This window comes from Mustela lutreola, chromosome 15, assembly GCF_030435805.1.
Source record: "Mustela lutreola isolate mMusLut2 chromosome 15, mMusLut2.pri, whole genome shotgun sequence".
In the NCBI taxonomy this organism is placed as follows: domain Eukaryota; kingdom Metazoa; phylum Chordata; class Mammalia; order Carnivora; family Mustelidae; genus Mustela; species Mustela lutreola.
The window spans coordinates 19,262,461-19,525,487 of NC_081304.1; the positions used below are offsets into that span (position 1 = coordinate 19,262,461).

At 46.8% G+C, this 263,027-nt stretch overlaps 13 protein-coding genes and 1 long non-coding RNA gene across 34 annotated transcripts; 6 read left to right on the forward strand and 8 right to left on the reverse strand.

Annotated features, from left to right (window-relative positions):
• The first annotated feature begins 14,503 nt into the window (after nucleotides 1–14,503).
• CCDC200 (coiled-coil domain containing 200) lies at nucleotides 14,504–18,338 on the forward strand. The gene is made up of 3 exons (XM_059149833.1): nucleotides 14,504–14,751; nucleotides 17,296–17,354; nucleotides 18,135–18,338. The coding sequence occupies exons 1-3, from the start codon at nucleotides 14,581–14,583 to the stop codon at nucleotides 18,280–18,282; spliced, it is 378 nt and encodes a 125-aa protein (XP_059005816.1). The 5' UTR covers nucleotides 14,504–14,580; the 3' UTR covers nucleotides 18,283–18,338.
• Nucleotides 18,339–18,761: 423 nt separating this feature from the next.
• Nucleotides 18,762–26,094, reverse strand: TMEM106A (transmembrane protein 106A). Of its 2 annotated transcripts, none has more exons than XM_059149832.1 (8): nucleotides 25,983–26,094; nucleotides 24,507–24,730; nucleotides 23,936–23,999; nucleotides 23,163–23,316; nucleotides 22,494–22,634; nucleotides 22,336–22,379; nucleotides 21,789–21,842; nucleotides 18,762–21,416 (listed from the first exon to the last, which is right to left on the reverse strand). In XM_059149832.1, the coding sequence occupies exons 2-8, from the start codon at nucleotides 24,712–24,714 to the stop codon at nucleotides 21,296–21,298; spliced, it is 786 nt and encodes a 261-aa protein (XP_059005815.1). In that variant the 5' UTR covers nucleotides 24,715–24,730; nucleotides 25,983–26,094; the 3' UTR covers nucleotides 18,762–21,295. The 2 variants fall into 2 exon arrangements, with proteins under 2 accessions (XP_059005815.1, XP_059005814.1); XM_059149831.1 differs by having other exon boundaries at nucleotides 25,536–26,047.
• A 149-nt stretch (nucleotides 26,095–26,243) lies between these two features.
• NBR1 (NBR1 autophagy cargo receptor) lies at nucleotides 26,244–59,714 on the reverse strand. 4 transcript variants are annotated; one of them, XM_059149828.1, is made up of 21 exons: nucleotides 59,285–59,714; nucleotides 54,158–54,268; nucleotides 50,490–50,552; nucleotides 49,592–49,610; nucleotides 48,287–48,309; nucleotides 44,751–44,942; nucleotides 44,207–44,284; nucleotides 43,529–43,743; nucleotides 42,872–43,039; nucleotides 42,379–42,588; nucleotides 39,708–39,867; nucleotides 39,324–39,614; nucleotides 38,007–38,156; nucleotides 37,465–37,540; nucleotides 36,490–36,600; nucleotides 36,094–36,258; nucleotides 33,582–33,999; nucleotides 32,658–32,752; nucleotides 31,948–32,005; nucleotides 30,991–31,099; nucleotides 26,244–28,004 (listed from the first exon to the last, which is right to left on the reverse strand). In XM_059149828.1, exons 2-21 carry the CDS (start codon nucleotides 54,257–54,259, stop codon nucleotides 27,831–27,833), a joined length of 2,877 nt encoding a protein of 958 aa, XP_059005811.1. In that variant the 5' UTR covers nucleotides 54,260–54,268; nucleotides 59,285–59,714; the 3' UTR covers nucleotides 26,244–27,830. The 4 variants fall into 4 exon arrangements, with proteins under 4 accessions (XP_059005811.1, XP_059005812.1, XP_059005810.1 ...); XM_059149829.1 differs by lacking the exon at nucleotides 59,285–59,714 and adding an exon at nucleotides 58,930–59,063 and having other exon boundaries at nucleotides 44,207–44,281; XM_059149827.1 differs by lacking the exon at nucleotides 59,285–59,714 and adding an exon at nucleotides 58,930–59,063.
• BRCA1 (BRCA1 DNA repair associated) lies at nucleotides 59,180–126,429 on the forward strand. 11 transcript variants are annotated; one of them, XM_059149819.1, is made up of 23 exons: nucleotides 59,180–59,245; nucleotides 61,072–61,157; nucleotides 71,751–71,804; nucleotides 81,838–81,915; nucleotides 83,274–83,362; nucleotides 83,941–84,080; nucleotides 85,527–85,632; nucleotides 86,632–86,677; nucleotides 87,828–87,904; nucleotides 88,519–91,941; nucleotides 92,348–92,436; nucleotides 97,747–97,918; nucleotides 104,599–104,725; nucleotides 106,704–106,894; nucleotides 107,947–108,257; nucleotides 110,525–110,612; nucleotides 113,779–113,856; nucleotides 114,294–114,334; nucleotides 117,521–117,604; nucleotides 121,944–121,998; nucleotides 123,634–123,707; nucleotides 124,084–124,144; nucleotides 125,196–126,429. In XM_059149819.1, exons 2-23 carry the CDS (start codon nucleotides 61,078–61,080, stop codon nucleotides 125,339–125,341), a joined length of 5,610 nt encoding a protein of 1,869 aa, XP_059005802.1. In that variant the 5' UTR covers nucleotides 59,180–59,245; nucleotides 61,072–61,077; the 3' UTR covers nucleotides 125,342–126,429. The 11 variants fall into 11 exon arrangements, with proteins under 11 accessions (XP_059005802.1, XP_059005797.1, XP_059005799.1 ...); XM_059149814.1 differs by lacking the exon at nucleotides 59,180–59,245 and adding an exon at nucleotides 59,886–60,114 and having other exon boundaries at nucleotides 61,045–61,157; XM_059149816.1 differs by lacking the exon at nucleotides 59,180–59,245 and adding an exon at nucleotides 59,886–60,114 and having other exon boundaries at nucleotides 61,045–61,157; nucleotides 104,602–104,725.
• Nucleotides 126,430–138,854: 12,425 nt separating this feature from the next.
• RND2 (Rho family GTPase 2) lies at nucleotides 138,855–142,545 on the reverse strand. Of its 2 annotated transcripts, none has more exons than XM_059149344.1 (5): nucleotides 142,324–142,545; nucleotides 141,760–141,847; nucleotides 140,846–140,907; nucleotides 139,915–140,049; nucleotides 138,855–139,665 (listed from the first exon to the last, which is right to left on the reverse strand). In XM_059149344.1, exons 1-5 carry the CDS (start codon nucleotides 142,423–142,425, stop codon nucleotides 139,411–139,413), a joined length of 642 nt encoding a protein of 213 aa, XP_059005327.1. In that variant the 5' UTR covers nucleotides 142,426–142,545; the 3' UTR covers nucleotides 138,855–139,410. The 2 variants fall into 2 exon arrangements, with proteins under 2 accessions (XP_059005327.1, XP_059005326.1); XM_059149343.1 differs by having other exon boundaries at nucleotides 140,846–140,955; nucleotides 142,324–142,544.
• Nucleotides 142,546–144,300: 1,755 nt separating this feature from the next.
• Nucleotides 144,301–151,051, forward strand: VAT1 (vesicle amine transport 1). Its single transcript, XM_059148241.1, has 6 exons — nucleotides 144,301–144,791; nucleotides 147,553–147,760; nucleotides 148,165–148,335; nucleotides 148,437–148,526; nucleotides 149,070–149,311; nucleotides 149,454–151,051. The coding sequence occupies exons 1-6, from the start codon at nucleotides 144,384–144,386 to the stop codon at nucleotides 149,535–149,537; spliced, it is 1,203 nt and encodes a 400-aa protein (XP_059004224.1). The 5' UTR covers nucleotides 144,301–144,383; the 3' UTR covers nucleotides 149,538–151,051.
• Nucleotides 151,052–151,178: 127 nt separating this feature from the next.
• On the reverse strand, nucleotides 151,179–159,949 carry IFI35 (interferon induced protein 35). The gene is made up of 7 exons (XM_059148242.1): nucleotides 159,741–159,949; nucleotides 152,965–153,063; nucleotides 152,430–152,577; nucleotides 152,230–152,336; nucleotides 151,949–152,135; nucleotides 151,744–151,850; nucleotides 151,179–151,529 (listed from the first exon to the last, which is right to left on the reverse strand). The coding sequence occupies exons 1-7, from the start codon at nucleotides 159,753–159,755 to the stop codon at nucleotides 151,338–151,340; spliced, it is 855 nt and encodes a 284-aa protein (XP_059004225.1). The 5' UTR covers nucleotides 159,756–159,949; the 3' UTR covers nucleotides 151,179–151,337.
• A 1,534-nt stretch (nucleotides 159,950–161,483) lies between these two features.
• RPL27 (ribosomal protein L27) lies at nucleotides 161,484–164,779 on the reverse strand. Its single transcript, XM_059148244.1, has 5 exons — nucleotides 164,670–164,779; nucleotides 164,347–164,429; nucleotides 163,237–163,406; nucleotides 161,688–161,798; nucleotides 161,484–161,577 (listed from the first exon to the last, which is right to left on the reverse strand). The coding sequence occupies exons 2-5, from the start codon at nucleotides 164,425–164,427 to the stop codon at nucleotides 161,529–161,531; spliced, it is 411 nt and encodes a 136-aa protein (XP_059004227.1). The 5' UTR covers nucleotides 164,428–164,429; nucleotides 164,670–164,779; the 3' UTR covers nucleotides 161,484–161,528.
• A 4,605-nt stretch (nucleotides 164,780–169,384) lies between these two features.
• Nucleotides 169,385–178,214, reverse strand: RUNDC1 (RUN domain containing 1). The gene is made up of 5 exons (XM_059148320.1): nucleotides 177,674–178,214; nucleotides 174,395–174,553; nucleotides 173,201–173,399; nucleotides 172,090–172,209; nucleotides 169,385–171,649 (listed from the first exon to the last, which is right to left on the reverse strand). The coding sequence occupies exons 1-5, from the start codon at nucleotides 178,169–178,171 to the stop codon at nucleotides 170,784–170,786; spliced, it is 1,842 nt and encodes a 613-aa protein (XP_059004303.1). The 5' UTR covers nucleotides 178,172–178,214; the 3' UTR covers nucleotides 169,385–170,783.
• Nucleotides 178,215–178,223: 9 nt separating this feature from the next.
• PTGES3L (prostaglandin E synthase 3 like) lies at nucleotides 178,224–184,025 on the forward strand. Of its 4 annotated transcripts, XM_059148324.1 has the most exons (8): nucleotides 178,224–178,716; nucleotides 179,084–179,197; nucleotides 179,286–179,370; nucleotides 179,480–179,578; nucleotides 181,426–181,515; nucleotides 182,499–182,552; nucleotides 183,064–183,091; nucleotides 183,393–184,025. In XM_059148324.1, the coding sequence occupies exons 1-8, from the start codon at nucleotides 178,709–178,711 to the stop codon at nucleotides 183,398–183,400; spliced, it is 486 nt and encodes a 161-aa protein (XP_059004307.1). In that variant the 5' UTR covers nucleotides 178,224–178,708; the 3' UTR covers nucleotides 183,401–184,025. The 4 variants fall into 4 exon arrangements, with proteins under 4 accessions (XP_059004307.1, XP_059004306.1, XP_059004308.1 ...); XM_059148323.1 differs by having other exon boundaries at nucleotides 183,064–184,025; XM_059148325.1 differs by lacking the exon at nucleotides 183,064–183,091.
• A 3,792-nt stretch (nucleotides 184,026–187,817) lies between these two features.
• On the forward strand, nucleotides 187,818–196,711 carry AARSD1 (alanyl-tRNA synthetase domain containing 1). The gene is made up of 12 exons (XM_059148322.1): nucleotides 187,818–187,956; nucleotides 188,091–188,222; nucleotides 190,256–190,415; nucleotides 191,083–191,140; nucleotides 191,552–191,708; nucleotides 191,801–191,917; nucleotides 192,136–192,266; nucleotides 192,647–192,713; nucleotides 192,903–192,994; nucleotides 193,468–193,522; nucleotides 194,718–194,812; nucleotides 196,465–196,711. Exons 1-12 carry the CDS (start codon nucleotides 187,918–187,920, stop codon nucleotides 196,598–196,600), a joined length of 1,239 nt encoding a protein of 412 aa, XP_059004305.1. The 5' UTR covers nucleotides 187,818–187,917; the 3' UTR covers nucleotides 196,601–196,711.
• Nucleotides 196,712–224,607: 27,896 nt separating this feature from the next.
• Nucleotides 224,608–236,553, reverse strand: G6PC1 (glucose-6-phosphatase catalytic subunit 1). Of its 2 annotated transcripts, none has more exons than XM_059149243.1 (5): nucleotides 236,103–236,553; nucleotides 233,385–233,494; nucleotides 231,217–231,322; nucleotides 230,481–230,596; nucleotides 224,608–228,204 (listed from the first exon to the last, which is right to left on the reverse strand). In XM_059149243.1, exons 1-5 carry the CDS (start codon nucleotides 236,330–236,332, stop codon nucleotides 227,693–227,695), a joined length of 1,074 nt encoding a protein of 357 aa, XP_059005226.1. In that variant the 5' UTR covers nucleotides 236,333–236,553; the 3' UTR covers nucleotides 224,608–227,692. The 2 variants fall into 2 exon arrangements, with proteins under 2 accessions (XP_059005226.1, XP_059005228.1); XM_059149245.1 differs by having other exon boundaries at nucleotides 236,273–236,552.
• A 109-nt stretch (nucleotides 236,554–236,662) lies between these two features.
• Nucleotides 236,663–239,975, forward strand: LOC131816469 (uncharacterized). The gene is made up of 3 exons (XR_009348075.1): nucleotides 236,663–236,824; nucleotides 238,547–238,711; nucleotides 239,458–239,975. It is a non-coding gene; the product is annotated as an uncharacterized LOC131816469 (long non-coding RNA).
• Nucleotides 239,976–250,976: 11,001 nt separating this feature from the next.
• Nucleotides 250,977–259,126, reverse strand: LOC131816429 (membrane primary amine oxidase-like). Of its 2 annotated transcripts, XM_059149153.1 has the most exons (5): nucleotides 258,997–259,126; nucleotides 257,330–258,888; nucleotides 252,988–253,273; nucleotides 252,131–252,260; nucleotides 250,977–251,887 (listed from the first exon to the last, which is right to left on the reverse strand). In XM_059149153.1, the coding sequence occupies exons 2-5, from the start codon at nucleotides 258,870–258,872 to the stop codon at nucleotides 251,612–251,614; spliced, it is 2,235 nt and encodes a 744-aa protein (XP_059005136.1). In that variant the 5' UTR covers nucleotides 258,873–258,888; nucleotides 258,997–259,126; the 3' UTR covers nucleotides 250,977–251,611. The 2 variants fall into 2 exon arrangements, with proteins under 2 accessions (XP_059005136.1, XP_059005135.1); XM_059149152.1 differs by having other exon boundaries at nucleotides 257,330–259,117.
• Between the last annotated feature and the right edge of the window lie 3,901 nt (nucleotides 259,127–263,027).

Genomic DNA, 263,027 nt, shown 5'->3' on the forward strand with positions numbered 1-263,027 from the left:
CCTTAATGTCCATCACCCAGTTTCCCCATCCTCCCACCCTCTTCCCTTAACCACACATGGTTCTTTTGATCTTTCAAAGGTCCCAAAGAAAAGGTGTTACTTATTGTTGGGTTCATGGTCAAAGGAGAGAGACTGATTATTTCGCGCCAGTTTGAGAATCAAACTTACCGGCCAGGGCCGTCTCTTGCAAAGAGGCAACGACCCTCTGCCTTACAGACTAGCTTTTAAGGGCAAAGGCCGTGTGGCTGGGCCTGGCCACACACAGGTGGCCAATGAGACGGTAACACAGAGAAAGCTGCACAATCCTGCTAGGTCACACACAAGTGACCAATTGAATTACAATTTACCGTATAGTAGATATTTGAACTAGCTTATCACCTTGGTCACAATGGGGGCCCAAAAGGCACCCAAAGGGCGGGGCCCATTCTCCTTGGTAGCTAGGAGACAGTATGCGCCCCCACTGATTGGATACCTCCACCTGGCCTGACCCACCCTGGTATTTGGGCTTTGTTACCTGCTGCTGGTTTCTGGGACTTGTTTTTAAGTAAGGTCCCTGACCGGTTGGGGGTCAGGATCAGGATGGAGCTGCTCTGGCTAAATATGCCCTTACTCTTGTTAGGAACAGACTGATGCAAAGTGAAAGTCAAGCAAAGCTTTATTTCGCGCCAAGCATCAAAAATCAAACCGACTGGTAGGGACCGTCTCTTATGAAGAGAAGATGACGACGACCCCGACAAGGCTGCTCCGGATAAGACCGCTGCCCACGAGGCCACTCCCCGGACAGGGCCGCTCCCCAGAATGAGGCTGCTCCGATGAGGCCGCTCCCAAGAAGAGGCCACTCCGGACGAGGCTGCTCCCAGGACGAGGCCGCTCACCAGACAGGGCCGCTCCCCAGAATGATGCCACTCGGCGAGCCCGCTCGAGGTGGGGCGGGGGCCCGGTGGTAGCGAGGCTGCTCGCTGTGGCCAGGCTGCTGGCCATGGCACTGCTGCCTACGGCTACAATGACCAGGATGACCACAACGCTCCCGACAACCATGATGACCATGACGCTCGTACTCTCCTGAAGACTACCCTAATGGCTATTCTAACGGCTATCCTAACAGCTATTCTAACTGCTATTCTAACTCCTCCCACTACTCTCCCCCAGCCGCGCCCCCCGCCCCCCCCCCCAGTCTCACAGACTAACCCTTATAGAGGCGATTGAGCCCAGCCCACACACAGGTGGCCAATGGGATTTCACTCAATCAGTGCGCACCCCAGTGATTGGATGTCTCCATCCAGCCTGGCCCGCCCCTATATCCGGGGTTTACAAGTAAGTTCCTCTGGCTAACTAGGCCCTTACATTACACTTATGATATTATACATCTGAAGAAATTGAAGCTGAGAAGGCCCAGCTCCCAACTTCTTCAGCTTCCTCTTCCTCTTCCCACAGAATTGAGGGGACCCTTACTCCTGGCTGGGGGCTTTACATCTTGGTGATTGGAGGGTCCTTATTCCCAACCACACTGTGAGGAAAGTGGATCCCCATTTAACAGATGAGAAAAATGAGAATGTAAGGGCCTATTTAGCCAGAGCAGCCCCACCTTGATTGAACAGCCATTTTGTTGTTTATGCAGTAAAACTTACACTGACCCTGCCCGCCCCCCAGGGGAACTTACTTAAAAGCAAGCAGTGGGGGGGGGCACCTGGGTGGCTCAGTGGGTTAATCATCTGCCTTCAGCTCAGGTCATGATCTCAGGGTCCTGGGATCGAGCCCACATTGGGCTCTCTGCTCGGCAAGGGGCCTGCTTCCTCCTCTCTGCCTGTGTCTCTGCCTACTTGTGATCTCTGTCTGTCAAATAAATAAATAAAATCTTAAAAAAAAAAAAAAAAAAAAAAAAGCAAGCCCGGGACACCAGTCCCAGGTAACAAAGCCCAAATACAAGGGTGGGTCAGGTCAGGTGGAGATAACAGAACGGGCGGAAGGCAGGGATGAGTCGAGTCAGGTGGAGACATCCAATCAGTAAAGCGCTCATACTCTCTCCCTAGCTAACAAGGAGTATGGGCCCCGCCTTTTGGGCGCCAATTCTGACTAAGGTGATAGGCTAGTTCAAATAGCTACTATGGGGTAAATTGTAATTCAATTGGCCACCCGTGTGTGACCTAGAATGGCTGTGCAGCTTTCGCTGTGTGTTACAATCTCATTCGCCAACTGTGTGTCGCCAGGCCCAACCACATGGCCTTTGCTCTCTAAAAGTTAGTCTGTGAGGCAGGGAGGGGTTGCCCTCTCTGTAAGAGGCGGCCCTGATGGGTCTGTTTGACGGTCGGTTTGATTTTTTTTTTTTAAGATTATTTATTTATTTGGCAGAGATCACAAGTAGGCAGAGAGACAGGCACAGAGAGAGGAAGGGAAGCAGGCTCTCTGCTGAGTAGGAAGCCCGATGCAGGGCTCGATCCCAGGACCCTGGGATCATGACCTGAGCCGAAGGCAGAGGCTTTAACCCACTGAGCCACCCAGGCACCCTGGTCAGTTTGATTTTTGATGCTTGGCATGAAATAAAGCTTTGCTTGACCTTCGCTTTGTATCAGTCTTGCTCTTTTTTTTTTTTTTTAAAGATTTTATTTATTTATTTGACAGAGAGAGATCACAAGTAGATGGAGAGGCAGGTAGAGAGAGAGAGAGAGAGAGGGAAGCAGGCTCCCTGCTGAGCAGAGAGCCCGATGCGGGACTCGATCCCAGGAACCCGAGATCCCGACCCGAGCCAAAGGCAGCGGCCCAACCCACTGAGCCACCCAGGCGCCCCCAGTCTTGCTCCTTTGACCATGGACCCATTATTGGGGGACCCAACAAGAAAACTGAGCTTCAGAAGAGATTCGAACTACCTAGATTTGGAGACAGCCTCGGGTGTGTGGTGGGCTGATTTAAAAAGCTGGAAAACTGGCTGCTGAGGGCAGAATGTTGGGAGCCTGGCCCCGTGTTCCACGCTCAAATTGGGGGCAACAGGGGGTCTCAGTCAGGGTTTTCCACTCAGGTTGTGATCTCAGGGTCGTGATTTATTTATTTATTTTTAAAGATTTTATTTATTTATTTGCCAGAGAGAGAGAGAGAGCATGAGCACAGTCAGGCAGAGTGGCAGCAGAGGCAGCAGAGGCGGAGGGAGAAGCAGGCTCCCCGCCGAGTAAGGAGCCCGATATGGGACTCGATCCCAAGACACTGGGATCATGACCTGAGCCGAAGGCAGCCACTTAACCAACTGAGCCACCCAGGCGTCCCTCAGGGTCGTGATTTAGATCCCCATAGCTGGCTCCGTGCTTAGTGAAGAGTCTGCTTAAGTTTCTCTCTCCCTCTGCCCCCCCCCCCACAAATAAATAATTTTTAAAAAATCTTTTTTAAAAAAGGGGGGGGTGTGCCTGGGTGGCTCAGTGGGTTGGGCCTCTGCCTTCGGCTCAGGTCATGGTCCCAGGGTCCAGGGATTGAGCTCTGTGTCGGACTATCTGTTCAGCGGGGAGCTTGTTTTCCCCTCTCTCTCTGCCTCCCGCTCTGCCTACGTGTGATCTATCTGTCAAAAAATATAGGTAAATAAATAAATCTTTAAAAATTTTTGTTATTTGTTAGAGAAAGGAAGAGCACAAGCAGGGGGAGCTGCAGGCAGAAGGAGAGGCAGGTTCCCCACTGAGCAGGGAGCCCGATGCGGGACTCCATCCCAGGACCCTGGGATCATGACCTGAGCCAAAGGCAGATGCTTAACTGACTGAGCTACCCAGGGAGCCCAGAGCTTAACTTTCTTTAAGTCAATTTAATAGAGATCTTTTACAAATTAATTTTTGCAGTATCACCAGGAGGTGGAAAATACCACATGTCTATCTCACACACACACACGCACACACATACAGAAAAATATAAGACCTTGTAGCTTGCATTTAAAAATTCCTGCCATGGGGGTGCCTGGCTGGCTCAGTTGGTAGAGCATGGGACTGGATCTTGGGGTCTATTTTTTCAAGTCCCAGGTTGGGCATAGTGTTTACTTTTAAAATGTTGAGCTGGGCAGATAAAAAATTACTGCTGATGAAGTTTTGGACTACAGGTGAAGTTCAGTGGGGTGGAGTCCAGACCTGACAAACAAGAAAGAATTCTTACATCTTGGTGCAAAATGGTGGTTTATTAAAGGATCGGACAGGACCTGTGGGCAAAAAGAGCTGCTTCCCCTGGGTTGTGAATGGTGACTGATTTTATACTATGGGCTTGGGGGAGGTAAGGAGAAAGGGAGGTTTTAAGAAAGAAATTTCATATGTTAGAAAGATTCCGGGGTGCCTGGGTGGCTCAGTGTGTTAAGGCCTCTGCCTTAGGCTCAGGTCATGATCCCAGGGTTCTGGGATGGAGCCTTGCCTAGGGCTCTCTGCTCAGCGGGGAGCCTGCTTCCTCCTCTCTCTCTCTCTCTCTCTCTCTGCCTGCCTTTCTGCCTGCTTGTGATTTCTGTCTGTCAAATAAATAAATAAAATCTTAAAAAAGAAAAAAAAAAAAAGATTCCCAGGGTACTGGAGGCCTTGCCATTGTCAAGTTAAGGTTGTTTTCTCTCTAGCAAGGCTTTACCAGGAAGCTAGTTGGGAACTTCCTGGAGGAACATTTCACTCTGCCTGCTTCAAGTATCTGTCAATGGGCTGCAGGGTATAAGGACATTTAATTGTATGTACATTTCCGGGGCGCTTGGGTGGCTCAGTGGGTTGAGCCGCTGCCTTCGGCTCAGGTCGTGATCCCGGGGTCCTGGGATCGAGCCCCGCATCGGGCTCTCTGCTCAGCAGGGAGCCTGCTTCCTCCTCTCTCTCTGCCTGCCTCTCTGCCTGCTTGTGATCTCTCTCTGTCAAATAAATAAATAAAATCTTTAAAAAAAAAAAAAAAAATTGTATGTACATTTCCTTCTGGCAGCTAGGCCATTGATAGAAATGCTTTGTTCTTGTAAGTTACTAAGATATTAGTAAACTGAGGGAGACTCAGGTCTTGCAGGATTGTGATCTCTACAAGTTAAGGGTCTGTTTTTCCTTTAGGGCAGCCAGGAGTGCATGAGGAATGTCACAGATATCCCATGGTGGGGTGGGAGGAGGGGGAGGCGGGGGTTATGGGTGCCAACTTCTGCTTTGTCCCCAACTTGCCTTCTGTTCCCTCATCACTGCCATGAATTAGGTACAATAACACAAAACTCACAACTTACAAAAGTCAGATCAGAGATCAGAGTTGTTTTTCTGATAAATGGAAGAAGTTAAGCTTACTGCTCAGACGACTAGGACTTTTTCTATTAGTATATTTGGGGACGACATTGAGGATGTCAAGTTCAAAATAAGCTTTCCTCCTTTTTTCTTTTGATAAGAATTACCTCCCTGAAGTTTGTGGATCAGAAAGAAGGTCTGCTCTGGTAGAACGTTTACATCTCAAAAGTAGAGAGGGAAGGGACGCCTGGGTGGCTCAGTTGGCTAAGCAGCTGCCTTCGGCTCAGGTCATGATCCCAGCATCCTGGGATCGAGTCCCACATCGGGCTCCTTGCTCAGCAGGGAGCCTGCTTCTCCCTCTGCCTCTGTCTGCCATTCTGTCTGCCTGTGCTCGCTCTCTCCCCTCCCCCCTCTGATAAATAAATAAAATCTTAAAAAAAAAAAAAAAAAAAAAAAAAGTAGAGAGGGAAAAAAATGCAAGTTCCTACATACCCTTTAAGATAAATCTGGACTCTGGGGGTGCCTGGATGGCTCAGTGGGTTAAAGCCTCTGCCTTCAGCTCAGGTCATGATCCCAGGGTCCTGGGATTGAGCCCCTCATTGGGCTCTCTGCTCCACGGGGAGCCTGCTTCCTCCTCTCTCTCTGTCGGCCTCTCTACTTGTGATCTCTCTCTGTCAAATAAATAAATAAAAATCTTAAAAAAAAAATAAATCTGGACTCTGAATAACAATTCTGGAGACATCTGGAGCCATCCAGAAACTAGCCTGTAAAGACTAGATTTGTAGAGCAAAGAAAGCTATCTTTAATTCCTGAAAGAACAGGATGGCCACCTAAATGATTATCAACTCTTGAAAGTTTTTTTCTTCTGTCTGGGTACATTTAGCTTATGGGAGAAGGTCTTTTATTTATTTATTTATTTATTTATTTATTTATTTATTTTTTAAAGATTTATTTATTTGTCAGAGAGAGCGAGCGAGAGCGAGCACAGGCAGACACAGTGGAAGGCAGAGTCAGAGGGAGAAGCAGGCTCCCTGCGGAGCAAGGAGCCCGATGTGGGACTCGATCCCAGGACGCTGGGATCATGACCTCAGCCGAAGGCAGCTGCTTAACCAACTGAGCCACCCAGGCGTCCCTATTTATTTATTTTTAAGATTTTATTTATTTGGCAGAAATCACAAGTAGGCAGAGAGGCAGGCAGAGAGAGAGGAAGGGAAGCAGGCTCCCTGCTGAGCAGAAAGCCTGACAAGGGACTTGATCCCAAGACCCTGGGATCATGACCTGAGCTGAAGGCAGAGGCTTTAACCCACTGAGGCACCCAGGCACCCAAGGGGAGAAGGTCTTAAAAAAATCCTATCAGGGGGCGCCTGGGTGGCTCAGTGGGTTAAGCTGCTGCCTTCAGCTCAGGTCAGGATCTCAGGGTCCTGGGATCGAGTCCCGCATCGGGCTCTCTGCTCAGCAGGGAGCCTGCTTCCCTTCCTCTCTCTCTGCCTGCCTCTCCGTCTACTTGTGATTTCTCTCTGTCAAATAAATAAATAAAATCTTTAAAAAAAAAATCCTATCAGGCTTTGAATATTGGCTTCCAAGGTGGTCAAATTTCTGATCATAGTATTATAATATTGTTGGGCTGGCAGGAAGGGCTACTAAAGATGGCGAAAGTTCCTGCCACAAGACCTGAGCTCGGACAGGAGAACAAAGGCCCAAGCAGGAGTCTGAGACCCCCGCCCTGGGCTCCTGTGGACCAATGGGAATCCGATGAGCGGCGGGATATCCAAATAAGGGAAACTTGCCAAAAGACCCCTGAGCTTTCCCCAAGACCCCTTAAAAGCCCCCTCCTCCCTGCCTTGGGTGCGACTTCCGCCACTCTGCTTTCCATAGTCGCAGAACCTCGCCCGAGGGTGCCCACCTCCTCCCGGCGCAACTTTCCTGGCTCCCCTTCTCCTGAGCCCTGAAACTTCGCTGGAGAGCGTTGTTTTTTTTTTTTTTTTTTTAAAGATTTTATTTATTTATTTGACAGAGAGAAATCACAAGTAGATGGAGAGGCAGGCAGAGAGACAGAGAGGGAAGCAGGCTCTCCGATGAGCAGAGAGCCCGATGCGGGACTCGATCCCAGACCATGACCTGAGCCGAAGGCAGCAGCTCAACCCACTGAGCCACCCAGGCGCCCCCTGGAGAGCGTTTTTAATAAATCTTGCCTTGCACCCACTTTGCCTGGTGTTGTGTTTATCTCGCTGGAAAAAACTTTTCAAATATCCTTTCAAATATCTTGTCACACTTCAGTGTGGACAAGCAATAAATATTTCAGACTGTACGGCACAACCCTATTTAATTTACTTTTCCCTTAGCTGTTTAAAGGAGTAATGTGGCAGTTTATAGAGAATCTCTCAGAATCCCATCAACTTTGGGGGGATTCATGAGGGGGCCCTCCTCCCAGGGTATATGTGCGGGCATTTGAGTTGATGTTACATAATTTGTAAAGGACCTTCGAGGACAATCTCTTCCACTATCCCAGTTGATTACCACTGAGGTATCACTCTTTGGGCCTGTGTTTGGATGGTGGAGCCCTAGAAGGGTGCCATATGGGAAGATAAGGGGTTATTTTGCATGCCTGGCCTTGGAGTTGTTCAACTGTAAAGTGAATAGCATGGTGGGCCTTGATTTTCAGTCTTGTTCCAAAGTTCTTTCAAAGTGCTCAGTTACGGTCATGAGTTTCTGCAGACTGGGGCCCTCCCATGATATATTCTGCCTTTTTAGCAATCCGCTAATCTCAGGAGATAAGACACTTACAAACAGGGCGGCTAGAGCAGGTGGAGTGACCTTAGGAAGAGAGCTTCCAAACCCGCTTTCAAGTCAGACACCGTTTCCTCTTCCTTTTGTTCACATATTTGCTGTGGTTTTAAGGTTTTATATTTTTAAGTAATCTCTACACCCAACATGGGGCTCAAACCTACAACCCCAAGATCAAGAGTCCGTTGCTGCACTGACTGAGCCAGCCATGTGCTGCTCCTTGCATATTTGAATAATAGACCCATCTGCGCAAACAGGGAAGACTCTAGCAGTGGCTTGTCAAAGATCAGTTGCTATTTTGCTGCTGCCCCTCGGAACAATTTGTTACTTAAACTGTAACCCCTGGAGGATTTTACTAGTTGTCAAGCACATTTAGATATGGCCTTAAAAAATACTGATACTGACAACAGGTCTTTGGGGAGAAGGACGATGTACCACCGTGAAGCTGGGCAGCTGGGAATGCCCGGCTCGCTCAGGGCGGAATGCCGCCCCTTCACCGAAGCCGGGCAGCCGGGAACGCCTGGCCCGCCCAGGGCGGAGCGCTGCCTGCTTCAGGGAAGCCGAGCACCCGGGAATGCCCAGTCAGCTCAGGGTGGAACGAAAACCGCCTGCTTCCCTTTTCCCGATATCGCTCCTTTCCCTTCCCAAAAGTGCTCGTTGTTAGTTAGATGAGTCCTTTGAATGTGCTTGTTTAACTGAAAACTCGATCTCCTCCTTGCTTACCTGCAAAACAGGATTAACGTTTGACCTTCATTGGTCCTTCTGTTGGCTATTGTTTCTATCTAATAAAAGTGAGACTGTGGAGTTGCTTGAGGCAGCAGGCCTTTTCGACTGTTGTCCCCTGCTCGCAGTCTTTTGCGGCTGACTTGTTTGTGCCTAATTCTTCTCTCGTCGCCCAACTGGAAGCGGCACTATTTTGCAAGTTTTTCTATCTATGAGAACATATTGAAGATTGAGGACCTTGAATACCATCCTTGGGGTTTTGCTATTTTGCTTCCTGCTTCCATTCTTGGCCTTTACTGGGGTCTACGAACAAGTACATAAGTGATAAGTACCTGGCAGCCCAGGCCCATAGGCTCCAATAATAATAAAATTTTTCAAAAAACTTGTGGGCGGGTGGGGGGGGGTTCGGTTCTAGGCTTAGGAAATTCTTTAACTATGACCCTAAGTTTAGCCTTTGAAAGGAGTGACAGATGCTAAAGAGGACTTTCATTTCATTTTTATTTATTTATTTTTATTTATTTGAGAGAGAGAGATCAGGTGCACAAGTGGGGTGGGGGGCAGGGTCAGAGGGAGAGGATCTCAGGCAAAAATCCCACTGAGTACAGAGCCAGGGTGGACCCTGAGATCATGACCTGAGACTAACCAACTGAGCCACCCAGGCACCCTGAAAAGTTTCTTTCTTTCTTTCTTTCTATCTTTCTTTCTTTATTTGACAGACAGAGATCACAAATAGACACAGAGGCAGGCAGAGAGAGGGAGAAGCAGGCTCCCCGCTGAGAAGGGATCATGATGTGGGGGGCTCGATCCCAGGACCCTGAGGTCATGACCTGAGCCGAAGGCGGCCGCTTAACAGACTGAGCCACCCAGGCATCCCAATCATGTGCTCTTTTGCCCTGTACCTTGCTTTTTTTTTTTTTTTTTTTAATACCCTGTACCTTGTTGCACAAAAATCTCCTTGGGGTTTGTGGGTGATCTAGCGTCCATCTAACCTGTTTCATGACCAACTTATCTCAATGCGGGAGCCTTTTATTTTATTTTTAAAAGATTTTAAGTCATCTCTGCATCCAACGTGGGGCTCGAACTCACAACCCCGAGATCAAGAGTTGCGTGCTCCATCTACTAAGCCAGCCAGGTGCCCTCCAATGGCTTTTAAATTCTCGACCCATGCTTTCTGTCTCCGGCACTTCTGGCTTCCAAGATTCCCGTTACCAGGAGCTTTTACTTATTGGACCCAGTTCAGTTTAGGTTGGACCCAGTCCGACTCCAGCTGGTAACCATCAGCAGTTCCCAGTGTGGCATCTGGGGACTGGGGAAAGGACTGAACCAGCAGACCTGGAGAATGGGGACTGCGGACTGATTCTAACCGGGGAATTGCAGCTGTCACCACGCGGTTCCCAGATGTTGTTCCCGGAATCTGGGACAAAACCAAGGACAAAGGTTTCCGATCAAATAAGGATCTGTGCGAAGTCAATTAGGTCAGGGCTTGATGCAAAGAGAACAGAGTTCAGACTTAGAACTTACCCATGGCCCTCAGAACCGGCCAGAAAGAGAAAGCACCAGCTTCATGGGGTACCACACCTGTTTCTCATCCCCAAATGCTGTCAGAAGTTTGCTTGGATGCTGTCCCTGCCACTAAATGTGTTAAAAAAAAAAAAAAATCAACGGGATAAATTTGGAAAATAAATGTGGTCTTATTTACTGATTCGTGGGTTAGGTAGCATCCCATCGGGCATGTAGAAAAGGCCTTTGGGGAGCTGTACAAAATGAAAGACTTTTAAAGGCAGAAATGCGGTTGGACAAGGAAGTTATTAGCAAAAGAAAACAATGGGTCGTTTTGGGCAAGGTCCTTTGAACAACTTCCTTTGGGGAGAAATGCTGGACATCTATCATGCAGATTACCTAACTGGTGTGGATCAGAAAATTCCAGATTGACTGGTTAAAAGTCACATTCCTGCAGTTAAGTCTTGATAGGCTGTCCTGGGGGCAAGCAACTCCATTTTGTGCCCTTCCTTCTCCCTTCCTTGTTTATTTACTTAAGTTGTCTTTACACCCAATGTGGGGCTCTAACTCCTGACCCCAAGACAGTGGCAGTGCTCTTGTGACTGAGTGAGCCAGGCATCCCACTTTCTTTGTATTGTCTTCGCTTTTCTCTTTTCTTTCTTTCTTTCTTTCTTCCTTTAACACATGGCTGCACACCTTTTTTTCTTTCTCCCTTCACAAGTGCATAAAATCTCAATAACATCTTTTTTTTTTTAAGATTTTATTTATTTATTTGACAGAGATCACAAGTAGGCAGAGAGGCAGGCAGAGAGAGAGGGGGAAGCAGACTCCCCGCCGAGCAGAGAACCCAATTTTGAGCCGAAGGCAGAGGCTTAACCCACTGAGCTACCCAAGTGCCCCTCAATTGATAACATCTTATATTTATGAGACACTATACAGATGGCCCCCATTTATGACAGTACAACTGACATTTTTTACCGTGGTGTCAAGTGATAGGCATTCAGTATATTGTACATTGAACTTTGAATTTGGGTCTTCCCTCGGACCAGCCATATATGGTATAATTCTCTCTCGTGATGTTGGACCACGGCAGCCACAGCTCCCAGGTAATCACGGGATCTGGAAGGTAAACCATTCTCTACCTGTACAACCCATCCTGTTTCTCGCTTTCAGCACAGCATTCAATCAATTACATGAGACAGTCATCACTTTATTATCAAATGGGCTTTCTACTAGATGATTTTGCCCAACTGTAGACTAATATAAGTGTTCTTGTAACCAGGCTCAAGAAGTTTGCTGCTTGGGGTACATCAAATTGAACACAACCCAAGGAAGTGTTGAAAGCAAAGAGCTTTTTAATTACTTGTTGCAAGTAAGGAGACAGCAGATAGCTTTCCAAGCACTGTCTCTGCGGTGCCTGGCTGGCTCAGTCTGCAATGTGTGAAACTCTTGATCTTGGGAGTCGTGAGTTTGAGTCCAACGTTAGGGATAGTGCTGACTTAAAAAAAAAAAAAAGGTACTATCTCTCCTGGGATCAGTACAGGAAGCTTTATAAAAATCAACTAATTGGGGTGCCTGGTTGGCTCAGTGGGTTAAAGCCTCTGCCTTCGGCTCGGGTCATGGTCCCAGGGTCCTGGGATCGAGCCCCGCATCGGGCTCTCTGCTCTGCGGGGAGCCTGCTTCCTCCTCTCTCTGCCTGCCTCTCTGCTTACTTGTGGTTTCTCTCTGTCAAGTGAATAAATAAAATCTTTAAAAAAAAAAAATCAATTAATTAGGGGGACCTGGGTGGCTCAGTGGGTTAAAGCCTCTGCCTTTGGCTCAGATCATGATCTCAGAGTCCTGGGATCGAGCCCCGTGTTGGACTCTCTGCTTGGCGGGGAGCCTGCTTCCCTCTCTCTCTCTCTGCCTGCCTCTCTGCCTACTCGTGATCTCTACTCCCTGTCGAATAAATAAATAAAATCTTAAAAAAAAAAAAAAAGAGTCTCTTATGGCTTGTTTTCCTCTCTTTTTTCTTTTCTTCCCTCCTGTATGTTCCATATATGAGCAAGATCATATGGTATTTTCTTCCTCTAACTGACATGTCACTTAGCATAATACACTCTAGCCCCACCTACGTCACCATATTTGGCAAGATTTCATTCTTTTTGATGACTGAGTAATCTTCGTGTGTGTGTATGTGTGTGTGTGTTTATCATATCTTCTTTATCCATTCATCAGTTGATGGACATTTGGGCTCTCTCCATAGTTCGACTATTATTGATAACACTGCTATGAACGTCAGGGTGCATATATGCCTTCAAATCTGTATTTTTGTGTGTATCCTTTGGGTAAATGCCTAATCGTGCAATTGTTAAATACCAGGGCAGTTCTATTTTTAACATTGTGGGGAACCTCCATACTGTTCTGCAGAGTGGCTACACCAGTTTGCATTCCTACCAGTGCAAGAGGGTTCCCCTTTTCTCCTCGTGCTCACCGACACCTGTTGCTTCTTGTGTTGTTAATTTCAGCCATCCTGATAGGTGTGAGATGGTATCTCCTCATGTTTTCGATTTGTATTTCCCTGATGCTGAGTGATGTTGAACATCTTTTCATGTGTCTGTTAGCCATCTGGATATCTTTAGAAAAGCGCCTATGCAGGTCTTCTGTCCATTTCTTAACTGCATTATTTGGGGTTTTTTGATGTTGAGTTTGTAGGTTTTTGGATACTAAATCTCTGTTGGATATGTTGTTTGCAAATATCTTCTCCCCTTCTGTACGTTGCCTTTTAGTTTGGTTGACTGTTAGGAAGCTTTTACTCGGTGTATTAGGGGGATGGGGCGGGGACCTCACATAAGCACTTTAGTTGAACTGTGCATGCCTAGCATGTCAGCTTGTTAGTGCATACATGGTATATTTAAAAAAAAAAAAGCAGTGAACTCCACCCATTGGAGGAGATCTTACTATTATAATGAGCTAAAGGGAACTTCAGGACAACTTAGGGAAGCTTCTTCTCAGGTCATCAGCTCCATTCCAGCACAGTGTTTGAAACTGTGGCTGGCTGTGACAGCCTTTTTCACCCATGCCCTTCCCCTGCCCTCAGACCCAAAGCTGGACTCTGGCCCTGCTGCTTCTAGAAAGATTGTTATCTTCGAGAAAGATAGGGCATGTGGGTGTAGGAGGGACCCTAGCAGTCAATAGCCCACTTGGAAGTCTTCCTGGATTGCAGGAAATGACCCCCTCCCCTGGCTCTTCCACCCACAGGGGATGAGAATCAGGTAGGAGAATAACAGATATCAACCTGCCGCCGGATAATTTTCTGCTTTATCTTGTACATTTCTCACCCATTAGTCCACTTGGTTCTGAAGCCAGTCCTGTGAAGGAGGTAACAAGTAATATCCTTCCCATTCTACAGGCAAGGACACTGAGGCCCAGAGAGGTTAAGTGGGGTCTCCAGGGTCAGAAGATGAGGCACACCCTAGGCTTGTGCCCAGCTTTGTAAATCCCCAGGCAAATTAGCCACCCTGCCTTCACAGGGGCTCAGACCCGAGTGAGCGTCCATTGCAGTTTATATTTTCTTTTCTTTCTTTTTTTTTTTTTAAAGATTTTATTTATTGGGCGCCTGGGTGGCTCAGTGGTTTAAGCCGCTACCTTCAGCTCAGGTCATGATCCCAGAGTCCTGGGATGGAGTCCCACATCGGGTTCTCTGCTCAGCAGGGAGCCTGCTTCCTCCTCTCTCTCTCTGCCTGCCTCTCTGCCTACATGTAATCTCTCTGTCAAATAAATAAATAAATAATCTTAAAAAAAAAAAAAAGATTTTATTTATTTATTTGACAGAGAGAGATCACAAGTAGGCAGAGGCAGGCAAAGAAAGAGAGAGGAGGAAGCAGGCTCCCTGCTGAGCAGAGAGCCCGATGCGGGACTCGATCCCAGGACCCTGAGATCATGACCTGAGCCGAAGGCAGTGGCTTAACCCACTGAGCCACCCAGGTGCCCCTGCAGTTTATATTTTCTTAACACTTGTCTCAGGACAGCAGGAGGAAATGGAGGACTGGGGGGTGGTAACTCCAGAGAACTTTGGTGGGGGAGGGTTGGGAGGGTGGGCAGAGGGCCAGATGAGGATACTGGGATCCTGGGAAGGGCAGGAGAAAGAAATCGGAGAGAAAAGCCGGTTGACCTGGAAATTGTCCCTGGGGGTCCATGGAAACTCAAAGCTCCGGTGCAAAGGTGTCTTCTACCTTCACAGGGCCTTGGAGAGAAATGTAGTTCACAGACATTCCCTAGGCAACTTAGGAAGACCACCTCCCTCCTCCCATTGTGAGGCGATTCTGGGTACAGGCAGTGGGGTAGGGTGGGAGGAAACAGAGGCGGTGGGGGCAGTGACCTGGGCTCTGCCTGCCCCCACCCCCTTCTGATGCCTTTGGTCACCCCTACCATCATGGGCAGTGCTTACCACTGGGAGGCTCGGCGTAGGCAGATGGCTTTGGACCGGAGGAGGTGGCTGATGGCCAAGCACCAGCGGCAGCAGCAGGAACAGCAGGAACAGCAGGAACAGGAGGAACAACTGGAATGGCAGGAGCAACAGGTGCAGGAGAGGGTCCGGGTTCATCAGGGTCCTTCCCGGGGTGAGGGCGGGGCTAGAGGGGAGTGGGGAGGGAAGACCGATGTCCAGGAAGCTATTATTTGGTCAATGTACTTTTTAAGATTTTATTTATTTATTTGACAGAGAGAGATCACAAGTAGGCAGGGTGGCAGAGAGGGGGAAGCAGGCTCCCTGCTGAGCAAAGAGCCCGATGCGGGGCTTGATCCCAGGACCCTGGGATCATGACCTGAGCTGAAGGCAGAGGCTTTAACCCACTGAGCCACCCAGGTGCCCCTTTTATTTTTATTTTTAAGGACTTTATTTATTTGACGGGGAGAGAGAGAGAGAACCAACAGGGGAAGTGGCAGACAGAGGGAGAGGAAGAAGCAAGCTCCCTGCCCAGCAGGGACCCTGGGATCATGACCTGAGTGGAAGGCAGACGCTCAATGACTGAGCCACTCTGGCACCCTGGCCTGAGAGATTTTAAGGCTGCCCTGTCCAATAGGGTGGCCGCCAGCCTGTGTGCTGTTGAGCCTTGAGATGGGGCTAGTGAGACTGAGGAACTGAATTTAAAATTGTATAGAGATTTAATTAATTTAAATCTAAATTTAAAAAATACTCTTTATGTATTGGAAAACTTTGAAGTATGTTTAGAACAACTTGGATATGTAAATCTTTTTCAACTGTAAATGAATGAACTCTAAATCTAAAGCAATTATTATTATTATGTTAAGATTTTGTTTATTGGGGCGCCTGGGTGGTTCAGTGGGTTAAGGCCTCTGCCTTCGGCTCGGGTCATGATCCCAGGGTCCTGGGATCGAGCCCCACATCGGGCTCTCTGCTCAGCAGGGAGCCTGCTTCCCCCTCTCTCTGACTGCCTCTCTGCCTACTTGTAATCTCTGTCTGTCAAGTAAATAAATAAAATCTTAAAAAAAAAAGATTTTATTTATTTATTTGACAGAGAGAGGCACGGTGAGAGGTGAGAGAGGAAACACAGGCAGGGGGAGTGTGAGAGGGAGAAGCAGTCTTCCCGCCCCATGCAGAGCTCGATTCCAGGCCCCTGGGATCATGACCTGAGCTGAAGGTAGACGCTTAGCGACTGAGCCACCCCTGTGCCCCTAAAGCAATTATTTTTGATCAAAATGTAGAGTCCAAATTCAGATGTGCTATTAAATATAAAATACATGCTGTATTTTGCAGACTTAGTACAAAAACACAGAATATAAACTATCTCACTCATATTTTCATATTGATTATATGTTTTGGAGGTATTGGGTTAACTAAAATATATTAAAATCAGTTTTACCTGTTTTCTTCCTGCTTTTTTCATGTGGCTACTAGATTTGCAAATTACTTGTTGCTTGCCTTATATTTCTCTTGGACAGTGCTGTTTCAAAGTGTTTGCAAGAACGTATCCTTTATTCTCCCCTTACTGCTCCCAAGGTAGGAGGTAGGTGCCCGGAGACGGCTGTTTCCTGGTCTAGGGGCTGTACCAGGGGGCACTGTCACAGAAGAAACAGGTCTTGGATGTTGTGTGGGTGAAGGGAGATAGCCCAGCCTCCAAGTCCAGGGAACAGAGACTTTCACACCACCTCTGTCTCTCCACTGATCACTTGCCTTGCTCCCTGCAGTGTCTCCGGCAGATGGGTGCCCGGGTAGGGAGGGAGGGGGATGTCACTTGTGGGGGGCTTCTTGCCAGGAACTGAAGAAACTCCAAGAGGAGAAAGGCCAATCTGAGAAAAAAACCCAGTGCCCTCGGGGGTCGCGACAGGAGCAGCAGCCACCACCACCACAGAGGCCACCAGGAGCACAACCACAGCCGCAGGCGCCCCCTGCCCAACCGCAGCCTTGCCGACCGCAGGTCCCGGAGCAGACACAGACTCCACGCGCCGGGCCGTCGCAGCCACCGCAGCCGCCGCAGCAAGGCAACAGAATGCCCAAAGACCCTCTTACTCAGTGCACCTCTGTGCATGTTCTGACCCAAAAGCCAGGTCCCTAGCTTGGCTCAGTAGGGACCCATCAAGCTGGAGGGCAATCCGACTTCAACAGATTCCCAGGAGGAACAAAACCCCCTCAAGGCCCTAGTAAATGAGATGCCTGGGAGGGCAGGTGGTGAGAACTCTCTGCTCCCACCCCCAGCCCTATAACCCAGAGTCCACATCCATCCTCCCACTGTCTCTGACACCCTCTCGGGGCATCCTTGGCTTTTACTTGGGGGCCACTCCCCCTGGGGAAGTTTGCCTCACTCCAGGGGTGCAAAGGAGGCTGCTGACTTTTGCAGGGGGCAGCAGCCCTTCCTCTGAGACGAGGGTGTCAGAGGGAGTGAGGGTGGCCTTAACAAGAGACTTACCCAGCCCTGGCAAGTCTGGAACAGGGAAGGACAGTGCAGGGTTCCCGGTTGTGAATTTTCAGGGTAGGCTCCGATGGGGCCTTCCCCTAGGTGGGGGCTGCCGCCTGGGCCCCAGACACATAGTAGAGTCCGGCTCTGCCGCTTTCCATTTTCAGAAACTGTCAGATGCATGATGTTGTGCTTTCTTTCACCGTCAGGTTTCAATAAGTCATTCCAGTCAAATCCAGATAAATACGCAGAGCACTCACGATTCACGGTGAGACAGTGTGAAAGGCGGGTCGACTCTGGCTGCGTGTGTAAGTGTGTGCGGAATCTAGGGAGGTTTCCTTGGGGGGAGGGGCTTACAGTTATTTGTATTTTATGAAGTCAGTTATGTAAAGCCTTTATATGGCAATTATATGGTCACTGTTGGATGGCCTATTCCTTCATTTGTTGCCATCCCAAAAAATGTGGAGGAGGACCTGTCGCTCAGCACTCGGCAGAAACGGAGGGCTTGAAGAAAGACAGGACGGGGGCCAGAGAAGCAAACCAGAGGGGCTGTTTTAAGTGCCAGCTGGGGCAGAGGCAGCTGGAGCAGGAGGAGGGCAGGACATAAAGTCAGAGATGGGAGTCTCGGGATCGCCACTCCCCGGCTGTGGGATAGCATCTCTGGGCTTCAAGGGCCCGTCCATAAACTGACAGTGGTAACACCACTTCCTTGACAGACGTGTCAGGACCACTGAATGTGGCAACTGAAAGAGAAGGCATCACAAGCCCTTAGCTTTGAGCCTGGCTCAATCCAGGCCTTCAAACCCGGGGGGGTGGTCACCCTTGATGAGGACGTGACACAGTACAAGCTTTGGAAAGATGGTTTCTCTGACACAGGTGCAAAGAACGAGAGAGCCCCATGCTAGCCCTGTTAGGGTGGGTGAGGACTGGGGCACTTCATTTTATATTTATTCCTCTGGCCTCAAAAGGGCCGATACGATGTTCTGGAACAGCAGGCCCAGAAATGGCTAACTAACCCGGTTTGCCTCCCGTCTCTCCCTCTTCTCAGTCGACGAATTACATGCAGCAGTGGTGATCCAGAGACAGATCCTCAACCCCACTGGCCATCAGCAAAAAAACCAGATGACCGCTTTCTCACCCCCTCCCCGCCCCCAGCATCTCCACTCCAAAAGTCACCCCCTCCTGATTCACTGTAGAAGAGGAGGCTAGCTGGGCATAAAATGTGATTTCCTCTTGAAAAGAATCAATAGATTGGTCAGCTCTGTGAGACTGGGAGGAAGTGAGGGGAGAATGAGAACCCGGGAAGGGGATGGAGTGGGTGGGAGAAGGAAGTAGGTGATTCCATGCTTCTGCAGGCAAAGCCAATGGGAGAACTTGGTCTTGACCATCCCAAGTCTATAGCTCCATTGCTGGCTCTTTTTTTTTTTTTTTTTTAAGATTTTTATTTATTTGACAGACAGAGATCACAAGTAGGCAGAGAGGCAGAGAGAGAGAGGAGGAAGCAGGCTCCCTGCAGAGCAGAGAGGCTGTTGCAGGGCTCAATCCCAGGACCCTGGGACCATGACCTGAACCAAAGGCAGAGGCTTTAACCCACTGAGCCACCCAGGTGCCCGGCCTTTTTTTTTTATTTTTTTTAAAGATCATTGCTGGCTCTTCTTTAGCAAGGACAGGTCTATTGGGGGCTTCAAAGCTTTTATTTATTTGAGAGAGAGCGAGAACATGTGTGTGCTCGAGGGAGTGATGGGAGGAGCAGAGGGAGAGGGACAAGCAGACTCCCTTTTCTTTTTTTTAAAGATTTTATTTATTTGACAGAGATCACAAGTAGGCAGAGAGGCAGGCAGAGAGAGAGAGGGGAGGAAGCAGGCTCCCTGCTGAGCACAGAACCCAATTCGGGGCTCGATCCCAGGACCCTGAGACCATGACTTGAGCTGAAGGCAGAGGCTTTAACCCACTGAGCACCCAGGCGCCCTGACAAGCAAACTCCTTGCTGAGCACAGGGCCGGACACAGGGCCCCATCTGGCAACCCTGGCTCAAGCCGAAATCAAGAGTCAAGTCGGATGCTTAACTGACTGAGGCCCCCAGGCACCCCCCTGTTGGGGGCTCTAGGTTTAGGACTCTCACTGGAACCATTACCCCTCCCCACTGGCAGATGCTTACTGAGAAGGAGTAGCAGCATCACACCAGAGCAGGCCTGGAGCTAGACTGGAGGTGGCAGGCAGGGCCCCCCCCGAAGTCCAGTGTAATGCCTGGCCCATAGCGGGCACGGAGCTGTGGCATGGATGACGGGACGCAGGGCTGGAAAGAGCTCAGAGGAAAGGCGGACTGTCCCCTTAAACACAAGACACCTCATCTTGGAAAGGGGACGCAGACTGGCCCACAAAAACCCCACAGGCCTCTTCCTTCCTCCACCTCAGCCCTTCCCGGAAGCAGTCAGCCTTCACCCCGTCACCACTTCCTGAAGCTGACATCCGGGGTCTCTCCCACAGCCTGTCCCCTTTTCCACCTGGCGCTGATGAGGGGATGCCTGGGCCTTTCACGGAAGCCTATACAGGCTGAAGGGGCCCCTCAGTGCAGCATTTCCTGAGGGGAGCGGCTGGGGGACCTGGGGTAGGGCACAGAACAGGAATATTAAAGTACGGAGGGAACTTAAGAGACACGAGCTTGGCACCCACTCAGACACCCAAACAGCTCAGCAGCGTCGCCCAGGTCCAGCTCTCCTCCCAACTCACAGGAGGCTCTTTGTTTACTCTTTAACATTGTGAAGTGTAGTTCATTGAATACAATATAAATCCTTTACATTTAACTGACACTCAACAGAAACTCCAGGCTGGCCTTTCCGGACTTTCGTGCTCCTGCCAGCCTCTTCCTGACTCTACTCAGGCACGAACACGGGGAGACAGGACAACCTCCTTCCTTCCTGTTGTCCCCGCAGCCACCTAGCCAGGTGCCGTCCCCACTGCCTCCTCTCCACCCATCCAACTTGGCATTCAGCTTTCCCCACCACCTAAGTTCATCTCCAGGCCTGAGAGAAACCACAGCTGCCTTTAGCGAGCAATTACCATTCCTGCTCAGTGCCTCCAGCTGGAGCCCAGTGGGAGCCCGAGTTAGCTGGGACTGTGCTTCTTCATCTGAGTGACAGCAAAGAGAGGTTAGGACCAGGCCCTCCTGCTGTGCGGTTCCAGCCTGCCCATGCCCGAAGGAAAGCAGAGGCCTCTGGGAGCAGAGGATGGGCCTTGGAGCTAAGCCGGGGAGGCCCTAGAGCCCAGCAGCTTGTGGCCGAATCCTGACAGCTTGACCTCTGCAAGCTATCGCAGAGTGGCAGCGGGGGACATCAGCTGACTGACCGGGGTCCAGGGTTGTGGGCCGACCACCAGCCAGAAGCCTAACTTCAATAAATGCCTTCCCAAGTGACTCTGGCTTCATCTGCTTTTTTTTTTTCCTGGAGAGACGGAGGGGGTGCCAGATGCCTCCCTCTCCTCCCCTACTATGTTTGCTCCTGCTGTGATGGGAATAATAAAACAATTTTCTGGCGAGCAGCTTTAGCCAGAGAAAAGCTCTGTCTTCCTAGGAAGGGGGCAGCCTTTAACCGGGGAGGCCAGGGAGCTGCAGGCCCTTAGCCAACCTTGCCATCGGGGCACAAGTTCCCAGGAGAGAAATCGACCAGCCCCACCCCTTTGTCACGTGACCAAAGCCAGAAGGAAGGAGACCGCACGGACATCCCTCAAGTCACCCTCCCATCACTGGGTGGGGAACCTGAAAAAGATCCATGTTTTAAAAGCCAGATAAAATTAAAGATTTCTCCCTTCAGGCAGGAGGAAGGCCAGCCCCAGAGGAGCGAGGCAACCAAGGTTCTCAGCACAGAGAGCAAATGCCACTCTGGACAGCTCAAGGCTGTCTCAGGTCAGATTCTTCTCAAGACAGACACAGGGGAAAGCCTGGCTGGCTCCTAGAAGAACTAGACTTTTCTGGTGGAAGTCAGAGGACGTGAGTGACGTGCATCTGTGCATATATGTGTGTGTGTGTGTGTGTGTGTGTGTAAAGTTAATTTCCACATAGAGCTTCCTGTGGTTGAGGGGGTGTGTGTGTGGTGGAGGGAGGTAGAATAAAGCAGAGCTTTTCCTTTGGCAAAGTCACTGTAGTCCTTCCTTGGGTTCTGGGAGATACAGCCCAGGCTGGCAGGGGCCTGGAGTGTGGGACCAGCAGGCAGGTCACGGCGGATGAGGGACCAGCAAGTGGGGCACTGAGGAATTTCCCCGGCAGTCCACGTACTCATAGTTCTGGAAGACTAGCTGCTCTGAATGGCTCAGGTAGGAACAGGTCAGGGTGCCCCTGGAGAGGAAGCAGGCTTTGTTGCTGTGTCTGGTGGTGGAGGGGCAGGGAGAGAAGAGGAAGCTCTGGCCCTGCTCTGCTGTCTGGGGTGGGGGGATCCCTCAAACAACCCCCCTTCCTTCTGCTCCCTGCTCTGCCAACACACCTGGGACAGCCGTCCCACCTGTGATCCAGATAGCTCGGTGGCTGGCACACCAAGGGCTTATAAGCAAGGCGGGGTCTAGGGAATGGGCGGGGGGATCTGCCTTCCCAAGAGCCAGCAAAGATCATGGAGTTAGCTTTGGAGAGCCTCTCCCACAAGGTGAGCAGAGCGCAGCTCTGCTGGGGTCAGAAGGAGGCGAGGGGGACACTCGGGCTCTAAGCCCTACTTACTGGATGTGCAAAAGCACGTGGTGGACTTTGATTTTCATCCAGGAACAGATTTTGCTGAGAGAGAAAGAACACGTGACCATGTTTCACACTGAGCAGCCCGGCAGCTTGGAGGAGACCTGCAGGTCGGTTCCAGGCTCCGGGCCTCTTTTCCATCAGGGGCCCCAAATGCCATGCCCACTCTTTCTCCCTCTAAGGTGAGCACATCACCCTTGTTGCAATGTCATTCCTCCAAGCCCCGTAGGCTTGGCCCAGGTGTGTGCTAGCTCCTCCCTCAGCAGAAAACAAGACATTTATGCTTCTTAGTGATTTAGGCTGAAGAGTCCAAGGTCACCTATTTTAAGAATTAACTAAATTCTGGCCTGTTTTCATTCCAACCTAAGTCCAAACAGGCAGAGGGATGGGGACCCTGAATCCCTTGCAGATTGCAATCTTGGCCACGAGAGTGAAGGCCAAATGCTGGCTGCAGAGAAGGAAATCTGGTAGGGATGAAGACTGGGTTTCCAACCAGGGACAGAGGCTAAGGGAGAAGAGACCAAGGGATACTTACTATGTGTTTTCATCCCAGATTTTGTTGGCCACTGCATAAAACATCTGTCAACCAAATGGGCACAAGGTGAACCCCAACCCCAGCTGCCCCTTCTGATCCCCACATGTGTCCACAACCCTGTGGGTAGGGCTGGCCCCGGGACGGGGCTGGGGGGTTACCTGTTCACTGGCCAAAGGACCGATGTGGAGGAGGAGGCTATTGGTGACCTGCCCCACCACGAGGGACAGGTGCAGAACCTCGATGGTCAGCTGGGTCACCGTGATGGGGTAGTAGTTGCTATTGGAGATGTTTAAGATATTCTGAGAGAGGAAGACAAGGGAAAGGGAAGTGGGAAGGTGACCATCCTTGAAAAGGAGAAATCAAGTAGCTTCCTTATCCCTGCCTGGCCCCTTCCCCCTGCCTGACTGAGCCCCACTCCCACTACGGGCCTCAGCTGCCGAAGCCCAGCGTTAGGAGGCCCTTGGCGTGGCTCTTAATGGTGAAGGGGTCACCGTAAGACATGAAGTTGGCCCCAAACCCAGGCTCATCCTGCAAGGCTTCTCTCCGTTCTGTTCCACCCACCCAGAGTGTCTCAGGCATGCCCTCCATACCCTGTGTTTTTTTTCTCTCGCCATGATTCTTCCCCCCTCGGGGTGTACAGTCCTAATTCTGCACGTTCCGCTATGGGGCTCATGGTTGCACCTGCTTCCCCCCAGGCTTCGACACCCTCTGGCTGCCACACAGGACCCCTGGCTACCTGAGCCCGGGATGGCAACACCTGACCAGGACCGCAGAGAAGAGCGGCCGGCAAGGTGGCCTGGGGCTCAGGGGTGCGGGCGCCCACCCACCGTTATGTTGAGATGGATGTCAGCCTCGTCAAAGGCCACCGTGGAGGAGTTGAGGCCCGCGGGCTGCACGGCGATGGACCGGGGAAACAGGAAAAAGACGATAAGGGAGGAGATCACGAGGCAGATGAGGACAGCCAGGAACACGAAAAGCTTCCTGTGGGAAAGAGAGCAGGATCCGGGGTAGAGGAGGGGACAAGTCTGAACGCCACAGAACCTTGGGCAGAGAGGGACACTCCTCTCCCTCGACCACTGAACACCTTGGGAAGAAGGGGCAGGGATTCACGTCCAAGAGACCCATGACAATGAGGGTCACACCCCTGTCCCGCGACACTCGGGGCCGCCTCCGAGGCTGTGCAGTACCTCACAACAGGAAGCAGCTCATTTTCCATCTCAGCCAGAGAGAACAAGCAGGTCTGAGCTGCCACAGAAAGGGAAGCTCACAGGAAAAATAACTTCCCCGTATGAACCGCAGCCTGGGCCATTCGCTCCCTCCTGAAAGACCTCGAAGAGTCAAGATCTTGATCCTCCCTCTTTCCACAAGGGAGCCATGCTTCTTGGAAGCACCGAAGCTCCCAACAGCAGGTGGCCTCAGGTGGCAGCTGCTGTGGCCCAGACTTCTTTTCCAGGAAAAGCCCTGGAAGCAGAGCTAGTATATATGAACTCAGTGAGGCTTCCCATGGAGAAGAATCGCGGCGGGGAGGCAGACTGAGGGAGACAGAGAACAGACCCCAGGGGTGACAGCTTGTGGAGCTAAGGTGAGGAAAGGGGCTTACGTGCGCCTGGGCTTCAGCCTCTGGTCCCCATAGGGGATGAGGGCCACTAGCTGCTTCTCTAGCTCTGTGGAGAGAAAGAAGGTGAGAGAGAGAGAGAGGGCTAAGAAGTGTGCATGACGAATGTTTCCTGTGCCAGCCTCCCAGAAGCAACCCCTTCACCCCACCGAGTGGGGTCAGAAGCATGCCGCCTCTGCCCCAGAGCAGGACTGGGACCGCTGGGCAGATGACAGCAGCTCAATGTTGTCAGCTCCGGAATGGAAGTGAGATTTTCATTACCAAGTGTGAATTTCTGGAAGGCACCGGCAAATGAGAGAAGTCTAGCTTCTCTGAAGAGATCATTTGTAACTTTGTGAATCCTAAGGCACAGTGTTGCTAAAGGAGCAGGGAGGCTGGAGAAGCCTGGGGAGAACCACCAGGGCAGGAGGGGTGGGGTGTCTCTGCAGCCAGTGCAGGGCTAGGGAATATCTCGCTGGCCTCCCTGCAGCTGGGGGACCAAGCCCCAATTCGAGGAGGCTCAGAGGGGCCTGGCCAGCTGGAACCCAGGCTCTTTCCAAAGCCTTGGGCCACTCACCTTTCGGGATCTCCCCGCTGCCCTGACAGGTGGGACAAGTCACAAAGCTGGCACGGGCAGCCCCTTCACAAGGTGCTCGGGAACAGAAAGATTTGCTGCTTCGGGTGCTGAAGTAGTTGGCGGCATTGCTGCCAGTGGCCGGGCTGGGGGGCAGGATCGACCTGTTCTCCTCCCGAGAGCCCAAATGGGAGAATGTCTCACCCATCATTCAGGGGGAGTTTTCACTAAGGAGAAAAGAACAGAATTCACTGCTAAGCTTGTTAGCACGGACACGGGATGTCACTCTGGTTTTGGGTTCTCAAGGTTGGCAAGGAGCACCACCCCAAATTCAGTAAGCTCCGGCCCAAGAAGTTAGGATATGGAAAACCGCAGTTACACGGGATTCTGGGATCAGAAATTTCAGTTTATTTCCTTTCATTACTGCAGGGGAGCTCAATCTGCCTGTAAGAGGGAAGAGAAAAGAAAAGCAGAAGTTATTTCCCTAGAAGGGACTTCCAGAAGTGAATGGCGGAGCACTTTATTTTCTGGGAAAGTTGCTGAGCTGTCAGTTGCTTCAGGGGAAGGAAGTGGACAGGGCTGGCAGGCAGTGGGGGAGGCCGCAGTCCAGAGTCCCTTCACCCTCTGCGACAAGAGGACTCTGAAGAGGTGTCCAGGACACGCGGGCAGAAATGCCTGCGATCTCCCAGCCTGGGAGTGGAAGGCAGGCTTCCATTCCAGAGCCCCGGCAGGTGCTGGCCGAATAGGAAGGCAGGGATTCTTTGCAACAAGGGAAAGGCGGCTAGGCTGGTCACAGGTGTGCCTAAGAACATTAAAAAAGCCCTGCCAGGGAGCAGAAATCTCTTCCTCACTGCTTTCTGTGGGGTAGGAAAGAATGCCTGGGGAAGGGTGGGAGCAATGGTCAGGATCCATCCTACACTAAGGAATGCTAAAGGCTAAAAATCCAGATTTCCCCCCAAAGGGTCAGGAGTAGCAGCAGAATGAGGGCAAGGTGAGCCACACCTTGCTGGGCCAAAATCAAGGGCGCCTCACCTGGTTCAGGTCTGGGATCCAACGCTCCTGTCAGTTAAGAGTGAGATTTCTGGAATGTGTCTTTCAGGAGAAAGGCTTGTAGGGCAGGGCGACCCGAGGGACAACGGGCTGGAGCTGGCCAGGCTACTGGCCCCCTTTCCACTGAGTCTTGGGGGAGCGAATATGCAGCGTTGGAGAGGGGTGGGGAGTAGCGACCTCGGCCTACCCGGAGGAGCTAGGCTGCTTCCAGCCCTACTCCCGGGCTCGGCCAGGGTCCCGAGTGGGAGAGCAGTCGCTCCGCAAAAGCTAGGATTTCACTGATGGAGAATTTCAAGTCCTTCCGGACACCCCGAGGTCGTTAGTCGAGGCTGTTAACCCGCGAGTGCCTACGTGAGGCTAGAGGCACTGAAGGTCCCTCGGCCCTTGCCTCCCAAAGGGAAAGAAAGGAAAATCTGCGGAGCGCCTTACCCCACCCCTGGGCGGCAGCAGGACTTAAACGGCTGCAGGCAGAATCGAAAGTGCGCGAGGCCAGGGCCTCGCCCTCCGCTTTGACTCTGTACGGGGGGAGGCTCCGCCCCAGCTCCTCCAGGCCCGCCCCCTCCCAGAGCTCCCCCGCCCCCCTCCCAGAGGCCCGCCCCCTCTCGAGACAAGGCGAGGGAAGAGCTCATCTCTTCACGGACCACCCCACCGTCCCGCCGCTGCTTCCGCAAGCACCAGCCACTCCAGGCAGGGCTTTCAAAGAATCTTTATTTGACCATTCTTGAAGCGGTTACATACAAGTACAATCGGACGGACGAATGGACCTCAGGGTCCTCCTGGACCCCTGCAATAACGATTCAAGAGGTCTGAACAGGTCCCGCCCCAAATCAACCCAATTAATTACACACACCCTGCCGCTCGGCCTCTACCCAGAAACCCGAATAAAAACGTTTTAAATAATGAACAGCCTGGTTGGCTTGCAGTATGAATCTTGGTTTATTTAATAGCGGTCAAGAAGTATACTGTAAATAAACATCATGATGACTAATGATTAATTAACATCATCATTCATTATAAATACCAACCAGGTTAAATAATACTAGTTTACTATCCTTCCCCCTTTTGGATGAGGGTTAAGAGTCTTCTTTTTCTGGAAGTCATTTTCATGAATAATAGCTTTTAGTGTTTTTTTGTTGTTGTTGTTGTTACCTTTTCCTTCACCCATTGTACCTAAGACTCCTTTCTGTAAACAGAATGAGGACCTGGGGCCCTGGCAGCAAGCTTTCCTGTTCCTTCTGGGGTTAACTCAAAAATTTTTGTTTGTTCCCTTCCAAGATTTGCAAAACAGTCTCCCCTGTGCTAGGCTCTCTCAGGCTAGATACCCTTGAGCAGATTTCAAACATTCAAGAAGCCATCAGCATTTCCTATTTGCCTGCCCCTGAACTGACTTTACTACATAGAGCTCGGAGCCTGCCTTTCACTTTCCACCTTTCAACTGTAACATCGACCTTGACCTTAAGAAAAAAAGGTAACCGTTATTTTTTTTCCTTTTAATAAAAGTTTTTCCCTTCTCTACAGTATTAGCAAAATATTTCACACTATCTACTTAAAATTGTTCCCTTAAATAAAGAAAAGTGTATGCAAAATGACTACAGTAAACACTGCTAACAGGTGCTGGTGGGTTAACGAGCACACTCCCTCCTCCTCTCACTGAAGTGCGGGGACCCACAAGGTGATCTTCCTGAATGTACCAGTGGGATCTCTAGAAAACAACAGTGCTGATCACTAAGTCTTGCAGGGAATTGACTTTGCCCTTGAACAAGCTGGAGTAACAAGATTTCTCTGGGGCTCTGGGTGTCATTTCAATACCACACAGATACGAGGCTTGGGGTGGGCTAGAAAAATTGTTAAGAATTCTTGAAAACAACTTCCGAGGTTAGGTTAATTTCTTTTAAAAACTGACAACAGATATCCCCATAGAAACATCCACATTTAACCAAAGGAAAATACTCAACTTTGATACAAGCAGAAAGAAAAACGGTTCTATAGGAAGTTCAAGTTATGCTCTTCAGATGCACTACAATGGAGACCGGAGCTTTATACAAATCAACTGAAAAACCGTTTTCCTTCAATTCATCTGATGTCTCTGCTTCAGTTCTGGTCTTTGATTTGCTCCCCAAAATACTGTAATGCAGGTACTGTTTTGATAATTCAATAATGGGCTCTATAGATTCATCAGATTAAAAAATAAGCCAGGGCTTTCTCCCCTATGCCTCCAAGGACAGAATAAAGATCATCTCTGAGCAGCAGGCTAATGATTTAATACGAGGGCCCTCCTCAGTAGCGGTGGCTGTACCAGTCATTGTTGTTGACCTGAAGCAGTTCCGTCACAACCTGCAGGATGTTGTAATTGTGTTTCTTCAGCAGCCTGAGGTTCAGCTGCCGGTCACAGAATCCCATTTCGAAGAGATGGGCCATCAGGGCTGCTGTCTGATCTTCAGAAACTATTGGCTGTATAGAGTCCAGAAAAGCAGAACAATGTTTTTGGTATCACGTATGTGCCTTGTCAATTGTTACTATCTTGTAAATCATACCAATCTTTCCAAGATCTGTTTAAAATATTAGGGAATTCAACGCAAGGGTGGGGCCACTCCTGTCCACCTGCCACCATCGCGTGCACCACCTAAGGGAGGGCTGGGAAGGCCCCCCTCTGGATTCCCCGTGTTTGTACCCAGAACTGGGCAACTCAGGAACCGCCCTTTGGCCCGATAAAGGAAAAGATGTAAGCAAGTACTGGAAACTCTGTGAAGACAGAGCTAACTGTGCTGATGGGGCCAGTAGAGGCAGGGGCAGAGACGTCACCGGGAGAGCCGGGTCAGCTACGCAAAGGGGCTAAACAAGAAACTATTTGTGAAATGACATCTTGGGCGACCTTCTTGGCACCCCCCCCCCCCACTTTTTAAAGAACAGAAGCAATCCACGAAAGAGGGAGCTAACACTCCTTTACCTCCCTCTTTAAGCCAAGCCCTGTCATGGACACATAACCTTCCTAAATCCTATCACTTTGGATTACCATTTTTTTTTTTTTTTAATTAAGAGATAGTGTATTACTAGTTTCAGGGGTAGAGTTCAGCGATCTGTCAGTTGCATGTCACACCCACTGCTCATTCCATCACGTGCCCTCCTTAGTGCCTGTCACCCAGTTACCCCAGCCCCGCCCCTCCCCTCCATCAACCCTCAGTTTGTTCCCTAGAGTTAAGAGTCTCTTATAGTTTGTCTCCTTCTCTGTTTTTGTCCTATTTTAGTTTTCCTTCCCTTCCCCTATGCTCCTCTGTTTTGTTTCTTAAATTCCACATATGAATGAAATCAAATGGTATTTGTCTTCCTCTGACTTTCTTCGCTTGGCATAATATACCCTCTAGCTCCAACCACGTTGCTGCAAACGGCAAGATTTCCTTCCTGGATTACTCTCTTACCAATTACTTACCATCCTACCAATTAATTCTCTTGTGTAGGAAACAGATACAAAATACCTCGTTTGGAAGGGTTGTTGAGAGGATTAGGACAAGAGTGTGTATACATCTTCAACACAGTCTCTGGCATTTCTCTCTATACCTAACTCCACTGTTCCCTTCTTCCCTCTTATTTCAGAATAAACTATCATCCTCCTTTCCAGAATCGTCCCTCCACACATCCTTTTGCTTGCTATTTTGTGATTTCTCATCACCTCAGAAATCTCCTTCTGTGTATCACCTCTTGACTGTTAACCTCCTTTGCTACTGGCTCGGCCAAGTGTAGAAACACCAATCTCGCTCTGCCTTCTGCGGCCCAGCTTTCGCTCTTTCCCTCTGTGCTCCAGCTATTGGAGAATGAGGCATACTCCGAGGCGCCTCCACCTGCTCCCTGTTCTCTGGGGGTTCTAGCCCTTCCTCCCCATTCAAGTTCCCTTCCCTGAGCTCCATCCAGCACATTTTCCTCCTACTTCTCAGGCCCCTGGGCCCTTCTTTTCTGGATTCTATTTTTTTTTTTTTTAAGATTTTATTTATTTGACAGAGAGAGACACAGTGAGAGAGGGAGCACAAGCGGAGGAGTGGAAGAGGGAGAAGCAGGCTTCTGGTGGAGCAGGAGTAGATGCAGGGCTCGATCCCAGGACCCTGGCATCATGACCTGAGCCGAAGGCAGATGCTTAATAACTGAGCCACACAGGAGCCCCTCTTTCTTGGATTCTTAAAGGCTCCATCTTGCTTTTATACCCTTTCTTCCGGGAAACTCTCACTGAATCAGGTGGTTTCTGCTGGAATGTGTATACAGGGGACTTGACCACCAGGCCAAAATCACTCCTCTGAGCCACAGGAACATGCCCAGCTGCACTGTGGGTAACGTGCCTCCAACTCCACATCATCCAAAATGGACCTAATTTTCTTCTCCTCCTGCCCAAATATATCCTTCTTCTTGGATATCCCCTCTTAGTGAATGATACTATCTGCCCAAAGCCAGAAACTCAGGATTCCTCCTTGACTTCTTTCTAGCCTCTTAATCATGGTCTCCCAAGTTCTGCCATTTCTCTTTCTCTTCTACCCTTCTTTTCCATCTACACATGGGTTCTCAAATGGATTTCTTTAGGGCTCCCCCAACCTCCACATGGTAATGGAATTACCTTACTAGGCACAAATCTGATGTTAATCATTTTCCTAAGGCCCATTCACTGCCCCTCCCCACACCAGAAGTCTTAAAATAACACCTAAACCACTCAACACAGCACCCCCACCTACATAAATTGGGCTTTTCTCTTCTTACTCTTCCTAGCCCAAATTCACCTTGCTGGCTCACGTTTCCAACTCTTTTTACTGGCTAGTCTCTGTCACAATGCTCTCTCTATTCCCCTTTCGTGGCACATACTTATTTTGTCCTTAAGAACTCAGCTCAGGCGCCATCTTCCAGGAAGCCTTCTTTGGCCGCACAGAGGGGCCCAGAGCAGGGGTGGCCGAGGTGTTCCACCCAAGTACACTGGCGCAGGATCTTACACTAACTATGTACCTTACTTGTGTCCCACTGTCTTTTGGGCAAGGACTGGCGTCTTCCTCACCTTGTAGCACGTACTTGCAAGAGTTCCCCACTTGTAACAGGTCCTCAACAAACATTAGGTCTTTTTCCTTTCTTCCCTTAAGTAATTTGGCTAAAGTCCTATAGCTAGAAAGTGCCAGAATGCCATACTACTTTCTTTTTTTTTTTTTTTTTTTTTTTTTTTTGACAGAGAGAGATCACAAGTAGACAGAGAGGCAGGCAGAGAGAGAGAGAGGGAAGCAGGCTCCCCGCTGAGCAGAGAGCCCGATGTGGGCCTCGATCCCAGGACCCTGAGATCATGACCTGAGCCGAAGGCAGCGGCTTAACCCACTGAGCCACCCAGGCGCCCGCCATACTACTTTCCAGCCCAGGCAGGGAGCATCATTTTCCCAGTGATTTGGCTTCGGTCGAAGAAAAGGAAACATACACTGACCTGGGCAGTGACTGGTGGCCCAGCAAACAAGGCCTTGTATGCAGAAGCAGCAACAGACAAAGCCCCCTTCACGAGTCCTCCGGCAATGCTGCTCCCATGGTGGTGGTGCCTGGAGAGGAAAACCAAATTACCTCTCTAAGAAACACAAACCATTAGCCTCCTACTAGCTAATCTGGGCTCTAATCCTTGAAAGAAAATGGATTTCCCTGAGGAAAAAAGTCAGATGTAAAAAAGAGAATGTGATCATTTTCCTATTAGTTTTATGGCTAAAACCTTGGTTTGATGTAGAGTCCAGCTCTACTGCAAGGTTAAGGGGCATGCAAAAAAGACATTCCTCTTTCTGTAGAACACTGGCTTTCTGTCCCAACTGACTATTATGTGGTCAAGGGCAAAAAAAGGGTATTTAGCAGTCTGTCTGCTTAATTATCATCTCAGAGGACACACCTCCAAAGGAAATGTGATTTTCTGGACACTGTAGGGAGGAATCCACCTTGCCACGGATCTGAGATGATTGGAAGCAGAGAGGCAGGCATTTTTAAGAAACTACTACAAAGACGCACAGTGGGCTTGGCCTTCCTGCCTTCTTTGGTACTAAGGTGAGGTAAATTTGAGAGTACTGGTCTGGACTGTGAACTTTTTTTTTTAAAGATTTTATTTTTCAAGTTATCTCTACACCCAATGTGGGGCCGAGCTCACAACCCTGAGATCAAGAGTCATACGCTATACTGGCTAAGCCAGCCAGGTACCCCTGGAATGTGAACACTCTTAAAACGTAACTGTAGCCCTCTGTTCAGTGTTGTTCACAAGCTTCAGGAGAAGAAAGAACAAGAAGTAATGATGGCTCTCCTTCTCTGCCCTCTGGAGGCACAAGGTTTGAGAAGCTTGTGCAAGCAGAAGCAATACTAGTATATATATATATCCACCTGCTTCTGAAGAGGCTGCGCAAGGTCCAGTTACCTTGAGTGGTCAGAGCTCTTCTGTCTGCTGTTTACAAGTCCTGATGAGCCTCTGGGCTCTAAAAGCAAAAGAGCTATTGGTTAGATGTGGCATCCACAAGTGCCTAGTGTTTCTTAACTCATAGTGGGGCGAGTTTTGGAGAGGCAAGCAGCAATCTGATCACAGCTTTTATTTATTTAAAATATTTGGGAAATTTTGCAGATGGTTTTAAGTGATAAGGAGGAACTGCCCAGAATGCAGTGCAAGGTTGACTCCAAAAAACTAAGTCCATAAAGCTATCACACCAATTTATTTATTAGTTTTTAAGTACTTTTAGTTTTTTTTTTTTTAAATTAAGAGTGGGAAGTGACTTTGAAGGTCTACTAACAACTTCAAGGTGCTAAAAAAACAGCCCCACAGGTTTTATGACTGTGCTGAACCGCTTCAAGGTCACACAGTGAGGAAAGGGGGAGCTGGGCCTGGAACCTAGACTGGTCTAGCTCCAAACCCTGTATTCTTGCCACTGCAGCACAATGCCTGCCTCTGTGAGGTCTCACTTAATAAATACGAAGCTAAAGGACAGAAAAGAATGTGAGGGAGGGCCACAGAAAAAAGAGATGGGCAGGTTTCTGAATAATGCCACGAATCATGAAGACAGAGTGCCTATGTATGCCTGGTTTCATCAGAAAGGAGCACAGAAAAAGACATGAAGCTCACACTCTGGTCGTTACCTCCTCTGATCTGATCGGGGACTGAAGAAACTTCTGGTATGGTAACTGGTAAATCCAATCCTGGGGAACCATCCAGCTGTGTACAAGGAGGGCTCCTTTCAGAAAGACAATATCGAAAGTCAGTGGAAAAGGCACCTATGGGAACGCTGGAGACACAGGACACATAGCACAGCTGTGGCGAATTCTCTACAAAGGCTTCCCTTTTCTGACCCAGACCTCATGTCCGAATGCAGGGATCAGGCAGGAAGGGCTCATTCTACCTGTGGTTCTCCTCCTTAGCCACACTCAAACTAGAAAGCCCGGCTTGAGTCAGGTCACTCCCTGCTCCATTAAATGGTCCTGCTAAAGGGCAATGTCTAGCTGCCCGAGAGAGTGGTCTAAATAAATCCTAGTCAAGGCTCCATCCTCTGCTATACCGTGAGAGAACAGTGACACACATGGATCAGGTGATGAAAAATAACTGTTCTCCGGTTTTAGAATATATTTTTTTCATAGTACGTTAAGCTTTCTCTTGTACTTTGGGTTAACATAAGAATGAATTTTGGTGTCTTTACCCATGCATCAACAGAGCAAGGGGCGTTCAGCGACATTTGTCGCTGGCTCTCTTGGACCCTGGGTTTTGGCAGCAAAAGCAAAAAACCAAACCAAACAAGAAACTGGCTCTCAATGATCAAAACAGATGTAGACAGACTACGCTCAGATAATTAAAAACAAGCACAGCTTTAAATTCAGAATCCACAAATTCTGGGAAATACAACTTTTATTCATCTAAATTCAGACTTTCCTATGGGAAAAAGTCTCCTCCCGTGCTCACAAACAACAACAAACAACAACAACAACAACAAAACAGGTTTTGAGATGGAGCTGTTTCCTCCCTATTCCACTTGTGAACAAGAGCCTGGCTGAGGGGGGTGTGGATGGTACCTGGACAGCTGGGGCGGAGGCCCCACCACCTCTGGCGTGAGGGGCACTGTATCCAGAGTCTGTGAGGTCATGAGGATGTCACTGATGCTCTGCTCCTGCAGCTGGTTCTCCCCTCCAGTGAGTCTCTCCCCCGCCTCAACCCCAGGTTCGCCTTCAGCCCCTCGCTCCAGGCCCGGCTGTGAGAGCGCAGAGCTGTACATGGAGTCACCCAGGGGGCGACTGGTGTCAAAGCACTCAGGCAGGATGATGATGTAATCCTCTGAAGAAGTAGAGGACTGACTCTGAACTTCATCTTTGAGCTCGTCCTCCTCTTCCTCCTCCTCGTTGTCCTCCTCCTCCACAACAGCTTCTTTGGCGCTAGGGACAGTCTCCTCCTGCTCATCTCCAAGTGGTCCTTCTTCAGGGGAGGCAAATTTCACTGAAGGATGGAAGCAGCTCATTTTAAGCTATAAGCTAAAAGCAGCTCCCAGTGCTACCCTTACCTGATAAGGCCTTGAGCCAGAGGATGGGGATGCTCAGAGGGAAAGGGCTGCCGCTAGAACCACCAATGGCCACATTCTAAGTCTGAGGCCCAGGCAAAGCCAGAAGAACTGAAGCTCATGAGGTAAAGAGAAACACCAAGGCTTCTGAGAAGTGCCATGAATTTTTTTTCTTTAAAGATTTTATTTATTTATTTGACAGAGACACACAACGAGAGAGGCAACACAAGCAGGGGGAACGGGAGAGGGAGAATCAGGCTTCCCGCAGAGCAGGGAGCATGACACGGGGCTGGATCCCAGGACCCTCAGATCATGACCTGAGCCGAAGGCAGATGCTTAACGACTAAGCCACCCAGGCGCCCCTGAGTACCATGAATCTTTTTTTTTTTTTTAAAGATTTTATTTATTTATTTGACAGAGAGAAATCACAAGTAGTCGGAGAGGCAGGCAGAGAGAGAGGGGAAGCAGGCTCCCCGCTGAGCAGAGAGCCTGATGTGGGGCTCGATCCCAGGACCCTGAGATCATGACCCGAGCCGAAGGCAGCCGCTTAACCCACTGAGCCACCCAGGCGCCCCGAGTACCATGAATCTTAAAGACAAATCAAAACTGATATATTAGCTAATGGTGCTACAGCAACAGAAAATGTCAGGTGGTAAGTACTGCATATGCCTACTTTCCTCTGCTAAGTAATGAACAGTCATGGCAGAAAACTGGGAAAACAAGGATGAGGAGAGAAAAAAAAAACCTATAATTCTATCAGAGATAACTACTACAAACATTTTTTGTTATGCACTTGTACCTAAGTCTGTAGGGTGGACGGGGAAATGAGTGTGTATCTTGAAAACAAGAGTGAGACAAACTGTATTTAATAGCATAGGCCAGGGACACCTGGGTGGCTCAGCGGGTTAAAGCCTCTGCCTTTGGCTTGGGTCATGATCCCAGTATCCTGGGATGGAGCCCCTCATGGGGCTCTCTGCTAGGCAGGGAGCCTGCTTCCTCCTCTCTCTCTCTCTGCCTGTCTCTCTGCCTACTTGTGATCTCTGTCTGTCAAATAAATAAATAAAAATCTTAAAAAAAAAAAAAAAAGCACAGGCCAAATTTCATTATAATAAACAAAAGAAATTTTTCCGTATTATTTTGATGCACGAGAATTTGAAGTTTTGGATAGTTCTTGAAATACATAGTATGGTCGCTACCTATCCAGTATCTACAAGTTTCTGTTACAAAGGAAACTGATTACAGCAGGATTTAACCTTGGGAAATTAATTGGTACTCCTCTGCTTCTGCCCAGTGACTGTGTCACTGGAGAAAGGACACAACTCAGCTGCCAGTGGAGGTGTCTGCTTAAGAGCTCGGTCAGCTTATAGGAAGACTCCTCAGTGTAGACTCCAGGCAGCTGGATGCTAAGGTGCTGCTGTGCCTCTGAGTCATGCAGCTGTAACTCTGCCCCCGAGAAAGGGTGAAAAGGGGCTATGGTGGCTGCCTTGCATACGAGGCTGTAATTAAGAGTCGGGTAGGGAAGCCTGGGTGGCTCAGTCGTTAAACCTCTGCCTTCGGCTCAGGTCATGATCCCAGGGTTCTGGGATCGAGCCCTGCAACGGGCTCTCCGCTTCTCCCTCTCCCACTGCCCCTGCTTGTGTTCCCTCTCTCGCTGTGTTTCTCTCAAAAAATAAAAAAAATAAAAAAATAAAAATAAAATAAAAATCTAAAAGAGTCAAGTAGAGTATGTGGGGTCTAAAGAAACCACCAGGGGTGCCTGGGTGGCTCAGAGGGTTAAGCCTCTGCCTTCTGCTCAGGTCATGATCTCAGGGTCCTGGGATTGAGCCCCGCATCAGGCTCTCTGCTCAGGAGGGAACCTGCATCTCCCTCTCTCTGCCTACTTGTGATTTCTGTCAAATAAATAAATAAAATCTTAAAAAAAAAAGAAACCACCAACCGCCACTCTCAGTCAGAGGAGCCCTTTTTCCCCCTCAGGTCCGGCAGTCACAATTCACACACTGCCCTGCTAGCTGGGGGACCTCAGGGACACTCACTGTGCACGGATTTCTGTCTGCAAGGTGGGTTGTGATCCGGGGCAGCGTCCAAGGTAAGCGATCGGATTACGGTCTCACACACGAATTGGGTCCCACTCAGGTCAACTTCTGCTTCTTCCACTGAGGCACTGTTCTGAGTCTTCCTCTTCACTGAGGCTGTGGAATCTGAAAGACATGAACCCTGCCTGTTGCTGTTGAGGGGCTTCCTGAAGCCACATACCCGTGAGGATTCCACGCCAAGAACAGCCGCTATCAGGCCCATGGGAAGGTGAGGAAACTTCAGAAAATGGAGAGGCTACAGATAACCCAAGAACATGCTAATGTAAGTATAGGAAGGAGTATGGTGTAATACAGGAGGGGACAACGCAAACATCAGACAAATAATGAACCCCTTACCAGGAAGCACTTTAAATCCTGCCCCTTCGCTCTCTTCCTGTATCTGCCCCAAGCCTGGCTTCTCTATTAAAGGATTGTCATGCGGCAGAGGAGACATGCAGGGGGTCATATCTGGAGAATGAAAAAAGAAGAACCATCAACCAAAAAAAAAAAAAAAAAAAAAAAAAAGCAACACATCATTAACGGTCAGTGTCTAGAAGCAATAGCTCACAGGCTTCTTGCCTCCTGCAGGGCTGAAGTAAACCTAGGTAGGCTTCAAGGCCTGTTATAAATAATTCCTCCAGGGGCGCCTGGGTGGCTCAGTGGGTTAAGCCGCTGCCTTCGGCTCAGGTCATGATCTCAGGGTCCTGGGATCAAGTCCCGCATTGGGCTCTCTGCTCAGCAGGGAGCCTGCTTCCCTCTCTCTCTCTCTCTCTGCCTGCCTCTCCATCTACTTGTGATTTCTCTCTGTCAAATAAATAAATAAAATTAAAAAAAAAAAAAAAAAAAAAGAATTCCTCCAGACCATGAGGTGTGCAAGTACCTCAGATCAATGAATGCAAGAAGGATCACAGTCGTCTGGCCTGAGAAACCATGGCTAAGACACAGAACCAGGAACATAAAGGACAAACATTTAGAGAAAAATGGAGAAGGACCCCCATCCCCCTGCTTTCAAAGATTTTAAGTAAGCCCTACACGAACATGAGGCTCAAACTCACAACCCCAAGACCAAGAGCCATATGAACGAGCCAGCCAGGCTTCTTAAGGGTCCCTTTACGGCACAGAAGCCTTGCACAAACATGTATTGTTGACTCTGACAGACAATAGGGAAAAGGAGGAAAATGGACCCACGGGTGCAGTTTTAATGTCACACTGTAGGAGAAATCTTTGCCGTGCAGTTCCTCAGAAGAAGGTTCTCACTACCAGGGTCTAGGGTGTGACACTTTTGTTGTCTTATTAATAAAATGAATGACCTGGGTGGAATGACATTCTTACCCACGGGAGTATTGTGGGGCACTCTCTCCAACTCTTGGACAATGTTTATATCCAACAGCTCAAAGGACAGCAGGTCCTGAGGACAAAAAGGGCAACATTAGGCGACTCTTGCAGCGGATGCTGGAGCCAGGTTTTGTCTCGAGGGCACTTGTAGGCCACACAGCTCCACACCTTCCTGGACTCTGTTCAAATTCATGCCTCCCCTCAATCAGGTGAAATCAAGAAGAGTGAAGCGGGAACTAGATGTCCAAATAACCAAGTGGCAGGAAAGAAAGAAAAGGCAGTGGGGGTGAAAGTGAACCCGAAAAGCAGAAACGCAGAGGCAACTAAAGGGAAGCTGTGGGGAAGCCCGAGAGTGAGTTTCCGATGCAGAGAAGAAACATTTAGAGATCTGCTTCCACTACTGATCTTCCTTGCTACTGTGGGCAGGCAGATCTCTGACTCTCTGAGCACTGTCTGTGCCTATGCCACCTTCTCGTCAACAGGGTAAGGACTCCCCACTGCCTTCTGTCCCTAGCTCCCCAAAGTGCTCAGTCTTCTACCTGGGCAGTCAGAAGGTCCACGGATGGGATGTAGAGCTCCCTCTCATTAGCAACATTTTTTGTCTTCTGTGGAATGGAGGTTCCTGTCCCTTTGGTCTGCTTAGTTGCTTCATCAAGCTGAATTTCTTCTTTAGCCAGAAGAAAAGTCTCCTATACAGAAAAACCATCGGGACAAAGGGTTTTAGGCACTCAAATGAACAAAAGGTCAACTGACAGCTGCCTCCCTAAATATCGAAACACTGCTGCATGTCTATGTGTTTTAAAACTTGTTTCCAGATCTGGGGCGCCTGGGTGGCTCAGTTGGTTGAGCAACTGCCTTCAGCTCAGGTCATGATCCCAGACTTCCAGGATCGAGTCCCGCATCGGGCTCCCAGCTCCTCGGGGAGTCTGCTTCTCCCTCTGACCTTCTCCTCTCTTATGCTCCCTCTCACTCATTGTCTCTCAAATAAATAAATAAATAAAATCTTAAAAAAAAAAAAAAATCAACTTGTTTCCAGATCATTTTAGACTTACAGATAAGTTGCAAAAAACCCCAGAGTGTTCACTTATTACCCCCTTCACCCAGCTTCCTTTAATAACAAGTTAGAGTAACCATAGTAACTACTGTCAAAAGGATGACATTAACTTTGGTTAACTGAATCTAAGCAGTAAAATGCTCTAAAAACTGTACTCTAGGGTGCCTGGGTGGCTCAGTGGGTTAAGCCGCTGCCTTTGGCTCGGGTCATGATCCCAGGGTCCTGGGATCGAGTCCCGCATAGGGCTCTCTGCTCAGCAGGGAGCCTGCTTCCCTCTCTCTCTCTCTGCCTGCCTCTCTGTCTACTTGTAATCTCTGTCTGTCAAATAAACAAATAAAATCTTTAAAAAAAAACAAAAAACAAACAAACAAACAAAAAAACTGTACTCTACCATCTGGGGGTGGGCGGGGAAGGGGGACAGTGCCCCACTAGTGAAGGGAAGTATCTTAAAAACAAAAAACAAAAAACAAAACTATACCAACTGAAAACAAGGGCAAGACTTCATTAGCATTTAGGGAACACAGGCATGGAAAGTTTAGGAGAGGTGATCGTTAAGGAGCAAAGCCATCGGTCTTGCAGTTCAACAGGCCAAGCAAGCCTGTCTTCCCACAGATAGCAGAGAGGCTGGCCAAACATCACTATGAAGAGATAAAAAAGCACTCAGGGATGCCTGCACCAAGATCCTAAGGACATGCCAGGAAAACCTGAGGAATGGGCCCAGGACAAGCACACTGGTGTTAGGGGGAGGAGCGGCCAGTCTGCACAGGCTGCTGCAGCGTTAGTCTCCCCTTCCAGCGCTCACCTCTTGCTGGCAGGTGAGCTCATCAGCTTTGCTTGAGCCAATCATGCCCTTTTCAATGTTCTCAGGGCCCTCTGTGGAGGGGAAAGGATCCACTATGATACTGCACCAGACCCGAGGCCCGAACTGCTGTCCTTTGTGAGAAAGACGCCAATGGGAAGTGTACGTTCCCTCCAAGGCTGGGGCGATGAACTCCACAGACACAACCCCCACATGGCCGGCCTTCAGGCAGGGAACCAAAACGTCCTTCTTTTCTGTAGAAGCCAAAGTTAGGTTTCCCCACATGAACTTGAGCTGAAAAGAACAGGGACAAGAGAAAGCAAGCTTGTCAGCTGAGCACTGTCACTTTAGGTCACCCCAGCTTCAGTCTGGGGGGGAAAAAAATACCTTTGTGTCTCCACTCCACTTGACATTTCCTGTATTTTTCATCCTCCAGTGCTTGATAAACTTGGTTCCTGGCTGAAGGTGAGTCCCATCGGGCAAATTCTCATCCACAAATGCTGCACTGAGGGTCGGCATAACTGGGGCACATGGCTGCAAAGGGAGCCTGAACAGAAAATTCAGATAGTCACATGTGTTGGGTACAACGGCTTCTGAATATCTAACACATGATTCAAGAGGCTGAGAGTAACTATTTTTTTTTTTTTTAAAGATTATTTGTTTTTTGTCAGAGAGCGCGAGCAAGCAGAAGCACAGAGAGCGGCAGGCAGAAGAGGCAGAGGGAGAAGCAGGCTCCCTGCTGAGCATAGAGCCTGATGTGGGACTCTATCCCAGGACTCTGGGATCATGACCTGAGCGGAAGGCAAATGCATAACTCAGCCATCCAGGCGTCCCTGAGAGTGACTCTTACTGTACTAATGCATTTGCCTCAAGAATAATACTAACAGGGGGCACCTGGATGGCTCAGTGGTTTAAGACTCTGCCTTTGGCTCAGGTCATGATCTCAGTCCTGGGATCAAGCCCCACATTGGGCTCTCTGCCCGGCAAGGAGCCTGCTTTCCCCTCTCTCTCTGCCTACTTGTGATCTCTGTCAAATAAATAAATAAAATCTTAAAAAAAAAAAAAAAAAGTACTAACAGGAGGCACCTGGGCAGCTCAGTCAGTGGAGCACATGACTCTTTATCTAGGAGTTAAGTTTGAGTCCGACATTGGGGGTACAGACTACTTAAAAATCTTAAAAAAAAAAACTAATAACATTTTTTTTTTTTAAGATTTTATTTATTTATTTGAGAGAGAGCACGAGAGGCGAAAAGGTCAGAGAGAGAAGAAGACTCCCCATGGAGTTGGGAGCCCGATGCAGGACTCGATCCCGGGACTCCGGGACCGTGACCTGAGCCGAAGGCAGTTGCTTAACCAACTGAGCCACCCAGGTGCCCCTACTAATAACATTTTTGAAAGAACAAGACAGAGGGGTTCCTGAGTGACTCAGCTGGTTGGGCGTCCAACTCCTGATTTTAGCTTAGGTCATCTCAGGGTTGTGGGATTGAGCCCTGCGCTGAGCTCCATGCTCAGTGTGGAGTCTGCTGGAGATTCTCTCCCTCCACCCCACCCCCACACTCTCTCTCTCAAATAAACAAATAAAAATCAATTTTGTTTACCTGAGAGAGAAACAGTGTGCAAGAATGCATGAGTGGGTGGATGGGGGGGAGGCAGATGGAGAGGGAGAAACAGACACCACACTGAGCACAAAGACCGACAGGGGGCTCCATCCCAGGACCCCAAGATCATGACCTGAGTTAAAGTCAGACGCTTAACTGACTGAGCCACTGAGGCGCCCCATAAACAAATAAATCTTAATAAGTAAAAATAAAAAACAAGACAGATTTGGAGTACCTGGCTGGCAACTCCTGATCTCTGGGTTGTAAATCTGGGCCCTATGTTGGGTGTGAAGGTTAGTTAAAAATTAAATCTTACTCCTGAAATGAAGAGCCATGGTGAGGATAAGCATCCATAAATATAAGAACTACAGAGTCAGGCTCTTCAAATCCCAACTGCCTCCACTTAAGAGAGGTCCTACCAGCCAGTCTGGAACCTTACTGGCTGCTCTGTCAACAATGACTACAAACCACCCTTTAAGAATGCTGGGACCAGAGAATGGGAAGTTTTAATTCCTTTTCTTTTCTTTTTTTTTTTTTTAAAAGGTTATTTATTTATTTATTTGACAGAGAGAGATCACAAGCAGGCAGAGAGGCAGGCAGAGAGAGAGGGGGAGTCAGGCTCCCCGTTGAGCAGAGAGCCCGACGCGGGGCTCGATCCAGGACCCTGGGATCGTGACCCGAGCCGAAAGCAGAGGCCTTAACCCACTGAGCCACCCAGGCGCCCCTTCTTTTTTCTTTTTTAAAAAGATTTTATTTATTTATTTGACAGAGACAGCTCATAAGTAGGCAGAGAGGCAGGCAGAGGGGAGGGGAAGCAGGCTCCCCACTGAGCAGAGAGCCCGATGCGGGGCTCGATCCCAGGACTCTGAGATCATGACCTGAGCTGAAGGCAGAGGCTTTATAACCCACTGAGCCACCCAGGCGCCCTCCTTTTCTTTTTTAAATTAGAGATTTTTATTCATCTATGTGACAGAAAGAGAGAGACAGCGAGAGAGGGAACACAAGTAGGCAGAGCAGGAGAGGGAGAAACAGGCTCCCCAGCAAACAGGGAGCCCAATGAAGGGCTTGATCCCAGGATTCTAGGATCATGACCTAAGCCAAAGGCAGACACTTCACAACTGGGCTACCCAGGCACCCCTAATTATTATTAAGATTTATCTGAGTGAGAGGCAGAGAGATAGTGTGCATGCTAGCGAGTATGCAGAGAGGGAGAGAGAAATTTCATCAGACCCCCACTGAGCTCGGAGGTCTGACTCGGGGCTTGATCTCAAGACCCAGAGATCATGACCTGAGACAAAGCTGGGTGCTTAACTTGTCTGAGCCACCCGGTGCCACTAAGATGGAAGCTGGAACAGTTTGGGTGTTAGGAACCGCCGGTAAGTATGAGAAAACCTGGTTAATGACCCGGTTTTGGCTGGCTGGATCGCCAGCTCTGGTGCCCACCCTGGCCCCGCACTTACATCAGAGTGTGTGACTGCAGCAGGCTCTCGGGTCGGCCCAAAGGGGACCTGGGGCTCTGCAGTCCGTGGATGGAACTCCACAGATGAATCTTCCTGTGGAGCTTAAGCTGCTTTTTGAGTTCCTTGACCTCTGCCTTTCGCTGTTTCTTCTCAGCTCGCAACCTTTGCTTTTCTGCCTTAAGAAAATTTTTGTCGACCTGTTTCTGGAGCCTGTGAGGTAACAAATGAAAAGTTTTAAAAAAAAAACCTCATAAACAACCTTGAAGCTTATTTGGGCCCCTTGTAGCCTCCATCAGTGCCAGCTTCTAGCTTAATGTCTTCCTACAGTTCTCATTTCTGTCTCATTAGCTTCAGCTCACGGTCCCCGTTGTCACACACTAACTGGAAATGCGCAGGAACTATGGAGACTGTCTGAGGTCCTGTAATTCGTGTCCCAACACCACAATCAAGATGCCCTTCCGAGAACAAGGCTCCCATGTACTTATGGCTTTACCTGGCTTGTTCCAGAGCAGCAGGGAGACGAGGGGCGGGGAACCTCGGATGAGAGAAGGCTTCAGTGGAACCCACCACAGGTCTCCGCAACTTCAGCAGGATGTGGTTGGAGTCATGCGCGTACGGCCCCGATTCACAATCTTCACAGATGTTGTAAGATGGGCACAGGCTGTGGGGAAAAGCATGGGAAGTACCAGAGGGAGTGAGAGAGGAGACCGACTTCCATACTGGCTGTTCTACCAGCGAGGTGGTAACCAGAGCCTGTCACCTGGCCATGCCCTGTCTCAAGTTTCTTATTAATAAAATGAAGGCAACAGCACTTAACATGTATCCATTTCAAAGGAAAATCTACGGGAGCAAGCAAGATAGGAACACATGTGGAACAACAGGGAGATAATTCCTGCAGATATAATTTTGTTTTGGGGGAACATAACTTTGCCTCTGTTAGTTCAAGTGTGTATCTGAACACATCAACAGTCTGAACGGTTACCCTTTCAAGAGTATTTCTCATGGGTGATGAACAGCTTGTTTCTAGTCTACAGCTGCTATGCGCACCATCAGAGGTACGTATGCCCAGTTTCCCGATACCACTCCAGGATGCCAGGAAGCCCTGTTCAGGGGTCTTCTAAAAGCTCTCTGCTCTGAAGGGATGGCTCACCTGCACTGGTAGCGCACACCAACGATACTCCTTTGGCAGCTGTTGCAAGCAATGTGCCAGTTGAACTGGTTTTCTGGCAAAAACAGTGTTTCCTCTGAAATGGGCATTGAGACTTCTGATGGACAGGAACCCAGGGATGGGTTCTGGAGGACTAGCTTCTCGTGTAATTTCTGTTCAAGTTTCTCAACCGTTTCTTTAACCACTTGTTCTCTGAACTAGAATACAGAGCAGAAAATAGGGAAAAAAACCTCAGTTCCAACACTGGGAAAAAACCTGAAGATGTCAAACAGACCAGACACCTCCCTGTCTCTGGTATAAGAACATCATAAACAGCTAGTAGCTACTGAACAAATGGACAGAAATGCAGCAAAACGTCTACTCTTTCCACATGTACACTGGTTCAAAGGGGATACCAAGAAATCATTTTGATGAGTAAATTTTAACCTCTTCCTTCTCAAGCACAGAGACTTGTCCCTTTTCCTCAACTTAGAATTAGGTTCCCTCTTTTTCTGATACATCCCTGTAGAAGTGAGGAGGTTTCTGGACTGGAACTGCTCCAGTCTGGAAATGATTAGCTATCCCTCTTCATTCCCCTGCATCAGAGGCAGCAGACCTCTGGGTTCAGCTTTCTCCCACACTCCAATGGCTGCTAAAACCCATACCAGAGAGAACACTCACTGTCTCCAGGTAGCTTGTGAACCAATCTGGGGGCTTGTCTTGAGGCTGGTCTGCATCACGTGGAGCAAGTGGAAACTGCTGCAAGGAAATACAACCCAAGATCTTGGACGCTGCATTTTTCCCCTAAGATTTTTTTTTCAAAAAGGACTTTTTTTTTTTTTTTTTTTTAAAGTAATCTCTATACCCAATATGGGGCTTGAACTCACAACCCTGAGATCAAGAGTTGCATCTTCTACCAACTGAGCCAGCCAGGTGCCCTTGTTTAAAATAATTTTCCCAAAATGTAGTACTCTGAAGTTTCTTTTGTCAAATAATATAAATGAATGGTCAAAAAAACCCCAATAAAGAGCATGAAAAAGTATAAACAGAAAACAAAGTCTCTATATCACCCTCCTGCCCCTTTCTCCAGGACTAGTTACCCGTTTCCAAAAGTCAGGCAGAGATGGGCACAGTAACTGCCCAATCTCCGAGGGACAGTTCAAATGTTACACCACCAAGAGACGCAAAGCTAGGATAACTGCAGACAGGTCCATTCCCTTCATACCTGTGCTGCAGGCTCCTCTGGGGTCTTCATGTCTGATCCTAAGACCCTCACCAGTGATGAATAATATGCAAGTGGCTTTTTCCCTGCCCTCACGACAGGCCGTTTTTCTGGTACTGCTGGCGCCGGGGCTTCGTCGACACGGGAGCCTTCGTGGACTTGCATCTGGAGTTGGTTTCCCTGCTTAACTGCCATCTGAGAGGACACATTATAAAATTAAAACATACTGTGTGATTCTCCTTTCCCAAATGAAAACTCAAAGACATCTAAACAGAAGGGATACGATGATTTATGCTGAAAATATTAGGATTTACCTTTATTTTATCAAATCTAATGACAGTGTTAACATAATCCTGTTTTTTGTTCAGTATGTTAATTAGGAATGGTTTTATTATCAAAAATTCAATAGGTTTAGGATAGCGCTTTATTAGGTGAGATGTTCTCATTAACTGGGTTACTACTTTTCTGTTGAACAGGTTTTTATGTTATGACCCCAGTTATGGATTGTAATCTCAACTTTTCAAAAAAAGTCAATCCCAGACTACCACAACCCAAACTTAAAGTTATAGCCTATAATTGTTTATTTTTTTTTCTTTAAAAAAAAAAAAAAAAGATTTTATGTATTTACTTGAGAGAGAGAGCATGAGAGGGGAGAAGGTCAGAGGGAGAAACAGACTCCTTGCTGAGCAGGGAGCCCGATGTGGGACTTGATCCCAGGACTCCAGGATCATGACCTGAGCTGAAGGCAGTCCCTTAACCAACGGAGTCACCCAGGTGCCCTAAGCATTTATTTTTCCATCCGAGTAGTGTTTTGGAAAGCATGCTGGAGTGGTTATCTCTTTTTGAAGAGTACCTTCTTAAAAATCCTATGTTGAAAACTCTACTTCAGGGAACATTTAAGGTTCCATGAAGGTACTACAGTGTCCAAGAAGAGATTAGAGGTCAAGTCCATCAGTTTCTGGATCTCCCCATTTGTCACCCAGTGACAAGAACCGTTTTTTCATCTATTTTTACACATCAGACTTAAGCTTCCATTTAAAAATAGCATTCTTGGCAAAAAACTTGAAAGGTATTATTTTAAGATCAGAGATCAGGAAATTTTCTTAAAGGGCCATATAATAAATATTTTAGGCTTCCAGGCCATACAGTTTTCCTCTCAAGTCTGCACAAAAGCAGCCACAGACACTATGTAATAGGTATAGCTAGGTTCCTATAAAACTTTATTTATAAAAACACATGGCTAGCCCACTGGCTGCTTTGACAGCCTCTATTCTAGACCATAAGCCAAAAAGCTGGTAGTAAAATGTATGGTACAGTCTGTGGAAAAAACTGCTCAAGAAATGACTATAATGCAATGTGTCAAAATATAAACATGGGATCTTAAATATCATATAGCAAGTACTATGTAAAAATGTATATTAAAAAGTCTTGCTTCCTGAGACAGGACAGGCTTATAACAACATCTAGACTCTCAAGGTCTTAGTTTTTTTTTTTAAAGATTTTATTTGAAAGAGAGAGAGAGAGAAAACTAGAGCACGCACTCAAGCACAAGTGTGGGGATGGGAGGCAGTGAGGAGACTCCTTGTTCTGCAGGGCCTATGTGGGGTTTGATCCCTCGACCCTGAGATTACGACGTGAGCCAAAGGCAGACACTGAACTAACCAGGCACCCCCTGAAGTCCGAGATTTCTGACTATGTAAACAGTGATTATGGGAAAGAATAGTTTTGAAGACCATAGGCTTTTTTTTTTTTTTTTTTAGTGAAACTTCTGAGAACAGGGCAAGAGAAAAGCCAGGAGGAGTTGGACAAAGGTGAAAGGGTGTGGGAGACAAGTCCTTACAACAGCTTAAAAACAAAGAGGAAATGGGGCACACCTGGGTAGCTCAGTCAAGTGTCCAATTCCTGATTTTGGCTCTGGACATGATCTCAGGGTTGTGAGATCAAGCCCCAAGTTGGGCTCTATGCTGGGCAGGGAGCCTGCTTAAGATTCTCTCTCTCCTTCTGCCCTACCCCCTTGCTCCCCTGCAAGCTCTTAAAAAAAAAAAAAAAAAAAAGCAAAGAGGAAATAGAAGACCACATGAAAACTGGGAAGAAGGAAACTGTGAAGCGTGAGATTGCTAAGAAATGAGTATCTCAGCTAAGAGAAACCAGGGTGGGGCCTGAATGTCCAAAATCAAGAAACTATCTGGTAAATAAGGATTTGTGAATAAAAACCAAGACTGGCTAAACTATTGAACCCAGCGGCACCCACAATGGCAATTTCCACCAGGCAACAAAAAGGGTAAATCCAGCTCCCAGTTTAAAAACATCTTGCCTTGGGCCACCTGGGTGGCTCAGTCAGTTAAGCACTGATTTCTGATCTCAGCTCAGGTCTTGAATGTGAGTTCAAGCCCTTCCTTGGGTTCCACAATGGGCGTGAAGCCCACTTAAAAAAAAAAAAAAAAAAAAAAATCTTGCCTTTCCCTCCCTAGACCAAAAGTGATTATGGAAAAAAGTTTAGTCATGATTTAGAAGTTCATAAAAGATAGTCAATCTTAATCACAAAGGTGGTAATGAAGGGACAGCTGGGCACACCTTAAAGAACTGACCTGAGGAAAGCTTTAAATTATTACTGACAAGCAAGAGATAGTGAACTCAATAGTTTGTACCTTAAAGTCTCCTGCATTATCCTATAACATTCTAGAGGAAACAAGGTAAAGTCAGGAGATGAAAAGTGTGAACCAGAAAGCATCAGCATCATTTCACAGAGTTATTTTTATTTTTTTAACTCTAATTTTAAGTAGGCTCTGCACCCACCGTGGAGTCTCCAGTGAGGGGCTTGAATCCATAACCCTGAAATCAAGACCTGAGCTGAGATCAAGAGTCAGACACCCAACGAATGAGCCACCTAGGTGCCCCCTTTGTATTTTTAAATGCTACAATGGTTATACCAAGACCAGAAATGAGAAGAACAGTAACTAGAAAGAACCTTTAATAACAGGAGCTGCCTTTTGCTGAGGGGTATGTCCCACTCGTCACACTCTCTCTAAAAATCAGTTCTGCTGTGTTGCATTAGTTTCTGCCCATGGCTACCGGAGTTCAGGTTCTAGTTTTAGTCAATAAATGTTTTTCCCCCAAGATTTTATTTATTTATTTATTTCTCTGCAGGAAAGAGAGGTAGAGAGCACGAGCAGGGGGAGGTGGACAGGGGGAAGCAGGCTCCCCACAGAGCAGGGAGCCCAATCCCAGGACTCTGGGATCATGACCTGAGCCAAAGGCAGCTGCCTAACGGACTGAGCCACCCAGGCATCCCTAGTCAAGAAGTATTTTTAAAGATTTTATTTATTTATTTGACAGAGAGAGATCACAAGTAGGCAGAGAAGCAGGCAAAGAGAGAGAGAGGAAGAAGCAGGCTCCCTGCCGAGCAGACAGCCCGATGCGGGACTCCATCCCAGGACCCTGAAATCATGACCTGAGCCGAAGGCAGCGGCTTAACCCACTGAGCCACCCAGGCACCCAAGAAGTATTTTTAAAAGAAAGTAAGATGAAATGACCATTACCTTAAGTGCTTCTTCATACTCTCCTAAAAAGACAAAGAACAAAGAACAGACACTGTGATATTTCTTCACCAGCCCAAAAGATTCTATTTAAGTACTGCCAATCCTGACTTTTAAGAATTTCCTGCTTACAATCCTTATACGGGAGCAGCTGCTACCTTTTGGCGGACAAACTCCCCTCCCATCCCACTGCAAACAGTAACTATTTGTAGATTAGTTCTCTCTCTCTCACGTCCTCCTCTCTTTACTACTGGAGCCTTCCAGCTATGAAACCTTACCCCAGCTGCTTCACACTAGGTTTAGTGACGCTCAGGACGCAAGGGAGTTCATGGGTAGTGTTAATGCAGAGAGACCTCAACATATTGCCGGTTTGGTTCCAGACCACTTGCAAAAAAACCAAGTCAAATGAATTTTTTTGTTTCCCAGTGCATATAAAAATTATGTTTCTACTATTTGCAATCTATTAAGTGTGTAAGAGCATTATGCCTTAAAAATAAAAGTACACACTTTAATTTAAAAAAATTCTTTACTGCTAAAAAATGCTAATTATCATCCAGGCATTTAACAAATCATAATTACAGGTCACAAATCATAATTACAGGTCACAGATCATAATAATATATATCATATAACAATGAAATAATGAGAGAATTAGCAAAATGGGACACACAGATTGAGCAAATGCATTTGGGGAAAGTGAGGCAGGGTTGCCATAAACCTTCAATTTGTGGGGGGGAAAAAAGGCAGTATCTTCAAAGCACAATAAAGCAAAGCACAATAAAATCATCATCATTAACTATCGTTAGAGCTGGTTAAAATAAGCTTGGTGGGGAGCTAGTCTGGGACCCTGACCTTCATATAGAACATTGTTCCAGGGAAAAAGGCGCTCTAATCTCTGAACAACTAGCCATCTTATAAATAAGTTCTGGAAATACCACTTTATGTTTGTAAGCTGACAGTAATATATGTACCACATCAGGGACAAAGGCAACACCAGGAGAATGGAGTTGTATGTTTGAAGGCGAGGCATATTTTCAGAAGATTAGTGTCTTAAATGTTAAGAGAACCTTCATTAAAGCTGTCCTTAGGGTCCAATCTAAGGCACTAATCTATACACAAAAAACTGCTACAAAATAAAAATTTGCTATGTAACTAAGGTCCACGGCTGAGTGAATGAGATGTCAACTTACTGTATACTAAATTCCACTTAAACACTGCAGCAATATCTGAGTGTAAATGGAAATGTATACACTCAAGAACAGACGAAAGCTTTTAAATAAAGCTGAACAGGTTCTCTCAAGAACTCACCTTGACTATTAATGGATACCTGTAAAAAGACAAAAGCAACAGTGAATTATAAACTTCCTGTCAAATGAACATTTTTGTCGCTAGGACCAGCCTCACAGGTAAGATGCACAATCTCAGACTGGGGGCTTTTCCAGTATCATGAACTAATTTTGAATAATAATTAAGGACTTTTTAAAAAAAGAGTTTATCTGACAGACAGAGATCACAAGTAGGGAGAGAGGAAGGGAGAGGGGGGCAGGGAAGCAGGCTCCTTGCCCTGCTGAGCAGACGGCCTGATGTGGGGCTCAATCCCAGGACCCTGAAATCATGACCTGAGCTGAAGGCAGAGGCTTTAACACACTGAGCCACCCAGGCGCCTCAATTAAGGACTTTTATTGCTTAATTTCTATACCCTCCTTTTATTTCAGGTACATTAAGAGGCAGCATTTATAGTGGTTAATAGCCTGGGCTCTGGAGGCAGAAGGTATGGAATGAACCCCTAACTCCACTATTTCCAAGCTTCTGTGCTTCTGGGCAAGTCACTTAGGTGCTCTGGGCCTCAGTTTCCTCATGGGTAAAAGATAATAACTAAGACTTAACGCACAGTATTGTTATTAGTCTGACACGTAACCACTCAATAAAGGTTTACCATAAACTAAATGGTGGCTTGTGGTATATTTCAACTATATCACTATATAGTTTTAAAAGTTCCCTCTCAAATTTCCTTCTTCAATGTTGCTTCCTTATTTCTCAATTCCATCTCAGATGCCACCGTCAGCTCAGAACATGCGATTATCAAGTACATTTAAACTACTACACAATGAAAAAACACTAGTCTGAACTTTTCGATTCACCATCACTCTTGAGAAATAAGATCTGTTTTCTGAACAGCTGCCCATGGGTATCATCATATACTTACCTCTTCATTTTCCTCATCCAGGTATTTTATTTGAATAGTGGTCAGATCAAATGAAACTTTTACCTGCAAGTGAAATGTACATGCTATATGATCAAGGTATCAAAAGGCAGGTTCACAGAAACCCAGGAGTCATAAAAGAAAGGATGGGTATATTTCTTTTTTTTTTTTTCTTTTTTTTTTTTTTTTTAAAGATTTTATTTATTTATCGGGGGGCGGAGGAGAGCAAGCAAGGGCAGACAGAATGGCAGGCAGAGGCAGAGGGAGAAGCAGTCTCCCTGCTGAGCAAGGAGCCCGATGTGGGACTCGATCCCAAGACGCTGGGATCATGACCTGAGCCGAAGGCAGCTGCTTAACCAACTGAACCACCCAGGCGTCCCGGATGGGTATATTTCAATACATAAAAATTAAACATTTAAAAGGCATAAAAGAAAAAACCATGAGCAAAGTAAAAAAACAAAGAATAGTTGAGTATTTACAACTCAAAACAAAGGGTTATTATATGCAATACACAAAGACCATCTGCAAAACTGCTAATTTTTAAGATTTTTTTAAAGATTTTGTTTATTTGACAGAGAGAGAGGCAAAGAGGCAGGCAGAGAGAGAGGGGGAAGCAGGCTCCCCGCTCAACAGGGAGCCTGATGTGGGGCCCGATCCCAGGACCCTGAGACCACGACCTGAGCTGAAGGCAGAGGCTTTAACCCACTGAGCCACCCAGGCGCCCTTGTTTATTGTTAAGATTAACAACCCAGGTAAAAGGGGGCAAAATTATATAGAGATTTCAGGGCGCCTGGGTGGCTCAGTGGGTCAAGTCGCTGCCTTAGGCTCAGGTCATGATCTCAGGGTCCTGGGATCGAGTCCCGCATCGGGCTCTCTGCTCAGCAGGGAGCCTGCTTCCTCCTCTCTCTCTCTGCCTACCTCTCTGCCTACTTGTAATCTCTCTCTGTCAAATAAATAAATAAAATCTTTAAAAAAAATATAGAGATTTCATACAAGGGAAATCACATGAAAAGATGTTCAAACTTAATGGTAGTCAGAACAATGCAAATTTAAGCAATGAGATGTCATCTCAACAGAATGGTGAAGAAAATTTAAAGCTGTGCTATCCAACGTTGTCAAAAATTCAGGGCATTGTCATCTATTTATTGACTTATTTTTAAAAGATTTTATTTATTTATTTGAAACAGAGAAAGGGAGAGAGCGAGAACACACAGGAGCAGGCGCAGAAGGAGAGGTAGAGGAAGGCTCCCCTTGCTGAGCAGTGAGCCCCATGTGGGACTTGATCCCAGGACCCTGGGATCATGACCTGAGCCAAAGGCAGCTGCTCAACCAACTGAGCCACCCAGACATACCTCTTTTATTTATTTTTTAAAGATTCTATTTATTTGAGAGAGAGATACAGAGCATATAAGCCAGGGCAGCGGCTGGCAGAGGGGGAAGCAGTTTCCCTATTGAGCAAGGAGCCTGATGTGGGACTTGATCCCAGGACCCTGGGATTACTACCGGAGTGGGAGGCAGATGCTCTATACCTCAGGGGCTCCTTGTCATGCATTTCTATAAGGTGCTACAGTTGTTCTGCAAAGCACCTAGCAGCATCTATTAAAATTTAAACTTACATGCATTGTGACCCATTAATCTCTCTTTAGGAAACCATCCTACAGAATAGTACGCAAGTTTTATAGACAAAGAGATCTCTCCTGTAGTTTATTATACAAAGGTAAAAAGCAAAACAACAAAAAAACCTATTTCGCCTTGGGGGCACTGAGTAAGTGAAATAACAATGAACTCAAAGATACAGATAACACACTGGTGGTTGCCAGAGGTGGGGGTGGGAGGTGGATGAAATGGGTGAAGGTGGTCAAAAGGTACAAACTTCAGTTATAAAACAAGTCAGTCCTGGAGATGTAATGTACAGCATGGTGCTATACACTGGCGTATACACCTTGCTGTATATCTGAAAACTGCTAAGAGCACAGATCTTAAAATTCTCATCACAAGAAAAATAACTGTCACTATGTGTGGTGATGGATGTTAGCTGGACTTACGATCATTTCGCAATATATAAATACACAGAATTGTTATGCCATATACCTGAAATCTAGATAATGTTATAGGGCAGTTATACCTCAATTAAAAAAACAAAACAAAACAAAACAAATACAATCTTTCAGTAAGAAACAGTTAAATTATGGTATCATAAAACCAAAATACTACGGGCAATCCATACCTTTAAAAATGATGAGTGTGGACCCTTATCTATTGATTGAGAACTGTCTGTAATAAACTGCTGGGGGGGGAAAGCATGCTGCAAAATTATGTTTATAATATGACCCTAGGACGAAATCTGTATGAACATGAAAACTGTCTTAAGTATATACAGGGCTTTTAACACTGGTTATCCCAAAGAGGTGGGAATAGTGGATGGAAGGAGTAGAAAGATAGTAACTTTTTCTTTTTGTATGTTTGGATTGTTTAACTTCTTATAATGGGCACCTATTACCCTTTTATAATTTAAAATTTACAGTAAAGAAAAAAGGCAAGCTATCAAGCTCATTTAACTACTAGAAATAAAGAACACTAACTATACTTGATTTTTAGATCACTTCACAAACAGACCCAACTTTCTGGTTAACCACCTGTTTAGGACAGTATGAAGAAGTATTTGCTGGAAAACAGAGAACTAGATCAGATCATCTTGTGAAGTCACCCTACTATTTTTTTTTCCTTCTTAGTTATCATACCACATGACCAAATAAAAGCAAGTTTTTACCAAAGGGTTCGCTGGATAAACACAGCTGCACAGGAAGTAAAACATTCCCTATTGCAAACCAAACAAAAACAGAAGAGTACAAAGGGCAAACCAAGAGGAGGAAAGGCATTGACAACATAAGAATAGGTAAGTAGCTAAGCACCTGTGGAAGTTTTTTCTGCTAAAAAAATTTTAAGTAGGATCCATGCCCAGTGTGGAGCCCCAAGCAGGGCTCAAACTCACTACCCTGAGATCAAAACCTAAGCTGAGTTCAGAAGTCGGACGGTTAACCAGCTGAGCCACCCAGGTGCCCCACTGCTCAACTTTTAGGTACTCGACCTCTGCCCTAGCAATAAGAACCATCAGCTTGCAAAACGTTAGGTCACATCCGTGGTGCTTCACAACCACAGTGACATAGCTGCTCCGGCAGGAGAACATTTAGCTGGGGCCTGGAAAGGGTAGGACCCGCACCAATTCATTCCTCATGCTGTTTCTAAAATTAACAGCTTTTTAAAGTTTTTTTTTTTTTTTTAAAGATTTTATTTATTTATTTGACAGAGAGAGATCACAAGTAGGCAGAGAGGCAGGAGGAAGCAGGCTCCCTGCCGAGCAGAGAGCCCCATGCGGGACTCGATCCCAGAACCCTGAGATCATGACCTGAGCCGAAGGCAGCGGCTTAACCCACTGAGCCACCCAGGCGCCCCAGCTTTTTAAAGTTCTAACTGCAAATTAAAGAATTTGTGCCCTGGTGCTGGTGGTGGTGACGGTGGTGCACAGCCATATGAATACTTAATCCCCGTAAAAAGTGATTTTCCAAAAGGCCTAGAAAAAGGCAAATAGGACAGCTATGAAACAACAGAGCTAAAAATAGCAGTCTTGAAAAAATTACACTTAAAGGAGGGAGAAACAAAGTAACACTCACCATAGCTTCCACATCTGCCCAAGTTGTATTTTCTGGATCGGAAACCAGAAAGCTTTGAGTTTCATTTTTAAAAGTCACATTTAGAGTAACCTGTGGTTCCATGGTGTGGGGCTAGAGCAGAGAGGATAGGGAAGAGAGAGAACACACATTAGGGCCGGTTCTATAAACTGCATAAATGGGGGCACCTGGGTGGCTCAGTCATGATCTCAGGGTCCTGGGGATCAAGCCCCGCCTTGGGCTCTCTCTGCTCAGCAGGGAGCCTGCTTCCCCCTCTGTCTCTGCCTGCCTCTCTGCCTACTTGTGATCTGTCAAATAAATAAATAAATATCTTTAAAAAATAATAATAAACTGTATAAATAATCACTCAACAAAGCTTGTAAAGACCTAATACAGGTGGGGCCCCTGGGTGGCTCAGTGGGTTAAAGCCTCTGCTTTTGGCTCAGGTCATGATCCCAGGGACCTGGGATCGAGCCCCGCATCGGGCTCTCTGCTCAGCAGGGAGCCTGCTTCCTCTTCTCTCTCTGCCTGCCTCTCTGCTTACTTGTGATCTCTGCCAAATAAATAAATAAAATCTTAAAAAAAAAAAAAAGACCTAATACAGGCAAGGCCAGGAAGACACAACAGTGAGTAAGACAGGGTCTCTGCTCTAATACTATCTATTTAAAAGATCTTACTTATTTACCTGAGAGACCAACAGAGAGGCAGAGTGAGTGCATGAGCAGGAAGGAGAGGGAGGAGCAGGATCCAGGACCCTGAGATCATGACCTTAGCTAAAGGCAGACACTTAACTGACTGAGCCACCCAGGCGCCCTTTTCGGCTATTTATAATCTGGTGGGTTGCATAAAACACATCTCACTATTTTGCTTTTTCTTTAAGATTTTTATTTATTTTATTTATTTACTTGAGAAACAGAGTGAGAGAGCAAGCAAGTTGGGGCGGGGTGTGGTCAGAGGAGAGAGAGAAGCAGACTGTGCTGAGCACAGAGTCTGATGTAGGGCTTGATCCCTGGAGTCTGAGATCACGACAGCAGCCGAAACCAAGAGTCGAAACCAAGAGTCGGATGCTCACCCAATTGAGCCATCCAGGCGCCCCTTTGTGTGTGCTTTTTAAAAAGATTTATTTTCGAAAGAGAGAGTGCACATGAGCAGCGCGAAAGGCAGAGGAAGAGAAGACGACTCCCCGCTAAGTGCAGAGTCCCACCAATCCCATGACCCCAAGACCATGATCTGAGCTGATATCAAAGAGTCAGAGGCCCAACCCAGGCACCCCCAAATCTCATTGATAAAAGTTTGCTTAGACAGTGTAAATTTTGGCCACACCCACAGAAACCATCTAACATTTGCAAAATCCTTCTGGATTTTATGAGACTTAATATGATTAGTTAAGTCAATAGAGACTACCAGTATCTGCTAGTAGTAGGACAGAACAGTAAAACCCATATAGGTCTCTACCCTCAGGGAATTTACATTCTCCTAACTCGAAAGTGACATTCTACATTTTTTCTTGGAAAAGCAGCCTTTCCTAAATTGAGCAACCCAGGTTCTCTATTATATCAGGTTTAACAATTTAGAGGACAAAATACTAGATAAGAAATTACACCGGGGTAGCAGTCAACACCTTTCATCCAAGTTCATGTTTTTTTTTTTTTTTTTAGTAGTTTCACTTTCTTTTCTTTTATGGAGAATTTCATATATAAAAGCAGAGTAATTGACATATAATTAGGAAACTCAAGGCTACCCTCATTTCATTTATACTTCCGTACTGCCCCCACCCAATTCCCCCAATACAGAGTGACAGGAGTCAACTGCTTTAAACTAACTATAGCAATCTTATTAAAAAAAAAAGTATTATGGGAAAATTTAAATATATATAAAATAAAGATTAATATATAATGAACCCCTAAGGACCCATCAGTTATCTTCCGTAATTATCATCAACACAGGACTAATCTTATTATAGCAATACCTGATCCCTATTGGATTATTTTGACAGCCATTACTTCTTCCCTAAAATTGAGCATGTAAATCTTAAAGTGGTTTTTTTTTTTTTTTTTTAAAGATTTAACTTTTTATTTGACAGACAGATCACTAGGAGGTGGAGAAGCAGGCTCCCCGCTGAGCAGAGAGCCCGATGCAGGGCCAATCCCAGGACTCTGGGATCATGACCTGAGCCGAAGGCAGAGGCTTAACCCACTGAGCCACCCAGGCACCCGGAGCATGAAAATCTTAAAAAAAAAAAGGGGGAGGGGCTTTTTGAAAACCATGATACCATTATCATGTTGAAGAAGTTAACAATTCTGTAACTGAATATCTACTCTGGTCAGGTCAATTTTTTTTCCTTTAAAAATTCTATTTTTTTTTTTTTTTAAAGATTTTATTTGACAGAGATCACAAGTAGGCAGAGAAGCAGGCAGAGAGGAGGAAGCAGGCTCCCCGCTGAGCAGAGAGCCCATGCAATGCAGGGCTCTGCGATTCGGGGCTTGATCCCAGGACTCTGGGATCAGGACCTGAGCTGAAGGCAGAGGCTTTAACTCACTGAGCCACCCAGGTGCCCCTAAAAATTCTATTTTTAAGTGGTCTCTACACCCAGCATAGGGCTCAAACCTAAAACCCAAGACCAAGAGTTGCACATTCTACCAACTGAGCAGGCCAGGCAACCCTCTGGTCAGTTGTTTTTAATTAAGGATTTTATTTACTGATGAATTGTTAGATAGGTTTGTTCTTAAGACTTCATGAAAAATAGTTTGCTAAAATCCAAACCAAAGTTGTAACAAAAAAGGTCATCTTTTAAACATATTCATCAACAGATCTTAAAAAAAATCTCTTCGGGCGCCTGGGTGGCTCAGTGGGTAAAGCCGCTGCCTTCGGCTCAGGGCATGATCTCAGGGTCCTGGGATCGAGTCCCGCATCGGGCTCTCTGCTCAGCAGGGAGCCTGCTTCCTCCTCTCTCTGCCTGCCTCTCTGCTTACTTGTAATTTCTCTCTGTCAAATAAATAAATAAAATCTTTAAAAAAAAATAATAAAATAAAAAATCTCTTCAAATAACCAGATTCTGCTCTAGGCATAGGAGGTAGGAGATGAGTAAGACTAAGTCTCAGCAGTTTGCAGCATACTGGGGGAGGGAGCAAAAGGGTTAAGAAGAGCTGGGTCTGACACATTACTAGTCACGTAATGGTGAGCAAGTCATTTAACCCGTGAGCTTCAACCTCTTAATTTATAAAATAGGTCAAATAAAAACGGGTGTGCAAGTTCTCTGAAAACGTTACTAAAATGTAAAAATGATTACAATAAATCAGTCTTTAAAAACCAAAATGCAGTGCCCTGTGAAACAATACAATTGAGGCTGTTATTAAAAAGGACCTTGTTCACAGACCTGTACCCCTGGGGATAAAAATATATGTTTATAAAAAATAAAAAAATTTAAAAAAAAAAAAAAGGACCTTGAAGTCTCTGAGGATCAGGGATTTTTTTAATCCCAAATCAATTACCCTCCAATTTTTTCCATTGTCTTTATTTAGAGCCAAGTTCACTACCAAAAAAATGAATCAGTTTCTGGCACCAATCTGCTGACATCTAGTATTCATTTACATGGAATGCAATTCTTGGGGTCCTTAACATTTGGAGAGATTTCCTGTCAACTCCCCAGATTCTTGGGCAAAAAAAGTATCAGGGAAATGAAGTAACTGGTTCAGTCAGCCAAAACGTAGATATTCTGAAACATGTTCTCACTTTTCCAACTTCTGAGAAACCCTTCCACACTTCTGAGACTCCAGGAGGAAGGAAACTAGCTCCCCTTTTCTCAAATTACACAATTAAAATTAGTTTAGTTACCCTGGAGCTCATCCAGCTGGTAAGGCTGATGAGAGAAAACAGGAAGTGGGGGATTCTAGCTAAGCTGGATCATATCCAGGTCTTCATAAAGAATTGCCTATTTCTGTTTGGCTTTTATGTGAAAATTCTTTCAGCAAGAGCATTAATCTTGAACTTGTGGAAATACCAAAGTTATGGTTAGGACCATCTGCCCTTGTAGGTTTAAAGCCAGTTAAGTCAGCTGGCTGGGACCCAGGCCTTCAGCTTTCAAAACTGTCATTATTATAAGTTCATGCCACTGGCTCACCTCTGCTTGGCACAAAATAGTTTTTCCTCTACGTCAGTTTTCTCAGGATACCAAAAATCCCGTTAATGAAGCAGACCTGGCAACCTGAGCTTTGATTACTATCTCCACCAAAGGCCTGACAAGCTATCTGGGGGTTAAAATGTGTGACCTATAGCTGGGTGTTTGACAAAAAGGAAAAAAGGTGTCCTTTCAATACCTGAGGTCCCTGACCAAGGAGACTCCTTTATGAGGTTCTCAAGCGGAGGGGATGGGGTTGGGAGGCTATGGGCAGTGTCATTTTTTTTTTTCCCCCTTGCAGACTTCATCCTAGTCTTCCAGTTATCGTTTCCTAGCACTCCACGTCCCCAAGACAGTGTCACCACCCTCTGAGGACTCTCTCGTTTTCTTTGCTTAGGCACCCTTTCTGCTAAGGAGTCTTGGCCTTCCATTAGCGGAGGCTGAGGTTCTGAGCCACGGACCCTCCATTTCTCTGGCAGTATCCGGCCGCTCAGCCAGAACGGCTCTCTCATCTGGTCACTGACAAGACTGGCTGCCCACGGACACAGGAAAAGTAGCCCCCCCCCTTTTTCTTTGCAGGATCCCTTCCTTAAACTTCCCTTAGCCCTCTCAGTGGCGACGTGCTACCACCCCTCCGTAACCGCAGCTGCTTTCTTACCAGCTCCCGGCCCCCGGGGGGCGCCTGCCGGAGGCCAGTGCAAGAACCGTTCGCTGCCAGCTCCGCTGCTATCCCTGCGGGGTGAATCTAACATGGCGGATAGAAATAGGGCCTAGTCCCCAGTTTTTGAGTTTCCGACAAGATGATTGGCTCTTATTAGTTGTCCCTCAAAACGATCATCCCACTGATTGGTCAAGCATGTCTGCCAGGGGCGGGGCAGGAGCTGCCAGAACAGCACAACAATAACAAACACTGGGGTGGAGGGGCGGAACTACGAGTGCGCAGTCGTGGTGCGAAGCCCATTTCCCCTTCCCAGGTAAATTCCACGCCCTCCGAGTTCCCTTAGGTCACTGACCTTAGTGGACTCCTTCCCCGAGACTCGCGGGGCTGGATGGGAATTGTAGTCTTCCTGGGACTTGTAGGTTCTTTAGCCTATTCGCCGCTTTCAAGATACGAAAACCTAACACTCCAATCCATATCTGTTGACGTGCATAAGCGCACGGAGCTCTTCAAACTATCAACTGGTTAGCCATGAGAATCGCGCCCGCTTCCGGTGTCCAAAGCGCCTCTCCATAAGACTACAGTTTCCAAGGAACACTGTGGGGAAGACCTGTCGATCCGCAATGCATCCTGGAAATCGTAGTTTTTCCCACACAATCCTTTTATTTACCTAAACTGGAGACTTCCATGCGGCAGAAATGGTGAGGGAACAGGGCCCCTTTTTTGTGACTGTTTCAGCACTATCTTGAGCTCATATTCGGACTTCAGGTAGATTCCGGCCCTAGTCCAGCAAACTGTGACGTAATAAGCCGCCAGTAGAAGCGTAGAGGTGAGGGGGCAGGGGCCTAACAGAAAACTCCGGGAGAATTCCGTCTCTTCCGTCTCTTTCTAATTACGTAACGGGGGATAGAATGGGTGACCAATCGGGAGCCCGGAGAGACTCTCGGCCTCTTTCTGCTCCGCCCTTCCGTAACGGGTTTCGATCTCGTATTCAGAGAGGTTCTCGCTCAGTGGCTGCGGCCAGTTTCCATGGCAACAGGAAAGCGCGGGAATTATAGATAAATTGAAATTGCGACTGCGCAGCGTGAACTCGCCAAGGCTTTCAGGATTGAGGGTGGTCCGGGGGATTTTCAGGGAACTGGGTCCCTGCACCCGGGAAGCCCCGACACTTTGCTCTGAGTGAAGGTGAGCGAGCCCATGGGAAGGGAGAGGGTCTCAAGTGTGCAGTGAGAGAGCAAGATGGGTGTTACCTGGCAGGGACCGGCAGAGGGTGGGAACCTGAGAAGACTAAGACGTGAGTCTGGGGAAATCATGGGGATGGGGGCATTTTGTGGGTCTCGGGGCAGCGGAGGCACCGAGGATAAGGAAGGGGGCAGGGTGTGTCCGAGGGGGAGTCCTGATGGCAGGAACTGGAATGTGTCCTGGGGAGATTCATAGTATAAAAAGACCGGCTGGTATATGTGAGAAGGAGATTCTGAGGAGGGAAAGGGGGCAGGAATGTGTCTGAGAATAGGAGGCTGGATTTTGTCGGAGGGACAGCCCTTAAGAAAGAACTGGCTTCATACGCGTTTTTGAGAAGAGACAGGAAGAAAGTAGAGGGGCGTCAGTAGTCACCGATGCTACAGGCAGGGACGTACCTAAAGAGGAACCTGAAAGAAATGCAGACCAGTGGGAAACACAGGGGAAGAGCAGGGGTGGGGAGCGTTGGTTGGTGTTGGGTTTGTTTTTGTTGAGGTTGATTTTCACCAAGAAAAAGAAAAGAGCCAGGATCATTGGAGAAATATGAGGCTGCCATCACTCACCCAGTCACCCCGCTGTGGCTTTTTTTTTCTTGAAGAGAGAAAAAGACCAAAAGGAAGTTGTTGGAGGCTTTATGGGGGGGGGGCGGGGAAGAAGGCAATTTAAATGGTCTTAATTACCAAAAAAACCCCAGCTTTTAAAATTAAAAAAAAAAAAAAAGCTTTTGATATTAATTCTGTGATTGGTATGATTTTAAAGCACTCCAGTCTAAATTTCTTGTTTAAAAATCACATTTAATGAAACTAGGCTGTTCTTAGAAACCTTTCAAAGTAATGTGTGTGTGTGTGCATACAAATATACACATATATATTTAAGCTTATGCCTCAAAATTCACTGGAACAGGAAGAAATGGATTTACCTGCGGATCGTGTTGAAGAAGTACAAAATGTCCTTAATGCTATGCAGAAAATCTTAGAGTGTCCAATCTGGTAAGTCGACAGAAGGGTTTATTAATTTGAGATTCTTCTTTACTTGATTATATCCTATGCAAATAAGCAGAATTGACCTTGCATATATATTAAGAAAAAATTATATCTATTAAGATTAAACTATTAAATTTGCTTCTTTTCTTAACTTGAGAGCTTTGGGAATATAGGAATTTACTCCCTTTTCTCCACTTTGTCTCTCCCCTTCCCCTCCCTTAACACATTCCGCTCCCCTATCTTTCCTAGCTGGTAGACTGTCTTGATTGATTCTACTTGGGCTCAGAGATCTGGTTTGGAGTAATTGGCCTTTTCATCCAAGCTCTAAAAACAGCTCAGTCACTTGGAAAAGGCATAGTTATTAGTGGCAAAATAAAATCACAAATGATTTGTGCTTGTGAGTGGGTAGGTCTTTGGTTGAAGTAGCCCTATATATTGAAATAAGAATACTTGGTGGACGGGGGTGCGTGCCTGGGTGGCTCAGTTGGTTTAGCGTCTGCATCCCACTCAGGTTATGATCCTGGGATCCTAGAATCAAACCCCAAGTTGGGCTCCCTACTCAGTGGGGAATCTGCTTTTCCTTCTCCCTCTGTCCCTCCCCCTTCTTGAGTTTTCTTTTTCTCTCTTAATAAATAAAATCTTAAAAAAAATAAGGGGCGCCTGGGTGGCTCAGTGGGTTAAGCCGCTGCCTTCGGCCCGGGTCGTGATCTCAGGGTCCTGGGATCGAGTCCCGTGTCCGGTTCTCTGCTCAGCAGGGAGCCTGCTTCCTCCTCTCTCTCTCTCTGCCTGCCTCTCTACCTACTTGTGATCTCTCTCTGTCAAATGAATAAATAAAATCTTTAAAAAAAAATAAAATAAAGAATATAGGGGTGCCTGGCTGGCTCAGTTGGTAGAGCATGCAATTCTTGATCTTGGGGTTGTGGGTTTGAGCCCCATGTTGGATGTAGAGATCACGTGAAAATAGATTTTTTTAAAAAAAGATTTATTTATTTGAGGGGCACCTGGGTGGCTAAGTGGGTTAAAGCCTCTGCCTTCGGTTCAGGTCATGATCCCAGGGTCCTGGAATCTAGCCCCACTTCGGGCTCTCTGCTCAGCGGGGAGCCTGCTTCTCCCTCCCTGTCTCTACCTGCCTCTCTGCCTACTTGTGATCTCTGTCAAATAAATAAATAAATAATCTTAAAAAAAAAAAAAAGATTTTATCTATTTGAGAGAGAGAGAATGAGAGAAAGAGAGAACATGAGAAAGGGGGGGTCAGAGGGAGAAGCATACTCCCTGCTCAGCAGGGAGCCCAATGCGGGTCTCTCCACTCTCCCTGCACTCCAGGATCACAACCTGAGCCAAAAGCATTTGCCCAACCAACTGAGCCACCCAGGTGCCCAAAAAGAAAATCTTAAAAAAAAAAAAAAAAAAAAAAAGAATACTCCAAATCATCAAAACCTTTGGCAAGTCTCTGACTTTTTGAGTACGCCTTTATTTTTCTTTATCTATAAAGAGGGAGCTAGAATATTCAAAATATTCAAGGTTTTTTTGTTTTTGTTTTTAAGATTTTATTTAATCATTTGACAGAGAGTGAGAGCACAAAGCCAGAAGACAGAGGGTGAGGGAGAAGCAGACTGTCCAATGAGCAGGGAGCCTGATGTGGGACTCGATCCCAGGACCCTGGGATCATGACCTTAGCTGAAGGCAGCTGCTTAACTGACTGAGCCACTCAGGCACCCCTCAAGGTCTTTTTTTCCAGTTGAAACATAATTTATCTACAGTGAAATGCAAACATCTTAAGTGTGCAAGTCAATGAGTTTTGACAAGTGTCTATCTGTGTGACCTAGTCAAGATATAGAACAGATCTGTCAATCCAGGAAGTTTTCTTGTGTGTATTCAGGAGCTCTTAATTTGCTGACCCTCCTCAACCCTTAGAGGCCTATGGCTAGAACTTTATTTCAACATAATTGGTTTCTTGTATAATTTTATATTTTTTTAATTTTATGCACATAAAAGCATTATTCTGAGAAGGGTGTTTATGGGATTCACCAGCTGCCAAAGGGGGTCTATGGCACAATACAGGTTATGAACCCCAAGCAGTCACTAGGTAATATCTATGGTATTTGCTAAATCTACAAAATAATTAAAAGCTATACCTTAGGCTGTCTTGGTGAAAAGCCATAAAGGAACCTTAGAAGAATTTTTGTCTACCCTCTTTCATCTTATTCCTTTTATTCTGGTCAATCTGACCTCTTGGTTTTGTTTTGTTTTGTTTTTAATATTTTATTTATTTATTTGACAGACAGAGATCACAAGTAGGCAGAGAGGCAGGCAGAAAGAGAGGAGGAAGCAGGCTCCCCGCTGAGCAGAGAGCCCGATGTGGGGCTCGATCCCAGGACCCTAGGATCATGACCCGAGCCGAAGGCCGAGGCTTTAACCCACTGAGCCACCCAGGCGCCCCTTGGTTTTGTTTTTTGTTTTTTAAGTAGGTTCCATGCCCAGCATGGAGCCCAATGTGGAGCTTGAACTCAGAACCCTGAGATCAAGACTTGAGCTGAGATCGAGTTGGATGCTGGGCAACTGTGTGGTTCAGTTGGTTAATTGTCTGCCTTTGGCTGAGGTCATGATGCCAGGGTTTTGGGATCTACTCCCACATCGTGCTCCTTGCTCAGCCGGGAGTCTGCTTCTCCCTCTCCCTCTGCCTCTCACTCCTCCCGCCCCCCCATGCTCTCTCGCGTGCGCACTCTCTCTCTCTCTCTCAAATAAATAAGTAAAATCTTAAAAAAAAAAACCCACCACTTTTTCAGAGAGGCATTTCTAGACAACCCTATTTAAAGTGATAAAACCATTACCCCCAATACACTATTTCCCTTTCCTATTTTTTACCCCCATAGCTTTTATTACTATCTAACATTCTGTATAATTTGTTTATTCTTTTTCTCTACCCTTATAGGATTTAAACTCCATGAAAGCAAGGGTTTTTATTTCTTTTGATTACTTCCATGTCCTTAGTAGTTAGAGCAATGTACTTGGGACATAGTAGCCACTCACTAAACATTTGTTGAAGGTATTAAATAATAAGCTAAATTGGTCCTTTGATAGTTTAATGGTTTTTAATATTGTGATGGATAGTGGTGGGTAATATTCAAAAGGTAAATTGGAAAGCTTTATCTATTGCCCCTTCAATAAAGGAGAGTAAATTCAAGTACATTTCTCTTTGTGCTTCAAAGTTGTTGTTCGTATTTGGAGTCAAGTAAATTAGATTAAAGAAAATGCAAGTCCTGTTCCCAGAGAGATACAAGATTTGTAAGTAACCCTCCTCTCCCTTGCCCCTGAACATTTCAGCTAAATAAAAACAAGAGCTAAATGAGATTTATAGCCTACTGTATGAATCATCAGAGCCAGAGAAGCAGGAAATGACAACCGGAAAAAAAAAAAAATTGCTTTTGAAATAGCATAAAACTTACTCATGATATTTACAAAGAGTGATCAGAAAGTCTTGAATAGTGTGGCATCCGGGTCCATTTATTTTATATTTCCACGAGACTCAGTTATAAAAATGTAATGTTCTTTCTCATTGTGGCAAATTAAACCATCAATTAAAAAGCTCAGATATATAAAAAACAGATGCAAGAATGAAAGTTAATGGTAAATTATCATTTTCTTTTTTTTTTTTTTTTTTTTTTTTAAGATTTTATTTATTTATTTGACAGAGAGAGATCACAAGTAGGCAGAGAGGCAGGCAGAGAGAGAGGAGGAAGCAGGCTCCCTGCTGAGCAGAGAGCCCGATGCGGGACTCGATCCCAGGACCCCGAGATCATGACCTGAGCCGAAGGCAGCGGCTTAACCCACTGAGCCACCCAGGCGCCCTAAATTATCATTTTCAACTAGCAGTTGTATGTTTTCCAACTCCCTATTTTTTTTTTTTTAAGATTTTTATTTATTTATTTGACAGAGAGAAATCACAAGTAGGCAGAGAGGCAGGCAGAGAGAGAGAGAGAGGAGGAAGCAGGCTCCCTGCTGAGCAGAGAGCCTGATGCGGGACTTGATCCCAGGACCCTGAGATCATGACCTGAGTCGAAGGCAGCGGCTTAACCACTGAGCCACCCAGGTGCCCCTCCAACTCCCTATTTTTTTAAATCTATTTTCTATTAACAATAGCCTTAGATTTTTTATTATTTATTTTATTTCATTTTCTATATACTTTATATATATATATTTTTTAAAGGTTTTATTTATTTATTTGACAGGGAAGGGAGATCACAAGTAGGCAGAGAGGTAGGCAGAGAGAGAGAGGGAAGCAGGCTCCCCGCTGAGCAGAGAGCCCAATGTGGGGCTCGATCCCAGGACCCTGAGATCATGACCTGAGCCGAAGACAGAGACTTAACCCACAGAGCCACCCAGGCACCCCTGATTTTATTTTATTTTATTTTATTTTTAAAAAGATTTTATTTATTCATTTGATAGACAGAGATCACAAGTAGGCAGAGAGGCAGGAAGAGAGAGAGGAGGAAGCAGACTGCCTGCTAAGCAGAGAGCCTGATCTGGGGCTTGATCCCAGGACCCTGAGATCATGACCTGAGCTGAAGGCAGAGGCTTTAACCCACTGAGCCATCCAGGCACCCCAAATATATTTCTTTCTTTTTTTTAAGATTTTGTTTATTTATTTGACAGAGATCACAAGTAGGCAGAGAGGCAGGCAAAGAGAGAGGGAAGCAGGCTCCCCGCTGAGCAGAGAGCCCAATGCGCGGCTAGATCCCAGGACCCTGGAATCATGACCTGAGCCGAAGACAGAGGCTTAACCCACTAAGCCACCCAGGCGCCCCCCACCCCTGATTTTATTTATTTATTTATTTATTTATTTAAAGATTTTATTTATTTATTTGACAGAGAGAGATCACAAGTAGGCAGAGAGGCAGGCAGAGAGAGAGAGAGAGGAGGAAGCAGGCTCCTGCTGAGCAGAGAGCCCGATGCAGGACTCGATCCCGGGACCCCGAGATCATGACCTGAGCCGAAGGCAGCGGCCCAACCCACTGAGCCACCCAGGTGCCCCCGATTTTATTTTTTAAAAGATTTTATTTATTTGACAGAGAGAGACAGTGAGACAGTGAATACAAGCAGGGAGAGTGGGAGAGGGAGAAGCAGGCTCCCCACTGAGCGGAGAGCCCAATGCAGGGCTTGATCCCAGGACCCCAGAATTGTGACCTGAGGCAGACGCTTAACTACTGAGCCACCCAGGCGCTCCTCTACTTGGGTTTTTAAACTAAAACTTTTCTTCTCTTCATTGTTAAACTTTAAACTCATCCAAATGGAAAGTTCTAGGATGAGAATCATACCTACTCTACTTTTTGTTCATTTGTTTAATAGTGCCCTTGGGTCGCCTGGGTGGCTCAGTAGGTTCAGCATCTGACATCTGCTCTAGTCATGATCCCAGGGTCCTGGGAATGAGCCCCTGGGCAAGGGCTCCCTGCTCAGTAGGGAGTCTGTTTCTCCCTCTTCCTCTGCCCCTACCGCCCCCGCCCCCCCCCCCCCGCCACTCATGCTCATGAACTCTCTCTCAAATAAATAAAAAGTTTAAAACAAAAAGTGCGCAAAACAGTATAATTTTCAATCGTGTCTTAATAAATGATTCCTGATTATGACTGGAAACAGTGTTCCAGTAGCTAAAGGGTAGGCTTCTAACTTCTTTTTTTTTTTTTAAAGAGTTTATTTACTTATTGGACAGAGAGAGAGAACTCAAGCAGGCAGAGGGAAAACAGCCTCTCCACTGAAGAGTGAGCCCAATGCGGGGCTCAATCCCCATGAACTGAGCTAAAGCTGCTTAACCAACTGAACCACCCGGGCACCTCCCCACCCCTGTCCTTCTAAAAAACATTTTATTTATTTATTTGACACAGAGAGAGAGAGATCACAAGTAGGCAGAGAGGCAGGCAGAGGTGGGGTGGGGTGAAGCGGGGAGAGGGTGGGAAGCAGGCTCCCTGCTAAGCAGAGAGCCTGATGTGTGTGCGGCTTGCCCTGAGATCAGGGCCTGAGCCAAAGGCAAAGGCAGGGGCTTAACCCACAGAGCCACCCAGGCACTCCGTGGGTTCCAGGTTCTTTGAGATCCTTTGAGCTAAAATACCTTTTGTTAGCCTCTCTTTAAATTACCGATGTTTATTTCTTCCTTTCTAACTTTTTACACAAGACTCTATAAAATTTTTGACTTTCAGAAGAGTTTGCTAAAATGTGTATCCTGGTAGGTGGTGGTGGTTTTCAGCTTATCTTTCTAATCACTTACACCCATGCTGGAAGCCCAAAATTCAAATACACTAAGTCTAAAATGTTGCCGAAACAAGAAGAATTTAAAATATTTGAATCACTTTCATAGTGAATACTTACTTTCATCAGATCTAGAAGAGGACTTTTTTCATTCCCATTCCCTCTTCTTCTTCTTCTTTTTTTTTTTTTTTAAAGATTTTATTTATTTATTTATTTGACAGAGATCACAAGTAGGCAGAGAGGCAAGCAGAGAGAGAGGGGGAGGCAGGCTCCCTGCCGAGCAGAGAGCCTGATATGGGGCTCGATCCCAGGACCCTGAGACCACGACCTGAGCCGAAGGTAGAGGCTTTAACCCACTGAGCCACCCAGGCACCCCCTTCTTCCTTTTTTTTGTTAAGATTTTATTTATTTATTTGAGTGAAAGAGCATGAGTGGGATGGGGGGAGAGGGGAGCAGCAGGCAGAGGGAGAAGGAGGCTCCCCACTGAGCAGGGAGCCTGATGTGATGCTGGGCTTGATCCCAGGACCCTGGGATCATGGCCTGAGCCAAAGGCAGATGCTTAACCAACTGAGCCACCCAGAGGCCCTTTTCCCCATTCCCTCTTCAAAAGCTTTTTTTCAACAGTCCTTACCTTTTTACATTTCGAAGTTTTCATCCATTTAAAGTTTGTGTTTACAGTATGTTTGTATAGCTCAGCTTATAATTACCATACTGAAACATAATTATTTCAGAGTTGAGTCAGTGGTGAGAATAAAAGCCATCTGGTATCATAGCTAAATCCAATTTCGCCTTTACTGAGAATTTCTTTGATATGTAGCTTATCTGAGGATTTGTGATTTAGTAGCAAATCAGAGTTCCCTTTGTTGGTGGTTTTTCTTTTTAAAAATCACATTAGGTCCGGATAATAATTCTCGCTTTGGTACAAGTCATCTCAGGTTGTGAACATTTTCCTAAGTAACATTTAATTTTATTCTGACAATAACCTCAAGAGACTGTTAGAGTGGGTAACAGAGAAGGAACCCGGGATTTGGGTCGAGGGCTTGGCCTGAGGTCACTCTGCTAATAAAAAAAGAAGGCCGGGTAGTAGAAACCTGGCCTTCTGACTTCCTGTGATATTTTCTTCTCTGTTACCTGTACTGCGTCAGAAACCGTGTGATCACAAGAGTTGTGTTACCAAACCTTTCACAACGAGGCTATTGTCCCCCAGCTTTTCCTGGGATCCTTTTCTAAAAAGTGAAACACGTAATGAAAAGACCCACATTCCTGCCACACACAGATGGCCTGTTGTTTGATGTCCTGGCTGAACTATACCAAAAATCGGTTGCTGAAGTTCTCATTCAGAATAAAAGATAAAGACTTAAAATCGCCTATAGATTCCTACCTGCTCAGGTTCCCAGATGCCAGCCTGACCTCTTGTACTAGTGCTTGCCCCATGGCCTGCTCCCTGACCTTCAGAAATACCAGGCAGGGACCTGCTCAGAGTCTGCCTTCTCTGTTCCCTCTGCTGGAATGTTCTTCCCCCAATGATTGCACAGCCTGTTTCCTCACATTATGCAACTGTCTGCCAATGTCATCTCAGCGAAACCTTTCTTGGTCACTCTGTATACAATGTCCCCCCACCCAGCACTCTCTGTCACTGTTACAGGTCTTTATTTTCATTTTTAGCTCTTATTCCCATATGTTCTTGTTTAATTCTCAGCTGTCTTACCATAACCTGAATAAAAGTTCTATAAGGACAGGCTTTGTTTTGTCTCCTGCTCTACCTCCCCCTCTAGGAATTGTACTTGTGTATAATTCCTTGTTGTATTAGTAAGTGAAATAATCTCAGGAAGATACTAAGATTTTGTGAATAGACTGGTAGGGATGGGAATTTGGGTGACAAAGTTTTCTTTTCTCAAAATTTTAATAGTTTTCTAAATTTATTTTTTTATTTTCTAAATTTTCTATGGTGAGTATTTATTACATTGTTTTTTTACAAAGTAAGCACAAGCCAAGCATCATGTACCTCCTAAAGTGACATAATAAGTCCTAGCACACAATACCACCTGTGAAATGTTTTTGTCAAAAAATTGAATCTGGGGCACCTGGGTGGCTCAGTGGGTTAAAGCTTGTCTTCAGCTCAGGTCATGATCCCAGGGTCCTGGGATCAAGCCCGGCTTCAGGCTCTCTGCTCAGCGGGGACCTGCTTCCCCCTTTTTCTGCCTGCCTCTCTGCTTACTTGTGATCTCTCTCTCTCTGTCAAATAAATAAAATCATTTTAAAAAATGGTACAGATCAAATGACCTGCTTTTTAAAATAATTGACAAGGGGGAAAAGGGGAGTGAGATCTATAGATTAAAAGATACCTAAGATACATCAGTCAAATGCAGTGCATGGATCTTGTTTGAATCCTGATCTACATAGATATTAAATTTTAAGAGACAGTGAGGGAAGTTAGCATATTGTATATTAGATGATATAAAGGAATTATTATTTTTTAAAAAATTCACTTATGTATTTGAGAGAGAATGTGGCAGGGAGGGACAGAGGGAGAAAGAATTTTAAGCAGACTCCATGCTGAGCACAGAGCTCAATCTCATAACCCTGAGATCAGGGCCTGAAACCAAGAGTCAGACACTTAAGCAACTTTCCACCCAAGTGCCCCTAAAGAAAATTATTATTATTATTATTTTTAGGATTTTATTTATTTGACAGAGACACAGCGAGAGAGGGAACACAAGCAGGGGAAGTGGGAGAGGGAGAAGCAGGCTTCCCACTGAGCAGAGAGCCCGATGTGGGACTCGATCCCAGGACCTTGGGATCATGACTTGAGCCAAAGGCAGATGCTTAACGACTGAGCCAAGCAGGCACCCCGAAAATTATTTTTTGAGAGTAGTATTGTTTCATGGTTACCCTAAAAAGATCTTTGCCTTTTAAAAATATGTTTTGAAATATTTATAGATGAAATGAATGACTCCTGGGATTTATTTTAAAATGATCTGGGCCTTGTTTGGGTGGGTGTTTGTACAGAGGTCGTAAGACTTTGAGTAAAGCTCAAAGTAAGCTTTGAGTTGATAATTGTAACTAAGTGATGGTATGTGGGGTTTATTTTACTATGTTATTTGTGTAAATGCTTGAAATTTTCCATATTAAGAAATTTAAGTGGTGGGTATGCCTGCCTGGGTGGCTCAGTCAGTTGAGTGTCTGCCTTCAACTCAGGTCATGATCCTAGGGTCCTGGGATCGAGTTTCGAGTCTGGCTCCCTGCTCAGCTGCGAGTCTGCTTCTCCCTCTGCCTGCAATTCCCCATGCATATCCTCTCTCTCTCTCTCTGACAAATAAATAAAATCTTAAAAAAAAAAAAAAAAAAGAAATTTAAGGGGTACCTTTCTGGCTCAGTCCATAGAGCACGAGACTGTTCATCTCAGGGTGGTGAGTTCGAGCCCCACATTGGGTCTAGCAATTACTTGAAAGAAAGAAAGAAATTTAAAATAAAAAGGCACTCGCGCAAAAAAAAAAAAAAAAAAAGAATGTGCTGTGAGATGACCCAAAAGAAATACAAGAAGTTTGTTATCTTCATGGCACTTTAAGTTTAGTTAAGGTATAGGATGTTCCCCACAAATTTAGCTTGAAAAATGTATCAGTGAAAACTAATAAATAATAGATTAATGTCAGCCAATTGTTTTTAAAGATTTTATTTATTTATTTATTTATTTGACAGAGAGAGCATAAGTAGGGGGAGTGGCAGGCAGAGGGAGAGGGAGAAGCAGGCTCCCCACAGAGCAGGGACCCTGATGTGGGACTCGATTCCAGGACCCCGGGATCATGACCCGAGCCAAAGGCAGTCGCTTAACCAACTGAACCATCCAGGTGTACCTCAGCCAATCTTTTATTTTATTTATTTATTTATTTATTTATTTATTTTTAAAGATTTTATTTATTTATTTGACAGACAGAGATCACAAGTAGGCAGAGAGGCAGGCAGAGAGAGAGAGAGAGAGAGGGAAGCAGGCTTCCTGCGGAGCAGAGAGCCCGATGTGGGGCTCGATCCCAGGACCCTGAGATCATGACCCGAGCCGAAGGCACCAGCCCAAACCACTGAGCCACCCAGGCGCCCCACAGCCAATCTTTTAAATGCAAAAAATAATAGAGAGTATGGAAAAGAGTGTAATATATTCTGTTTTGAGGGCTGAAAGCTCAGAAATGTAAGGATCAAATTCTCTGCTATTTTAGCAGACATTTAATATTTATTAAATGAACTTAAAGCCTTACCTTGACTCAGTTATAGCAGCTTAAAATTGCACTTCTTTACCAAGAATTTATTTATATTGAAATGAATTATTGAGCCTTCTTTCTTTTTTTTTCTCCCCCCCTATCCTTCTAGTCTGGAGTTGATCAAAGAGCCTGTTTCCACAAAGTGTGATCACATATTTTGCAAGTAAGTTTGAATGTTTCATGTGGCTCTGTTATTTAGCTTTTTTACTTATTCTTTACAACACAGGAAATACCTAACTTTATAGAAGCTTTAGCTTAAGTGAAAGTTAAGTGTAAAAGAAAAACCGAACTCTGTTTCACTCCAGCTAGGAGCACTTAGAAAACCTGTGGAAGTTGGTTGTAACCATAGTTCCTGGGAAAATATTGGCACATTTATCTAATGGGATATGAAATCATTCTGAACAGCTGTTTGTGTTTGTGGTCGTGGTAAAAGCAGATTGCCAGCAATTGTGCAATAAGCAATTTCCCAGTTTCTCCTTTCTGTTATTTCTGTTCGTCACTCTGCTTTCTCCCTTCTAAGGCTCAATGTTTGCCTGCTTCATAATCCTTGTGAAGATAGGAAAGGATCTGATAGCAGTTTATATTTAGGCTGAAATTAATTCATACCAATGATTCAAGTTATATTTACATTTTTAAGGATCTTGCCTTTTGAAGATGTTTCTTGATGAAAGAATTTGGAAAAACATTTGGTAGGTGATTTGGTGGAACAAAGGAGTTTTCTCCTCGTTGTAAAGCCGTGATTGACACTTGCTCTGAATGCCAACTAATTTGTTTTTAGATATTTTTCCTTTTTAAATCGGAAATGAAAGCCATGTCTATGGTAATGAGTTTACCATCACAAAAGGTTATATGATGGCAGAACATGTTTCCCTTCTGCCCCCTAGCCACTGTCTCTCCCTTCCCTCCATGTCTGCACCCAAAGTGGAGCTCAGATTTCCAACCCTGAGATCAAGAGTTGCATGCTCTACTAACTGAACCAGCCAGGTGCCCCCTCAGGAATTTTTTTTTTCTTTTTAAGGAATTTTTCAATTCAGGCATTCTTTTTTTTTTTTTTAAGATTTTATTTATTTATTTGACAGACAGAGATCACAGGTAGGCAGAGAGGCAGACAGAGAGTGGGGGGAAGCAGGCTCTCTGCCGAGCGGAGAGCCCGATGTGGTGCTCGATCCCAGGATCTTGGGATCATGACCTGAGCTGAAGGCAGAGGCTTTAATCCAATGAGCCACCCAGGCACCCCTAATTCAGGCATTCTTAATTTGGGATTTGTGAATGGTTTTCATGAATGTCCAAGGATTATATTTGGTTTTAAACGTAATTGTATTTTTTTTTTAAAGATTTTATTTATCTATTTGACAGAGAGAGAGATCACAAGTAGGCAGAGAGGCAGGCAGAGAGATGGGGAGAAGCAGGCTTCCTGCTGAGCAGAGAACCTGATGCGAGGCTCGATCCCAGGACCCTGAGATCATGACCTGAGCTGAAGGCAGAGGCTTAACCCACTGAGTCACCCAGGTGTCCATTAAACCTAATTGTATTAGGAGCTATAGTCATGTGCAGTTTCCTGGGAAAGACAGTCCATAATTTTCGTCAGATTCTTAGAGTGTTTCCATAACCTAAAAAACGTGAAGAGCTTCTGTGATAAGGATAAGGAGGGCTGGCTGAAGCTGAAGGAAACCTGTTCCCCCCTGGAGGGATTTCCGAACGCTAGCTGGCCCCTTCCTTTGCCTGAGTTCTACTTTATTCTTCCCATTTGTCTGTCCCAATAAGGATCCAGAACCCATTCCCACTGCCTCTCACCCCTTTCCCATGCCACCCCAGTGTCCTAGATCTGCTCCCATGAATTTCCTTCTGATTTCTGAGGCCCTTGTCCCTGTCAGGTGCCAGACCGCACAACTGATCACTCTGCTTTAAGAATTTCTAGTTTTGTGGCCCCTGGAGGGAATCTTCTCAAACTATTGTGGTGTAGAATGGTTTCTTTGAGATTGATACTTTTGTGAAACAAAATTTAAAAGTCCCAGTACTGGGATGCCTGGGTGGCTCAGTCGTTGAGGGTCTGCCTTCAGCTCAGGTCGTGATCCTGGTGGTCCTGGGATCAAGCCCTGCATCTGGATCCCTGCTCCGTGGGGAGTCTGCTTCTCCCTCTCCCTCCACCTGCCACTCCCCTTGCTTGTGCTGTCTCAATCTCTGTCAAATAAATAAAAAACATCCTTTTTTTTTTTTTTAAAAAACCTTTAAAAAATAAATAAAAGACCCAGTATTTTAAAAGTTATAGATAGATGAAAATTAACCTTTTATTTATTTATTTATTTATTTATTTTATTTATCAGAGAGAGGGGGGGAGAGAGCGAGCACAGGCAGACAGAATGGCAGGCAGAGGCAGAGGGAGAAGCAGGCTCCCTGCTGAGCAAGGAGCCCGATGTGGGACTCGATCCCAGGACGCTGGGGTCAGCCGAAAGCAGCTGCTTAACCAACTGAGCCACTCAGGCATCCCGAAAATTAACCTTTTAAATGCTGAACTTTCACTGTTTCTCCATGAGAATCGTTCTGAAATGTACTGTATGCTCTCCTGTCACCTTGAGTAATGAATACATAATATTATAACGAGTAAAGAAGAGATTGCATTGTGAACATTCATTACTTTGAGAGCTTATGGAAGAAGAAAATTATAGGTAGAGTAAATAATATGAGCAAAGGTATGAAGAGAAGAAAGTAGACCCTCCAGGGAAAAGAAACTAACTTTGCAAACATGTATAGGAGTAGTGCTGAGGGGCGCCTGGGTGGCTCAGTTGGTTGAGTGTCTGACTTTGGCTGTGGTTGTGATCTCTGCAATCCAGGCAAGTGATGAGCCCGTGTCAGAGAGGTTTGATGGCTAGAGACATTAAGATCATGGTATCAGTGAATTCTGGAATTTAGCAATGGGTTGGTACATCAGAGATGTAGAAATAGGCAAGACATGGAAAATCTAGCAAATAGATTGAACATAGTCTCTCAGGAGTCTAGGAGCAAAAATGAACACAGGTGTAGGGTAGTGGTTGTAAGGGAAGAGTCGTGGCAGGGATTCAGCCATAGGATGCTGAGGGTTAGGGTTAAGATTCCTGTCTCTAAGAGACAAGAACATTGGCCCTTGAGACTGGGATACAGGGCAAGGAACTTAGGCACTATCTTCAGGATGAAGAGCTCAAGACAGATTCTTAATCATTGGGGACTAAATAAAAACTAGAGGTTTGCTCGAGAAGATAGATCTCTAATATCAAAACTGACAAGGCTTGGTGGGACCAGCAACACAGTGGATGCTGAGGTGCTAAGTTATGGAGCACTCAGGGTCTTTATTTCCTTTAACTAAGGCCTGCATTGGTTCATGATCTGTTGGCAGGAATCCAGGGCACCTCCATTGTAATGAAAGGAAGCCAAAAGTCATCCTGCCTTTATTTTGCCCAGACTTAGAACTATTAATTTATTGCTTCCTGCCAGGATAGATTTGGATCAACAGCTCAAAATTAGATGAGTTTCCATAACATTATAAATCTGCTCTGGGTGCACACATGCTCAGAAATGAGTACTCTAAACGTCCCCCCAAATTAGTTTGTGTCACTGTGATTTTACTGTTTTCTTATCAGCTTTAAAAATCTGATGCCACTCTTTAGAAAACATACTACATTGGCTTTAAAAATATATTGTCTTTCCCTAAGCATTGGGCTTTAGAAATTGAAGAGGCTAAAAACTTGGGATGCCTGGCTGGCACGTGACTCTTGGTCTTGGAGTTATTAATTTGAGCCCCACATTGGGTGTGGGGATAAAAAGAAAATACAGTCTTCGGGACGTGTGGGTGACTTGGTCAATTAAGCATCTGCCTCCGGCTCAGGTCATAATCTTAAGGTCCTGGGATCGAGCTCCACATCAAGCTACCTGCTCAGCAGGGAGTCTGCTTCTCCCTCTGCCCACCACTCCTGCTTGTGCCCTCACGTGCGCGTGCTTTCTCTCTGACAAAAAAAAAGAAAAAAAAAAGACGACTCAGACATTTTTACTGAGAACCTCATATAGAACTTATATATGTGTGTGTTCTCATTTGATTGACGTATCACATGTATTCCTCAGAGCTCGGGAACAGAATTTAACAAATTCTTCTCAGCCTTGAATGATACCAATGTTCCATTGATCTGTGGGTACTTTCCTTACCTTAGTCTTTTCAAGTCATGTACAAGTTCATTTTCTCTTTTGAGTTTAGTAAATAACCTTGAGGCATCTGTTCATTTTCTAGCATAAGGAAAGATTGGAACCTATATTTTGGTTGATTTCTACCTACCTAGTTCCCCTGCATTTTTTGTGTAATTATTGTACAGGCTACAACACTCTGTAATGTAGCTTGTCCCTCTTGGCTTAGTTGCTCTATGCTGCAATATTCTATTTGGGAGATTCCCTCCCTTACCTTCCCATGAACTGTGTAATTATACCATTTGCCAGTGTAATGCACTGATTCCTCCTAGGGCCATTATGGTAGCATATGGGTAGGATTTGCATCTTTTCAAGGAGTGGTAGCTTCAGTCTGTGGCTATTTAAATACATACAATGCAGGTAACTTTTAAAAAAAAATTTTTTTTATTAACATAAAATGCATTATTAGCCCCAGGGGTACAGGTCTGTGAATCGCCAGGTTTACACACTTCACAGCACTCACCATAGCACATACCCTCCCCAATGTCCATAAACCCACCACCCGCTCCCTCCCCCCTCCCCCCAGCAATCCTCAGTTTGTTTTGTGAGATTAAGAGTCTCTTATGGTTTGTCTCCCTTCTGATCCCATCTTGTTTCATTTATTCTTTTCCTACCCCCTAAACCCCCCACATTGCCTCTCAGCTTCCTCATATCAGGGAGATCATATGATAATTGTCTTTCTCTGATCGACTTATTTCGCTAAGCATAATACCCTCTAGTTCCATTCATGTCCTCGCAAATGGCAAGATTTCTTTTCTTTTTTTTTTTAAAGATTTTATTTATTTATTTGACAGAGAAATTACAAGTACACTGAGAGGCAGGCAGAGAGGCAGAGAGAGAGAGAGGAGGAAGCAGGCTCCCTGCTTCCGAGCAGAGAGCCCGATGTGGGACTCGATCCCAGGACCCTGAGATCATGACCTGAGCCGAGGGAATTGGCTTAACCCACTGAGCCACCCAGGCGCCCAAGATTTCTTTTCTTTTGATGGCTGCATAGTATTCCATTGTACATATACCACGTCTTCTTTATCCATTCATCTGTTGATGGACATCTAGGTTCTTTCCATAGTTTGGCTATTGTGGACATTGTTGCTATAAACATTCGGGTGCACATGCCCCTTCGGAGCACTACATTTGTATCTGTCTCTTTTTTTTTATTTTCTTTTTTTGACACACAGAGAGATCACATGTAGGCAGAGAGGCAGGCAGAGAGAGACGGGGGAAGCAGGCTCCCTGCTGAGCAGAGAGCCCAATGCGGGACTTGATCCCAGGACCCTGAGATCATGACCTGAGCTGAAGGTAGAGGCTTAACCCACTGAGCCACCCAGGCGCCCATTACATTTGTATCTTTAGGGTAAATACCCACTAGTGCAATTACTGGGTCGTAGGGTAGCTCTATTTTCAATTTTTTGAAGAACCTCCATGCTGTTTTCCAGAATGGTTGCACCAGCTTGCATTCCCACCAACAGTGTAGGAGGGTTCCCCTTTCTCCGCATCCTCGCCAGCATCTGTCATTTCCTGACTTGTTAATTTTAGCTATTCTGACTGGTGTGAGGTGGTATCTCATTGTGGTTTTGATTTATATTTCCCTGATGCCAAGTGATGCTGAGCACTTTTTCATGTGTCTGATAGCCATCTGGATGTCTTCTTTGCAGAAATGTCTGTTCACGTCCTTTGCCCATTTCTGGATTGGATTATTTGTTTATTGGGTGTTGAGTTTGATAAGGTTGCAGGTAGCTTGTTGATACCCCTTTCCTTTACACTATAGAATTGTTGAGCACAGCACAGTCATGGAGCATCTGTACAGGTGAAGAAGAAACCTAGTTTCCTTGACTGTTCCTAGGGCCCGTCTGTACTGTCAGATGAAGACAATACAGCAGGGTTGTTGTGTAAAGTAAGAGAGGGCACTGCATGTTTGGGAATATGGTCAGTAAAAAGTGCTCTCTGCTGGCTTAACCATTCCTGCTGCCTTTTCAACTCCCTTTTTTCTTTAATGGTCCTTTTCACTGCCAATGTCTGCTCCCTTCCTGTCACCTCCCTCACCAGAATATTCTGTTCCTTATGATGGCAGGGATTTTATTTTGCCTTTTGCTGAATCCTCTGCATCTAGAACAGTACTGGACATGTAGTAAAGATCGGTGGTATGAGTGAATCCCTGCTCATAATGAGTGTCCCTGCAGCTGTCTCTACTGCTCTCTTCCCTTTTCCCCTTCCTACTTGTATTTTCTCTAAATCTTCTGTCTTCTTCCTAAGGGAATTTTGATCTTCATAGATACCATCAGTCAGTAGGAATAGTATTTTTTTTAAGGAAGTAGACTTATGAGAATATGTTGCATGTGTCCTTCATGTCTTCCTAGCCATATTTGCTGTCTGAGGTAACCACCAAAATTGTTTTCCAGCCAGAGATGCTCTGAGAGCTCACCTGTCCCAGAAGGCTGGAGCCTTCCTCATTCCTTAGACTTCTAGTGTGTGACTTGGTTTTATGCCAACTATCACGGCACACATTGTGAATATGGAAATGAATACATTTTCTCCCTACCTTGAGCTTTTTTTTTTTTTTTTTCATTTTTATTGAAATATAATTTACATGCTATAAAATTCACCCATTTTAAGTGTACAGTTCAAGGTTGTGGGTTTTTGTTTTTGTTTTTGAGGGTTTTTTTTCCGTATATTCATAATTGTGCAACCATCACTGCAATCTAAGTTTAGAATTTTTTTTTTTTTTTATTTGACAGAGAGAGATCACAAGAAGGCAGAGAGGCAGGCAGAGAGAGAGGAAGGGAAGCAGGCTCCCTGCTGAGCAGAGAGCCCGATGCGGGACTCGATCCCAGGACCCTGAGATCGTGACCTGAGCCGAAGGCAGCGGCCCAACCCACTGAGCCACCCAGGCGCCCCTAAGTTTAGAATTTTTTTTAAAAATTTTTATTTATTTGAGTGAGAGAGAGGACCTAAGAGAGGAGGGTCAGAGAGAAAAGCAGACTCCCCACTGAGCAAGGAGCTTGACTCAGGGTTTGATCCTGAGACTCTGGGAACATGACCTGAGCTGAAGGTAGATGCCTCATTGACTGAGCCATCCAGGCACCCCAAGTTTAGAACATTTTCATCACCCCCCAAAAGAAACCCTGTACCCATTAGTAGCTACTCCCCATTCCCCTTCCATCTCCTCTTTTGCAACCATAAATCTACTTTTTGTCTCTATAGATTTGTCTATTCTGGGTATTTCATATGAGTGGAATCATACAATGTATGACCTTTTGTGTCTGACTACTTTCACCGAACATGATGTTTTCAAAGTTCATATTGTGGCATATCAATACTTCTTTTTTGTGGTCGAATAATATTTCACTGTGTGTATATACCACATTTTGTCTCTTCATTCAGTAGTTGATGGACATTTGGATTGTTTTTGGCTATAATGGGTAATGCTGCTATGAACACTTGTGTACAAGTTTTGTGTGGACTTATGCTTTCATTTCTCCTGGGAAGAAACTTTAGGAGCAGACTTCCAGAGTCATATGGTAACTCTTTATTTAACTTTTTGAGGAACTGCCGAACTGTTTTCCAAAGTAGCTGCGTTGTTTTCTATTCCCACCAGCAATGAAATGAGGATTTCAGTTTCTCCACATCTTCTGCAACACCTATTTTTCTAAATTATTTTTTAAAGATTTTATTTATTTATTTCAGATAGAGAGAGAGCATGTGCGCACAAGCCAGGAAGAGGGGCAGAGAGAGAAGCAGGCTCCCTGCTGAGCAGGGAGCTCAGTGCAGGGCTCTATCCCAGGACTCTGAGCCGAAAGTAGATGCTCAACCGCTGAGCCACCCAGCCATCCCTGCAATACATATTTTTAATTATGGCCATCCTAGTAGATGTAAAGTAGCATCTCATCATGGCTTTGGTTTGCATTTTCCTAATGGCTAATAATATTGCGCATCTTTTATGTACTTATTGACCATTTGTACATCTCCTTTGGAGAAAATTCAAATCCTTTGCCTATTTTTAGTTGGTTTATTTCTCTGTTTATTATTGAGTTGTAAGAGTTATTTATATATGCTGGATATAAGTCTCTTACCAGGTATGTGATTTGCAAATATTTTCTCCCTTTCTGTGGATTGACCCTTTCCTTTCCTTCCTTCCTTCTTTTCTTTCTTTTTAAGAAATTTTATTTATTTGAGAGAGAGAGAGAGAGAGTGTGAGCATGAGTCGGGGAGGTAGGGAGGAGCAGAGGGAGAGGGAGAAGCAGACTCCCTGCTGAGCAGTGAACCGGACACAGGGCTCAATCTCAGGACCCTGAGATCATGGCCGAAGGCAGATGCTTAACCAACTCAACTACTCAGGTTCCCCCTGGTCCTCACTTTCTTCATGATATTATTTGTAGCAAAGAAGTTCTTAAGTTTGATTTAGTTCAGAGGCACCTGGGTGGCTTCAATGTATCAATGTATCTATTTTTTTCTTTGGTTGTTTGTGTATTTAAGAAATAATTGCTTGAGCACCTGGGTGGCTCAGTGGGTTAAGCCTCTGCCTTTGGCTCAGGTCATGATCTCAGGGTCCTGCGGTCAAGCCCGACATCGGGCTCCTTGCTCGGTGGGAAGCCTGCTTCTCCCTCTCCCACTCCCCAGCTTGTGTTCCCTCTCTCGCTTTGTCTCTCTGTCAAATAAGTAAAAATAAAAATCTATAATTAAAAAAAATTATTCAGGGGCGCCTGGGTGGCTCAGTGGGTTAAGCCGCTGCCTTCGGCTCAGGGTCTTGGGATCGAGTCCCACATCGGGCTCTCTGCTGGGCAGGGAGCCTGCTTCTTCCTCTCTCTCTTTCAGCCTGCCTCTCTACCTACTTGTGATCTCTGTCTGTCAAATAAATAAATAAAATATTTTAAAAAAACAAAACAAAACAAAACAAACCATTATTCATTTATTTGACAGAGAGAGAGCTTGTCAGGTGCTTGAAGTCCTAAAAGTGGGTTGTGGGGATCATTGTACAACTCCATCAAGTTACTAAAAGTCATTGAACTGTATACTCACAAATGAGGAGGAGCATAGTGCTACTTTTTAAAACCTGTTACCTAAATAAATAAAATCTTTTAAGAAGGAAGGGGTGCTCCTGGGTGGCGCAGTGGGTTAAAAGCCTCTGCCTTGGGCTCAGGTCATGATCCCAAGGTCCTGGGATGGAGCCCCACATTATGCTATCTGCTCAGCAGGGAGCCTGCTTCCCCCTCCCTCTCTGCCTGCCTCTCTGCCTACTTGTGATCTATTTCTCTCTGTCAAATAAATAAATAATCTAAAAAAAAAAATAAAAAAGAAAGAAATCATTGCTTAGCCCAAGGTCAAACGGTTTATAGTTTTAGTTCTCACATTTAATTCTGTGATCCATTTTGAGTTAACTTCTTGGATTGTGTGTTAGGGTTCTAGCTTCTTCTTTTTGCATGTGACTATTTGGTTGTCCCAGCACTCTATTTGTTGGTACACTATTCTTTTTTTGTTTAATTATCTTGGTGCTATTGTTGAAAATCAATTGACCTCAGATAGATGGGTTTTTCTGTATTCTCTGTTTTGTTTCATCCATGTGTGTCTGTCCTTATGCTAACAACCACACTGTCTTGATTTACTGTAGCTTTGTAGTGACGTGCTGAGTTTTTAATTATAATCATTTTACTTAAACTATTTATCATTTATATCTCATTATTCAGCGGGAAATAATTATGAATCTATCATTAAATATGCCATATTAACTTTTTAATAAGTTTTATTTGATCATAACAGTCAGCCATATGCATGTAAGTTCAGTTTTCATAGATCATTGCTTATGTAGTTTGGTTTTCTGCTTATCCAGCATCTAAAAACAATTAAAGCCACTGGTTGTAATTCACCTGCCATTACCTTTAAAATGGCTCTTAAGGGCAGTTGTGAGATTATCTTTTCATGGCTATTTGCCTTTTGAATACTCTCTACCAAAAAAAAAAGTAACTTGAATTGTTCTTTTCATTTATAATTTATAGATTTTGTATGCTGAAACTTCTCAACCAGAGGAAAGGACCTTCCAAGTGTCCTTTGTGTAAGAATGATATAACCAAAAGGTACTTAATTTGGGTAGTGATGGGAGGTTGGGCTCAACAGTAGGGAAACAGAAATTCCTTCATAACAGAGCTGGTGCTCCTGTCAAACTATTCATCAGTAGAAAAATGTATAAACGAGTATTGGGTTGACAGAGTAAATTATTTCTGAAGTCATTTTCTTGAAAGTTTTGTGGTAGGTCTGTCTCACAAAGGTATTAGCAATTCATTACCTCTTTCTAATGCTTCTGAATGGCATAAAAAGTGCAGTCTTACCTAATGTGGGAATGTACCATTCTGCCCCCTTTGTCTCCGGGTCCTGCTTTTCTTTTTCTTTCTTGTGCTTGTTTCTACTTAATTATACACACACAGTGTGTTTATACATTTTGGGTCCCTCCCACCAGGATATAAGTTCTTTTAGGACACTGACTTTTTCTGTCGCCGTCAATGCTGTTTTTCAATGTTTGGCACAGGGTACTCACTTAGATATTTAAAGGAATAAATGAATTATATTGTCCTACAACTTTCCTAAACCAAAATCTCTCTTTGGACATTATCATCTATGATGTGGGAAACAAAGGCAGAAGAAAAATTCCTTACTACATACAGCCCATTGACAAGTCCCTGAAACAGGCAGAGTGACATTCTTCTAGGGACTCAACTGCTTCCATGTTGACACTTTGCTAAGAGTAAATGGCAATCTTAGCCTGACCCTCTAGGATCTTTTTAAGTCTATTTGACATATAAAAATTCCTTTATCTCTACCCTCCAAGATCCATATTGGCAATCATCTGCCAAGCATATGACCCACTGATATTCATCTGAAGAGTCTCATGACTAAGGTTTTATTAGACAGTAATAAATGACCTTTTCTTTACGATAGCTAGCCCCCTTAAGGTCCTGGATACCTTGCTTCCAAAATTCCTTAGAGACTTACACTACCGCTAACCCCTTCCCAACTTGAAAGTGTATAATGGGCCATTACGTTACATTGAAGTAACATAGTCATCATTTCACAGAAATCCCTGAAAGCTCAAATTAGGAGGTTGGATAGATGAAGTTCAGTTGTTAAGAATGGTAGGTTCTCTATGCAGTGAATTTATATCTACTATTGATTCAGAGTACAGTGTTTTAGATAGTAACAGGCTTTGGGTAGGCTTGAATGGCAAAAAAAAAAAAAAAATTATGAGAACAACCAATTCTGCCACACAGTTTGTTTTGATGTTTTGATGATAGTGTAAGGTCACTAATAGCTCTTTTCTTGAATGTATTTTTACTGTTGCTACATCTGGCTTTTTGTTTACATATCTTTCCTTATTCTAGTGTCCTTAAAAAGTTGGTAATCCTTTGCTGAGTGTGTTTCTCAAACAATTTAATTTCAGAAGCCTACAAGAAAGTACAAGATTTAGTCAACTAGTTGAAGAGCTGTTGAAAATCATTCATGCTTTTGAGCTTGACACTGGATTGCAGTGTAAGTGTTGCATAGCCCCAGGGGCCAGCACTCAAGTGGCTGTCCATTAAAACTCAGGAAGTTTTCACAGTTATTCTGTGAAGAGGCAATGACACCTTTTGGTCTAGGTTAATTTTAAGTCTTTATCTGTGATTTATTTTTTAAATCATTCCCACTGATCTCACACCTCATTTTATAAGTTCTGAGATACACATTTTTCACAGTTTAGCATCTCCAAAATTAGGAACAATTTACCACCTGTGGTGTGCCATTGTTAATTTAGTATGTTTTCTCTCTAAGTGGGCCAGAAAATAATTGTGTGTCTTGCATCATTGGTACCTTGGATTTAATGAAATATGGTATTAATACACAAATATGTTAGTGCTGAAGTAGGAAGAAAAAGATTAGAAATAATTTTGACAGTCTGTGTGTTTCCTAGGAGTAGACTTTCCAAAGTAGATTAAAAAAATGATAGGTAAGCTTTAATGCATTGTCTTAACAAACCAGATAGCTCATACACAGGATTTCTTTTGGTTCTTTGATACAGTTACTGTATTGTTTTAAACTATAACAATAACATTTTCCTTTGTAATTCATAGTTGCAAACAGCTATAACTTTTCAAAAAAAGAAAATAACTCTCCTGAGCACCTAAAGGAGGAAGTTTCTATTATCCAAAGTATGGGCTATCGAAACCGTGCCAAAAGACTTCGACAGAATGAACCTGAAAACCCCACCTTGGTAAAGCCATTTTCATTTATTCTGGTAACATCTCTTGACTGAGCATTTTGAATTAGTGAAGGTGCTAGATGCTCATGGATTTATATAAAAAGGCAATAAACATCGGTTTGTAAATAGTTAACATGGACTTACATAAAAAGGCAGTAAACATAAAAAGTTAGAGCCACCTGGGTGGCTCAGTCGGTTAAGTGTCCAAATACTGGTTTCAGCTCAGGTCATGATCTGGGGTCCTGGGATCAAGCCCCACATTGGACTCTGTGCTCAATGCAGAGTCTGCTTCAGATTCTCTCTCCCTCTCCCTCCTGCTTGATCGCTAATAAATAAATAAAATCTTTTTTTAAAAAAAATTTTAAAGATTTTTATTTATTTATTTGACAGAGATCACAAGTAGGCAGAGAGAGGAAGGGAAGCAGGCTCCCCGCTGAGCAGGGTGCCCAATGTGGGGCTTGATCCCAGGACTCTGGGATCATGACCTGAGCGGAAGGCAGAGGCTTTAACCGACTGAGCCACCCAGGCACCCCAATAAATAAAATCTTTAAAAAAATAAAAACTGCTTAAGAAAAAGGCGCTAAACAAGGTCAGATAGTAAATTAAATTCTTAGTCGAGAGTTAGAAATGCCAAGAGAAGGTCCATGTACTTAGTGTGGGCAAGAGAGAGCTTCTGGGTCCATCCCCTGCTTTAGTGCTTTTATCCATTCTGATGTTTGTCTAAAATAGCCTTGAGGTCACTGATGACTTTAAGATTTGAGCTTGCTAGTTTTTAAAATAATCACCTCACAGCAATTCTTCAGGCATGAGGAAGTGTCTTCTAATTTATTTTCTTTGAAAAGTTGCCTGGGAAATAAAGTCGGTCTTTACCATTTGAAAATTGCTTCAACTTAAAAGGTGTAATTGTCAAAGAAAATGCAGTGATTTGCTCTGTTTTTACTTGCGCATGAATGAATAATGCAGATCTTAAAAATAATAGTTCTCATCGTACCAGTATTCATTTTTCAGTAGATGTTAAAGAACTCAAAAAGAAGGAAAGCTTCATCAAAGTGATATTGGATTTTTAAATATTCTTTCCTGTACTGAATGTTCCTGGGATTGCTGGGGTTTTATTCATAACCCTGTTATCAGATGTGATTAGAAATGTAAACTAATGATTCTCATTCCCTTTCTATAATACAAAGCATTAGCTTCAAAATACACTTTTCTTCAAAAAAATTACATAGATAATACATATTCAGTTTAGAAATGTTTAAAACAACACAGAGAGGAAAAAATATTTAAACCACACATAACTCATATATTTTGATTTGTAGTTTGCCAAGTGTTTTTTCCAGTTGTCAAATTTTAGTTAGTTATAATAGTCTGTTTTGTCCATGGCCTGGAGTTTCCTTTCAAGAAAAGAAACACAGAACTGGTTTCAACAATTGATTGATCGTTCTTTACTGTACTGCTTAGCAGGAAACCAGTCTTAGTGTCCAACTCTCTGACCTTGGAATTCTGAGATCTCTGAGGACAAAGCAGCAGATACAGCCTCAGAATAAGTCTGTCTACATTGAATTGGGTAAGAGACACAGATTTTGTAAATTTAGAATGATCGTTGCTGGATTGTGGTCTTACAGTTATACCAAAAGCCTCATAATTTATACAATGTCAGGGAAATTTGGGAAGTGGAAATACAATAATTTTATTTTCCTTGCCTTACGGTGTGTTACAAATAGGGTAGATGATGTAGCACTCACCACTTCGTAAAACAAGACCCTTATTTTATAAAGAGAACAAAAGGAAGTGTGTCTTGATTATACTGTGTAAACATGCTTTGGGAGGATGGAGAGTAGGGATAAGAAATAACATGATGGGATGGCTACAGCATTTGAAGGGATTCAGGATACATTGTACTAGACTAGGAAGACTTTTTTTTTTTTTTTAAAGGAAGACTTTTAAGAAGACCTGAGCTCAGTTCAAACAGGTCTCTCTAATTGTCTTATCTGTTAGAATGCATTTATAATTGGAAAGAGTGACCTTTTTGGGGCTGCCAAGCACCACCATATGTCTATCATAGCACTTACCAGATTCTCTACCTACATGTTTTTCCCCTGTTTGAAGATCATAAGTCCCGAGACAACAGGTGTTATCATAAAAATAGTATTTAGGAGAACTCACTGAAGTCTAGATACTGTTAGGACTTACTTGCATAACTCATGTAAGATCCACGGCAACCCCCTGAGGTTGTTAATATTATTGTACTTATTTTGCCCATGAGCAAATAGAGGCACACGGAGGTTAAGACATTTTGTTGAGCTAACAAAGATAGCAAGTGGCAGAGCTATAATTCAAACTTGGGAATTCTGGCATCAGAGCCCAAGCTTGTAACCACGTCTCTGCGTTACCTGCCATATGTTTCATCGTGTCTGCGGATTTTATACATAGTGAGTGTGTGGTAATAGTTCTTGAATGAATATCTGTTGTGCAACAAGTACATCTCATGACTTTAACCCTTTCAGTAAAAATCCTTTCAGTAAAAATCCTTTTACTGATTTGTTATCTGGGGAATTTTTTTTAGGATCTGATTCTTCTGAAGATACAGTTAATAAGGCAAGTTACTGCAGGTGAGTTAAAGCCTTTGTCTGTGAAGTTGGCATTTTTGTATTTAGTTAATAAATATTAAGGATTGGTATTTAGGTTAGAATCATGGCATTGGAATAGACCTTAGAGGTCATTTACTTTTTATAGTTGAGACAACATGTCTTAGTGGAGTCCAGAAGAGTGTAAACAGAATTCTGCTCAGACTTGCTTCCAGCAGATGGTTGTGTCTAACTTAGTTCCTCGTGCACAGTAGTATTTTGGCTCATGAAAATATTAAAGGACTTCATTCTCAATTATTTTTCTGTTCCTTAATTTCATCTATCTCTCAAGCTTTGTCTACATGAATTATACAATGATCTGTTATCCCCCATCCCCCAACTGGGTTACCTGTCAAATTGCTTTCCTTAGGAATGATTGCTTGACCCTAGAATCTGTGATGGCTTGTCTGAACTATGCTGGTACCATTGCCAGTCAGATCTTGTTTGCAAATGACTTTTTCCTCACCTCTCATTGGGAGGAAATGTTTCTTAGCTGGAAGGGAAGCACAGAGGCAGTGTTGCATTCTATTGTAATGTCCGCTCTATCCCAGTGTTCCTTTTAAGTGTCTTTGCTCTTGCTTTCTCATTAAGATACACTTTTATTTATTTATTTTTTAAAGATTTTGTTTATTCATTTGACAGACAGATCACAAGTAGGCAGAGAGGCAGGCGTGGTGAGCGGGGGGAGCAGGCTCCCTGCTGAGCAGAGAGCCTGTTGCGGGGCTCCATCCTGGGACACAGGGATCATGACCTGAGCTGAAGGCAGAGGCTTTAACCCACTGAGCCACCCAGGCGCCCCTAAGATACACTTTTAAATTATGCTGAGTTTTTTTTTTTCTATCTTTGAGCTATTGTTTGTCTACCATTTAAATTTTAATTCTCTTTTGCTCATCCATAAAGCAATGTATCTGTGCGACTCCGCTGATTTTTATGACTATTTCTCCTCAGTCTTTGACCGTTTGGTTTTGGCTGGAAGTTACTAAAGCAGAGTACAAATTTCAAAAAGTCAAATCAAATTGATCAACTTACTGCAGTCATACCTAGAGGAGCTAAAATACTTGATCTTGCCTATTTGACAACTCTGTGAGCGTAAAACTAGTGTTTTCTCATTGAAGCTTCTGTCTTTTCTCTGTAGTGTGAGAGATGATGAGTTGTTACAAATCACCCCTCAAGGATCCAGGGCTGAAGCCAGTTTGAATCCTGCAAAAAAGGGTAATGACAAGTCTTCCCAACTTAACAGGAACTGAAGAGAGAATGGGTAGATTCTATACTGTAATCAGATTATTCTGAAGCACATTTGGGACTTTTATAATTCACAACATCTCTTTGCAGAGTTAGAATGTCTTTCTCAAATGTCATGATACAGGCTGATTTGTTTCAATGGCATGAGGCTGATGTGATTATAATAGTACCCTGTGTAACTGGTTGTTACCTTTTACATTTAATTGATGTGTTTGTGTTTCATCTTTTATACACTAGTATTTAAATATAGGGAGTATGAGTCTGAAGATAGAACGGAGTGCTGTATAGCTCATTCCCAGTCTGCTTTTAGTCCACTGTCAGAGGTTAGGGAAATAGGAGGTGTGGTTTATCAACAGGGAGAATTCTGAAATTAAGTATTTGGGGTAGAAATAATGAGAATCTAGATAAATAGGAATTCTGTGAAAGTGCATGAGCTACATCTTTCGTATACTTGGTGGTGGATGAAGTCAGGTTCTCTGAAAATAGCCATGTACTTTATTTCCACCCCCAAGTTGTATTACGTGTACGTGTTTCTTCATGAGAGTTCAGTTTTTAAGCACCTTGTTGTTTTTGTATGCTTTCAGCTGCTTGTGAAATTTCTGAGGACATAACGAATAGTGAACGCCATCAATCCGATAATAAAGATTTGACCACCACTGAGAAGCATGCAACTGAGAAGCATCCAGAAAAGTATCAGGGTATTTCTGTTTCAGACTTGCATGTGGAGCCATGTGGCACAAATACTCATGCCAGCTCATTACAGCATGAGAACAGCAGTTTATTACTCACTAAAGACAGAATGAATGTAGAAAAGGCTGAATTCCGTAATAAAAGCAAACAGCCTGCCTTAGCAAGGAGCCAACAGAGCAGATGGGCTGAAAGTAAGGAAACATGTAATGATAGGCAGACTCCCAGCACAGAGAGAAAGGTACTTCTGAAAGCCGATACCCTGTGTGGGAGAAGAGAACCGAAGAAGCAGAAACCTCTACGCTCTGACAGTCCTAGAGATTCCCAAGATGTTCCTTGGATAACACTGAATAGTAGCATACAAAAAGTGAATGAGTGGTTTTCCAGAAGCGATGAAATGTCAACTTCCGATGATGACTCACATGACGGGGGATCTGAATCGAAGACCGAAGTAGCCGGTGCAGTAGAAGTTCCAAACGAAGTGCACGTATGTTCCGGTTCCTCTGAGAAAATAGACTTAATGGCCAGCGAGCCTCAGGATGCTCTGATACGTGAACGCGAAAGAGTCCACACCAAGTCCGTAGAGAGTAACATCGAAGATAAAATATTTGGGAAAACCTACCGGAGGAAGGCAAGCCTCCTTAACGTGAGCCACACGAGCGAAGATCTGCTTATAGGAGTGTGTGCTGTAGAACCTCAGACAGTGCAAGCCCATCCCCTCACGAGTAAAGCAAAGCGTAAAAGGAGAACTACAGCAGGCCTTCATCCTGAGGATTTTATCAAGAAAGTAGATCTGACCATCGTTCCAAAGACTCCTGAAAAGCTAGTTGAGGGAACCGACCAACTCGAGCGAAGTGGTCACGTGACGAAGATTAGAAATAATGGTCCCGAGGATGAAATAAAAGATGATTATGTTCAGACCGAGAAAAATGCTAACCCAACAGAATCCCTGGAAAAAGAATCTGCTTTCAGAAGCAGAGCTGAACCGATAAGCAGCAGTATAACCAAGATGGAACTGGAATTAAATAGCTCCGGTTCGAAAGCCCTTAAGAAGAACAGGCTGCGGAGGAAGTCCTCCACCAGGCACGGCTGTGCGCTTGAATTCGTAGTCAGTCGAAATCCAAGCCCGCCTGATCGCAGTGAACTGCAGGTCGATAGCTGTTCTAGCAGTGAGGAGATGAAGAAAGAACCTGCGGACCAGATGCCAGTCAGACGCAGCAAAACGCTTCAGCTCCTGGAAGAGGAAGAACCTGCAGCTGGACCCAAGAAGGGCAGGAAGCCAGGTGAACAGATACATAAGAGACTTGCCAGTCATGCTTTTCCAGAGCTGAGTTTAACAAACGTACCAGGGGGCTTTGCTAACTGTTCGAGTTCTAATAAACCTCAAGAGACTGTCCACCCTAGCCTCCGAAGAGAAGACATAGAAGAGAGCCGAAGAACGACTCAAGTGTCTGGTAGTACCAGAGATCCCAAAGAGCTGCTACTGAGTGGAGGAAGAGGTTTGCAAATTGAAAGATCTGTAGAGAATACCAGTGTTTCCTTGGTACCTGATACGGATTGTGGCACTCAGGACAGTATCTCGTTGCTGGAAGCCGACACCGTAAGGAAGGCAAAAACTGCACCAAATCAACGTGCGAGTCTGTGCACAGTAATTGAACACCCCAAGGAAACTATCCACAGTTGTTCTAAAGATACTAAGAACGGCCCAGAAGGCTTTGTGGATCCACTGACGTGCGAAGATAACCACACTCAGGAGACAAGCATAGAAATGGAAGAGAGTGAACTTGATACACAGTATTTACGCAACACGTTCAAGGTTTCAAACCGTCAGTCATTTGCTCTGTTTTCAAATCCAAGAGATCCAGAAAACGACTGTGCAATGGTCTATGCCCACTCTGGGGCCTTAAGGAAACAAAGTCCAAAAGTCACTCCTGAATGTGGACAAAAAGAGAATCTGGGAAGGCAAGAGTCTGAAATCAAGCATGCGCAGGCAGTTCCTGCGATGGCGGGCTTTTCTGCAGTTATTCAGGAAGCTCAGAAGCCAGAAGATTATGCCAAATGTAGCCTCAAAGGAGGCTCTAACCTTTGTCAGTCATCTCAGTTCAGAGGCAAGGAAACTGAACTCCTTATTGCAAATAACTGTGGATTTTCCCAAAATCCTTATCATATACCACCACTTCCTCCCATCAGATCAGGTATTAAAACTCTTTGTAACAAAAACCCGTCAGAAGAAAGGTTTGAGCAGCATTCAATGTCACCAGAAAGAGCAGTGGGAAATGAGAGCGTCATTCAGAGTACAGTGAGCACAATTAGCCAAAATAACATCAGAGAAAGCTCGTTGAGAGAAGTCAGCTCCAGCAGTGTTAATGAAGTAGGTTCCAGTACAAACGAAGTAGGCTCTAGTACTAATGAAGTAGGTTCCAGTGGAGAAAACATGCAGGCAGAACTAGGTAGAAACCGGGGACCTCAATTAAATGCTATGCTCAGGTTAGGTCTTATGCAACCTGAAGTCTGTAACCAAAATTGTAAAGATCCGGAAATGAAAAGTCAAGGAGAAAATGAAGGTATAGTTCTGTCTGTTAATGCAGATTTCTCCCCATGTCTAATTTCGGATAACCCCGAACAACCTATGGGAAGTAGTCATGCTTCTCAGGTTTGTTCGGAGACACCCGATGACCTGTTAAATGGTGACAAAATAAAGGGGAAAATCAGCTTTGCTGAAAGTGACGTTAAAGAAAGATCTGCTGTCTTTAGCAAAAATGTCCAGAAAGGAGAATTCAGAAAGAGCCCTAGCCCTTTAGACGATACACTTTTGGCCCAAGGGCAGAAAAGAAGGGCCAGGAAATTAGAGTCCTCAGAAGAGAACACGTCTAGTGAGGAGGAAGAGCTTCCCTGCTTCCAACACTTACTATTTGGCAAAGTAGCCAACACACCTTCTCAGGCTACCAGTCACAATGCTGTTGCTGCAGAGGGTCCGTCTAAAAAAACAGAGGAGAACCTAGACTCACAGAAGAGTAGTTTAAGTGACCTCAGTAACCAGGTACCATCAGCAAAGGCATCCCAGGAACATCACCTGAGTGAGGAAACGAGGTGTTCTGGTAGCTTATTCTCTTCACAGTGCAGTGCTTTGGAAGACATGACCGTTAATACAAATACCCAGGATCCTTTCTTGATGTTTGATGCTCCTTCCGAACAAGTGAGGCATCAGTCTGAAAACCTGGATGCTCTGAGTGACAAGGAATTGGTTTCAGATGATGATGAAAGGGAACTTGGTCTGGAAGAAGATAATCACGAAGAACAGAGTGTGGATTCGGACTTAGGTATTGGAACCAGGTTTTTGTGTTTGCCCCCGTCTAGTTTCTAGTTTTCTAGAAATGAGCTAACTGTTGGTGCCTTGTCGGGGAGAACATTTTACAAGTTTCCAAGTGCAACTAAAGTCACTGCTTCTTAAACTTTACACATGTTCCTCTAAGGTGCCTTTCCTTAAAAGTGCTTTATCCAGCTGGCACATCTTCTCTGTTTGAATGAGATCTAATTGTTGGCTGACTTGTTTCTGGTTTGCTATTGTTATGACTTCCAAGAGGAAATCTGGGTGTCCCAAAACAAGGAGCATAATCATTCTGCATAATACAAAAGTGAAGTTTGTCCTGCCAGTAGGAAGACGGGTATGGCCAGTTGTGGTACGTGCTGTTTTTATATCTGAAACTATTTTTATCATCATTTAAGGTGAAGTGGCATCCGGGTACCAGAGTGAAACAAGCTTCTCTGAAGACTGTTCGAGGTTGTCCTCTCAGAGTGATATTTTAACCACACAGGTGAAAAGTTTGTGTGGGTGTGTATGTGTGTATGTCATGTTCTCTGCATTCATTAGCGCGTACCCCACATTCTGACATTTGCTCGTATGATCCTTTTTTATTTTTTATAAGATTTTATTTATTTATTTGACAGAGATCACAAGTAGGCAGAGAGAGGGGGAAGCAGGCTCCCCGCTGAGCAGGAAGCCCAATGCGGGGCTTGATCCCAGGACCCTGAGATCATGACCTGAGCCAAAGGCAGAGGCTTAACCCGCTGAGCCATCCAGGCGCCCTGCTTGTATCATCCTTTAGAATCAATGGTCTAACTGTTGTATGTGGTGCCTCATCTCCTCAAAGGAGATTGTAAGCATCTGAACCGAACTCATGCTGCCTTTCATTTCCCACTCACACACACATACACAGCAGCTGGCTGAGAACACTCAATCCGAATTTAATGAGTAAGCTAAACCTTCAAAACAAATTCTCCCTATAGCAAAAAATATCTATGAAAACACTACTGTATCAAAGAGAGGGATATGGTTATTTTTGGGACCAAAGTGGAGCCTATAGAGTTCTCTTTCTGCTGGAGATGATCCGACTTTCGTTGCTTCATGGAGATTTCTTTTTGTTCTTTCTCTTCTAAGCTGGTAGTAGTTTGTTCTTTGGTGCCTGTAAGTCCTCTTTTTTCTTTAAGAAAGAAAGTACACAATTTTACTTCCTGTATTTCGTGGTCAAGACAATATTGGGGTTACTTACGAACAGGATAAGAGCCTTGTCATATCTTATGGCATTTGATAACATGAATGTTTCAGTACTACAGAGAGAATAGTCTCAGAAAAGCACTCTATCCCAGCGGGTTGTTTTTTTTTTTAAATATTTTATTTATTTGACAGAGAGAGACACAGTGAGAGAGGGAACACAGGCAGGGGAGTAGGAGAGGGAGAAGCAGGCTTCCCGCTGAGCAGGGAGCCCAATGCAGGGCTCGATCCCAGGACCTGGGGGTCATGACCTGAGCCGAAGGCAGACTCTTAATGACTGAGCCACCCAGGCACCCCATCTATCCCAGCATTTAAAGAGTAACACCAACATCTTCACAGAACGAGTAATAGGGAAAATAGAATACTGGGAGGAAAAAGAGGAAGCCCTACTTTCTCTGAATATCCTTTTATGCCTTGAATTTTATACCATGTGGATTACCCAGTAATAATTATTATTAACTTATTCTTCATTCTTCTTTATATATGTGCACAAAGGCCTTATTTTTAAAAAAAAAATATATCAGGGGCGCTTGGGTGGATCAGTGGGTTAAGCCTCTGCCTTTGGCTCAGGTCATGATCTCAGGGTCCTAGGATCGAACCCCACATTGGCCTCTCTCCTCGGCCTACTTGTGATCTCTCTCTTTCCGTCAAATAAATAAATAATCTTTAAAAAGAAAAAGAAAACTCAAATATATATATATATATATATATATATATATATATTTTTTTTTTTTTTTTTTTTTTAATATCAGGGTGCCTGGGTGGCTCAGTCATCATCCCAGGGTCCTTGGATTGAGCCCTGCCTGCATCAGGCTCCATACTCAGTGGGAATCTTGCTTCTCCCTCTCCCACTCCCCCTGCTTGTGTTCCCTCTCTCACTCTGTCTCTCTGTCAAATAAATAAATCAAATCTTTAAAAAAAATTTATATATCTCATACTCCATGTACTTACATCATAATGTTGTTTTTTCTATTGCATTAAGTTTCCTCCTGTGATTCATTTCTAATTAGTATACAGTATTCTGTCTTTTGGATAAGCCATGATTTTTTTTTTAAGATTTTATTTATTTATTTGACACAGAGAGAGAGATCATAAGTAGGCAGAGAAGCAAGCAGAGAGAGAGGAAGAGGCAGGCTCCACGCTGAGCACGGAGCCCGATGTGGGGCTTGATCCCAGGACCCTGGGATCATGACCCGAGTCAAAGGCAGTCGAAGGCTTAACCCACTGAGCCACCCAGGCGCCCCGGATAAGCCATGATTTTTATGACCTGTTGATGAATATGAGGGTTACGGGCTAAGAGGCACAGTTTGCTATTATGTACAGCATACCTGTACGTATCTTTTATCTGGTAATATCTTTTATTTTTTAAGTAATCTCTACACACAACATGGGGCTCAAACTCACAACCCCAAGATCAAGAGTTTCATGCTCTACTTACTGAGCCAGCCAGGCGCCCCTCTAGCAGTATCTTGATAACTAAATATTTGCCCATGTTCCCAGTGCTTTCCTTAGTATAAATGTTTGGTCTTTGATACATATTGTTAAATTGTTCTTCAGAAAGATTGAACAAATCTAAATTCTTCCAGCCCCCGTGGTACTTGATGGTTCCCATTTCCCGGTACCTTTGCCAACACCAGGTGGTATCCAGTTTTTAAATCTTCTAATTCTTGGCATTGCTGTGAGGACTATAGAAAGAAAGGGCTTGTCTTCTGCTGCCCACAGAGCAGATTCCTCTAGGACTGAAACCTGCTGGAGTCAGGAGGAAACCTCTTCCGTACCTGAGTTGTCACCAGTGTTCTTCCCGCCTACAGGATTACCATGGTGACTGAATGAACAAAAAGACCAAGGAGGCCTTTTCTCTGCAACTCCTGTGATCCTTTCTGTGTGTGGACTTGGGACTCTGTCAACCTTTCACGAATGCCTTTCACCTTTTTGTGCCTTGTGTTTTAAGGTTGTAGGTCCTGGTTTCTGATTCTGTCCAGCCTCCTTGTTTTTTATATTTCTGATGTTATTTGCAGAGATACGTCTGTTTGTTCAAGATGCATTCTGCAAATTGTTTTTAGCAAGCATCTACTCCAAAATAGACTTAAGGTCAGATTTCCTGGCTAACCTAAATCTAGAGTAGCACAGATGCAAAATAATTGCAGTAGGATATTTTTCCTCTATCTGTTTAATCAAACTAAGGAGAAGTATATAGGAGATAGAGAAATCCTAATTTGGTACCATTAGTATCTATTTTTTATCAAAGACTGACTGGTTACATTCATTCATTCATTTCTGCATTAAACATTTACCGAGTGCTTAACTACCTGCTAGGCATTGGGAATACAAAAATAATTAAGGAAGGATTCCTCCCCTCAAAAGGGGTCAGTATTCCACTTCCATATGCTAATGCATTAGCAGTATAAATGAGGTAGTGGGGGATCGTCTGTTCCTGATAATAGATGTAGATGGGGGGGGATTTCTGAAGGAGCCATTTGAGCTGGACCTTGAAGGAGAAGAATTTTTCCAGATAGAAAGGGGAAGGAGGCAGCAAGCAAGGCAAAGACAGAGGCATGAAATGTCCAGAAAGCAGAGTTGTCCCATGTGACTGGAAAAGAGGACATAGGGGTAATTGAGGGAAAAATAAAAGATCAGGGTGTGTAAGCCCTTTTGAATGCTATGCTTAGGAATTTGGACTCTATCCTGAGGGCAGGAATGAGTAATAATGATATAGTGTTCAGAAATATTAACTTATCTGAGCAGTGGTATACTACTAAGGTCTTTATGGAAGAAAGAGACATGATAAACATGGCTTTTAAAGAACTTCCACAGTATTGCAGCTGTATTAAAAGAGATCAGAGTAGCATGTTGGGAATAGAAAAGAAGAATAGGGCTAATTCCAGAAACACTTAAGAATTAGAATTAAAAAAAAAAAAAAGAAGAAGAAAAGCCTCTGTAAGCAATTTGGTTTTGGTCTCCCGAATGTATCTGGGCAATTACCTACAGGGGAATTTAGGTTATAAAGTAATTCCTTTGGGAAAACCCAAAGGAATGTTCTCTAATTACAGTTCTCTGGTTACTATTTTTCCTGATTTTTCTAACCTATTTAATGGCCACACGGAGGTTAGTTAGATGTGATGGTCATGCCAGAAGTGACTAATAGGGCTTCTGAAGCTTGTCAGATAGCTGTGTCCTCGGTTTCCTGCCAGATTTACAGAGGCAGCCCCAAGGCCAGGGTGTGATCAGCGAGGGAACTACCTACAAGCACCACGTGGTGGCAGTGGCCCTGCTGCACACGTTGGCTGCAGGGCGGTCTCAGGGCAGCAGCAGAAACCTTGTGAGGCTGGGAATACATTTTCTGGCCATAAAACCTGCAAGCTGTGAACTCGGTGTCGCGGGAGAAAGTAGATGGCTTGTTTTTAGTAGAGGGCAAAGTCATTTGCAAGGATCAGAAGCAACGAAGGGTGAAACAGTCCATTTCCCTGGGGTTCGCCAGCAGCCATGGATATTCCTTCTAACCGTGATGAGGAAATGTGTGGTTTGGAAAGCTCCTTACTTACCAAGTACTTTGTTTATCAAAAAACCTAAGACTTAGGAGCGCCTGGGAGGCTCAGTGGGTTAAGCTTCTGCCTCTGGCTCAGGTCATGATCTCAGGGTCCTGGGATTAAGCCCCACATCATCGGGCTCTCTGCTCCGTGGGGAGCCTGCTTCCCTCTCTCTCTCTGCCTGTCCCTCTGCCTGCTTGTGATCTCTCTCTCTGTCAAATAAATAAGTGACATATTAAAAAAACAGAACAAAACCTAAGACTTAGTAGATTTCTTCTTGAAATGAAGAAACAAACATCAGAAGCCCTGTAAGCAAGAAGAGCCCATTATCTTGAATTGAAAACAGTAGCTATCCTTACAGGATTTCCCAGGGCTCTTTCTGCTAGATCCTTCCCTCCAGCTGATGATCTCTAGGTACCCTCTGAGAACAGCAACACTGTGAGGGCTCTAATACCCAGCATGCCTCCCATATAATAGATGGTCAGCAAATAATTTTTGAAGGAACAAATAGATAAATCAATGGGTTAGCTCTTTGCCCTCTCTCTTTTAGAGACTAAATGGTCCAAGAATGGCAGAAAAGGAAGAATCCTCACCAGCCAGAAATCAGACATTATGTGTATGGACTAATCCAAATCCCATAAGAGTCCTATGGTACCAAATCTGTGAAACACAGCTTGTGTAAAATATTAACAGAATCATGCTGATTTTAAATATCGTGTTTGAGTACCTTCATTGTTTTCTTTTGCTTCCTATCTTTAAAAGAAAATAACCAGCTTTGAAAAAACATCGCAATAAAGCCAACTCTGTTGGGGAGAGTTTGAGGAGTTTTTTTTTTTCAACTCTAACTCAAACATCATTCTGAAATAATTTCATGGGCATTAATTGCAGGAGTGTGGTTGGATTAAAAGGTGTTCAGCCAGAACTTATGATTCCATACTAGGTGGTTTCCATTTCCATGCTAAAATTAATTGGTGTGACATACTTTTGCTCTCTGGCAAGTCGCTAAAAGAGTGTGACTTTCCTGGTGTCATTTCTTGTGTTTACAGCAGAGGGATACCATGCAAGATAACCTGATAAAGCTACAGCAGGAAATGGCCGAACTGGAAGCTGTGTTAGAGCAGCACGGGAGCCAGCCTTCTCGAAGTTCCCCTTCCCCCGTGGCAGGTTCTTGTGCCCCGGAGGACCTGCTCGATCCAGAGCAAAACACATCAGAAAAAGGTTTGTTATATTGGCCAAACTCTGGTATGTTAAGCAGAATTCTTCTCCTCCCTAAGCCTTTATCCTGCTATAAAATGTGGGCCGTGGGCACCTGGGTGGCTCAGTTGGTCAAACATCTGACTCCTGACTTTGGCTCAGGTCATAATCTCAGGGTCCTGGCATCAAGCCCCACATCTGGCTCCGTGCTCAGCACAGAGTCTCCTTGTCCCTCTCCCTCTGCTCCTCCCCCTGCTCATGCTCACACTCTCTCATTCTCTCAAATAAATAAATAAAATCTTAGGGGGAAAAAAAACATGTGGGACTAACTCCAACATTTTATGTTCTTTGCTCAGCAGAGGTTTGCTGAGTCACTCCATGGGTAATTTTATTTAGAGCCTTGCCTCTGGCCCCTGCTCACAACTGTTTACCTTATAGAGTAACCAAGACAGTCATGAAGTGTCGTCGTCTGGGTACACACAGTGAGGAGATGCTATGGGAAGCCCATAGGAAAGTGAGTGTGATGGCAGAGACTGGAACTAGGCAACCCTTTATTCTAGGAAGCTTGGAAAAAACAACACTTAGACTTAGTCCTTTTTTTTTTTTTTAAGATTTTTTAAATTTATTAGAGACAGAGGAGTGAGAGTGAGCACAGGCAGGCAGAGGCAGAGGGAGAAGCAGGCTCCCTGCCAAGCAAGGAGCCCGATGTGGGACTCTATCCCAGAATGCTGGGATCATGACCTGAGCTGAAGGCAGCTGCTCAACCAACTGAGCCACCCAGGCGTCTCAGACTTAGTCCTTTTAACAGTGGTGTCAGGTCCCAAAGCCCTATTTATTTATTTATTTATTTAACACCCCCCCCTTTTTAAAGATTTTATTTATTCACTTGAGGGAGAGAACGAACAATGGGGGAGGCAGAGAGAGAAGCAGGCTCCCCACCGAACAAGGAGCCCAATGTGGGGATTGATCCCAGGACCCTAGGATCATGACCTAAGCGGAAGGTGGACACTTAACCGACTGAGGCGCTCAGAGAGAGAGCTGTCCTAGGTGTCAGGAATTGCACCATGATCCACAAAAAGTCCAGTTCTGCAGAAGAGCCTGGCACTGTATCACAGCATCGTGGTCATCAGCAAGACCAGGTGGACCTCTGAGAGAAGGCGTTTGGAGTAACCAGGCAGCTTGGAATTGATCAGAGCTGACTTCCTATAAGAAGTGAGCAATGAGGGAGCCTGGGTGGCTCAGTTGTTAAGCATCTGCCTTCAGCTCAGGTCATGATCCCAAGGTTCTGGGATTGGGTCCCTCCATTGGCTTCCTTGCTCAGTGGGGAATCTGCTTCTCCCTCTCCCTCTCCCCCTGCTGGTGTTCCCTTTCTTGCTGTGTCTCTCTCTGTCAAATAAATAAATGAAATCTTTTAAAAAAGTGAACACAGACCTGAGGAATAACATGGCATAAATGAAGGAAAACAAGCTGAAAGGTAAGGTTGAGTCTTTAACTGGACAGCGCCTTGTGGTGTTGTGAGAATAGCACATCAGGCAGCTTGTAAATAGGGACAGATCTGCAAAACATAGGTGAGAGGAAATGCTCAGGCACAGGTGCTTGACACGGGGGTGGAGGGCAGGGAGAGGGAGGTAGGGGGCTGCCGCTTAGGGACCTGTAAGTGCGGTGAGCCACCCCCCCCCCAATGTTCTTCACTACTGTCTCCGTGATAGCCACCCTGCTAACTTCCTGTGAAGGTTCTTTCTTCGTTGCTCCCTTCCCCTACTGGGGGCCTTAGGCCCTGCCTTTTCGTCTTTCTAGGAACTCAAGTCTTAATTCTCCAGAAGAGTGTGGCCCTGGTCCCAGAATGTGCTTTGCAGTATTTTTGTGTTCAGGGAGAAACAGTAGCTCATGCATGAGGAGCTCGGGACTCTGTTGCTATGGCAGTGATTCAAATGTATTTCCTTAAATGCTTTCTTTGTAACCGTACCTTCATTTAGTTCCTCTCCCAGATAATGAAGCCCAAAGTCTCGTCCCCGGCACAGCTCTCTTTGGGGTGCTTTCACCCTCTTCAGTCTAAAAACAGACGAGACTTCCCATGTTAATGCATAGCATAGAAAATGTTACTGTCTGGCTTTGAATATGTGTGTAAATCTACTGTCTCTGCTTTGGAGTGTAGTGTGTACGCATTCATTTTTTCCTAAAGATCTGCAGAGAACGTGTTTCTTGTGGCTTTCTTTCTATTTATTTATTTATCAAAGGTTTTATTTATTTATTTCACAGACAAGAGATCTCAAGTAGGCAGAGAGGCAGGCGGGGAGCGGAGGGGAGCCGCTGGACCCTGGGATCATGACTTGAGCCGAAGGCAGAGGCTTTAACCCACTGAGCCACCCAGGTCCCCCTTGTAGCTTTCTTTCATTTTAAAATTTCATAAATGCTATATATTTATACATTATGCTTTACTTTGGTCTTCTGGAAACTTTTGAAAATTTCTCCTGGATCTCTGTATAACATTTTTTTTTTAAGATTTTATTTATTTATTTGACAGAGATCACAAGTAGTCAGAGAGGCAGGCAGAGAGAGAGAGGGGGGAAGCAGGCTCCCTGCTGAGCAGAGAGCCCGATGTGGGGCTCGATCCCAGGATGCTGAGATCATGACCTGTGTATAGTAAACTTATACACAGCCTTCTTTTCCATGAAATTAGAGTTTCCTCAGACTTCTGAGGTAGGTGGGTAAATGTTGAGAGGAGAAAGGAGAAGCTTATGAAAATTTCCTAGTTTAAAAGAAAAAAAGGAGGGGCACCTGGGTGGCTCAGTGGGTTAAGCCTCTGCTTTCAGATCAGGTCATGATCTCAGGGTCGTGGGATCGAGCCCTGCATCAGGGTCTCTGCTCAGCGGGGAGCCTGCTCCCCCCCCCCACCCGCCTGCCTCTCTGCCTACCTCTGATCTCTGTCTGTCAAATAAATAAATAAAATCTTTAGAAAAATAAATAAATAAATAAATAAAATTTTAAAAGAGAAGAAAAAGAAAAAAGTCCTTTCTCCCAACTCCACAGAGAATGTCCTCCATGACCTTGTACGTTGGCATAACTGAAATATGTTGTGCAAATTGCTCAAAGCCTGCTTCTCAATAAGATCTACCATGAACCACCATATTTTCTATTGCAACTTTGACCTGTCTGACTTCTCCAGCTCTACTCCCCACTGTTGTTCTTTTCATAAGCCTTGCAAACTTTTAATAATACACAACTTGTTTTGCTCACTGTTTGGAGTTCTTCCTCACATTCCACTAGAATGTAGATTCCATGAGGGCAGAGAACTCTGAGAACACAGTAGCTACTCAGTAAATACTTTAATTCACATTATTCAAAAACCCACCCCACGCTTACCGAAAGGAAATTTTGGGGTATGGATTCTGAAATTTGGGGGCTTTATTTCTGAAACAGTGTGTCAACCTAATATCAACTCAAGTTTTGCAACTTTTCCTTTCTTAAGTTGGTTTGAATTGAGCTAAAATTCAAGCAAACTTGTTACTTCTTTTTTTAAAGATTTTATTTATTTGTCAAAGAGAGAGAGCGCACAAGCAGGGGGAGCAGCAGGCAGAGGGAGAAGCAGACTCTCCACTGAGCAGGGAGCCTGATGTGGGACTCGATCCCACAACCCCCAGATCATGACCTGAACTGAAGGCAGATGCTTAACCATCGGTGCCACGCAGGCGTCCCTCAGGCAAATTTCTTGATCTAGAAAGGGTATTTTTGTTTACCTTCAGCTATAAGGACATTTTTTTTAATGCACTTTTTATTTTTGGATTATTTTAGATTTATAGAAAAGCAGCAATGATAGTACAGAGAGTTCCTGCAGGAATTCTACCACTTACCTAGTTTTGGTTTCCAAATATCACCCTACATCACCATGGTGCTTTTGTCACACCCAAGAAACCAACACTGGTACATTACTAGTAACAAATGAAACTCTAGACTTATTTGGATTTCACTGGTTTTTATTTTTAAAATCCTATCTATTTGTCTCTACATACGTGGCTTAAGATCCTGTATACATATTTTATTTATATATACATACATATATATATATATATTTTTTTTTTTTTAAATCTCGATGGCAGGATTATGGATGTTTAAGATCCATTTTTTTTTTAAAGATTTTATTTTTTGAAGGATGTAGGTCCTATACTTTGTAGTTTATCATTTCTTAAACCTGAATTTCATTGTAGGTTCTGTATTTTGTAGTTTATCCTTTCTTTTTTTTTTTTTTTTTTTTTTTGTAGTTTATCCTTTCTTAATAACGTTCCTTCTTCTGTGATTTTTTTCCTTTAATCCCCCCATACTTTTCATAATTCTTAGTGCATAATAGGCAGTAAGTTTATTAAATGTTTGGTCTAGGCCATATTCCCTACCCATGAAGAATATAACAGGTTAAGACCCCCAGAAGAGGGGTACCTGGGTGGCTCAGTCGGTTAAGTGTCTGCCTTTGACTCGGGTCATGATCAAGTCCTGGGTCATGGGATCAAGTCCCACGTCGGGCTCCCTGCTCAACGGGAAGTCTGCCTCTCCCCTTGCTTGTGATTTCTCTCTCACACTCTTTCTCTCTCAAATAAATAAAATCTTTTAAAGGTGGTGGGTGATTTAAGAGGGATCATTCCAGGACTTTGGCTCTGGGTCCTGCTTTATGAAATAAGGATTAAGGAAGAAGAAAAGCAGAAAACTTTTTTTTTTTTTTTTGACAGAGAGAGATCAGTAGACAGGCAGGCAGAGAGAGAGAGGGAGAAGCAGGCTCCCCGCTGAGCAGAGAGCCTGATGCGGGTCTTAATCCCAGGACCCTGAGATCATGACCTGAGCCTAAGGCAGAGGCTTAATACACTGAGCCACCCAGGTACCCAAAAAGCAGAAAACTTTTGCCCAGTATTTCTTGTATACTCTTCAGGTATGGAATGCAACTCAGGTGAGTTTAATTTCTTTGTCGTTTGAGCCTTATTATTTTGAAAAGAGCAGGGCACCTGAGTGGTTGAGTCAGTTAAGTGTCTGATGCTTGGTTTCAGTTCAGGTCATGGTCTTGGGATTGAGCCCCATGGGGTTTTGGGCTCAGCTCAGAGTCTGCTTAGGATGTTCTCCCTCCCTCTCCCCTGCCTCCCCCCACCCCCGTTCTCGAGCACTATCTGTCTCTCTCTCTCAAATAATAAATAAAATCTTTAAAAAGAGAAGAAAAGAGCAACTCGTATGTCAAATATTTAGACAATGGAATGACTTTAATATCTGTGTTTGTATCTAAGGCTCCTCCCTGCCCCACACCTTTTCACTCTTTTTTCCTTTGATTTTTTTAAAGATTTGATTTATTTATTAGAGAGAGAGTGAAACCATGAGCAGGAGGAGAGGGAGAGGGAGAAGCAGACTCCCCACTGAGCAGGGAGCCCTGCATAGGGCTTGATCCCAGGACTCCGGGATCATGACCTGAGCTGAAGGCAGACACTGAGCCACCCAGGTGCCCCTCACTTTTTTTTTTAAACCCTTTCCAGTGGTTGCTTCTGTTTGGTGTGATTCCTTAGAAACTATGCATTATCTTTTATCAGTTATTACCCTGTTTGGGGGGGTAAATGATACTCAGTTGAAAGAACATCCTGCTGGTTCACTGTAAGACTGCTTGCTTTCAGCAGTTGGGAGTTCCTGTGTTTCTAACGCACAGATCTCGAAAAGAGACCTAAAGGAAACTAGAAATAATACATTGGAGGAGTAACTCAGGAGATCAGTGATTATTGCACCCCCACCAGGCTACCTAGTGACTTAAAAAACAGTTTAATTAATATAGCCTTTTGCTTAAAATTTTCTGCCTTTGTTTTATGCCTTTGAACTTCTCTAATAAAAGCTCAAAATAAATTACAGTCATCAGTGACTTTTTAATGGGTAGAAGACATTTGTAATTTTAAGTGTTTGTTTTTGCTTTTTAAAAGATTTCTGCCTCAAAGGCATTTCCTAGAAAACAGTGGTACAATAATACATTTGGAGGAATTAATAAATAAAAAGGACGCACTACCTTGCCAGAACTTTGCCTTGGGTCTGTTGTCTGTGTTTTCCCTTTCCTGTGCCATTTCCTTAGCAGTTCCATAGATTACTTCAAGGTTCCTTATCGGTCAGCTCCTTGGTTTATGTGTGTGTGGGTTTTTTGGTTTGTTTTTTTCTTCGTCATTGAAAATGGGAAGCAAAATGTCACCTGTTTTGTCTTTCTCCTCCAACTGCTCCCCTCTTATTTGCCCACACCTGCAAACAGCCCACGCCCCCATCCTCTCCAGTCTTTGATGTGGAGGCAGTAGGGAATGTGCTTGGTGCTTTCCGGTACTTCTCTTCCCTGTTATCTAAGGGGAGGGATTTCAGAATAATTTATTTTGCTGCAGAGATAAAAATTCATTTCCTATTCTTGTTTCCTTATCATTCTGGGCCAAAAAAAATGTATGTTTTTCCCAGCCTCGTCTCAGCCAGGTATCTCCATTTACTCCGTCCTCAAGTGTTCCCTTTCACTGTCCCTACAATTTTTGAGTCATTTATTTTCATCGGGTGCTGCATCACTTCTGTTTACAAAATTCTGCCTGATATACTTGTTTAAAAACCAATTTGATTGTCACAGGTTGCTGCTTTTGAAAAAATCAATATCCTCACCTGAATTACCACCATCAGGACAAAGCAGTAAAGTAGATTTCTTTGTTTTCTCATTCCATTTAAAGCAGTATTAACTTCAGAGAAAAGTAGCGACTATCCTAAAAGCCAGAATCCCGAAAGCCTTTCTGCGGACAAATATCAGGTATCTCTGGATAGTTCCACCGGTAAAAATAAAGAACCAGGAACAAGAAGGTAAGAAGAAATAAATGTCTTGTTGTAGAATCTAAGTAATATCTTTACTTATATCGAACTCTTATTATTAAATTTTTTTCACTGTCCTTTTTTTGGTTTTTTGTAAAGAGCTGTTTCTAACCTCTCATTGCTCTAGGACACTTCTTTTGTTTAATTCTGCGGGTTTTCTGAAACTATGCAAGGCCTGAGGTACGAGGTGAGAAATGCACAGTAGATCTGTCCCTTTCGAAGGGCAGAATAAAATATAGAACTGAAACCTAAAGCCTGGCAGCTGAGGCAGACAGGCAGCCCTGGCCCTGATTGAAATTTTGGCCTCTCTAGAAAAAGTTTAGCTATTGATTTACCCCGGGAAAATTCAGAATATCTCTCAGGGATGTCTATGCAATTCATTATTGTAAGACTGTGCAGCACTTCATGTTTTCAAAAGTACTTTATCCGCTTCCTCGTTGGATCTTTACAATACTATGAGGGTAAAAGGATAAGTTGGGACTGTTCTTTCTATTTGATAGTTCAGGACAGAACCTCAGAGCCATTAGAGTCCAGCGTCTCACCACTCTAGGAAGGAAAAGGAATTTGTATGTATTGAGTTCCTACTGCGTATACATATACTTTTATTTTTTTATTTATCTTCCCGAAAATACTTGACAAGTTGTTGATAATCTAATCACACTGTCTTTTAAGCCTCGTGAACTGAGGGTATATTTTTGAGCCTGGAGACTGACATTGTGGCTGTGACAGAGTACAGAGATCTTGCCTCCATAAACCCATGTTTAGAGGGAATGACCTCATTGCCATGTTTTAATCTGTTGTGCTAACCATCCATTTAATATTTACGCTAAATATTCCTATACCTCCTCCTCCTCCCCAGTGTACCCTACAGAGACTTCTATTAAAGAACCTACACATTAGAGCACCTGGGAGGCTTAGACAGTGAAGGGTCCAATTCCTGATCTCAGCCCAGATCTTGATCTCAGGGTTGTGAGTTCAAGCTCCACAATGGCTCCATGCTGGGTGTAGAGCCTACATAAAATATATATTTCAGATATATATATAAACACATATATGTATATATGTAAAGGAAAAAAACCTATACTTTGATTGAACGTCCTCTCTCTAGTAGACTACCTGAGAGCTGTGGTTCGGGTTTTGCTCATCTTTAATGCACAGAGCCTACTTTTATTGCCTGACTTGTAGTAAACACCCAATAATTGTTTAATAGACAATTATTTAATGTATTTCAATTATTAAATTATGTTATAATATCTTATAATCCATTATGGTAGATTACATATTATAATAATTTTATTATTTATTAAAGTCCATTGTTTACTATTTAAAGGAAACTATAAATAATGCATTTGAGGATGAATTCCTCAAATCTGTTAAGTATCCTTTAAATCTGTTGCTAAGTATCTTATTCTGCAAAGCCCTAAACACCTGAAAGAGTGGAGGATGGAATCACTCGGCACATGTGCTCTTCTGACAGTATTTTATAGCTGGCTTTTGTTTTGAGAATGGCTTTGGACGTCAAAAAGATAGGAGGTAGGCATGATTCTATGAATTCTGCTAAAATTGGGTAAAAAGAATGAGTGTATAAATGTCAAAATTAATCAGCTTTCTATTTTCATGAGAGATCTGATTCTATTACATCCATTTGGACTCAAGTGGAGTAGCACATAGAATTTGATTGAGTGAGCGGCAGTGGAGAATTTGGTGAAATTTGCTGACACGCTTTTAAACAGCTGAGAGATGGCCTGCGTCAGCCCAGACCCTAAGCAGAGCTGTTATATGTCAGCCCTGACGTACTGGCAGGCTTCATGAATCCAGGATTCTGGGCAGTCACTCGGGTTCTTTTTCGCTAGTCATTCCCCATGTCCCTGACAGTGAGATGTTCCACTTGTGCGTCCACTGCCCGGGATGGGTGATGAGTCCTTTCACAAACTGTCGTGGTGTGTTTCTCCCTTCATCCTTCTTCTAGGTCTTCCCCCTCTCAGTCCCGGTTGTTAGATACGAGGTGGTATGTGCACAGCTGCCCAAGGAGTCTTCAGGACACGGACTGCCCTTCACAAAAGGAGCTCATTAAGGTTGTCAGTGTAGAGGAGCAACAAGCGAGTAGGTCAGAGGCGCGAGATTTCATGGAGCAGCCTTATTTGCCAAGACCAGATCTGGGTAATACTTCATCTGTTGTAATGGAGAAAACACATCTGTTTTACTTTGAATCTAACCTAAAGATATTTTGGTTAATCAGCTTTTAAGATGTCTAGCATATCTAGTCTATAGTGAATGCTTCTTTTATACTTAAACCCATTTTAGAAAAATAACTTGAATATTAATCCAAATTTACATGAAAATTATTGCAGTTCTTAGTCTTTCTTTATTGGTTTAACTCCAACAGTTTTGAGGATGGGAGAGTCATGTGCTCTGAATATTTTATTTCAACTGTTAAGTAAGAATTCTAGGGCCCTAGGGCCGCCTGCCTGGCTTAGTCAGTAAAAGAAGCAACTCTTGATCTTGGGATCGTGAGTTTGAGCCCCACAATAGACATAGAGATTACTTAAAAATAATAATAATAAAGTAAAAAAATAAAGAATTCTAGGGCCCTAGAAGTTTTCAGCCTGTCCTTTATTGAAAAATGAGTCCGATCTCCAAAGTAAGCTCTTATTATATGAATTAATGAATATAAATGACTACGTATTTTATGCCTTATAAATCACTTTAAATGAGTGGTGTGTTTTGTGGCTTATAAATCAAAGTTTTAATCAGTAAAGAAAGTTTTAAATTAGTCCTCAAAAACACATTATCATAAAAGGTGCTCTTTGGCACCTAAATGTTGTATTTGGCTGTGTTCATTAAGGTCATTTTAGGAATCTCACGTTTTCTTTAGCTATGCTTACTTCCTGGTGGAGTGACGTTTTCTGAAGCATTTCAGAAATGTTCTTCTAGGGGCACTTGGGTGGCTCAGTGGGTTAATCCTCTGCCTTCGGCTCAGGTCATGATCTCAGGGTCCTGGGATCGAGCCTCACGTCAGGCTCTCTCCTTGGCAGGGAGCCCACTTCCTCCTCTCTCTCTGTCTGCCTCTCTGCCTACTTGTGATCTGTGTCTGTGAAATGAATAAATAAAATCTTAAAAAAAAAAGTTTAAAATATAGAATCATGATGAATACTACTTGTAATTGAAGATTCATCATTATGTGGATTTAACTTCTTCCCCATGCTTTTCAGAGGGAACCCCTTACCTCGAGTCTGGAATTAGCCTCTTCTCTGATGACCCTGAGTCTGACGCCTCTACAGACAGAGCCCCAGAGCCAGCTCATGTTAGCCGCATGCCAGCTGCAACCTCTGCATTGAAATTACCCCAATTTCAAGTTGAAGAATCAGCCAAGAGTACAGCTGCTGTCCATATTGCTAATACTGCTGGGTACAATAAGAGGGAAGACAGTGTGGGCAGGGAGAAGCCAGAAGTTATATCTTCAATAAAAAGAGTCAACAGAAGAATATCTATGGTGGCATCAGGCTTAACCCCAAAAGAATGTGTGAGTGTATTTATGTATCTCCCTAACACCTGAGACGTCTTAACATATTGCAAATAGTTTTCAATACGTACTAGCAATGAATAACGTATAAGAAATCTAGGAACCAAGAACGATTCTATGTAATCTAATTTCCATTGCTAATTTCTGAAAATTGGGGCCTAGGTAAAGCTGTAGCATAGACTATTTTGTATATATTTACTTAAGAAAATAGTTATTAAATATTAGCAGAAAGGGTATAGTTTTGAGTATAACATAGAGCTTTTTAATTTATTTTTTTTAATCTAAAAAACCAAGTAAGTATAGTTTTAATCCCCAGAGGAAACACCTTGGTTTACATCTGAGTGAATTTACAACCATAATTAACTAAATCCAAAGTGCTTCCAAGCAAATGGCCAGATAGTGGCATTTCTCCAGTGTTTGTCTTTATCCGAGTTTGTAACACAGTTATTCCATAGCTCGCTCTATCATTTCTGCCCTACAGCACCCCTTCCCTATTAGGATTTGACATGTCCTTGGGCCCCTGGTACCAGAAATAGAAATTGTTTCACATTGTAGAAAAATATCCATTAAAATATTAAGACCACTGAAATTTTGTTTCTGCTTGGGCTGAGTGTAGATTTCAGACATCTTAGGAAATTAATCTCCCTGGTAATTAATCACCATTGGTATCCTTTCATAATAAAGTAGTTGAATGAATATTTCTTTAATATCATAGAATAGCACACCAGCGTATCAGATGGATGAAATAGTGGGTGCCATTTATTGCACACTGAGAGATGACCCAGTCATTCTTAAGTATTTTTCTTAATATATCCTTCCTAGGCTTCCTTTAACCCTTTCTTAATATAACCTTCCTAGAACCATTTCTCGCCTCTCTATAGGTAGCAGCTCAGGGGCCAAATGTATCCTACTACTAATCCCACTGTATCTACTATGTCTGCCGTAGTAGATACAGTGAATAAATTCTCATCAATAATGCTAAAATTCCCATCTCACAGCCATGTGGCCAGATCAGCTATTTGTTCTGAAAATTCATACCTTCGTCTGCTTATACTGCTCTTGATCATTTACCTATACCTCTAGAATTCCCATTTATTCATTGAAAATTAGCATTCCCCTTTGTTTTGTGAGTTCAGCTTTTCAAAGAGGCTAAAATGATCTGATCTTTCTTTGCCACGGAGGACTTCGCGGAGCTGCAGATTAGACTGTAAGTGACTTGGGTACGTGTTGTCTTTAGGCAAGCCAAGAAGAAAACTTTTCGGCTCCATTCAGGCTTGCTGAAGTGTGATAAATTTATTATGAAAGCTGCTGACTGTAGTACACATGATTAATTCCGAAGCCCACATTAAGATGATCTTTTCAGCAATTGCTGTTCTAACTGAACACTGTTTCAAGGCTGGGATTTCAGCAATTAATCAGTTCAGAATTGCTAATGATCCTGGCAGAAGGGCAGCGGCAAAAGGGGGAGGATGTCATTAGCTTCTCTAGCCTCCCTTTTGCAGTGCCCTGTGGCAGTAGGGAGCAAGCAGCTTAAAAGAAAGATGACTGCTCTCCGTTGCAGTTTTGCGCAGCCCAGAAATATTGGCAGGGGTGGCCGTGACTAGTACAAGATGGCCCTTAGGAAGAGAAGTTGTTTACCAAACAGTAGCTACTGATTATGTCAACTGTGTCCGTAATGGATCTGGTTAATCCCTTTTACTGCTTATTGATTTTTATTTGATTGATAGATAATAGCTAGAAGGCTGTAGCTTTCTTTTCCGATGCATCTGAGTCTCTTCCAATCCTTATTCTTAAGGGGAAATTGATAGCTTTTGCACTAACCTTTAGAAGCATCTTGAATGTTTTGTAACTCTTAGAGGGTTGAACCTTATTTTCAGCCACGTACCTGTGGCATAACTTTGAACAGGCTGGTCACCTCTTGGCTTATAAAGTGTAGGCAGATAAACCTAAATTATAGTAGAGTATCACTCTGCAAAGGAACTGGCTTAGGGAATCAGATGATATGGGCTATTAAAGGGAAAAATTATTATTTTTGAATCCTGGGTTGTAATTCTGTGTCTGTGAGTGCAAACTATTTTAGAATTTTTTCCAATGAATTCTACATAATTTTTTATTAAATTACTATTTATTTTAGGACTTCAGGCATGTTTGAATAAAAGGGATGTACGTTTTATGAGGGAAATGGAGAGTCAAAGCTAGGGTAACTAGCATTCTAAGCTATGTACTAGAGGTAATTGATTATAACGTAATATTTGATTTGATTTTAGATGCTTGTGCACAAGTTTGCCAGAAAACACCACATCACTTTAACTAATCAAATTTCCGAAGAGACTACTCATGTCATCATGAAAACAGGTATACCACGAGCCTCACAGAGCATGTTATGTCTGTTGCATAAAACTACATGAAGAAATGGGAGAATCTGTCAGGCAAAGGATGGTTGACAGTCTTCCAACAGTTGATCAGTTATTTATGAAAGAAAAATAAGGGGTACCTGGGTGGCTCAGTGGGTTAAGCCTCTGCCTTCAGCTCAGTCATGATCTCGGGGTCCTGGGATGGAGCCCTGCATCGGGCTCTCTGCTCAGCGGGGAACCTGCTTCCCCCTCCCTCTCTCTCTGCCTGCCTCTCTGCCTACTTGTGATCTGTCTGTCAAATAAATAAGTAAAATCCTTAAAAAAAAAAAAAAAGAAAGAAAGAAAAGAAAAATAATAGTTTTGCTATGTCCTGACCCCCTTTTGTTTGCGGTAAGATCTGGAGAGTAGTGAGTCAGGAATGGTGAACCACTTCTCATCCACCCTGCCTAGACGGCACTGTGTGAGGGGCTGTCTGATAAGGCAGATCCCAAGTCCTGGAGGAACGCATGGGGAAAAGAGGGGAATGAAGTGAGTTCCCACTCTTAATCTGGGCAGTTGTGGGTGGCTGCCTGGGTGGCTTAGTCGGTTAAGTGTCTGACTTTGGCTCAGGTCATGATCCCAGCGTCCTGGGATCAAGTACCACATCAGGCTCCTGAGCAGGGAGCCCGCTTCTCCCTCTTCCAATCTCTCTACTTGTGTTCCCTCTCTTGCTTTCTCTCTGTCGATAAATAAATAAAATCTTAAAAAATAAACAAAAACAGGCAGTTGCAAACACTAGCTCCATGTCCACTCTGTGTCCTAGCTCCATTCATGCACGTGGACTGAGCATGTTGACAGTTTTTCTGGGAAGCTAGTATCCTGTCAGCTCTGAGGTAGCCTAGCGTATGAACCAGGAAAAAGAGACGGGGAAAATTCATTTCTCCTGCACCTTCCTCTTTTTCAATCTTAATTATGGCTTGTGTGATAACGGAGACCTCAGAGGCTTTTAGCTAAATCTAAGTAAACATTTCAAGGCCGCTGAAAAAGCACATTTGGAATTGGGCCTTATGTACACAAGCCTAGCGTCCAGAGCAAGAGAAATGTAGATGCTGACCCTCCCCTCCCCTCCCCCCACAGTGCATCCTCTGCAGGAGCGACTGCCTGGAAGGTAACGTGCTCTCCTTTGGCTTTCTTTTTAAGCTGATCACTGACCAACTAGAGTGTGTCTGCAGAGGTAGAGGTAGAGAATGAGGATGGGGGGAAAGGAATTCAAAGCAGTATCATTTGAAGAAGAGAGGAAAGAATGGAAAGACCAGGGGCGTCTGGGTGGCTCAGTGGGTTAAATCCTCTGCCTTTGGCTCGGGTCATGATCTTGGGGTCCTGGGATAGAGCTCCACATTGGGCTCTCTGCTTGACAGAGAGCCTGCTTCTCCCTCTCTCTCTGTCTGTCAAATAAATAAATAAAATCTTTAAAAAAGAATATAAAGACCAAAGGCAACAAGCTAGCTGTCTCACCACTATTCAGAGAGCTGCATTCTGGAAGAGGAGGTAGACTCACTTGTTGGGCCCCAGAAAGCAAAGAACAATGCATGTAGCACACGGAAGTTGCAGATTATAGTGCATGTCTTAAACCCTTTTGAACAAAATGGACTCTCCAGAAATATGGTGGCCCTCTTCAGGATTTTTCTGTCTTATAGCTGATGGTGCTTGAGCATAGGGGTACAGACTCCTTGGCAGGGACACAGTGCTTTAGAACCTCTGAGATCTTGGGATTTCTAAGGTGCAAACACTGTCCCACTGGGTCAGAGGATAATGCTCCCAGGAGTCAGGTGCCAGGACAAGTACTTTGAACTAATTACTATTTTAGAGATGAATGTCATGTATGTTTAATATATCTTAAGCTATAGTTTTAGATCAAAGCTGCTAAAAGGTGAAAACTTTAAAAGGCAAATCAGGAATGCCTGGGTGGCTCAGTGGGTTAAGAAGCCTCTGCCTTCGGCTCAGGTCATAATCTCAGGGTCCTGAGATGGAGCCCTTCAGCAGGCTCTCTGCCTACTTGTGATCTCTATCAAATAAATAAATAAAATCTTTAAAAAAAAACAAACTTTAAAAGGCAAATTAAATCTACAGTAGTTCGGTCTTTAAACAAAGGCGATACATTTGCTACTTTTAAACTAAAAATGAACTAAAACAGAATTCTGAGTTTAAAGCCTATTACTGGATCAACTTTTACAACATTTAAAAGCTTTAAAAATTGAAGAAAGAAAAATTTTTTTTTTATTTGTGAAGAATTCTGGGAGAGAAAATGGCTATTGCTTCCACTGGCAGATGGCCTACTGTGTTTAGGATTTAGTTAAATCCATTTCTCCTGTTTAAAACTAAATGTTCTGGGGCACCTGGGTGGCTCAGTGGGTTAAGCCTCTGCCTTCGGCTCAGGTCATGATCTCAGGATCCTGGGATCGAGTCCCGCATCGGGCTCCCAGGGAGCCTGCTTCCCCCTCTCCCTCTGTTGCTCCCCCGACTTGTGCTCTCTCTCCTCTCACTCTCTGTCAAATAAATAAATTCTAAAAAAAAAAAAAAATTTGATAAAAAATTTGTTTAGTTCTTCAGAGGGGGCCTTCGAAACACTACAGAACAAACAGAACTGATTCTTCAGCTACTGCTTTCTGAGATCTATAGAAAGGGGAAGAGCTGTGAAAATAAGTCTGTTTTCTTGGCCCTTTCAGGGGAATTGGGAACTAAGCAGTTAGGACTTCCCAGGTAGACTTTCCGGTGGGTGAAACTTTTTCACTTACATGGACATTTCAGATTCAGGATTTCACATATTCATATCCTCTCACATTTTGCCATCCAGTGAAATAGACCTTCCCATCCACATGTATCAGTACTCCTGAAACGGGGAATTTCTTGAACACAGTGACCGACATCTTGAGCACCTAGAAGATAGAGCAGATGTCTCCTGTGGTCTTAACCTCGTATCAGCCTCTTCTAGACTTCCAAAGATGCACACCTGCTGGTTATAATTAGGGATGCTTCCAGCCTCTGAGTCTATCACCAGGGCTTCTGGAATCATCAATCTGGATTGATCTTAAGTGGCATAGGACCTGGGGGCATTTTAGCTTCCTACAGCAGAACTTCCTGATTTTTGTTTTCAACTTCTAATCTTTTGGATGTTTTTCATCCTGCAGATGCTGAGTTTGTGTGCGAACGGACACTGAAATATTTTCTGGGTATTGCAGGAGGAAAATGGGTAGTTAGCTATTTCTGTAAGTACAATATAATGTCTCCCCTCTTCCCCTTAACACCTCAGAATTGCATTTTTACGCCTAACATTTTTTTAACACCTAGGGTTTTTGCTGATGCTGAATCTGAATTACCAAAAGGTCTTTAATGGTAACACTTAAACTAGCTTTATCTTGAATGCATATCTCTTTGTTCCGATAAGCTGGTGATGTTGGGGGAAATGGATTTCTTTTCCTAACTAATAGGACCTAATCTACTCCTAGCAAAGTTTGCCTATAACTAAGGATTTATTTAATATGAGGCAGAAATCCATGTGCAGCAGGCACTTTTATAATGTTTAAATTAAGCCACCACAGTGTTTCCAGAATAAAATCTATTAGGGAGCCGTGGCTTTACAGAGAGAGGACCTCTACTCCTTGTTCTGCCCTCATGTGACCTGTCTTTTCTGTCATCTCTTTAGGGGTGACCCAGTCAATTAAAGAAAGGAAGATGCTAGATGAGGTAGGTACTTGATGTTACAAGTGAATCAGAAAGACTTGGTGCCATCGAGTCACAAAATCACTGAATACTTCTCTGCTGCCTTGTTTGTACTACTTTCCAAAGACTTTGCCCAGTGATGTGGATCATCAGAATTGCACGGAGCAACCCAGGAAATTCTGTGCTTTTGCTCATCTGTTCAAGTTTCAGTAAAACAGTCCTTTGCTCAGAGAAAGGAAAAGGAATTTATAAGGCAGAAAGAGAAGATTCATAAGCCTATGAAACAGGCCAACCCGATCGCACATGCATAGACCTTTGTAGAAAACTGGTTGTCCACTGTCTTTGAAGAAAAGCCCTTCGTATTGATATGCAAATGTATCTGCTTAAAACTCAGATGCCTACTTTTATGATTTTGAGAACAGTGAGGTAAATAAGACGGAGTGTAGGAGGAGGAATAATTTTAGAACAGAGCCATCTAAGAGCTGCCGGTGACAGATCAGGCAAAATAAAAGTAGCAAAAGCACTTTTAAACTACTATGCGCTATTTGGCATATTCATTATTAATCAAATGACGTTTTTGTTGGTTTTAACTTTGATTCTGTGACCTAATAGGATTGGGAGCCTACTGTGGCCTGGGCAGTGGGAATACAGCCGCAAGACTGATGGGTCCCTGCTCTGCTGGGACTCATGTTCTATTGAGGCAAGATGTACAATAAATAAAGATGCATTTAAAATACCAATAAATAGGAGCACCCAGGTGGCTTACTTAGTTAAGTGTCCTGACTCTCAGCTCAGGTCTTGATCTCAGGGTTGTGAGTTCAAGCCCTATGTTGAGCTCCACAATGGGCATAGAGCCTACTTAGAAAAAGCCAACAAAACAAACTAACAAAACCAATAAATACTGTGAAATAAAAACTTTAAGATTTTTTATTTATTTATTTGACAGAGAGAGATCACAAGTAGGCAGAGAGGCAGACAAAGAGAGAGGAGGAAGCAGGCTCCCAGCTGAGCAGAGAGCCCAATGCGGGGCTCGATCCCAGGACTCTTGGATCATGACCTGAGCTGAAGGCAGAGGCTTTAACCGACTGAGCCACCGAGGCGCCCCGAAATAAAAACTTTAAAAAAAAGTGATAGTAGTGAGATAATTAAAAATAAATAAATACATACATACATACTTAACTTGGAGAAATATATATAACAGACTAGCACCTGACTGGGGACAGAGGTTGACTAACTAGGGACACCAGGGAAGCCTTTCTGAAAAGCTTGAGCTGAGACCTTAAAGACCGAGATTTGGCCTGGAAAAATGTAGGGAACAAATGTTAACAGGCAGAAGAACAGCGAGCATAAATGTCTTGAGCTAGGAATGAGTTTGGTTTATTAAAGAAAAATAGTGTAGCTGGAAAGTAGTAATTGGTGAATCATATGTAGGGAGCAGAGGTTGGACCAAGGGTTGGAGAAGGTCACGGACAAGGGTTAGATGAGGCAGGATTTGGTGGAAGTCATGGTAAGGAATTTGAATTTTATTTGTAGGGTAATGGTGGCATAGAGTTGGTAAGAAGAGATTGAGTTATGTTTGGAGAGAGAACCTGCTAAAGGGTTAGGTTTGGAAGATGAGGTAAAGGGAGGCATTGAGGGGCTGAGGCTTGGGTTTAAAAATATTTTTTTTTAAAGATTTTATTTATTTATTTGACGGACAGAGATCACAAGTAGGCAGAGAGGCAGGCAGAGAGAGAGGAAGGGAAGCAGGCTCCCCGCTGAGCAGAGAGCCTGATGCGGGGCTTGATCCCAGGACCCTGGGATCTTGACTTGAGCTGAAGGCAGAGGCTTTAACCCACTGAGCCACCCAGGTGCCCCAAGGCTTGGGTTTTTGACCTGAACAATAGAGTGGATGTTAGTAATAGTAAATCAGATAAGGAAGACACAGAGCAGGAAGAGCATCCTGAGAGAGGGCAGAACAGGAGGCAAGAGCTCTGTTTCAGATGTGTGAATTTGGGGATTTATTTATTTTAAGATTTTATTTATTGGGGCGCCTGGGTGGCTCAGTGGGTTAAAGCCTTTGCCTTCAGCTCAGTCATGATCTCGGGGTCCTAGGATTGAGCCCCGCATTGGACTCTCTGCTCAGCAGGGAGCCTGCTTCCTCCTCTCTCTTTCTGCCTGCCTCTCTGCCTACTTGTGATCTCTGCCTGCCAAAAAAATAAATAAAGTCTTTAAAAAAAAAAGGTTTTATTTATTTATTTGACAGAGAGAGAGATCACAAGCAAGCAGAGAAGAAGGCAGAGAGAGAAAGCAGGCTCCCCATTGAGCAGAGAGCCCGATGCGGGAGTCAATCCCAGGACCCCGAGATCATGACCTGAGCCGAAGGCAGAGGCTTAACCCACTGAGCCAGCCAGGTGCCCCAGAATTTGGGGATTTATATTAGACTTCCAGGCAGAGAGCTTAAGTAGGCACGGGGGTACAATCAAGATAAGAAATTTGAGGGTCAGCTTCCAACATGACATTTTTAGCACTAGACTTTTGCCACTCAAGTGACTATGAAATGTTAAGTGTTTTTTCCTCTAATAACAGCCTGTGGTGACATTCATGACTCTGTCCCCACTACAATCTAGTTCCCATCAGAATTGTTCCTAAGCATTCTTCCCCTAAATTCTCCTGAAAACTCTAACCTCCATAATCCTATTATTCTTTATTTCCTCATCCTTGAACCAGTGAGTTTGAAAAAGTGCTAACTTTAGTGTGTTCAATGTATATTTTATCATTTTGGTCTCATTAACTGTAAATCTCTTAATGGACATCTGTGAGCCCTTATTTCTTTAGATGGCAATACACAATTGATTTAAGAGATCGGGAATTCTCCAGTTTCCTTTATACCAGCACAGTATTAGCAGTTTAATCTCAATGCGAAGTGACTGTTTTGAGAAGAGACAGATGTTGAAAATTAAAATACATTAAGTCCCAATGAGGTGAAAAGCCAATTGTTCATTTCTGCCCACAAAGATTTGCTTCAGTGACTTGATTTCAGCAGCTGAGATGCTGGTCATCTCATTCAGTCTACCAAAAATGATTTTTTTTTTTTTTTTGGGTGGTACGGGGTTATCAAAATTCTACCCAGCAATACTAGATTCCTTAATAGGATGTATCTACTCTACTCCCATCGAAGGACACTTCTCTTTTCTCTGATCTCTGTGGTTTGCTTTGGGTTTCTTCCAGCATGATTTTGAAGTTAGAGGAGACGTTGTGAATGGAAGAAACCACCAGGGTCCAAAGAGAGCAAGAGAATCCCGGGACAGGAAGGTAAAGCCCCAGTCTGCCCTGTTGGCAAATACCCCACCCACCTTGGTGCATTCCAGTCCCCTTGGTGGAGCTTGTCTCAGGCACCTGCAAGGGGCATAGCATCCTTGCTCATAGAGCACCAGCTGGGTGCTTCCTTGAGGTTCTTGTTTGCTTATTTTAAGGTTTTATGTATTTGAGAGAGCACAAGGAGTGGGAGGGACAGGCAGACTCCCCTCCAAGCAGGGAGCCAAACTTGGGCTCAATCCCAGGACTCTGAGATCATGACTGGAGCCAAAGACAGACACTTAACTGATTGAGCCACACAGGCACTCCTTTTTAAAAAGATCGATTTATTTATTTATTTATTTACTTTAGAAAGAGAGTGTACATGAGCAGGAGGGGCGGAGGGAGAGGGAGAGAAAATCTTGAGCAGACTCTCCACTGAGCCTGGAGCCCAATGTGGGGCTCAGTCCCACAACCCTGAGATTACAGCCCGAAACCAAGTGTCAGGCACTTAACTCACTGCACCAGCCAGCCTCCCCCAGGTTCTTTCTCAGTTCTCCTAGCCCGACAGGGTAAGTAAATATTCTCTCCGTTCTATGGATGAGGGAACTTAGAGGTGTGAGAAGCTGTGTACTTTGGACTGTAGTCTGGGGTTCAAATCTCAGCTGATAAGTGGCAGGGCTGGGATTTGAAACAGATGGGAATCTAAGGCCTTTGCTGTTTCCACGTCCCCGTGGCGTCTTTCTGTAACCTAGAAAAAAAAATTGTAACAAACAAAACAATAAGAGGGCTGTCTGGCTGGCTCAGTCAGTGACTCTTGATCTTGGGGTTGTGCATTCGAGCCCCATGTTGGGTTACAGATTACTTAAATAAAACCTTTAAAAAATAATAATACCATAGTTTCTTGGAAAGGTACGGAAGATTTCACAGAGTAATAAAGTAGATTATTCCGGCAACTTTACAAATGAAGGACTAGAGGCCCAGGAAGACTCCATGATTTTCCCCAGGTCATACTGTAGCAGATGATAGAGCTGAAGTGATTTCGCCCTCTCAGGGAGAAGGCCCGGCAAGACTTCACCCCTGCATGTCAGGCCTGCACCGGCTGCTTTCTCAGGTCACTAACTGAGCACTTGCGTGCGGAGTCTGCATTTCTTCCTTTTTTAAATGTGCACCACTGAGCATTTCAGAACAGTCCCATACAGAGCACCGTCTGTCCCTTTATAGAACTTGAGCAAGAACCAGTAGGGGTGATTTTCTAGAGAAAACTTTTTTGGGAGAGCTCTGAACCCTTGGGGTCAGCCCACCCCCCACCCTCTGAGCCTATCAAGTAACTTCCAGATGCCAAGAAGAGCTGCTGGCCCTGTTTCTGTTTTTGCCTCCACCCCAGGGGAGTTCTGTGTGAGCCAGCCATTTGTTTTTATTCCACTGCATGCCAGGCAGTGTTAGTGCCAGATTCTTCCTCCTTCAAAGGAAATTCCAGTGTTTGGGGATTTTTCCTGATTTGGGGATGGCAGTGATGGAAAGTGCTTCGTCAAAGTAATGACATTCTGAAGATACTAAATGTCACTATAGTATTTTCCTGGGCAAGAGAAATGTATTTGTAGAGATGAAACTTCAAATTTCTTATCTTATAACTAGACATCCTCATCAGTGAGTGTCAGCTTGGATATAACAATTCCTGATCTTTCGTACATTTCATAGCAACACTTGGCTGCGGCCAGCAGCCTGGGGAGAGCTTTTAGTATTATGAGCATCTAGAGCCTGTCAACAGGTTGGGTTGCGGTTTATTCGTACAGATCCTAAGAATGGCATGTGTGGGTGCTGTCACACCAGAGACAGACTTGGCCTGCTGCTCTTTTTTCTTTTTTTTAATTTAATTTTTTTCAGTGTTCCAAAATTCATTGTTTATGCACCATACCCAGTGCTCCATGCAATACATTTTGGGTTTTTTTGCTTTGTTTAAAGATTTTATTTATTTGAGAGCAAGAGAGAGAGACAGTGAGAGAGAACACGAAAGGGGAAGAGAGGGAGAAGCAGTCTCCTGCCAAGCAGGGAGCCCGAGGTGGGGCTCGATCCCAGGACCCCGAGACCACTACCTAAGCCAAAGGCAGATGTTTAACCAGCTGAGCCACCCAGGCTCCCCGAACTGGTGCTCTTTCTTATTCTTGCGGCTGTAGTTGAGAGGAGAGTGGAAGGCTCATTTCCTGAAGCCATCATGAGTTTTTAGCTCCTGATTTTTCTGTACCCTGGTCTCTCTTATTTGAAAGGAGGTGAGTTCCAGGCCCAAGCAATTCTCTTTTTTGTGGAGCGGGGAGAAAGAGGGTCAAGAGATAATGATGGTTACCCAAATGATATACACGCAGCCAACTGACACAACTTTACATTTCTTTTAAATGATACCCTCGTGGGGCACCTGGCTGGTGCAGTCGTGTAAACATCCAACTCTTAGTTTTAGCTCCGTCATGATTTCATGGGTTGTGGGATCAAGCCCCATGTTGGGCTCTGCATTCAGCGGGGAGTCTCCTTGAAAGGCTCTCTCTCCCTCTCCCTCTGCCCCTCCTCCCACAGGTGCTTGTACATGCATACGTGCTCTCGCTCTCTCAAATAAGTAAATAAATCTTCAAAAACATAAGTGGGGCGCCTGGGTGGCTCAGTGGGTTAAAGCCTCTGCCTTCGGCTCAGGTCATGATCCCAGGGTCCTGGGATCGAGCCCCACATCGGGCTCTCTGCTCAGCAGAGAGCCTGCTTCCTCCTCTCTCTCTCTCTCTGCCTGCCCCTCTGCCTACTTGTGATCTCTGTCTGTCAAATAAATAAATAAAATCTTTAAATAAAAATAAAAAAATAATAAAAAATAATAATAATAAATAAATAAGAACCTAGTGCTTGGGGTGCCTAGGTGGTTTAGTTTTAAGTATCTCTGACTTCTGCTCAGGTCATCATCCCAGGGCACTAGGATCAAACCCCATATCGGGCTCCCTGCTCAGTGGGGAGTCTGCCTCTCCCTCACGCTCTGCCTGCTGCTCCCCCTGTTTGTCCTCTCTCTGTGTCAAATAAATAAAGTCTTTTTTTAAAAGAAAGAAGAAGAAGAACCTAGTGCTTGCCTAAGAACCTGACCTAATGTACGTATAAGAATCTCTCTGTCTCATGAGCCGTACAAGGCTGTTTAAATTCTATATAACTAGATGAAATAAAATAGGAAGTTTAGTTCCTCACTCACCGTAACCACATATCAAGAGCTTGGTAGCTACGTGTGACTTGTGGCCACCTTACTAACACCTTATTTCCATCATCACAGAAAGTCTTTGTGTTTTGTCTTTTAAAGTTTATTTGCTTATTTAAATAATTTCTACACACAGCATGGGGCTCAAACCCCATGACCCCAAGATAAAGAGTCACACGCTTCACCGACTGAGCCAGGCAGGTGCCCCCCAGAAAGTTCTTGTGGGTGGTGCCAGCGCTCACTAAACAAAAGTGGGGGGGGCACCTTGGAGGTTCCAGATATTCTGTGTCTCCCGGAAACCAGGCAGTCAGGTCATCTCAGTGAGGAGAGGCAGAACCAGACTTCACTTCTAGATTAGATTAACTTCCGGATGAAACAGTTAGGTTGCCTGAAGGAACAATGGCTGTTCTTAGAGCAGCATGAAGGTAGGAAGAGATGTCAGATTCCAGAAGACAGAGGAGAAAAGGAGCATGTAAAATCAACATAAACTTCCCCTCCAGTTAGGGTGATGGTCAGCCTTGATGTACCAAGTTCTGATAAACAAACTGCAACTTAGAGCTTGAATTTTTTGCCATCCAAACCTCTTATTAAATATAAAGAAGACCTGGGTTTTTTTTTTTTATTTCAATAAGAAGTGAAGGAGCCTGGGCCTGACTGGTGGCAGGTGGGGGGTGCTCAGCCTCTGAGTAACAGGGAATGACTGTCGAGCAGACACACCTTTCTTAGAAGTCTTTTTTTTTTTTTTTTTTAAAGATTTTTTATTTATTCATTTGACAGAGAGAGAGATCACAAGCAAGCAGAGAGGCAGGCAGAAAGAGAGGAAGGGAAGCAGGCTCCCCGCTGAGCAGAGAGCCCGATGCAGGACTTGATCCCAGGACCCTGAGATCATGACCTGAGCCGAAGGCAGCGGCTTAACCCACTGAGCCACCCAGGCACCCCTCTTAGAAGTCTTCTAAAGTCCATCAGTAGCAGATGTCTCCAGGAGGTAGCAGAAATTAGGTGGTAAAGAAAAATGAAACTCCTTCATTTTGGAGACTCTTGTTTTTTTTTTTTTTTTTTTTTTTAATGCATGCTCTTTTATAATTAGTATTTCTTTTCTCTCCATCCCTCTGTCCCCCTGTCTCACTCTTCTCCCAGATCTTCAGGGGCCTAGAAGTCTGTTGCTATGGGCCCTTTACCAACATGCCTACAGGTAAGAGACTGGGAGAAGTGCAGAGTCCAGCACCAGCCTTTCCGCTACGTGGTGGAGTGTTACAGGAGAGACTGTCTTAAGGGAGCTCCTTGGTGAGGTGCTCTAGAGCTGATTCTGCTTCTCTACCATCTGTCAGACAAAACTGCCCCTAAACGTTGCCCTATGTTAAAAAAAAAAAAAAAAAAAAAAAAAAACAGTCCTGTGCCCCTTCTCAAGAGCTAGCAGGCCGTGAAAAGTTAGCTTCTAGGATACAGTGTTCTGTGCTCAGAAGGGATAGAGCTGCCCTTTGGTTTAAGAAAGGAGGGAAAGAATAAGGTGGGGAGAAGATACCTTTCAGGTTTGTGAATGTTAAGAAAGAATTCTGCTCTTCCTAAATCATTTTCATTTGATACTGAGAAACAAGCACAGCGGCTACTTAAACCCTGTGGGCCTGGGCCCCACACAGGCCCAGAGCAGGCAGGGAAGGACTCTAGATGAACATTTTCTAATTAACTTTGACATTGAATGTGATGTTGTGTGTAGGAGTGCTGTGGAGCTCAACCTTGGAGTTGTGTGGCCCTAAGGCCCTGGCGTGTGTATAGATCTGGTTTGTTCTTCTCAAAACAAAGTCCACCCACCTTTGCTTCTGTGCCCACTTCCGCCCCAGGGATCAGGTTCTCTGGCTCCTCAGAAGATGGCCTTGGCCTCTGGTCAGGGACAGATGAGTGGCAGCAAGAGAGCCCAGCAAATTTTCCTCCTGTCTTCTTTATTGGTTATTGATTGGATTTTTATGAAACTTCCAAGTGCCACTCGGGGATTTCTCGGTGTTTTTGTTCTTTGGTGTAATGAAAACCAGGTCTCTAGCAGGTATCATTTTGGAGATGAGTCATTTGACCTCCGTTCTTTAAGACAAACAGGAGCCACCTCCGCAATCCCCAGAAATGGACTGATGGGAAAAGAGCACCCAGAGAGAGGCCCCGAAGCCATTCATCGGTCATTTCTGCTGATTTTCCAGGAGCGGGTGGAACATCCCTGCAGTCCGTTTTGATTTCTGTTTCCCTGAGTGTGTCGATTTCAGCTCAGCATGGAGCCCTTCCCCACTGACGGGCTGAGTCTCCATTCAGGATGATGTGTATTTTTTTGACTGAATGAATTATCTTCCTGTCTCCTGGCATTTACAGTAATTACTGCCAAGTATGGTGTCCTCGGTGGCCGTGATTATTGATTGCCCAACACAGAATTAGGCAAGGAGGGAGGAAAGGCGAGTGGGCATTTTTCACAGTTTCTTAGCCAGCAATTTAGCAAATTAAGGGAAACTGCCTCTTGGATTCTTTCTTCCGAAGTGTTTTGTTTGAGAGACTGTCAAACCTTATCTATCAAGGGCCCTTCTGGGGACTGATAACCAGGGTAGGTCGCATATCGGTGGCAAACTGACTTCGAATCCATACCATATAGATTCTAGTTCAAGGTCTCTCTGTCTTGAACTAGAGGAGTTCAAGGCCTCTCTGTCTTGAACTGCTCTCTTTTGGAGCAGAGCTGGAGACTCTTGCCCTTGGAAGTGTTGCTGTAAGCCCTCTCCCAGAGAGTACGGAGTAGCGGGCCCAGGTGAAGTGTGTAGAGTACTGTGGTGATTTTAGGTCTCCCTGTGCTATTTAGATCAACTCGAGTGGATGCTGCGCCTCTGTGGGGCTTCTGTGGTGAAGGAGCCCTCATTATTCCCTCTCAGCAAGGTGAGTGTTTGATGCCCTCTCAGAGGGGACTGCACACTATCTGTCCTGTGACTGAGCAAGGCTGGCACCCGTCCCTCCCTGTGAGCCCTGCCAGTGGGCCTCAGAAGCCTGTCTTAGCCTGAGCCTTCCCCGATCATATGCCAGTGCCAGAAAACTCCCGTGTGTGGAGGGTCAGTGAGGACTGGAGTTCTCAACGTATTTAATTAAAGGAAGGCTCTCCCTCCAATGCTCCCTTTCGGCCTCATGCCCTTCCCCGTCCTTTCTGTGGCTGCACCTGAAGTAGTCTGCTTCAGCACACCATCAAGAAAGGGCGATGTGACTGTTGCACAAGTCCAACTCTGATAACCTCCATCCTGTTTCCTTTCCGGGGACGCAGGGTGCACACCCTGTGGTAGTCGTGCAGCCAGACGCCTGGGCAGAGGACAGTGGCTTCCATGGTAAGTTTTGCTAAGCCTTTGTCTGCAAGAGTATGGGTGGCAGGGCCTACATGAAGTCTGCAGGTGACTGTGGTGATTTTAGGTCTAAATGTCCTGTTTCAGTCAGCTGGAGCAGATGGTGCACCTGTGTGGGGCTTCAGGAGACCATGGGCATGTGCCTGTGACGTGTGGAGTCCTGGGTGATGGGGTTGGTTCACCACAGATCACCCAGTGTTTGGTTAACACAATAATCAGGACCTTCTGGGTGCTCAGGGAATATTTGAATGAATGAATGACTAAAGTGTCCTTTTAAAACTTCTTGTGGTTTGCTCATTTTACATTATAAAAATAATACATGAGCTGTTTCCATTGGTGGGGGTTAAATATTAATTACTGCTCATCACATAAAATATAAATGAGCACAAAGAAATAATCCCTGTAATCCCACCACATAGAGATGCTGATGGGAAGATTCTTCCAGGCACATGTGTGTATATATGTATAAGCATGTGTATATGTACAAGCATCACACACATGTGATCGTGCTCATCATACTGTTTTGCTTTTCCACCTGAGATGTTGTAAAATCATTTAATTGCAATGCTGTTTCAAGCTATCTGGTGACTTTTTTTTTTTTCTTTTAAAGATTTTGTAAATTTTTATTTGGGAGAGTTTGAGCAGGGGAGGGACAGAAGGAGAGGGAGATAACCTCCAGCTGAGTGCAGAGCCTGATGCAGGGCTTAATCCCAGGACCCTGGGATCATGACCTGAGCCTAGACCAAGAGTTGGTTGCTCAACCGAGTCACCTAGGTGCCCTTGGTGACTTTTCCTTCAACAGATTGCAGTTCCTTTTAGTAAAGTTGCCAGAGGCTGTAGGTTTTCACCAGCAGTCACTCCTCAGGCTTCTAAATGAGGTCCTGTGTCCTGAAGCATTACTTAAGATGATCAGTTTTGCAACTACCGGAGTGACACTATGAACTCATACAACCGTGTCCCCGGAGTAGACTGACAAGAGTCTGGTCTAGGGAAACATGAAGTGACACTAATTTCTGCCTGTGTTCTCTGTCCCCAGCGATTGGGCAGATGTGTGAAGCACCTGTGGTGACTCGAGAATGGGTTTTGGACAGTGTAGCCCTCTACCAACGTCAGGAACTGGACACCTACCTGATCCCGCAGATCCCCAGAGCCGTCGCTCACTCCAGCCAGCCGTGTGTGTAGCTTCCGGGGCCTGTCTCCACGGGACCCTGAGAATGAGCCTAAGAAGCAGCCTTTTCCCAGGCCCTGGGAGCTCTTCCTCAGTCCTTCCATAGTCCCGGTTACTGAATATTTAATGTCCATCAGCCTGAGAAGAAATTCTGGCTATGTAAGGGTCCCTTAAAGATTTTCTGCTTCCAGTCGCCCTTGGAAATCTACCATGAGCAGAAAATTGTGGTAATTTTTCACCTGAAAAGAATTTAAAACCGTTTAAACCCCACCAGTCGAGCAAGATGCTGATTCATTATTTATCAGCCCTATTCCTCATACTGGGGATGCTGGCTTAGAGCTGCAGGCGCAGAATGGCTGGCCTCCGGAGAATAGTTGGTCTCCCTAAGTTTGCGTCTCTAAAACCCCGTGTTCATAAAGGCCAAGAGTCAGACCCTTCAGGGGGAAGCGAGTACTTGGGGAATCGGTGACATGACTTCAAATCAGAACAGTCCTCCGGGGCTCTCAGATGCTGGCGTGGAGCATGGGTGGGGCTGGAGGGATTCAGAGGCAGGGAGTAGATGGAAACACAAACCCTGGGGATCAGAGGAGAGGGGAGTTATGCCGGCCCTGATCCCCAGAAGTCTGTGCTATAGTCACTGGATTTCTAAAGAATTGCTTAGCACTGATGTCCTCTGAAATAGAATCTTTTCAAGAACTGGTGTCCAAAGAGAGTTTTCTAATTCCCCATCAGAAATAAATACAGGGTTTATTGTTGCAGCTCTGATGTGTCACCCATTCCTCTTGAAACATAAGATCTCTGATACAGATATTTCATGTCTGTGAAATGACGGATCCCACCAGGAAAGGAGCTGTTGCTTTCCTTGAGGTAATTTTTTTTCTCTTTGCCTCCTATTGCTGAACGGTACAGCTTCATAAATAATTTTGTTTGCCGAAGGAAAAGAAAGTGTTTTTCATCAACTCATTATCCAGGACTGTTTATAGCTTTGGAAGGACTGGGTCTTCCTTAGCCCCCCACTGTGTGAGGGCAGTACAGATCAGATTGTACAAAATGTTGTGTAAATGTTGTGCTGTTTACCTGCAAATAAACTTGGTAGCAAAGACTTCTACTGAGCATGACTCCTTAAGGCTTACAGCTGCAGACCTGCTCAGACCTTTTCACTGTCCTTCAGTCTCCTCTTCTGTCAAATGGGGGTAACAATAGTACCAACTCCAAGCGTTCATCGAGGAGACTTCAGTACCTACTGTATTTGCTGTTGCTTCCATAGCAAATTGCCACAAATCTAATGACTAAAAACAACATCCACTTATCATCTCACAGTTCTGTAGGTCAGAAGGCCAAGTTGGCTCAACTGGTTTCTTTGTTTCAGGTTTCACAAGGCCAAAATCAAGGCAGCAGGGCTGTGTTCCTTCCAGAGGCTCTGGGGATGAATCGCTTCCAAGCTTATTTCATGTTGTTGGCCAGATCGTTCCTTGCAATTGTGGGACTGAGAATCCCCGTTTCCTTACTGGCTATTGGCCAGAGGTCATACTTAGCCCCTCCCACATTCCTAGACTCACGAACCCCTAGTTCCATCTTCCAAGCCAGCAACCAACACTGCTTAAGACTTTCATGTTTGGAGTCTCTCTGAGTTCTCCTTCCTCATCTCTCTGACTGTCGGATCTAGCTCCTGCCAGAGAAATTTCTGTTTTTAAGGGCTCAGGGGATTAGATTGTGCCCACCAAGGTGCTCTCCCTATTTTAAGGTCCATAACCTGAATTACAGCTGCAGAGCCCCTTCCCAGCAGGACCTAGATTAGTGTTTGAATAACCAGGAGATGGGAATATGGGGAGGGTATCTTGAGATTTCTGACAACCACTCCTATTTAAACATACTTAATCCACAGATGAGAATCTGTTTTTGTTTTTGTTTTTGTTTTTTTTGGTCTTCACATGTTCAGAGATTAGAGTCCTCTTAGAGGCAAAGAGAATTAAATCCCCCCACAATCCCACGATTCAGCACTGCCACCTTTGTAAGGAGGGTGGGTGGGTGAGGGGTGAGTGGAGAAAACGGAAGGAGCAGGCATCATGTTTGTCTCCTATCGCAGCCCTAGGAAGTGGGTATTTGTCACCTCATTTGAATAAAGGAGAATGGGAAAGAGAAGATTTTGCTCCAAGTTTGCATAGCTAGTAACAACCTGGAAATCAAAGCCCATGCGCTCTGGACCCCATCATGGAGCTTCCTGCCCATGTCCGGTCATCCACCCAGTCAGAGGCACTGGCTTAAGCCTCGAGGGAATTTGAGGAAGGTGGAGTGGGTTGTGAGGGGAGGTAGCACTCTAGACTCTGGTGGGCCACAGTGGGAGGCAATAGAATGTTCCTGCCTTCCACCAGGCAGCGCTCCCTGGGGAAAGCAGCCCTCCTTTGCCCTCAGCAGAGACTAACAGGATTGGCTCACAGCTGCCCATTTCCACCTCCATCCAGCCTCCTGCTTCCAACTGCTTACCTTTCAGTGATCAAAGCCTTCCAGTCCAGGGGTGCCTGGCTTGCTCAGTCAGTAGAGCATCTGACTATTGATGTCTGGGCTGGGAGTTCAAGCCCCAGTTTACTTGAAAGTAAACTCTTAAAAAAAAAAAAAGCCTTCCAGTTCAGTGTCACCTAGGGCACCACCTGTCCCGGGCACCACTGTCAACCCAGCAGGGAGCCTTGGTGGGTCTTGGTGGGAACAGTAAAGGCAGGTGGGAAGCAAGTGCTTCTGTCACAGCGACAAGCCATGGCTTGCTGGACCCTGGGGGTGAGCCAGGCCTCAGCCTTCCCAGGAAGGGTGAAAGCAGGGATGACTGAGATACATAAAAAAGGTTTTCTATAATTATCTCTCAAGGTCTTCCAACAAATATCCACCCCATCTGTTTCTCGAGCTCTGCATAACCGTTCCCGGAAGTCAGCCTCTGGCCCTGGCCTCATGATGCTCCGCTGGGTTTTAGAGGCTTATCTGGTGATGAAGTAAATCTACTTGCTCCTTTGACCTCCGGCTTTAAGATGTCCTCCCACTTTTCCATCCCACAGTCTAGCCCTCTGGGCATGGCCGTGTTTGGGGCGCTAGTTCCTGTGTGGCCTTTATCTCATCTTACAAATGAACTGCAAAGGAGCTGGAAAGGCTGAAGAGGCGGGGTTACCATGCAGGTGCAGAGAGTGGGGCCCAGAGAAGAGCTCTGTAGATTATCTCCCTCCTAAAAAATGCAACCAGAATCATCAGCAAAGTATCCGCTCAGAAACACGCAGAAGAAAAGAAAGGAATCAGTGTTGGGGCGGTTGGAGCGGAAGAAGCCAAGCTGCCCAGAGTGTATCCTGTGAAGGCTGCGAGGAGCAGATAAGAGGGCCCCAGAGGCGGGCAGCATGGGGAGAAGGGCAGCGAGGGGGGAAACAGCAGATCTCCCCGCAGAAACCCGAGAGAATACAGCTTGCTTAGCCAGGGACCCAGGGAGTTTGCCTATCAAAGGCTGTGTAGACCAGCTGAGCCAGAGGCCCCTTTACCATAATTCGATGATGCTCAAACAACCTGTAAATCTGCCCATAACGAGGAGAAAATTAAAGAAATGAATCTGAGCAAATAGAAAATTAAGGGGAACTGGAGACAGCCAGCTCCTGTAGAGAGCAGGGCTTGGGGACCTGCAACCAGCGCAGGGGGTGGGGGATGTTATCCTGAAAGGAGTCCGAATGATCAGGAAAATCAAAGCAATGGTTGGAGTTTCTGGAAGGAATGGAGAACTGGAGAGTCCCCCCCCCCCCCAGGTTACTGCACAGACGAAGTTGAAGACCTAGTTTCTGGGACCCAGAATGATAAGGCAGTTTCACAAGCAGCTTAGTGCAAGGATTCTCAAACCCTGGGGAGTTTGGGTGGCTGAGTCTGTTAAGCGAGCCTTTGGCTCAGGTCAGGATCCCAGGATCCTGGGATCGAGCCCCACATCAAGCTCCTCGCTTGGCAGGGAGTCTGCTTCTCCCTCTCCCTATGCCTGCCTGCATCTCCCCTTGCTTGTGCTCGCTCTCTCTCTCTCTCCTCACTCTCTCTCAAAAAATACAATCCTTTAAAAAAAAGATTTTCAAACCCTGATCCTCTGATGGGGACTGAGGCAGGGGTCCCCACCACTAGGACCTTGTTAGCTAAGCAGATTCTGGGGCCTGCTCCCCACTTTCTGCATCGGAAACCAGGGGTGGGGCCCAGAAATCTGATTCCGAAGCAAGCTCCCATTTGAGAACCACTAGCTTAGTGGAAGGGGCTGCTGATTGGTACAAACATTTACCTGAGGTCTATTTTGTCTCCAGGAGAGGTGATTCCTGGATCTCTTAAGGAAACTAAGGTCCGTAGGCTGGTTAGTGGTTCTTATCTACAAGGTTACAGCAGCTGGCTTCAGTTGACTCTAAAATGGCCCTTTAAATAAATACAAAGGACAAAGATTAAATTATATTAGCAGCCTAGGAGCAGAAGGGCCAGACTGCTTAAAAAAAAACACACACACACACACACACACAGAGATTTTATTAATATTTAAATTGCAGTGAAACCCCAGCTGCAGCCTTTGACTCCAACATAGAGATATGCAAATAGAGCTTTCTAAAGAAAGGCAATTTCAGACAGCCCGCAAGGTAACAAGAACAAATAAAACAAATGATTTTGTAATTTATCTTTATTGACTGATGGAGAGCAAGGCGAAGAGACAGCCCTCACCTAGCAAAAGCCAGTCACCAGCGGGTTCTCAGGGGAGAGGAGAGGGCTGGCCTGGAGGGAGAAAGGCAGGCAAGACCCACAGAGGAGGGACAGGAATGCCCCAAGGAGGACAAAACAGAAGGAGGCAGAGGGGCAGGAGAAGACTCAATCAGAAGGAAAGAAAAACGGAAGGCCAGCCCTGGGTTCCGCGGACCATTTGAATCTTACCAGCTCTCAGGGCCAACAGCAAAAGTGATCGTTAAAGACTATCATTTGCCGGGCGCCTGGGTGGCTCAGTGGGTTAAGCCGCTGCCTTCGGCTCAGGTCATGATCTCAGGGTCCTGGGATCGAGTCCCGCATCGGGCTCTCTGCTCAGCAGGGAGTCTGCTTCCTCCTCTCTCTGTGCCTGCCTGCCTCTCTGCCTACTTGTGATCTCTCTCTGTCAAATAAATAAATAAAATATTAAAAAAGAAAAAAAAACCTACTTAAAGACTATCATTTGCCACATTCCTACTAAGTGCCGTGCACTATTCCCAACCTACAAACGAGGACCAGGACACTTTGGAACAGGACACTTCGAGAAGCCAAGCAACTTGCCTGAGGTCACACGACAAAAGGAGGCGGTAAAGCCTCGTTCAGAGAAAGATTTGTGGGGAGCTAAACTGTGCTGGGAACCAGTCCTAGGAGGCGGTGAGTAACAATCGGGTTAGTGATGGAGGGGAGACTATACATGCCCAGTTCTCTGGTAGCCTCTGTGTGCGTGTGCGCCGAGATTGTGGAAGGGAGGAAGAAACGGCCCATTTCTGGCCTTCAGATTGCTTACTATTCGATGCGGGAGGCCAGAAAGCCACGGAAAATCCTTAGAGAATTGCTCCTTCTGGTTCAGAAGCGCTCTGGGGGTTATGTGGCAGCACCCCTGGGTGAGGCATCTCAAGCTGACCCTTGGAGCTTGGGTAGGATTTGGCTGGTGAAAAGGAAGCTGGGAGATTCCAGAAGGCCCAAGTGAGAACCCCTGCAGGTGGCAGAATCAGTGGAACCTGATCCAGAAAGAGTTGGGACAGTCTTCATCAAATACCGAAGACTGGGTCTCTGACTGCCTCCCCACCCCCACCACCCCCACTCCTTCCCCCAGGCTTCCTAAACTTGCCATCTCAAGCTGAAATCCAGCCTCTCCAGTGCCCCACCTGCTGCTTCCCTCTCAGGCACCCTGGCCACCAGACATGGTGACCCGCAGGTTCCGCTCACACTGTAACTTGTCTTCAGCGAGTCCCGCTCTGCCATCTCTACAGGCCCAGTCCTGCCCACGACACCTCCTCCCCAGAACCTCCACCGATCTTTCCGGCCAGACTCTCTCCCCACCCTGCAGGACACTCCAGAAGTTTGCTTTATTTAATGACACTTTCCTCCGTCAGTAAGTTATTTGTGTGTATATTCTGTTTTCTCCATTTGACCAGAACGTCCTTAGGGGCAAGATGAGTATGATTTTATCTTTGTTTGGAACCCAGCCCCAGTACCCAGCAGATATTTTGTTAGGTACCCAACGAGGATTTGCTGAATGAATGAGTTCAAGGATGAATGAATGGACACACTGAGTGAAGGGCTTAACCAACTGCAACACCCCCCCCACCACCACCAGGAACACTAATCCCTGGGAAGCCCACTGCCTTCTGCCCCTGGGAGTGCTAATTCCCTTCAGTCCTTCTCACCCACTTTTCTAGGATCCTGATTTATTCCAGAAACAGTGTAAGAAATCTAAGTGTCGCATCTGGGTGGCTCAGTGGGTTAAGCCTCTACCTTTGGCTCAGGTCATGACTTCAGGGCCCTGGAATCAAGCCCTGCATCAGGCTCTCTACTCAGCAGAGAACCTACTTTCGCGCCCCTCTCTGCCTACTTGTGATCTCTGTCTGACAAATAAATAAATAAAATTAAAAAATAAAAAAGAAATCTAAGTGTCCAAGAATCACTTCCTCTCAGCCCACATCTACACATTTTCTCCTTGATTCTCTCTTGCCTGCCATGATGCCTACTCCTTTGTGATTAATCAAGCCAACACCCACGCAGACGGAGGACATCCATTTCCCCTACCCCTGTGTCTTCCACACAGCCCCCTCCAGGCGGGATACTCAAGACAGATAAACGGCGGCCGCCATCCCTGAAGAGATAATTACGATGTTCCTGAGAATCTCTTTGCAAGTTCAAAGCACTGGCACAACTATTATTTCTCCCTCCTCACTTGTTCCCTGGGAGATGGCTAGGGTAAAAATTGTTATTCCCACTTTATAGGTGATAAAACTGAAGTCCTTGTCAAAGGTCAACGAGTGAATTGGTGGCAGAGCCAGAACTAACTAGCCCAAGACTCCCTATTCATTAGAACACAGATGAAAATACCCTCATTATGTTGTCTGGGCTATGTTTGTCTGGGAGAGAGGGAGTTATGGACCCCAGTTGAGCAGGGTTAGAGGCCAGAGAAGCTAAAAGAAAGTTTGTGACCCTGTAAAATTTCTTTCTCTGCAGTGTTACAGCCGTTGGCACTGGTTAATTCCAGGAGAATCTTGTTCTGTTTTTGTTTTAAAACACGACCACATGTTCTAGATGAGGGAAGAGGGGAGAAAGGGTGAATCTGAAGGTAACATAGACACGCAGGTAAGCAGGTGTTTGCCATCTTCTCCTGAACACGACATAAAAGCAAATGGTAGTGCCTATTAGCAAGAGAAACTCAAGCTACAACTTCCAGGAGTCTTTCCAGCTGTTAAGCTATATAGGTCTGTGGAATAAACTGGGCCACAAAGGTGTAAAATCTTTCCTTGGGTATATCTGTCCCCGGAGTCTGTGGAGGGAAGGCCTCCTGTGGTGGCTGAGGGCTCCTAGGGGTCTGTCTCAGGGCCCTCCGCAGCTGCCAAAGTGAGAAGCCTGCTGGTGGGATCATCCCCAAGCCCACAGGGCCTCTGAAAGTCATGGAAACGAAGATCTGTGCCAGAGCAGCCTCTGGTTTCTAACCAAATGCCAGAGAAATTAGGAAGAAAAACAATTTTTTCTCAAAAAAAAAATTTTTTTTTTTTAATTCAAGAGGCCATTTCCTAAAGATAGGGTCCCAGGGCTATGTTGTAGGAAAGCAGTGATGCTCTCTCCTGTCTTCTCCTCGGACTCCATCCTAAAGCACAGGACTTGTCCCCTTCAATCCCAGGCCTGCTCTGGGCTTTTCTCAGCCTTTACCCCAACACCAGCCTCCATTATTCCTGGACTCCGCTGAGGCCCAGCAGGTTCCCCAGGGCCACTGGAGGCGGGGGGTGTGGAGAGGGCCAGGGAGTATGACACCCGAGCCCAGAGAGGGAGTGACCGTGCTACATGAGGACCCCGTGAAATGCCATAGAACTGTACAGCTCGAGATGGTTAGTGGTGTGTCATATGCATTTCAGTCCAGGTAAAATCAAAAACTGAGCTGCCCTGATTGCTCTTTGGGGTGGGCTGAGAAGCCGGCCAATCGAAGGCTGAGGCTTCCTTGCAGGGAGTGGCAGCGAGTGACCATGGGAAGGCCAGTCTGCCCACAACTCCCTTGTCCAGGACCAAATGAGAACTGGGGGCTAAGGAGACAGGTCCACGGGGGGCCGCCCAGGGTCTGGGCAGAAGAGAGGCACTCAGGGAAAGCCGGGTCGCTGCAGCCGCCGCTCATTTGCATCATAAGTGATTGGTTTTCCCTGCTAGTTCCTCATTAGGACACAATGGACAGTTGTGTGCTGGTGCAGCAGATCCATTTACCCCGGGAGAGAAGAGACCAGCAAGAGTGCCTGGCGGGCCCTAGAGAGGGGGGTAGGTGTGGGGGTGGCCGCCTGTCCTCCCCTGCTCCCTGGGGCCTCTGGGACTCTCAGGTTCTCTAGCACTCAGCTAGGACCTTAGGGAGTAACCTGAGTCCCTCATTTTACAGATGGGGAGACTGAGGCAGGAAGAGGGGAGGAGATTTCTGAGGCCAAGTTCAGAGCAGAACTTGAAATCTACCATCTGGATTCTAGCCTCTCATTAAAGGACTCACTCCACCTGCCTGTAGTACCTTCTCCAGCCCTGCCGTGTGGTTCGGTGTCACCCTGGTCTCTCTCCTTCTGTTCCAGACCTGAGCTTCCACCCCTTCCCTCTCCCTTACCTACCTGGTCCCTCTCTTCCCGCCCATCTCCCTCTTGTTTCTTTCCCTCCGGATTTCCAGGCAGCCGGGATAATTACTAAACTCCTAATTAACCCCTGCCCTAAACATGGGTGGGGCTGACAGGAGAGGCAGCAATTTTGAACCCGTCTTGGTGTGTTTGGGGGAATCGGTGGAGCGGGGAGAACTAGTATGTGCTGGGCTTATTAAAACCTGACACTAGGACAGACATTTGACATGGTTTATCTCGTTGCATCTTTTCAGTCTTGCAAGGTAGATGTTCTTGGAGCAGAGGAGAGTAAGAGAGGCTCAGAGAGGTTGGGAAACATGCAGAACACCCAGGGGGAAATGAGAGCTGGCTAAGTCCAGAATCCCTGTTTTTCTGCCCCAAACCCTGGCATAGGGGCTAAAGCGGGTTGTGGGATCCACTGATTCCGGGCTCCCGGCTCACACCACGTTGCTGAAGGAGACCGCTGCTTTGTTGCTCCCCCTAGGCTGCACCTGCCTTTCCCCACAACCCTCTCTACCTTCTGGCTCCCACCTTCTTCTGGGCCCCTTTTGCCTGGTGGTGAAGTCTCACAGTTACAAGCTTAGGCCCCCGGGGGGCCCGGGGGAACTGGAATAAGCCAGGGGCACCTGGGTGGCTCAGTCGGTTAAGTGTCTGCCTTTGGCTTGGGTCCTGATCTCAGGGTCCTGGGATGGAGCCCCACATTGGGCTCCCTGCTCAGCGGGGAGTCTGTTTCTCCCTCTCGCCCCCTCCCCCCACCTCACTTGTGCTTGTGCTCTCTCTCTCTCTCTCTGTCAAATAAATAAAATAAAATCTTAAACAAAAAACAAAAAACAGGAAGAAACTGACAAACCTAGCTCCAGACCCTCTAGGTCTCCCTCCTGCTGCCACCCCAGTTCCCTGTCTGCCCCTCCTCTTTGTGGGTCAAACTTGCCAGCATCTGTGTCTGTCTCATTGTGTTCTGGGGACAGGGGAGAGTCAGGCAGGGTGGTGGGGGGAGGGAAGGGTGGAGGGTGAGTGGGTGTCTGTGTGCATGAACATAAGGCCTCCGGGTTCATTCTGACACTGAATGAAAAACTCACCAATTATTCGTCCAATCTCATTAATATGCAGACAGACATCTGTTATTTCGGAGTCAACAGCAGAGGCATTTTCGTGGGGGGAGGGGCGCTCCCGCACATGCCCCTTGTTCCTTGGGCTGCTGGGGTGGGCAGCTGCTGGGAGCCACCACACCCCCCCGGACCTGGAGCCGCCTCGCTCTCTGACCCTCACCCCCCCGCCACGAGGAGAGGGTGTCGGGATTTACTAGAGATGGAGACAGACCCCGCTGGAAGGAGGAAGGTGGGAGAGGGGCCGCACTGTGGTGAAGGAACTCTTTTGTTGGCAGAGAGGGAAAGGGGGTTGGGGGGACACCACAGAAGAGCCAAACCCCTTTCTTGGGGAAGTGAGTGTGGAGGGGACGGGGACAGCTGTACCAGGATTGCCTGCTAGAGTCCTGGTGACCACCGGGAACCTCAGGGACATGACCCCTACCCCCCACCTCCCTCAGCCTGCGGGACCAGAGCAAGGTTGTCTGGAGTGAGGTTACCATGGCAACGTGGGGTTCTCTCTCAGAGACTTCAGTAAAGTTTATAGGGGAATTCAGAAAGTCAGGGACCAAACAACTTCAGCCTTTGGAGGAGTCATTAACAGCTCTGTCTAAGCCTCAGGATAGAAGAGGGAATAACACAGAGACTTCCCCCTTCCTGTCTTTTGGCATTCCTTCAGATTCTCAATCCTGGGCTCAAGAAGCCTCCTCCAAGAGGCCTCTCCTGATTCTTTTGGGCAGGCTCAGAAGTGGTCAGGATATCAAAGCTGTAAGGAATAAAGCTGACCCCCAACTCAGCCACCAGTAAAGGGTCCAACAGCTCTTCCAGAGCTTTTCTCCTCTCTGACTCTTTCTCAACAACACAGCAAAGGCGATGTGGTCATCAGCCCTTTTCCAGGTGTGAAACCAGAGGTTCAGACCCGTGCAGAACCTCACCAAAGACTCCCAGGGGAGGACATGGCAGAGCTGAAAGCCAGGCCCTCTGCTTCCAGATCTCCAGCTCTTTTTCATGACTGTCCCTTGGGGGAAGGCTGCAGTTCGAAGGGGATAACCCCTCAGTCAGCTGAAGCGTTTCAGGGGTTATTAGACCACGTCCCAGCCCCTCGCTTCACCCCTTCTCCTTCCTCCCTCCAGGGCAGGCTGATTGCGGGGGTAAGAAACCCTGGCAGCATCACAGCGTGATTAGTTGTTTATTTCATTAAATGATTAACGAGGCTACATTGTTTCCCAAACGGGTGTCTAATTTGTGGGGGAAACAGCTGCGGAGGAGGAAGCTGGGTCTGACTGTGTCTGACTCCTGCATCTGGGCTGGGGGTGGGGTTAGAGTCCTCTCCCTCCAGCTCGCCAGGGCCTTTGAGGATCTAGAAACAGACCCATTCCCTCCTCCCATCCACTGGGCTCCTCAGCCCAGCAACATAGCCCCCTCCCCGGAGATCAAATGGCTGGCAACCCTGACCTGCAGAGGAGACCATGACCTATTCCCGGTGGTATTGGAAATAGATTAAACTTTGAGGGCTCCTTTGCTGATTTATTTTCCTAATTATGTTTGCTTTAGGCGGATACTGAAATGCTTCTGCATCGCCTAATTGAGGCAGGAGAGGGCAGTTGGGAGAAGGGAGGGGGCCCAGATGCTCTGCACTTTGGTGGCTATAGGCTCTGGTTGGCTTTGTATCAAAGTCCAAAGTCCAAAGTGGGGTGGGGGAGGGAGCCATGGTCCCAAATACCAGGTTGAAGGTGGGACAGGTCCCCGTTGAGGAGGGTTCAGACCTCAGAGGCCCCCAGCTGGGCCCCAGCCCTCTCCTGCTCCTGCCATCGGAATCCCAGAGGAGGGTCTTGGAGTTAGCTCCTAATCTTAGTCTGGGTGCCCAGTACCCTTGAAGCTGTCCCAGAATCCTTGAGATTAGCTGAGATGGACCAGGACAGGGTCCTGTAGGAGAGGGAGAGAAAGGGGTGTCTGATGAGCCAGCAGTGGGTGGGGTTCCTTTCCTCTCGAGACTGGGCCCTGGCATAGGGAAGGAGAAGATGTTTTAAAGGACTCTCAGGGCGCCTGGGTGACTCAGTTATTAAGCGTCCCAGGGTCCTGGGATCGAGCCCTGTATTGTACTCCCTGCTAGGCTGGAAGCCTGCTTCTTCCTCTCCCACTCTCCCTGCTTGTGTTCCTTCTCTCACTGTGTCTCTCTCTGTCAAATAAATAAAATCTTTAAAAATAATAATAATAATAATAATAATAATAAAGGACACATCTCAGAGCCAGATCCCCCCAACCCCCATCCCCTCATCCAGATACTCATCTATCCAAAAACCAAATCTGGTCCCTTCATTCTCTGCTTAAAATCCCTGGTGCCTCCTCACATCCTAGAACGCAGACCTGGTTCCTTCATGGGCCCTGCCGTGGCCTTGAGGTACCTTCCCAGCCTTGTCTTCTGCCCTCCCTGACATGGCAGTCCCCCAACTGTGCCACACTCTTGCTCTTTGCCACATGTCTGCCCATGCTATACCCTCTGCCCAGACTGCCTTTCCTACCCCTTCCACGCCCACCATACAAACCCCTGTGCAACCCTCAGGCCCTGGCTCATAGGATGGGGTGTCCTGCACACACAAGGCTCTGTCACACCTGGGGTACCTCTCTTCCCCATTGGGCTGGCCTCCGGAGCACAGAATCTGGTCCTTCCACAATCCCAAGCCGGTGTCTGGCACAGTCGGTGCTTAGGGCATAGCCTCTGAATGAATGAGGGAGGGATGGGCTGCGAATTCGGGGGGAACCCAGCAGATGGGAGGGTGCGGTTTGTGTTCTCTCCCAGAATGTGTCTGGAAGAACTGGCGGGGGGCTGGGGGAGGGGAGCGCCAGGGATGGTTCCTGGGGGAGAATGTCACCGAAAAGAGGCCAGTGGGACCAGAGCCAGGGAGGGAATACAGGACAATGTGAAACCAGACTCCCAAGAAAACAGACCAGCACTGTCTTTCCGGGCAACAAGAGCTCCAGCCAGCCCCTCCACAGGCTTTCCTCCTCTCTGAGGTTGGGGTTGGGGAGGGGGGCAGCGGGCAGTGACCTTAACTCACAGCTGAGGTCCCCTCCAAAATCATCCAAGAGCTCAAGACGGAAAAGAGGTGATAGCCCCACCCCCACCTCCAAGGAAACCCCAGAATCAAACCACTGTCCCCTTGGGTAGCTCACTGTACAGAAGAGTCAGCTTCTGTGACGGGAAGGCTTTTGAAACTTTCCCTACCCCCACAACTCCTGGAGCACCAGCAGATTCCAAGCTGGGGGGTGGAGATGGTGTAAGAGGGGCCTGGACCACTTCAGCAAGACCCTTCCCACGGGAGCAGGGGGCCCCAGCTGGGCTGAGGAATGAATTGCACATCAGTTTACTCTAAACCCCCCAGATGGCTTTAGGATTGTCTGGCTCATTAACTGAGATGAATATTCCCAAGATCTCTCACTCCCCCACCTCTGGCTCCTAAAAGGATACTGTTAATCCGACCCTTGGCTTTTTTTTTTTTTTTTATCCTCTATGGGCCCAGACAAGTAAGTTCTTCCTGAAGTCTAACTTCCCTTTCTGCTGCTAGAAACTGGTAGACTGGGTTTTTTAGAAAGCAACAAGACTAAAGCCACAGCCGTTTTCCGTGGACATGGGCTTTATTTGGGGACAGTTGAGGGAAGGGATTGAGGGAGCTAGGACTGTGGGTAGACGGTGGAGGGGCTTTTCAACTTGCTTTTTAATTTAGTGCGTGTTGCCTGGAGGTTAGGATGAGTGAGAACAGCAGTGGAAGGGACAGGAAAAGAAAAGGGAAGGTCATAGAATGGATACTTTCCTTACAGAAGGAAGCCAGGGCCAGGATATGGATACTGGGGGTGTGGAGGGAAGGCACCCTTCATAGACTAAGCCTCCACCGAAGTCACTGCCTGATGCCAGCTTCCCCAGCCCCCTCTCCAGCCCAGCTCCCAGCCCAGATGCCTGTCCTGCTGGCTTCCTCCACTTCCCGTGGAGAGGACGGGGATAAGGACATGGGGAATGGTGGCACCCTTCTGCCTTCGGCTCCCCTGCCCAGGAGGATCGCTCCCTTGGCCTGCTCTGAAGTCTCTGCCCGAGTCAGGCGGTCAGGAGATCAGGTGCAGCAGGGGAACCGCTGTGCCCTCTCCGCCCCTCCTTACGCTCTGCCTCATCCCGGCCCCTCACATGAGGTTGCAGCTCTTGGCTCGATCCTTGTGTATCTCACTCTCGGTCCCGGTCCCCCGGTCCGACCGGCCCGCCAGCTGCGCAGGTCTCTGCAGTCCACGGCGTGAGTCAGTACGACGCAGCTGCCTATGGCCACGGCCGAGTGAGGCCACTGTGGCCACATGGAAGACATCCCTGACGCTGCGCTCAGAGGACCGGGAGGAGCACTCCACGTAGGACACAGCGCCTACCTGCTTGGCCAGCACAGTGCCCTGGAAAGGATGGAGCATGGAGGCAGTTACGGGCCTTAGCCTGCAGCTCCGAGAGGGGCAGGGAGGCTGAGGGCACGAAGGTGGGAGTGGGGGGATAGGGGGTGTGGGGGGTCTGGTCAAGGGATCAGGTTGGAGTTCAGAGGTCAGAGGCCAGGTAGGGGAGGAGCCAAGTAAGATGTTTTCAAATCAGAGATAGGATCAGAGGTGAGAGGTCGAGGCAAGGACTAGATCAGAGGTCAGGAGTCCCACCTGCTCATGCGTAACGGGGATAAGCCTCTGCTTGGACAGCTCCCTCAGTGTGGCCAGGTCGGTGCGCATGTCCAGTTTACAGCCAACCAGCACAACCTTGGCATTGGGGCAAAACTCCTGAGTCTCCCCTTGCCACTATTTGGAGGAAGAAAACAGTTATGGAGGGGTGGGGTGGGAAGAGGCACACAGTGAACCCTTGCTCCACGCCAGGAGAGCACCCTTCCTCACATCATGCAGAAACCGTGCACCCTTCTCGACTCTGCCGTGTGAGCAAGAAGATGGGGATGGTGGGTTCGGGCTAGAAGCAGGATGGGGTGGAGAAGAAGGGGAGGAAGGACAGATAGGGCCGGGGTAGGGCTGTAGGGTCAGGGGCCCTACTTCTCTCAGGAGCCACGAAGGGTCTACAGGGCCTACAGGCCTGAAACCTTCCCATTCCCAACCCCTTTCCCAGATTTGTTCCAGAGAACAGACCAATCTGCCCTTCCTCCCCCACCTGGGAACTAGGGCTCTTAGCTGACTACTGTCCATTCAATGGGGGGTTTTTCTCATGGAAATAGAGGCCTGGAGAGGGGACCCCAGGGCTCTCCTGAGCTCCTGAAGCAGTATTTCCATCCCCTCCATCTGGTGCTCCCACACCCAAGGAGACAGGGAGGATGGATACGGAATCCCTTGAGTATTTTTCCCTGCCCTCCTCTATCTCGACCAGATGCTGAATCCAGCTCTGAGGACAGACTTCCAGGAAGCAGGGGTGGGTGGGTGGGGGAGGTCAGGAGTACAGGGTGAGGGGAATGGGGAAGGATGAGAGCTTCACACACTCTACAGCTGATGACCATGCCCTAGGCATCACTCCTTCCTTCTGGCCCATGTTGTATCAGGACCATGGTTTCTGGTCCCCCCTCAGTCTAGCTGTCCTGCTTCCCCAGGCTCCCACCTTCTTGAGGACACTGTCCAGTGTTTCTGGTCGGCTAATGTCGAAGCAGATGAGCACAGCATCTGAATCAGGATAGGCCAGAGGCCGGACGTTATCATAGTAAGAGGAACCTGAGGGAAGACAGGGAGGGAGGGGACACACAAGGGTTCTGAGTGGGTGGGAGCCCTGGAAGGAAATGGGAGACCTTACCAACCCTTGGGACGCTCGCTAGGAGCAGAGAATGGAAAAGAACAATAATTAATACCCATCAAGGAGTATGGGTTTCTCCAAGGAGGGGAGCAGGCAGAGGGAAGGTTAGATGGCAGAAAACAGCTCTCCACTTCCCTAGGGGCTTCTCTAAAAGTAATCATTCTTAATCTTTTCTGAGTCTTTGAGAAGCTCATGAAATCTCTCAACATTCTCAAAATTCTGCATGTGCTTTCTGGGCTTTGACAGACATCTTCCAAAGCCCTCCAGGGGAGCTGAGTGAAATAAAAACCATCCTCCTTTTTTGGAGAAGGGGGAGCGGCAGGAGCAGAGTTCTCCCACCCACTCGGGACATCTCAGATTTCTATACTTCAGTCTATAGAATGAGTTCCCCACCCGCAAAGAAATTCTAAATGTCTTTTCTAAACCCAGTCCTATCTCCCAAGAAACATGTTCCAAAATAAATCCATTCCTCCCAACTTTCCCAGGTAGGCAGAATCCAGCAGGGAGGATTGGATACTGGGCTTTCTCCTACAGGACAAGGTTTCTATGTGTCTCTGCAAGCTCTGCCTCAGTTTCTCCAGCTTTAAGGAGAAAATTGGGTTTCCTTCCTCCTCAAATTGGATGGATGGACTGGGCTTAACTGGAGCCCAAGGGTCTAGCCAAGGGAGGGGCAAAGGTGGGGGCCGAGGAAGTCAGGGTGACGCCCCCACCCCGGACTTGGCTACCTGAAGTGTCCCACATGTTGAGCTCTATGCGGCGCTTGTCGATCTCAAAGCTCGCGGTGTAGTTCTCAAACACGGTGGGGACATAACTCTGCAGAGAGAGATGGGTCAAGATGAGATCCTTCAGTCTCCATCCCAGACAAATCGCTCCCACACACCGTGCAGCCCAGCCCCTGGACACAAGTTGGTCTGGTGTTGGGCAAAGGGGAGATCCCGGGAGCGGCCGCCTCAGCGGAATATCCACTAGGTTCCCAGACCCCCTCCCGGTCCCTTCAGCCCCTAGTTCTTCCCCTCTCCAATGCCCAGGACGCCCGACATTCCCCTAGTGTCCCCTCCTGGATCCTCTGGTTCTCCCAAACCCCATTCTTCTCATCCTGCTCCCCAATTCCTCCCACCCCAATCTTCTGCAGTCCCCCAGAGCTCCCAATGTCTCCCTCGGTCCCTGGTTTTCCAAGCCCCTCTCTCTAGACCCTGGTTACCCCGGCACCCATTTCGGTCCGTCCCTAGGGCCCTGATCACCCACCCCCGCGTCCTCAGCGCCCTCCTCCCGAGACACGGGTCCCTCACCCCGGGGTAGGCGTCCTTGGCGAACACCTGCAGCAGCGCCGTCTTGCCGCACTCTGCGTCCCCCACCACCACGATCTTGCAGCGGCCGCTCTGCCCCTCCATAGTCCCGGCTACGCGCCGGCCCCCTGCGCAGCCCCCCTCCGGGGCCCCGCTGCCGCCTCCCCCGCCGCTGCAGCTGCAGCCGCTCGGGCCGCCGACACCGGCATCTCGCGGGCCCGCGCCGAGCCCCCGCCCGGGGCCGCGGCCCCCCCTCAGCCCCGCCCCCAGCCCGACGGCCGCGCCCCCGGCCCCGCCTCCCGCCCGCGCAGCCGGGAGGGCGGGGCCCAGAGGAGCTGGGCGGGGCCCGGGGAGTCCGAGGGCTCCGAGCTGGGTACCAGCGCGCGGGAGTGATCTGGAAAACCTTTCTAGGTTTGGGGGTGGACGGAGCCGGGCTTATTTGACTATTTTGACTTTTTTGGAGAGGGGCTCGGGGTAGAGTTCGGGCGAAGTTCTGAGGTGTAGGGCGAAAGCGGCAAACGCGCGAGGCTCGGGCCTTCTGCGTGCCCACGCGTACACGCCGGTGTGCTAGTGCGGACACGCGCGGGGGCAGCCATCCACTTCCTGAACATGAGGGGGCGCGAGATGGTAGAGAACGAGGGAGTCTTTTTGGTTCGTTCTTCCCCCTCCTCTCTCAATGTCCCGGCAGGGAGTCTTGGGGATTTGAAGGTAGGGACTCCAGCAAACCCACCCGGTCAATGGTGACATCATGGCTTTCCGTCCCCATAGCAACGGACGGCCTAGTCTGGGGCTGGGGTGTCTCAACCGCGGGCCTGGACTAACAGGGAAGTGTGGATTAGTTTCTCCAGCCGAGCTCAGGGTGGAAAGTTTTGGGGGAGCTGCGTCCTCTGGTGGATACTTAGGGGAGACAGAGATGGGGAGGAAGATAGAATTGCCTACAGTGACAGCCCTGATGGAGCCAGAGACAAGCTCTAGTCATTTAAGGCTTGATTCGGAGTCTAACCATAATCACACCACAGTTTCGCGCTTGCTTGCATGACATCTTTTACCATTTAAAAGCGCTTCTTGGGGCGCCTGGGTGGCTCAGTGGGTTGAGCCGCTGCCTTCGGCTGGGGTCATGATCTCAGGGTCCTGGGATCGAGCCCCGCATCGGGCTCTTTGCTCAGCAGGGGGCCTGCTTCCTCCTCTCTCTCTGCCTGTCTCTCTGCCTGCTTGTCATCTCTCTCTGTCAAATAAATAAATAAAATCTTTAAAAAATAAATAAATAAAAGCGCTTCTTGGGGCGCCTGGCTGGCTCAGAGGGTTAAAGCCTCTGCTTTCGGCTCAGGTCATGATCCCAGGGTCCTGGGATCAGCCCCGCATTGGGCTCTCTGCTCAGCAGGGAGCCTGCTTCCCTTCCTCTCTCTCTACCTGCCCCTCTGCCTACTTGTGATCTCTGTCAAATAAATAAATAAAATCTTAAAAAAAAAAACCCAAATGAAAAAAAATAAAAGCGCTTCTTTAAATCGGTTATACTCCATTTAATTTTTATCTAGCAAGCAATATCATCACCATTTTACAGAAGGGAAAGTTGAGGCAACAGTCGGAAAGTTTTAAAGACTCGGTCTCCCTGCTCCAAGTTGCCACTGCAAGACCACAAGAATGGGTCACATACGGGTAGAGTTTGAGCCTGAAGAACAACTTAGTTGTGTTCTAGGCCACAGGTGGCTGGCTCCCCAAATCTGATGTAAGCTCAGGTTTTGTGATTGTCCTTCAGACTGTCCTTTTACATATTAACTTGCATAAGGTTTATTATGAATAAATAAAATTAAGTCGCAGTCTGAATGACCTTAAGAATGCCCTCGCGCGGGTCTCTCTCCAAACATTCCTGGTCTCCACCTTCCGCGCTCCTGCAACTTCGCGGGGCCGCTGGCCCTTTAAGTAAGCCCGCCAGGCTCCGCCCCCGGCCTGGCGCCCCGCCCCTCCAGCGAGCTGTCCGCAGCCGCCGCTCCTCCCGCCGCGCGCCCCGCCCTCCCCAGCTGTGCACCCTCGGTCCAGCTGCGCGCTCGTCAGGAGTCCCAGACATGTCCTCGGAGAGAGAGGTAGCCGAGGTAGCCACTGTGGTGGCGGCGGCCGAAGCAGGGGCCGGAGAAGACGCCTCTTCTCAGCCCCCGAAAGCCGAGGCCGCTGGCGACGCCCAGCCATCCGCGACTTCCGAGGGGGCCGCCGCCGCGTTGCCGCCGCCGCTGCGGTGCCTGGTGCTCACCGGCTTCGGCGGCTACGACAAGGTGAAGCTGCAGAGCCGGCCTGCCGTGGCACCGGCCCCCGGTCCCGGCCAGCTGACGCTGCGCGTCCGGGCTTGCGGGCTCAACTTCGCCGACCTTATGGCTCGGCAGGGGCTGTACGACCGGCTACCGCCGCTGCCCCTCACTCCGGGCATGGAGGGCGCCGGCGTCGTGATCGCGGTGGGCGAGGGAGTCAACGACCGCAAGGTGAGCGGGACAGGGCAGGGCAGGGCGAGGCTGCCCAGGCCACAGAAGAGTGGGGCTCGAGTGGGCGGGGGCCGGGGGTGTGGCAGGGCGGAAGAAACTGGCACCGACCCGGGCAGACGGGCATGGAAGGCGTTGGAAGGAGCCTGTGTTACGAGGGCCATGGGGAACTGGGTTTATATTGGAGGGTAGGTAGTGTAGATACAGTTATCGCCCCCTCCCCAACCATTTTTAATTGTAGCCGCCGCCCAGAAGCGGCGACGGTGGCGGTGGTTTAGGGTTGGAGTGGGGGGGGGGGGACACAATAAGGCACCCGTGCGCATGCGCACAATGACCTTACAGCTCTACCCCACCCGCCCCCCGCCCCCTGCCAACACCCCGGATTAAAACCACACCTGTACCCCCCGCCATTGAACACTGCCTGGGTAATTGTGGTCTGTGACCCTGAGTACGGATTAGTGCTTTTACCCCCGAGGGAGCTTGAGGAGCTGTGTAGTCTGGGTTGGGCGGGGACGCATGACCCTGCCAGAGCCCCAGTCACATGCAGCCCCGTGGTCTGTGGGGGTGTGAGGAGGCCCCTCCCAGAGCAGAGCCAAAGAGACGAGGCACGCCCATCATGGAGGAGAGGGAGCCTGCCACCCGCTCTTCCACTGGATTTACACTGCTGCTCTGATCTTGGCCATGGTGGGGGCGAGATGGGGTCTCTGGATCTTTGTCTTAGGCTCTCTGTATCCCGTGACTGCACTGTCTCCTTCTCTAGTGACTCAGCCAGCGGAGCCACGACCCCAGGCTGCCCTTGGGAACGTTGAGGGGACGGGAGTGGGGGCAACAGGCCTCTGCCTTCCCCTTCCTCCTGGAGGACCCTGGGCTCAGAAACCCCTGCGGTGCCCATTTGGACTGGAGTGTGGGGGTGTGGCACTGAGAGCAGGTTGGCCCAGCTCTGCCGGTCTGTTTCTCCTTTCGTTTATCATTAATCTTGGCCACAAACCCGGACAGCGGAGAGTTCGCGACTTTTTGAGGGACCCGGGGTGAAGCCTTTGCACATCATTTGTTTGGGTGTTTCTTTTTGGAATCAGCTCCCTGCAAAAGAGGCGCCCCCAGACGCAGCCTTCCTCTTGCAGGACCTGCTAGTCCCAGGTCCCAGAGCTGGAATTCTTGGATTTATTGTGCATGTCCACATCTCCTCCTTAGAGGGCTTCTGCCTCTATCCAGCTCTGGCCCCACCCTTTCCACTGACTTCTGAGTAATCCCACTCTTGAGAAGGTGCTAAGAGGAATTTGTGTGTGTGTGGTGGGTGAGCGGGAGGGAATTGTAGTTCATGTTTGAAGGCCACCCACCTAACCTCCCTCCCCACACTTTCCGCTTAGTAAATACAGGATATCCTGTCCAGGGCAAGAACCTGATGTAAGAGGCTGGATTCTGTGGGGAGAGCCCTCCTTCCCTCCTGATGTCTGGAAAGGGGAGGGGTCGGCTTTAGCCTGGGTAGGTGAGCCTTGCTCTGGGCCACATCGGTCACAACCCTGGCTGAACACTGCACTTTCCAGCAGTCCCGGGCTGTTTCTGAGTCTCCTAGTCCTGAATCCTAGGATGGAATGCTTCCATTCCCCAGACCTCATTTCAAGCCAGTGCTTGCAAGGAAACATCCCAGCCTGCCTTCTGTCCTCATCAGTGGAGTATGGGGCTTTGAGGACATGAAAAGGGGTGGGTGTGGGAACCCCATGCCCTCTCTCCATGGATCCCAAGTCTCCTTAATATACAGAATTCCCATCATCCCTGGCAGGGACCAAAACAGACCTGGATTGTCCTGGAATAGCACCCACACTTTTCTCTCCATGGCCTTCAGAGTGAGGAGAGGCCTTGCTTTCTCCAACGGTTGCTCCCTTTCCTCTGCCCTCCTCTTGACTCCAGAGGCTAAGCTGGAGGGAAAGATTCTGTTTTCTTAGCTCCCTTTCCCTCCTGCCACGAGGCTCTTGTACAGGTGGCCAGGGCTGGTTGCAGGGACAGGTTGCCTCTTCCTTTTGGACTGGGGCTGTGTGGCTGTCCTTGTCCACCACCCCAACTCCCTGTCTCTGGGTGAGGGTGTTTTCTGGGCCCCCAGTAGTGCTGGCTCAAATGCTTCTCATGAGGTAATTGCACCAACCCTAGAGGCTTTACAGGGACTTTATCGTTGTTATTACCTAATACTGTGAACTCTTTGCTCTGTGCCAGACATTGAGCTAAAAATTACTGAGTGATTTTTTTTTTTTTGCCACTTAATCCTCATAATTGCTCTATTTTTCACAGACAAGAAAACCGAGGCTCAAAAAGGTTAAATAGTTTTTATTTGCCCAAGGTCACACTGTCAGTAAACAGCAGAGTCCATTTTTTGACCAAAACAGTTTGATGTCTTTAACAATACTTCGTTCAGCCCTAAGTATAAGCTTCTTGCATTCAGGGGTCTTACACAATAGTGAAGCATAAGATCTGTAAAGTCGAGATAAGGACGGTATCTACCTCAAAGAGCTGAGAAGGATTAATCCACTATTTATGTGTAATAAGCTTATTACAGCTGTTAGAATAGGGCCTGGCCTCTGTCAAGCACTCCAGTAAGGGTAAGTTGTTATTGTTTTCCATAGTGTTATTATTACTATTAGCATGAGGACTGTGGCTGCTTTTATTGCTACTTCATTGCCAAGAAGAAGGCCTTGTACATAGTAGAAGGTCATAAATCGCCAGTGGCTGAATGAACAAGGGACTGAATGATGCTCTTCTTTCATTCTTCAAGGTAGGGGACCGGGTGATGGTGTTGATCCGGTCAGGCATGTGGCAGGAGGAGGTGACTGTGCCCTCAGCCCAGACCTTCCAGATGCCTGAGGCCATGACCTTTGAGGAAGCGGCTGCCTTGCTGGTCAATTACATCACAGCCTACATGGTCCTCTTTGACTTCGGCAATCTACGGCCCGGCCACAGCGTCTTGGTACACATGGCCGCAGGTGACAGGCCCCCTCCCTTTATCCCCCCTCCTTACCCCACCCAGATTTCCTTGGGGCCCCTTCCCTGCAGCCTGTCTGGACGGTCGTCATGGCAACACCAGGCTGCCTTGGCCTATGGCTCCCAGAGGCCTCTGCCTTATTGTTGCCGTGGTAACATTCAGGCTCCAGGTCCAGCCTGGTGTGCTATCCATAGCAACGTGCCCTCAGCCGGCAGCCCCTCCTTTGCCAGCTACCCTCCCCCCCACATTTCTCAGTCATGGCCATTGGACCCAGTTGTGAGGAGAGAAAGCCTCAAAATGCGCCCAGGCCCATTGAGGATGATGAGCAGAGTCCTTGAGGGGCAAGAATGGAGAGCGGCGGCAGGGTGACTCCAGTTCCTGCCTCATGAAAGGGTCTTGCTGCAGGGGGTGTGGGCATGGCCGCCTTGCAGCTGTGCCGCACAGTGGAGAACGTGACGGTGTTCGGGACGGCCTCGGCCAGCAAACACGAGGTGCTGAAGGAGAACGGGGTCACACACCCCATTGACTATCACACGACTGACTATGTGGATGAGATCAAGAAGATCTCCCCAAAAGGTGCAGCTGGGGGTTGGGATCTGGGGGGGGGCAGGATGGCCCAGGATAGGGAGGGGCACCTAACGATGTTCCTGGCTTCCCCCGCCCCCCCCCCCCGACAGGAGTGGACATCGTCATGGACCCTCTGGGTGGGTCAGATACTGCCAAGGGCTACAACCTCCTCAAACCCATGGGCAAAGTGGTCACCTATGGTGAGTTTGCAGGCCGGGGGTGGAGAGGGCTGTGAGGGAAAGCCAGCTGTGTCTGAAGGGCAGGCTGCAGAGGCCCAGGGACTCTGGGACTCAAGCGGGTATCAGGGTTAGAGTGAGGACGGGTAAGGCGTCCAGATCGCTGCCTCCGGGGTGCAGCTGATGGCATATTCTCATTTGCTCTTTTTCCTGCTAGTCACACGCAGTGAATTCTGTGTTCTTTCTGTGTTCCTCTTTGGGGTTTATTCCGGATGCAAAATCCGTCCACCTGCCTGCCTTTGTTCTGCTCTCCTGGGCTTCTTGGGCAAGCTGCATTTTCATCTGAAAAACACACCCACAAAAATCAGCAAATAGATAAAGATGGGGGCAGTTTTGAGTCTGCTGGAGCGCATCTGGGACTGGCACCCAGCGGGTGGGGGGGTCCTCCTGTCATTCCCCGTGCTGCCGGGAATGCTTGTGACTGGCCCTTGGGGACCGAGGAGCATTGTTTCGGGCAGGGATGCGCCGGGCACCCAGACTCACGGGCCACGGTGCCTCGTCCCGCAGGAATGGCCAACCTGCTGACGGGCCCCAAGCGGAACCTGATGGCCCTGGCGCGCACGTGGTGGAACCAGTTCAGCGTGACGGCCCTGCAGCTGCTGCCCGCCAACCGCGCTGTGTGTGGCTTCCACCTGGGCTACCTGGAGGGCGAGGTGGAGCTGGTCCAAGGTGTGGTGGCCCGCCTCCTGGCTCTGTACAACCAGGGCCGCATCAAACCGCACATCGACTCTGTGTGGCCCTTTGAGAAGGTGAGTGGGATCCCTGCGTGGGGGGGGTGCTCTGGGGGCTGGGGTTCCTGGGAAGAGAAGGGCTGGCTCCTTCTGGCTGGCTCTCGGGGGGGGGGGGGGGGACTGAGCAGCCCTGGGAGCCGGGTGTTGTCTTCCTCCCCAGGTGGCGGACGCCATGAGGCAGATGCAGGAGAAGAAGAATGTGGGCAAAGTCCTCCTGGTGCCTGGACCAGAGAAGGAGAACTAGGGCGGAGGCTGGCAGACCCTCAGGGCCCCGGGAAGAGAGACACCGGGGGCCACACTGTGCTGGTCTCCAAACTCTTCACATTTCATCCTCTGTCATCATGCTCTGCCCTCTCTCCCCTGAAGGTCTCCATCCTGATGGCCTCTCCCCAGCCCTGTTCTGTCTCCTGAGGCAGGGCTGCCCCCTCCCCCCCTTCCTGCCCTCCGAAGAGGTTGGGAAGTGACCACTTGGATGTCTGGGCCCTGCCAAGGGGACAGGGAGGGTCAGAGGGAGGCCGGCTGCTTCCTGCCCCCACCCTTTCCCTGGGCCTGCTGTGCTGCTTTTGTGCCAAGGTTAGCCGATCCCTTTCCGTCCAGTTCTGTGTGCTCCCCCAACTCCCCGCCTCATCTCCCACTCCTGCCCCTGCCCCACCCCCACCCCACCCCAAAAGAATTGAAACGTCAGCTCAGGATATGGGGCCAATCTGTGTGAATCCAGCATGTCCCTGTCTTGCCCTCCTGTCCCTTCAACCCAGGCCGACCAGTGCCCCCCTCCGAACTCTGTCACCTCGTTGCATGGCCTTGTCCTCTTGCCCCCATCTCCTTAAGCACACTTGGGCTTCTTCCACCTCTGGGTTTTCTGCCCCTCGTAACCAAGGTTGCCTCTTACAACAAGGGTGGGACTCATACTGCTCCCTTAGGTCACAACTCTGAGGGAGGGACACAGAGTCCCCCCCCCCATCAACCCCCTTGCCGCTCCCCACCCTTCACTGAGTTCTCTGGAGTTGTTCTCAGTGCCTTAGCAACGGAAAACCTGTGCGTGTATGTGTGTGGGGGGGTGTCCCTGTCTCACACCTCCTCCTCTACCCCATACTCCCCAGTGCCTTCTTCTGCTGGAGCTGGGGTTTTGCTGCCTCCCAGTCCCACAACACTGCCAAAAATCTGTGTGTATGCCAGTGGCGGGTGGGGGGGGCAACCCCGAGCCGCCTGGGGTCTGTGCCATGTCCTGTCTCTGGGGCTGTCATTTCTCTCTGGGTGGTGGAGGAGGAGGAGAAGGCGGGGAAGCTCTCCCAGCCTTGCAGGCAAGTGTGGCACTTACCAGCCAGAGCTCTGAGAGGCGATGCCATCTGTTTTTTGTTCTGGGACCAAAGTAAAAATCAAATCCCATTTCCCGTGTTGTCAAGGGAGGCCCACTGCCTTCTCAGAGCAGGGGCAGCTTTTCGAACTCAGCCCCAAACTTTGTTTACATGGGTGGGGAGATGGAACCGGGGAATAAAGAGGGGGGCGGCTTAGGACCTGGGCCGCTGGAACCAAAGTGGGGGCTTCCTGGCGTAGGGGTGTAGCTCTGTCTGCTCTCTGATAGGGAATTAGGTAGGGTTCTTGCCCAGCCACTGCCAGGGGGAGGTGGGGGGAGGGGCTCAGGCTCTTCATTGTCTAAACAAGGCCTACACGTGTGAAGTGCGATTTCTGCTTTTGTGTACCCCACCCCATTTTACCGAAGCTGCCTTTGTGTTTGTGTCAATAAAAAGCCAAACCCTGGGTCCTGGATGTTGCCTCTTGAGAGGTGGAGGGGAAGGTGGGCTCCCAGAAAGCCAGGGCGGAGAGGAGTATATGGTTAGGGTTCCTCCTGCCATGCTCAAATCAGGTTTCCTTTCAGGAAATGAAATGAGAAGGTCACACCACTTTTTATTGTTCTTGGGCAGCGTTTCACAACCGATAATCCCTGCTGCCGTTGACCCGCACGATCTCTTGCACCCGTGTGCCCAATTCCAGTCTGGTTCGAGAGGCTTGGCAGAGGGGTGTGGGCGACGAGGAGGGCAGGCTCTTAGTCTGATGCGGCAGTGAAGACTGCCAGGCCCCGCTGTCCCGGGGGCACGACTCTCAGGGCTTCCACCTCCCCACCTCCACGGGAGGGCTTCTGGAAGTGGATCTGTAGGATATCCTGCAGCTCCGGGCCATCCAGCACATCGGGAATGTTGAGCACTAGCACTGACTGGGGTACCGAACGGAACGTGATCTGGAAAAAGAGCCGGGAGATGGGCAAAGTCTCCTGAGAGTCAGGGACCGGGGGTAGGTGGTGCCCCTGGGGGTAAGGGAGGGGTAGGAAGGCCAGAGAGGCTAGCAATGGGAAGGACAATGGCGTTTGGGGGCTCTGATCCTTTCCTGGGCAAGTTTCTGGCAGGCGGACATGTGTGGGGCCCAGCCCCCAATGCTCTACCTTCCCCACTTACATCAGCCTTCTGGATCTCCCCACTGAGGTAGGGAGAGACTCTCAAAGGGAACTTGTGCTCGCCCAGTGGCACTGTGAACTGGCCAGTCTGGCACAGGTACTGGGCCACTGCGGGGAGAGAGAGGGATGGACCTCTAGCATCCAGGGCTCTACTCCCCTGGGGCCTGAGGCCTCCATCAACCCCAGTCTCGTGGCAGGGCCCTCACCTGTGTCCTCAGTGAAACCCAACACGACAGCCCCTCGCAGCAGCTCCCGAGTCTCCACGTCACCACCCCCATTTCTGGTCTTGCCAAAGAAGATCTCCAGCTTGTCCAGCAGCTCCTCCTCACTCAGCCGGAGCCCTGCGGGAAACCCACTGACCAGCACGCTCCGCCTGCTTACCTGAGTGGACACCTAGGGGCAGACAGGAAGGAGAGGTCCAGCCCTGCTCCCCAGGGCCCCAGTGCATGGCAGCCCTGCGTGTCCCAGGATCCTGCTGCTCTGTCACCTGGACGGCGGTCACCACAGGCAGCTCCAGAGCCTGTACTTGAACCCGCAGCCGACATTCCTCTATGTGGATCTCATGCTCCTTCTGTTGCAGCACCCTCTGGGCCACTAGGGCGGGGGAGCAGGGTCAGTGCAGGGCGGTAGGCGAGGGGGTGAGGGAAGCCTCCCAACCTCTTTCCTGGGGCCTCTTGGAGAGCTCACCCTTGGGGTCATCGAAGGTGACCAGAGCAGAGCCTCCTGGCAGAGGGTAGGAGATCCTCACTTCAGAAACCAAACACTTGGGTGCTTCCTGGCCCTGCTTAGTGTGTCCTCGGAACACCAGGGGGACTGCATTTGCCAGGAATGGGACCTGGAGGTGGGGGAGGGGAGGCTGATGCAGCCTTCAAGGGTGGGAGAGCCCCCCCCCCCCCACCGCGCCCCATCTCAAGAGGAAAACGTTCCACGTGATTGATGCTGGGGATGAATACATTTATTGAAAGAGCTGGGTGAATGAGCTGATGACGTTAGGTTACGCCTGAACTGGCACGTTAGACCCAAGATCTGAGCTTGTCCTTGCACAGCAGCCCTGCAAGTTTGGTAGCTCCACTTTACAGATGAGAAAGCAGGTCCAGAAAGTTCAAGTCCAGCAAGTTCAAGTCACATACTTGAGGTCACACAGCAAGGAGACGGCAGAGCCAGGAGAGAAACTAACTTCTAGTTCTTCCTCCCAGGCCACCCCACCCCCACCCCCACTTACCTGATCTCGGGTTTGGTCCCTGAGCTCCCTTCTCCGCTGCTGCAGCTCCCGCAGCCGGTCCTTTAGTCTGGCCTGTTCCTCCCGAAGGGCACCCAGGGTCTGTTAGAACAGGGGGGACATGACCATGCATCCACCTGCCTTCCTGGAGAAGGAGCCCAGGGAGAGGGGACCCTACTGTGGAATCTCCCACCAGCAGAGCTGATGCTCAGCTCCAGAACAGCCCAACCCCTTTCCCCTGCCCCCGGGCTGGGACTTGGCTGGCCTCATCTCTGGGGGCCTGGATACTCTCTTGGGGGTCAGGAGGAACCTTGGGTACAATCACAACTGTTTTTTACAGGAGGCCTTGCTTTTAACAAACACTGACTGAACTCCTGCTGAGGTGTGCTGGGCACTGACACAGGGAGACACAGGGACAAGAGGCCAGCCCTCGGGTCTGAAGAAAACAGTACCCCAGACAGTGTACCCTCACACAAGGGACTGTGGAGGACATCGGGAGTGTGGAAGAGGGACCGTGCCATAGGACTTAACATCACAAGGGAGGCCTCCAGAAGGAGTGGGGGCTTACAGTGATAAAATGTTACACTACTAGCTAACCTTTATTAAGCACTTACTGTATGTCAGGCGCTGTGCCAAGCTTTTTATTTTTATTTTTTTTTTAAGATTTTATTTATTTATTTGACAGAGATCACAAGTAGGCAGAGAGGCAGGCATGGGGGTAGGGGGAAGAAAGCTCCCCACTGAGCAGAGAGCCTGACGCTTAGGACCCTGAGATCACCACCTGAGTCAAAGGCAGAGGCTTAACCCCCTAAGCCACTCAGGTGCCCTGTGTCAAGCTTTTTATATGGAGTGTAACACTCAATTCTTGAAACAACCCTACGAAATAAATTCCCTCTTAACCTTACTTTACAGATGAGGAAACCAAAGTTCAGAGAGGTTAAGTGACTTCCCCGAAGTCATTCAGCCCTATCCAGGCTGACTCCAGACTGCTAATCTGTGCTTTCCAGTGAAAAAATCAAGCACCACTCCCTCCACAGCCACAAAAAAAGAAATGAAGCCCAGAGTGGGGGAGCAGTTTACCCCACATCTCCCAGCTTGTCCCTTGACTGCCACTCTTTCCACTGTACTGAGCAGCCTTTCAGGCTGGGTGTGATTTGGAGTGAGTCCAGAGACAGAGAGTGACAACATGGGCAAGGGAATGACACCAGGGGCACGAATAAATGCACCTTTGTTTGTGGGATGGAGTAGATGTTAGCTGGCAGGGTTCACTCTGTAGTTGGGAAGCCTGATAAATAAGGTCGGCTCAGAGAAGCGTGAGCTCACTTGGGAAGGCGGGACTCTTGTCCCAGTCATCTCTGTATCCCCAGTGTCCAGCAGAGTCCCTGCCACAAAACAGACATTCAATCAATGTGTGTTGAATGAATGAATGACTGCAGTGAATGAATGACAGAATGGGGGCATATTATAGAGGGCACTGAAGACGTTCAGTGTGTCTTTAAAAAAAGAAAAAAATGGGGCACCTGGGTGGCTCAGTGGTTGAGCCTCTGCCTTCGGCTCGGGTCGTGATCTCGGGGTCCTGGGATCGAGCCCCGGGTCGGGCTCTCTGCTCGGCGGGGAGCCTGCTTCCCAACCCCCTCTCTGCCTGCCTCTCTGACTACTTGTGATCTCTGTCAAATAAATGGATAAAATCTTTAAAAAAAAAAAAAAAAGACATTCAGTGTGAGTTCCCTCTTTTTTTTTTTTTTTTTTTTTAAAGATCTTATTTATTTACTTGACAGAAATCACAAGTAGGCAGAGAGGCAGGCAGAGAGAGAGGGAAGCAGGCTCCCTACTGAGTAGAGAGCCCGATGCGTGGCTCAATCCCAGGACCCTGAGATCATGACCTGAGCCGAAGGCAGAGGCTTTAACCCACTGAGCCACCCAGGTGCCCGAGCTACTGGGGATTCTAGTTTGCTCTATTTTTAAGCAGAGGAAAGCTAGAGCTTGATCAAATAATGCTGGTTTATGAGGAGTGAGAAAAGTACCCAGTTCTTCACATTTATACACATAAGGTGCCTTAAAGGCCGGTCAGATGACATCAATGACTGCAGAGAGTCACTGCAGATGACAGGGACTCACAAACTGGAGAGAGCGTGTCCTCACTAAAGTGGCAGCCTCTTCCCAGCTCCAACCCAGATTTTCTCACATGGGAATGTGGTTCCAGTATCCTCTATGTTCCCATTTTTAAAAAAGATTTGATTTTATTTATTTACATGTGTGAGAAAGTCAGACACTTCACTGACTGAGCCACCCAGGCGACCCTATCAAACCTCATTTTATAGATGAGGAACTTGAGGTTTGTCAGGGCTAATTAATGGGCCAAAGTAAGTCAAACCCAAGGCCACTGAAGACACAAGGGGTCAAGGACAGGACGTGGTGGAAAGGACTCTGGGTTGGAACAACATGTGGGGATGGAAGAAGCCAAGAGGAAGGGAGGGACAGAGCCTTGGAAATCTAATCTTTGAGGATTATATTTAGTCAGGGGTCAGGGGAGACAAAAGGAATGACAGGGAGAAAAAAAAGAAGGCCTGGCCAAAGATAAGGAAGGCCAGGGCCAGGACTGGGGACTGTCAGAGAAGGAAAGGAGGCTAAAGGGCTCCACGTGCTCATTTGCTTTCTCATTCGCTCATTCACCAATTAGCTACGGAGCCACTACCAAGTGCCAGGCACTGCTCTAGGCTCTGGAAACACAGTGATGAGCACAACAGGCACAGCTTCCTTGTGGAGTTTATATTCTAGAGGATGAGCCAGACAGTAAATAGAATCAATAAAATCTACAGTATGCTAGTGGTAAGTGTTGTGGACAGAAGCCAAGCAGGGGAGAATGGAGAATGTCAGAGGCCATCTTAAATGGGGTGATCAGAATAGGCCTTGCTGAGATGATACTGGATCATTTACCTGAAGGAGATGCAGGAGAAAGCCATGTGTACACGTGGGGGAAAGTTCTGTGCACAGGAAGAGCAAGTGCAAAGGCCCTGAGATGGGAGTTTTTGTCAGGCGGATCTGAGGAATAGCAAGGAAGCCAGTGAGTAGGAGCGGAGGAATTGAGGGGCTGGGGGCTGGAGAGGAAGTGACAGAGGAGGAGACGGAATTGGACCATGCCACATCTTTCGCACAATGTGGGGTGGGAAGCCAAAGACAGGATGACTTGGCTGTTGTGTGACTAGACTGATGTGGGGAAAGGGCACAAGCAGGGAGACCACTGGTGAGGCCATTACAGCGTCCAGGAGCGCCATGTTGGGGGCTTGGACCATGGGGGAGTAATGGAGGCCATGAGGGGCCGTGGAGTCTAGATAGGTTGAAGTTGCTGATGAATCGGAAGAAGAGTAAGGAAGAAAGAAAGGAGTCTGGGGCGCCTGGGTAGCTCAGTGGGTTAAGCCTCTGCCTTTGGCTCAGGTCATGATCCCAGAGTCCTGGGATCGAGCTCTCTGCTCAGCAGGAAGCCTGCTTCCCTTCCTCTCTCTCTGCCTGCCTCTCTGCCTACTTGTGATCTCTGTGTGTCAAATAAATAGATAAAATCATTAAAAAAACAAAAAATAAAGAGAGGAGTCTGGGATGACTCTAAGCTTTTTGGCCTGAGCGACTAGAAGGAATGAGAGCCATTTTCTGAGATGGGGAACACTGTGGGTGGAAGAGATTTAGGGCAGAAAATGAAGGGTTTATTTAGAACACATTAGGTATGAAGTGCCTATTTAACATGTCAGTAGAGACGGAGGGTAGCAGTTGCCTCTAGGGATCTAGTATTCAGGGAAGATGTCCAGGCTGGAAGTATACATTTGGGGTTTAGTCATGTAGAGGAGACACAGTCACAGAGTAAGTTCACAAGAAAGTCTCATACTACTTGAGAGCAACTGGGAGGGAGGTATAGACAGAGGGAAGTCCAAGGGCTGATTTCTGGGGTGCCCACCACTAAGAGGTCAGGGGAAGAACGAAGCACCTGTATTCTTATACAGGGGAGGGGTCAGTGCACCTGGAGGGTGAACAGGAGTGTGAAGAAGGGTTTCAAGGATGGGGAGCCAGCAGCTGGGCCAAACGTGGCTAATTAAGGCCAACAAAGATGAGACACGAGCAACACTCCCGGCGTCAGGACACTCAGTGACCACTGAGCACCAAACAAACAGTTCTGCTTATAAGGAAACTGCTTATAAGCCAGAAGTTCATGTACAAAGATTATTGCGGCTTTATTTAAAACAGACAAAAAGGGGCGCCTGGGTGGCTCAGTGGGTTAAGCATCTGCCTTCAGCTCAGGTCATGACTCTGTCGTCCTGGGATCGAGCCCCATGTGGGGCTCCTGGTTCAGCGGGGAGTCTGCTTAGCTTTCGGCACCCACCCCCACCTTGTGCTTGCTCTCTCTCTCCCTCATAAATAAATGATTACAATCTTTAAAAAAATCCAAAACAATAAAATAAAAACAAAACAAAAAGAAATCTACGTGTCCAACAATAGGGTAATAGCTAAATATATCATGTAAACAATTAAAGGACATAAAGAACATTTAACAATATGAAAAAATGCTCACAATAAGCCAAAAAAGCAAGATATAAAACTGTATAGAAAGTATGATTCCTATTCTGTTGATTTAAAAAGTTTTATTTCATAAGGATCTTTATTAACACATAAAAATGCATGGGGGTACCTGACTGGCTCGGTTTTGGAAAAGCGTGTGACTCTTGGTCTCGGGGTCATGAGTTTGAGCCCCATGTTGGATGTAGAGATTACTTTAAAAACTATAAAATCTTGGGTGCCTGGGTTGCTCAGTGGGTTAAGCCTCTGTCTTCGGCTTAGGTCATGGTCTCATGATCTCAGGGTCCTGGGATCAAGCCCTGCATTGGGCTCTCTGCTCAGCAGGGAGCCTTCTTCCCCCTTTCTGTCTGCCTGCCTCTCTGCTTACTTGTGATCTCTTTCTATCAAATAAATAAATAAAATCTTAAATATATATATATATATATATAATCTTAAAAAAATAAAAAGGCATAAAAAAACTCTGGGAAGATAGACACCAAAATGTTATTAACAGGGGTTGTCTCTCAAATCCGAATTTAGTGTGATTAAAAGAAAAGAGGTTCACGAACCCACCTTTCAATATGTAAAGGCCCTTTAAGGGAGTAGTTTTGGCAGAGGTAGAAGATGGGTGTGAATCAAGTATACTTCTTCCCCAAGAATAATCTCAGGGAACTGGGGTTCTGAAATGTTGCCAATAACATTAATAATAATAAACACATACTGTATGCTTAGTAAGTGCGAAGCAGTGTGCTAAGTTTTTACTGTATGGATTTATGGATTATCTGCTTTAATTTTTTTTTTTTTAAGATCTATTTATTTGTTTATTTGTCAGAGAGAGAGAGCACAAGCAAGGGGAGCAGCAGGCAGAGGGAGAAGCATGCTCCCCAACGAGCAGGGAGCTCAACGCAGGACTCTATCCCAGGACCCTGGGGTCATGACCTAAACAGAAGGCAGACGCTTAATCGACTGAGCCACTCAGGCGTCCCTAATTTTTTTTTTTTTTAAAGATTTTATTTGACAGAGAGAAGCACAGCAAGAGAGGGAACACAAGCAGGGAAAGTGGGAGAAGGAGAAGCAGGCCTCTTGCTGAGCAGGGAGGCCGAGGCAGGACTCTATCCCAGGACCCCAGGATCATGCCCCGAGTTGAAGGCAGACACTTAACGACTGAGCCACCCAGGCACCCCCCCCCTTTTTTTAGAGAGATTTTTATTTATTTATTTGACAGAGAGAGATCACAGGTAGGCAGAGAGGCAGGCAGAGGAGAGAGGAAGGGAAGCAGGCTCCCTGCTGAGCAGAGAGCCCGATGCAAGCTTGATCCCAGAACCCTGGGATCATGACCTGAGCCCAAGGCAGAGGCTTTAGCCCACTGAGCCACCCAGGCGACCCCCCTTTTTTTTCTTAAGTAACCTCTATACCCAGTGTGGGGCTTGAACTCATAACCTGAGATCAGGAGTCACCCACTTTCACCAACTGAACTAGCCAGGCTCCCTGAGCCTGTGATCTCTCTTATTACACTTGCAGGGCAAATGAAAAATTCCCAAGCAAGACATCTGTGTATTTATAACAGATGGAGTAGTAGCAGCAAGGGAGACTGCAGGAGCTGGAGAGGGGAGGAGATTCATTCATTCCACGGCTGTTTATTGAGTGCCGACTGAATGCCGGGCACAGTGCTGGCATGTCTAGGGATCAAGGGTGAGCAGGCTAGATGGGGAACCAGTCTTAGTCTAGTAGGAGTTGGGGCATCACAGGCCAGGAAAGGGAAGACCACAGCTTGCAAGGCTTAGGGGAGCCCTTGGAGGAGGAATACGTCTGCCTGTGAGCCGGAAGAGGACCCAGGACTCACCCGAAATGAACTGTAAGGCGAGGAACTGTTCAATTCTAGGATGAAATACAAGGAGGGGAAGTTTGTTGGGTGAGATCTCAGGAGATAAGGGTGTGAATGAGTCCTAAGCTTTTTGGGTCACAGAACCCTTTAAGTACCTAAGAACTGAATTCTCTCAGAAAAACGCATTCACACAACAAATTCATGAGCTCTGCGGCACAGGCTATAGGATTGTCTCTGAGGCAACGGGTTAGGGGAGAGGTAATCCCAGCCGTGTTTCTCCCCTGGTGTTCAGCAGGTCTAAGTGAAAGGCAGAGAGGCTTGGCCACCAGACCCCGAGATACCTGCAGATTCCCAGCCAATGAATGTCCTTTTTGCTTCTCCCTCCACCCCCAATACTTTCCTCTTCACTTACGGCATCATCATACATCACTGACGTGGGCCTGGGGTCCGGATGAGAAGAGCCGAGGCTTCAGAGCTGGGCACAAAGTGGCAGTGTCCCCTGTAACTAAATTCTTGCTTGTATCTTTGGAGGTGGCTTCGTCCCCTCCAAGTTGGGCCTGAGTTACACTTCCGAGGGTTCGGTCTGCAGGTTTTGCTTCCACTTTCACTTCAGCAGAACCCCTGCCCTGTGTTTGCACGCCCCCAGCTGGTCTCCCCGCCCCTGGGAGGAGGAGCCCTTCTGGGCTTGGAAGTTGACCTCACCCACTTGAGGCCTGAGAGGAAGACACTCACAAATAACAGCCAAAAGAACGTGGGCCCCTATCAACCACTCATTCCAGCCTATCAAGGCCAGTACAAGCCTGTTGATAGAATTCTGTCTGCTGTCAAGATATTTCCCTGGAGTCTAGAAAGATGCTGGGCACATGCAGACTAATTGAGATTAATTGAGAAATGTAACCAGGACGGTTAAAACCTCTCCAAGTTCACAAAGTTGTACTAATAGCCAGCCATTTGTGGAGAACTGTTCTGTGCCCAATACTGACTCTGCTTCACATGAATTAACTCCGTCTTCCAAACAACCCCACAAAGTTGGTTGTTTTTGCCATTTTACAGATGATTAGTCTAACCACCTGAGGCAGGAAGTATAGAAACTTGCCCCAGGTTGTACTGCTAGAAGTCAAGCACATATCCAAACCTGGCTGGAATAATATTTGAACTTGGGCCTCCAGGTAGAGTGAAGAACTTCTAAATTTCTAGTCAGAGGGTTAAAATTTACTTCCATTTGTGACTGAGTAGGCAAGCTACTTAGGAGTCTGTCTTGAGAGATGCCCAGTACTTACGCGTGAGGAATCAAACACAGAGTTCAGTGCACAGATTTTTCCTACTAACCAGTCCAGGATTTTTCCAGTAATTTACAGACCCAGCCCTTGTTCCACATCCCACGTGGGTATGTGTCAATCAGTGCTTGGTGAACACACCAGTTGGGACTCCTGCTTCCATCAAGGGTCTTAGAACCAGACCAGCTGGAGAGCACCTATCTCACCAGTAGAGCAGGGTCACAGGTATCCAATCAACGGTAAAACGGCAGACTGAAGGGCCACATACCGTTCCTGTAGCAGTGACACAACCATGCCCAAGAGCCTCAAATCACACCTTTCCTTGCCAGGTTCTGCTGGCCATCTGGGGACCTCTTCTGATCTTACTAGGAATGGCTGTTCTGGGGCTCAGGCCTTCATTAGTCACCACCCCTGCCATCAAGAGCAGTTCTCCAGGGCGGGCCTCATGAGATCAACACAGCTATCAGCAGGTAACCTCCCAGAAATTCTGACCTACTGAACCTCAGGGTGGGATTATGGCACTTTGTGGTTGGTTTGAGGTCCTCAGAGTGGTAGCTCTCAAGTGGAAGAAGCCAGTGCCCACTGAGCGGGGCCTGTGGGTGTTCCCAGTGCGGGGGCAAGAGCAGCCCAGGTTCTACCATGCACCCACAAGTCAGGGGTACTCATTTTTTGGGCAAACAGTTCAGTAGCTCACACCTTACACATCAAGGACATCCAAATGACGAAAGGATGATCAGGTTGAGGATCAAGTAGTCCAAGTATCACTAAGGCATTATTTTATATATTTTCCCACAGCCTCTCATCCACCACCGAATGTCTCATCACATGAATGTTCTTCTTTCCCAGTCTAATAACACACACCACAGGTAGACAGAAAATTTTGGGGGGGGGGGTGTATTTTTAATGACTGAAACAAAACAGATCTAAAATCGCAGCTTCTGGAAGAACCACTTGTTCTTGCCGGTCTTGTACCTAGAGGCGGGGGAGAAAAGGAACACCATTGAGAAGAACAGTGAAACCAAATTCCCTTCATGGAGGATAAGGCCACCATACTCCAATATCCTCCACCTAAGTCTATTTACCTCTCCTCGAACTTGACCTTGGCCTCTCGTCGGGCCTTGCGTTTAAGAGCAGGGTCTCTGAAGACATCCTTGTTGACGACAGTCTTGTCCAAGGGGATATCCACAGAGTACCTGGACACAATGATGGGGACAGAAGATCAGCCCACAGGCCACCAGGGCCCTTCACACAGCCCTGGGACATTGGGGTGTCAGGGTCTGTCTCCATAGGAGCCATCCACAGAATCTGTGCCAAAGTCCCGAGAATATTCTTTGGAAATTCTCAATTTAATAGGACTCATTTACACAGATTCATACTACTAGAATACTTCACATTTCATTCTCAACTTTCCAAAGTCACTATTTTTCTAACTAAGGACTATCACTTTATTACATTCTCACTATGATCACGGCGGTTGGCCAGCTTTCTATTAGGAGTCTTTTTAGTGTTGTTCGGGTTGTGCTCGGACAGGAGAAGCCTCACTGCAGACAGTGCAGAGGCCGGGCAGCTAGCTGCCCAGGTCTCACTGCTTCCCAGCACCTAAAAAACCGCTCTGTCCTTTTAAGACAGCTTTGACAGTAAGCATGCAGCCCCCGGCAGCAAACTGTAAGGCATACACTGCTGGGTTTTGCCAATTATTGTTCAGGACTCTCAACCGTATAATCTATGCACCAACGCAAGTGTGTACAGTGCACAATACTGTGGAAGGCCAGGAACTAGAGGGCATGGCAGCACTGTGGAATTAGCTGGTGGTGGTGGTGGGGGGAGGCTTCCTGCCTTTATCTACCAACCCTTTTGGAAAGCCTTCAATAACTATCCTGGAAAGTGGAGAGTGGCAGAGAGCAGGCCAGATCCCATGCCCGTGTATACCCTGAATGCAAATGAATGATCTTTACCCAACACTTACAGAACTTTCAGGGGAGGAGACAGATAAAGAACAAGTTTGTAAGAGATTTTCTATCCCGCTTAGCCAACTCAGAGAAGTCGCCACAGAAAAATGGTAGAACATAGCTCCACGTTGGACCAAAGAGGCGACAAACACTGGAAACCACATCACTTTGTAAGTGACACATGAAAACAATGTCTCTTCCTCACACCAGAATGGTTGCAAGGTTGTCTCCTGATTCAGCAAGGCAAAGGGGCAAAAGAATCCCTTTCATTCCCATTTAAAAAAAAATTTCATCTATATATTTTTTAAAGATTTTATTTCAGGGAGAAAGAGAAAGAAACAGCAAGAGAGGAGAGAATGCCAGAGGGAGAGAAGCAGGCTCCCTGCTGAGCTGGGAGCCCAATGGACTCGACTCCAGGACTACGGGATCATAACCTGAACCGAAGGCAGTTGTAACGAACTGAGCCACCCAGGCACCCCTTCTTCTTCTTTTTAAACATTTTATTTAATTGAGAGAGAGCACGTGTATAAGTGTGCACGTACACAGAGAGGAGAGTGAGAGGGAGAAGCAGACTCCCCGCTGAGCAGGGAGCCCGAAGTGGGACTCTATCCCAGGACCCTGAGATCATGACCTGAGCCAAAGGCAGACTCTTGACGGAGTCACCCAGGCACCCCTCACTCACCTTGTGGGCATGAGGTGATTGTAGTTATAAACTTTCACAAAAGACTTGATCTTTGACCTCTTGGCGATTTTCTTCTTGCCCATGGCAGCTGTCACTTTGCGGGGATAGCGGTCAATTCCCGCCACCAGAGCATGGCTGTAGGGACGGTCTGAGGTGCCATCATCAATGTTCTGAACAAGCAAGATCACATGTCACTGACTGAGGGCCTATTTAGGCCCTGTGCCAGATGGAGGGCTTGCATCAAAGGAACACCCCCCACTCCCAGGTCTGAGACCCACTATGGGAAAAAACCCACAAAGCAGTCGCTCGGGAGTGCCATGCCAGAGCGCAGAGAGAGTAATAGGGAATAGGTGGTTGGTATTCATTCATTCATTCATTCCCACAACAGTCTGGAAAACCTCCTAGGAGGTAAGAGAACTAAAAGGCGCAGTATTAACACCGATGCAGTGCTTGCTCTCTATCAAGCATCTCTGCATCTCGTAGCTTCCCCTACGACCACACTGCTGGTGAGGGACAGAGGAACAATCCCCAAACTGGTCGTCTAATTCCAGAAACCAGTCAGAGGGAGGGGGGCAGGGGAACAAAGGATGCCCCTCGACCCCACCACGGCCAGCAGCTGGTGTGTGGGGCCAGAGCTCAGAGAGCCTCACCAGAGGCTACAAAACGTGGGCAGAGAGCCACCCGTGAAGGGTCAGAACATGCTACGTGATCTTTTGGACTAGAAACAATTTCTCCTCCTCTTACAGACTCCCAGCCGCAGCACTTGACGTCTCCACACCTCGGCAACAGAAAAGCATCTCCTACAGTGACTCCAGGGACCGGGCGTTGACAACCTCTGAAGGGCGATGCCAGACACCAAGCGAGCGCTCCATAAAACGTGGCCACTGTTATTTCTTAGCACCCTCCTTGGTAGAGGGCGCCCACTTCCTCTCGCATTTGTTTTTATTTTGCACCTTTCTCCCTCCAAAGCTCTCACGCATTCACCCTCACCCGCAATGCTCAGGGACGAAGGCCCCCAGGCTAGCTCTCGCACTCCAAGCTTGCAAGCCCTCGGAAACCGGCCCGATTCCCGAGATGCAAACGCATCGCAGAAGCTCGCGAGGCTGGTACCTTCACGATGACCGCTTTGCGTCCGGAGTAGCGTCCGGCGAGGACCAGCACCACCTTCCCGGGTTTCATGAACTTGCCCATCTCTGCAGAGAAAGGAGAACGGACCGATCAGAGACGCGCAAGCCGAGGCTGTGGGTCCGGAAACTGGGGCTGCGCTCCTGGCCGCCTCGGCCCAGGCCGCCCGCAGGCCCTGCTAGCAGGACCGGGCCGCCACGAAGCCGCCAGAGACCAAGCAGTGGAGAGAGCCCCGAGCCGCCCCGCAGCAAGACCCCCCGGCGGCGGATGGCGGCGGATTGGGACCTCCTACCCAAGTCTCTACTCACCGACACCAACCACTCGAGCCTACAGCAGAAAGGAAGAAAGGGCACTTCCGCTAACCTTTCACCCCCGTGAGCGATGACCTCACTTCCGGTCCCGCCCCGCAAGGTTACTCCGCTTCTCCAAAGTTGTTGTGGGCGGAAGAAGCTTTAGCGGATAGAGCGGCATTTGGACGTTCATTTATTCAAATCAAACTTTATTAGAAGCCTCAGCAGTGGGCAAGAGCAAAGGAGTCCCTTTCTTCCCCGTAGGTTGGAGCGGGGAGAACGGTCCTAATGCCCGCGGATTTTTGACTCCGCCGCTCTGCTGTACTAGTTGTAGTTCCTTTCTCGGGCGCGAGGAGGGGACACAGTTTTAAATTGACATTTATGCCTTCCAAGTTAGCAAAATAGGACTTGTATTAGTGTGCACTGTTAGGCGTAAGGAGAGAGAGACGAAGATCAATCAGACAAGGGTGCTTAACCCCAATATTTAGAGTCGTGATGTCACAGACATTACCGGCTAGAATAAGCAGTGAGAGGTGAAGGACAATGATGGTGATAATCACTGAGCACCTACTCTGTGCTAGGGTTTTTTTTTTTTTTTTTTAAATTTTTAAAGATTTCTTTTTTTAAGATTTTATTTATTTATTTGACAGAGAGAAATCACAAGTAGATGGAGAGGCAGGCAGAGAGAGAGAGGGAAGCAGGCTCCCTGCCAAGCAGAGAGCCCGATGCGGGACTCGATCCAAGGACCCTGAGATCATGACCCAAGCCGAAGGCAGCGGCTTAACCCACTGAGCCACCCAGGCGCCCCTAGGGATTTTTATTTATTTATTTGAGAGAGAGAGACAGTGAGAGAGAACATGAGCGAGGAGAAGGTCAGAGGGAGAAGCAGACTTCCCATGCAGCTGGGAGCCTGATAATGGGACTCGATCCTGGGACTCCAGGATCATGACCTGAGCCGAAGGCCGTCGTCCAACCAACTGAGCCACCCAGGCGCCCCTGTGCTAGGGTTTTTAGGTAATAGCCTATTTAATTCTCACAACTCTGCATCTTTGCTGTTTTCCTCCCATTTAGATATGGGGAAATTGAGATTCAAAGAGGATATGTTACCTATCCGAGGTTGACCCTGATCAGTAGCATAGATGAGATTGAAATTTAGGTTTGAACGCAGGTCTAGTTGGTTCTCAAAGTGAATTATTTCCCATCACTTACTGGAAAATGTTTTTATTTTATTGTTGTTATTATTATTATAGTAGGCTCCCTGCCCAACGTGAGACTTGAACTCAGGACCTTGAGATCAAGAGTCACATCCTCTACCCAATGAACCAGCCAGACATCCTTGGAAGAGTGTTTTTTTACATGGTCCCTTAGTTGTCTTCTGAGTTCAAGAGGAAGGGAAACCATCTTACAGTTTTGCCTATTGGAACATTGAAGAATCTACAGGATTGGTCTTGGGCAAAATGTGAGAACAATCAGGGTTTCATCAACTCTTGTCTTAAGGCTCTCCAGGGACAGGTTTCCCCTGCAGCCCTTATGACCCCATTCCAATGGTTTATCACAGTAATTACATACTTATATTTTTATATTCAATTACAATCTTTTGTTTTAATTTGAAATATGACATTTTAGAGTTGGAAGGGACCTCAGAGACATCTACTCTGGCCTCTGAGAGGACAGTTCCAGAGCAGCAAAGTCACAGAGATGGTGATGAAAGAGTAAGTTCTTGTTCCCAACCCACTGCACCACACCAACCTGCCCATTTCCACCTCCATGGTCTGCTCCTATCCTCCTTATCTGCTGCTGCTGCCTCTTTTGCTATATCTCTCTTGGAAAATAGAAACCAGATCCTTAAATCTTGTAATTGCCTTGGACTCTTCTCACAAACACTCTCCAAATCAAATTAGTATTAAATCCTGCGAATTTTTTTCCTTGTGTTTTGAATTCTTTTTCCACCTGCCCCCTAATCAATCCAGCCTCAGATCTTTTTCTTCTCCTTCTCAAACTTTTGTGTGGGTCAGCATTGCTTGCTATGTTTATGAAAGATGGATTTCCAACCTAGGAGATAACCATTTCAGTCTGGTGGAGGTATATGATCTATAGGACTGATTTTGGGATGCTTTCCTCAACACAACTCTTAAATCCACCATTTATGTGCTTGAAATCCTTCGTTGGTTCTCTATACCAAAGTCTGAACTCACCTCTCCTTTCCTGCAGTCTAAATTCCTACTCCACACCTTCACATACTGCCCTCTCCCATCCCTCAACTACTAATAACCAACCTCTTCTGAGCCCTGGGGTCTTTTTTCTCCTCCACTGCAGCCAGGCGAAAACCTATCCAAATCCTATCCAGAGTTCTCCTGAGCAGAATCAATCTCTTCCTTCTGTGATCCCTCAGCAATCCAATCCACATTCATCTTTATTATAGAACGTATTTGGTTTGTGGGTGCCTGGGTGGCTCAGTCGGTTGGGTGTCCGACTCTTGATTTCAGCCCAGGTCATAATCTTGGGGTCATAAGATGGAGCCCTGTGTCAGTGTAGAGTCTGCTTGGGGTTCTTTCTCCCTCTCCCTCTGTTCCTCACCCCTCTCTCAAGCTTACACATGCACTCTCTCAAATAAATAAAATCTTAAAAATTTTTTTTGGTTAGGATTAGTGGTTCTCAAAGTGTGGTCCCCAGACCAGCTGCATCAGCTTAACCGGGAACTTGTTGGGACTGTAAATTTTCAGGCTTCACCCCAGAACTACTGAATAAAAATCTCTGGGATGGGAGCCAGCTATTTCTGTTTTCACAAGCTACGCAAACCTCCAGTTGGTTTGGTATCTCCTTGGTTAGACTGTGTCTTCCCTGAAGGCAGGGGGTCTGTTTTATTTACCTCTTTCCTCAGTATCCAGCCTGGTCCAGGTAATTGGCAGGTATTCAAGAATGAATGAATGCAAAACACCTTAGAAAACTTTTTTTAAAAAAACTTTTTGAAAAATAGATTTTATTTTTATTTATTTGACAGACAGAGATCACAGACAAGCAGGCAGAGAGAGAGGAGGAAGCAGGCTCCCTGCTGAGCAGAGAGCCAGATGCGGGGCTCAATCCCAGAACCTTGAGATCATGACCTGAGCCGAAGGCAGAGGCTTTAACCCACTGAGCCCCACAGGTGCCCTAACTTTTTTTAAACGATTTAAAATAATCTCTACACCCAATGTGGGGCTTGAATTTATAACCCCAAGATCAAGAATCGCATGGTCTACCAACTGAGCCACCCAGGTGCCCACACCTTAGAAATCTTTAAAAACCCTTTGTGGGGGTACCCGGGTGGCTCAGATGGTTAAGTCTCTGCCTTCAGCTAAAGTCATTTTAGGTTGTGGGATCGAGCCCTGCGTCAGGCTTCTGTCTCAGCGGGGTATCTGCTTGTCCCTCTCCCTCTGCCTCTCCCCATGCTCATGCTCTCTGTCTCAAATGAATAAATAAAATCTTAAAAAAGAGGATGTTTTGTAGATCATACTTTTGTAACAATTGACGCTGCCCTTTTATGGATATATATCCATGGCTCTTTTTCATTCTGTTCTTGCCTATGCTTAGACCTAGGCTGTTTCCTTCTCTCCTCCCTTGTCCTCTGTGCCTCACCTAAAGCCAAAGACAGGGCTACGTCTTAAGTAATAAGCAGATGATATCAGTGACTACCAGATATCTGATGATGGGATGCTGGCGGGATTGTCTCTATCTCTACACGTTGCCTTTATGTTTCATGAAGAAGTTGAACAGCAGCAGCTGTCTGCCCATCTCCTTGTGGCCCGGTCCCTTGGCAGCATCCATTTTTGGTGGGTATGTGGGAAATAACTTCTCTTTCCCAAAGTAATGGTGGAGCGAGGTGCATTAAGGAGAGGAACAAAAGATCTGGAAGCAGCAGGATACAATGAGATAACATGATGGACTATAAAGACCAAAGGATTTGGATTCGGGCAACTTGAATTCAAATCTCAGCTCTTCCATTCCATAAACCTGGATGAAATGTTTAACTTCAATTTACTCAATTTAATCAGGAGAATATTGTCCTGCCTTACAAGTAGTGAGAATTAAATTGGGATGACTTATGGGGCACCTGGGTGGAGCAGCTGGTTGGGTGTCTGACTCTTGGTTTCAGCTTGGGTTATGATCTCAGGGTCATAAGACTGAGCCCCCTGTCCGGCTCTGTGCTCAGCAGAGAGTCTGCTGGAGGATCTCCCTCTCTCTCTGCCCCCACCCACCATGCTCTCTAATAAGTAAATTAATTGATCTTTAAAAATAAAAATAGGGGTGCCTGGGTGGCTCAGTCATCAAGCATCTGCCTTCGGCTCAGGACATGATCCCAGGGTGCAGGGACCGAGTCCCAAATCGGGCTCCCGGCTCCACGGAAAGCCTGCTTCTTCTCCCTCTCCCACTGCCCCTGCTTGTGTTCCCTCTCTTGCTGTGTCTCTGTCAAATAAATAAATAAAATCTTAAAAAAACAAAAAAATAAAAACGCTAGCTTCTGAAGTGGCACGTATGGGGAGGTGTGCTGGGGGAACGGGACTGTAGGCCTGGGTGAGACGGGAGGATAATGTCTGGGGGAAAGAACACCACCAAAGCTGAGCTGATCCAGGGTAGAGGGCTAAGAAGGGGCAGAAAGGTCAAGAGCCAGACATCACCAAGGAAATAGTGGTTTGGATCAGATGGGCTCATAATGCACAGACAGGCTTATAAATCAAAGCCAGGAGTCTCCAAGGTCTTTGTAGAGAAGCTACATAAAATATTATGATTTTATTAGCAACCACAGATATATCATTTTTCTCATTTTGCACTTATCCTGTTTCACACAGAAGGACTAATTCTCATGAATTATCAATCCTACATCTTAAATAACATGTCGCTGAAAAAATTAAGTTAAAATGCACTACGTAATAGTGCAGACACAAAGTGCAGCTGGCAACTGAACACGTGAAACAAGGCTGAATCAGCGGTACTGAGATCCTATTTGGTTTTCCAGAAAGTGATACGCTTTGCCCATCTTTGGTCAGTCCCGGAGCAGTCAGCAAGTTAGATGATAAATATGAACTCAACAGGCTAAAACACTGAAGACCAGACAGGGTCACTCGAGTCAGTTTTACGAGGAAATGCTCAGTCCCTTGTCTGCCAACAGTGATCTGCTGTAGTCCCACTCCCACTGCTGTCCTTACCGCGTGACCAGACCCCCTCCATCATCCAGCCTCGGGGCCAAGTGGAATCCTAACCCTGGGAGAGTTGCTGCTGATCACTACAGCAAACCGCCATTCACACTCGACCTGGGAGGCAGGGGCTCTCTCTCTCGGGTATAACTCTGGCATATCTACTTCTCAAAGACTGTGTCAGCGCCCTACTGGGACCTGTGCACAGGGAAGGTTATTTGCCAGAGGATGTGGTACCAACAACGTTTGCTGTTCCTCATAAATAACCAGCTCTAAATCCAAAAGACCATTGTCTCTGCTGTGGGCAGAGGGGGCCACCTTGTCAAGAACAAGATTTCAGTTCCGACCCTCAAAAAAGGGCTCATATGGAAATCAACTTGCGGTGAACTCCCTCAGAAACGCTGTTCCCAGATCTCCCCACTCCAAGTCTGAGAGGCAACTGTGGAGCATACACGGCCTCCCCTGAGCCAGGGTCAGGAGGAAAGGGGTGTTGGTACTCATAAAGGAATTTAAATTCTGGCCTGAGGACTCACAAACCTGCTCCAAGCGAACGAGTGCAGCTCCCTGCGCGACCGACAGGAGCCTCAAGCTCAGTGTCTCCCGGGACCAACAATTCACTCATGTCACTAACCACCATTAAGAGAACGGTTAGAGCAACCTGGGTTTTGTAAAAAGCAGATATGGCACAATCAGGAGGTCCAGTGACTGTGTGCCAGAACTGATTTCTTTTGCATCAGCTCAAATACACATGTCTACGTGTCACACACCGGGGCAAAACCTTTGAATGAGTTGGTCTCTGGCATCTCGGAGATGCTAAGTTGGCGGGGAAAACAGCCTGTGCAGTCCCTTGGCTGAGGAGACTGTCTGTAAGCCCACCTCCGCCTCTGTTTCTATCCCGAAAGACTAACCATCTACCCCTACTCCATGGAGTAAGGTGCTGGCGCAGGGCCGGGCCCTCTCATCAGAAGGCATCTTTGATGTTCTTGAGCTGGCGCACGGCCAGGTCCACGGGGAGGCTGAACTTGAGGCTGCTGAGGCGACTGAGCAGGTTGAGGGCGCTCTCAAAGCCTGTGTGTGCCATGTAGCTCCAGGGCTGGTAGTGGGGCTCAATGAGGGACCCTGACTTGCAGATCAGGTTCACCCAGGACACGAGGCGCTGCTCGTTCAGAGCCATGCACACCAAGGCCTTCAACTCCGAGTCTGCACTGCGTTTAAAAGGGTCGTGCTCCGTCAGCACCATGTGGATGGCTGTCAGAAGGCTCTGCTTGGGGGTCACCACGGTGCCTCCTGTAACTGGCAGGGCAAAGGACTGGGAGAGCTTCCGAGCGGGGGATTCCACGTAAGCGCGGCCGTTCTTAGCATGGTAGTACTTTACGAAGAGCTCCCACGGGTGCATGGCCTCGGGGGCTGAGGAGAAGGCCGGCAGCAAACAGGCGATGGGGGCCATGACCAGGCTCATCCCTGGTGAGGCGGCGTAGAGGCCATGGGCCAGCAGGTCCCTGACGGCCACTGTCAGCTCCTTCCGCACAGCTGTGGTCAGCTCGTCCTTGCCTCCTAGGGACAGGTCCTGGAGGCTGGCAGAGGTGATGACATGGTCGTGTGGCTGGTGCCTCAGGGCCAGCTGCCTTACCCTGTCTACTGAGATCTCCAACCTCTTCAGTAAGGGGGCATAGTCCCCATCAGCCTGGCCCCTCTGCCACAGGGTTTGGGGGATCTGGCCCGTGGCGCAGCCCAGCTGGCTCACGGCAAAGATCTGGAGTACGGCCAGCGCACGCTGCATGAGGCGCAGCCCCGACTGCTGAACCTTCTTCACGTCTTCTGCCTTCGCTGTTTAGGAAATACAATGGCTCATCAGCAGGGACCATAGTGGCATAGAAGTGTACTCAGCAAGTCATGAGCTGAGATCTAGTCTTGCTTCTGAGCTACAGTATGGGTCCCCCGTGAAGCCAAGAGACACCCGGGAGGTCACTGGGCTTAACTGTTTTGGGTTAATCAGAGCTATATTGAGATATAGAGCATATACCACATAAATCATGCATTTAAGCGTACAAAGCAGGGATTTTTAGTATATTTACAGAGTTGTGCACCCAGAGTCCCAAAAAGAAACCCTGTACTGTTAGTATTTCCCATTCCTGTTCTCCCCAACCCTGTAAGACCTAGGCTGGTAGTACTTCCCATTCCCATCCTCCCCAAGCCCGTAAACCCTGGGCAGCCACTAATCTACTTCTTATCTCTCTAGACCCGCCTGTTCTGGAAACCATACTTACTCTGGCTGTTTCCTGGAGGGAGTCTGCTGCCACCTGTTCTCGTGGAGCCACTTCTAGTCTTCCCACCGGCCTTGCACTCACAGGGCACGCTCTCTGCCTGCAACGGGCTTCCCACTTCATCTGTAGTCAGCAGTTACAAAGTGGAGGAAAAAGAATATTCCCCAGTGCCTCCCACATGGTAAGACTTTTTACAAATATCATCTGATTTGTGTGGAACAGTGACTGGCTCAATACATATTTGCTGAATGAGGGAGGCATGAATCACCCTTTCATGGGTGAGGACAGTGGGGCTAAGGAAGTTAGGAACCTGCCCAAGAACCCCAGGCTAGGAAGTGGTGGAACTGGGATCTGAACTCTCTGGTTCTAAAATCCATGTTTTGGGGGCATCTGAATGGCAACTCTCTGGTTCTAAAATCCATGTTTTGGGGGCACCTGGATGGCTCAGTTGGCGGAGCATGCAACTCTTAATCTTGGAGTTGTGGGTTTGAGCCCCCCCATTGGGTGTAGAGATTATTTAAAAATAAAATCTTTCAAAAAAATAAAACGATGGCGCCTGGGTGGCTCAGTGGGTTGAGCTGCTGCCTTTGGCTCAGGTCATGGTCTCAGGGTCCTGGGATCGAGTCCCGCATCAGGCTCTCTGCTCAGCAGGGAGCCTGCTTCCTCCTCTCTCTCTCTGCCTGTCTCTCTGCCTACTTGTGATCTCTGTCAAATAAATAAATAAAATCTTAAAAAAATAAATAAATAAAACGAAATCCCTGTTCTTTCCGTTCTACCATGCTGGCTCCTTTACTGAGTGATCAAACTTCCTACAAAGTACATCAAGAACTGGCACCTTCAGGTACCAGTACGTGGATTATGTATAATTATTCTTTTTCAAAGATTTTATTTATTTGAGAGAGAGAGAGAAAGCACACATGACACATGTACACAGATGAGAGGGAGAAATAGACTCCCTGCTGAGCAGGGAGCCTGATATGGGGCTCGATCCCAGGACCCTGAGATCATGACCTGAGCCAAAAGCAGATGGTTAACGGACTGAGCCACCCAGTTGTCCCTACATATAATTATTATGACATCTGTCCACCCTTCTCTCCCCATCCCCTCCTCTGACCTTGGATGAAGTTGATGAACATCTCGAGGTCTCGGATCTGAGTTTTCAACTGCTCAACCAACTGCTCTTTCACTCGGGCTGGGTTGACAATCTGAGCCACGGCTGCATCCACACGCTGCCGGAGCTCGTCGGTGGACAGTGAGCTGATGTCTTCATTCAGATTCATGTCCAGTTTCTTTATTAATTCATCTATGATCACCTATCAAGACCACAAGCAATGAGTACAGCCTTTGGAATTTTCTGAGAGCGGGTTAGGAAGAAGAGTATTTGCTAGTATGCTGCGGACCCTTTAAACGGAAATCAAAGATAGAACTCCCAAATTTGTGAGAGAAAGCAATGCAATTGGTGATCAAGGTGAGAGGACAGAGCTACTTCTCCTGTAGCAACAAGGACTCTTGGTTCCTCTTGGACAGAAATGGCTATTCTCAACTGCAAATTTTCTACCAGGCCAGGCAACTTTCAGGGCAACAACAGTGTGAATAATCCGAAGAGACTGATGATCCAAAAAGCCTCCCCCCAGGCCTCCAAGGGAATAAATACTGACTTCTTGTAGTTTCTAGTCCTCCTTCTCTCTTCTTGCCCTACTCTAGGCAACTAAACAAAAATCTCTACTGAACTTTAGTGTGTCAAATATACCCTATATACCAAATATAACCTAGTGACAATATTTGGGATAGTTTGAAATCCAGATAACGTGTAAGTCCAGCTCAGTCAGAGAAACAGCCACATCAGAGTGAGAGACAAACCTGTCTGTAGGGGAGACTAGCCGTATTTCTGCCGGCAGGCTGACCTGTCTACCCAAGCGCTGCTTGAATAAATATGGCATTACAGTCAGTCTGGAGTCATGGAATATTTATCAACTGGTGGTGAGGAAAAAAGCTGATTTACACTGTAGGATGTGTCTAAGCTGAAGTGTTTTAATGATCAGATGGAAAATTATTATTATTATTATATGTTATTACTATTATTACTAATAACCACCAAAAGGAAAGAGTTCAATTATCATATTATAAAGCTTCGGACCTGTGTTTCCATGTGTGAATAAAGGTTGTCCCATTTCTCTTTGATTTGGGCCAGCAAAGGGATTCTCAGGAAGGCCAAGGGCAAACAAGCTAAGAAAGAATGCTCCTGTGAGCTCTGGAAGGGACCAGGTAACCTCAGGTAGTGGTGAAGGCGGCTCTGGTGTCTGCTCACCCGCTGTCTTTCCAAGACCACGGACTGCGGCAGGGAGTCGTAATTGCCCTCTTGATAAGCAAACGTTTCCAGGTCATCTAGTTGGGTTTTGAGCTGTAGTATAAGTTCCTTCTGCTTCTCCCTTTGCGTTTCCAGACGTTCCCGTTTTTCCTGTTCACTCTAAGACAAGAAAATACTTAGGTCTATCTCACAAGACAAGGAAAAAATCCGGGCACATTAAGAATCTTCTCAAGCTAAAAATGACCCGTGAAACATAAAATGTTTCCAAATAATCCCAACCAGGTGTTCCCATTTTTCCTGCTCACTCTAAAACAAGAAAATACTTCTGTTGGGACGCCTGGGTGGCTCAGTTGGTTAAGCGGCTGCCTTCGGCTCAGGTCATGATCCCAGCATCCTGGGATCGAGTCCCACATCGGGCTCCTTGCTTGGCAGGGAGCCTGCTTCTCCCTCTGCCTCTGCCTGCCATTCTGTCTGCCTGTGCTCGCTCTCTGACGGATAAATAAATAAAATCTTTAAACAACAACAACAACAACAACAACAACAAAAAACCCAAACCAAAAACAAATGAGAACAAAGATTTCCTCCAGGGTAATTTACTAAATGTGTTTTCTTTAAGAAAGTGTTTGTCCCTGTCAGAAATAGAATATGAATACAACGGAGCCTTTTGTTAAGATAGCCTTTCCCCCCTCAACCAAATGTCTAGTTAGGACTGAGACAAACTTATCTTAGCCAAGACAGCCTCCCAGGAGCTAAACATGCCATTCTCCACAGCCAATTACCACAGATCAACTTCTAAATACTTCCCACAGCCAAATTTTGCAAGGGAATCTAGAGATAAGGGTGTAGAGAAAGGATTTATAACTCATAACCAGTTTTTTTTAAGGCTCTAAAGTCCTCCAGTGCATTATAGACTTCTGCAAAATCAAAATAATTAAAGCGGGTGCTTGGGGCAGTGGAAAAATAAAATCCAAAAGCCAAGTAACAGGAGTGGGAAGGCAACTATGTTTAAAAAATAACAAAAAATTTATCCGGTAAGTTTCCCCCACAGGTGATTCCTTTCTCTTCTGTTGGCCATGAGGTAGTTTCTGCATTTAAATGATTAAAAACCCTTCAGGGTGGTAAAATGTTGCCGAAGTATTCTCAAATACTAGTTCTTCCTTAACTTTCTTGAGTGTCAAAAAAAAAAAACAAAAACCAAAGCAAAACTAGCCCATCTTGTGTAGGTATAGGGCTGCATTTTAAGCCAGCAGTCTACAGGATATTAAATTTAACCTTCAGATGGTACTTACCAAGCCCTCCAGAAGATATGAGAGAGAATAAATGAAAAACAACAAATTAGGCGCCTGGGTGGCTCAGTGGGTTAAGCCGCTGCCTTCGGCTCGGGTCATGATCTCAGGGTCCTGGGATCGAGTCCGACATCGGGCTCTCTGCTCAGCGGGGAGCCTGCTTCCCTCTCTCTCTCTCTCTGACTGCCTCTCTGCCTACTTGTGATTTCTCTCTGTCAAATAAATAAATAAAATCTTAAAAAAAACAACAACAACAACAAATTAACTTTTTGTTCAAGCTATTTATTATTATTTTTAAAGATTTTATTTATTTATCTGACAGAGAGACACGGCAAGAGAGGGAACAGAAGCAAGAGAAGTGGGAGAGGGGGACACAGGATTCTTGCTGAGCAGCAAGCCCAATGCGGGGCTCCATTCCAGGACCCTGGGATCATGACCTGAGCTGAAGGCAGAAGCTTTAACCCACTGAGCCACCAAGGCACCCCTCGTTAAAGCTATTTAAAAAGCAGTCCTCTTGCTTTAGCTTTAATCAATATGAAAACAAGCCTTTTCTCAGGATACTTCCTCCCCAAACTTTTCTGTGCTGTGTTTTTTTTTTTTTTTTTAAAGATTTTATTTATTTATTTGACAGACAGAGATGACAAGTACGCAGAGAGGCAGGCAGAGAGAGAGAGAGGAGGAAGCAGGCTCCCTGCCAAGCAGAGAGCCCCATGCGGGGCTCGATCCCAGGACCCTGGGATCACGACCTGAGCCGAAGGCAGAGGCTTTAACCCACTGAGCCACCCAAGTGCCCCATGTGCTGTGGTTTCTTAGAAACCTGTTGTGGGAGGACCTAACTATCCTTCAGGTTTCCTAGATCTCCCTAGGAAAAGCTGACCATTTCTTGCTCTGCGTTGGTTACACACTTCTCTAGATTATTTCGCACTGCAATTCTTTGTTGAGGATTCTGTCCCCCAGTCAATGAACTCATTCTAGGGCAAAGGCCTTGACTTTGCACCCCTAATGCCTAGCACCATGTCTTGGCACAAGGTAAGCTCCTAATACACATAAAACAGGTACAGAGCAACATAATCCAAAAAATGAGCTCTGACTAGAAAAAGCTGTCTAGCCAGCCCAAGGAGAAAGAATGGGGGGAAAGCTGTGGGTATGTGGAGAGAAGGGTGGAACAGTAAACACAGGATTACACTGGAAACATTTCAGATTAAAATAAACAAGTCAATATCTGCTACTGATAAGTCTTCTTGGTTAAAACTAACTTAAGTGGGAAGAAAGGCATAAATGGATTGTAACTTGAAGAACGAAAAGGTGGAAGACAGCAAGTCTCTTGAACACCTCCAACAAGCTATCCGCAACCGTGCACTTTGATATCTAGTTATTAGGCAGGATGGGCAAGGTGGTTTAAAATACTGGCATTAGGAAATGTATATAATCAGGAGCGGTGTTTCTTTCGGTTACTTAGTGATCCCCTGTTCACCAAAGCTCCCACCTACACAAAGTCAAAAAATCAAAGGTGTTTTCCAGATTCCAGGGAAGCAGAACAGGCAGCAGATCTAACTTTCCAAGGATTCCAATTCACTTACACTACATTAACCAGTGTTCTCAACCCCAGGTCGGGGTACTTATCAGCAAATGTTTTCGGGTCTTCGGTGTATCACGAGGCAACGGCAAGGTGAGCGGGAGCAGCAGTGCTTTGGTTGGTTACTGCTCCCGTCTGAATACTCTCCGCTCACCACTCCTCGGTCCCGCACGTCACCGCGTCTGCATCTCTTTCCTTAGATGGACACCCCTCGCCATCAGGTTCCCAGACCTCTCTGTCACCTTGCCCTTCACAGCAGGACTCACACACCGTCTCACCCCCTCGTCTCGCACGCGCGTAGTACTCACCCAGTCCAGCCGGCTTCTCACCACAGCTACCTCCATCCCGGTCAGCATCGCCGCCAGCCACCCAACCTCCTATTCCCAAGTCTCTCGGGGTCCGGCCCCAGCTGCTCACCTGGTTCTCGCCCCGCAATCGTGGCCGGTCCCCTGGCAGTCCATCGCCATCGTCGCTGGCGGGGTCCTCGGGTCCCCCATAACCCAGGACGTGAGGGCAGCCGCGGAACGCGAAGTCTTCGAGCTCGCGCAGGAGGCGCTGCTGCTCCGCGGGAGCCCCGCGCACCACCTGGCGCAGGCGGAACTGCACTTGCGCGAAGTGCGAGGACAGCGCGAGCAGTGCCGAGTCCAGCCGCCGCCGCTCGGCCCGCAGACGCCTCAGCGTCCGGCCGGGCGAGTCCGGAGGGGAACCTGGGGCCGCGCCGGGCTCCTCAGACGCCGCCTCTTCCGAGAACGCAGCCGTCCCAGGCGCGGCCTCCGCCACTGCCCCCACGGGGGCCCAGCGCACGGCCTCGCACGGTGGCAGCGACTCCTCTTCCTCCTCCTCTTCGTTCTTCGCCTTTGGACTAACAGCTGCCACCACCGTTACCGGCTCCGCAGCCGCTTCGACGGCCGCCATCTTTCCGGAAACGCCGCCGCACGTCAGCCGCGCCCCCTCACTGCCATGGCAACGGCGCGCTGTCTGGGAAACCCGAAGGAGCTGATGGGCGGGGCTCTACGTCAAACAGTTCTCCGTCACGGGGTGGGGCGGGCCTTCCCAGGGGATTTAATTCGGGCCAATAATTTTTCTATTGAGCTCCTACTGTGAATCAGACGCTGAATGCACTGTGCTTTGGAGAAACAGATGAATGAAATCAGGGACAAGTCATTCAGTGTGCATCTAGTGTGGCCCTTGTGCTGGTTCCCCGCCGGTGGGTCGTCTGTTCCTAATCTGTCCGTTTCTGGAGACCCTGAGCAATGTGAAGGGCTGTCGAAATTTTGCTCTTCCAGAGTCTCTCCGGAGTGCAGATCCCTTGGCTGTAGGGCCATGTTCCCCCTTCCTCTAAAGCCTTCCCCGACCATATAAGGAGAGCCAGCTGCTAGGGGCGTCCCAAGGATCTAAAGATAGTAGTCCCTGGCTTAGAGTCCAAGCGCCACTGGGTAGCGGAGAGCCGCCATGGCAAGGTGAGTGTTAACTTTTCCTTGGAGATTCCTTGTCCCACATTTTCTGGGCGCTCTGGTCCTTGCGAGGTCCCATGGAAACTCCATATTCCAGGTCTCTGTAATTTTGGGGCTTAGGAATGTGCTCCATAACCCTCTCCCTCACAACTCTGGCAGTCTGGATTCTCCCCAGGTTCACCCTCACTCCACACGTTCCCCCCCCCCCCAACTCCCATCACTCCCCTTTCACCCCCTTAAGTCTCATTTAGCTCCACTATGACAGGGCCATAGCATAAAACGTCCCTAAATTTTCCCTTCCTTCCGCCTTTCCCAAATGCCCTCAGTCTTCCCTCTCCCACTCCTATGAAGCCCCACCGCAACTCCTCTGCAGGCAGCATGCCCGGACGCTGTGGTACGACAGGCCCAAGTACGTGTTCATGGAGTTTTGTGTTGAGGACAGCACCGATGTCCATGTGCTCATCGAAGACCACCGTATTGTGTTCAGGTAACAGCACTCCTCTTTGAAGGTCCTGGTTTCCAGGAACCTGTCCCTTCACCTGATGCCCCCACGCTCAGCCTCTGGCATTTCCTAGGCTCCATTGTCTCCTCAGCTGCAAGAATGCCGATGGAGTGGAGTTGTACAATGAGATTGAATTCTATGCTAAGGTGAACTCCAAGGTAATTAATTGTGGGGTGGGACAGTATGTCTGGATGGAAAGACTGCCTGGAAAATTGGGAGATTCATTCTAAACCTCACATCCTATGAATGAGGCTCTCTATCTGGCAGGACTCCCAGGATAAGCGCTCTGGTCGCTCCATTACTTGCTTTGTGAGGAAATGGAAGGAAAAGGTGGCCTGGCCCCGACTCACCAAAGAGGATATCAAGGTAGGTGTGTGGGGAATGGCCTGCTCTTTCTCCTGTGCTATCTCTGTACCGGGGGACATAAGTCAGGGAATCACCCTTGGCTCCTTCCCACCAACATTCAATCACTCAAAAGCCCTATTTGACTTCCTAAATAGTTCTTGATCTTTTACTTGATCTTTTCCGAATTCAGGCCTCGTCCATCATTGGGTGAGGCTCAGTGCATATTTTCAGCCCCACCCTCAATCCATCCTTGGCATTGCTCCCAGCATGGTCTAAAACATCCATTTGACCGTGTTACTCTTCCACCTAAGACCCTCCAGTGACTTCTTCCTCGCTAAAAGTTGAAAATTGGCTATCTCCTGACTGATCTGGCTCTCAGATTTGTTTTCGTAGTCTTCACAGTATTTACAAATTATGTTGATTGGTGATTGACATTTAGTTTTGATTAGTTGCTGACCTATAAAAATGTGGAGATTTCATGTAAAACTCCAGATTATCAGCTTTTCTTAGAAAGTGGAGACTGTGATCACACTGGTCTAAATTCCCAAATGCCAGGGGTGCCTAGCTGGCTCAGTCGGTAGAACACATGGCTCTTGATCTCAGGGCTGTGAGTTCAAGCCCCATGTGCAGAGATTACTTAAAAAAAATAAATAAATTATGGGGGCGCCTGGGTGGCTCAGTGGGTTAAGTCTCTGCCTTTGACTCAGGCCATGATCTCAGGGTCCTGGGATCGAGCCCCACATTGGGGTCTCTGCTCAGTGGGAAGCCTGCTTCCCTCCCTCTCTCTCTCTGCCTGCCTCTCTGCCTACTTGTGATCTCTGTCTAATAAATAAATCTTAAAAAAAAATTTTTTTTTTAAATAAATTCTCAAATGACTTGAGATGGAGCTTTAAACGGAGCATGCGCACCACGGCACTTTAATCCTTTTCATTAGTTCCCTCTTTCAGGCATTTGATCTTTAGGTTGAAATCCAAACACTATAGCATGACATATAAGCTCATGACCTGGCTACTCTTCCCTTCTGTAGCATTATATCCCATTAGCCATTGCCTTAAACTTCACATTTCAGCCGTAGCAAATGGCCTGCAGCTCTTTGGCCACACACCAGGCTATTTCTCACTAATTTACCTTTGCTCAAGCTGTGTCTTCTTCCTGGAGAGTCTCCATAGTCAGTACCTGTGCCCACCCAGCCCTGGCTCATCCTTTGAGTCCCAGCTACTCTAAGAAGCCTAGGTTCCTATAGCTCCTGTCTGGTTTCCACAGTATCCCCTGTGTAAGCGCCCACCACACTTTCCACACCATATTATAATGATTTATTTAGATTTCCCTTCCCCACTTCCTTCGTGATGGCTGGGGCTATATATAAAAAAATTTGAATAATCCCGATGCCAAGCTCAGAGTCTGGGACATAGTATGTGTTCAATAAGTAACTGTTAAATTAATGAGGAAACTTGGAACACAGGTCTCCAAGGGTTTTCTTCCGACTCCAGGCAATGCATCTTGTCGGTCTTGCTTGGTTGACTCCTAGGTACTTTATGACTCAGTTCTCTTTCCAGATGTATTACTGACCTCTTTAGTCACTCGGCTTCTGGAGGGTGGAATTTCTACGCTTTTCTGTCCCCTACAATGCCTGGCCTTGTGCGTGGGACTTAGTAGGTTCCTGGCAAATCTTTGTGGATGATGATGACGGCATTCTAGAGAGAGAGTAGTCCAGGAGGCGCTTTTGGGAAGACAGCGCCCCACCTTGACCTTCTTTGCCCCACGCATGCTTGCATGCTCTGTACACACGGCTATGATCTTCCCCCGCTTCTGCACTTCCCTAATGACACTGCGCTTCCCCAGTGACGCTCTGCACTTTCCTCTTGCAGCCAGTGTGGTTGTCTGTGGACTTTGATAACTGGAGGGACTGGGAAGGGGATGAAGAGGTGGAGCTGGCTCAGGTGGAGCATTATGCAGAGGTAATACCGTTTTCTGCCCCTCCTGCTCATTCTCTGTGTCTCCCTGGACCCATTTCTCTGGAGGACTGTCATCAGGGTCATCAGGGCTAGACAGATATACACGAACTCCCCTCATTGGTGCTCATATTCTTTACATGTTGTGGGCAATGTTTATTCAGTAGGATGAGACAAAGGAGTACTAGTGAGACCACATATATGCGTTCACTCACTAGTTACCAGGCGCCCCTCAACTTCCTTTTAAAAAGGGGATCGGGGGCGCCTGGTTGGTTCAGTTGGTGGAACGTACATCAGCTCTTGATCTCAGGATTGTGAGTTTGAGCCTCATATCAGGTGTTACATAAAAATAAAATGTTAGGGGACGCCTGGGTGGCTCAGTTGGTTAAGCGGCTGCCTTCGGCTCAGGTCATGCTCCCAGCGTCCTGGGATCGAGTCCCACATCGGGCTCCTTGCTTGGCAGGGAGCCTGCTTCTCCCTCTGCCTCTGCCTGCCACTCTGTCTGCCTGTGCTTGCTCTCGCTTCTCTATGACAAATAAATAAAAATTAAAAAAATCTTAAAAAATAAATAAATAAATAAATAAATAAATAAAATGTTAGGGGCGCCTGAGTGCCTCAGAGGGTTAAGCCTCTGCCTTCAGCTCAGGTCATGATCTCTGGTCCTGGGTCCTGGGATTGAGCCCAGCATCAGGCTCTCTGCTCAGCAGGGAGCCTGCTTCCCTTCCCCCAACCTCTGCTTGCCTCCCACCTACTTGTGGTCTCTGTCAAATAAATAAAGAAAATCTTTAAAAAATACAATAAAATGTTAAATAAAAATAAAAATAAATGAAAAGGGGATCTATTTTCTCCAATTTGTTCTGGTGATGTGTTAGGTGCTGTAAAGATGGGGCAGTTTTTTGACTGGGAGATTCTCCTGCGGCCCATCAATATACAGGTTGCTCTCCCGCTGCCCTTCTTTTCTCTCGTAATTGCTTTTCTCTTTCCACTAGCTTTTGAAGAAGGTCAACACCAAGAGACCTCCCCCTGGCATGGATGACCTGGATGTAAGTAAAGACTGCCTCTCGACCCTTCAGTTTCCTTTTAGTGCTTAAAAATTGAGATACTAGAAAGCTCTTGTCCTGTTCTCTAGCACACAGTAGATCTCAGTGCATGGCAGCCAAATTTGAATTTGACACAGGAAATTGAATGTTCTCCAGGCTGTAGAAAACCCCAACAAAGCAAGACCCTCCACCCTCCCGTCTCCCTTTTGCTTCTCTATCCTAGAGCCAACCTGGCCCCCTGGACTGTCTTTACAGCTGTCGGGAGCAGTGGCATGAATTGGAATTCTGAAACCAAATGATGCTTGACACAGCACTGTTTACTGAACACCAGGGGTTGATTTTATTTTCCAAAGTATAAACCCTTCTCTGTTAGCCTGCCAGGACGTTGTGTGATTTAGAAAATCACAAAAGAAAACTTGGAGAGCAGGAAGGAGTGAGAAGAGTTGATAAACACAAATGCTCGTGCTTTGCAGATTCTACAGGTGCTTTTGTCTTTTTTTTTTTCTTTCCCTAGGATGATTCTGACAGTGCTGATGCAACAAGTAATTAACTTCTCTGTGGCAGAGCTGGGAAGGAAGCTGGGGCGCCTTCCTTTTTTAAAAAATTTATTTGACAGAGAATGCATATGAGTGAGCAGGGGAAGGGGCAGAGGGAGAGGGAGAGAGAATTTCAACAGACTCCCTGCTGAGCCCAGAGCCTGATGTGGGGCTCGATCCCAGGACTCTGAGATCATGACTTGAGCTGAAATCAAGAGTCGGCCACTTTACTGACCGAGCCACCCAGGCACCCCTTTTGGGAAGCTCTTTTTAAGGGTCCTCTTCATGTATTATTTCTTCTTCCTAGGCACCTGAGTACGGCTGCATCAGATAGCAGGATAGGAGAGGAGTAGGCTGTTGGGGCTCCTGACTTTCTACCAATTACCTGTCATCTTTGTGTTTAGACCAATCCTCAGTTCTCTGTTGAGTATTCGAGCATGTGTATTTACTTGGTAGAGCAAAAGCCAAAGAAGCAGCAGATAGATGGTAATAAATCTGTAAGAACTGTTCTCTGTCTCTTTTCTTCTTGCACTTGTTCCACCTGGAGGCAGACCTCTTTTACCTCTGTTGTTCCTCTCAAGGGGAGGGCGGGTGTCACAGATCCTGGTCCTCCTGGTTGAGATGGAAGCAGAAAGATGTTGGGAGCAGGCTTGTAGCCAAACTGGGGAACTCTCCCATGCCCAGGTCAGTGCTCCTGTTTCTCAGAACGTAACCAGCCTTTGCTATATTGCTACCCCTAGAACCATGTACCTATTGCCACCCCTAGAACTAGCCAGAAACCCACCTCAGCTTTCTGCATACTCTAGAAATTCTTTATACTTTCAAAGCTAATTGTTACATTAGTTAATGCCTATATTTGCCTACTCTTCTGTTCATCAGCTACCTCATTCATCCATAAACATTTTTTGAGTGTATAACGTGTACTTAAAAAAATGCCATACCCAGCCTTTGCCCTTGAATTCATGGTAAAATACTAAGATTTCTTTTAAAAAATTGAACTTTATAGGGATTATATTGCTAAGATATAGACATAGTTTAATAATTGAAATAGTATAGAAGAGTATAAAATTTATTAAAGATTTTTATTTTTTTTTTTTAAGATTTTATTTATTTATCAGAGAGAGGGGGGGAGAGAGCAAGCACTGGCAGGCAGAGGCAGAGGGAGAAGCAGGCTCCCTGCGGAGCAAGGAGCCCGATGTGGGACTCATCCCAGGACGCTGGGATCATGACCTGAGCCGAAGGCAGCTGCTTAACCAACTGAGCCACCCAGGCGTCCCAAGATTTTTAAAGTGATTTTATTTATTTATTTGAGAGAGAGAGAGCCAGAGAGCTCACATGAATGGAATGGAGGGGCAGAGGGAGAGGAAGAGGCAGATTCCCTGCTGAGCAGGGAGCCCAACATGGGACTCAATCTCAGGACCCCAAGCTCATGATCCAAGTGGAACCGACTCAGGCCAACCTACTGAGCCTTCCACTTTAGAGCCTGGGTGCCCTGAAGGGTATAAAATTTAAAGTAGAATTTGTATTCCCTCAATAGGGGTAGCCACTTTTTTTTTTTTTTAAGATTTTATTTATTTGAGAGAGAGACTGAAAGAGACAGAGCACAAGCAGGGCAGGGGGAGAGGGACAAGCAGACTCCCTGCTGAACAAGGTTCCTCCCCCTCCCACCCCCGCAACGTGGGGCTACATCCCAGGATTTTGGGATCATGACCTGAGCCAAAGGCAGACGCCTAACCAAATGAGGCACCCAGGTGTCTCACTGTAACCAGTGTTAAAAGTATCTAATTATTTTGTTTGTTTGTTTTTTTAAGATTTTATTTATTTGACAGAGAAAGATCACAAGTAGGCAGAGAGGCAGGCAGAAAGGGGGGGGGGGGAGCAGGCTCCCAGCTGAGCAGAGAGCCCTATGCAGGGCTTGATCCCAGGACCCAGAGACCATGACCTGAGCTGAAGGCAGAGGCTTAACTGACTGAGCCATATAGGCAATAGACATATAAGCCAAAGCAGTGTGTCTACATAATTAGAATCATACTATGCACATCTTGAGCCCTGCTTTTTGTACTTAATATATATTGGGACTCTTTCTAAATTAATATATACAGATCTCCCTCTTTTTCAGGGCTACGTGGTATTCAATTGAGTATATTGTCCATAATTTAGCTGATTCCTTATTGAGGGACATTTAAGTTGTTGTTGGTCTTTTTCAGTTTTCAAACAATGCTGTAATGAACGTTTGAAAATATATATCTTTACATATCTGGAAAGAATATCTGTAAAGTAGATTTCTAGAAGTGGAATTGCCAGGTCAAAGAGTAGTTACATTTATTTATTTATTTTTTAAAAGATTTTATTTATTTATTTATTTGACAGACAGAGATCACAAGTAGGCAGAGAGGCAGGCAGAGAGAGAGGGGGAAGCAGGCTCCCTGCTGAGCAGAGCGCCCAATGCAGGGCCAGTGTTATGCCCCAATAATGGGTCCGTGATTAAAGGAGCGAGACTGATAGAAAGCGAAGGTCAAGCAAAGCTTTATTTCCCGCCAAACATCAAGGATCAGACCGACCGTCAAACAGACAGGTCGGGGCCGCCCCTAACAGAGAGGACGACTCCTCCCTGCTTTCCAGACTAACTTTTATAGAGCAAAGGCCATGTGGTTGGGCCTGGCCACACACAGGTGGCTAATTGAATTGCAATTCACCCCACAGTAGCCATAGAAACTAGCCCATCACCTTGATAGCTAGGAGACAGTATGAGTCCCCAACTGATTGGATGTCTCCATCTGGCCTGACCCACCTTTGTATTTGAGCTTTGTTACCTGAGGCTGGTTTCCGGGACTTGTTTTTAAGTAAGTCCCTTGGGGAAAGGGGAGCAGGGACAGTTTAAGGGTTAAAAAACAATGTTATTGGGGGCGCCTGAGTGGCGCAGTGGGTTAAAGCCTCTGCCTTCTGCTTGGGTTGTGATCCCAGGGTCCTGGAATGGAGCCTCTGCTCAGCAGGGAGTCTGTTCCCTCCTCTCTCTCTGCCTGCCTCTCTGCCTCCTTGTGATTTCCATCTGTCAAATAAATAAATAAAATCTTTAAAAAAAAACCAACAATGTTATTGTTTAAGCTCAATGGAAGCCTCTGGCTAAAATATAAAAATACAAAATAGGTCCTTACACCCAGGACCCTGAGATCATGACTTTAGCCAAAGGCAGAGGCTTTAACCCACTGAGTCACCCAGGCACCCACGAGTAGGTACATTTAAACATTTTGATAGCTGTTGCCAAGTTGCTCTTAGATGAAATTGAACAGCTTCCTGCTCCCACCAACCAAGTGCAGTATTCTCCAAAACCTTTTAGATATTTGTGAAGGTAAAAAGGTATACCCGATTTAATGTACTTTTATTAATTATAAGGTGTTCATTTTTATTTTTATTAGTAATTGGTATTTCTTTTAAGGAGCTCTGTCTATATGTTTGCCCATTTTACTGTTGACATTAAAAAAATCTGATAAGTTATATTTGTATCATGCTTTACAATTTACTAAGTCTATATATTATCTCATTAAAATTTTTTGAACCCCAAATCAACCTTATAATTAGGTCTTTTCTTCATAGGTGATTGAACAGGTCATAATAAGTGGCAGAATTGGGACTTGAGCTTGTAAAGCATGTGTCCCTCCTCTTACCCACAGTTCTGAAAACCAAAAAGTTCTGAAAACCCACTTAAAAAAAAAAAAAAAACCAACTGACAGCAAAATTCATTTGGCAGCAAAATCTAACCTAAAAAGACGTGCTACTTATAGTATTTATTTTGTGTAGTGCATTTATTTCTCAGCATAAATGTGTTTGATGACATGATGTTTGTTCGAGTGTGTTACATAACAGATGGGGTATGCCCAGCATTATTACCTAAAATCCCAAAAGTCCTACATTTTGAAACACCTGGAGTCTTCAGACTTTATTATTAGCTGATTCAAGAGAGCAGGAAGTTAATTTTAATATCTAATCTGTTTAACGTTTTAAGGTACTGATTACAGTTTGTAACTTGCGTTAACCTTGCTTATCTACACTCTCCATTTAGGTAGCACTAGCGACCTGTAGTTACTGAGTGCATGTGATTATTATTATTATTATTATTTTTTTTTTAAAGATTTATTTGACAGACAGAAATCACAAGTAGAGAGAGAGGAGGAAGCAGGCTTCCCACTGAGCAGAGAGCCTGATGCGGGGCTCAATCCCGGGACCCTGGGATCAGGACCCGAGCAGAAGGCAGAGGCCTTAACCCACTGAGCCACCCAGGCACCCCAGTGCATGTGATTATTGAGCCACTGAGATGTGGCCACTGCACGCGGAGATGTGCTTTAAGTGCAAAATACACATCAGCTTTCAAAAACTTTGTGCGGAAAAAATCTCACTCATTTTTGCCTTCGTTATTACACATTGACATAATATTCTGGATCTGCTGCTTTCAATACAAAGTTAGCATATGGGGCTTGCACTAATTTCCATTGGGCAGCCCTGCCGTCTATCCAAATCGGTACCACCCAGCCGAGAATGCGCGGGGCTAAACTGAATGCTTTGACAAGTTCAGGCCGCGTGTAGTTTTGTTTTATTTTGTCTTCTGGTCCTTACCAAAGTCTTCGCACCGTTGGTAGGCACCCCAGAATTCTTGCAAATCGCAAATCTCAAATCGCGTTTGCAGTAAATTTGTCCAAGCCACACCCCCGTCCTATGCCCTCTTGATTCTGCGCAGAAGAGACGCGCCCGCGGTGAAGATTGTCCCACGCGGCTCTCCGTCGGCCAGCCGGCGTTCCAGTGTGTGCAACTTCCCGCGTCCCCGGGAGACGGTGGCGATGGCGTTCCGGTGTCAGCGGGACAGCTACGCCCGCGAGGTACGGCTGGCTGGGCGAGGGCGCGTGGGGCGGTGCGGGAGGAGGGTGCCGCGTGGAGCAGGGTGCTGAGGGAGACTCAGTTCCGGTAGCCTGAGGGCTGGGGTCGGGCTTATTTTCTGTCCCTTTATGCGCAGTTCACCACCACCGTGGTCTCCTGCAGCCCCGCCGAGCTGCAGACCGAAGGAAGCAACGGCAAGAAGGAGGTGTTGAATGGCTTCCATGTGGTGCTGGAAGACACGCTGCTCTTCCCCGAGGGCGGGGGACAGGTACCAGCCCCGCGCCTCACCGCGATCCCCTCCCAGGAAGCCCCTCATTCCTTTCTGCTCAGGTGGGAAACGCCCTCCTGCCCTTCTCCCCCAGCCTTGATGCAGTTCGAAGTTCTGCTCAGGGCAGCATCTCATCACAGCCGTTGCTGACCATCTCTTTTCGTTCAGTTCCGGTCATTTGTTCACCCAACAGATATTTGTTGGGCTGTAACATATGCTGTGTGCTTATTTTAGGGACTAAGGATAAGGCGTGAACAAGGTAGCATCTGTACATATGTAGAATACTTATCAGAGAAGACAGACGAAGTGGTAAATAAAATAGAATGCCCGGTATAGTAAGTGCTATAAAGAAAATTAAAGTTTGAGGGAAAGACAGTGCTGGGATGTTCTCCTAGATAGGGGGCAAGTTATTTCATAGACCGAAGTGAAGTGAGGGGGTAAGCCATTGCAGTTACCTAATCGGGCTGGTGGGGAAGGGGCAAGTATATCCAGGCAGCAAGAATAGCAAGTGCAAAGGAACTAGGCATTAGCTTAGAATATGTGCCAGGGACTGGAAAAGATTCCCCCAAGGGAGCACAGCAGACGATGGGTTTATCGGTGCTGTGATGGCGTAGGAACAAGGTCCAGTGTGAACCCGGGAAAGGGAGGTAATAGCAGCAAAAAGGTGGGCATTATGGAAGAGGCTTTTCCAGCAGGGATAACAGCACAGACAAAGGCAAGGAAGCCTGAAGGAATCTGACATGTGTAGCTAACTGCATCGTTGAGTGTAGTTGGATCCTGTGGTGTGTATTGATGGCAGGCTGGAGATGACCGTGGGAAGGTAAATTGGAGCCAGTTCAGAGGGACTTGAAGGATGTGTTAAGGTGTGTGGACTTCATTCGAGAAGCTGTGGTGAGGGGCACCTGGGTGGCACAGTCCGTTAAGCATTCGACTCTTGGTTTTGGCTCAGGTCATAATCTCAATGTTGTGGGTTCAAGCCCCGCGTTGGGCTCTGCACTCAGCACAAGGTCTGAGATTTTCTCTGCCTCTGCCTCTCCTACTCCTGCTTTTGCTCTCTCAAATAAAAAAGAATAAATCTTAAAAAAAAAAAAAAGAAGCTCTGGTGAGCCATGGAGGTACTTATGCAAAGAAATCACACAAGAGAACATGTTTAGTAAACTTGAAAGAAAGTTCTGATGTCACATGGGTGTTATCATTATTATAGGGATTTTCTGCGGAAGAAAGACCTGTGACCTCAGGCAACTACAGGAGGACTCACCTTATACATCATTTCTTTCAGGAAGTCTTCCCTAGTTCCTTGAGACTATTAGGTCTCTTTCCTCTGAGCTCTAGAACAGTGTTCTTTTTACACTGTGACTTGTCGTGGATCATATTGCAATGACCTGGGTGTATGTCTGTTCTCTAGACTCTGAAGTTCCATGAGGGGCCTGGTCTGGTTTACATTATTCTTGGTAGCAGTGTCTTGTAAGCAGTTGGCAGTAGATACCTTTTTTCTTTTTTTAAAATGAATGACTTTTTTTTTTTTTTTTAAAGTAAACTCTATGTGCCGCATGGGGCTCAAACTCAGACCCCAAGATCAAGAGGCATGGGTTCCACTGACTGAGCCAGCCAGGTGTCCCTGAAATGAGTGAATGGTTTTGACTCTATTAGTAGTGCCAAGGATGGAGTGGAAGGAGGGAGGAAAATTCAAACCATTTTAGAAACTATTGAATAATAAGAATCTAAATTAAGGCGTGAGAGTGATGATTAAGATTTTTCGGATTTTACTAAAATCTTCATTGCCGTAGTTAATAATCTTTGTTTCAGTTCTGTTACTTTGTTCTGAAGAACAATATGTATGGGTGTTCAGGGTAAAGAGAACAGAGTCTCTCATGGAACAAAGTGGACCACCTCTCTTGCCATTGCCTCTTCTCCTTTAGGGAATCTCAAATTCCGGGAGTGTTTCTCGCACACTTGCCCTAGAGGGTGTTTGTATCCAGGAGTTAAGGTGAGCTCTGCCTCCCGCCACTGATTAACTTTATGTCTTTCCCCAGCCTGATGACCGCGGTACAATCAATGACGTCTCTGTGCTGCGAGTGACCCGCCGGGGGGCCCAGGCTGATCATTTCACACAGACACCGCTGGCTCCCGGGACTGAGGTCCAGGTCCGGGTGGACTGGGAGCGGAGGTTTGACCACATGCAGCAGCATTCGGGTAGGTGGGGCGGCGTGGGGGCAGGAGGGCCGGTTGCCATGCGTGGGGATGCCGTGATGATTGAGATTTGATTTGGGTTCTCTAGGAGGTAACCTTTTGTAAAGGACAGACACTCAGAATCAGCTCCCATTCAGGCAGGATATGATAAGTGGTATAAAAACAACATGAACAGGGGCAGACAGAGAGCAAGCAGGGAGAGCAGCAGGCAGAGGGAGAAGCAGGCTCCCCGCCGAGCAGGGAGCCCAGTGCGGGTCACGATCCCAGGATCCTGGGATCATGACCTGAAGCAGACCCTTAGCAGACTGAGCCACCCTGGTGCCTCATCATGAGGATTTTCATATTTATTTATTCATTTGTTAATTATTTTTAGAGATTGTACAGGAGGGAGAGAGAAAAGAATCTTAAGCAGACTCCATGTACAGTGGAGCCTGGTGTGGGGCTCGATCCCATAACCTCGAGATCATGACCATAGCAGAGATCAAGAGTCGGATGCTTAAGTGACTGAGCCAGCCAGGTGTCCCCTCATGAGGATTTTCAGTGAAATATCTGTCAAGAGTTTGAGCCAGTGCTCGGCAGTTCTTCAGCCGGGAGTGTCTGTGATGATATCGTGGGGATATGTGGCCAGCTACGCAGCTCACTGTTCATGTCTCTCGCTCTTTCTGCTCAGGGCAGCATCTCATCACAGCCGTTGCTGACCATCTCTTTGGGTTGAAGACCACATCATGGTGAGCAGGGGGCAGAAGACTAACCATAGGTCACAGGTCCCCAGCTGCCAGCTCCTTTCCCAGTAATGGGTTAGGGGGAGAAAAGAACATGTAGTGTTCACAATCTGCTGTGTTCACCTCTTCACCTTACGTATGGTAGTGGGTGTCCTTGTGTATCTCAGGGGACACGCTTGGATGGGGGAAGGAAAGGACGTGGAATTGGGAGCCCAGAGACCTAGGGGGTGAATTTTGGCTACACGATCTTGCTCACATTCCTTCTTAACCCTCACCTGTGAAAAGGAATTGACAGTCTCTACCTTGCGGGTTCTTATGAGCATTAAATAAGATAATCTATACAGACCTTCTCTGGAAACCGTCTTATGTTATTGTGGTCGTCCTCAGCATCCGGTGACCACCCACTTCTTCTGGCAGGGAGTTAGGGCGAGCCCGGAGTGTGATTGAACTGGACAGCCCCTCTGTGACTGCGGAGCAGGTGGCTGCCATCGAGCAGAGCGTCAATGAAAAAATCAGGGCCCGGCTGCCTGTGAACGTGCGAGAGCTGAGCCTGGATGACCCGGAGGTGGAACAGGTGAGGGAGAGCCGATCGGACAGCGTCTGTAGAACGGCCCTCCGAGGGCCCCTCCTCAGAAGTCAGACGCCCCTTCTCCCTCCGTGTTCCAGGTGAGGGGCCGGGGTTTGCCGGACGATCATGCGGGACCCGTTCGAGTTGTTACCATCGAGAGTGTTGATGCCAACATGTGCTGTGGGACCCATGTTAGCAATCTCAGTGACCTTCAGGTAGGTGAAGAAGGGCTCCTGAGTGGGAGGGAGAGTGTTAGGGAAGTGGGGATCACGACTAGTTGGGAGTGATCGAGGGGGACAGTGGAGGAGCCTTCGGTGAAGTCACTCCTTTCTTGCTTCTGAGCTGGGGGCAGGTGTAGGGAGCTCCTATCCTCAGGTCTCACTCCCACTGCGGTTCGTGCATGTGCGCGTGCTCCCACCCTTGCCTCATGTAGGTCATTAAAATTCTGGGCACCGAGAAAGGGAAAAAGAACAAGACCAACCTGGCGTTTCTGGCCGGGAACCGGGTGCTGAAGTGGATGGAAAGAAGCCATGGAAGTGAAAAAGCACTGACTGCGCTGCTGAAGTACGATCCCTGCCCCCTGCCCCCTGCCTTGGCTCGCTGCCCCTGTCCCTGCCACTGCCTCCTGCTCCTTGCCCCTGCCCTGTCCCCATGTCTGAGGTCCTGCATGCCCCAAGCTCAGCTCTCCTACGGGTCGGGAAGACCCCAATCTCTAATCACAGTGGGGTGAGATGCAGTCATAAGTGATCAAGCACTTGGGACAGTGAGTCAGACCCACACAACATGGCTTGTTCCTTTATATCTTCTCTCTCAGTTGCTTAGGAACGTCCTGGGGTCCCCATCTGGAGGGAGGTGCACTGTCAAGAAGGGCCTCGTGGATTTACGCCTGGCACCACAAGTCTTTTGGAAAGCTGGGCGGGTGACCAGGCGCCTTTCCCTTGCAGGTGTGGAGCGGAGGATCACGTGGAAGCCGTGAAGAAGCTACAGAACTCAACTAAGCTCTTGCAAAAGGTGACTTCCTCCTCAGAGGGTGCAGAGGGCAGCGGCTATGCCTGGAGTAGGCTCCCCAGGCCTGAGCCCTAGGCCCACCCGGCTGTGGGGTTCAGCAGAGCGGGAGGGAGGCGAGAGCCAAGTGGCGGGAAGATGTGATGAACTCGCCTGTTAATCCTTCTATCCGCTGAGTGATGGCGTCCATTTCAGAACAACCTGAATCTGCTCAGAGACCTGGCCGTGCACGTGGCCCACAGTCTCCGGAACAGCCCGGACTGGGGCGGTGTGGTCACATTACACAGGTGAGAGACGAGGCGTGGGAGCACTGGGCTCAGGGCTCAGCCTCGTCCCTGTGTGCTGTGCATCATGGGAGGCAGGTTGCCTGCTGATTTCTCCAGACTAAGCAGAACCTAGGAGATGCATTACCTTCCAGTATACCTTTATCCTCCAGACGTCCTGGGTTTAATAAGAACATCTTTCCAGCAATGCTGTGACTAACTTTCACCACCAGGTTCCCTCACCCCCTTCACTGTCTACCAGCTCTCTTCTTCCCTGGGTGATCTGGTTTGAGAGAGGCACACACGAGTGCAAGGCAGTCTGGGAAATGCTGAGAAGGCCTTGTTGCTGGCCGTCAGCCGCACTCAGTCCTCGCTAAGGGAGTCTGGGACTTTGCACAGACAGCAGTAAGGCCAGCCTCGTGAGGAGGAATGGGGCTCCGTGCGATTTCCCAGCTCCCGCTCCAAGCCGGCTGTCATGTCTGTGTTCTTTGTTGTAGGAAGGAGGGTGATTCTGAGTTCATGAATATCATCGCCAATGAGATTGGGTCAGAGGTAAGAGGGGTGTGAGATTCTCTGTCTGTCCTTAGTGGAGACTGAAGTGAGGGACATTAGTTTAAGTCCTTCACATGAACACGTAAGAGCAGGGAATAGAAGTTCATCTGGTTCTAGTTTTTGTTGTTCTTTTTAGCACTAGCTAAAGCCAAGCTCTGTTTTAGGTGCTGAGTTGGATCTAGGATATTGACCTTTCTGGGGCTACGACAGTTAACAGCTTCTGAGTTTCTCTTACCAGAGCTGGAACTCCTCCAAGCCACATAGATCGACGTGTGTCCAAGGCCTGGTTTTAGAAGTAATGGGGCTGGTGAGGCCCTTTGAGGGCCGTTCCTTCCACTTTTCTTTGCCTCTGGCTTCAAGGGCCCCTGTCCATCCTGATAGTCACAACTTCATGATTTCCCAGTCTCTCTCTCTCTCTCTTTTTTTTTTTTTTAAGATTTTATTTATTTATTTGACAGAGATCACAAGTAGGCAGAGAGGAAGGCAGGGGGGTGGGGTACAGACTCCCCACTGAGCAGAGAGCCCAATGTGTGGGTCGATCCCATGACCCCGAGATCATGAGCTGAGCTGAAGTCAGCTGCTTAGCCCACTGAGTCACCCAGGTGCCCCTCCCAGTCTCTCTCTTAGTGTATGTTTTTTTTCGTAATTCCGAGTAGAGTGTACTGATTCTCAGGGAGCTCACCCTGGAATCTGGGAGGCAAACGTGTATGTCCACATACTGAGGGTGGTCAGTACTAGGGGTGGAGGAGCAGGTCACCTGAAAGAGTGGGGAGGCCCCAGGGCAGGGGGCTGGAGGACTACTTAATGGTCCTCGGACAGACGGGAGCAAAGTCTGCCGGGCAGAGGGAGATAGGGAGCTTTAGTCAGTGGCAGGCACGGGGTGCATGGGGGAAGGCAGTGGCCAGGTTGCAAGGGTAGGTGGGAGTCAGGTCACAAAAGGCACTTAGCACCTGGCCATGGTCAGCAGCCTTCTGCCTCCCGCAACTTCTTGATGTTTAATCCAAGTTCCCATAGTCGTTCTTGAAGTTTCTTGGCCCTGGTGGGCCAGAGTACAGGGGCTGCATCATCACTCATCAGAACATCCCTCATAGTTCAGGGGCAAAAATTTGATCTTGACTGAGGAGAGGGCAGGGTTTAGGGGGATTGACCCCATTTTCTTATGTATCAAGGCTTATCTCCTTATCTTACCTCGTAGGAGACCCTTCTGTTCTTAACTGTGGGCGATGAGAAAGGTGCTGGGCTCTTCTTACTGGCAGGGCCGGCCGAGGCCGTGGAGACGCTGGGCCCCAGGTAATCTGTGGACTGCCTGCACTGACCAGTAGGGGTGGCCTTTGCCCGATGGAAAGGACCATCATCCCTGTGATCGCATTTTGATTCACATCATGGGCATGGGAGGTGGGCCGAGTGAGAATAAGTGCCCCTGCCGTCATTCCTAATTTTGCAGGTAAGGGACAGCATGTCCTGTGTGGCAGAACTAAGACTCAGATTTGGGACTTTTTAAGATTTTATTTATTTGTTTGACAAAGAGGTAGAGAGAGCACAAGTAGGCAGAGAGGCAGGCGGGGTGGAGGGGTGGGGAGCAGGCTCCCTGCTGAGCGGAGCTTGATCCAGGACCCTGAGGTCATGACCTGAGCTGAAGGCAGAGGCTTAACCCACTGAGCCAACCCAGCGCCCCAAAATTAGGTGTTTGTTTTTTTTTTAAGATTTTATTTATTTATTTGACAGACAGAGATCACAAGTAGGGAGAGAGGCAGGCAGAGAGAGAGGAGGAAGCAGGCTCCCTGCCGAGCAGAGAGCCCGATGTGGGGCTCGATCCCAGGACCCTGAGACCATGACCTGAGCCGAAGGCAGAGGCTTAACCCACTGAGCCACACAGGTGCCCCCTAAATTAGGGTTTTAAGATGAAATAAAAATAGGCATTGATCTAGTTGTTGTGGAAAAATTAGAACTTTGTTGTTTTTCTGTACCTTTGTACTGTTTGTTTACTTTAAATTAGATACAGAGGTGTAGTGTCTCACACTCTTTCTGGTTGAGGGTTTTCCAAGTCCCAGTTGGCTATGGTGAATATATGTTCAAAGGAGAACATAAGAATGTATGTCTCTCTCCCTATTTATTTATAAGATTTTACTTGAGAGAAAAGTAGAAGATGGGCAAGGAAGAGAGGAGCAAAGGGAGAGGGAGAAGCAGGGACCCTGGCATGGGCTCGATCCCAGGACCCAGAGATCATGACCTGAGCCGAAGGCAGTTGCTTAACCGACTGAGCCACCTGAGCACCCCAGGAAAATGTCAGAATTTAAAGCACAGGTCCCTGACAGGCAGCCAGATGTGGCCTGTAGACTGGTTTGGCCTGAGTACTATTTTAAATTTTCAAAATCAATTATTTCATTTTTAAATTGGATTTGTATATAAAAATACAGAGTTCTAGCTTTTCTCAGAAAAGACAAAAAGGCCCACTCTGGCGACACTGGGCCTGCATCCCCGCATGGCAGTAGCTGCAAGGAAGGGGGTGGTGGCACTCTGTTTAGACAGGACAGGCTCGGCCACTGCTGCAGTCCCCCCTTCTCCACACCCCCAGCTGCTGCACTGCTGCGTTTGTGTCCGCAGCCCCTTACCTCTGGTGGACACTCACCTTGCTCTCTGGAGGTTCCTCTAATTAATGTAGCACGCCCCCACACCCGTTTCTAGATATTTCCATTGTGTTTTTTTTATAATACCTGGAATAAGTACTAGTTCATTTTTTGTTCCCCCAGTTACTCTTAAACAGTAAACATCGTACTTCTGTATCTGTGCACACATGCAGGTGTTTTTAAGAAGGATTTCTAGAAGTGTCTGCTCTTCCTTTCCCTCTCCTCGGCCCTGGGGGAAAGACTTGGGGCTGCCTTTGGTTTTTCTGTGGCTTTTCCCTCAAAGACGTCCTCCCTGACTGTGTCTCTACTCCCCAGGGTGGCTGAGGTTCTGGAGGGCAAAGGAGCTGGGAAGAAAGGCCGCTTCCAGGGCAAGGCCACCAGGATGAGCCGGCGGGGAGAGGTGCAGGCCCTCCTCCAGGACTATATCAGTACGCAGAGCGCGGAGGAGTGAGGACTTGGTCCCTGGGGCTCCTGCCATTGAGAACGGGCCTCCTGTGACCACAGAAAGAGTCTCTTGGACAATAAAATAGTTTGACTTGAAATAGTCATGGTACCACATGCACATGACTGGTGTATGTAGTATTCTGTGCGGTGTGTATGCTGTAAGTAAGTATCTGTAAATAAGCAGCTTTCTCATTGGGCCCCTGTTAGGCATAACCTCCAGCAGGGAGCATTACGGGGATGAAGGGTACTGATTTCTCTGAAGCAGCTGTAACTTTTCTTCCTGTGGAAACGTAACCACCCAAGGGGAGGGCCAGCCAGTCTGGAGGCTCGACCGAGAGCTTCAGTTCATTCAGATCTCCTTGTTTTGTTGTCCGTATTTTCCTAGTCCTGTGCTTGAGAACTAAGAAGCATCAGTGACTATGCAAATAGGTCAAGAGGCCCTAGAAATACAGGAGAAGGAGGCTTCATGCCTGCTACTGCGGCGGAGAAGGGACGGATAGAGGTGTGGAAGACCAACCCAAAGAGAGCTGGTGTCAGACCAGTGCGCCTTTAGAATCATTGTGAGAGCGGCCTGTAATGATCAGAGGGAGACAAAGTAGTTCTAGATTTGTGTGCATCTAACAACAGCCTCAGAATACATAAAGCAGAAATTGACCCTAAAGAAGGACATGAACTCACACTTAGTGGAAGATTTAAACTGATCTTTGAGTAACTGATGGGACAAGAGGAAGCATGACCTTGAGGTTAAGAGCATGCACGTTGGGGCTTCATAGACCTGAGTGGAAATCCTGGCTCTGTGCACCCATGGGTGGTAAAACTAGAAAAGAAAGCCAAGAGGGGATTTATTTTATTCTTTTTTTTTTTTTTTAAAGACTTTATTTATTTATTTGACAGAGACCACAAGTAGGCAGAGAGGCAGAAAGAGGGGGAAGCAGGCTCCTCGCCGAGCAGAGAGCCCGATGCGGGGCTCGATCCCAGGACCCTGAGATCATGACCCGAGGAAGGCAGAGGCTTAACCCACTGAGCCACCCAGGCGCCCCAGAGGTGATTCATTTTAAAAGGACGGCCTTTACCTCTGGGGGAAGGGCGTGAAACGGGATGGAGAAGGGACCCAAGACGGGTGGGTGGGTGGTTTCTGGGGTGTTGGCAATGTTCTGTGTCCTTGAACTTGGAATTTACATAGCTGTTGGCTTTATAGTTACTCATTATACGCTTTTATTCCACAACGTTCTCTTTCACCATCTAGGAATACAACAACAACAACAACAACTAATCTGGGTTCGGTCACTTGTTTGCCTTGGGAATGTGTTTTTTGTTTTTTCAGACTTTAGTTTGGTCCCCAGCAAAGTGGCCATCATGGCAGCACTTAAATGCTCTGGGGTGTGGTGGAGTAACACATTCAGCTGTAAGTGGGGGAGCCACTTTGTTCCCCGAGATGACCTGAGAACACTTAATTTTTGATTGCCTAGATGTTTTGTTCCCCTTTACCTGCAAACTGAGTGTTGATTGTAAGTACAGTGGGCCCCTGGGTTGATACAGCTCTGGTGGGGAATCATTTTCCCTCAGGTCAAGGCCCCCTGAGGAGAGCTGACAGTGTCCACTTGGTCTTCTCCCAAAGAGAATGAAGCTGAGATGACTCTCTGGTAAGCTCAAAAGTCACAAGGCAGAATACTTGTCAGGACAGGAGTCCGGTCTGAAGACTTCAGCCAGTTAGGAGGCGGGTTAGAGCCCGACTGCACGGGTGGTGGTGGGGCAGTAGAATGGGGAATTTGAGTTTTTGAGGCAAAATTTAGGCATTGACACTGCATCAGTAGGTTGCCTTGGAGTATGGAAGGTATCCTCAGGAGATTTTTTTTTTTTTTTAATTTTGTTTTTTTTTTAAATTTTTACTTTTCAGCGTAATGGTATTCATTGTTTTTTTTTTTTTTTTTTAAATATTTTAAAGAGGTTTTGTTTTGTTTTTTAAAGATTTTACTTTTAAGTAATCTCTACACCCAATGTGGGGCTTGAACTCACAACCCCGAGATCAAGAGTTGTGTGCTCTACCAACTGATCCAGCCAGGGCCCCAAGAGATTTTTTTTTTTTAAGATTTTATTTATTCTTTTGACAGAGATTACAAGTATACAGAGAAGCAGGGAGAAAGAGGAGGAAGCAGGCTCCCTGCTGAGCAGAGAGCCCGATGCAGGGCTCGATCCCAGGACCCTGAGATCATGACCTGAACCGAAGGCAGAGGCTTTAACCCACTGAGCCACCCAGGCATGCCCCCCAAGAGATTTTTTTAATGTATTTTTAATCTTCCTCCAACCCTGCCCCCGACTCACCGTATTTCCCTTGCCACAGACAACCACTGTTACCAATCTCTGATGTATCCTTTGGTGGTATTTTTTCACAGCTGTGCACAAATCCTCTCTCTTTTAAAACATGGCAGCATAGTCCTTGGCAACTTGCTTTTCTCAGTTAAATGAGTGCCATGTTTTCAGAGAAAATTATGGTATAAAGGTCATGCAGTACAAAATAGATTCATCGGTGGGAGATGGGGATGTAATATTCACCTGATAGAAGATTCCTTACTTGGACCTTCAACAGAGACCCATTTGAATTCATTTTCGTGTGTGTGTGTGTGAGAGAGAGAGAGAGAGAGCGCTCTCCTTGTCCTCTGTTTCTGCTTCGTCAGGGTGTAATGAAAGAGCGGTGGGCTGGAGGCCACCCTTGCTGGCCATTACTCAGATGGGTTCCGCTCACAAAGACCTGGAGTAACCATTTCATTTGTGACCCAAACTTAGACACCTCTCAGGGCAAAAAGGGTGCCCCAGAACCACAGTCACAATCCAGGATAATCTCAGGAAAACCACGGTGTCCGGTCTCCCTGCTGAGACTCTCCCTGAGCTCTGGCTTCTTGACCTGACACGGCATCCTAAGAAAGAAGGAATTTTCTGGAATAACTCAAATAGGAAAATGCAGGGTCGGTTGTCTCTTGTGAGGTTCAGAAAACAAAGTAGAATGGGTTTATTCTAGAGTAACAAATGAGCACAAGCAGAATGACAGGTATTAGCACAAAATATGGTAGTTTTACCTACACACACACGGATCATATATTCAGGAACATCGCTGTAACCCACTTTTACGGCATAGAAATCATAAGAAGGGGCCCATTCTTAAGTCTTAACGACTTAGGTGCCCGTGAGTTGCTGGAGACACACATGCCGTGGCTCAAACCCAGGTGAGGGGCTTCCGTGTGACTGTCCGGGCACGTGTAGGTACTGGGTCAGATGTTAGTACAGAAAACAAGACATCAGATGAGAGACACAGAGACAGACTGAATTCGGGAGGGCACTATGCCCACAGGTCCTGGAGCCTACCCCACCCTCTAGCCCTGAGTGGAAACCAGGGAGTCAGCCAAGCTATGCTGGAATGCCAGGTCTTTTCCTTAATAACTCAAACTCCTGGGCCTCCCTGGGAAAACAGATGGCCCCACATACCCCAGTGAAAAACCCTCTTGCAAAAAGCTTCTGTGTCTCCCATTCCTTTCCTGAATTAGATCCAAACGGTGACTAAAATGTCCTCAATGGAGGGCAACCAAGGCTATTCGGGAAAGAGTGATGGAGAAATTTCCTTCTTTTTCCAGAAAGGTCTGTACCTTCTGTGCAGACGATAGCCGGCAGAGGGCCAGGCTCTCAACAACGAAGGAAGGAGAGCAGGGCCCGTGTCCAGAGCAAAGAGGCTCCTGCAGGGATGATCTCTCTCTCTCTCTCTCTCTCTCTCTCCCTTTCATCAACTCCCTGCAGGAGTACCCTGCTGTCAAGGCGTGCTGGGAAGTATCCCTCTCCCTCAGACAACAACTTCAAAGCCAAGGTTTTCGGAAGTAGCGGAGGAATCAACATTTTCTCCTGTGCCAAGTCCTTCCCTCTTCCTTTCATCTCATCGAACTTGTTTTGATTGTTGTTGATCTGTGCATATAAGAAGCAACCACAGAGGTCATTTGTCCATTTAGTCCGCAGCACTTGTCGAGGGGGTCATGTGTGCTGGCCACTGTTCTGAGAAGCGGACCACACCGGTAAATAACACGGCTGCGGTCCCCTTGCTGACGGCAGGGACGGCCACGGAGGAGAGAGAGGGGAAAGAGACGAGCAAATAAATGTGAAATTATATACTCCGTCAAGTCACAGCGGAAAAGAACAGGGTGAAGTAGAAGAGGAGAATGCAGGAGAGGAGAGCGGGTGGGGGGGGTTGTGGTGGTCCCTCACCAGCCCCGGCTTCCAGGCCAGCTCAAATAAGGCAGTGTGCTGAAGAGACAAATAAAACCAGTGTATTTGGGGCGCCTGGGTGGCTCAGTGGGTTAAAGCCTCTGCCTTCGGCTCAGGTCATGATCTCAGGGTCATGGGATCGAGCCCCGCATCAGGCTCAGCGGGGAGCCTGCTTCCTCCTCTCTCTGTCGTCTGCCTCTCTGCCTACTTGTGATCTCTCTCTGTCAAATAAATAAATGAAAATCTTAAAAAAAAAACAAAAAAAAACCCAAACAGTGTATTTTGACAACTCTGGTGGTTCCCCTTCCAAGCAGGTGGACATTGCTGAGCCCTTTATAGAAATTTTAGAGCTGTGAATTGTCCCTGAGCCCCAGACAGGGACTAGGTCTTAAAGGTGCTGCTGGATTCATTGATTTTGGTGCCTCTTGTCTGACTGTTACGAAGAAGTTAGAGAGAAACCTGAAACTCATTTTGCCCTTCATCTAAATGAGCCTCTCCCACGTGGCTGGGCCATTTTTTCTGGCTCTGAGAGGCCACCTTTCTCCCCATTAGCAGAAGGGAAACACTGTATCGCACCTAAGGAGAAAAGGGTGACAAAGAGGAGGCACCTGGGTGGCTCAGTCGGTTAAGTGTCTGACTCTTGATTTTGGCTGGGGTCATGATCTCAGGGTTACAAGATCAAGCCCTGTATCTGCTCGGTCCTGAGTGTGGGGCCTGCGTAAGATTCTCCTTCTGGATTCTCTCTCCCTCTGCTCTTCCCCTTCCCACATGCGTGCTCTCTCTTTCTCTTAAAAAACATGACAAAAAGAGGATAATAAGGCATTATAGTTGAAGACCTCATGAACACAGGGAAGGCGTGCTTGATCAAAAAAAACTTCTGCTGATTGCAGTTCAGGTACTGAAAACCAGAAGTCAGGGACACCTAGGTGGCTCAGTCATTAAGCATCTGCCTTCAGCTCAGGTCATGATCCCAGGGTCCTGGGATGGAGCCCCGCATCAGACTCCTTGCTCAGCAGGGAGCCTGCTTTTCCCTCTTCCTGCTGCCCCCCCTGCTTGTACTCATTAATCTCTCTGACAAATCAGTAAATAAAATCTTTAAAAAAAAAAAAAAAAAGAAAAACAGACGTTAGTGCCACCACACACCTTTTATTTTATTATCGTTTGGCACTGTTTGACCATTGATTAGTATTAAACCAACACTTAACCTAGTTCTGCCAGACACTGTTTGAAGCACTTCACAAATATTGACTCACTCGATTCTCATAACAACTCCCTGAGATAGAGCCTATTGTCACCCCCATTTTACAGATGAGGATACCGAGGCACAGAGGTAAGGAGCTTGCCCGAGGCCACTGAGCTGGGTGGCCTCTCTCTGTTCAGGTACCTTAAAAGATCACATAGATATATATAAATACACAAGATGAATATCCTTGTTTATAAACTAGTATCTCTCTCATGGTTAAATAAGTGATTTTTTTTTTTTTTAAGATTTTATTTATTTATTTGAGAGAGAGACAGTGAGAGAGAACATGAGCGAGGAGAAGGTCAGAGGGAGAAGCAGACTCCCCATGGAGCTGGGAGCTCGATGTGGGACTCGATCCCGGGACTCCAGGATCATGACCTAAGCCGAAGGCAGTGGTCCAACCAACTGAGCCACCCAGGCGCCCCTAAATAAGTGATTTTAAGATGGGAGCTTTTAAGGATCTCAAGGCTGTCTGGTGCCTTTGGCAAGGAAAAAGGATCAATTAAGCAATCTCCAAATAGAAGTGAAAACCTTCCATTATAACATTGTCATGTAGCCTCTAATTTTACTTCTGTTAGGGCATGCATGTACATTATAATGCTGGAACTGAAAAGCTAGTTTATTCTTTTGGCGGTTGGTGGGGGGGGGGTGCCCAGAAGACAAGCCCCGAAATCCCTCCATTTATTTCTAAGCCTGATTCTCTGGGCTCAGTCTCTACAGACAACATTACCTGTGCTTCACAAATGACACAAGAAAAAGCATATTTTTCCTGTTTTGGAGCCTTGGTGAGGGTGAATTGGGGTTTTCCGCTCAGCTTGGAAAAGGCTGAGAAACTGCCTTGCTGGAAAAATTCAGCTGCCGGGTTTTATTTTGCTTTGTCTTTGCTGTCTGTTACCAGCAAGATGAACTCATCCTGAGGTTTTGCATGGAAACTAGTTTCGAGTTTTTTTCTGCTCTTGTAATTTTGCCTCTTGCCCAAGACCAGAACCCATTAGCTGTCTTGGTCCCAACACCCAGGTACCGTCTTTTGCAATTCAACGGCAGAAGGCGCTGTGGGCCTGTGGTTGTTCAGACCTCTGCCAGGGGGGGAAAAAAAAAAAAAAAGTAAAAGAGCCCTTGGTAGTTCAGCCAGCCTGCAAGGCTTCTAATCATCTGTTGCCTTGTTGCTCTGAAGACCTTGTCAGTGGGTTGTAGTGTCATCAGCTGTTCCCCAAAATGCAAGCAGGGAATCAAGAGAGGAGATATGGCCTTCTGGAAGGGATTTGTCCTTTGTGTTTTTGAGAATTTTAACCCTTCTCATTAAATAAATGCTTGATATTTTATGTTTTTACATCTACCAAGACCAGAGATTTTGAATAGTGCTGGGTCCTACCTTAATTCAGAAAACGGTGTTCATTATCTCTATTTGCCAAGGCTCCCAATGAATTTCTTTGTACTCATTCTATCAACAGATACAAGACAACAGATGACTTTTTTCTTTTTTTCATTTCTTTTTAAGATGAGGGTTGAAGGTCACCTCCAGGTTGTCTCTCCATTTTTCCCCATTTTCCTGAAATTCTGTCTCATTTTTCCCCTCTCCATGACTTCCTCCAGGCTTTTTACCTCTGGATTGTTGATGTAAGTGTGGATGGGCTACGTGTCTGGCTATTTTTCACTTATCCTTTCCTCTAGGCAAGTTTGCTTTATAAGAATCTCGATGTTCTCCAGGGATAAATAAGTGGTTTTTTTTTTTAAGATTTTATTTATTTATTTGAGAGAAAACACAAGTAGGAGAAGGGACAGAGGGAGAGGGAGAAGCAGACTCCCTCGTGCAGTGGGGACCCCGAAATCATAACCCGAGCCCAAGCCAGGTGCTTAACCAACCGAGCCACCCAGGTTCCCCAGTGGGTGATTTGTTTTTATAAAATTCTTCACAGTAAGCTTTCATGACAAGACACACTCATGAGTTCATAATAAAACAGGATGGATACACATTGAATTTGCTCACTACTTCCTCCAAGCATAGAGAACATCTATTTCAGAAAGCTGTATGCTTTTTATGCAATTACACAGGTTGAGGGAGATGGGGATGCCCAGGGAGTTTGAGCAACCCACGGAGGATGATGTGGTGGCAGAGACTGACCTCTATCACCTGGAACGTAAACTGGGAGGCATTCTAGACACAAACAAAAGAGAGACACTGTCTGAAGGACTCAGCAAGCTTACTACCTCTGCTTCCTTCCTGGACCAAACAAACAATATTTGATTTGATTGGGTGTGCTGGAGAAACCCTAGCAAAACAAGAGAAGAATTCAGGAAAGAGGAAGACATAGCCTTGTAAGAAACTGAAACTGACCGGGAACGCCAGGTAAAGACATTTCAAGTGACAGCTGCATCATGAGACGGAGAACAGTGGAATCCTCTGAAAGCTGATTAGAAACTTCCAAATGTTTGAGAAAGAAAAAACTGAAATAAAGCAAGCTTTAACTCTGAAATGAACTTGAGAATCGACAAAGCAAAAGGAACAGCATTTTCTTCACCGGCAAGGCAATGCCTCTTTTAGTCTGGTAATTGAGGGTGTGGGTGACCGGGCAGCGGGATGGTGGATATTCTAATTCTGCATACAATCATTTTGAATTTCTTTCTTTTTTTTTTTTAATTTTATTTATTTATTTGATAGACAGAGATCACAAGTAGGCAGAGAGGCAGGCAGAGAGAGAGAGAGAGAGAGGAGGAAACAGGCTCCCTGCTGAGCAGAGAGCCCGATGCGGGGCTCAATCCCAGGACCCTGGGATCATGACCCTAGCAGAAAGGAAGAGGCTTTAACCCACTGAGCCACCCAGGCGCCCCTTCTTTTTTTTTTTAAAAGATATTTATTTATTTATTTGACAGAGAGAGAGAAAGAGAGAGACAGTGAGAGAGAGGGAGAACACAAGCAGGGGGAGGGGCAGAGGGACAGGGAGAAGCAGGCTCCCCGCTGAGCAGGAAGCTGATGCAGGGCTCGATCCCAGGACCTGGGGATCATAACCTGAGCTGAAGGCAGACGCTTTCTTTTTTCTTTTCCTTCCCTTCCCTTCCCTTTCCTTTCCTTTCTTCCTCCCTTCCTTCCTTCCTTCCTTCCGTGTGTGTGTGTGTGTGTGTGTGTGTGTGAGAGAGAGAGAGAGAGAGAGAGAGAGGAGGGGCAGAGGGAGAGAGAGAAAAATCTTAAGCCGGTTCCACGCTCAGCAGAGAGCCTGAGGCACAGGTCGATCTCACAACCCTGAGATCGTGTCCTGAGCCAAAACCAAGAGTCCGACTGGACCACCCAGATACCCCAGTCATTTTGGATTTATAATGTTTGCCAACCTCAATCATTTTCCCATGATGTGCTTTTTTTTTTTAATCCTTTGGATGCCTTTTTTTTTTTTTTTTAAGATTTTTAATTTATTTATCAGAGAGAGAGAGGGGGAGAGAGTGAGCACAGGCAGACAGAATGGCAGGCAGAGGCAGAGGGAGAAGCAGGCTCCCCGCTGAGCAAGGAGCCTGATGTGGGACTCTGGGATCATGACCTGAGCCGAAGGTAGCTGCTTAACCAACTGAGCCACCCAGGCGTCCCATCCTTTGGCTGCTTTTTAAAGGATACTTCTATAGGGTGTTTTTAGCCAATGTGTTCAAATTATTTGCCAATTGTTATGGTGTGAGCACTAACCAATTTCAACAGATCTTATACTGAGTGTCTACCATGTGCCAGGCACAATTCTAAGTGCTTGGAATATGCCAGCAAACAGGACAATTCCTCCCCTAGTATAGCCTATATTTTAGTGATGCAGACACATAGCAACTCATAAATCCGATCAACATGGGAAAGCAAAAGGAAAGGTAGAAGGGAAGGGAAAGAGATTGGGAACACAGAGGGTGATGGCAAAGAGGAATGTAGTAGGGCGGGTTGGCGTTTTATATAGGCCATATATAAGGTGGTCATGGAGGTCATGGGTGGCTCAGTTGATTAAGCCTTTGGCTCTTGATCTGGACTCAGGCCATGATCTCAGGGTCCTGGCATTGGGCGCCATGCTGAGTCTGCTGGAATTCTCCTCCTCTGCCTCTGGCCCTCTCCGCACCCCCAAATAAATGAATATTTTTAAAAGATTTTATTTATTGATTTGTCAGAAAGAGAGAGCACAAGTGAACACAAGCAGGGTGGGGTACAGAGGCAGAGGGAGAAGCAGGTTCCCCACTGAGCAAGGAGGCCCACCTGGGGCTCCATCCCAGAACCCTGGGATCATGACCTGAGCAAAAGGCAGATGTTTAACCGACTGAGCCAACCAGGTGCCCCCAAAATAGGTTTTTGGTTATCCACTGAGAGATGATAAGTCTTCTGATTTTTTTTTTTAAAGATTTTATTTATTGGGGCACCTGGGTGGCTCAGTGGGTTAAGCCTCTGCCTTCAACTCAGGTCATGATCCCAGAGTCCTGGGATCAGGTCCCACATCTGGCTCTCTGCTCAGTGGGGAGCCTGTTTCCCTCTCTCTCTCTGCCTTCCTCTGCCTACTTGTGATCTCTGTTTGTCAAATAAATAAATAAAATCTTTTAAAAAATAAATAAATAAAAGGTTTTATTTATTTATTTGACAGAGAGATCACAAGCAGGCAGAGAGCCAGATGAGGGGCTTGATCCCAGGACCCTGAGACCATGACCCGAACCGAAGGCAGAGGCCCAACCCACTGAGCCAGCGCCAGGTGCCCCAGGTCTTCTGATTTTTATGGGACAGTTGGCTAAGTTTACCAGGAACAAATGTTTCTCATTAAGAAACATTAGTTAATAATATTAATAAAAACCCAATGCATAAAAAACAAAAAAGAAAAAGGTAGGGAAGGCCTGAGACCCTCAGACATCATGGTTTTTGTTTTTTTTTTTTTAAAGATTTTATTTGTTTATTTGACAGACAAAGATCATAAGCAGGCAGAGAAAGAGAGAGAGAGAGAGGAGGAAGCAGGTTCCCTGCTGAGCAGAGGGCCCGATGTGGGGCTCAATCCCAGGACCCTGGGATCATGACCTGAGCTGAAGGCAGAGGCTTTAATCCATTGAGCCACCCAGGTGCCCCAGACCTCATTGTTTTTATCCTTCCATTTTGACTGTAAAGATGACATTTTCTCATAAATACATGTATTTTTTTTTCAGATTTTATTTTTAAGTAATCTCTATGCTGAAGGTGGGCCTGGAACTCACTACCTGAGATCAAGAGTCCCATGCTCCTGGGGCGCCTGGGTGGCTCAGTGGGTTACAGCCTCTGCCTTCGGCTCGGGTCATGGTCCGGTGCTGGGATCGAGCCCTGCATTGGGCTCTCTGCTCAGCGGGGAGCCTGCTTCCTCTCTCTCTCTCTGACTGCCTCTCTGCCTACTTGTGATTTCTGTCAAATAAATAAATAAAATCTTTAAAAAAAATAAAAAAGAGTCCCATGCTCACCCACCGAGCCAGCCGACCCCCACATAAATACAGACTTTTAAATCGGGATTATACCATCGTCAGTAAGTTTTCATTACAACTCTTTTTTTAAAATTTTATTTTAATTTTTAAGATTTTATTTATTTATTTGAGAGAGAGAGAATGCAAGAGAGACAGAGCATGAGCATAAGCAGGGGGTAGGAGCAGAGGGACAGGGAGAAGCAGACTCCCTGCTGAGCAGGGAGCCCGATGCGGGACTTGATCTAAGGACCCTGAGATCATGACCTGAGCCGAAGGCATAGACTTTAACCCACTGAGCCACCCAGGAGCCCCATTTCTTTTTCAACATTTTAGAGAAACCCTAAGAAATCTCTGATGACACATTTGCCCAAGGCTCAGCAGCTCTCTCGGGTTCATGCGGATTTCTCTTTGTTACAGTCCACACATCTTATTGCAAAATGTTGGCAGGAGTTATTTCTAGGTGATGAGATTGGAGTGCTTTTCATTTTCGTCTTTATGCTTTTCAGTGGTTCCCAGCACTTCTGAAAGGAAACGGTCTTCTTCATCATTTCTTTGTGGGATGCTTTTCAAATGAGAAACAGCAAGAACGACACTTTTAAAGAATTAAATGAAAATATCCCGTGAGAATCAGTGTCAGCTTCCCAAAGGACGAGCTGGCAAAACAGTAACACCAAAAACCAAATATTCCCAGAGACTCTCAGTTAGGATTTTACTCCAGAAGGAGTCATTGTGTTAAAAAGATGTCTGGCTCTCAGGAGGCCTCTGGGAGCAAAACAATGGGCATAAAGATGCTGGCTCTGGTTGTGTGTGTGTGTGTGTGTGTGTGTGTTGGTTTGAGTTTCCTGATGTTTGTGGAGGGGCGACAGGTTTGTCAACGGCAGCAAGGAGACCAACCCAACAGACTTCAGGGTCAACAAAGGGTTGGCATGATGGTGGCCAGCAAGGAGGAAGAGGAATACAAAACTGAAGGAAATCTGATGGCATTATTGGTGAAGGAATAAAAAACTGGAAGCAGATATATTGTAGAGAAGGTCTAAGTTAAAAAATGTTTATATTGGGGGGAAAAAAAAAGTAAATTCAATTGGTCTGAGCTCATGATCTCTTTTCGGACCCTGACTGGAACCCAACCACAGCAGGACTTGGGGTAGCTGCTGCCCCCATCCCCCAACCCCCCCCCCCCCCCCGCCATCGCCCCGACTTACTGGAGGACGATTCTGCATCCTGGGGCAAGGCAACTTTAGAATTGCCTAGGAAACAAGGATTTCAGACAGTAGTGGTAGAAGAATAAGGAAGCCACTGACCAAACTGTAACAATTTTGACGTTAAAAAGGGAAAAGTAATTATGATGAACTAAAATAAGTTAAGCAGGGCGCCTGGGTGGCTCAGTCGGTTAAACGGCTGCCTTCGGCTCAGGTCATGATCCCAGGGTCTTGGGATGGAGCCCCACATCAGGCTCCTTGCTCAATGGGGAGCCTGCTTTTCCCTCTCCTTGTGTCTGTCCAATCCCCCTGCTTGTGCACATTCTCTCTCTGTTAAATGAAAAAAAAACTTTAAATGTTAATAAAATAAAATAAAATACAGGAAGTTAAGCATGTGAAGACCCCAAAACAAAAAAGCTAATATATGGTTTATGATAATAAATCATGTTAATTTTTAATTGTTAATTTTTTTTAAAGATTTTATTTATTTATTTGACAGAGAGAAATCACAAGTAGTCGGAGAGGCAGGCTGAGAGAGAGAGGGAAGCAGGCTCCCTGCTGAGCAGAGAGCCTGATGCGGGGCCTTGATCCCAGGACCCTGAGATCATGACCTGAGCCGAAGGCAGCGGCTTAACCCACTGAGCCACCCAGGTGCCCTAATTGTTAATTTTTTTAAAAGATTTTATTTATTTATTTGAGATAGAGTGAGAGAGGGAGCACACAAACAGCTGAGGGGCAGAGAGAGAGGGAAAGAGATGAAGAATCCCAGCTCTCTAGAGCCACAGGTCATCATAATGAGATATGATAAGCTTTTATTAACACTTAAAATTTTTTAATTTTTTAAAAAATTTAATTTAATTTTTTAATATTTACAATTATTTTTAATAATTGTAACAGACCCGGCCAATACTGCATATTCGAATAATGAGACAGTGGGATTTGGCGAGTTAAGCAAGAGGAGTAGAAAACACTATTCTTGTGAGCGACACCAATTTCCAAGGGATGGGTTTTTAAGATCTTATTGTTGTATCTAGTCAAGTTTAAATGGAAAACAGAGGCTTAGGTTGGAAAGTGCGACTGGGTTCCATACGCCCGTCCTAAATCTGGCAGTTCACAATGCAGACACAGAACCTTGGCTTCTCAGAGATATTATTATGTTTCCTCTTGGTTCTGAAGATTACTGTAACTCTACAAAGATAGAGGAGTGAAAAAAAAAATTGCTCCAAACCTAGGAGAGTGTCAAACAACCCTGGAAAGGGAAGGCAGGAAAGACAAGTGTATTTAGCAATGGTGCTGATGAAACTTGACGTCACCGTATTAATATTAATTGTGTAAGGACAAGTTCTGTTATCATTGTGGTGGTGTGTGTGTGTCTTCTCTGCGTTCATGATGTCCAAAGCATCATAAAGGTGACAGGGGACCTGCAACGTCACCAGGGCTGAGGCGATGTGGTAAAAGTTGGTTGAGCCACCAGTAGGTCTGTGACCAGTGGTGAAAAGCAAAACATTCTCCATTGAAAGCCCATCGGGCTGAAGCAAGATTCGGTTCACACTCTCTCTCTTATCCTAGGACCTGGGAGGGTGAGTCTCTATCTTGCAAAACAGCCCCAAGCCTTAGTCATGACTTCCTAGAATGAGTGGCTAATAGAGTTGGTCCCCCACCTCCTGGGGAGTCAACTTCTTCTGGGAAGGGGCCAGCGTTTCTGTTCTGCATAAGCCTGCCTTATCCTTTGGGTTTTCAACCTCTTTTTAATTTTCAGCTGGGAGTGCCTCAGAATGTCTTTTTATTGAGTCATGTGTGGGGCGCTAAGCTCTGCGCATCTATAATTTGTTAGCTGGTTTTCCAATTCTTCAGCAAATAGCTGTATATTGTCTTTATTATTCAACAAAGACACACTGAGGTCTCCTTCTGGCTCCCCTGAGGTCACTCGCAAGGGTGATCAAAGCAGGCGTGGTGTGGCCTTCGTGGGGCTTTGAGTGTCGTGGGGAAGACAGACCTGACTCAGAGAATCACAGACTGACACATTGGGCAGGAGGGGGAAGGGGGAGTTGCATGAGGGCCCGGCCAGGCTCTGGATCTGGGCTTGGGGTAGGCGGGCAAGGTGGTTTCCTTGAGGAAGTGATTTGGACCGGAGAGGGACCTGGATGTGAAGTGGGGACAGAGTTCTGAGAAGAGGTCGGGGCAAAAGCCAGGAGGAGGCTGGGGTAAGCTGTCTACATGACTCGAGGTGAGGGGAACGCGGTAGGTGAGGCCCTGGACAAGCCGACTCATGGAGGTCCTATCAAGAATTTGTTTTCGGGGGGGGGGGGAAGGAAAAAAAAAAAAGAATTTGTTTTCAGTAAGAGCTTTATTGAGATATAATTCACATGTCATAAAATTCATTCATTTAAAGTGTATAATTTGTTGGATTTTTAGTATATCCACAGAGTAATCACTATGATCAATTTTATTTTATTTTTACTTAACATTTAAAAAAAAAGATTCTATTTATTTATTTGAAAAAGAGACATAGTGAGAGAGGGAGCACAAGCAAGGGGAGTGGGAGAGGGAGAAGCAGGCCTCCCGCCGAGCAGGGAGCCTGATGTGGGGCTCCATCCCAGGACCCTGGGATCATGACCTGAGCAGAAGGCAGATGCTTAATGATTGAGCCACCTAGGCGCCTCTATTTAAAAGGTTTTTAAAGATTTATTTATTGGAGCGCCTGGGTGGCTTAGTGGGTTAAGCATTGGCCTTTGGCTCAGGTCATGGTCTTGGAGTCCCAAGATCGAGCCCCATGTGGGGCTCCCTGCTCAGTGGGGAGCCTGCTTCTCCCTCTCCCTGTGCTCCTCTCCCAGCTCATGCTCTCTCTCTCACTTGCTCTCTCTAATAAATAAGTAAAATCTTTTTAAAAAGAGGTTTTATTTATTATTTTAGAGAGAGAGAGCAGGTGAGGGAAGGGGCAGATGGAGAGGGAGAGAGAGAATCCCAAGCAGGCTCCACACCCAACGCAGAGCGGAACGTGAGACTCAAGCTCTTCACCCTGAAATCATTAACCTGAGCCAAAATCAAGAGTCAGGTGCTTAATCAACTAAGTCACTCAGGCGCCCCACTAAGATCGATTTTTGAACATTTTTATCGCTTCCCCATAGAAATCCTTTACCCTTTAGTAATTATCCCCATTCCCCAGTATTAGGGTTCTGGACCCAATTTCAGTATGTGGAGAGGGTTGTCTGCCCACACATCCAATAAGCAATTCTCAGGATACAAGTTGGGTGTCCTACAATTCAAGTCAATTCTGACACTATCTTACCTGGAGATGGTGTCAGATCCCACAGCCTGAGGGTTCAGTCCTACAAGACCCCCCCCCCCCCCGCCATCCTCCCAATGCCATTGGTAAGCTCAGGTCGTCCCCTGTGCTTCTGACAGACTGACAATAGATCCACAGATCAGGGGTTCCTATGACCCTCTCCTTGGGTCGGATTAATCTGCTAGCGTGGCTCACAGAACTCAGAGAAATATTTTACCTGCCAAATTACTTGTTTATTATTTTATTATAAAAAGATAGAACTCAGGAGTAGCCAGATGGAAGAGAGATACAGGGCACGGTATGGGGGAAAGGTGGGAACTTCCATGCCCTCTTGGGGTGCACCAGTCTCCCCACATTTCCACGTGTTCGCCAGCCGAGGGGGTCCCTGAACCCCGTCCCTTTGGGGTTTTATGGAGAATTCATCACATAGGCATGATTTGTGAAATCATTGGCCATTGGTGGCTGATTCAACCTCCAGTCCCTGCCCCCGACGAACCTCCAAGGTCACAGCAGGAGGATGGTTAAGTTCCAACTCATGATAATCACATGGCTGGTTCCCCCAGCAGGCTCCCCTTAGGTGCTTTCCAGAAGTCACCTCAGTAACATGAACTCAGGTGTGGTTCAATGTCTTATGAACATCAAGACAGTTTTATCACTCTTATCACCTAGAAATTCCAAGGGTTTTAGGAGCTCTGTGCCAGAAACAGGGGACAAAGACCGTATATATTATACCACGCTGGGCTTATATGTCTTGCATTTGAGGCACCTGGGAGAAATCCAGAGATTCCCACCTCTCTAAGCGAAATGAGTAATTGAATGCACAGTGCTAGAAAACAGTAGACGTTGGTTGGGATGGGGGCAATTGACATGACAGTCCCTGGGGTTTAGGCAGAGGACCCTGCAGGAAGCAGAGGGCATGCCCCAGCTGGATACTTTGTGGAGAGTGTCAGAAGGATGTTGTTAATAAAAGTGTAGGTAGGGTTGCCGGAAATCAATTAAAACGGCATCTGCTGTCACAGCTCAGTGACCCCGTAGGAATAAATATCCCGGACTCTTTCCCCATCTTGTCCCTTGTTTGTAGCTCTCCTCTGCAAAGCCCCAATGCAAGCCCAGGGACAGGAGCCTGATGCATTCCATCCAGCCCTGAGCAGGAGCCAAAAGGGCCAAACAGAAGATACACAGCGCAGACAGTAGTTTTAACCTTGGATGGGTTGGGAGGGAAATGAGGCTTGAGCCAGAGCCTGAGTCCTGGAGAAATGGAAAGCCAGGGTGAAGGATGAGGAGCAAGCTGGCAGAGGAGACGGGAGGAGTGGCTAGAGGGAGCAGAAGCACCAAGAATATCCTGGAAGCCCAGTTAAGTAAGGCCAAGACTCCATTGTCAGTGTTTATGGAAATAATTACCCTCACAGAAGCATACTTTTCTCACTGTTATCTGTTTTTATCTGCTCGCGCCCAGAAGCAGGGGGAACAGAACTGCCTTTTGGGTTTCTTCCTCCACCACAACCAACTCCATCTAAGGCAAGCATCCCCACTATCTCACAAGTGCTGGTGTTCTTGCTGGCCCCACAGATGGGCCTCCCCTGGGGCACTCCCAGCCGTATCACCTGGTGCCTGTGAGCATGGGTTCCAGACAGAAACAGATCACCTGCCTCAGAATTCTGGCTAGCTGTGCAACCTTGGGCAAATAACTTAACGTCTCTGTTTACCCATCTGGAAAATGAGAATGGTGATAGTTGTGAGGATTAACTCAGGCGTCCCAGGTGAAGTACCTGGGAGATGCTAATTGCTCAAAAGTGCTAGTTGCTTTAACTCCAACAATGCCTAAGGTATAGTAGATGCTCAATAAATACGAGCTAAATGAATAAATTATTTAGCTGGTAAATCATTAAATTGAAAGAGGGACCCTGTCTACCTAGGTTATAATTATAAGACATTTTATGAAAAAATAATTTAAAACCGTTAGGGTTTTAAAATTTCTATTATAGTAATAAAATAATGATACTAATTTTAAACTAATCTGAGTGTTACGCTAATTAAATGAGCAACCTGTTGGCTTTCAGAGAAGGAAGGAAGCGCATAGATTCGTACCAAGACACTTAAAAGGTTGACAGGAAACTGAGGTTCAGTGATGTCAAGGAGTCAAGAGTGTTCTGGAAAGTTCCCCAGCAGAGATGGGGGTACAGCTGGGCAGGGTGACAAGGATTAATCAGGGCAAATGGGCTTCAGTGAGCAAGGAAAGGCTATATAACCTGCAGTGCATGGTAATGAAACAGAAAATCTTTAGTTTATTGTTAATGATTTGTTTTTCTTTTTTAAAAATTTTTGTTTATTTATTTTTTTTAGAGAAAGAGAGCAGGTGTGCAGTCGGGTAAAGAATCCCAAGCAGGCAACCCCTTCACACAACCCCATACTCAGTGTGAAGCCTGATGCAGGGCTCACTCCTTCGACCCTGAGATCATGACCTGAGCCCAAATCAAGAACTGGACGCTCACTCGACGGCACCACCCAGGTGCCCCTAGTTATTTGTTTTTCTTAAGCTGAGGTTCTTTGGGATTAAAGAAAATAACACATTACTGTTATGTAAGAGAATGTCCGTGTTCTTAGGAAACACATGAAGCATTGTGATGTTGACAAATTATCCTTAAATGACTGATCAAAAATATGTATGTAGGGCACGCCTGGGTGGCTCAGTTGTTAAGCGTCTGCCTTCTGCTCAGCGCATGATCCCAGGGTCCGGGGATGGAGCCCTGCATCTGGCTCCCTGCTCAGCAGGGAGCCTGCTTCTCCCTCTGCCACTCCCCCTGCTTGTGTTCCTTCTCTTGCTGTGTCTCTCTGTCAAATAAATAAATAAATAAATAAATTAAAAAAATTTTATTTGACACAGAAAAAGAGATCACAAGTAGGCAGAGAGGCAGGCGGGGAGGGGGGGAGCAGGCTCCCTGCCAAGCAGAGAGCCTGGTGTGGGGTTCGATCCCAGGACCCTGAGGCTTAACCCACTGAGCCACCCAGGCGCCCCAAATAAATAAATAAGTCTTTTTAAAAATGTGCATTATAGTATACGGTGTACAGTACACGTATAGTACATGTACTATATATATAGTGAGAGACATAAGGCAAATATGGAAAAATATGAATAGTTGGTGATTCAGAGGAAGGCTCTATAAAGGTTCATTGCACTTCCTTTTTTATTTGAAGTTTTTTCAAAATACAGAGTAAGGAAAAAGGTAACACATGCTTAGAACAATTAAGAGGGGGCACCCAAGTGGCTCAGATGGTCAAGCATGATGCTGGGGTCCTGAGATCGAGTCCCGCATTGGGCTCCCTGCTCATCAGGGACTTGCCTCTTCCTCTCCCTCTGCCTCTTCCCCCACTCATGCTCTCTCTCTCTCTCCCTCTCAAATGAACAAATAACATATTTAAAAAAGAAAAAGAGAACAATTAAAAAGAAATAGAAATGTAGAAAGAAGGAAAAAATTTCCAGGATTCCACCACCTAGAGATAGTCGATGTTGATATTTTTGGTGTATTTCCATTCAGTCCTTCTTAGGCATTTAAAAATCATATTTGATCTTTAAATCATACATATATACAGGATATAGGTATATATCCTATATATCCATGTGTGTGTGTATGTGTGTATGTATGTATGTATGTGTGTGTGTGTATATACATATATATATATAAACATGAGAGACACTTTTTAAAAAAGATTTTATTTATTTATTTGACAGAGATCACAAGTAGGCAGAGAGGCAGGCACAGAGAGAGAGGAGGAAGCAGGCTCCCTGCTGAGCAGAGAGCCTGACTCGGTGCTCGATCCCAGGACCCTGGGACCAACCATGACCTGAGCCAAAGGCAGAGGCTTTAACCCACTGAGCCACCCAGGCGCCTGAGAGACACATATAATTTAAATTTGAAGAAAACATGTTTGAGTAACATTGTTTCAGTTTAGATGAGTAGACAAGAAACAGAAATAATTTGAAATATTTAGAAGAGAGCCCACAATTGGATATTTTAGTGCATCATCGAACCATCCCTGAGCCCTTTTGCTCTTGCTGGACCAAAAGGCAGTACGGTGTCGTGGTCAGAGCACAAGGCATGGTGGTCAGCTGTCTGGGTTTGAGTCTGGCTCTGACATTTACCAGCTCTGTGGCTTTGGCGAAGCTTCTTAGCTTTCTGATTCTGTTTTCTCATCTGCAAAGTGGGCATAAGAATTTGAGGGGATAAAATGGCTGATGTGGGTAAAGCCCTTAGAAAAGTGACGGGCACGTCGTACTTGGTGTGTGTTCATTGCCACCGTCATCATCACTATTATTAGCCTGAGGAACCAGATGGCAAGGATGACTCAGTGGGTTATTTTTGTTTTGGTTTGGTTTTGATTCTTAAACTGAGGTTCCCAAGGTCCTCAAGCATCACAGTTCTTGGATGTCACTTTCAGGGTGTAAATAATCTGAATCAGAACCAGCTTATTTTTTTCTGTGCTGCTGCTGCCGCCACCACAGAGACAGCCATGACAGCAGAGTGCGTCCCTTCTTTTTCTTTTCTTTTTTGAGAAAGTGAGAAAGAGAGAGGGAGCCAGCATGAGTGGGGAGCAGAAAGAGAGGGAGAGAACCTAAGCAGACTCCCCGCTGAGCCCGGAGCCCCACTCGGGGCTTGATCTCACGACCCCGAGACCATGACCTGAGGCAAAATCAGAGTCAGAGGCTTCACCGACTGAGCCACCGGGACGTCCCTTCTTTTTATTTCCTACCTCTCTCCCCACCCTGCTCACCAAGATCTGACTTTAAATTCTCCCTGAAACCACTCCGCCTCAGCTGTGAGCTGACAGTACTTCGAAGAAGCTTGGGTGTTGTTTTCTGTCCTGCCGGGAACACAGATATTTTTTACTGGGCCCTTGTGGTGGACATTTTACCAAGTTAACCTAAGAGAGATCCTCTCTGGCTCCAGCAAGATTGTTGCTGTCTTTGCTTTTGTTTGGTTTTGAAATTTTGTAACTCCTTCCCTCACTGAAGACTATGAGAAGTTAAATTCAACCTACTCTTATTACATGGGAAACCCAGTTAAACATTTCAAGTGCTCACATATACCGCAGTCTGTCTCAAGAATATTCTGGCAGTGGGTAACAAGAGCTATGCAACTTTTCAAACCTTTGACCCAGTAATACCAGTTTTGGGAATATACCCCAAGGAAATAACCCAAAAGGGAAAAAATGTAATTTGTGCAAAGATGTCCATGCATTGCTATTTATAACCCAAACTATCCAAATGCCAAATAAGGAAATGGTTCGGCAAACTATGGTATAGTGACATAAGGAAACACCAGTGACCGATTTTAAAAACAGGAATGCAGCCTTTGCTGGCTCTAGGGAATGTGTGGATTTAATTATTTTAAGTGACAAAGAACACCACATGGAAAGTTTACAACTCTGTAAAATGCTCCGTTGCACAAAAAAGTCTGGAAGTGAGTTTTGTGGAAGGAAAGATATAGTTTAGAGGTGAGTCTGGTAACTCTTCTGTAAAGTTGTGAGTGAATTACAGTATCGATTGCAGTACATTCTGGGGTCTGACCCTTTGGAGTCTGAAACAGTTATTTGAGCGTGTAAAGGAGACAGTTATAATATAAATCAAGCAATCGGTGTTGTTTTGCAGCAGGCAATCTTCATAGGTATGTGCCAAGGTATGGGAAAATGTGAACTCGGCATCAGAACTCTGCTCCACAGTCTGGAGACATCTGGGAAGGAGTGGAGAGCGGCTGGTATGAAGGAGATGTGCCGGATACAAAAACCTGTTTGGAGTCTGTCCATTGTCCCCTGGCAGATCAGTCCTCAGAACTTGCGGAGGGCTCACCCATAAGCAGCCAAGTGGCAGGGACCTATTTTTTTCAGGAAGAGAGAGGAGGAAATTGGATTTCAGAAGCCAGAATAAATCAGAGCTGCCAATGGAACATCTACAAAAGAGTAACACCAATTCTCCAGTTCCTGTTACAGAGTCAGGTCGAAAGTAGACTGGCACTTCTTTTTTTTTCAAAACTGGGAAGAGTTCAGAATCAGACACGGGGCAGTCATATCAGGAGGCTAAGAGGAGGGGCACGTGAGTGGCTCACTCAGGGAAACCTTGGATTTCCCTTTAAGTCATGATCTCAGGGTCTGGGATTGAGCCCCTCAACAGGCTCTGTGCTCAGCACAGTCTGCTTGTCCCTCCTGCCTCTCTCCCTGCTCTCTCTCTCTCTCTCTCAAATAAATAAATAAAATCTTAAAACAAAACCCTAAGAGGACATTAAATCACGGAACTGTACAAAACAGGAAAGAAATGGATAAGTATTTGTGGCAAGTTCAGGGTTGTTTTTGTTTTTAATAATTTATTTTGGGTAGGAGTTAATATTTAACAACTGGAAAGCAAGGAAACATGTTCACTGAAATAGACTATTATTAGTTAAAGTTTACATATCATTTAAAATCCGTTTTTTGGGGCGTCTGCGTGGCTCAGTGGGTTAAAGCCTCTGCCTTCGGCTCAGGTCATGATCCCAGGGTCCTAGGACGGAGCCCCGCAGCAGGCTTTCTGCTCAGCGGGGAATCTGCTTCCTGGCCTTTCTGCCTGCCTCTCTGCTGACTTGTGATCTCTGTCTGTCAAATCAATCAATCAATCAATCAATCTAAAATATAATCAATTTTTCTAGTGGAGTCCTTTTTTATTTTTTTTAATTTTTATTTATTTATTTATTTTAAAGATTTTATTTATTTATTTGACAGACAGAGATCACAAGTCGGCAGAGAGGCAGGCAGAGAGAGAGAGAGAGAGAGAGAGACAGGGAAGCAGGCTTCCTGCGGAGCAGGGAGCCCGATGCGGGGCTCGATCCCAGGACCCTGAGATCATGACCCGAGCTGAAGGCAGCAGCCCAAACCACTGAGCCACCCAGGCACCCCTAGTGGAGTCCTTTTTAAAGATTTTATTTATTTTAGAGGCAGAGAGGTACAGGGGAAGGGGCAGAGGGGAAGGGAGAGGGATAAGCAGATTCTGTGCCTAATGCGGAGCCCGACCTGGGCTCCATTCCAGGGCTCTGAGATCATGATCTAAGCTGAAACCAAGAAGCGGAGGCTTAACCAACTGAGCCACCCAGGTGCCCCTTCTAGTAGATTCTTAACATCATCCACAGAAGGCTGTTTGACCTGGGATTGATATTTTTCCTTTCTCAACCTTAATTTGGGCAGTGTGACACAATCCAATTAGAATGTTTTTCATTAGCAATTAACAAAAATTAAAACAGGTGTTTGTACCAATAGTAATGGACCCTGACTTTTGTAGCAATGAGATACCAAAGAAGTATGTATCTCTTCTGCTTTCTTTAAATAAATCAAGCCCAAGCTCGGAAGAATTAAGCCCAGTGTTATGCAGTGTGTCTTAACTACATTCTTTGTTTGTCCGTGTAAGAATGTGTTTTGTTTTACTCATCGCTCTCCCTGGCGATTTAACAACAATGTTAAATACATCCAGAGCCTTTCTGGGGGAGCATAATTTGTCTACCAAACTCGTACTCGGTGGCTCCCGGTGAGACCTAGCTCTCCTCACCCTAACTCTTTAGCTGAAACTCTCAATCCATCCATACCTTTATCCTGTATTTAATGATGGCCACATTTGTGGATACCTACAGCTCGTTCAGCTTCCGGGTGTCTACAAAAAGCCTGGAGGCAAGACTGGTTTTACTTACAGGCCCCCAGATGCAAGGACTCCAGTTACTTTAACAAGTCAGACTTTTTTTGGGGGGAAAAGATGTTAGAACTTAGCACGATAAATCTCCCACCTGCGACAGGACTGGAGGAGGGGCTCCTGGGCACAGAAGGACCCGTTTGCAAAGCAGTGTTCTGGCGCTGGGTTGAAAAATATTCACTGGAGAAAATTCTTCCAGGCAAGCTGTGATGGATTTTCCTTTCTCTTGGGTTTGTTATGGGGATTCTCAGTGCTGGCACTATGAACGTTTAGAGAGGATAATTCTTTGCTGGGGGGGGAGGTGGGCTGGGGCGCTGTGCCTTCTAGAATGATTAGCCACCTGCCTGGGCTCTACCTACTTGATACGACTAGCAACATCTCCAGTTATGAGAACCAAAAAAATGTTTCCACACATGGCCAAGTATCATCTGGAAGGCAAAATCACTCCTGGTTGAGAACCTTCAGTTTATTAGATATTTTGTGTGGAAATAATGGTACTGGGGTAATAGCATGAGATTATCCCCTCTCAATGAAGACAATGAAACATTCCAACTACGTCTTCTCTGCCCCTAGCTTCCCAGGAGGCTCAGCCCCAAATAAAAATTGAGGGCAGCTCTTCCCCTCAATCAACTCTTCTCCAGCACTTTCTTGTCTTTCATTAAATTATTTCCCCGATTCCTTTTCCTCAGAGATGGAGTCTTACAGAACTCCCAAATTAGTTTTGTAACTAATTGGAAATCAGATGAAAGAGTCCAAGGTGGGCAGAATCCTTTCCAGGTGTTTTTGTTTTCTTAAAATGGGTTGAGTTCAGCCCTCCCCCAATTTGCGACATTAACTCACCAGTCTGACAGTTATTATATGTGGGGTCATTTGCCCTGTGGAAGTTCTTAGAAGCATAGCATGTAGAAAAGGAGAGAGGGCATCGTTCTGGAGAGAACAGTTTGGTGACCACCGTGCCTGGTGAGCCTGCTGGCAAAGCTTGGAGAGGCAGATCAAAGATGGGCTGCTTGCATCAGCTTTGTCTGAATCAACTCTGATACCCGTCAGGAGCAAGACAGCCTCACCCTAAGCTCCCAAAACAAAGGAACCCTTTGGAGGTCTGGCTCAGGGTGTCCTTGGTGGTTTCACAGCACTCTGTAGGGAGAGATGCTGTTCCTGCCATTCCCTTGCAGTCATTGTCTGGGAGGGGTTGGGAGGGGGAAATGGACCCAGAAGGAGGGTCCTGGTCATCTAAAGACATAACCAAAATAAAGGAAATTGATTTATGTCCCTGGAGCTATCAAATCAATTCCGCTAAATTACCTCTCTCTCAAAAGGCTCATTTGCGTTCATCAGGAGGAAGGATCACGCAGGGGTTAGGGCAGCATTGCTGACCAGCTGAGGTCAAAGGAGGAGGTTAGGAGGGGAGACAGAGGAGAAAAGAGGGGCCTCTGGCGGTGTGCCCTGGTCAAGGAGTCCGAACCGTTCACCGTGGAGGAGAAGGAATTCAGTTTTCTTCCTTTGGCCTCTAGGTAGAAAGTAACACAGCTGACACATCACTCGGATTCCCAGTTCCTCGCTGGAGGAAATGAGGGGAGTTTAAGCAGCTTGTGGACTTGGAATTGAATTAGCTGACCTGAAGGAAATGACTGTTCAGTGTGAAACACTGAAGGTGAGACCGAGAAGAAGCAAGTATTGAAGATGTGCTTCCTGGAAAACCACCTTCATGCTTAAAAAACAACATCCCCCCCCACCCCAAAAAAAACCCACCAAAAAATTAAAACTCCATAAAAACACCAAGTTCCTTCTTGTTTTTTGTTTGTTTTTGTTTTTAATTTTATTTATTTACTTGACAGACAGAGATCACAGGTAGGCAGAGAGAGAGGAGGAAGCAGGCTCCCCACTGAGTAGAGAGCCTGACTCTGGATTGGTCTTGATCCCAGGAGCCTGGGATCATGACCTGAGCCAAGGGCAGAGGTTTGACCCACTGAGCCACCCAGGCGCCCCCCTGCTTCTTGTTTTAATTACACTTCTGCCTTGGAAAGATTTTTGAGAGCAAAGGCAGAGAGGAGCACATAACATAATTAAGAACAGGCCACCTTGATGGACTCCTGGGGGGCTTAAGGGGCGATCTCAGGTCCTGGCATCAAGACCAGCATTGGTGGAGGCAGGGGGGTGTGTCTTGCTCAGTGAGGAGTCTGTTTCTCCGTATTCCTCTGCCTCTCCCCCCTGCTCATTCTCTCTCTCTCTCTTGCTCACTCTCTTAAATAAATAAAATCTTAAAAAAAAAAACCCAAAAACTTTAAAAACAACCTTTGAGCATGGTTCTAGTAGCTGCGGTTCTCATGGGGTTAACAACCCTGGTTCTGGTTCAAATACACTGGCTCTGTGTTCACTTCTGTTTCAACAGCTGCATGTTAACACTCAGGAGACAGGCAAAGGAGAGGCTGCTCTCTGCTAAGAACCAGGAGACCTGAGGACAGGTTACTTATATAACTTAGATGAGCTCTTTTACCTCTCCAGGCCTTAATTTCTGTATCTGTGAAATAAATTTTTGAATGGGACTAAGAGTGAGCAGCATTTTTTTTTTTTTAAATAAGGGCCAGTTCAGAAAAAATAAAAATATTTATAGGCTTTTTTCTTTTTTATGATGAAGCAGCGACCCCGAGGCAGCTTTTTATTTTTCTTTCTTTATTATTTTTTATTGCAGAATAGCTGAGATACAATGTCGCATGAGTTCCAGGTGTACACATAGTGATTCAGTATCTCTATACATAGTGCTCTGGTTACTGCAAGTGTAGCCGCTGTCTGTCTCCATAAAACACTATTGTAACACCATGGACGGTATTCACTGCGCTGTACCTTTCATCCCAGGGACTTAGGAGTCCGTAACTGGAAGCCTGTGTCTCTTACTCCCCTTCACCCATTTTACCCATCCCTCCACCCCTCACCCCTCTGCCAACCACCAGTTTGTTCTCTATATTTATGGGTTTCTGGGGTTTTTTGTTTGTTCCAGAGGCAGCTTTTTAATCTTCATTCTACAGTTAGATTTTGGGTTTTGGGTCACCCATCACTGGCCTAGACAATTGCTAGTTTCTCTTCCAGATTAATTAGGTTCTTGGTTCTCTAATGGAAGCGACTTTGTTGGTTGCCGCTTCGTTCCATTTCTAGTCCATTCTTTTCTTTCTTTCTTTCTTTCTTTTTTTTTTTTTTTTAAGATTTTATATATTTGACAGAGAGAGACACAGCGAGAGAGGGAACACAAGCAGGGGGAGTAGGAGAGGGAGAAGCAGGCTTCCCACTGAGCAGGGATTCCTGATGGGAGACTTGATCCCAGGACCCTGGGATCATGACCCAAACTGAAGGCAGAGGCTTAACCCACTGAGCCACCCAAGCGCCCTAGGTACATTCTTTTCTTAACAACGTCATCTGAAGGCTATTTGACCGGTGTATTTTCCTTTCTCAAGAGGCTCTTAAAAAACCCTTGGGTACAAGTGATGTTGTCCTATTTTATTTAACACATACCAGCCTTAAATGTATCCGTCCTAGTTTGGCATTTACTATGGAATGAAATCAATACATATTGATAATTCAGCAGCTGAAGGAATGCTGTTCAGAAAACAGGTCAACAAATTTTGACAGGTTACAGCCAGTCAGTTGAAAAGGGCTGGAGCTTCAAATATCCAGACATGTCTTCAATGAAGTGCTCTTGGAATGCCCTTTGGAACAATGGAATAAAGCCATGGCTTTATGAAAGTAGCAGGAGCTCACTGACAGTTCATCCTGTGAAACCTGAGCCCCTCTTCCATCCTGCTGCGAATCTCTTCCAAAGTAAGGAATGAGACAAAGCTATCGGACAGGGTATGCTTCTAGGCAGTCAGAGGAGATGGCAGAATGAAAAACACTGTAAAAATCGTCCTTGCTAAACCCTTGGGAAAACAGTCTGGCATTTCCTTGAAGGGTCAAACACAGAGTAACCATATGATACAGTAGGCCCACTCCTATGTCCATACCCAAGAGAAAGGAAATCATGCACCCATGCAAAAATTTGTACACAAGCGTTCATAGCAGCATTATTCATAATAACCAAAGTGTGGAGGCAACCCAGATATCATAAACAACATTTAGTATATCCATACAGCGGAGTATTATCTGGTCATAAAAAGGAATGTAGTACTAATATATGTCATTATAACACCAATGAACCTTGAGGACATCATGCTAAGGGAAACAAGCAGACACAAAAGGTCACCTATTGTATGATTCCCTGCTCAGTGGGGAGCCTGCTTCTCCTTCTCCCTCTGCCACTCCTGCTTATGCTCGCTCTCTGTGTCAAATAAATAAGTAAAATCTTTTAAAAATGGGTGAATTGTATGATATGTGAATTATATCTCAATAAAATTGTTATACCTTTTTAAAACCTATTATAAATATTGTTAAAAACAAAACCCCTCAGCCTATAGTCTGTCTGTGAGGGAGCAGCAGGCAGAGGGAGAAGCAGGCTCCCTGCTAAGCAAAAATCCCAACACGGGGGGCGCCTGGGTGGCTCAGTAGGTTGAGCTGCTGCCTTTGGCTCAGGTCATGATCTCAGGGTCCTGGGAGTCCCGCATCGGGCTCTCTGCTCAGCAGGGGGCCTGCTTCCCTTCCTCTCTCTCTGCCTGCCTCTCTGCCTACTTGTGATCTCTCTCTGTCAAATAAATAAATAAATAATCTTAAAAAAAAAAAATCCCAACGCGGGACTCCATCCCAGCACCCTGGAATCATGACCTGAGCCAAAGGCAGATACTTAACTGACTGAGCCACCCAGGTGCCCCAGTACCCACAGTTCTTTGTGGTAATTCTGTCTTCTCATTTTACCTTCACTGTAGAAACAGTAAGTTACTTCCTCTTTGACCCAGATAGTCTGAGCATGACTTTTAAACTTTTTTTTTTTTTGAAAGAAAGAAAGAGCTCAAGTTAAACTAATATGGTTATCCCTGTTCTAACAGTTATTTTATAAAACTGCCTTTGAAATATGGTGTCTTCCTACTTAGAAACTAAGACCAGCTCACTGGGAGGATCACTCAAAGTTTTATAATTCCTTCAGCCACAAGAAAACAAATTCTCTCTGGGCTGAATTTAAAGTTGTATCTGGCATCTGAAGGATGGTTTGAAACAGCCGCCAGTGTTTTTTTGTTTTTTTAATTTTTTAATTTTTAGGCGCTCCACACCCAGTGTGGGGCTTGAACTAAGGATGCTGAGATCCAGAGTTTCATGCTCTACCGGGCGGAGCCACCTGGAAAGAGCTGCCAGGATTACTGGCATCCATCCCCGGGAGGGGCTACGGGTGGGGGCATGTGGACTCTGGAATCAGGCTGCTTGGTTCTTTTTTTTTTTTTTTTTTAAAGGTTTTATTTATTTATTTGACAGGTGGAAATCACAAGTAGGAAGAGAGGCAGGCAGAGAGAGGTGGAAGCAGGCTCTCCGCTGAGCAGAGAGCCCAGATGCGGGGCTCGATCCCAGGACTCTGGGATCACGATCGAGCCAAAGGCAGAGGCTTTAACCCACTGAGCCAGCCAGGTGCCCCAGGCTGCTTGGTTCTTAAACTGGCTTCCTCATTCTGGGCAAGATACCTATCCCCTCTCATTATTCATATGTAATGTCTATGGATAAATTACAGCCCCCAGCTTGGGAGAATTAAGTGAATTAGTTGTATGAATAAATCAAATGCAGAGAACAGAGCTTGGCATAGAAGAAGTACTCAGTAAATTTGATCTATTCTGTGTCCCCATAGACCTTACCAACTGCCAAGGGCAGGGGAACTACTCACTTTCTGCCAGAGTCCTATTGCGAGGAACCTGGACCTGGTCCCTGAGAACAAATTAATCATCAAGGAGAGGGGTCAGGCCGGAGCAATGGTGCTCAGTTTAGACAGAACAAGACCATTCCCTTCTCCGTCTGGAAGGCCAGTAGAGTCTCCGAGGGGCTACATGGCCCCTTAAGAACCCAAATCCAGAAGGAGGACTCTACTTTCCTGAAGACACGCTTTCCAAAGTTCTGAAGGAAGTGAGCAGATGTCTTCCTAGATCCAGGGCTAGGCCTTTGGAGGGGGTGTCCCCGCACCCAGGATGAAATGAATCATTTGGGGAGAAAACTTCAAGAAGTCCCTTGAGGTTTCCGTGTTGCTACGACTCATTCTGTTTTGACTTTCTTTCTTTTTTTTTTTTTTTTTAAGATTTTATTTATTTATTTGACAGACAGAGATCACAAGTAGGCAGAGAGACAGGCAGAGAGAAGGAGCGGGGGGAGCAGACTGCCCGCCAAGCAGAGAGCCCGATGCGGGGCTTGATCCCAGGACCCTGATGATGACCTGAGCCGAAGGCAGAGGCTTTAACCCACTGAGACACCCAGGGGCCCCTGTTTTGACTTTCTTTAACCATAACCCCAAACCTTGCTGATACCAGCTTCCTGGATTCCAGAGTCTACCTGGTCTTTTTCTGCTGCTGTGACTTATATTCCCTGATTGCTTGGTTTGGTTAATGACCCTGTGTATTTGTCTTTAAGTTGCAGCTTGATCCCTTTAAGCCACTCCTGCTGACCTGTTGTGGTCTGGTAACTAATGTTCAATCTTGGCCGATGCCCTCCACACTATCTGTGCCCCCGTGGACACTTTGTAGGCCCCCCAGCTCCACGGGCACTCCTGGCCAGCCCCAGACTCTCTTTCTCCGAAGGGAAAATATAGGTACACAGAGACTAAATGATTTGTTTAGGGAAATAGAAAAAGAGCTAGAAATTTAGCCGAGCCAGAATTAGAACCTTCAGATCGAATTGCATCTAAAATACAGTAATCAGCAAGACTTCGTTCTTAAATAAAATGTTGTTTTAATAAAATACTGCACATATATATTTTCCTTTTCAAAGATGTTATGACCAGGATGGCTGGTGTGAATGGTAATATATGGTGAACTGTATAATTAGTAGTAAAAACAAGGACTCTCAAATAAATAGGCTTAAACATTCTTTTTAAGACATATTCTGCGAATCAGTTGAGACTTAAGAACAGGCAAAGGAAAGCTGGCTTTTCCTCTAAGAATGTGCTTTTGGTTGTCTTGGGATAGAGAAAGGAGTCATATTTACCCTGTAGGAATCAAAAGTAACATTGGAGTGACCTTCTGGGGAGAGGATTCCTTGCCTCTCCTGCCTTCTCCTCGCTTTTTTGTCCAAGATTTCAGAGTTTAACTAAACCATACACAAGCACTGCCCCAGAGCTGCTTTTAGGCATCTCTGTATCCGACAGGATGTGGAGCCAGTGGAAAATTCTAGGGAAAGCAGAGCAGGGCTAACAAGGAGGGAGATCTAGGGTGATAGAGGAGAAATTGATTATATCTGAATGCTCTGACCCAGTACAAATCAAGGTTACTGCGGCCATTCAGGAATCCCGGTAAATGCAAAGACCTTGGATATATAACAGAAAAATATAAGAAGCAGAATCACCCCACTAATTACCCATTAATTATACTCTAAGTTGGTCCTCCACTATTAAGAGTGCCTTACCTAAAGACTCAAATATAATCAAAGCCATTTAGATATTGTATAACATAATTTACAAGATGTGCAGGATATGAAAAAGTCTTCCTTAACCCGTCATCCTTCTTTCTCTGTCAAGTCCACCGCTCCTTTCTCCTTTCCCTTTTCTGTGTAAGGATGGGGACAGGCAGAAAATTCTCAGTTGAGATCCCCAACCTGGGTGGCGAGCAGGCCCTACCTGGAAGTCTCACTTTCGTGTTATCTCAAAGAAGAGCAAGTAAGTCTTCAGGGAAAAATCCAGAAGGACCCAACTCCTAACAGATAAGGCTTTCTCAACTAGCCTTATTTGCTTTCCAAAAAAACCCCCACCCAATACAATTGGAATTGCAATGGAGGGAGGGGTCGCCGGGCTGACTCCAGCACCTCTGGCCTCTGGGCTGGCAGAAGACCCTAGCCTCCCTCAGGGGTTGGCTTGGTCTGTCGGTAGTTGAACTTGAACTCTGCAGGCTCCGAGGCCCTTACAAAGACTTCTTGTCCGGCTGGCCCAGGACCCGGGCAAGGCAGTAAGGGATGAGACTGACAGATGCCAGGGGCACGGCCGCACTCTTGCAGAAGGACAGGACGTAGAAGATCAGCTCCACTTGGGACGGGGGCTTCAGAGAGTCAAAGAGGTGCAGGAGAACAAGAGAGACCACGATGCAGCAGAGGCGGAACGGGAACCATTTGCTGAGCTTTCCCTTGCAGCTCTCCCTGTACATGCTGGAGTTGAGAGCCAGCCCCAGGCCGAAGAGGGTCCCCACGTTCTTGAGGAGGCTGGCGAAGGGCGTGGTGTCAATGTGGACCCATTCCGGCCGCTGGCACCATCTCTGGGCTTTCTCCAGCGTCCACAGGAGGTCTACGCCGAGCCCCTTGAGCAGCAGGTAAAATCCAATGGCAAAGCCGAACAAGAAGAAGGTGACGAGGAAGTACTTCTTGAGGCTGGCGTTGTAGATGCTCTGGATGTGGCGGAAAGTTTCAGCCACAGCAATGCCTGTATGGGAGAAAGAATGGCTGTGAGAAGTAGGGAAGACTCCAGCCCTTCAGCTGTCGGGGCGGTGGGGGGTGGGTTCGGAGCCATGGATGACCTACCATCCATCCTGCCATTGTGACATTAAATCTCAGGTGCCAGATTAGAGCGTCACCTGCTTGATTCCCGTACGTAGGTGGATGGGAAGACGGAAGAGGCATGTCGCATACATTCTCTCACTGCACTCGTGCTTCCTGTCGGGGCCCTCATGTTTCTACTTGAATACCCACAGGGGTAGAGAGCTCACTCCCACTTGGGCAGCCCATTTCATCTTTGAATGAATTATCAAAAAATCTTCCTTGTGTCCCCGCCGCCCCCATCCCATCTGTTGGTCTCCGTTATTTCTGTAGGAGTGAAGTTGTAAATCTAAAACCTCTGTAGAAAATGCATTTGAAGACAATTATTCTCATCTCTAACCTATACCTTCTCAGGTCTTTCATGTAACATGGCTTTCAGGCTCCTTCTCAAACAGGGCACCCAGTAGGCTGCCTTACTTCTGTGGTGGTTGTGAAACCCTTAGCTCCCTTGGACTCCACACTCTTCTTGTAATTCTACCCATCTGCTGATCTGCTCTCACCCATCTCCAGGGGGGAAATTCTACAATGTCCTTAAGGTCTTCTATTCTTATATTCCAGGTCTTATATTTATTCCAGGACCTCCCACAATGTAAAGAAAGTCTTTCTTATGCTTAACCTAAGTCTTTTCAGCCAATTAAAAATGGGATCTAAGACAACACAAGTATAGTTGACCCTTGAACAACATGAGTTTGAACTAGGAGGGTCTATCTATATGCAGATTTTTTTTTGATAACCACAGTTGATCCCCGTAAATGTATTATCTCTTCCTGCTGATTTTCTTTTCTTTTTTTTTTTTTTTTAAGATATTATGTATTTATTTGAGAGAGAAAGTGCCAGGTAGCATGAGCAGGAAGTGGGGCAAAGAGAGAAGCACACTCCCCGCTGAGCAGGGAGCCCCACGTGGGGCTTGATCCCACGACTCTGAGATCAGGACCTGAGCCAGAGGCAGACTCTTAACTAACTGAGGCACTCAGGTAACCCTGCTCCTGATGATTTTCTGAATAACATTTTCTTTCTCTCGCTTGCTTTATTGTAAGAATACAGGGTATAATACAAATAATATACAAAATATGTGTTAATTGACTGTTTATGTTATCGGTAAGGCTTCCAGCTAACACTATGTCGGAGGCAGGCCCCTGGCCAGGGCGGCCTCCGCCATTAAAAGATGGTGCCTGGCTAGTTGCCAGGTTAGGATTGCCTCGTGAGACTAAGCGGAACACCCAAAGAGGAAGTAAACAGCATTGGTTGCTAGCGAAGTTGCTTGTTTAGGTGCACAGCCTGATTCGCTCCCTCCTGTACCCTGCTCGCTGATTGGTCCTGTAAATGTATATAAGTGTGTAGACTTGCGGAAATAAAGAGAGAGAAGATACATCTGAACTGGGGCTTCTTGTCGTCCTTGCGGGTCCAGGACGATACACTAGGCTATTCATAGGTTCAGAGGTATATGTGGATTTTCGAGTGCATAGAGGGTCAGTGCTTCTAACCCCTGTGTTGTTCAGTTATCAACTGTATTCAAAACTCTGGTCCTATAAGAAAGACCAACTGTGGATTTGAAAGTTGATTTACCCAAATAAAGAGCTTTTCTAGGACCCTGTTCATTTGTTAAATTTGGTAGATTTCCTTAAAACTAAACTAAGGACCAGGGTGCCTGGGTGGCTCAGTCAGTTAGGCATCCCACTCTTGATTTCAGCTCAGGTCATGATCTCAGGATCCTGAGCTTGAACCCCATATCTGGCTTCATTCTCAGTGCGGAGTCTGTCTGAGGTTTTTTCCCCCTCTCCCTCTGCCCTTTCCCCACTCTCTCTCTAAATAAAGAAATAAAATCTTAAAAAACAAAACAACAAAACAAAACCCAAAAACAGAACCAGGGGCAGTTTCAGCTGAAGATCAGTAAGAGATAAAGAATATGAAAAGGAAATTTCCAGCTAATTCAATTGAGTAAATGAACTTGATGTATTGCAACTTTTCTGAAACACTTTGAATTGCGTAGATCTGGGCACTCCTGTAGAAATGAAGAGTTTCCAGACCCTTCCCATTCAGCCCGCTGAAACGCTAACAACACTGATGACACCCAGAGCACGACTGGCATGCTGGGATTTTGTCCCAGCTGCGGAGACACGGGATAGGAGGGGCAGGAAGGGAGAAAGCCAGAGCAGCTGATACCTGACAGGACTCCGGCAACAACCTGATGGGGAAAATGAGCGGCGAGGTAGATTCGGGACAGACAGACGTTCAGCTGCACGGCCCAGAATCCCAACCACAAAGCGACGTTCAAGCACCTGCAAGAGGAGAGGCGGTCAGAACAGCACCCGGGTACACATCCCTTAGCGAGGACAGCCCTGGAAGGAACGCCAGAGCCTGGCCAACCGAGGTGCTGTCCGAAGAATTTTTATAAATTCGAAGCCCGTACTCCAAAGCTCGGAGATGCCCGTGTCACGTGGTGAACGCTTGCACCCGTGAACATTAAGCTCCCCTATTTTACGTCTGTGATAATTAACCATTTGCACAGTGGCTGTGTGCTCAGAACTCTGTAGTAGGAATGTCTTATGTGCCTTTGTTTTTCAACCTGGACAAGGCGACTCTTTGGTTGGTACAGAAGTGGGTTTTTATTTAAACCCTGCCAGTAGGACGCTGTCTGATCTTGAGAAGTCCCCATTACCGGGTTGGGCCTTGTTTCCTTATCTGTAAAGGGAGGAGTTGGGCTTGTAGGTCCCTTTAAGCCCTGACATCCTGTGACCTTCATGCTTGCCCTCAGCAGAAATGCCACCACTCGGCTCACTACCAGCCCAAGGCCGGGTGGGCCAGTGGTGTGGAATGTAGGGAAGAGCAAGTGGTATGTCCATTCACAGAGACAGTCACCTCCTGCCCTCCACGCCAGTCCCCAGTGCTGAGTTCTTACCGAAATCTGTAGGTTGGTTTTTTCTTCCCCCGGAAGATAGCCAGGGTGGATGTGACCATCACATAGTATACACCCGCTGTGCCCATGGCATGACCAGAGGGACTCCCTAAAGGGTAGGGAAGAGAGGAATGGATGAACTAAAGGTAAAAAGTCTCCACCTAGGGGCGCCTGGGGGCCTCTGTCATTATGCGTCTGCCTTTGGCTCAGGTCATGATCCCAGGGTCCTGGGATCGAGCCCCACATCAGGCTCCCTGTTCAGTAGGAAACCTGCTTTTCCCTCTCACTCTCCCTCTTCCCCTGTTTAGTGTTCACTCTCTCGATGTCTCTCTCTGTCAAATAAATAAAATCTTAAGTCTCGCGACGCCTGGGTGGCTCAGTTCGTTGAGCGGCTGCCTTCGGCTCAGGTCATGATCCCAGCGTCCTGGGATCGAGTCCCACATCCAGCTCCTTGCTCAGCAGGGAGCCTGCTTCTCCTTCTGACTCTGCCTGCCACTCTGTCTGCCTGTGCTCTCTCTCTCTCTGACAAATAAATTAAAAAAAAAAAAGTCTCCATCTGGGACACTGCTAGGGCATGTCCTCTATCCATCATCCACCCACCCACCCACCCATATTTCTTTCTGTCCAACTATCCATCCAACTCTCTGTCCATCCACCACCCATCTTTCCAGCCTTTCATCCATCCATCCACAAATCCTGCCATCCACCCATTCATCCCTTTAGTCATTTATCAAACAAATATCTAGGGGCGCCTGGGTGGCTCCATTAGTTAAGCGTCTGATTTCAGCTCAGGTCATGATCCCAGGGTCCTGGGATTGAGCCCCTCATGGGGCTCCTGCTCAGTGGGGAGCCTGCTTCTCCCTCTCTCTCTGTCGCGCCCCCTGCTTGTGCTCCATCTTTCTGACAAACTGGGTTCCTCCCACATTCAACACATGGACTCTTGCATGCTAATCTACATCTGAGTCGGCTTGCCAGGGCATCCCAGAGATAACGTCTTGCCTTTCCTTTTCTCTTCCTCCTCCCCCTCCTCCTCCTCCTTTGCTCCTTCTTCCTCCTCTCCTCCTCCTCCTAGTCATCTTCCTCTTTTTCTAAAATCCTTTATCTTTTACTCATGAAATATGAATGTGTATATTGTGTGCACGTGCGTGCGGGCACACACACACACACACCATTCAAACTTCAGCTGCACAAGGACAGCAATCTTTGTCTCTTTTATTCACTAAAGGTACTCCAAGTACTTAGAACAATGTCTGGCATGGTGTAGGTGCTCAATAAATAAAACTTAAATAAAATGAAATTTTAAAAAACTTAAATAAATAAATAAATAAAGTGAACGAATATGCTCTGAAGTGAGCAAAGGGTTTGCAAGAAGAAATAACTAAGGGCCATGCCCTAGTTTGGGAGTTAGGGATGGGTCCCTGAGGAAGGGATGCTGGCACCAAGACTTAAGGGTGAGTGAAGCGGTTGGTAGTCCATTGCCTACCAAAAAAGGAAATCTAATCTATCATTGGATTGTATAAGAACTGTTTGGTTGTGTGTAGTAAAGCACAAACATGGGGCGCCTGGGTGGCTCAGTGGGTTAAAGCCTCTGCCTTCAGCTCAGGTCATGATCTCAGGGTTCTGGGATGGAGCCCTGCCTTGGGCTCTCTGCTCCGTGGGGAGCCTGCTTCATTCTCTCTCTCTGCCTGCCTTTCTGCCTACTTGTGATCTCTGTCGAATGAATAAATAAAATCTTAAAAAAAAAAAAAAGCACAAACATGGTGTGGGATTGGACAGTCGGTTCAGGAAGATACCTCTACTTGGCCGGTCCTTGGGGAAGAATAAACCAGGGGCTTAGCCTTCTCCTGATTTCCCTCCCCGGATGAAGGGCCACAATGCCATTACTCTCATGAGCCCTTTGCCTATAAGAATACCCTTGCCTCTCTGGACTAGCCATTCAGATTCTGGAAACATTAGGCAGATTTCTAAATCAGCAGAGATGTGCTCTTCAGGGGGCCTCCTTGAATTAAATTAACATGGAGTTGTACCCAACTGAAGACTGACTAAAGCTTGAAGGAGCGGTCCTCCTCCTGTCCCCTCAAAGACAGCTTCATCTACAGTGACTGCTGAGAGGTGGCCACAGTGAGCGAGGTCCACCCAGCTTCTGTCTCTACTGGGGCGGGGACTCTCACCTGGTCCAGTCTCGCAGGTGACTGGAAACTGCTTTATCAGCGGCACAGATGTGTTGCGGTAGTAATCTGTGTCCATGACCCACCAGTATGGACGCTGTCCAAACAGAATCCTATAGAAAAGCAGAACCAGCATCTGGAGTTACTGAAGGAACGCTTTTACCTGAAGCCCACACCTTGGGGAAAAGGGAGTAGTGTGAGAAGATTCATGTGATCTGAAACAGAAAACTATTAGCTTTGGCTGCCTCCAAGAAGGGGAATGGGGTGGCTGGTGAGTGGTAGGGGAGGGAGACTTATCCTGGTACATCCTTTATATAACGTTTGAATTTGGAACGACTCGAAAGTAGTATTTACTCAAACAGAAATAAACCCGAGATCCTAAAAATCCATATTAATGGAAGCTCTGTGACTTTTTTTAAACCCCAGGAAGAACTGGTCCAGGAAGGACACATACAGAACTACAGTTTGCGGGACGCCTGGGTGGCTCAGTGGGTTAAGCCTCTGCCTTCGGCTCAGGTCGTGATCTCAGGGTCCTGGGATGGAGCCCTGCATCGGGCTCTCTGCTCAGCGGGGAGCCCGCTTCCCACTCTCTCTGCCTGCCTCTCTGCCTACTTGTGATCTCTGTCAAATAAATAAGTAAATAAAATCTTTAAAAAAAAAAAAAAAAAAGAACCACAGTTTGCACCTTGGACTTGCAAATCCTGCCAGGTCCCTATGCTCTTCCGCCAGGTCTCAGGGAGTCCTGGGGTTCCTCCCACATCAGATAATGTGCCTGGACCCCAGGGACAGTCACCCTCAGGAGATGTGGCCTCCTTGCCATAAGAATTGCTCTCTGTAAGGACAGAGATAGTTTCAGGCACTACTTTGTATTCTCTGTGCCTTGGAAGAGGGTACAGCCCAGACAAACCACTTCCCCTTTATTATTATTATTTATTTATTTTTTTAAGAGAGAGAGAGAGAGAACAAGTAGGCAGAGAGGCAGGCAGAGAGAGAGGGGGAAGCATGCTTCCCGATGAGCAGAGAGCCCCATTCGGGGCTTGATCCCAGGACCCTGAGATCATGACCTGAGCCAAAGGCAGAGGCTTAACCCACTGAGCCACCCAGGTGCCCCAAACCACTTCCCTTTTAAAAGTACTAGATAAAGCACTAGATATGCTTTTCACTGTGGAAACAGGTGTCAAGGTTCAGCCCCTCCAGGACTTGAATAGTGATTTTTCACCGACATCAGAGATAGCCACTAACTCTGACCTCTGCCAACTCAAGAGAAAATCCATGGTCCTTCAACTGAGATCAGATGTTTAAAATAACCCTTTACCTGTTTACTTTTTAGAGTCATGCTGCTGAATAGGGGTATTACAGACAGCATTTAGTTCTTCAACCTCTCAACAGAGGTTTCAGAATCAATTGATACACGTTGGTCCTCTAAACGCCATGACAAATTTTTTTTTGGATACTAAAAGACATTTATTGTTTATGGCCAAAGAATATTAGACCTAGAAGCATCTTCTGAATCACTTGACAGTAAACATAGATAGTTTAGGGATGGTAAAGGTCTTAGCTGGCCCAAGCTCTTTATTTTCCAGATGTGGAAATAGAAGCCAAACCAGTCACATGCTGGAGTCAACTGGTACTGGCCAACCATTGTAAAAGATATAGAATTTTTGCAAGCATGACCCATCAGTAGATTGAAAGTGACCCCAAAGATGGAAAAATTGACAAATGCTAAAATTAGGACTACCATCTGCCCCCTGAGACAGTCAGTTCATCAGCATTGACTATAACCTAGTTCTTAAGAACCTTGCCTCTGAAATCAGCCTGCCTGGGCTTCAGTGCTGCCTCTGCCTGTTGACCACTATGTTGATCGAGTTGTGGTCACTTATCTCAATGCCTCTGTCTCTTCATCTGTTATATTGTAGCAACAACCCCACAGCAAAGCTCTTGGCACATGGCCTAGTACCTATTAAAAGCTCAATAAATGTTAACTAGAATTATTATTAAGGTCCCAGAGATAACCTAAGTTTACAGATTATAAAACAGAAACTCAGAGAGTGGCTTTGATTTGCCCAGGATGTAAAGCTGGTGGGTGGCTGAACGAGGGCTGGAGCCCAGTTCTCTGGATTGCTTCTCATTTTTCCATCCAATGGATTTTTTTTTTTAAAGATTTTATTTATTTACTTGACAGACAGAGATCACAAGTGGGAAGAGAGGCAGGCAGAGAGAGAGGAGGGGAAGCAGGTTCCCCGATGAGCAGGGAGCCCGATGCAGGGCTTGATCCCAGGACTCTGGGATCATGATCTGAGCCGAAGGCAGAGGCTTTAACCCTCTGAGCCACCCAGGCGCCCCATCCATGCCATGGATTTTTAAGTTACCAACACGTTTCCTGTTTTCATACACCATCTTTCATCCATCTATCTTTATGTTACCAATCCTGCTTCAAAGTAATAAAACTGTACTTCTTCGCTTATAAGCTATACGTCAGCCTTTTCACTAAGTCGAACAGCTGGCCTTCCATCCACATGAAATAGCCTTGCCTGTGTCTTCAACTCATGGACAGGGTTTTCTCTGTCTTCCCTCTTTAAGTGGATGATCCAAAGTTGGGAGGGGAGTAGCCCGTGGCTTCCCGAATAGCACGGAGAAGGCAACTTCCAATGGACAGACATTTCCAGAGAGAGTGCCAGCCTCTTCCCTTGCCGATCTCCTCTCTGTCTGGCTCTTACTCACCACTTAAAGACGAGGTTGAGCCAGTCTCCAATCACCGCTACCCAGAGGAGCTTGATGCCTACAGCTTCACGGAGATGGAACCAGATGGGGAAGAGGACATAGAAGGCATTTCTGAGGTCTGCGATCATGGACACCAAGATGAACCAATCCTGAGAGTCCTGGTAATTCACCTGGAGGTAGTGCGTTGACTGGATCCCAAAGTCATGAAGGGCATTCATTCCTTGCTCCATCCTCACTCCTGATGCCTCGGCCAGCCTTCAGCTGAGCCCTTGCTGCGATGACGGACTTGGTGGTGATTGCTCTTCTATCAGCCCGCGCCTTGCCCCTGTTTTTATACACCCTGGATCTGCCCTGCAGGTCAACCCAGCCCTGATCTTTGGACTCAAAAGCCACTTTTGTCTAAAATCTATTGATCAAAGGTGCATCACCGGTAGGTTGATGCAAACATGTCCGGGGTGATTTACGTAAAATAGAAAAACGGGCACACAAAAACAGCCTGATCTGCCATGTACTCGGCCAGGCCAATTATTAACTTTGGCATGCTGCTTGGTAGAGCAAGGGCTGCCCTCTGGCTCTGAAGCCAGCCCAGGGACCCAGGACAGAGTCTACAACTGCCCTGGTTCTTGCAGAGACTTCCTGTCTGCAAGTGCACTTATTTGAAGACAAAGACAAGTCTTGGTGCTTTAGCTATCATGTTTTAAGAATATTCCTTTTATAATGTGGTAAGTTCTATCGTCCGGGGAACCATCACCTTGCTGGGCCTCTTTTATCTGCAGAGGGATCTCGGAAGGGCCCCCTGGTCTGGGAGTTCAAACCCTCTTCCCAGGGTTGTCTCGGTAGCTCTTACGGCCAGGAAATAATCATCTTTGAATGCACTGATTAATTCACTTAATGTCCTTCAGGTTGGGACCTTTGGGGTTTTAACAGACAAGTTTAACAAGCAGTAGAATGAATGTGTGTTCATGCAAAAACAATGTGCTGACTATGTAGTTCTTTGTAAAAACACCAGCACGCTGGTGACTGGGGACTCCGGAAAGGGCTTCCGTATTTTTTTTTTTAATGCTTTTGAATGTAGCTGATATACAATGTTGCATCAGTTTCAGGTGTATAATATAGCAGTTGGACATCTCTACACATTGTGCTATGCTTGTCACCATGCAACGTCACCATGCAACACTGTTTTAATACCATTGACTGTTTTCCCTGCGTTGTACCTTTCATCATGGTGACTTATTCATCCCATGAGGTCTGGAAACCTGTATCTTCCACTCTCCTTCCCCCATTTTGCCCTTCCTCCCCCCTTCTTTCCCTCTGGCAACCATCAGTTTATTCTCTGTATTTATTGGTTTGATTCTGCTTTTCGTGTTTATTCATTTTGTTTGTTTGTTTGTTTTAGATTCCACATATAAGTGAAATCGTGTGATCTTTGTCTTTCTTAGTCTGACTTATTTCACTCAACATAATCCCTCCTGGGTCCATCTGTGTTGTCACAAATGACAAAACCCTCATCCTTTTTTATGGTTGAGTAATATTCCTGTGTGTGTGTGTGTGTGTACACGTGTGTGTGTGTCTATTCTTATCTCTATATGGACACACCATCTATTCTTTATCCATTTATCTATGGATAGATGGTTGGTTTGCTTCCATATCTTGGCTATTGTAAATAACGCTGCAATAAACAGAAGAATGTATATATCTTTTCGAACTAGTGTTTTTGTTTTCTTTGGGTAAATGCCCAGAAGTGGATTACTGGGTAATACAGTAGTTCTAATTTTTAAAAAGATTTTATTTATTGATTTGAGAGAGAGAGTGAGCAGGGGAGCAGCAGAGGGAGAGGGAGAAGCAGACTCCTTGCTAAGCAGGGAGCCTACCATGGGGCTATATCCTCAGGACTACAAAATCATGACCTGAGCCAAAGGCAGACGCTTAATCGACTGAGCCACCCAGATGCTCCTGATGTTTCTATTTTTAATTTTTTGAGGAAACTCCATATTGTTTTCCACAGTGATTCTACTAATTCACATTCTCACCAACATTTCATGAGAGATCCTTCTTCACCTGTTATTTCTTGTCTTTTTGATTTTAGCCATTCTCACAGGTGTACAGTGATATATATTTTTAAAAATATTTATTTATTAAGTAAACTCTAAACCCAACACAGGGATTGATCTCACAACCCTGAGATCAAGAGTCATATGCTCCTCTGACTGAGCCAGCCAGGCACCCATGTAAGGTGATATTTTATTATGGTTTTAATTTGCATCTCCCTGAGGGGTTTGCGCTTTCTTTCATTTGTATTTGGAGATTTTATATATATCTATATATCTAATCTCCAGGAAGTCAATGCAGTGAACTTCCTGGAGACTAGATATATAAAGGACAAGGAATAAATAGAAGTAACAGAAACTAAGTTACGAGAAACAATGTTGCCCGCTTTCCTACAGGAGGGGAAATCATCCTGTAGCCATGCAGAGACCAAAGCCTCACACACCTGGGTCACCTAGACCTCTGAAGGGAGCTGGGGGTGGAATCAGGTCACGGACTGACATTTTCAAAGATCAGAGCTCGTTGGAATAGAGTTTTTCAAAACCTGCTTGGATTTTCCATCGGTAAGTCCATATTGCCTTGTAAGGAGTGGACTGGGGACAAGGAAAAGAAACTCAGAGCTAATGAGTGGGTAGCAAAGGTTGACAACATTCCATGCTGGAAATGATTACAATGTCATCCAGGAGGTATGACCTGGAGTCTCACCCCCACCTCCCCTGGGCCCCCACCCACTCAAGCTGATTCCAAATGCCCTTGACCACATTGTCTCTGCTGGTCCAAGCAACCCCATCTCCCCACTTCTAGGCTAGAGAGCGGCTAATGGTGGGGGTGCTGCCGGTGAGGCTTGTGGTTGGCAGGGTTGTGGAGGGCAGGGCAGTGTTCTGCATTGTCAGGACTGCAAGAGCACGGGTAGGAGGCCCCGACCAAAGAGATGGCCCCTTCCCTCTACTAGATAAGCCCTCCTCAAAAGTATTCAGTAACTATTGTGGTGATCTCTGGGGACTGGAGCTTTTATGGTCTGGGGTGAGTCGAGGGTGAACAGAGCAGATCCTTTGACGAAATATCCCGAGGCCACTGTCTAGGTCTCCGCCATGTGCTCAGTAGGTGGGGAGCCGGTGGAGAGCCCTATCTTCTGGAAGAACCGCAGGGAGAGGGTTCATGTTGATAGAGACACATGATGGGGCTGATAACCCGTTCTGGGCATACTGGGCAGCCTTCTGGCAGGCTGCCCTCCGGGGAGGGGGACCCTCTTGGGGCAACTGTGTACGTCACGAGACCATTTACTGATCTTTACCTTTCTACCCTCCAGTTCCATCCTGCCGCCTCCAGCAAATTTATCGTGTGCAGAAAAGAATGAGGCCCCAAAGGACCCGAGTCTGTTAGAAAGCTGAAGAGAGAAAATTAGAGTTCTCAGATCCTCAAAGGACTTGTATTTGAGGTGAATCAAAGGTATTTGAGGTGAATACTGTGGACAAAGCATGTGAGTTGCTAGAGATTTGGGTGAGGATTCACTCACTTAGAGACATGTCTCCCAGAAGCAGGGTTCCACCATTTCCCCCAAATCCTGTCAGCTTCCCCTTCAAGAAGTTTTCCAGTTTAACTCAACAAACATTTCCTGAACAAAGTGCCTCGCCCAACTCCCTGAGGATTCAACGTTAAACCCCCATGTTCTCAGGGACCTTGACAATGGAGTGGGGTTGAGAGGCCAGGCCTTCGACAGTTAGGTCAAGTGGACCTTTAAATTATACTTAATAATAAAATAATAAATAATAAAATAAATTTAAAGCAGAACTTTAAATTAAAGCTGAATCCATTTGTCCAAATATAAATGACTTCTTTTTTATTTTGTCCTCAGTGGAGATGACTCAAGACTTACTAATGCCCTCTGGGGAGATGAAGTCTGGGAAGCAATGAAAATGGAAAATTATAGAGCCCCCCCCCCTTTTTTTGACAGGTACACTAGCTGGGCACTCCTCAGGCACTTTCTCCACAAACAGAAACTCAAAGGCTTGGGGCTCTTGGTTTGGGAGGAATATTAAGGAACATTAAGGAAAGGGGCCAGAAAGTACAGTCTGGTCTGTTATTAAGTAAGCACAGCTGGTTCCAGTGTCCTGGCACCTCCTTCTCCAAGAACAAGTTTGACTCACTCACTCGAACAAGTTTATTTGCCGACAGGAAAGTGAGGAGGAAAAGGAGCCAGAATTTGCCGCACACCTCATCCAAAAATTGCATTTCTTACCAAAAAGGAATTCTGACTTCACCTGCAGCCACGTCCTCTGTTCTGGGTGGGGCTCTGGGTGCTGCTGAAGGAGCTGCCTTGTCTTGCTCCGCTGTCATCCCTGGAGAGGGTCTTGTCTGCGCAGGAAAGCAGGCATGCAAAACCCAGCTTGGATCTGGGGCTTTGAGCAGAGTAGATTTCTCCAAAGGATGACAGCTGAAACGTACAAGATACAGTTTTACTTTTTTTTTTTTTTAATTTCTTTATTTGCTTTGTTTTCTTTTTTCCTACCTAGTGATCAGTGGGGGTAAGGTGCTCGGGGGTAAACAGTAGACACTGGCTGGATGGACGACTGTCACCTTTTTGATGAGTGACCCTGTTGATTTTTTTTTTTTTTTTTTTTAGATTTTATTTATTTACTTGACAGACAGGGATCACAAGTAGGTAGAGAGGCAGGCAGAGAGAGATGGTGAAGCAGACTTCCTGCAGAGCAGAGAGCCCGATGCGGGGCTCGATCCCAGGACCCTGAGATCATGACCTGAGCTGAAGGCAGAGGCTTTAGCCCACTGAGCTACCCACCCAGGCGCCCCCCTGTTGATTTTTTACAAAAACAGATTGGGGAAAGCAGGTGGAGGGAGAGTTGGGTTAATCATTGTTAGCCGGTGAAAATGGCTGACTTATCGCTGGCGTGGTGAGAAAGTTCAGCTTCAGGACCTTGAACTGTGCATCTATTGACCAGGTGGGGGGAGCGTGGTTCACGTCTCAGGATGGGCTGGACATTTTGTCCACAGAAAAACCCCAGAGGGCATTTGCTTCACTGTCAACAGTGAACAGCTGCCTGTTCACTACCTTCTCCTTACGCCCCAGAGTCTGCCTTCTACCAACATCAGGTGGACGATGGGAACTTTGACAGGAAGCATGGACCGGCCACCCTTTGCCTGCCCCCGCCCCCCATCTTCCTTGCTGTCCTCCCTAGAGAAGCTGTTGTTCCCTCCAGAGAATATCCTGTTTCCACACATGGTCAACCAGTCCCCTCCCCACCAGATGGTAGACAGTTCTCCTGCTCCACGTCAAACCTTGGGCAATGCCAAATCATGTGAGCCCTCAGGACACATTCTTGCTGTCAAATTTCATCCTTCCTGCCAGGAGTTAAACTTTGTCCACGGTGCACTGCAGAGGCAGAGGCACGGGAAGTAAGTCTCCAATATAGTGGTTGGAACCGTGTGCAAAAAGCTCATTTTCCCCTTCCTTCTGGTCTGTACCCCGGAGGCAAAGAGGGGCTATCCAAGGTGAGACAGGAAATGTGACTCAAGCTAAAGATGCCATCCCTTCCTTGCTTCAAGGCTTCTTTGAAATTCTTTGAAAGAATTGGGACCGAGGAACAAGAAGGGAAACTAAGTCCTGCGGCTGCCAGAGCTCAGCCCGGTGGGAGGTGGAGTGAGGTGGGGTCTGCCGGGGCGGGGGGTGGTGGTGGTGGTGGTGGTGGTGGTAGAGGTGGGTGTGGGACAGAAGGAAGGTCTTGATTTCCCTTAGAGGATTCTCAGAGACACCCTCAGGCCTCCCGCGGGCGGCCCCAAAGACCACCCCTCCCCCGCTGCTATCGCCAGGATTTAACAGGAAAATAAAAGATTACAAGGGAAGATGAGAGAGCTGTGTGACCTTGGCTGAGTCACTACAGTCGTCTGGGTTTGACTTTTGTCAACAGTTTTGAGGAGACTTGGTGACCGCCACCCTTCATCCTGTGTTAACATTCCCGACTCTTTGGTGCTCCCTTGAAAAGGAGTTCCCATGACGTGGTTCCTGACTTTTAATGACCCAACAGAAGTCAATGATTCATTATTGCTAGAAGGAGAAGATAAATGTGTTCATATCTTCTTCGTTAAAATATTTTCCAAAGTCCTGTAGTTATGGAGCACCTGGCAGGCTCAGTTGGTGGGGAGGTGGGCTCTTGATCTCAGGGGTGGATCTGAGCCCTACACTGGGTATAGAGATTACTTTAAAAAAAAAAAAAAAAAAAAAAGGCGGGACGCCTGGGTGGCTCAGTTGGTTAAGCGGCTGCCTTTGACTCAGGTCATGATCCCAGCGTCCTGGGATCGAGTCCCACATCGGGCTCCTTGCTCGGCAGGGAGCCTGCTTCTCCCTCTGCCTCTAGCCTGCCACTCTGTCTGCCTGTGCTTGCGCTCTCTCTCTAACAAATAAATAAAATCTTTTTAAAAAAAAAAAGGCAACATAGTCACATAGTTTTTTAAAAATTCAGAGTTCAGGGCGCCTGGGTGGCTCAGTGGGTTAAGCCTCTGCCTTCAGCTCAGGTCGTGATCTCAGGGTCCTGGGATCGAGCCCCACGTGGGGCTCTCTGCTCAGCGGGGAGCCTGCTTCCTCCTCTCTCTCTGCCTGCCTCTCTGCCTACTTGTGATCTCTGTCTGTCAAATAAATAAAATAAAATCTTTTTAAAAAATAAATAATATAAAAGTAAAAATTCAGAGTTCAAAGGAATATTCAGTGAAGCTGGTTTTTCCTCCCACCTCTGGGCAACTTCCAGATACCAGTGTGCAGCCCAGAGCTGCCAGGCAAAAGGGGTCCAAGAAGCCCTCTGGGGGTCTCCAGTAGAGGGGAGCTCCCTGCACAGACGCTGGAAGCCAGCCCAGACGGAGACTGGAGGAGGGGGCAGTTCCCCCTTCTCTTCCCCCCTCTCTTTCTCCCCCAGCTCTGCCCTGCAGTCTTTTAATCAACTCTTTCCTTAATGGCCGGAGCGTTTTTGTCCCAACCAAAACACCACGCTGCACAGCCAGTTATGAGCCCTTCCTTCTTCCGGAGCACAGCTGGGGGGAGATAATTAGGAAATCAGTAGTCTTGGACCCTTTGAGCCCACACCTTACCCCCTCTGAGAATTCCCCAATGAGGACCACAATGCAGAGAAAGAGGAAGAGGCCTGGAATTGTCCTGAAAACAAACAGTGAGGTTTCCCTGCCCCCCAAACCCCACCCCCAAGCCTGCAAAGGGCCAAGGAACTATTCTGAGCTATGAAAACACGGCAGGGCTCTGCTAGGAAGTAAACAGCCGTCTGTCCCGCCAACGCCTGTCTCCCTGGATACGAGTCCTGACACTGCTGGATCTCCGGCCAGCAGGCAGGAGACAGAGGGAGAAAGGCAAGGAGAGTCTTGCATGCTTCCCTCCTCTGGGATGAAAGGGAAAGACAGTGTTTGCTCTATTTTTAGGAGTTTAAAGATTTCCTTTACTATAGTAGGGCTGAAGTGGAAGGAGGGTGGCACTGGAGTCCCGGAAGTTCAGGGGATCTCTCCAACCTTGAATTCCAGAAAGCAGGACGCCTGCTGCTCCCTCCTCAGCCCGGTGCAACTTCTGTCTGCTCTACTGGGAAGTCCACATGACCTTCTCACTGTCATATCTGCTGATTGGCCTTTTCTCATCCTTCTTCCTTGATCTTTTGGCCACATCTGGCACTTCTGACAGCTATTTTGAAGGGTTCGCCCTCCTTGTGTTCAGGGTTGCTCCAGCAAGCTCTCCCCTCCTCTCCTCTCTCCTCTTCCTCCTCCCATGGCATGATGTTGGACACGGCTTGGACACCACTTGGGTGTCCCACACATTCCTCAAATCCACGAGTTCCTTCCAGACCTGTTCCTCCTCTGGACTTTCTTGCTTTGTATATACCTCTCTTCTTCCTCCATCCTTTAGGCACTGAGCCTGGCAACCTTTGAGTCATCCTCGATGCTGCCTCATTGGGTTCTGACCATATATTTTCTATTCTTGCTGCTCCTTGTCAATCTCTCTGCCTAGACCTGCTAGTCAGTCCCTTATCGAATGATCTCCTACTCCCCTTCTTGTTGACGGCCCAAGTCCTCCAAAAGACTGCTGGCAAAACAGTCTTCTTACAATACAGTTCTTCTCACTGGTCACCTAAAAAATATCCAGAGGCTCCCCAATGCCTCCAGAATGAAGTTCAAATTCAAGTTTAGTCACAATCAGACCCCAGGTGATCTTTCTAGCCTTATGTTTCCAATCTCTCCTTCATGGATCCCTCACTCTAGTTCTATATTAGATGGGTTTGGATTTCCCTGATACACCTTGGTTTTCCTAAATTTGCTCTTCCCTTCACCTGGAATACAATTTTCCCCATCCCCTCATGTCCAGATTATTTTTTTTAATTAACATATATTATTAGCCCCAGGAGTACAGGTCTGTGAATCTCCAGGTTTACATACTTCACAACACTCACTGTAGCACATACCTTCTCCAATGTCCATAACCCAACCATCCTCTCCCTAACCCCCACCCCCTTCGTGTCCAGATTCTAACCATGTTCAGGGGCAAACTAATAAAGCCTTTCCAACCCACTAAAGCTCACCCCTCCTCACTGTAAAGGAATAAACTGACCTGAATCCCCTAGCACTTCACTGTTCTGATCTTGGGGCACTCCTCATGTTCAAACCTTGCATTACAGTTGTTTTTCCTATGTCTCAACATTTTCCCTGCTGTTCTGAGCTCTGGGGGCCATGAAAACATTTCTTCCAGCTTTCAGAACTGAACTCTGAGTGTTTATCATGGTAGCCTATGTAGATGGCTGTGACAGTTCTCAACACGGCCCCCTGTCCTTTTGCACTGTGACTTTGCCTGTCTTCCTAGCAACTTGTGAAGTTTACATCTCCATCCCTTGACCCTGGGCTTGATCTCAAGCCTTGGCTCGGAAAGCCTCCGTTCACTAGGGCTATCCTTTTGGGGCTGGGCCACAAAGGGGAAAAGTCAAGGCTGGTCTGCTGAGACTCACTGCTGTAACATGTGACCTGATGGCCAGCTCTAGCCACCAGACATGCGAGTGACACCAAATGACACCATCAAGCTCCAGTCCTACTGCCAGAGATCTGTGGCTGTGTGAGTGATCCTGGGTGATTCCGGCAGAAGAACTTCCCATCTGAGCCCAGCCCCGATAGCTGACCTATGGAACAAATAACAAATAAAATGATTTCCTGTTTTAAGTCATTAAGTTTCAGGGTGATTTTTTTTGTTTTGTTTGGTTTTTGGTTTTTTGGTTTTTTTTTTTTTTTCCCCCCAGGGCGGGTTTTTATGAAGTAGCAGAAGTGCCCAGTAGATGCTGGTTAATGAACTATGAAATACTGGCTAGTATTCATTGAGCACTTACTATACGTCAAGAACTGGTTTTGGAAAATTACATGGATTATCTCATTGAATCCTCATAAAAATTCCAAGGTAAATCTTATTACTGTCCCCATCTTACAGGTGTGGAAAGTGAGCTACAAAGAAGTTAAATAAATTCCCCAAGGGTGACATTTGCCAGAACCAAACGCCAGCAATCTAGCTCTAGAAACCCCACCACGAACACTATGCCATGTTGTGGAATGAGGAAAACGTGAACTCATTGGGGATGTTGCCTCACAAACACCTTTCCCATGTGCATGCCCCATGCTAGAGCATTTGGGGGGCCAATACTCAGCCTCTGCCTCTAACTCTCCCACCCCATGCTTCTTGGGGTCCAGGCTCTGGACCTCTCCTGTCTGTATCAGGAAAAGCCCAGTGTGGGGAACTGATTTCAGATCTGCCAATGTTCACCTACTCAGAAACCTTCTGTGCCATCTCCCCCTCTTTCTGTGACCTTTGCTGGGTAATGGTTCCAGCAGTGCAGGTCTCATCTGGAGAGGGAATGCTCAGGCTCAGCGCAGCAGTGTCGCCCTTTGGCCCCATGTCCTGGCCTAACCTGTACGGCCTGGGTGATTTTTCACTTGAAATTCTGGGGCTTTCTTAGATCTTCCTTTAAGAGGTAGTCAAAAAGGAAAAACTGGATATGAAATGTCTTCTTATAAAACAGAGAATTACTTGACTATAGCAGTAGTTATTGTTTGTTCAAATTTCAACAAAGATGTATTTAAGCACCTATAATGGGCATTGTGGGTCACCCATAATGCTAGGCACCAGGCCAGTAAGGCCAACAGGACATGGGTCTTGCCCCAGAGAGCTCAGTCTCAGATGGAGAGCAAAGGGAGAATACATGGAGACAGTGAACTAGAATTCAGCACTGAACCTCTTTGCAGGGTTCTGTCCAAAGTACCAAGGGAACAGGGAGAACAAAGCAGCTAGGTTTGCTCAGGGAGTGCTATTCGAGGATGAATAAATGCAGGAAGGAGTAAGGGAGGAGGAAGAGGGAAGAACCAGAGTAAGGAAGGAGGGGGTACAGAGGCGCGAGTGGATGGGAATGGAATGGGGAAGGCCACATGGTTGGAGCATTTGGAGTGTGGGACATCAGGATGGCAGGGGGTGCTGAAACTGATTTATGAATGATCCCATATGTCTGGCAGAGAGTAAGGAGCTCTTAGGATTTATTTTCACTTTTATTCTTTTAGAGAGGGAGACAGAGAAAGCGCAGGTACATGCAAGCTGGGCTGGAGAGGCAGAGCTTAAGCAAGCTTAAGATTCCATCCAGTGTGGAGCCTGATGTGGGGCTCCATCTCACAATGCTGATATCACGACCTGAGCCAAAATCAAGAGTCGGATCCTTAACCAACTGAACCACCCAGGTGCCCCCAAGGAGCTCTGGGGTTCAGCTGGCCAAGGAAAAACTGTAGGAGGAGAAAGGAAGGAAGGTGAGAATTTGCTCTGGAAGTTAGATGTGAAGTCTAGGCAAGGCTAGGTGGGTTGTAGCAGGAGAGTCTGGCTGATATCTCCAGGGCATCCCATGATGGTTTCTTGGTGAATTCACCACAGTCCAAGGGAGGGACCTAAGTCAGAAACCAGATTCATCAGATCACCCAGGGAGATCATCTTTCAGGAAGATCTAAATTCATCAAAAGAACAATTGCAGGTGAATCTTCATTTATGGTAACTGTCAAAGCAAAAATAATTTTTAACAGAATATCAATTAGTTCATGTATACAAGAGATATAATTGACTTGCCCATTTTCCTTCCATGACCAAGGTGTGATGGGAAGCTGGCTCAAAGAGCTGGGAATCAGAATCAGAAGTTGATCATGGGCTACGTTTGACAGTGTCTCATGCATCCAACCAAGTGGCTAATGTGCCTCCAGGGCTGGACATGCCCAGGCTTGAGCTGGCTTCTCTGCTCTAGACGTGGTCAGATTATCCCACTGGGTTGGATTCACTAATGCTCCTTTTCTGCACCTTCTTTTTTTTTTTTTTTAAGATTTTATTTATTTATTTGACAGACAGAGATCACCCCAGGCGCCCCTACTGCACCTTCTGATGAACGTATTATTTATATATTTTAGACACATTCTTTGTAGATCTTTATATATCAATATTCCTCTGGCAAGCTTAGAATTGAACTGCTGTCCCAGAGTTTTCTCAACCTTGGATACACGTCAGAATCACCATGGTGAGGGAGCGCCTGGGTGGCTCAGTGGGTTAAAGCCTCTGCCTTCGGCTCTGGTCATGATCCCAGGGTCCTGGGATTGAGCCCCACATTGGGCTCTCTGCTCAGTGGGGAGCCTGCTTCCCCCTCTCTGTCTCTGTCTGCCTCTCTGCCTACTTGTGATCTCTGTCTGTCAAATAAATAAAAAATTAAAAAAAAAATCACCATGGGGAAATTTAAGAGCTGCTAATATCTGAGCCTCACCCCCAGGGACTCTGATGTGATTGGTCTGAGGTACAGCCTGGTATGCAGTTTTACAAGTTCCACCAATGATTTAATACACAGTCAAGGTCAAGAGGCTTTGCTTTAAGGCAACTGTGCATATTTCTGTTCTGGTCCATTGCATGTTGATTTTGCTCTTAGAGGGTCACTTACCATGGATCAGGTACCAAGTTCAACAATACTTCTCAAATATCACCTTGTTGAATTCTTTAACCAGGCCTGCCAGGCAGTGAGGAAGTACAGTGGGATAGGAGAAAGCTGTTAGCTATAATTCCACAAAGGCTTGGGTTCAAGCCCAGCCCCCTGTTTATTAGCCAGATGACTTGTGGCAAGTTACTTAATCCCTCTGAATCTTAGTGTTCTCATCTGTAAAATGGGAATGATAATAATATCTGCTTCTCAAGGTTGTTGTGAGGCAACAGATGGAAATTACCTCACCCGGGTTGGTCTTCATCATCCTGGCTCCATTTCAATGGGAGAAGCAGGAAAGACTGAGACTTCACTTTCCTTGAGGGTCTTTAAGAAAGGGGGAGTCCCCCATCATATTCTGGCCCACAGACATAAGGTCAAGGAGTATAAGGAATATGCCATGGGCAGGTGTCTGGGATAAAAGCCTTATAATCGATTTCCAGTCACAGAGTCCAGATGTGGGGAGGAAGAGGAAGAATTATATAGAAGCTGCAGATACCTGCCTACAAAGCCTGAGTGGAGCAAATATGGTCAACCATCGGCCACGGGCCATGTGTTGGAGGGGGGACCTGAAGCAGGTGCCGCTAAAAGACCAGCTTGCATGGATAGTGTGTGTGTGTATGTGGTTGAGGTCCTTTAAGTGGGGTCTGTAGGTCCAGAGACCCACATTCCCAGAGTTCTTTCCCACTCACCAGGATTCCCCTACAACTTTGCTACTCTGACCCTTGGATCTCTCTGGGCTATTCCTCAGGGTCCGGTTACTCTTTCTCTTGCGGCTGGAAGCGTGTGTTCCCAGGAAGGCCTTCCAACGAGGCTGCCTCAGGGCTTTTCCTGAGCACTCCCTGCGCACCCACTCCTTTGGAGTGGCTCAGATGATCCCCTCTGACCCCAGTGGGGAGCCCATCACACACCTATTCGTTAGCAGGTGAGCCACAGTAGCAGAACCCCTCACACAGACCTCAGGCTGGGAGCACGTGTCCCCTCTCCCCATTCTTGCAAGAGGAGAAGCAGAGCTGGAACAGCCAAGAGAAGCATTCTTGGCTCCTCCCTGCATTTGTTTGGTGCAGGCTGGGGAGAGCCAAGAGGAGAGCATCTATACCCATCATGGTTCAAATTTTTTCACACAAGGAAACACAAGAAAGTCAAAACAGGGCATTTATCCGGGCTGAGAGGATAAAGAGACACTAAATTGCTGACCTTAGAAACAAAATGGAAAGAAGCATCAGTTTAACTGTCTTAACCAGCTCTGCCTTCACCCCTTCTCCATCTGAGATATTTCACCATATCCTGCTGCTATTCTTGAATCAACAGTGTGGCTCCCATGGCTTTTAGTCTTTGTATGAAGGTCCCTTTGCCAGAACTCAGTTCCTTTCCACATCACTTGGTTAACCTGGGGGTGTAGGCAGTTCTCGAGGGAACCATAGGATTTCTGTGGTGTCTTGGCATTTCTATCTGCTCTCAAGTTGAGCTGGACTCAAATCTCTGTGCCCTCAATTACCCTCTTGCCATGGTTTGCCCTCCCCTAGGGCTGGGTCAGTGGCCTGGCCTTCCTCCTGGGAAAGGAAGCCCCTCTCTTCCTGACCCCACAACCCCCTTTTCTAGAAAAGAGACTGACACAAGTAGGCAAGCTATCCAAGCAGAGGTGTGGACACCACTTTCCCCATGGGTTTCTCTAGTCTGGAGGCATCTCCCAATCTTACTCTTGCCCCCACACTCTTTTCTGGAAACTCTTCTAGTTCTTATTTATCCTCATCCACAGTATACACCTCAGGAAGGCCAGTGGGGATGGGAGGCCCTGGAGGCTGTTGACCAGGCCAGGCTGGTTCTCACTGGGACACCCCTGGCTCATTGGCATGCCTGCCCCTGATCAGACAGCCCCTGGCCTTAGGGCCAGGCTCCGGATGCTTTCTGGTTGCTATCTTCAGTGATGTTCTGGTCATGGGGGGGCTGGCTGTTGGAACGGAAACCACTGTCACTCATGGCCCTTAGAACATTCCACCCACAAAACCCCCTGAATTGCTTCTGTCCTTTGACCATCCTATCTCAAAAGCATATTCCCTGTGGTCTCCATCCATGCCAGGAACTCAGAAGACGATTTGGCAGAGGAGACAGATGACAAGATGACAGGAGGGACATTTTTATTCAGGTACCGAGAGGAGGGAAACGCCAGGGAGCAGAAGCTGAAGTAGCACGAGGAGGAGGAACACAGGGAGGAGAAGGAATGTTCTGGAATAAGAAGGACACAGGCCTGGTGGGGACGCTGCCCTGGTATTCAAGAGAACAGCTGGCCTCTGGAGGCCTCGTCTTCATTCCAGACCCAAGGACAGAGGAGGAGCTGGGAAGGCCCCAGAAGGCTTCTGAATGTTAATGACACTCAAGTGTACCTCTAAAAATGATCAGTTTTTATAAACTGTAAATTTTGTGTAATGTATGTTTTAACACAATAAAAAAAAGAAGAAGGGATAAGTAATGGCGCAGTCATGTTGGACAACAGTCTGTGATTCCTCAAAAGGTTAAGCCTCAGGTGACCGTATGCCCCAGCAGTTCCACGCCCGGGTGTGCTGAAGAGAAACAAAAACGTTTGTCCGCACAAGAGCTTGCCCATGAAGGTTCACCGCGGCATTGTCCACGAAGTGGAAATAAGCCAAATGGCCGTCAGGGAAAGAACGGATGAACAAAGTGTGGTCTATCCCCGGGGTGGAACGGGCCTCAGCCATTAGGGAACGAAGGACGGACACCTGCTCCAACACGTCCGCACCTCAGACACGTGACACTGATGGAAAAAAGCCAATCACAGAAGGCCACATACTCTACAAATCTCTTTATACGAGATGTCCAGAATATCAGAAAATTGACAATGACAGAAAGCTGAGTGGTTGCCTAGAGCCGGGAAGGGGTTGGAGGGAAAAGAGAGTGCTAACAGGTCCGGGGTTTCTTTCTTAGGTGTTGAGAATGCTCTGGAAATGGATAGGGTGATGGTTGCACAACTTTGTAAATATACTAAAAACCCCTAACTTGTACATGTTTAATGTACATGCGATTTAATGGCATGCGAATTATATCTTGTTAAAAAAAAAAAAAAAGTAAGATTAAAAAAAGAAGAAACAGGAATCTTCTGGGAAAAGCTTGGCCATCAGTCCGGGCATCAGTTGGCCATTCTTCTCTTTTGGGACAGGAACCCAGCAGGTCTGGGGTCAACAAAGCTCAGGCGCATCTCTGCCCCTCCCCCTGTGCCAGGCATCACAGGCTCAGGATGCTCCCAGGAGGGAGGGGGTGTCAGGGAGGGCCATAGAGAGGGAGCCTGGGGGGAAGGGGAGGCGGGGAGCTTCCAGGTGGAAGAAAGGAAAAGAGAGCATCAGGCCACCTGGCCCAGCGCCCACTGCTCCTTTCCCCACAGCCTGGCCCTGGGGTCCCTGGCACACTCCCCATCCCGGGGACCCCTTAGTTGTGAGAGAAGCCCCCGTGGGAGAAGGCGGGGAGGTCTGGGGCACAGGCAGCAGCCTGGGGAAGGCAAGCCAGGGGGTTGACCTCGCAGGCCCCGGCATCCTGGTCCTCCTGGAAATAGACAGAGTCCGCAGACTCGAAGGAGGGGTCCTGGTCAAAGAAGTTGTAGGGTCGGAGGAAGAAGCCCACGCCGTTCCCCACAGTCACCGTGTTGGGAACGTCTTCCGCATGTGGGATGTGCAGGAAACCAGCTGTCACCCAGGCCACCAGGTCCTGGCAGAGGAGAAGAAAGAGGATCCTGAGGCCTGGCTTCGTGAGGGACAGGCCTGCCTCCTACAGCAGCCGTGGATGTGAGGATTTAGCTCACTAGCCCAGGAAAAAGGTGAAATCACAAAGCTTTCTTTCCCAGTAGGTTCTAAAGACCCCCAAGGAATCCAGCTTAGGAGCGAATGAGGTGGCTCATCCTAGCTCCCCTTCCCTCCCCGTCATGTCTTCCCCTCCTCCCTCTCAGCTCACCTGCCCTGCGATGGTCTCATTGTTGATGAAGTCAGCAAAGTCCACAGTGGGAGACCAAGGGTCGTTCAAATTGTAGATGCTGGTGCTGCCGCGCTCCTCTTCCTTCCGCTGGGTCACGGCCAGCTCGTACCTAGGAAGACCAGATTAGAGCATGAGGTCAGCAACCTGTCCTACTGCCCAAAGCCCCACCGAAGAGGGAACACAGAGGGGAAATGAGCATAAAGGTCTCATGGTGTCGAACCTCATTATCATTCTCTGTATACTTGTTCTCTTTCTGTCTCTCTGTCCCACAGAGTTCTGGAGTTCGTTCCATATCCCGTATCTCCTACATCCACGGGTGCATCGTTCAGACCTCAGGTGGGAATGGCATCCTCACGCATCCACCCAGATCTGAGCCCGCACCCTGGATATGTGCGTGCAGACGGGGCCCGATTCCCATCCTCAGGCCATCCCAGGATGTCGACTGCCTGGGTGTGAGGACAGTATATTCCCTCCAACCCACGTTCCTCTCTTGCTCTTTGTGTTTTCCTCCGACGTTCATTGTGAACATTTTAAACATGCAGAAAAGTTGAAAGAATGGCACAGTGCAGCCCCTTGTGCCCGCAGCCTGGACTCCGCCTTCCACATCTCTGCATGTTTGACTCAGCACGAAGCTCTCCGTCCCTCCCTCCGTGCAGTGGGCTGGCTTCATTTTGAGCGGCACTAAGATTGTGGCCCAGGAGCATGTGTTTGTGCATGCGCGTTTGTGATTGTGTATGTGCATGCACACCTGCGGGAGGTTGGGACAACATAGCTTCTCAGCCACATGGGCCCGTCTTACAGTTCACCTCCTCCAGCCGTGACACCCCACCACTCACCTCCCCCAGCTGAAGGCTCTCTCCAAGGAGCTGTTCTGGGGCAGCGGCTCCCCTGCAAAGCTGAGCACCTGGATGCGGTAGCCCCGCGGGTGACCCCACTTGTTGCTGTGGTTGCTGGCCAGGTACACGTAGCGGGGCCGGGCGCCTCCCAGGGGGAAGGAGGCCTGCTCCTCGGTCTCCAGCAGCTTCCGGGTCACCTGCAGCCTCTGCACCTGGTGCTCGGGGCTCCAGGGGACCGCCATGGGGACATAGGTCATGTCCTCAGCCCAGACCCAGTTCTCTAGTCCTGTAGGGGAGGGATGGAGGTGGGGGGGGAGGAAGAGCCAGTCATGCAGCTGCCCTGTTGCCTCTGGACTCTGTCCCCTCCCCGCCACTCACCGCCTCAGAGTGGGGCCAAGGAGAAATCCAGGATGGAGTGTGTCCCTGCTTCCCTCCCTCTCCCCAAGATACCCCAATCCAGAGATTTGGTGATGGTGTTTCTGCCTGATGTCATTTCTGGGAATAATCCCGGACACCTTGTGACCGGGCCTCCACTGACCTCATCTCTTTGAGGGCTGGCCAAGGAGGATGGTTGCCCTGAGGTTGGAGCAGCCTAGCAGGCCATGTGCAGAGTCTGATTCCTTCTGACCCAAGGAAAGGGTCTGTGGCTCATGAATGAAACCCCATAGCATCACCGGAACTGCCTTATCATGACCATAATAACAGCGGTAGCTCACATTCATTACCCTTCAAGGAGCTCTGCACACTGCAAGGCATTGGTGCTTTACTCACACTGCAGCCCTATGAAGGAGGAACTACCCTTGTGCCCATTGTAGAGATGGGACAACTGAGGCTTAGGGAATTTAAGTAACATGCTCAGGCTTGTCACCAAGGGCAGGAGGTTAGCACTGTGGTGATGCTGGGGACCCTGGTCTCACTCTGGCTCTGCCTTGCCCACACAGCAGCACACAGAGGAGAGCCACACAGAGTGGGTGCACCACACGCAGACAGCAGACAGACAAGTCAGAGGGAAGGCAAATCAGAGCCGGGCCCAATGCTGCCGGAGCTTGATGGTGCTTCCTATCATTTGGTGCTTGGCGAGGAATTAAGAGCAGGGCCAAAGGTAGAGTCTGTTCCTTGAGCTCCGGGAATTTTGAATGATTTTCATTAGAATCTAACTAGGTACCCTGTTGGGAGTCAACTTTGACTTGAGACCAAGGAGCAGTAAGGAACATATGCCAAAGTAGCAGTAGAATCTTGCTTTCCTTTTGGGGATTCACTGCCCCCAGTCCACACCACAGGTGACAATTAAAGGCCAACAGTTCTTTCTGGAACATCCACACAATGGGCTCATATGGACCATAATGACAGCAACAATGGTTAATACTTCTCACTACGTGTCAGGCATAGTTCAAAGAGCTTGAAGAGCCATCCTTGCTTAGGTGTGGAGATAGAGAGATGTGTGTGCCAGGTAGAATACATAATGTGATTTTCTAGTGAAGTCCAAGGAGTGAGCCTAAAAGCAATGACAGCCCAGTGCTACTGAGCACCCTGGGTGCCCTGGGCTTGGTTTCTAAAGAGCATCCTCCAGTAAAAAGGAGCCAGAGCTCCTTGGAGAAGTGGTTGGATTCCAGGGCTGGAGCAGGGAAAATACAAGCTCAAACTGGAACATCTTGGGGCACCTGGGTGTCTCTCTCTCTCTCAAATGAATTAAAAAAAAGAAAAAGGAACATTCCATGGTGCCAAAAAGAAAGAAGCATTCAAAAAAGGATGGCAGCATATTGAAAGGAACAAGAACCAACTGGAAGCATCTCCCAATGGCCAATACTGGGATAGTATTAACCCTTAGAATAAAATAAATATCCATGAATCTGTGCGGTTATAAATAATTGCATATATAAATCAATGTCAATGGAGGAAAACTTTTCCTTGTGGAGAATTCTAATTAATTAATAATGAATAAAGGATAAAGAAAAAAATTTGAAATGACCAGTAGGGAAATGTTGCAGTAATAATTCTTGCCAAAAAAAAAAAAAAAAAAGTCTACCAACAGATGGTAAAAATTAGTAGGCAAGAATTTAAAAAGAAAAGAAATAGGATATTTGTATAGCATCAAAGTAATTGCCCCAGGATATTTATTTTCTTAAGGTTTTTATTTATTTGCTTGACAAACAGAGATCACAGATAGGCAGAGAGGTAGGCAGAGAGAGTGGGGGAAGCAGACTCACTTCTGAGCAGAGAGCCTGATTTGGGGTTTGATCCCAGGACCTTGAGATCATTACCTCAGCTGAAGGCAGAGGTTTAACCCACTGAGCCACCCAGGCACCCCACCCCAAGATATTTATTAACTGCCAATGGAAAAATACTAACTTAAAAAAATAGTTTATTTATTGGGGCACCCCCAACACTCCCCTGCTTGTGTTCCTGCTCTCTCTGTCAAAGAAATAAATAAATACTTATTTATCTGACAGAGAGAGAGCACAAGCAGGCAGAGTCATAGGCAGAAGGAGAGAGAGAAGCAGGCTCCCAGCCTTGCAGAGATCCCAACATGGGGCTTGACTCCAGGACCCTAGGATCATGACCCGAGCTGAAGGCAGATGATGAACTGACCGAACCATCCAGGTGCCTGGGAAAAGTACTAACTTGTAAAATGGAGAAAGTCAGAAAACGCCATCTTAACCAAGTGCTTGAGGTCAACATCACCAGTAATAAGACATATCAACCTCATATACCCCTTGATATGATGCACTGAGAAGGGCATAATGTCATCTCTCTGGTTTTCTTGCAAAAAAAAAGAAAGAAGTACAATCTCAATCTTATCATGAGAAAATAACAGAGAAACCTAATTTGAGAGCCACTGTACAACATAATGACCAAAATCTTCCCTAATGTCAAGGTCATGGAATACAAGAAAAGCCCAAGGAGCTGTCTTAGATTGGAGAAAACTAAGGAGAAAAGTCACCTAAATGCAGTGTGGGATCCTGGATTAGATCCTGGAACAGAAAAAGAAAGTTAATGGAAGAACTAATAAAACTCTAATAAGGTCTGTAATTTAGGTAATAGTACTGTAATAATATTAACCTCCCGGTTTTGATCACCATATTGCAATTATATAAGATGTTAACATTAGGGGGAGCTGGGTGAAGGGTATATGGGAACTGGACAATGTCTGCAACTTTTCTTCAGTCTAAAATTATTTCAAAAGAGAAATTGTTTTGGGGACCCCTAGCTGGCTCAGTCAGAAAAACATGAGGCTCTCAATCTTGGGGCTGTGAGTTCGAGTCCCATGCTGGGTGTAGAGATTAGGGAAATAAATAAATAAACATATATTTTTAAAGAAATGTTGTTTTAAGGTACTCATCATTAATCCTCTAGTAGTCTTACTAAGAATGCACTCTTACACCATTTTTACACTTGGGTAAACTGAGGCACAGAGCAGTTAAGCATAACAATATTTCTATCATACACATTTTTCAAGGCACTCCACATGTTGCCCACTCCTCCATTAGAATGTAAGCCTCTCAAGAGCAGGGTTGCTGTTTCATTTGTTAAATTGCATTAGGGATGTGACTGGCACAAATACCCATTCGTGGGATGCGGGAGTGGCCAGTCGGTTAGGTGTCCAACTCTTGATTTCAGCTCAGGTCATGGTCTCAGGGTCGTGAGATGGAGCCCTGCTTTGGGGTCTGTGTCTGCTGTAGAACCTGTTGAAGATTCTCTCTCTTCCTCTGCCCCTCCCCCTGCTCCCTTTCTTAAAAAAAAAAAAAAAAAAAAAAAGCACTCAGTAACTATTTGTTGTTTGCATGAATTCTACATTGTTATGTGAAAAAAACAGAAGTGGCAAAATATATGTATGTTATGATCCAATTTTGATAATGAAAATTCAAAATATTTACATCAGTATATGATACAGATAGTATACAATATAACAAATGTTATAATTTATTAAATATTGCAGATGCTATATTTAAAAATATGGAAGAATTTTTTTCTTAAGTATGGGAGAATAACTGATCTGCTAAGCGTGAAAAGCTCTGAGGAACCTGACTTTCACTTGTAATCTTTTAATCCTTCGGTGACAATTCTTTTTTTTTCTTTTAAAGATTTTATTTATTTATGTGATAGAGAGAGATCACAAGTAGGCAGAGAGGCAGGCAGAGAGAGAGATGGGAAGCAGGCTCCCTGCTGAGCAGAGAGCCGGATGCGGGGCTCCATCCCAGGACCCTGAGATCATGACCTGAGCCGAAGGCAGAGGCTTAACCCACTGAGCTGCCCGGGCGCCCCTCAGTGACAATTCTTAAAGCAAGACATGGAGACCTCAGTCCCCTCTTCTGGAATCCTTGCTTCCCCAGGGATGTCTTACCTCCTACATCCAGATCCACCTTGAAGTGCGCACTGTGGGTGTGGACCGTGCCCAGCGTGTGCTCCCCAACCCGGTTCCCGTACCTTTGGGTGGCACCAAAGAGGAAGGCTGAACTGATGTAGCCGGTGGCGTGGAGTCGGACCTCTATGGCCCCGTTGGGGTGGAAGACCATATCCCACACGTAGTCATAGTTGAGCATGGTCGACACAGATCTGACCACCAGCACTGTCTCTGCAAGGCCCCCAAAATAGCGGGAGTGGATATCTGAGTGATGTCGCCTCAGGGGGAGGCCCTGGTTCTGTTCAAACACACAAATGGCATCGTGTATTGTCTTGGGGGTGTGTGATTCCAGAAGGAAGTGCCAGTCCACGTAGGTGGCCCCATAGGGACAGTCCACCCCCCGGGTCAGGGTTGAAGAGAAGTGACCCAAGCCAAATCCACCATCTGTGTACCGGCTTCGCAGAGCAGAAGGAGAATTTCCACCATAGACAGCCAAGGCCTCCTGGAGGCTGATCTCATAAGCTAGTCGTTCTCCCTGGAAGCGAATGTCAAAGATCCTGGGGCCACTGAAAGCTCCAAGGCCAAAGGAGAAAGTCCACAATGAGGAGGTCACTCGACTCCCCTGGACACCGAAGCGGGGGCCCTGGGGATAGAACTGCAGAGGAGGTGGCGGACCGGGGGGTCCCTGGGGCTTGAGGGACCAGGACCCACCTGTGCCATTATCTGGGACCAGCACCACGTTCACCAGGCCTGCCTCAAACTGGTCCTCCAGCTGGGCCAAACTCTCATAGTAGCGGCCTTGAAAGAACACCTTCTGGATGGTCCAGCGGGCAGGGTCCAGAGCCTTGTGGTCTACCAGCAACTCCAACCCCACGGGGTGCAGGAAAAACCCGGCCCCCGAGATGTTGTAGTAGAGGCCAAACCAGGTGGCCCGGTCCCCTGACTGTAGACCTCGGGGAGCCGTGGTCATCGTCACCAGGTTCTGTCCTTGGCGCTGGTAGAAGCAGCAGTGGTGGAGGAGGCCAGCAGCCTGGGGCAGCTCTCTGTCGAAGATCAGCCGGTCTATGTCCAGGTACTCTTGGAGCAACACGGGGCGGCGGTGGTAGGGGATGGGGCCCCCGTAACGCTCCACCGTCACATCCCGCAGGTAGGAGGGCCGTGGCAGTGGCCCCACCACCAGCTCACTCACGTTGGGCTGAGGCTGTCCGCCGAAGAAGACGATGGCCAGTGCCTCCCGGGCAGGTGGGGGGCTCCCCCTGTCCAGATGGGCCAGGGTGGCGGCCTTGGGGGCCAGGTGCAGCTCCACTGAGAAGATGCAGTTGTCCGAGGGGCGGGCCTGGGCTGCATCCACCAGGCCTGGCCCTAGCTGCTGGGTCAGGAAGCTCATCACAGCTGTCAGCTCCTCTCGGCTCAGGTCTGCAAACAGCTGGCTCTGGCTGGGGTGTGTCCAGGGCTGGGCGCTGGGGGACACGGAGGGGCAGCGGGGAGGCTGGCCGGGTTCACCTTCCCTTTCCACTCCCTTGTCACTCCCACCTTCACCCATGCCTGTCACCAGCACACTACGCAAGGACAAGATAATGAAGATAGCCATCGTTAAGTCTCGTGGACGGTCCTTAGGCTCCTGAATCATTATGCAGGATGGGAAATACAAAGAGAAAAGACAGAACCTGGGAGCAAGATGTCTTTGGGTCTCTGGAGTGTCCTGGTCTCTGAGTGGTGCTGCTGGGCAGGAGGCGAGATGGGCACATTGACGATAAGCCGCCGAGGGCAGATGGAGGTAGGGGTGGAGCCGGAGGGGGCCAGGGGTCAGACAAAGCTCGGGAGGTGGAGCTGAAGTAGGAACCTGGATTTTAAGTGGCCCACGTAAGCCTCTGTCCCCTTGTTCCAAATCAAACACTCAGGATCAGGGTCGGGGAACCAAGCTGGGGGAAGGGTAGGTTTTGGAAATAATACAGCTGGAGGGAGGCAAGAGGAAGAAGAAACGGGAACAGAAAGGGACAGTCCTTGGGTTCTTCCTCCACTCTCCAGGTAGAATCTTTTTCCTGGCTACGAGCTTGGGAGAGAAACGCACCTGCCCACCCCTACCAGCAGGCTGGAGAGTAATGCTGAGAACACAGAGCACCTGGGGGGAGCTGGGAGGCTGAAGCTGGAGCCAGATCTACAGTGGGGAGGCTCTGAGCACCCTAGATCACTGGAGGGCAGTGCATAGGGTGTGGAGCCAGTCAGAAATTGAGGGGCAGGTGCAGAGTGTAACAGAAAACCCCTCGTCTCCCCTTTAAGTCAGACTGATGGGCCAAGTCAGAGGTCAGGGGGCTTGGCAAACTGGCTGTGGAATTAATTAGAAGCCCACAGCCCTCCACTTCCAGGAAAACATTGCAGAGGCAGAGGGGGAAGCCACCTCCTTTCTCTGCCAGGTAATGGGAGGAGGCCACACTCACCTGGGCAGCCTGGTCCCCAGGGGAACAAGAAGAGACTGAGGGTTCCCCGGAGGGCACATGCTTCCTTCATCAGTCTGGGAGAGAATCCTTTCCAACATGGACCTTCCCAGGAAGATTTGCCTGGGAAGACATTAGATCGACCCTGCAGGCAGAATATATTCATCAGTGGGAGAGGTGGTGGGGAAGAGAAAAGATACAACAGCCAAAGGAAACAGAAGGTTCAAATGTAGAGAAACTCGAGACAGCCCGGCAGGGGCAGGAAAGGGCCAAAAGGTCTGTGTATTTGGTGTGAGGTGGGGACCAATGGGGGAAGAAGAGATCAGATCAGGAAGTTTTGTGTGGTACGTGTTTCAAGCAAGGTCCTAATTGCGGGTGGACGGTGAGGCATCTCAGAGCTGGGAGAGTTGGCGCAGGAGAAAGCGGGTGTGCGTCGTCCCCCAGGGCAGGTCCCCCACTCACTGCCCTAGCAAAGCTGGTCTCGGGGCCGCAGAAAACGAACATAACAGCAGTGACTGCTGTCACCTGAAGACTGGCTGACTGTCCCCCCGCCCCAGATCCCAGACTACAGTCTTCACTAACCCTGAAGTTGAGCACATGTTGTTGAATTTCCTGCCAACCAGGTACCAGGGCACCGAGCTTGTTGCCTAACATAGACATAAAGAAACATGACCTTTAATACCTACCCCTGAGTATTGGGGAGCAGAAGCCATACCCAGTCTCCCATCCACTGAGCAGTAACATGGAGATGAAGGACTAGAGAACTTGCATCAAGATAGGGACAATAGGATTACTACCACAGAGGCAGGAAACGGGCCATGCGACCTTTAGAATATGAGGTACCAGAATCTTTTGTTTTGTTTTGTTTTTGTTCTTACCACTGGCATTACAAGATACTATTGACCTTAAAAAAAAAAAGATTATTTATTTGACAAGAGAGAGCACACACATGCAGGGGGTAGCAAGAGAGGGAGAAGCAGGCCTCCTGCTGAACAGGGAGTCCAATGTGGGGCTCGATCCCAGGACTCTGGGAACGTGACCTGAGCTGAAGGCAGATGCTTAACTGACTGAGCCACCCAGGTTCCAGATACTGTCAATCTTAAAATTCTTTTGATAATGTTCATGTAAAAATATAGTATCTCATTATTTCATATGAAACTATATACATGTATAGTATATATATAATATATATAGTATATAGTATAAAGTATAGTATATATACCATATATAGTATATATATAGTATATAGTATATATATAGATAGTATATATAGTATATATATAGTATATAGTATAGTATATATAGTATATATATGCTATATATATAGTATATAGTATACATATAGTATATAGTATATATATAGTATATATAGTATATATATAGATAGTATATATAGTATATAGTATATATATAGTATATAGTATAGTATATATAGATAGTATATATAGCATATATATACTATCTATATATATAGTTTCATATAGTAAATATGAAATAATTTATATACTATATATAGTATATAGTATCTATACCATAGTATATCTACCATATATATATACCATATATACTATATATATACTATAAATATTATTTCATATTTACTGGAGACGCAGACGATCTTTTCATATGTTTATTGGCTATTTGTAGATCTTTTGTGAATTGCTTAGTCATATTTTTGTCCTTCATACAAAGATAAACCATTTATTCTCCTGTATTACAGGATTTTTTCCTACCGTAACCACAGTTCTTGGTCATGCTGCTTTGAAGAATGAAGAGGTCGACCAGACAGGAGTGGTGGGAGGCAAAGCAAAGTTTATTCAGCGATAGTAAAGTTTATCGAATGACAGCACAAAGTTCCCAAGGAGGGAAAGGACCTGAAAGGGTTGCCCAAGAGGGACCAGGATCTAATGTCGAGGGTTAGCTCTGGCCACAAGGCAGCATGCCAGCCAGGGAGCTCCAGTCTGGGCTCTTGGAGAAGTTACTGTCTCAGCTCCCAGCTAAGAACACATTGTTATGATGGGTGGGGTTTCTCTGACCAGTATTGCCAAGCAGAGGTCAAAAATGTTCGCTCTAGTGAGGTATTGTCAGAGCCTCATATGGGAAGGTGGGTCACAATCAGGGAGAACCCTTTGTCTTGGCTGCTGGGAGAGCTTGAATATAACAGAGGCCACCCCTGACACCTTCCCAGTGTGTCTTGCTGTCACATTGTCCCCTCTGATATCATTTCATTCAAATCTTCCCAGCTTTCAGGTCAAAGACCCTAAAAACTTGCTGAAAAGGTGGCCTTTTTGGAGAATTACTCAGGAGGCAGGACCACAGCCCTGCTCCTGTCCTTGGGTCATATTTCCCTTTGAATAAATGTGGCCCCGGCCTCAATGAATGGGATGAGTTTATCCCTAGGAGCCAGAGTCCACCCCCAGTCTGCAGGCTGAAGACTGGGCCCCAGAACGTGGTGTCTCAGCGGAGTTGCTGCCCCAGAGGCCCTGAGTGGTCAGCTGGGCCCACCTGGTGTGCACAGCTCATGCTCCTCTCAGATCTGTTTTGTAGGGAGATAGCAGTGGCTACGGTGTGGAAGGGCACCTGGGTATGGGACAGACCAGAGGCAGAGAGGGCCAGGATGAGACCAGCAACCTTGAGGACAGAGGAGAAGGCAAGAGTCTGAGATGTTTAAGGGCAGGGGTGATGGGACTGGGTGCCTTATTGGGTGTGGGTAGGTGAGAATGAGCCCAGTATCTTAGGTGACACAAAGGTTTCCTCTGACCTGTTGGGCTTTTCACTAGAAAGGACGTTCTTGCAGAGCAGCAAGTTTAAGGGGGAACAAAGTTGAGTTTGAGGTGCTCCTGGGAAGTCCCAGTAGAGATGCCTAGAAATAAGGCGGTTGACTCTGTGTCTGGAGCATAGGAGAGATGTTCTAGAATCCAGATTTGGGCCAACAGCAAGCATTAGCAGTTTAAGTAAGAGAGGCCGAGATCGCCGGCAGAGGACTTTGGGACAGAGAAGACAGGAGACCCAAGACAGAGTCCTGGAAAAAGCCTAAGTTTGGGGCTATGTAGGCTGGTAGGGGAGCAGAGGTAAAGGAACCAGTGTGGAAGATGAGAAGCAGCAAATACGGATGAGGAGGGGTCAGAATGCGGGGAAGTCAAGGCAGAGAATTTCAAGAAGGGGGTGGGCGATGTGGTCAAATGTCACTGAGCCATCCAGAAAGTAGGCGGCTGGAAAGGCCCATTGATTTTGCATTTAGAAGTCACTGGTGACCTTTGTCG

Bases quoted from the DNA above. Each gene is read 5' to 3' on its own strand.
- CCDC200 (XM_059149833.1), top strand. From the start codon at position 14,581: ATGCCTTTGGTCACCCCTACCATCATGGGCAGTGCTTACCACTGGGAG. The intron at 14,752-17,295 runs GTGCAGGAGAGG...TTTCACCGTCAG, and splicing joins TGGAATGGCAGGAGCAACAG to GTTTCAATAAGTCATTCCAG. The intron at 17,355-18,134 runs GTGAGACAGTGT...CCCTCTTCTCAG, and splicing joins CAGAGCACTCACGATTCACG to TCGACGAATTACATGCAGCA.
- TMEM106A (XM_059149832.1), bottom strand. From the start codon at position 24,714: ATGATGGGTGAGACATTCTCCCATTTGGGCTCTCGGGAGGAGAACAGG. The intron at 23,317-23,935 runs GTAAGCCCCTTT...TCTTTCCCACAG, and splicing joins AGGCTGAAGCCCAGGCGCAC to GAAGCTTTTCGTGTTCCTGG. The intron at 22,380-22,493 runs GTAACCCCCCAG...TTTGGTTGACAG, and splicing joins GTCCTTTGGCCAGTGAACAG to ATGTTTTATGCAGTGGCCAA.
- NBR1 (XM_059149828.1), bottom strand. From the start codon at position 54,259: ATGGAACCACAGGTTACTCTAAATGTGACTTTTAAAAATGAAACTCAA. The intron at 43,744-44,206 runs GTGAGTGTTCTC...TCTGTATTCTAG, and splicing joins TCACAAGCTACCTGGAGACA to TTCAGAGAACAAGTGGTTAA. The intron at 42,589-42,871 runs GTAAAGCCATAA...GTTACCTCACAG, and splicing joins GCTGCTCTGGAACAAGCCAG to GCTCCAGAAACAGGTCGACA.
- BRCA1 (XM_059149814.1), top strand. From the start codon at position 61,048: ATGCCTCAAAATTCACTGGAACAGGAAGAAATGGATTTACCTGCGGAT. The intron at 71,805-81,837 runs GTAAGTTTGAAT...TATAATTTATAG, and splicing joins TGTGATCACATATTTTGCAA to ATTTTGTATGCTGAAACTTC. The intron at 114,335-117,520 runs GTAGGTACTTGA...GGTTTCTTCCAG, and splicing joins AAAGGAAGATGCTAGATGAG to CATGATTTTGAAGTTAGAGG.
- RND2 (XM_059149343.1), bottom strand. From the start codon at position 142,425: ATGGAGGGGCAGAGCGGCCGCTGCAAGATCGTGGTGGTGGGGGACGCA. The intron at 141,848-142,323 runs GTGAGGGACCCG...CTCTCTCTGCAG, and splicing joins CCAAGGACGCCTACCCCGGG to AGTTATGTCCCCACCGTGTT. The intron at 140,050-140,845 runs GTGGGAGCCTGG...TCCTCCAAATAG, and splicing joins TGGACAGTGTCCTCAAGAAG to TGGCAAGGGGAGACTCAGGA.
- VAT1 (XM_059148241.1), top strand. From the start codon at position 144,384: ATGTCCTCGGAGAGAGAGGTAGCCGAGGTAGCCACTGTGGTGGCGGCG. The intron at 148,527-149,069 runs GTGAGTTTGCAG...CTCGTCCCGCAG, and splicing joins GGGCAAAGTGGTCACCTATG to GAATGGCCAACCTGCTGACG. The intron at 149,312-149,453 runs GTGAGTGGGATC...CTTCCTCCCCAG, and splicing joins CTGTGTGGCCCTTTGAGAAG to GTGGCGGACGCCATGAGGCA.
- IFI35 (XM_059148242.1), bottom strand. The intron at 152,337-152,429 runs GTGAGCTCTCCA...CCCCCGCCCTAG, and splicing joins CACCTTCGATGACCCCAAGG to TGGCCCAGAGGGTGCTGCAA. The intron at 151,851-151,948 runs GTGAGGGCCCTG...CTCTCCCCGCAG, and splicing joins GGGTTTCACTGAGGACACAG to TGGCCCAGTACCTGTGCCAG.
- RPL27 (XM_059148244.1), bottom strand. From the start codon at position 164,427: ATGGGCAAGTTCATGAAACCCGGGAAGGTGGTGCTGGTCCTCGCCGGA. The intron at 163,407-164,346 runs GTACCAGCCTCG...TTGCTTGTTCAG, and splicing joins GCAAAGCGGTCATCGTGAAG to AACATTGATGATGGCACCTC. The intron at 161,578-161,687 runs GTAAATAGACTT...CCCCGCCTCTAG, and splicing joins AAGGTCAAGTTCGAGGAGAG to GTACAAGACCGGCAAGAACA.
- RUNDC1 (XM_059148320.1), bottom strand. From the start codon at position 178,171: ATGGCGGCCGTCGAAGCGGCTGCGGAGCCGGTAACGGTGGTGGCAGCT. The intron at 174,554-177,673 runs GTGAGCAGCTGG...TTCTTGTCTTAG, and splicing joins GATTGCGGGGCGAGAACCAG to AGTGAACAGGAAAAACGGGA. The intron at 171,650-172,089 runs GTAAGTATGGTT...TTTCCTAAACAG, and splicing joins CCCTCCAGGAAACAGCCAGA to CGAAGGCAGAAGACGTGAAG.
- PTGES3L (XM_059148323.1), top strand. The intron at 179,198-179,285 runs GTAACAGCACTC...GGCATTTCCTAG, and splicing joins GACCACCGTATTGTGTTCAG to GCTCCATTGTCTCCTCAGCT. The intron at 182,553-183,063 runs GTAAGTAAAGAC...TTCTTTCCCTAG, and splicing joins CTGGCATGGATGACCTGGAT to GATGATTCTGACAGTGCTGA.
- AARSD1 (XM_059148322.1), top strand. From the start codon at position 187,918: ATGGCGTTCCGGTGTCAGCGGGACAGCTACGCCCGCGAG. The intron at 191,141-191,551 runs GTGAGCAGGGGG...TTCTTCTGGCAG, and splicing joins GGGTTGAAGACCACATCATG to GGAGTTAGGGCGAGCCCGGA. The intron at 192,995-193,467 runs GTGAGAGACGAG...TCTTTGTTGTAG, and splicing joins GGTGTGGTCACATTACACAG to GAAGGAGGGTGATTCTGAGT.
- G6PC1 (XM_059149243.1), bottom strand. From the start codon at position 236,332: ATGGAGCAAGGAATGAATGCCCTTCATGACTTTGGGATCCAGTCAACG. The intron at 233,495-236,102 runs GTGAGTAAGAGC...GCTTTTCTATAG, and splicing joins CTCAACCTCGTCTTTAAGTG to GATTCTGTTTGGACAGCGTC. The intron at 230,597-231,216 runs GTAAGAACTCAG...CTCCTCTTGCAG, and splicing joins AAACCAACCTACAGATTTCG to GTGCTTGAACGTCGCTTTGT.
- LOC131816429 (XM_059149152.1), bottom strand. From the start codon at position 258,959: ATGATTCAGGAGCCTAAGGACCGTCCACGAGACTTAACGATGGCTATC. The intron at 253,274-257,329 runs GTAAGACATCCC...CCTCCCCTACAG, and splicing joins GGTGGATCTGGATGTAGGAG to GACTAGAGAACTGGGTCTGG. The intron at 251,888-252,130 runs GTGAGCTGAGAG...CTCCTCTGCCAG, and splicing joins ATGAGACCATCGCAGGGCAG to GACCTGGTGGCCTGGGTGAC.